Source organism: Pogoniulus pusillus, chromosome 1, assembly GCF_015220805.1.
Source record: "Pogoniulus pusillus isolate bPogPus1 chromosome 1, bPogPus1.pri, whole genome shotgun sequence".
Classification (NCBI taxonomy): domain Eukaryota; kingdom Metazoa; phylum Chordata; class Aves; order Piciformes; family Lybiidae; genus Pogoniulus; species Pogoniulus pusillus.
Genome location: NC_087264.1, coordinates 29893241 through 30104544, shown reverse-complemented (window position 1 = coordinate 30104544; position 211304 = coordinate 29893241). Strand labels below are relative to the sequence as shown.

General features: G+C 42.3%; 2 protein-coding genes across 17 annotated transcripts; one reads left to right on the top strand and one right to left on the bottom strand.

Moving 5' to 3' along the window:
- Window positions 1-7212: 7212 nt before the first annotated feature.
- Window positions 7213-196052, bottom strand: DPF3 (double PHD fingers 3). Of its 10 annotated transcripts, XM_064147092.1 has the most exons (14): window positions 195922-196052; window positions 195573-195605; window positions 160036-160235; window positions 99492-99652; window positions 94319-94426; window positions 71799-71926; window positions 67518-67613; window positions 66436-66474; window positions 62804-62882; window positions 52465-52602; window positions 39935-40063; window positions 12283-12395; window positions 10777-10858; window positions 7213-8457 (listed from the first exon to the last, which is right to left on the bottom strand). In XM_064147092.1, the coding sequence occupies exons 3-14, from the start codon at window positions 160095-160097 to the stop codon at window positions 8387-8389; spliced, it is 1206 nt and encodes a 401-aa protein (XP_064003162.1). In that variant the 5' UTR covers window positions 160098-160235; window positions 195573-195605; window positions 195922-196052; the 3' UTR covers window positions 7213-8386. The 10 variants fall into 10 exon arrangements, 8 of the variants coding, with proteins under 8 accessions (XP_064003162.1, XP_064003191.1, XP_064003172.1 ...); XM_064147121.1 differs by lacking the exon at window positions 160036-160235; XM_064147102.1 differs by lacking the exon at window positions 195922-196052 and having other exon boundaries at window positions 195573-195641.
- A 119-nt stretch (window positions 196053-196171) lies between these two features.
- DCAF4 (DDB1 and CUL4 associated factor 4) lies at window positions 196172-210512 on the top strand. 7 transcript variants are annotated; one of them, XM_064147008.1, is made up of 14 exons: window positions 196172-196191; window positions 197040-197161; window positions 198679-198776; window positions 200437-200594; window positions 202033-202115; window positions 202737-202839; window positions 204164-204307; window positions 204967-205016; window positions 206226-206305; window positions 207759-207854; window positions 207956-208053; window positions 208727-208903; window positions 209122-209236; window positions 210117-210512. In XM_064147008.1, the coding sequence occupies exons 2-14, from the start codon at window positions 197046-197048 to the stop codon at window positions 210308-210310; spliced, it is 1512 nt and encodes a 503-aa protein (XP_064003078.1). In that variant the 5' UTR covers window positions 196172-196191; window positions 197040-197045; the 3' UTR covers window positions 210311-210512. The 7 variants fall into 7 exon arrangements, with proteins under 7 accessions (XP_064003078.1, XP_064003111.1, XP_064003067.1 ...); XM_064147041.1 differs by having other exon boundaries at window positions 196182-196256; window positions 197040-197155; XM_064146997.1 differs by having other exon boundaries at window positions 196182-196256.
- The last annotated feature ends 792 nt before the right edge of the window (window positions 210513-211304 follow it).

The following is a 211304-nucleotide window of genomic DNA, read 5'->3' as shown; positions in this document are numbered from 1 at the left end:
ATAACATTAATATGATACACAAATACATATATATACACATACTTATAACTTAAAGTATCCTTCTAATTAACATTTAATACTACATCATTACTTAGGAAGGCTCTACCAATGTATTAATGGGGCTGTCGCTATTTTGGGATCATTAAGCACTTTAAAAGTGCACTTAAAAGCTGATGTCATCATGGTTGTTATCTGACAAATCCACTATGATGTCACAGATTCATCCTCCTTCTATTCCTACTTTGAGTAATGGGGACAATGTTGTCCTAAAGTAAAAGAGAAAAAAAAGTCGAGTCTAAAGATCTTAATTCAGTCTTCCCCACTGCCAGCTTTAGTTGTTGATGTTTTTTCTTTGCAACCAAGTCTAGGTGCACACCAATGGCACATTCAGTCTGAAGTGGTAAATGAAGAAAAGGTGAAGCAATAACTGGACATGTACACAGACTTCTGCTTCTCAGGAGATCAGGCTGTCTAGCACAGATGGCAGTTTGCTCGAATGCTCTTGAGCCTCTTTCTACATCTGCAATCCAATGTAAATACATTATTCCCAGGTTTGTTCCCATCACTTTTGACCCAGGCTGTGGTGCTGGAAAACAGTTAAAGAGGACTGTTGATATCTGCTACAGCACAAACCCCAGAAAGGCATCAAAGTAAAGAGGAAACATTTCTCCCTACATTTTAAAATAGTATCTTATGACTACAAAAAGAATCTATATGAACTACTCTGTGACTTTAATACTGAGGTGGGATTGGGTCAGCACAAGAGTTTGATTCCCTGCAATGATCAAGGGTTTGCTCAACCTTTCTGAAAGAGAGATGAAAATTGATGGTTCAGTTTGGATCTCTCCCTATTTCCAAACTACCCTAGACCCTTCAAATCAGCTTTGGTACACACTGTCTCTAAAATTTGGAAACTTCCAGAGAAGACAAAAAGGAAAGTGAATAATGAAGGATGATTTGTAATGAAGCCTGAAGGAGATGGCATCTGGAAATTTCTCAGGCATTTACTATAGTCTTCCAAAAACAGTGCAGGAGCCTATCTCCTGTGTTGTACTCCTAGGAGAGCTCTGAAGGAAGAACACTGCAGGCATGACATTCATATCTCATCCTATGATTTCCAGAAGATGCTTCCCTTTTAATGTTGCTGGCAAAGTTTTCACTGGCCGTGCACAGTGCACATCAAATGCAGCCCTGAGTCCAGCAGCAGCAGACATCTGCAGTGGAAACAGATCTGTGCTCCAGCAGAGGTCATGAGCAGCAGGGGATTTAGCCTTCCTGGCAGAAAATCTTGAGGAATCTAAGAGAAATCCTTCTCTTGATTTCCAGGGCTGTAGATACATGATTTCTAGATGATTAATCCAAAGTCTTAGATGGCAACAGCAGGAAGAGTCCTACCCCTAGGAACAAAACTCCAGACCGTTGTACCTCATGCACAGTTGAGACATGTTAGCAAAGGCCCTTCAGACTACTGTAAAAAGGAGTGCTCTTTCAGCCACCCAATTCAACCAATTCAAGACGTGGAAAGGAGATGAAGATGAAGTGGACTTGTCATTTTTTCTCACTCCTTCAGAATGCAAAGAATAAAAACTGCCTTCCATTCTGCTTGCTTGGCTTCTGAAAAGTGGGGAGAGGGAGAACATCCCCCCAGTCACTGTGGAGGTGAAACCTATAGCTTGTTACAACGAATTAAATCAGATGGATGACCAGGCTGATGGGACTCGGAAAGAAAACATCAGTACCTGAAGAGTCAGCTGTTTTAGGGTGTGAAAAGGATGCATGCAAAGGGAGGTAAGCTGATCTGGAAAGAGTAGTTTCCCCATTTCAAAACAACAGCAGCCATGTATATTCTAAAGGCACCAGTGAATACTGCAGTAATACTTTGTAATGCTTTACATTTTCATGCAACATGGCAGAAACACACACACAGCAAACATGAACAAGCTTTTGGCTTGATTCCCCAACTGCAAAATGCCTGGCCTGCTCACTGACATGTATGCAATAAGAAGGTAAACCCTAAAAACCCTTCTGTCACCCAGAATTGCTATTGTTCACCTTCTTCCCTTCCCAGTCGAGTGCCTCAATGCATAGCGGCGGAGGGACTCGCTAAACACCCCATCAGTGCAGACGGAGAGACAGGACAGTAACACACTTTCTCCTCTGCCCTGTGCTAAGACTTGGCCACGAGGACACCCAAACTGTCCTCTCACATCTTGCAGCCTCACTTCCTCAATAGAGCCCCTGTGCCCCAAGGGCAGAAGACAGTCCCTGACAGCACTGGTCACTCTTGCTCTTGCCTACAGTGCAGTGAGATTCTGTACTCAGCTGGCACTACAGGGAACAGAGTTGGGTAGCACCAGCACTCCATCTGCAGAACATCTGTCTAGGAGGAGAGACTCGATGCTCCTGTGCCAGTCAGTGGCACCAATAATGATAGAGAGGAGGCTGCCCAAGCCTGCACTGCCATAGAAACACGACAGCAAGTAAGCTGAGCAGCTGCACTTACAAATCAGTCTCCTTCAGATCAGATACACCCCCTCTCTTCTCTCTTTCCCTCCAGCAAAACTCAGTTATGTAGACCAGGTTTGGAGCCTGCCCTGAAAAGTCATTTAACTACTGCTGGGGCTGGAGGTCATTGTTAGTAATTATATCACCACTGAAGATAGATTGGGCTGCCTGCCAGTCCCAGCTCCTGTCTTTTTTGACAAGAGGAGAAGCACAGCCACCATAACTAACAGTTTTCCCTCTGCAGGCTCTTGGACCTTTGGCATCCAACTCTGGGCTTCTTACCAACTTGCATGACCCCAGGCTGTGTCACAGACCCATGACTAACAGAAACAAATGGCATGAGGAAGAGCACAGGTGAGTTGGCTGTGCTTGCTCTGCCACAGCCTGCAAAGTATGCAATGCTGAAATCATGACAAACCCAGACCTGACTAGAGAAGAGGGCTCTGCTGTCCTGTCTGCCTGCTCCTCTCCACAGAGCTTATCCTGACAAAAACACAGATCTCATCAATTCTTAACGTTTCAGGTGAGGACCTCCTCCTCTTGGCCAGCCCACAGCCTCCCATAACTAAATCCCCAAGACACCAGATTTTAACCTTCTCCTCCGTAAGATTTTCATTTTCTGCCCTCGTAGAGTGGTGCCAAACTATTCCCAGTATAGTCTCTTCTGTTTGGTCCCTGTTGGGAAAACACAAAGCATCTCCCCCTCCTGCTCTGAAAGAGTTTTCTAAACTAACAATTGGCATTTCAAATTGATTAGGCAGACAGACAAGTGAGATCAACCAAGAGGTCTCACTCCAAGAAAGTGCTTCTAAGGTTAAATATTACATTTCTCTCTGTTTTATTTATTTCCTGTCACTTTTAGATGAACCAATTGCATAGTGTTAAAGATTCCTGTTCTTCCATAGCTACTAACTTCCTTTAAGTAGATACTGCAAAGGTTTTGCTAATGCAGTTTCTTGGTATGCTGGAATTGAATTAACCAGAGACACAGTGGTGGGTATGACACTATGTGAGAAAATCTGAACTGTTCAGTTCAGACAGATCATGAAGATCATTTGAGCCTCACATTAAACATCTAACATCAAATGAAGGCTACATTGTTTTTTTATTATTATTATTATTAATTTTCAAATTTGAAATTAAATTAACTTGGAAATTCAAATATTGGCATGATTCATTCTAAAGAGATGGAAACATTCAATTCTTCCACTATTCCCCCTCCACTTTTTTGTGTGTGTGAGATAATTTGCCAGATTTAACCCAGATGTGTGAACAGTTGTGGCTCTCCCCAAAAGCACTTTTTCTTTTTTTAAAGGTTCTACACAGAAAATTTGTGCCTATCTCTACCTGAAATTTCCTTACACACAATGCACACCATCCCTCCAGCAGCGACAAGCTTAATTAATATTCCTTTCTACTCCCATGCACTCCTCACCTCCCCAGTGACCCCTGTCAAAACACATGCTGTGGGTGTGAAGAACATGCAACAGCCCCGTAATGCTGCACACCATGGAAGAGTCTTCCTTTGGGGCAGAATCTACTGAGCTCCCTTTAAAGAAAGCTGGGAAATAATGATCTCAAAGTTATTTAGAGCAATGTTTGCTTCAAAAGAGCACACTTAATGCTGGCTCCCCTAGATCACAAAGTAGCATCACTTAGATTTACAGAAATGCTGTAAACTCAGTCCTAAGACACATCTATGGAAGTACAGTTTGGAGGTAGACTGGGACCCATCTCATGTTTCTTAAAGGTATTGCATTTGATGAGCTACAGGGGAGGCTCTGTGACAGTAACACAAGCTCACTTTCTCCACAGTACAACTTGCATGCACCCATTTTTTGGTTACTATTTCTCCACCTGTCTGGTTCCCGAGGCTGCCACTGCAGCATCTGCCCTCCCCAGCGAGGCTTCTCACCGTGAGGAAGAAAACTGGGCAACACAACAGACAAATGAGATGGAGGGGAAGCCAGAACCAAGCCATGCTCTCACACAATATTGTTTTAATGGTTCAATCTCTGGAATATCCTGAGGCAACACTGATGTAGCTGCCATCATGGGCATGAAGGAGGTGATGCACAGTTTTACTGCATCAGTAAAATCAATTTTCCATAATTAACCTTTGTTAGGTTATCCAAAATAAGTTAAAAATGCTAAGGAATGAGAACGAGTGTGTTTACCTAACACACTTTTAAGGCCATTATGCAGGCAGAGCTCGCAGTTAAATGCATCCTCTCCCACGGTAAACATCTGTTTTTATAATAAGGCCAGGAAGCACAATTACATCATCCAGCCTGACTTCCTCTATAGCACAAGGCTTTTTCAGACAGACGTTCCTGTGATTAACTGTATTTAATTATAATACATCTTCTGGGAAGCTGCCCATTCTTGATTTGAGGACTGCAAGGGATGCAGGATCTGCCATCTCCCAGGGTGGTTTGCCCTGGTTTGTGCTAAAACAGTGCTTGCCTTGCCTATGCAGAAGAGCTTTGAAATATGCCAGAGCCTGATCACTTTCAGAGGCTTCCAGCAAACTTGCACATCCTGTCACAGCGAAAGAGAGCTGCATACAGAGCCAAAGTCCTCACATTGTTCACTGTCCAGACCAGACTGCTGCTATGAGAGATCTTGAGATCTGCCTGACAGGGGATTGTGTCCCCAAAGGCATTTATCTCTGCAGTTATGTTGTCCCCAAGGGGGTACCAGGTGACAGGAATCAGTTTCTACACTCCTCTTCCTCACTCACATGGCTGTGGCACTACCTCTCCACATGTTGGTGAGGCAGGGACAGCAGTGTTTGCTTGAGGCACCAACGGATGCTTCTAAAATGCACCGAGATGTCTGGCTCTGAATGCAAGGTAAAAATGTCACTGAGAAGTTCATTCATGCCTCATTCCATCTCAGACTGAGCTAGTGAAAAACAGAGATGGTAGCTGAAGGAAGTTATCAGCATGGGAGAGCGAGCTTACAGCTGCTGCCAAGGTTACCTGGAGCTGCCTATATACACAGCAACACAGCACCAAGCTGGAGAGATGAAACACAGCTGGACCACTGTGGGTAAGTACCCTGACACCCTGATCTTGGCCAAACAAGATTTTGCCACTGAAGATCTAATAATCACTCCTTCTGTCATACCTCATTAGTGATGAAACTTCAGCAAGGCCATTGAAGAATATTTTCTAACGTGAAAGACACTGTTCACTGCAAAATGGTTGTGGGAGGAGAAAACAGTCAGTGCCATGGATCAAACCACAGAATAGGAAAGCAGGTGTGCATGCAGAGCACAGCTTGCTTAGCAGTGTGTCTGTCACAGGGATGCAGAGCACTGCCTTTCTGCACCAGCCAGTCCCAATAATAGAGTTACCTGCACCTTACACAATGAGCCACCACCTGTCTGCTTAACACAGGGTAAAACAACAGGCATTTTCCCCTCCATTTGATAATACAGACACTGTCCTACTCCTCTCCAACATCACTGCAAACCCAAGGAAACTGGAAGGCCATGGCCATTTTACTGATGTAGCTCACTGAGCCCAGCAGGTCTGGTAGCTGAGCTCCAGCCTGAGCACTAATCCAGCTCTGCTTCTCCCACCTTTGGCACCACCATGAAACTTTCCCCCAGCACACACACTTCTCATCTCCAGTCCTTGCCAAAGCATTCACTTCCCATGCAAGAGCGCAGTAGTGTCTCTGATTAATACATACTCATGCGCCTGGCCACAGCTACAACAGGATTTTGTATCAGCCTGAACTGTCTCAAAGTGCTAGATCAGTAGGGCTTAACCACATCAACAGATGGTTGCAAATGCTCATGTGGATGAAATGTGGCCCCGGTGCCAGACACCTAACAGAGGTCCACAGGCTCCCACTTTACCCTTCCCACACCTGATGCTCAAATTTCTTTGCACCCTTGGCTCATCTGAGGGATCAGCCAAAGGTATCAAATGAATTTCACAGGTAGCCAGTCCAGCCACTCCAGGAGAGATTTGGTCCAATACAATTAGGATAGACACTGTCTGAATATTTTTGTAAAGAGTTAAAATACTCTTGCTGCAGCCTGAGAAGAGCCTGTGACAGAACATGGGAGAATCCAGCAGCTGACATGGCTACTCTCAGTGTGCAAGCTGAACAAAACGTAAAAGGTGAAGGAAGTATCTAAATAATGAAGGAGGGTGCATTAGGTCCTTACAGTTCATTCTAACTAAGTGTAATCAGCAGAAGGAAGAAAAATTATCTCACCACTACTCTTTCACAATGTCCTTTCAAGTGTTCAGGGACACATAATTTTGTGGAAAAGTTTCCATCGATATAAATATGCCAAATATAATCTTCAGTGTCCTTACCTACTTGCAAAAGCAACTCGAGTCACATGCTGCTTGGGACTCTCATAAATGTCTATTATAAACCCACTTCAATCTATGCATTAAAAGTAACAGACATCATACCCAGGAAAATGGTCATTCTGGGATACTTGGCAGTTTGGGGAGCTGCAGGTTTTTAACCTTAGAGATGTATCTGTTAGAAATTCTTTCAGGTACTCACTTGTCCTCCCAGTGACGTCCTAAAGTACTCAAGGAGACTCAGCTGCTGTAGCAGTTTTCAATTGATGCTCTCGCTTAACGTTTCTTCATTTCAAGTGTAGAGATTTGCTTAAATAAAGAACAACTCTTTCTATCTACATTTAAAAACCATTATGAAAAATTTCTTCTTTTAGGTCAATTATTTCTCTCTTCAGAGCTGGGGAAGGTTTCTGACAAATTATCACGTTTGCCAAAAATGCAATTCTAGAGAATTTGGGTGCAGAATTATTTGAAACTTCAGCCAGATCTTGATAGGTACTTTGATTTAAAAAAAAAACAACCAGTAACACTTCAGAAATGCTGGAAGTCCTGATTGGGCAATTCCCAGAATAAAATGCAACTTAAAGTTGCAGAACTTTTTTTCATTTAGAAACACCACAAAAACTAATCAAAGTGCTTCATTTCAAATTGTTCCTGTTTGCAGCTTCCTTTAGATTGTTCAGAGAAGGGACAGTTTTGCTTTCCTATGATCAGCTTAAGACAATGTTTTTCTTTTGCTCAGTTTTCTAAGCTGAGCAGCAAGTCAGTTGCACACATAACCCATTCACAATTTTCTGAACAAAACCAAAAGGATGAGTCTGGAGTGTACACTAGCACTGTGGTGGGGCAGTGTGCCTGAATATCCTGATCAGAGGCAGACAGCTTTTCTAAACATCTGTGTGCATACCTGCTTGCACTGTTCTCCCTCAGAAACACTGAAAGCAGATGCCAAACCAAAGCATTTGATCCAAGGAAGAGTGTCACCCCAAAAACTTTTGATCAGTGCTTCTCTCAGTGACAATGTGTTGTTTGTGACCTGGCAAGCATCGAATTAATGCAACTCTCAAAGCCCAACTGTGAATACAGAGTGCTTGCAGCAAAGGGATTTCCAGACAAGCCTGTGAAGAGAAACAACTGGTGCTGCTCCCAGATGAAGTACTCACCAATAATTCCTTGAGAGATATCTTACTACTGCTTTAAAAAGAAGACTAAACAGAAAAAACACAAGGCCACACAAAACTGACTTCTCCATGTCAATAGAACAACCTTCCCCTTTCTATAATGCATGTGAGTCCATAATGGCAAGCAGCAACCATGCATAGCAGTGAACAGATTTCATCTGGAGCATCAGGGAAGTACATGATCCTTCTAGCAGAGTCCAGGAGGCACGACCTTAGTGACAGTGAATACCACAGATACCTCTTCCTGGATTCAAGTGTGCCTTTGTTTTGACGTGGGTTGGTTGTGTCTTTGTGTTCTGGATGGGAATCATGTGCTGGTATGGCAACAGCAGGAGCAAAGTGTTTCTTGCCTGATGGAGCTCCTCAGGCCTGGAAGCCAAAAGCTGATGCTCTTTCTCTGAGCAGCTCCCGGCACAAATGACAACTCCAGCTTCCTGCAAATGAAGAAATCCTTCTTATAGGACTCACGTCAAATCAACGCACTCAGAGTTTGTATCAAGACCGTGATGAACAGGATAGCAAATATTCCTAGCACTGGAACTGTGTTCTTCTGAGGCAGGGCAGGGGCTGCCACCCTTGGTGTTGTGTGCATAGGTTGTGCTGGAGTGTGTGTGGCATGGGGTCTTATGTTTTCATGCTTTCAGTACACCACTTCCCAGTCAAACAGAAACCTTTAGCTAATTATTAGCTACATTTCAAAATCTTCCTCTCTGGATTTAGTTTCCTCTTTATCAAAGTTACAAACACTTAGCTCCTGAATGCATGATTGATTTGTAATTATTCTTGTCTCTCCCCTCATGCAAACTGCAGTCATTCGCACTTGCATGTCTCCTTCTCCAATTCTACTGCTCTCTGCAGATTTCACTCAGAGAATCAATAATGGTAAGGGACTAGTTCCCAAGCTCCACAGGCAAGTGACAAACTACAACCAGTTGTAGTATAGTCAAACCGAATACCCTGCAGAGATCTCAACTACACACCAAATGTATATGGACCATAAAACTCTCACCCTTCAGAGGCCCAGAGAGACCAGAGAACAATGAAGGTCATTCCTCTTAACTCAGTTTTCTGACAACAACTCTTGAGCTATTCCAGTGAGGATCTTCTTGTCTGGGTCTTTATCTCTGAGACTTTGACCTCTTAGGAAGTCATAGAATCATAGAATGTTAGGGATTGGAAATGACCTCAAATGATCATCCAGTCCAACCCCCCTGACAGAACAGGAATTTGTCCAGGTAGGTTTTGAGTGCCTCCAGAGAAGGAGACTGCCCAGCCTCTCTGGGCAGCCTGTTCCAGTGTTTTATCATACTCACAGTGGCAGTTTTCCCTTATGTTCACGTGGAACCTCCCATGCTCCAGCTTGCAACCATTGCTCCTTGTCCTATCATTGGGCATCACAGAGAAGAGTCTGGCTCCATCCTCCTGACACTCACCTTTCATGTATTTACAAACATTAAAGAGGTCACCCCTTATTCTCCTCTTCTCCAAGCCAAAGAGCCCCAGCTCCTTCAGTCTCTCCTCATAAGGAAGATGTTCCACTCCCTTCATCATCTTTGTGGCTCTGTGCTGGACTCTTTCAAGCAGCTCCCTGTCGTTCTTGAAGTGAGGGGCCCAGAACTGGACACAATATTCCAAATGTGGCCTCACCAGGGCAGAGCAGAGGGTGAGGAGAACCTCTCTCAACCTACTAACCACAGCCCTTCTAGTACACCCCAGGATACCATTTCTTGGCCATATGGGCACAATGCTAGCTCATGATCATCCTTCTATCCATCAGGACCCCCAAGACCCTCTCCTCTGTGCTGCTTTCCAAGAGGTCAGGCCCCAACCTATACAGGCCCAGGGAGTTGTTCTCTACACTCACCCTTGCTGTATTGCATTCAGTTTTTTCCTGCTTAACTCTCCAGTCTGTCCAGGTCCCGCTGAATGCAGCGCAGCCTTCAGGTGTGTCAGACATTCCTCCTAGTTTTGTGTCATCAGCAAACTTACTGACAGGGCACTCCATGCCCTCATCCAGGTCATTGATGAATATATTGAACAGCACTGGCCCCAGTACCGACCCCTGAAGGACCCCGATAGACACATGCCTCCTGTTAGACTCTGTCCCATTGACTACAGCTCTTTGATTTCTTTCATCCAACCAGTTCCAAATCCACTTCACAACTCAGCCATCCAGACCACACCTCCTCAGTGTAGCCATGAGGATGCTCTGGAAGACGGTATCAAACGCTTCACTGAAATCAAGATAAACCACATCTACTGCTCTACCATCATCTATCCACCTTGATATGTCTTCATAAAAGGCTGTCAGATTGGTCCAAAGTCACAGTACACAGGAGCTCACTTCAACTGGCTAAATTGCTCTGGGCAACCTGCTGTAGTTGAGGATGCCACTGCTTACCGCAGAGGGGCTTGGACTAGATGACTTTTGGAGGTCCCTTCCAACCCAGACCATTGTATGATTCTATGAAATTGAGTTGTCCAATGCTACCTAGGACATTCAAAGATATCCATGACCCTTAAAAGAGCCATGTTCTGGAAGACAGCATAGAGACAGGGCAAGACTGAATAGGACATCTCAGATCACTCTAGGCCTTCGCATCTATTCTTTTTCTTTCTTTCCAGTGTTATCTGCCCTTGGTTGTGCCACTGCTTCCTTAGCTCTGCACAGCTCAGGCTACCTTCCTGAAATTCTTCCCTGCTCTAAAAGGACCTCATTGCAGTTTTCAAAGCAGACTTCCAAAATATATTACCTTCTGGGGGTTCAAAGACTGGTGGATTCAAGCAGTACATGTGATAGCCACGGTCACAGTCATCACAGAAGAGCAGCTGGTCCTGAGGCAGAGTCATCGGAGAAGCAGAAGGGTAAGAGAGGGAGAATAAAGAGAGAAAATGATGTAAATTAGTCTCTTGCCAAGATGAAAACATAAGCATGGTAGTCATCAGTGCTCAGCTAGGAACGCAGAGCTGCAATATAGAAACTAAAAGATGATTTGGAATGTAAAAGGTTACAGGCATCACATTTGAGCATCCAGAATCAGCCACCATGTTTATGAGATGTTGCAGAGAGCCCTTCACTGGAAAAATCTCTCTGAGATGGAGGACTTCCTCTCCAAAGTGTCTTCATGATGTAGGAGTAGAAGCTGTCAGCCTGGGAATATGCTGTACTGAGAGAAGTGGACAGGATTTGCTGAGCTCCAATGTGACCACATGCTGAACCTCATCCCTTTAGGGGAAACATTTAATCAAAGCCTGGGCTTAGCTGGTTCTCCAAAATTCAGGTAAGTGAATGTCCTGTGAAACAGATGGAAATTATGATCCCACGATGTTCTCTGCAGTGCTCTCATATATTTGCAGGGCGAATAGCTGCAGTATCCTAACACAGAACAGCTTCCCGTTTTCAGATTTCCTTGTTTGCTGCTAAAGCAAAAAACAACCAAAACCAAACTCACAAAAAACAACCAAACAAAAACCACACACAAACAAAAAGAACCAACCCTCAGGCTTCAAATTCATTCTGCTGTAGGAAACATAGTATTAGCTAATCACCTCCAAAGTCTCCATCCACTGCTACTTCTCTACATTCTCAAAGACTTCCATGGACACTCAGCATCAGATTTTAACTGAAAACCCCACAGAGAGGACACTGCTCTGGATTGCAATGTGGAAATCACTGGGATAGGGGACCAGAGAGCCCTAGCCATTGCTGTTCAAATGCTCTATGTGTTTCCCAAGACTTGTCATTAAAAAGTCTTGCCAAGAAAGTAATTAAATGAGGGACAGAAGAAACCTCCCTGCCATCTCTTAGGTTGTCATTCATTCAAATCTACTTCAGACTACCATATTTAAAACTCTCTGACAGCTCCCTTCAACATGAGTTTACAGCCTCCAGCTAATGTAGAATCATAGAATCATACAGGCTTGGAAGGGACCACAAGGATCATCTAGTTCCGATGCCCCTGCCATGGGCAGGGACACCTTACCCTAGATTCAATGTCTATTGAATAAGCAGACAAGCCACAGGTGTCACCACCTGAAGTGGCCCTAGATGCTACCTGCAGTAATTCCTGCAGAAACCAACAACTGAACAGGAGCATTGAAGGGAAATCTATTTCTGCCTTCAGGAGTGGCTCTTCCTCAGAGCTGCATGGAAGCAGTAGCAAAACCATGACCCACACCATTGCCATGTGCTCCTCAAGGGCAGGCATGACAGTAGCTTGCAGTGATGCTTAATTGCATGCAAAGTTAAATGAACTCACATCGTTCTCAGAGGTCCCACAAAGGCTGCAGGATTTGCACTCAATGCACTGCCACTGATAGGTTTTAACAGCCTCAGTCATGTTTGTGGTGAACTGCAGGCAGGTCGGGTGTCCTGAGGAAGATGGGAAACAACTGTCATTGTTAAGGCTCACTTATTGCTTGTTAATCAACCGGTATTAAACTTGGGAACAAAATGCACATGGACATGGACCGATCACAACATGGGCTGCAACTAACAGATACCAGAGGAAAGCAGGCATTAACCCTTTCGCTGCCGGGCACAAGAGAAAATCAGAGTCATCCCCGCCCATTCCCCATTGGCAAAGCAGGTTTTTTCAGAGCTCTTAAAAATGGTTTGGCTTTGGGTTTTGTGGGGACTTTTGCTTTTTCTTCTCTTTTTCTTTTTTTTCCCCAGAAATCAAGAGAAAGGATGAAATCAGAAACAATCCCAATTTCAGAGAGACCTCATCTGTCTTAATAGAAATTCAAGTACAGTTTCAATTAGCATTGTTTCAACTGGATTGAAGGACCTGCTGGAAGTGAGGTTAATCTCCATTTCAGAGCTTCCCTTCCTGGTGTCCAGATCAGTGGAGCAATTCTGGAAACTTCAGTCAAATGGAAGCAGGAGTGTACAGACAAGAAGCGAGACAGGACGGAGGGATACAGCTTTTAAGTACTTTTTTTTAAGAGCTCTGCCACTGAAGTTGGTTGGCACAGAAGAAACCAAATTGCACAGCTAACCTTCCAGGATCAAAACAAGAAACTGAAAGGAAAAAATCCCAAGCAAACTCCCACAATGAACTAAATGAAAGGAATAAAGAAGGGAAAGCTAGCAGAACAGTCACATCTAATCAGGAAGGACAAACTGCCAGAGTTACAACCCCTGCCCCTACATGCGTGTCGACTCCAGCTTTGCAAAACAGCGGTATCACAGTAGCAGGGTCAGCAATGGACTTTCTGGAGGGGAAAATACAAAGAAACAAACAAACCAAAGGTAGGATCAGTGTTCCTTCTGCGAAGACAAAACAAGAAAAATATACCACTGAAACGAAGCGCTGTGCTCTCAAACCACCCCTAGCAGGCTGAGGCAGTCCCTGTGTCACCTGCAATAAGGTACTGCTGGCATTCTTGGGAAGTCTCGTGTTTAGCATCCCTCCCTGACACACAGAAACCTTAGCACTGGGGTACACAGTCGAGGCGGGAGGCACAGGACAGGGGTAGCCCACTATAGGGGACTATAAATACCACACATCCAGCAGTACCACATGCTGAGTCTGGAAACTCCATCGTCTGGTGTGCAGGGCTTTTTCACCTCTAGCCAATCTGCTGTTCTTAGAACTAGAGGCAGTGGGTAGGAAAAAGCCCTTTCCACCTACACCAGTCTAAATGTCTTTTTAAGATGGGAGAAAGAAAGGCTGCTTCTCCAGTAAGAAGAGGAGTCACCGCTACAGTGGGTATGGGCACAGATGTGCTATCTTCATTGCCAGACATACCAGCAGGATCTTCCTGTCTCGTCACGTTACCCATTGCCACCCTGCAAGAAGCTTCTGTGTTTTCTAGCTAGTGAAGCAAACAGTTTGTAGGAACTGCTAGATAAGGCAGTGATGCTGTAGGGAATGTATTTCCTTTGTGTGTTCATGATCCCAACAACTGCTCTAAGAAGGACTTTTGCTTGCCAGTTTCATTTGCATGGTTGTGACAGGAAAACGATGTGTGCACATAAGTTATTAAGGAACTTGAACAGGAAAATAAAGGAGATTTTTAAGGAAGGAGGGATTGATGACATTGCTCATATCACCCTTAAGCCTTTGAATACAAAAATGTTTTAACAGTGCTGATGAGCCCAGATGGCCTAAGAAGATCATTGGGTTTTGGAGCCCTTGCAATGTCAACACAAAACAAGAGTCAGATTTTGCTGAGATTTACAGTGGACTGCGTGCAAACTAAAGTTCTAGGGACTTTAAAATTGCAACTGTGCAGAAAGAGATGCGACATCACACCTTTTCTTCCCAAGAGGACCTCATATAATTTCTGATACTACCAAACTAGCAGAACCTGACATGACACTGAAATGTTCCTCCAGATCTGATTTACAGCAAAAGCAGAACCTCATTCCAACAGCAGTAAATAGAACAAATGTGCCACACTGCACATCAGGGAGGAATTCATCCCAGCAGCAGAGTCAGCTTCCAGAAAGGTTGCACAGTGCTGGAATATATCACAGAAAACAACTCATAGAGGGAGGTGAGTTAATCAGAGAGCTAAACAGTCTCAGTCACATTTGAAAAGAAACAGAAAGAATGGAATCAAAGCTACAGAAACAAACGGCAGCTGGGTGCGTACACGTACTCACGCGCTCGCTCGCCTGCACACACACATCGCTCATTGTAGAGGCTCCAGCTAAAGACTTCCCCTTTCTCAAATGACATGAAGGTCAGCTTCTGTTCACTACTTTATCTCTGTCCCTCCACAGCCATTCCTACTCTCTTCCAGCTATCAGTCTTGACTGTCTCATTCCTCATTTCCCTCAAAACCACCTCTGCAGCTTTTCTGTGCTGCATCTTGTTCGATGGTGTCTCATCTTTGAAGCGATCCGTCCCATCCTGCGGAGCCCTTAAGAACCACGCTCATCGCAAGCCTAAAAGAATGAGGTTCTTGCAGGCTGAGGATTGCTTAGAAAAATCACAGAATCACAGAATGGTGGAGTTGGAAGTGACCTCCAGAGATCACCTAGTCCAACTCCACTGCTATCGCACTATATCCACAGTGGGCTGCGGGTCACTGTGGCTTCCTTTTGGTAGCAATGAAGAAATATTTTGCAAAAATATATTGATTTACTCACTCCTATTGGCTCTCTCTCCAAATACTGTGACTACAAGAGTCCAACAAATGCCTAAAGCCATACCTGCATAGGCACAGATCACTCTTTGTTAGCCTAGAGCTTCGATGTATCTAAGATAAGAAGAATACCTTGTGGACATGTCTGTCTTCATCCTCTAAGTCAGATCCTCTTTCTAGTTAAACAACCTGCCTTGTGGTACCATGACCTCAACCTAATGCTTCTGGACACACAACTTTTATTTTTGCCAGCAGCATGACAAAGCACCGTAGCATAAGTCACGCATGTCAGTACACACCCAAAACATTTTAAGTATTTTCCTGCCCTCCCCACTATCCTTCTTCAGCAATCTCCCTATTTTCCTGCTACTTTGGTTCAAAACCCAGTGTTTTTCACAACCTGTGAGACAATTCACACATCCAAGACTTCCTGAAGCGGTGCTAGTGAACACCAACCCTGTTCCATATCACAGCACTTCTTGGCATGCTCTCTTTGGCAGAATACCTGAAGGCAAAGCCCTGTAGATGCATATAGCCAGTTACTATAGGTAGATAAAAACTCCCTCTAAAAGAATAAAACCAAAACCAAGAAGAGCAGCAGCCAAAAAAAGGCTAGATCAGCCCACAAGCAATCCAAAATGTAGTTGAGTTACAGACACTGCGGTAGTGTACAAGCCAGAGACCGGAAAGTCTTTCTTGCATAACTTCTTCTCTTATGCTGTCAAGATGAAGAAACAACCTTATTCCACTAATCTTGTGATAAACAGCATTTGTTACGGTGAAGGTGTGCAGCAAGGAGTCTGCAGCTGGAACTCAGTTAATTCAGGTAGCAACTGAGCCCCAGCAAACTCTGGATCACTCTCACATGTCTGTATCTCCTTTGCAGATCTAACAAGAGGAAGAAGTAACACATATTTATGGTGTCACCAAAGTCAATAGGCAGACCTCTAAAATACACCCCAGGTGCAGCTCTGCTGAAGGAGAAGGTGATATGTTAACATCGACAGTTTCTAATCCACCATAACTATTCTCTATCTAAACTTTTGCTATGCTGCAATAGCTATAAACAACATAGACAATAAAACTCGCAGTGGGAAGGCTTCCAGCAGCTCATCCTTTTGTCTTAAAGCAGTATTTTAAAGTATAGATCAGGTCCAAAAGCTCCCTCATCTTTGTCAAAACTTTCCTCTGGATCTGAACTCTGTGTCTGTGACCATATTTTACAGTGACACTTGTGTTTCACAAGCCAGTGGCTTTAATTGTACGCTATGGCCACCAGACATCTGGTTGGAGGAGTGGAGAGTGAGCGCACTCGGAGAGCATTTCTTATCTCCCCTGCGCCCGGTGTGATGGCAGGCTGGTGGTAGGGAGAATTCAAACCTAAACACCCTATAAAAAATCAAATCTAAAAATCTCTTCTGCTTACACCAGCTGTATAGCACTGAAGACCGAAAGTGACATTAAAGGGCAGGAGCAATCTGCTGCTCCCAGGCGCTCTGTGACCAGTGAAGGCCTTAGAATGGCTCATTAGTGCTTCTTCAATAATGGATTCTGCATCGCAAGATTAATTGCAGCCATGTGCTCTGTCACACCCGCCACAGACTATTTAAGTTAACAATCCAATCAATAACCTTTTTCAAACAAAGGCAGAGATTATCTTGAGGGGAAAAAAATAAGCAGAGACTCCTTTCTTAAAACAAATGTGGAATTATTTATACAGAGCAAAAGGAATTTCCACCAGTTTCCAAATCTTCCCCTTATCTTCACTGTGTAGTGGTGGGCTTTTTAATCAATAGCATAATGAACACCCACAGAGCTCCCAGCTACATCACACCAGAATTTATTCCATAAACCATTCCGATCTTTAAACAACTATAAATACATATTACAGATATAATGACTCCTTCCAAATAATGGAAGTCTTACATGCAAAGAAACCGTGAAAATCCCTCCTGCTAAGATCGAATAAGAAGTGCTGTGGCCACTGCCATCATTAGACAGAATTATTACCATTAGTTGTACCAAAAAAGTGAAAGGTAACTTGCAGTTCTGATAATGGATATGATTTTATGGTTATGATATAAAAAATCAGCTCTCCTTTCTCTGTCTAGGAAGCCATGCTTACAGGTATGTAGTGTCAACAACAGATGAAACTGGGAAGAGCCCTTTAAAAAGTCCAAACTACCCAAGCACACCAAAAGGGTTTGTTCTGCCAGAATGCCAAGGCTTAAGAAGCTGCAAATCTCAGAATGCCAAATGCTACTAAGCGATGAGGCTGGGGAAGTCTTGGCATTTTCCTAGCCCTTCCCATCTTGCAACATCTAGCTGTTATGAAGCAGGGACAGATGCTTGCCTGTTCAAATGGAGGTACTCATAAACAGAAACCTTCACAAGTATTTCTGGGGTAAGAATCCAAGGCACCACCTGCCACAGCCCCTCTGTGATACTGGGAAGCAGGAGTATTTCATTATAGAAAAATACGTTGGCGTTTCCAGTGGTGTCAGAAGCTGCAAGTGAAGAGCTCCTGTCTCACACCCTTCAGCTCAGAGCCCTGCTGAATCCAGCCTCTTAAAAACAAACAAGCAAACAAACAAAAGAAGTCTTGCTCACCGGCACCGTTGGCTTTTTTTACTAATAGACAGATGAAGAGAAGAGGAAATATTGCCACCGTGAATTTCTGCATCCCAATGGAGATAGAATATCTGACTGCTTCTCCCAGTGTCCAAGCAGCTGTGTTCCAACACCACCAACTCTGCTACAGAAGTGAGTTCAAAAGGACTCGAGAGCCTCAGTGAATAGTCTGGTCAGCCTGATTTGGTCAGGGACCAACATTCCTCTAATCTAATATGCCACAATGTGCCAGCGATTGTGGAAGAATTAACACCTTTAATAATTGATGAAGCTCTGAAGCCATTCAGCTGTGGAAGAGCTTATGGTTCCTATTATTTCATTTCCTGGCCCTATAGTTGTTCTGGCCAGCATGGACAGGGGTTAGACTGAGCCCACAGAAAGAGCAAGGACACTCTGCTGCATTAGCATCTGCATCCAGGACTGGCTGGTGGTGGTGGTTTGCTTCTCAGCACTGGCAGTTGCAGTGGAGAAAGAGACATAAATTAAAAGCAATTGCTAGAATATTCAGCACTGGTAAAGGAGAGACCACTTTAATTGCTCACCCAAGGGAGAAATAAATCCCCTGTGCAAATGATAGTGGTTCAGTCACAGTTAGGCAGGTGTAATTGGAATCAATGGGAACCAAAAGCAGGACAGCCCTAGACATGTTTGCAAGCAATTAAAGCTGGAGATCCTGAGGAAGGTGGCAGCTGCAGCTTGCTGTCCTGCACTGCTCTACTGTTGCTTTACCTCTGCAAACATCAAAAGATGTGGGGGTAGCAGAGTTCCTACCTAAACTCCCCTCATATTGAGACACTACCCAGAAAAACTTGTTGCCTTAGGAAAGTCCACTTACCAGCTCAGCTTGCTCCCAGTTTTGGCTCTACAGTGCTGCATTGTTTCCTCTGAAACCTTTTTAATCATTGAGAGTATCAGCTAGGACAAAGAGCCAGGGCTACCAAGGGTACATCAAGGGCAGAGCCTGGCTCAAAGGATGCTCGTATGCACAAACAAAATGTGCACACAGGGAGATCAGCTACAGAGAAGCCTGTCTGGCCATTGTTTGGCATGGGTTGGCAGGAGGAGCTGGGTGGGATTTGGAGTCACTTACAAAGCAAGCAAAGAGAAAAGCCAGGAGTGAGTTATTCTGGGCATCCTAGTGGTTTGCCAGTCAAATCGCTGTCTCCTCACACCATCCCCTTGGTAGCAGGTGCCACAAGTCTTACAGGAAAACCACCTGAGAAATGTTGCAGCACGGTTTTACAGTGACAAGCTTACATGTGTCCTGTCCCTGCACGGCCAGTCAGCATCCAAAGTCTAGCCACATGCATCTTAGTAGGGAGACATGAAAAACTGAAGCTGTGGAATTTGAAGTCTTTAAAAACTGCCAACAACTGGCTTTGAAGTGCACAACTCACCACCCTGGGATAACATCCTGATTCAGGATGGTGATGCTGCAGCAAGGACCTCTGTTTAGGGCTCATGTTTACCAGAAGGAGAATGAGCCCTGCCAGGGTGCCTGCTGCTGTGTGAATGCCCCACTCTGCCCCGCCAAAGCCACCTGGGATGGGCTGAAATCAGCACCTCCATTTCTTATCACCCACCTAGGTTGGGGCAGATCTGGGTCACAGTTTTCCTCCTTTGCCTTTCTCTCCAAGGCTGGGCAGTGGGGGCTCAGCATGGCACACGCTGCTCAGTTTGCTATAAAGATGTTATGATAACACAGAAGTCAGATGGCAAAATGGGCTCTGAGTGCTTGCAACCCAGGGAATCAGAATGTCCCCCAACCTTAAAGCCAAAGGACACCTTCAAGGTCCCATCTCAAAGCCAGGCAGCACTCTCCTCCCTGCTCTCAATCAGACAGGCCCCCATTAGCCACTGTTAGCCACTAGACAAAATGGGTATTTCTTGCCTAAGACAAACAATGTGGAAGCACTCGAATAACCTCACACTGAAGCATCAGCTTGTTAATGCACTGGTAAGTCATGCCAGCACTGTACAATTCCTGGGGGTGAATTAGGTCAGAGTGACCTCCAGAAAACCCACCAGGCTGCAGGGCTGCGCGCTGCATTCTGGGTAACGATCTGCTCATTGCCAGGAGGCACTTGGGCTGCTTACCAACCCCAACAGGAAGGAAACCTGCCTGCAGGCACCGCGCGGGCTCCATATGCCAGCCACGCAGCTCCTAACGACGAGAATGAACCCATTTGTAGAGTGCGAGCCGGCCGGGAGCACGGGCACCGAATGCTAATGCTGCCCAGCAGGTACATCTCGAGGGGGTCGGCTGTGTGGGACCCCCCTGGCAGAACCTCCTGCACCAGGCAGGGTGGGGTTTGCGTTTGGTTGCACAGTGAAGTAAGGTTGAGGTAGATGGAGATGAAAACACGGGAGTGGGAGGAAGACTGCTTATCCAGACAAGATGAATCATCACAACCTGCAAAGCCAACATCCCCTTTGCCTGGGGGACATTTTCGTTACCCTTCAACAAACTGCAGTGGAAAAAAACCTCCGGCACGGCTCCGACCTCGTCACTATGCACTGCAGGCTCCCCAGCCAGGCCAGCTCACACACCACAGAGCTTTCAATCAACTGGCAGGCTCACTAAACCCTTTCAAAATGAGCAACCAAGCAAAAATACTTGGTCATAAACACTAAAAATAGGAATGGAGGATTGGATTTTGTTTTGCTTTTTAACTTGGTGAAGCCAGTTCTTCCTAGTGCATTAAATCCACCTCCTTGGCAGCCCATTTAGAACATCTCCTCCCCCCTGGGAGAGCCAAAATCCCTAGCTATAATAAGAGGAGTGGAGTGGTATTCAAAATGCTAGGGAAATGGCAGCCTGAATAGCCTTTCATGAGGGTGTTACCTTTGTTAAAACCCACCATTAAACAAGACATCAGCAAAAGCCCCTCCTTCTTTCCCTTTAACCTGAACAAGGACTCTGCTACTTGCTTGAAGCCACATCTGATGTCCAAATACCTTTTCCTTCCCCAACAGTCCCAGTGTTAAACCGCCCAGCTACCACAGACAGCAGCATGCCTGCAGGAATGCCTGGCACTGCCCAGCATAGCCACAATATCAAGGCAGCACTCAAAAAGATAGGCTCCAGCATTTTCATGCTGGCCCAACAGAGTCTGTCTAACCTGAGCTGGTGGCAACAGTGGATGAGATGTGTTGTTTCCCTGGGGTGCTCCAGCTGGGCATGCTCCACTGGAATAACTCAGGAGAGTGTGACAGAGGCAATGCTCCATGACATGGGTGCTTCGCCACTGAAATCAGGCCATGTTCACCTAGGCAGTTGGAAGAGCATCAGAACAACCCCTCTACACCACTGAGGTTCCCCTCAAGCACTGAGGACTGCAGGAAGACCTTCAGAGGTGTGGCCCCATGGGCCACAAGAGAGCCAACCCATGAAAGTATCCGTCGGTTGAAAACAGGGTAGGCTGGGATTGCGCTGGTGAATTCAGAGAGAGGAAAGGGAAACATGAGAGAGCAGTACTAAGGTCTGGGCAAACTTCCCTTCCAGAAAGATTAAAGAACAACTCTAGGCTAACTCCCAGCCAGCTCAGCTTCAGAAATTTCAAATCAAATGGCAAACTCCAGAGTGATTATTGAAATGTCATCATTTTAATATGAAACTCAACTAGGCAGAAGACACCATGCCATTGCATAGGCAGTGACCTCATTGCAGTTACATGAGGTAAACATGTATCATCCAGGCAAAGAAACTCAGCACATGATTGGGTAAATGGGGGATAACCAATGCATGCAAGCCATGAACACAAGAGGTCTGACTTTGACTTTCCCGCGCAAGCATTATTTACACTGCTGCTAATCTATCTGTATGTTCAGATGCAAGTAGAGCTCCCTCACTCAACTAGACACAAACAAAAACCAATTTGGAGCAAGCTACTTCAGTCCTCCATTGATTTAAAGAAACCCTTTCGGCTGTTGAATGGGCTGTGCTCTCCGTGCACACTCTCCGTTGTTTGTAATGCAGTGCCAGAGGCTGGAGATATCCCACTGCCTACTGATTTTTATTTTTCCCTTCTCCACTAGTTAAACTCCTTGATTTGTTGGGAATTTCAAAGTGCCAATTGAGATTTCATCAATAAGGCATCCAGTTTTCACTTCCCCATCAAAGTCCCAGCAACATCAATATCTAGAGGGAAGTAAGAGCTATAAATATGCCCTGCAGAGCATCTGTACGTGCTCGGTGGGAGGGAGTGAAATATCTCCATTTACTCGCTAAAAAATGCAATTTCAGGGTGATCTAAACATCTGAGTGAAGGAGCGAATTTGAATTGAACAGTTGTGGTCAAAAGCAAGCAGGAGGGGAGAAAGGGTTAAGAGGTGGCAGAGGTAGAAACTAATTTTTCAGAAAGAATTAGACATTTTGAGCAGTGTTTCACAAACAAGAAGTCAGACTTTCATTTTGGAGCAATACCTTGCTTCAAAAGTAAGCCTGATGGAATTCTTTTTAAGAGAGGGGGAAAGCACTCACAATTTCAGTGTTTCATTCAAGGCTGCACACACTTGGCAGTGGGAAAGAGTTGTTTCATTGAGAAAAAGTGAATGCATTTCATTTCAAATCAAACCAAAATCTTTTCTCCTCACCACAGTACTTTGCAGCGCAGCTGTTTGAACAGCTTTTTTGACCAACTGTCCAAGAAAACACTGCCAGAGACATCAACAGAGTAGGACTTTCTTGGTTTGTTTGGTTGGAGTTCTTTTCCACTGGAATAACACCAGATTAAATCCACAACCTGTTTTCTCAGAGCTCATCAGGCTTTCTACTCCAGATCAGCCAAATCAAGGTGCAGGCCACTCTTTAACCCATCGCAAGTGAGTAGCATTGCTTGAACCTACGCAACTAATGCTTAATAGGAGGTAAATATCATATCAGACTACATGAGAAATGAGCTAGTTCCACAGCAGCAGACACAAATGCCCCTCATAAAACAGTTCACTAGTCCTGCTACTTATCAGCACAAGAGGAGCTTCTTAACAGAGCCTATACAAAAGGAGAATATTATTGTATTTAATGCCAGAAAATTATCTCCCCCGGTACTGCGGGGATTTGTGAGTTTTCCAACCCTGCTCTTAGCTGGCTGCTGCACTGGCTACACTGGATTGCTGTTCAGTGGTTCCCTTAATGGCAACCAGGTTGGGTACTCCTCTCTTACAGGTTGATCTGACCAGGTTCTGGGCACCCCAACTCCTCTCACCTCTAACAGTTGTTGAGAGTGCTCATCACCTGCAATGTTCACTGCTGGGTGATAGGTTTGGAAAGTTTCAGTGAAAGCTGCTCTGAGGCTAAGGAAGCCTAATTCTCCACGTTATGATGGACCTGCAAATGCATAGGCATTCGCAGAGGAATCTAACAAATGCAGATGTTCTTAGGAACTCCTACATTTTTTTCTTTCAGATACCAACTACTTGTAAAATTTCACCTTTATTGGAAATGAGGAAGGGGCTTTGGAGAGATAATTAATGAAGAGACTGACTTGTTCTTACAAAGGAAATGAAGTTTCCTAACTCAGGAAAGGTGCTTTTCTCCAGGTAAAAGAATATATAGTCTCTTGATCATCTGGATATCTGCAGAGTACTCAGCAATAAGAATTCAAATTCAAGAGAGTTCATGGATACTTGAAAACTGTCCTAAGCCTCCAGACTGATGGATACTTTCAGTGACACAGTTGGTATGGAATAACCCAGGAGTTGAAGCCTGCCCTTTAAGAAGCCAAAGAACAGATATCTCAGCAATGGATGAGACTTTTGAGCCAAGATAGAGCTACAGAATCTACTGCACTGTAGAAGTTGTTGAGCCTGAGAAAAAGGATGAAAAGACTTTAGTGCTCTTTATCACACTGGAGCCACTTCCAGCAGAGCACTGATGTGAGGCAACTATGATTTGTACCAAGAGGGAAACATCCATTTCTCAAACATAAGCTTAAAACTACTTCACATAAAGTCCACCATATGAGTGCTACACAAGCTTGAAAGCTATGTCTCACTGGCTACCTGATGCTAAATTAGAAGCACCCCTTTAGTGACAGCTTTGAACTATTTCTCATCCAATGACTTCTCACCTTGGAGAGTTGGCCTCAATAGTGACTCCTGAAATCAGCATATGTAGAAGTTAATGCCTATTGGCTAATGAAAGCAATACAAATCAAGAAGCTATGCTTTCAGTGATGCTTGACAAAACTTTTCCCAGCATTATTTAAAGTCTAATCTGTTTCTAAAAAAGAAGGCTGCCTCTGAAAGCTTTGGTCATGTTCATTTGTTTCCTGCAGTCTACAATAAAGCCACTAACACACTAATAACAAAGACTGAAGAAACAATGTGAAGAGGCTTCAACCCAAGGGAAAAATGACTCTTAACACCTGTGCAAACCTAGAGATAGACTAGAAAGTACTCCTGAGAATTAGTTCTGGTAGCAGCACCAAGAAATGGAACTTCACCAAAAACAAACAAACAAACAAAAAACACCAACTCAGCATAAGTCATTAAAGGGAGCTGTATCTGTTCCTCCTTGTAAGTGTCATCAGCTGAGATCTCAAAGGAGGAGTAACCTTCAGCAAGTTCACCTGCTGCCTCCCAGGCAGGCAGCAACAGTTCCAAGAGCTTCATCTCACAGCCCACCTTCAGTGCTCAAAGTGTTCAAAGCCTTTCCCATAGCAGTGCCATAGTTGGTTTGTAGATCATTCAGAGCTACCACAGCCATCTTAGACACCACTAAACAAAACCTTTTCCAATTACATCCTGGATGGCAATGTTAGCCACAACACCGTGCTCCAGAAATCGGTGCTTTTTCAGAAGTAAATGCCATCCTTCTCACATCATGGTGCACACACCACAGAATCATGAATTACAGGCTGCAAGGACAAAGTGTCATCAAGTAACAGATGATACAGTAGAAGTTTCCAAGATACACAGCAAGAGCATTTGTTGAAACAGCAAAAAATGCAGTCAGGTCTTGAAAACACACTGGTGAAATTAAGATGCCACAGATGGATGGTTCTCATCTTAAGTCACTGCAATCAAAGACAGGACTAAACTGTGGCAAAGGTCTGGCTTTGGTATAGCAAAGGAAATACAATTCTACAATCATTTGCAAGGAGCAACAGAGATCTTAAACACATCAAGGCTCAGTTTGGATAAGCCCAGCCATGCTAAGAGGTGCAGACATTGCTTCCATAGTAGCTTTATATAGCTGAGGTCCTACTAGGCCATCTTCAAACCTAGGGAAGGAACAGGCTACCAAGTTGTGTCCTTGTCAATAAGCACTGAAAGCTTTGTTTTAGAAAAAAGATTGTGGAGTTTTTTGTCATCTATGGGCTGATGGATCTGATTGCAAATAGGGCTCACAGCTACAGAATGCAAATTTAAACTTTCCTTTTTTCTTTTTTTTTCTGATTTTAAGCAAAAGTTTGGAACAACTTTTAAACCAGTGCAGTATTTTAGTTCGGCTCAAAGCAATGACACCATTTCCAGCTCAGCCAGAGAACTCAGAATTCCAGCCCTCAGCTTTGCCAGCCTTCAGCTCAGGCTAAGCCCAGGCAAACCTGACCCTTTAGCTGCCACAACGCTGGCAGACATTTCACTCCCTCCTCCTACCACATAAGACTCTCACCATCAAGAGCCCTTTTCCAGGCACAAAAATAAGATCCCTTCCTTGCCAATACACCAACTTGAATCTCCTCCAGGGCTTAGGTAACAGTGGTATTTTTTTTCTGTTCAGATAATATCTGCAGAATGAAAACTTTCCTTTAGAACATTTATATTTCCAAGCTTGTGGCTAAAGACGACCAAAACCAACCAACCAAAAAATCCAACAACAAGAGCAAAAAAGGCATAAAAACATTCAGAACAACAAGACTTATGCAGGGCTGTTCCCTGAAGTTTGACAGTCCGTGACAACAGCTCTGCTGTGGTGGGAAGGATCCCATTCATCTAAATAGTGTACTGAAAGACATCCATTAAAGGCCAATTTCAACATACACTTTCACTCCTGGTTACCTTAGCAGAAATGTCTTGCTCTGCACCCTGCATCCATCATGCTGAGGACAATGAAAATGACAACCAAGTTAAAATGGTAGATGACCTATTGAACAAGAAAAGTGAACTGATGCCACAAGCAGTTTCCTTCCTTTCTTTCTTTAACTTCCTTTCTTCAACTTGCTGACTTGTCAGCATTCAGCTTTGCCCCCAGTCCAACCTCTATCTGGGTCTTGCCATCCTATGCATCACAGCAGAAGGCTCAGGAAGAGCTAGGAGAAGATCAAAAGCAGCAGTGGCCAGGGGATCAAGATTTGTCCCACAGACCCTCTCTCCTCTCTCTGCTTTGGTGCAGAAAAAGAAGATTACTTGCCCCCTGTAAAATGCCTATGGAAAAATAGTTTTGTAGGCCTGCCACTCAGATTATTGTAAGAATATCTGAGCACAGGTTACAGAAAGGAAATCGGAAGTTGCTGGGAGGGGCTTTAAAACCATATATCTTATCACCCAGTATGTGCTCTAAGGACAGCATCATAGCTACCTTCCTTGCACAGCTCAGAAATAGGCTTAGCATCTTACCCCACCTTTTCAGCTGCCTCTGGTCTCCAGTGCTCAACAGCTGAAAAGGAAGGAAAGACTTTTTTAGCCACAGAACTGAAAACAACCAAGTAAGGAGTCCATGAGCTGTTCCATCAGATCCCAAACAGGTTCCCAAGAGCTATAGTGATGGAAAACATCAAAGGCAGCTGAATCTGCCTTTTGATTTCCTCCTTCCTCCAATGGCCAAAGGCCTTGCACAGGTAGAAACAAGGTCTGGAATAAAGACCTGAAGAAAGAGTGAAGAAACAATTACACATCTGAAAACCAAAACTTTATACGAGAAGGCTATAAAAATGACCAAGAATTGTTAATTCTCTGCTGCAAGGACACATTCTGTCACATACAACTGTTGAGAATCAGGCAGGTAGGAGCCCATCCATACGATTTGGTATGATTCCTCTTCTGCCTGATTGGATTTCTGAGAGGTTCTGTAGGGTTCATTTGCCATTTAATCTGCTGGGGGAGTAGTTCACTTTTCTATAAGATCTATAAGCTCATCAGAAGATCTTGTAAAAACTACACATAGGCTGCTATTTTTGCAAGCAGCTGCCAAAGTAAAAAGGGCCATCTATAGCCTCTACCGGGAGCAGAGAAATTGATGGCAAGGCAGAGGAAAGGCAACAGAGCTTCATAAATATGACAGCAGGCCTATTAGAGAAGAGGACACACAGAGGTTCCTAAATAGATGACATCTGATCTGAAACAGTATCTCCTCTTTTTCTTCCCATCTTTTACAACCATACAACTAATCTAACATGTGTAAAGGGAAAGGAAGGGTTCATGCCTGCACTGTGAAATGCAGCAAAGGGAAGCACTGTTTCCAGTTACTGGATTAGAAAAAGCATATGCAAGGTCAGGACTCCTTACAGCAATGTCACTAAAATCTACACAAAAAGCTCTCATATAATTTAGACTTCACTAATTAGCTAATTTAGAGTGAATCTAAATTAACTTAATGTAACTATTAAACTAATTGAGAATGTTATTAAAATATAAACACATTTGGGAAGATCCTCTATTATCACCAAATGACAGGAAACATTCTTAAAATGAGTCCTACACAAAAGCAGTATATTACTTCCTGCCTACCTTCACTAGAGCAAGCAACAGGACCAGTTTCTGTAGTCCTGTGAATGGAGAAGAGGAAGTGGAAAAGGAAGAGAAATCTTGGTTAACGTCATGCCTTATTAAGAAATACAAAACAAAATCCAGGGACAAAAGCAATAATTTACAAAATGGAAAAGGGAAGCAAAATCAATAGAGGAGGAAGCTTTATTTTATGCTTCAAATAGAGCATTATAAACAATAGAGAGCTTAGAAAAGTATATGTACAAGTATGTTATTCAACAATGCCTTTTTAAAAGAAGATTATTTGCACTAAAAAAGACTTTGTGGAATTGGTTTGATAAGGTAATATTTACAGAGGAATATACAATAGGGATGTTGGAAGCAGAACTTTTATTTGGAAGGAATATTACACAAACTGAATACAGACCCTACAGTTTGCAAACCTTCATCTCAGTTGTGCGTCTTGTTATATTCCGTTTAAATAAAATTTGATTTCTTCTTTCCTCTAGAGGCAGTTCACCATTGCGAGTTTAGAAACCAGCAAAATGAACAAAACCAAATTATCCTGCCAAAGAGATCAACGAGGATATAAATTGTGTCATTTAATTCAACAGGCCTACCAGACACATCTCATACGGTTATTTTTGCCCCTATATGTCAATCTGGAAGGAGCAGGAGAAGGGGAAGGCAGAGGAGGACAAAGTCTGCTGCTACTGACACAGACACCTCTGAATGAGGTGAGTTTGAAGTTTAGGTGTGCAAGAAACATAACACGGGGTCAGGCCATCTGGCCACTTCATCTAGTCAGTATGCCTCTTTGTAGGCATAGCTTTTTTCAGTCCAAAAGCCAACATAAGCCATGTTAACAAAATCATTTTTTCTATCTATACTTTAGGTCTATACCCTGGGTCTATACCATTATGCACCATCTGTCACTCCTGTTAAAGAGAAGCTAATCTCAGAGCCAAGTCCAGCACCCTTCTCTGAGTACACAAGGCTATCCTGCATCCTTACTAGGCTGTATCACATGTGGCAGAGAACAGCCCTGTGCTATCCACTGTGAGCAGATTCGGCAGCCAACAAAACCCTCCAGTGCTTGCACAAAGCAGAACATCTGAGTTCACTGAGAAGACATCTAACAAATTTGGGAGGTGAAGGTCCCTTGCTGCTGCCTTATAAGACAATTTTGGGTGTTAACTGTGGGAACTAACATTCTTCTCCTGCTGAGTACCTCCTGTTATTTACTGCTGACACACAGGTGCACATGTATGCTTTCCAAAGTCCACTACCACTTAAGAAAGAGATGAGGAACACAAGGTTTCTACACATGGCATTGTCCTTGACTCCCACCGGAAGCGCCGTGCCAAGAGCACTTGAGCATTTACCTATTTCCCTTACAACCACCTCACAATCATCAGTGGAGCTACCAAAGGAAAAAAAAAACAACAACAAAAAAACCCAAACAAACTAAAATTCACAGAGTTGTTTCCCTTTTTCCAAACTCCACTTTCAGTAGAAGCATTTCATAGAGTTGCTCAAGAGCAAACCTCTTACACCGTGAAGAAGAGACACATCAATCCTACTGGGAGGATTGAACGGGACACAAAAACTGGTAACAAACCAATCCAGCCACTGTGCCTGGTCTTTGCTATTTCAACAGCTTTTGTTCAGATTTGTGCCTAAGAGTACAGCAGTGTAAGTTTTAAGCATCTAACAGGATAATATTACTAAGAAGAAAGTAAACCAGAACAATCTTCACTTACCACATCCAATTTGCAAAAAACAAAGATACCCAGCACATGTATGAATGGCTTCTTTAAAGTAAGAGAGAGAGCAGAGTTGATCTTTATTTTCATTACTTAAAAAAAAAAAGTTTTTTCCTTAAAGTAAATATTCAGTCTTTATTTTACATTAAGTGCTTTTTAAAATTTCATGTCTTCACAAAATTGCATTTAAAATCTGAAGTAAAACGTATTTCAAACAAAAATACTGTGCAACTTCAGCACTTCTTTTCTCTCTTAAATATCGAAATAAATAAAATAGTTAAGTCTTTTTTTTTTTTTTTTCAGTTTGTTTGTTTTTCAGTCAGTTCTACTGTGGATCAATTCCAGTTTGACTTGGGTTTATACACACGCTTAAAAGAAAGTGAAATCAAGACTTTAAAAAAGCTTCTTTGTATTGCACCAGCTTGGGGCATCCCCAGAACTTCTCTAAACAGTTGGCAGCCGACTTCCCACAGTCCAGGCTCCTGTGTCAGATGAAACATGGGTACAGAAGGGTCAGGGCAAGGAGAGGAGAAGTATCAAAGCATCCTGGTTTCTCTCGGTCTTCTTCTGAAATGTCTTGCTTGAAGGATGCTGGAGTCCACGAGGGCAGCACTGACTGCAGAAGGAAAGGCAACACAAAGTAAAACTAAACAAGCTCAAACAGACAACAGAAACAAGTGTTCAGAAAAAAACAGAAGCAGCACAGACCAACCTTCTGACATAGCTTGCATTCTAGTCCTTTGAAAATACAGCTCAACAGGCTCAGCTGACCAAGGGAACCGTGAGCAAACACAAAGCAAAAGGGATATGAAGGAGCATATCCAAAGAAAAGGCACCGAACACCATCAATCTCTGCTTATGAAATCCTGCTCTGATTACCTTGCTGTATTACTAATTATTTGTACAGAGCCACAAGTGTATGCAGTGCTGCACAAAAGACATTTTCAGAAGTCTGAATGATGCATGTAGGGTGGCAGCAACGTGCTAACTTCTGGAAATAAATGAAACTGCCTTTTACATTCACTGAACCCATGAGTTAGCTAAGTTACGTACTCCTAAATTCCTCAATATTAGATAACCAATAAAATAATCTCTTTATTTCCACACCATGTCAGTGCATCTCTACGTATCTTCCTCAAACCTCTCTTAGGAGCTCTGAACAACACGAAGGTCTAACATCTTAGAAGCTGCCAATGACCAAAAGAACAGCTCTAAGCTATGAACTGGCAGCATACCCTTAACAGGGCTATCAGAGCTGAAATCTGCAGCAGATAGGGTTTTTCCCCTAAACATTACTGCAACTTGTCTGCTCTGAAACCGGCAACTTAACACTCATGGAAGTACAGATGGGGACATGAAAACAGTTCCAAGCCAATTTCAGTATTTCATAGTATTTCTATGGGTCGAGGTTTTTTTCAGCCCGGGTAGAGACATCTGGCAAAGAGAACAAAGGTTGGTTGGGTTTACTGTAATGGCTCAGTCAGCAAAAATTCAGCCTGGCTACATTCCTGCACTGTAAGGGTTTGTCAAAACAACCCCATGCCAGCATGAACACATGCATGAGCCTCACGCTTTACATATACGCACAGCTACACGTTGTATATAAACAAGAAAAACTCATGGAGAACAAGAAATGGGAGTTTATTGGAAGCGCCTACATAGGTTTCAGCACAAAACACACTGGGAATATTCTGCAGTTTTAACAACGATGACTCCCAGTGGGATCAACACAATGTCTGCTTGAGGAACTGGTTCAGTGTAACTGCTCACCACCGGGAAGAAGCAAATTGCATGAAGAGCCAGGCTTTGAAAGCTCCATAGTTTGATGCTATTTGAATTATAATTTTAGGGGCCCATCTCGAAAGATTATTATAAGAATTAACCCAAGAAAGGTAAAGCAGGCAGAAGAGAACACAGTGGTCCCTCAGTACAGCACGGACTCAGCAACTCTCTGGTGAAATTCTCATTTGCTCCATGCATCAGCAGGCAACAAACTGAGTCTCTGTCTTCAATCAAGAGCCTGAGCTGAGGTTTGTAAAATGGCAAGCTGGAACTCTAAATGAAAAACTAATGTAAAAGCTTAAAGGCAAAACAATGTGGGGAGGGGATTCTAATGACACATTCTGCTGAAACAAACAGCCTTTTCCAAGCTTGTCTACACCATACTAGCAAGCGTACTAAGTGAGGTTTCATCCAATAAAAGCATTAGCTAAGAAAGCCCAGTGCTAATCCTTCTGAAGCCAGTGGCAAAGTTCTCTCTGGACCTTGTTTCAGCAGGCTCAGCTCATCATTTATGACCTTACCACAGATGTACAATGTTATTCCAAGCACCATTACATATCCAACCCACAAAACTGAGGGGTGCCTGGGTGGAGGGAAGAGATGCCAAGTGAAGCAAAATGGATTTCAGTTCCACCCATGTTCTGCCACATGCCTCGTGGCCTTCTTTTATTTTTTAACTGCTGTGCCCAAAATCTTGCTTTTTCTTAAAATTTTCCAAACCTGTGCTATCATGCTTAAGATTTTATACTATTTTCATGAGAGAGTTGAAGTCTGTCCCTGATAAAACATCAATTAAGGGCCACAGAAGGGAAAGTGCTAATGTGGGAGCACACTGTACATAACCATTCTTCCTACTAACTCACTGCTCGAACAACACATCACTTCCATACTTCTCTTGCCGATTCATCTGTGAATCACAATTTGCAGACAATGGCTCACAAAATGATGTCTTTTCTAAGATCCTTTAGTATGAAGCAGCAGACAGGTGCCTAAAGAGATGGGTCACATTATTAAACATGGAAGAGTCTGAATTTAGAGCCTGACATGAAACACCCCTTTGCTCACATGTCACACCAAAGCTGTCTCATTTTGGTACATGGGTTGTGTGGGATTGTACAAGGACATGTAGGGATAGAACAAGGGGTAATGGCTTTTAACTAAAAGGTTGATTTAGTTTAGATAGCTTACAGGGCCGTGAGATGCTGGAACAGTTTGCCAAGAGAGGTTGTGGATGCCCACTCTGTGGAAGTGTTCAAGGCCAAACTGGATGCGTCTTTAAGCAGCCTGGTCTACTGGAAGATGTCCCTGCCTGTAACAGGAGTGTGGAACTAGATGATCTTTAAGGTCCCTTTCAATACAAACAATTCTACATTCTTTGGATACAAAATAAGAAGGATGTATTTGGAGGACTGGAAGAGCCTGGCTTAGGATTAAGTGAAGGACTGCACCTTCAAAGATCTTCATATGAAGCTCAGAACAGCAGGTCTCACTAAGTGCTGAAATCACTGGGGAGTATAGAGCATCACCCTCCTTTCTGATTTCAAATATGACTGTATTTTTATAGATAAAATCCAGAATCACACTGAAAACTCTCTTTATGCCTTCCAATTTTAGTTTGGGACTTACATGTCTTTGAAGAAGTAACTGACACCGTTCAGTTCTCTTCCTTCTGACCTGGCTATGCTGGAGTTGGGCTTCCTTTTTGTTTGTTGGTTGTTGTTTTTTCCCTTTTTTGTTGCACTTATGAAATTTCCTCTCACACATTCTCTGCATCATTAATGCTGTCATCCTCCCCTTCTCTGAGAGGGTGCCATGTTTGTTTTGCTTTCATCTCTAACTTATGAACCACCAACCTCCCTTCCCTATTTCCAGTCTTTGCTGGAGTCTTCACTCCAGCAGCACCTGCCCTGAGAACATTTAATTTCACATCACCACTCTGTTCAATACTCACTGGTAACACTACTTTACAACCTAACTTCAACAAGTACTCTTTTAGCTTCCATCTCTACATCTTAATTTCTTTGCTATGATCAATGCAGTATCACACTGCTCAGCCTGCTGGACCAAACTCACATTGGTTATCTCAATCTAATAAGACATCTTGAGTAATTCAAGGACTACTTTACTCTCTATAACAATGAATCTGTTTTACCTTCCTTCCTCTCTCAGTACTAGATTGAGCCAGTGACTGCCCATATATACATTAGTGGTATAAAGAACAATGATGGATCTTTTCCTATGCTATCTGTAAAAAACACCATCTGGCAATTTTTATGCACTCTGTGAGCTGTTGTGGCTTCTTTCTTGAGGGTACTGCACTAACTTGGTTGTCGCAAAGATGGGCAGTTAGGATGCAAAAGGCCAAACTGTAGGCATTGTTATAGTAGCTGCATTTGTGAAACCAAATCAAGACTTAATGAATTATGAGCATCTGATTATTGTTTGTATTCCAAAAGAGCCCAGAATGTGCTAGGCATGGTTCACAAAAAACAATGGTAAGGACTCCGCTTGGGAAAAAATATGTTTAGAGTATGCCTGTTCTGCAGTTGGTGCTGTGAGTGGAGTTCTTCAAAGAGACAAACCTGGGTGGGTTTCAGCTAGCTAGCTCAGGTGCTGCCAGGACTACAGTCAGCACAGCAGCACAGAGCCCAGGATGGGCTGCAACAGAAGAAGGAAGCTACATAAATACAGTGCTTAGTAAATGCTGAGCTCTGTGCTGTCATTAGCAGTGGCCAGGTGCAGGTGGCTGGTTCAAATTGTGTCAGACCTACACCTTTCAGGCAGGAAACTTAGACAAGTGAAAACTGAGCTCTCCTCATGTCCTTGATAACTCCAGTCTTCGTTACACCTGTGAGTCTTTCCATGTCAAAGCATACTCTGTTATTTCCAGCAACACTGGGTAACATTTAAATTCTTTACTTAACCTGTGTGACAAGACTGCTACATGGACAGAAAAAGTAGATGCAAGATGTTTGTTTACCGTGGATTTGGCACATTTCTAGGTACTTACTCCCTATTTCCCCTGTTGTTCACATGGGCATGTCACAGAGTAGCAACAGAAAGTTTAAAAAAAAAAAAAAAAAGGTAGAAAATATAATAGAAATGACACAAGTGCAAGTGCAGGGATTGAAAGGCAGGGGCAGAAGTTGACATCAATTTGATCTTAATTTTTTTATTATGTAACATTTCAGGTTTGTGGTGAGTTTTTTATGTGAACTGAGAACTCCTAGACCAGATTCTGCTCTCAGTTACATTGGCATAAATTCAGACAAAATCCACTGGACTTTACTGATATTGCTCTTTGGTAACAGGAGGCATGGAACAAATGAGCCCGGCATACCTCACACAAGGGCTACTTGGTTGGGAAGCATCTTCCAACCTGACTTCTGTTGCTGTGTATTTTAATGTGTGCATTACCTCTGTATGTGTCTGTGCGCACACATTTCTGATTTATATTTACACACACACGCACACATACATATATAATGATACAGATATGAAAACTAACTCCTAACTTTTGGGGGGAATTTGGAAAAGCACCTGCCTGCAAGCCTGTGTCTCACTCCTGGAAACCATTGGATCTTTCAGGTTTTAGTAATTACAGGAGAGTGACAAAATACTTTCAACTTATTTTGCATTATTTCAGAGGAAAAATAACTGGTTGTGGAAGGAATGAATGGTTTTAACAAAGTAGATGTCTCCTAGACTGCATTAGGTCAAAATGCTATTGATTTGACACTTGATTGATTATAACACACCAGCAGGCGCAGAACAGCAACAGGAACGTATTGTCAGTACAGGGAAAGCTCAAACAAGGCTTTCTCCCAGCAGGTGTGCACGGCCCTAGCACATGCTGTCCTTCAGGATAAACACACAGAGATATTTTGTAATGGTTTGTAGCACCATTCTGAAGGCAGATTGTTAGTATAATCTAGACATCAGTTATAATATATTCTGGATTTATGCCCATGTACCCAAAAGAAGAATGTGGCCACTGCTTATTCCACGTCTAAAGTGAACAATAAAATAATTAAAGACTTAATTTTTTTTCTTTCTTGTTCAAGGTTTACAAGGGAGAAAAATGTTGTCAGAGCTCTCACGCACTGTGTTGTACTACTCCAGCAAAAGAACCAGCAGCAATGGAATCCGTTTGGGTAGGCTTCATTCATGCATTAGAATAATATATATGTACAAAGTCTTCATTGCCAGGTTGAGGTTTTTATCCTAGTATCAAAACCACACACCTTCAGTTTAAGGATTAAGCACTCTCCAGGTAAATGTCTGTTTTGCCTCTGATTTAAATGAGGTCCTTATTTCACACTGCTTCACGTTCTATACATCAGTAAAAATATATCCTTAGAACCTAACATTGCTCCTGCCCCAGGAAGATTTTTGCTTGCATTAGAACAGCAATGTGTAGCCTACACACTGCCTCCTTTTGAATCACTTCTGACTGTACATAAGGCTGGACCCTGCTGCCACAGAACTTCCACTAGCATCACCAGGGGTGTGGATGTGGCACATAGTCATAACACAATTTAATCCATAGGACTTACTCCCACAGCAAAGGTCAGTCAAGGGTCTGTTGAAAATCCAGGGCACAGAGATTTTACAATTGAGTGAAAGACATTTCAGCTCAGACATACCTTTCAATTCCTGCTGCATGTTTCCTCCTTTCTGGGAAAGTCGCTGGGAAGGGAGTCACTCTCTTCTCCATTGCCCTTGGAACTTTACTGTGTATTGCTTTGGTTTATTTCAAGAGAAGCTATTGAAAAGCAAACAAAGTGTCTCACAAGACACTACAGAGAGAAAAAAAACTGGGCAACACAGGAAAAAATGCTGTGAATTCAAATTTAAAAATTGAAAGAAAAGTATAGGTGAGGTATTTTTCCACATAATTTCTTCCATAATTCTGATGCTCCATCTGTTTTGTCTTTCATGTCTACGACTTCCCATTCATATTCCATCCCTATGCTTGGAAATTGCTGTCCATGAAGTGAAAAGTGAAGGAAAAAAAAAAAAAAGTTAAAAAAAAAAAGAAAAAGGTAGAACGGAGTGAGGAAGACATAAAGGGGTGCAGGTAGGAAGAAAATCTATTGAGTGTAAAGGTGTCCAAAGGAAGGATGGAAGTGTGTTCCCCAAGGTCACAGTCTTCAGTGGTGCTGCTTGTATTGTCAGGTTGTTCAAGACAACATAGCAGGTGTACAAGAAGGGTCAGACTCCACGTGCTACAGTAAGTGCAAAATCTCAAAAAGTAGAAGCCATCACATCAAGGGTTTCTTTGTCCTCCTACAGAGTCCACCCACAGTGGTTCTCCAGAAACACTTCTAACACTTCTATAATCAAGTAGACATCCTTTGATTTTTTTGTTTGACTTTTTTTTTTCTTTTTTTTTTTGTGGGCTTTTTCTATTTTTTTAATTTAAAAAGTAGTTTTCCTAATAATATATAGAACATATAAATAATAATAATTAAAAAAAAACTATTTGGGTTTGCTCTCTGCTCTCCAACCCATCTGTATTTTTTGCAGTTTGCTGATATATATATTAAAAGACAAGAAAATCAACTCTGCTCACTATTAAAAAAAAAAAAAAATCCACCTTTCACATTTCCAGAGAGAAAGAGAAGGGGAGGAGGTGGGAGAAAAACAAATTAAAATGAAAAACAAAAACAAAAACACCCCCAAACAAACCCACCAAACAAACAAAAAACCCCAGGAAAATTAAAACCTTCTGTCTCTTCAAAGTAGTTTGCAAGAGTTTTAAACACTTGTGCTTTCAGTGTACATCCCACAGGAGAAACAACAACAAAAAACCCAAAATCCCAAGGACCTAAAATTAGAAAAAAGAAAAAGGTAATAATAATCCTAGTAGTAAAAAGGACAGCAAATTGCTCAGTTTGTGTCTCTTTTTAGTTATTTTAGCAGCCGCCCTTTTTGTCTGCAGAGGGAGAGCTGCCACCACAGCCACCTCCTCGGCTCAAGAGAGGCTCTTCTGCATCATCCTCGTCAAAGCCATGAAAGGTCGAGGTGTCGCTTTCTGACGTGGAACCGAACAAGTCCTCCGTAGTGCGTGCTGGCGCTGCTTCGTCCTTCCTGCCTTCTCTTCCCAAATGAGCTGACATGTATGATGAATATATCAGCACATGGGTTAAGCAACAGGCATCATCATCATCATCATCATTTTGTTAATCATCATTATTATTAAACAATTTAGACTATCAAGCTTATAGGTGTGTGCTTATATGTGCCCGCGCACCTCAACAACATGGATGAGTAGAACTGCAGTAAGAAAAACAAAAGAGGATCACAGTTTTGCTTCCAAAGGAAATAAATAAATCTACAAACACCACAAGTGCCCACAGCTATGGCAGCGAAAGGGTTAATCATGGTTTCCTCTCTTCAAAAGACATTAAAATATTTCCTTGTGATTACTTAAATCAATTGCAAAAGATTTTTATATCGCGTAAGTACTTAAGACACTGTTAGCATTAAGCACAATGACTACCCTTCAGACTGGCATCAACTGTCACCCATTTACTGCTATAGAAATGTAACCCACTGGATAGTTCATCAGCCTCAGGACTACGTTTTATCCTTGTCCTTCACCTGATCCTAAAGTGCCACCTCTATAGACAAAACGAAATACACTTGGAAGATTAGTGAAAGACCAAGTGAAAGTAACCTAAACAAATGTTTTTTTTTTCCAATTTGATGGCATCTCCTTCAAAAATAAAAATTAAACAATACACACACAGTTCAACAACTAAAGCCACTAAGATGAGAAGCGACCTGTCTTGGGGAGTGCTGAAAAGTTCAAACATATGTGAATTAATCCAACTTTCAACATGGAATGGAAATTTCTCCACACAGGACACCAATAGCAGCAACAGTAACAACAAAAAGACTCCTAAAAAGAGAAGTTAAATACTGGAAGCTGTGAAACTGAAGTTTCTTTTCTCCCTTGGTCAAATATGTTATGTCATTAATAGTATAGTATAGTATAGCTTTCAAATTCCCTCTTCAGGAAAGGTTAAGATAAAGCTGTCTCTTGTGCCCCAGCAAAACAAAAGGGTGAGATTTTAGGGCATGGCTATTATTTGGAAACAGTAGCATGGTATTAAGTAACCAACTGTTTGTCCCCCACTCCAGCTACAGGGACCAGCCATATAACAAGCACCCTGCATTGCCTGAGACACAAAGAATTAAATCCTGTTCACAAAAAGAAAATGGATATAACAAAATAAATGGCAGATGAAACACCTTGTAGAGATGTGATTTTACTGACTTTCTGAACAGAAGATACAATATAATTTCCATGACCTCTTTTTCAATATAATGAAAATGTTCTCCATTATCAAGAAGAAGGAAGATGGCAGCCACCAAATAGGTTTCATTGTCTTAGTTTAGAGATTAGTGTGTGGTTGTACCTTAATCAGTTTCATCACACATCAGTCACAGCATTGCAGACCCCTATGAATGACCCAGGTAGGTCAGAATTTGTACAAGGATAGCATTTAATGGAACTGATTTTGTACAGTTTAGGTTACATACTGATCTACTACTTCTATCACACTAAGGAGTCAAGTTAATTAATGCATTTGTGTTACATTCTGATATAATCACCATAGCAATGTTTAATAGCAAAAAGTATGGATCCATCTCAATGTGCCATAGCAGAACAATGCTGAAATGAGTTATCTTGAACTATAACAATCAAGGGGAAGTGCAATGATCTTCCAAGATGGCACCACAGACCCCACGAGCTTCAGTTGTTAAGAAGCAAACAGATATATGCTAAAAGGTACATGCTTCTGGCTGCACAACATTTATAAGGACATCCCTGGAGAAAACCAAAGGGGTTGCCATCAGTCTTCTGATGACCAGACAGTATCACTTCAGAACATCTTCAGGGGTCAGAACAACTGCAGAAGGCAATTTGTCAGTGAGAGTCTATTCCTGCTCCCACTGAATGTGGTAAAAGGCTTACTATGATTTCCAGCAGGAGCAAAAAAAAGCCACTTCCTTAGCACGAGAACACTCCACATCACATTTCAGCCATCATGCAACAGACATCTTTCACTGACTACAGCACAGAAGGAGCAGCAGCAATACTGAATTTCAAGATCTCTTTGTTTTCAGATTTCCATGTGATGGTCTTACCACCACTAGGATCACCACAGACCAGAAACATTCACAACTGGAAACTTGGATCAAAGATGGAATATGGAGTTGTCAAAGGTCTCATTCCCTCCACCACCACCACCTCCCACGTGAGCTATAAATAACTGCTCAGCTGGGATAAAATAGCCCCCAAAATAGAGAGAACAACTAAATTGAAAAGGAAAACAAAAAAAAAACCAAACAAAACAAAAAAAGAGATAAGGAGGAAGAAAGAAAACAACTGTCCAGAAATGAAGACAACTCAGAATGGGAAAAACACAATTGTCTACATTAAAAAAAAAAAAAAAAAAAAGAAGAAGAAGAAATAAAACCTCTTTAAACAAAATTAATGATAGTCATCTTGTAGGAGGATAATTCTTGACAGCTACCCCAATCCCTACCCTGTAATTTCCTCTCTCTTTCTTTTTTGGATGAAGAAATGCATGAAATGTGTAATCAATGGAAATGCCTGTCATGCAACTTCCATAAATCTTGTAAGTAATTTATAGTTGTAATTGCAGCATTTGAAGACAGAGAGCATTCTTTAACATTGTCTTTTCTCCTTCCACTTCAAGAACAACTACTCCATGCACCAAGGTTCACAACAGTCAAGAAGGACATTAGTTAAATATGGTAATCCCACAACAGGTTTTCTGAAAGAAAATTTCCAAGTCATCCATTCTCACATGAACAGACATGAGATAAGACTTCATCTTCTATTCCCTCCCAAATGTGCTGCCTTTCCTCAAAATCTTCAGAAGCAGCAAAAGACAAATCACACAAATGCCTTTGTACAAGCAAGGTGCAAGAAGGAGTCACCTACCAGAGCGCCCACAGTCTGAGCACGATACAAGTTCCTCAGGCCGGCCACTTTTTTTGTTCATATTGGAGCCTCCGAGGCAGAAGTCACAGTAGTTATTGGGAATGATGACCCCATCTGGTCCTTTCTGGGCTGCAGTTGGGTTAGAAAGCAAGTTTACTCAAAGACCATTCTGTTTGAATATTTCCCCCTTCTTCTTCATATGATGTTATCTTGGTGAGTTTGCAGGCCACAGTCTTCCCAAAATATTATCCATCAGAAGAATATATGAACTGCATAAATCACTTCCACATGAAGTACACCCTGTGTTGCATCTGTTTTGCCTGAAATGCACTTAATTCATAATGCCAGTTGGGCTGGTCCCTTACAAGGCCCCACTGCCAAAAACTTGGTCCCCTGCCAGCTCGGGGACTTTGTGACATGCACAGGCACAGAAACAATCCCTAATGCAGAATCAGACCTATGCTGTCAGTAAGCCAAGCCTAGTCTTTCAGACAGCAGTCATAATCAAACGAAGTTCAGAAAGGAAAAATACATTCCCCCAAACATAAAAAAAACCCATCAGGAAGACAGGGATAAGTACTCTAACTGGTTTTACTTCAAGTAGCAGGGTGCCCTTAGTCAAGAAGTTGGTTCAAATGCCCATGAATATTCACAAGCAAAGCCACTTGTGGGCGCTTCACCCAAGGGTTAAGCTACACCTCCCCTGGAAGGAGCAGGGAGGGCAGTAGTAGTTCCAACACCCAGTGCAGGTGTAAAGACTCAGCCTGGGGTTAAAAGAGTTTAAAAACTCTTTCAGACAGGAAAAGGAAAGTTACATTCTTGTCTTCCAGATAAGGATAATTGGAAAGGAGCACACACACACTGGAGAGGAGGCAGTTCCCCTAGAAAGGAGAGAAGGGCATTCCTCTTAGCTGAGCAGAACAGCAATGTGCTTTTAGGCCTCACTCACAACTGCCATTTTCTTCCTCTGCTCTCCAGAGAGGGAAAACTTATTGCTCCTGCACATTTTTACTAGAAACTGGGGAAGGGAAAGGAGAGTGAAGGGAACAATTGGTCTTGATGTTTCTCCTTTTGTAACTTAAAATTTCCAGTGGTATACCTGGCCTAAGCCTACCCCACAAATAGATTTCCACAAGCTAGAAAATGAAGATCTTTAAACTGTACCATCTACATTTAATTATCTTTTTAATGCATGTTTTGTAACTTGCAGATTTTTAACAGATGCTTTGACAGCCTTTATTAATGGTCTTTTTGTCCACATCCAAATTTCCCCCAAAGAACAATGACATTCTAAAGGGTTTCTGGGAGCAGTCCAAGACATACACTTAAAATTAAAATTTCCTCCAAGTTCTATCTGCTCTTCTGATTTTGGTGTATGTAGTTATTCAGCTACTTTCAGCTGTTGATTAGCTGACCTTTTTGAAGCTTAGTACCTGAAAGACTGTAGGTAAGGTGCAACTGAAAAACAAACAAACAAACAAATCTGTAAGGCTGCAAATGCATCAATATCTTCTTGCATGGTTGCTGAGCCCCTAACACTCTTTACTAAACAACGGACTTTGCTCTGAAATGGTCCTGGTTAACAGGCTTCCAGTTCTTCCAAAACCCGAGAGAAGCTCCCAGTGTTAGGTTAACATTTTGCCTGTGAGCAGGAAGGCATTTAACATGTGCATGCAAGAGAAGCAAAATAAGAACGGGAACCAGGTGAAAGCCTAGTGCACCAGCACATTTTAAGAGCTGTAAGAAAATGACCATGAAATTGCTACTTGTACATATTTTGTATACAAAAAGCAGATCTCCCTAGGAATTATTCTTCCCACTACAGCCCCATTCTGAAAAAGCTAAGTAATTGCTTTTTTTATATTGTGCTGCATCTCCACACAGGCCATATGCAAAGCAGATTCAGCAGTCCCTGCATCCAGGGACCTTTTTTTTTTTGTTTGTTTGTTCCTTAACATTTCACCTTTCATCCGAGTTTCATAAACTGTCTTACAGATACTAAGATACTAATATTAACCTCCAATGAGGTCAAAAGCCTCTTTTCCTATTGACTCTAACCCAAGTGTTGCTGAGCTCTAATTAAGCCTCGTGGTGAGGCCACCACATTGCATTTACAGCTGAAAGATTTGGAGGTAAAGTGATGAACTGTCTCACTCACACACACTCAACAATTCTGTGGTGAGGCCACAAATGAAAACAAGCATTCAAGGTGCCAGCCAGAGGACTTGGGAAGAGCTTCACTTCTACCCCTGCTAGGAATGGTGTAATTGATTTAATACTCTGTATATACTGACTTGATTTTTGCTATGCAGCTTATGACCCTAAGACCCACTGATCTTAGGGCCAAAGTGGTCAGGGGACCTTGTGGAAATGCATACACTGATCAATTTACCTGCAGTGTGGGACAGGTGGAAGTGTTCACTAAACAGTGCAATAAAGCTGAAGGGATTCTCCTAGATTATTGGCAAGAGAGCAAGCATCACCTCCTTTTGCTTTCGTTTTCTCTTTTTCTTCCAATTTAATTTCATGTTTACTGTGAGTGTCTGTGTGCTTATTTATTGCTCATCACAAAGACACAGAGCTGGCTCAGCTGAGTGTGATACAGGTATCAGGCCTGAGAAGTCACACACAGATGAGAAATTCCTTGTGTTATACCAATGATGTTTTAAATGTATGTATCACTAGAACCAAATAAGCCAGACAATGTTATTCTCCTCATTTTTTTTGTTCTAACAGGTGCAAAAACTACAATCAAACCTGACTCAAGCTTACTTTCTTGATCAGTACTGTACAGTGAATTAAGCCGTGGGCTAAATCACAGAATAATTGAAAATAGAGAGATTTCCCAATGACAGTAGGTAGAGTTCTTACTTTCAAAGGATATTTTTTTGTGTATGCCCTTGGAGTTTTTAGTCCTATTTTACTCAAGTTCACAAATGATGAGGGATTTCAGAACCAAAGCAGTAACATGCAGTACTCAGGGGAAGGGTATCATGCGCAGAAAGCCCAACCCAAGGCCCACCCCTTAATAAAATTAGTTACAAAAGTAAGTACAGGGATGGATTCAGGAGTGAAAGTAATTAAACTACCTGGGGCTAATGTGTTGCTGCTTTTCATCTGAGACATAGTCATTAACTTTGTATCCACTTTTCGCGCATCTTAATCACAACGTGGAAGGTGCTAGCTTAGGCCAGCTACCAGCTGAGCTAATGAGCCGTAACTCACCAGCAGTGAGCACAGTCATTTGGAACAGGTGACTACAGCTAAGGGTTTTGTCTAAAAAATGTCCACCCAGAATCAAAAACTGTTTCAGAGCAAAGGCTTGAAAAGTAACCGTGGTCTTGTCCCAACTTACTCCAAACTCCTCGGATTTTTTTTTACAGCACCAATTGCAACAACAGATCAAAAGCTCTAAGGAACTTTGAGGAGCACTGCTGAGCTATGCTCAAAGGGGATGCATTTGAATCGGTCCCCTTGCCATTTCAACTCACTGCTGCTTTCCAGTTTCAGCAAATGCTCTGTCTTCAACTACATCTATCTCCAAATAAACAAGAGTACACAATTTGTTAAGATATGTTAAAAGGAGAAACATAGTTCAGATGACACTTTTCTCCACACCTGAAAGCCAATTCATAAGAAGACAAGATGCAGGCTGAGAACATAGTCACAATATTTCCAAACAACTATCATGGTGTTCCAGGTTAAGTCCAGATGGGCTGCGGGAGTGGTCTGGAAACCTGACGACCCCAGGCAGGCAGAGACACCTGGCCCCTCCTGGGGGGAGGACCCCCCCTAGGTCAAAGTTTATCCCACTTCCTGTCCACAACCCTATTTAAGACTCAGTCGAGCTTCTACTCAACTCTCTTGCTTCTGCCTCTGCACCGTTTCCTTTGTTGCTACTGTTCCTGATAACCATGTGGCCACCTAAACGCGTAGCTCTGCTACCTCCTGCGTCTAAGAACAATCCATCTCAACTGAGAGAATCCACTGCCACCCAACCCAGTTTTGTATTTGCATTTGTTCCCTTCCCTTATACCTCTGTAACCCTCCTTTATCTTATATACATTTTATTTATTGTTAAAAGTTCCTTTTAACTTCCAGATCAGTGTGAGGCTGTTCTTTGAGTATTTTACCCCCATTCTTATTCTGCCTAATCTGGGGAGGCATCTTACATTTTGTTCCATCAGGCTTGTGAGCTCCAGGAAAGCTTAAATGGTAACACATATGTGCTTATTTGGGGTTTTTTTCTTTTCTTCTTAACCTAACCAAGTTACTTTCAAACTACACCAAGCTAAGCGTAATGAAGACCCTAAAATATGGCACCATCATTCACAGGAGCCTTCATGCAAAATAAGCACTCTAAATTAAATAAATTCCCTAGTGTATCACACAGTGACTTTATTCTGGAGACAGAACCTTAAAAATAAACAAACTGACCAAATTTCTACATTTAAAATAACTAATAGGCTTTCTTGATTTCAAAGCCAGGGGCTCTAAGTGAAGTTGTAGTTCCCCAAGGAATCAAACAATTCTGAAAGTTATCTTCCTCATGGTTTCAGTTTAATAATAAAAGCAAGCTTCTTCTAGATAAGCAACATCAAGAAATTGGGATTTTTCACCTCTACACCACCTCCTGGAGCCACATGACTTAAGAACCTCCATTTTCTAGCTCTCACAGCTGCAGAGAGTACCTTGAATGGAAGGCAAGTTCAGAAGAAGCAAATGATGTCTTTGTTTTGCTAATCAGAAAACTCAGAACACAGATATTTTAAATCACTTTCCTTCGCAATGTGAACCTTACACACAAACAGACAAAACCCTGAATAAATAGAACCACATAATTTTTCAATTTTCTGATTGCTGAGTGAAGTTAATTTGATGATTCGGATCACAATCTTTACAAATCTGGAGCTGGAACCAGTGCCTAAAAGGAAAACTGTTTTCTCTACTCCTTGGTACCAAATGACAGTCACAGACATATCTTCAGCCTAACTGTAGTTCAAGCTGTGCATCTAAGTTCCGTACGTTCTGTTCCCTGTCTTTCATCCTATCACACACTCCTGGAAAGGCAAGGAGCATGAGGAGCCTTGCTGCTGGAGTGGGGGCTGTGAATCATTTATTTAAACAATCACAGTGGGCTGACTGCAGACAGACATACATGTGCTCCCAAAGGGCTTATTCCTAGCACATTTTGTCCAGCTCTTACCTGTTTCTTCTGGGCTTGATCCAAAACCAATAAAGGCCACTGGAGGTTTTCAATTCAATTCGAAAGGCTTTGAATCAGGCCATTCAGTCTGTTTGCAACAAAAATTTGCAGAGCACAATAGAGACCACAGAAACCTGCATGTAGACCTAAATCAAGTCCATGTACTCTGTGATAGAGGAAAAGGTGTGGATTTGCTGAGGTTTTTGATTGTTTGTTTGTTTTTTGGGGGGTGTTGGTGGTAGTTTGTTGGCTTTTTTCAACCTGCAAGCTCTTTGTTTGAGACAGGGACTCCATTTTCCTTTTTGTCTCCTCCTCCCTTTTTCTCACTGTTGAACTGCAAGTCTAATTTTGGCTGCCTATGCAACAGAATGCCTGCCAAGAGCCTGAGCCCAGGGTCGTCAAGCCCCTTGGAGGACTTGATGATATATTATCCCAACCTATAGCCTAAATGCCCCCATGTGCCATCGCCTGGCCCCCTGCCACCAGCACTTGTCCCTGGTAGGCCTGGCCTGTCTCCATGGCAACTGGACTGCCAGCAGGGCCTGCCTCTGGCCTTGCCACCTGCTATTGTCTCATCTCTCAAGTGTGAGGGATTGAAACACTGCACAGGCAGTGCTTGTGCAAGAAATTAACAATATGATAACCGAATTTTAAAATGGCTTTAAGGAGAAGGGGAAGGAGAAGCAGCACATGGACAGTGGCTTTTGTTGAAGGAACAGTAGTGAGATGGCTGGCTGGGCACGCACCCACTTCTGCCCCAGGCATTGCTGGAGTGTAGAGGCAATGGTGGGAGTCAGAAAGGAGGGTTGTGGAGGTGCTTCTGGGGCTAGGGCTAGATCCTGCCCTGGAAAAGAACAGTAGAAGAAAAATGCATGCTTAATCCCTGGTGCGGTAAGGAACAGCCAAGCACAGCTTAAATGCATGCAAGGCTCTCGTTTTCTCACACATGCAGCCAGGCAGAGATGTGCACAGTCATTTCTGGTGCCTCCTCGCCACTGAACTAAGCATGGGGCTTTTTCTCACTGCAGCTTACCAGGAAAAAAGAATTAAGCTGAATGAGAGGAAATGGCCAGTCTCTCCGGGCTTGTTTACTGTCGTTAGCACCAGCGATAAGCACGTTGGCTAACCCCGAGCTGGGAAGTGTTGAGGCACTTGATACAGCCACCCTCTAGCAGGTTGTACACGCAGCTTAGGTCGGCAGCAGTGTGTCTGAGTCAATATGGCACAGCACTCAGCTGAGCAAGCTCCGAACTTGGGTGTAGCAGTGGGAAACGGCTGCTGTGCTGTTCCCAGAGTAGAGCTAATCAGTCTGCACAGCCCAATGGGCCCCTGCTAGCTCAGGCTCCCCAGGCTGTACTCCCCTACACAGAATAGGCATGCCCTTTGCTGGCAGCCAGAGAAGCTGGCTGTGCTGCCGAGAGAGGTGCTGATAATCACCCACCCAGGGTACTGCCTGTTCTCCCTAGTAACTGGATTTTAGCTTCACTTCGAGTTGGTTGGTGCCATAGGGATAGAAGAAGCTGTTGCCTTTGCAGAGTTTCTAGCCACTCTGACAGATTTGTCTTCTCTTACAGACTGTGGGCATGGAGAGGTATGGCCAAGCAGCACTACAACAACAAGAAGTGCTATAAGAAGGACGTATAATCTGTAGGAGCCAAAGCAAGCCTGCAAATGTGGGGAAAGGAAGAACATTTGATGTCTTCTTCAGGAACTGATTTGGTCCTTTAGTTGAACAGCCAATGAACAAGCCAGGAGGTAGGCAGTTGATGATACAGCTAGGAAAACACAGCATCAGCTGATCCAGTCTTGTAGATCTGGAGAGTCAGCATTGCTGTACCACAAGGCAGCACTTCACAGAAGTGCCTGTGCACTGATCTCAGAGCCTTCTGCAGAGCACCTAAAGCATGGGCTCACAAAAGATCATTGTAACTGCCTAGTGCCCCATGACAACAGGCAGTAGAAGATGCAAAACAAAGACAGACAAAAGAGTCTGACATGTTAACATTCATATTTCCTGATTTTGAGGGGTACCTCTACTGAGACTTGGCCTCCGTTCACTGAAATGCATCATTCTCATTAGTTCAGTGAACTCAAGGATGGGTTACAGTGCTCAACAAACAGCCTTATCTTGCAGCATCCCTCAATATTCATGTATGAATGGCCAGTGCCATGAAATGGGTCTTTGTAGCGTGCTGTAGGTATTGGAGCTGGATATTACTCACTGTAGGAGTGTGAGAAAGCAGAGCACCTAAGTCCAAATTTAGTCTAAACTTTTGAGGTTTACTTGGTTCAAATTCTACACAGAGGAGAAAAAAAGCAAGGAGATAGTATGAAAGGAAAAAAAACCTAAGAATACAACAGTGATACCATCCTGCCTCAAGAACTGACATTACTGAAGCAACATATGGTTTTCAAAACCTTATTAAGTCAAATTGGAAGCATGTTGCCAAAAACTACTGTGAAACGCTAGATGCTTCTGTTCAATGAGAGCTGCACATTTCAGGTCCTGGCCAGGACATCAGAAAAATTTCTTATGACTCCAAACACAACAACAAAAAGTCCCCTATAGGTCCCTGTATGTCAGAATACAACTTTGAACATTTTCACTATTCCAAAACTCTAAACGACTGATCTATTTGTTTCCTCAGCATCTCAAAACACAGACACAAAAATCTGAGAATTTTACAGCTGCAAACAGGGTCTGAGTAGAAATCCTGGGCAGTTCCAAACTCTGTAATGGCTACTGTGTTTTTTAGTATTCTGACTCTTTCCTTATGAAAACAAGCTCTGGAAAACAAAACAAAACACCACGAACCAAACGGATTAAAGTAATGAGAAGTCAGCTCAAGGTAATGTGCATATTTTCACTGAAAGGCACCTGCTGCAGGGTATCTTGTTGCAAGGTGTGCATTGATGCATCCTTGCATTCAGAAGTAGCTCCCATCACAGCCCCAGCGAGGATCAGCACTGAGGCAGGGAAAAAGTAGGCCTGATGTAGCTTTTCAAATTGAGGCTGCTTGTGGAGAGGAACAAACAGCTCATCTCCAACTGAGGGGCTGACTCTCGTCATTTATTCATGGCCAGCCCCCTGCTTGGATGGAAATAAAAATGTTTCAAAGATGACTGTGTGGGGGAGCTGGAGGACAGCTTGGAGGCACACTGAGGTTAGCACATTAATTTTTTTATCTCTGGAGACTGGGTATCCAATTATGCTTAGAGTACACAAACAACTTTGGCTGGTCTCTCCAGTAGAGATTTATTCACATCATAAAATCCACGATGGAATGGGACACAACAGGCTGATGCCATGAAATACCATGCACAGGTAGTTTTACAGGTCAGATGTGCATGCTAGCAGGGTGACAAGAGGGCACAGGACTGCATCCTCATTAACTAGGTATATTGTAGGATGGAGCAACCTATACAGCTAAGCAGCTAGGCCAGTGACAGCCTGCACAACATGCTTTATTTTAGGATCATCACTGGCCAAAGTGCCTGTGGGCTAAGAGCTGTTCAGATGCTGTTTACTGCCCAGCTGCCCCCAAACAGTGTTCCACACAGCAAAATACCACTGAAAATTCTTCTTCAAAGGAGAGGAAGTTTTTCTCCATGTAGGCACACTATCCTATTCTCCCAGGAATTAAGGAACAGCATTTATAGTAGTACACTCATTCACACAGACATTTCAATAGAAGTCTAATGTAATTCCTGTATCAGAAGTGTCTCAAAATTTGTGAGCACCAGCTGCCCCCAGAGCTGGCCTGTACCCATGGAGTGAGATGGAATAAAACAGCAGGTGTTCTGTGGCAGGCTTGGATGCACCCTGGGCTCACAAATCTCACGCTCTCAGTGCCAGCAGTTGGAGGAAAACCCAGAAGAAAAAAAGGCTGAGAATGGTGTTAGATCATTTCTTTTTATCAGAGGAGTTGGAGAAGGGGGGAGTTGACATTTCTAAGGCTTCTCTATAACTTTCTTTTCACAGTTCAGGTTAGGAAAAAAAAAATCAGAGAGCAGGTCAGAAATAAATGTGTGTATAGACAGAGGCAAGAGTAGCACTGAGCCAGGGCTATTTATCTGTATCAAAGGGCTGCATAAGACATACAACGCAAGTAAAGCTCAAGGAAAGCACAGTCTAACATATTTCAGGAAAAACAAAGGCCAGAGAAGACTGTTGAGCTATCTTCTATGTTGCAAAGGGTAATCCATAGGTGAGGAGGAAGGACAGAAGGAGAGAGAGATGTAAATAAACAAATCTTCCGCAACAGTCAAGGACAGTGAGATGTGCCAAGGAGCTGAGACTTGGGGCTTGAGCCAGTTCTCATTCTGGCATGCATCTCTATTTGGTAGTTCTTAGTTTCAAGTAGGTTCCTACTGTCTACATTTCCAATCCCTCAATAACTCACTGAACTACTCAAATTGGTCTATGCACAAGCAGAAGAGCAAAGATAAAGGGGACTGGTTATGGTGAAAGACAAGAGACCATCAGCTCTTGAACTGGCACCAGCCAGGGCATCAATAGCTGAATCTTATGGAAGTCATGCTCCAAAAAGTCTCTCCTGCATCAGCATGGCTGCTCGTTACCACAGGAGCAGAGGCTGCAGAGAAATGTGAGTAGGAAGGCAGGAGGTTCACACTGAAGCCACCCGCCTGAACTACGCTGACCCAGCACTCACCTCCCACAGCACAGCAAATTCCAAATGGCTGGCTTGAATTTGCCTTGCCTTTTCTAAATCAGGCTGCTCATATCTCTCTGACACATGCTAAGCAAATAAGCAGACCCTGGTCTGTGCCATATCTCTGGTCCTCCTGTTCAGTAGGTTGCGGATTAGCTGTTTGGATTAACATCCGCCCCCCCCCCCCACACACACACCTTCCCTCGTACCCTTACCCCCACACCCCACACCCCAAGCCCATGCAGAGAGGATTCCTGAAGCCTGAGCCCTGTGACACTGCAGACCTGTCAAATCTAATTCATAACACATGCCTAGCAGTTCTTAGGGGAGAGGAAGGATCTGATGCTCTGGCTCCCCACCATCCTCCTGTACAAAGGGACCATTTAATGACTGCACATTAGCAATGTGGACAATTAGCATTCGCATGGAAGATAAATGGCAGCATAAATTAAATATCACCAAGTGAAAGAGCAAAGATGCAAGAGCTGAGCTCAAGGCTGTAAACAAACAGGCAAAAAGGAACAAACAGCCACTGCGACAGCTAAGCCTTTTGGGATCTGGGACTTTCACTGGGGGTGATCTTCACATTCACATGGCTGTTGTCTGTACCTCACTGGCTCCTGGCTGGTTGCGAGACCTCAGAGTGGTTTACTCCACTGGCTCTAAACCTTCTGTCTGTTTTGGGTTCTGTGCATCAGCAGCTTCCCTCTGCTGCATGCATCACACATGAGCTCTGGTGGAACCCGCAGAGCTCTATACTTTCTCATAGTGTAGAATGCACCTTTCCTTTCATGGGTGCTGGCTGCTCCTAACCTCACCACAGCTTTTCTAGTTTCTCTTCTTGCTAACTTCTAGCATTTCCAAAGCACTGGAAACATAAAGATTGAGATTGTGGCCTTCCAGTATCTTAAGGGGAGCTACAGGAAGGCCGGGTAGAGACTATTTATAAGGTCTTGTAATGACAGGTTGAGGAGTAATGGGTTTAAACTGGCAGAAGGAAGATTTAAACTGGATGTTAGGAAGAAGTTCTTTACAGTGAGGGTGGCGAAACACTGGAACAGGTTGCCCAGAGAGATCATGGATGCTTCCTCCCTGGAAGTGTTCAAGGCCAGGTTGGATGAAGCCTTGGGCAACCTGTTCTAGTGGGAGGTGTCCCTGCCTATGACAGGGGCTTGGAACTAGATGATCTTTGAGGTCCCTTCCAACCTAACCCATTCTGTGATTCCATTGCCCTTGGCCTCTATGACAAGCTGAAAGGCAGAGGACATTACCTTTCTTTGTCTGGACACCTGGGCAGGGCCATTATTAATATTAATTCAATACAGGTTTGAAATAGGCTTCTCAGGTATGCAACTATTACTGACTATGGCCAACACAGGAAAAAAAAAAGACAACAGAGATGATGTAAATAGTAGGTAAACAAAAGCTACTGGCTGAACACTGACATTCTCCAGCCTGCCCAAGCAGTCCCTCTTAGTGCATTGACTGCTCAAGCTTATCAACAGCTGGAGGAGTCAACATTACCTTCATTGTGAACCTACAAAACACAAATAACTAAAATGTGGAGCATAAAAGTGACAAATACATAGGGTCCGCCAAATGGAATCACGCTCAATGGCCCTTCAAGCTCAGACAGTGGCTAGTAGCAGATGCTTTGGAGGAAAGAAACCCTCTCCCACACATCCCTGGGGACAATTATCAATTATGCCTCTCAAAGAAAACGTTTCCTACTTCCATATTTCTTCCAGTTCTTAACAATTTTGGAAAGTCTGACTGGACATTTTTTCCCCATAAGCATTTTATTGCTTTCTCTATGTTGTCAATTACTTCAAACAAGGACTACAGAGTTCACATGGTGATGTCAAAGGACTTTTCCAAAGTGAACAAAGCTATCTACACAAATCCCAAGGTGAAGTCAAACATCATATAGTACTGCACACTAGAAAACTCAGAAACAGGGGCTTAGAGACTTGAAAAAAAAATCAGTAATAAAACACAGTTTCCTTGACTCTCAATTCTTATTCTAAGCAGCACAGTCAAATAGGGCCATATGGACCACTAAGATTTCTTGCAGCCCTGTATCAGAGTGTGGGGGATCTAGGCATATAGCTCTTCTTCCATATTCCAGCTCTCCTCCTTGCAGACCAGTACTGGCATTTTTTAAATAGATTTTCCCAAACTGTAACCAAGAAGCAACTTCTGGTGAAGTTGAAGGCAAAGCCAATTGGGAAGGAGACACAGGTGCTATGAATTTCATACCTAAAAACCTGAGACATGGATAAATGTCTCATATTCAAAGGCAAAATAAAGGTAACCCTATCAAACTACTGGATGTGTACTTCCTTAACATCCCTGCTAACAGCCACTGGGCAGGTCGGGCATCTCTTCTTTTTCCCTCACTCCTTGCTACCTCCTCCCCACAGGAGCAGTAATGGAAAAGTGACTTGCTGCAGAGATAATGCTGGGTTTGAAATGAATTTCTGACTAGCTGAGCCAGCGCCCGTGTGAGCTGCAGCTGATTAGCTCCAAGCATCCAGGTCCCAATCACTCAAGACAGAACCAGGCAATCACGTGAGCCTCCACAAGGCAAAGACAGGGTGGAGCAACATCCCTGGAAAGGATCTCAAAGGCAAAGGGAAAATACTACTCACGTTTGTGGTTTTCATTTCTGTGGACAGGGGAAGAGCGAGTCTCCTGCTCACGGGCTTCATCACCCTCTTCACTGGCGAGGTGGGTATGAGCATAGTGATAGCTCAGCCCAGGCCTGTTCTTGTAACGCTTGCCACAGACTGGAAGAAAGAAGACACGAGGGAGGGGAAGAAAGAATGGAAATATCAGTGTGATGTGCAGCAGTAGCCACATCCTCCCAAAAAATGTTCCTTTCTCCCCCTGAGAGCAGCATCACACATTCCACATGTCTGCCCAACACTCTTCAAACCAATACTGGTGAAAGGAGACAGAAGGCAAAACCTGCAGCTGCAGGATCCCAAACCAGCTTCTCCCCACTGTGCTGCCAGCAGTCCTTCCTACAGACCTATGCAAACATACATTCAGTTTCTGCAGCTCATACAGCCCTGATCTCCTCTGTTAAGATTACTAATAAGATGGCACACAAAATTAAATGGAACATCAGTTCCGATGTTGTTGCACAGTGCAAGGTGGTTGGAACAGGCCCGAGAAGAAAGGACATTATTTTCTTCATTACTGATCTCTAGAAAAAGGAAACAGTAGGGGGTTTTATAAATAAGAAAGGCTTTCTGTAATAAATATACTACGTGAATAAACAGCTTTATTCACAGATTCCTACTCAAGCCAAAGAGATGAAAATCAGGCCCAGTTTCTTGCCAGAAGAACATGTGCTAGCAATACTTGTTTGCCCAGGTAATCTTCATATTCAGCATCCCAATAAATAATAAAATGTGTGACAGAAAATCCTCCTGAACTTTTCCTTTAGGGCTAAATCAACAGATACTAAGAAGAGCATCAAATAATTTAGGGTGATGAAAGGTCTACATGTTCACAGGGAGCTCAACATAAGGGCAAGCTTAATCATAAGGTTCATTACAAACAAATTCAGCTACTATAAAGTTTTTAATTCATGTTATTCTCTCTAAAAGTTATCTCTTTTCATCTTCAAAGCAGTCTCTGAACAACCATTTTCTTTTATACAGCTGATCTGTCTAGCAAATACAATTACAGCCATTTTAAAAGATTAGGAAACAATGGCAAAGAAGCTTATTGCCCTTACTGCAAATTTTCACTTCAAACACATTTTCAGTCACTTTATTAGCTTCAATAACCTCAAGTACTTCACAAAAGAATAAATGTCCTGCCTGTCCTGCATAGCTTCCTTAGAAAGGTGAAGGAAGAGGTGCCAGAAGAAAGAAGAGAACCCAACAGTCTCAAATTCTGTGTCTTCTTTCCAGGCCCCTTGCAAAAGTCTCCAAGGAGGAAGTCATCATCCACTCCTAAGAACTTAACTCAGGCCCAAGGCTGAAAATATATCCCACAATGTATATAGATAATTACACCTGAGTCAGAGAATGTGTCCCAGGATTCATTAAGGAAACAAAACAAAAAATACATTTAAAAAATAATCCTAGTTATTTATTTACATATAAGTAAAACTTTCATTATTATACCTTTCTGCTACTACTCACAAAAAGCCAACTGATGGTCCATATTCTGGAAGAGGTGATAGAAAACTAACTTGAAGCCTATCACGATAACATAATTCATTCTCTGTTTCTTCTAGCTGATTTGCAAACTCCCTGAAAGAAAAATACTTTGCCTTATTAGAACATGTAAAACAACCTCTTGGTATGAATGAGTGATCTGGAATATTACTTTTATCCTTGCTTTCTCCAGTGTGCAAGGTGATGATCACACAGTCATCACAAAAGGTTTTTCCAAATGTAATGCATCCTTAGCCACCCGTTTTTAAGTCTTCAAATACCTTTGGTTCAGAAATGAGAATTCCTGCAGGAGGAAGAAGGGGAAAGCTGGGGAGAAATAAAATGCCCAGATTTGTATGCACATCCATTATTTGAAGCATTTGCCCTTGTTTCATATATAAACCTAACTCTATTGCCTGACATTTTGAACTAGACTGCTGTTAGACACATGCTCTCCACAAAATGTCAGTTTGGTCTTCCTTTTTCTAGTACCAGCCATGCATTCTTCTAATGCATTCTAGAGAGGGAAATTACTACTCCTCCTCCTCTGTGGTCCTACAGAGCAAAGGACAAGAAATGGACAGAGTCAAACAATAAAATATCCAGTCTCCACTTTCTGAATAGTGGGAATAGTGTAGTACAGAAGTAATCACCAAATTGGTAAGAGTTTACAAAATGCTCATTGTTTAAATAATTTCTGAAAGATAAACCCCCCTAATTGCACAACTGTTACAGCATTTCCTAGAATGGCAAGGGATCCCCAAGTCTAATGGGGATGTCCCTGCTGACTGCAGGGAGGCCAGACTAGATGACCTATAGAAGTCCCTTCCAGCCCAGCCCATTCTATGATTTATATTTCTTGCAGATCATTTATCATATGAAGTATCCTAATCTATCCCCCTTGCTTGTGCACATTTGAAGATGAAAGCTAAGAAAGAACTCTTCTGCTATGAATTACTGATACTGCTCAAGAACTTCTGTCTTGTTACTTTCAGGGCACTCTCAAGTGAACAGCACTCTTCTGAGAAAGGAGGCGCCACCAGCTCGGTCTTGCTCTCATACAGCTTGATCCTGTGCTAATGTTAACCTAGCTGCAAAATCAGGCAAGCTCTAAAACCCAGTCCCATTTAGCTGTGAGAGGGAGTTTTAAATTTCAAACCAAAAATATTTCTAGAAACTTTATTTCATTCAGCTCTGCCCGAAAACATGCCCACAATTCTAGCTCTAAATAGAGGTCTCCTGTAATTTTCTCCCTCGGTACACAAAAGCGAACTTGCATTCCCTGAAAGAAATTCCAAGGCTGTGGCCTTGCTTCCATTCCCTACACGATCCTACAGAAATTTTAGCTGCAGAGTTTAGAATGGTGTCAGAGATCAGATGAGTCTGCAGACTTGCCCTTCTCCAGGGAAAAACACACAAAAAAAGAGTAGTTTCAACTTCACCAGGAAAAAAGGGCAAGTATCAATACAAACAGAGGCAGTAGTAATTCTGCAGCTCAGTCCTTCCTGCTGCCTAAACTCTTTGCAATTGCCTTCAAGGGAAGAAGCAAGCTGAGACATGCCTAACTAAAACGTAATTTGGAGGACTTTATAATCAGAGCTGAGGCAAAGGCATTCTGCTTACACAATCTCAGGAGATCTTTTGTAGGGCCAAAGATTTGCAGCTTCCATCAGATTTTTTTCTAAGTGTCTAGACTTTTTTGCCTTTTGAATTCACATTCTGTCAGGGAAAAAGTCCATCAGATGAAACTGCAGAGATTTCCTATTTCTCAGGCAAATTAGACTTTTGCAGAGAGAAAAAGGTGTCATGGAATTAGTCAGGGAAAAGAATCGTCGGCTTCAGCTGGGACAAAAGCTAAGTCAAAACTTCATGGTTTCTCCAACATGTTTGATCTTCCTGGTTCACCTTAATCTCTTATATTCCAGATACAGTACATTTTATTAATCTACCATATCATTGTGCTAAGAAGTAGTTTCTATAAAAGGGCTATCATTAATAAACACTTAGCTCTTACATAAGTCTTCCCACTGCAAGATTGTCTTTTCAAACATTCATCTTCCTCCACATTCCTGAGTGGGAAATACTATTCTAATTTCGCTTCTGAAAAAAAGGAGAATCACAGAGGGGTTAAGTGATTTGCCCACACAGTGATTTTTGTCATTACCAGGACTGGAATTCTTGAGTTCTAGCATCCAGACCAGTGCTCACATCACACATTTTTCATTCTCTCAGCTGACAAAAGCATAAGCTGAACTGGTTTTCCCAGTCCAAAAAAGTATACCGGTGATTAGTTCTTAATGCTATGGAGCTCACACATAGCAAGTGAGAGTGTGCTTTCCATAAACTTTACTGGGTGGTCTTGCCTTTCTTTCAGAAGCATTGACCTTTTTTTTATCTTTTATTTTCCTTGCTGGATAGGCTCATCAGCCTTGCATGCAGTAGAGTTCATCCTGAATCTCAGCACTGGGAAGTTGACTTGATGTTTAATTAGGTGTCTGAGCCCAATGAAAACAGCAGGAGTTTGTAGAGCATAGCCCACTCCAGCTCCTTCTGTATTCAAAGATTTAGCTAAATCCTGATGTGAATGTTGTCTGAGGAACATGCAGAGTAATAAAGCAGCAATACAGAAGTAGAGGTCGAATGCCATAAATGGGGAAGATGGAGAGATTTTATTAGGCCACCAGACACCCTCCCATGATGAACATTACTAACCTTCCAATCTGCAACGAAGATGCTACACAACTGCATTGTGGCACCAAATGCAATCTACAGACAATCACAAGCATTGAATGCTTCATAGAAGAGAGCTATTTTCTGAGTTCTGGCCCATAACAGCCTGCAACTCTTTGAATAGGCAAATTCTCACTCTGTTTACATTTCTCAATGAGTAAAATCAATATAAAGTATGTCTCCTGCTTTGAAAGGGGATTTGAAGAAATCTATGACCTAAAAGACTTTCTCATCAAGTGTTTAGTGGCTGAATTGCTGTCATTTTGAAATTGGTACACGTTTGGTCCTTGGCAGGCTGTGAGCTCTGTTCCAGCCAGCTCTCCACATACATTTTGCACAATCTGTCACCAGTATGAGACAGAAGGAAACCACTGATGTTTTCAGTGGAAGCAGGATATTGGGAGAGCATCTATCCTCTTTTTTTTTTTTTCCCTTGTCACTGAATCTTGTCCCCTCATTGTCTTTCTTTGCTTTTCTTCTTTGCTTCCTGTTCTTCTTTCTCAACTGGGCCATGTCAAACACTAAATCTTAAGTGTACTGCTGGCAGGCTGTCATTCCTCAAAGTCATCTTCCTGTCCCACCATTCATTCCACTCAGAATAAACAAACAAACATTATTTGTTTTGTGCCAATTTCATAATATAATCTCCCCTGTTACAGTTACATACACACTGGCACATCTAGAGATCTCAAATGCTAGCCGTGTGTTTTGACCTCCTCTGATGGCAAGGCATTACGTTTGTCCCTCTCTGATCAGCGCAGTCATGCTGCACACTTCTGCTTTTAGAGCAGCTATTTACTAACCTATTTCATTGAAGATTTTGTGTAAGTACTAAATAGTTTTTGTTTCAGTGCCCCCAGAGGACAAATCTCTGAATCTCCTTGCTGCATTAAGTTCGTGGGAACGCTGAACTCCAGCACAAAACATGCACAAGTCAACAATATATATGTTTACATTTCAATATGGGAATTGCTAGCAGAAGCAAAGGAGAACACAAGCAGCCTGTACAAGTGAAAAACTTTCAACTATCAGAGTCCACTCTGTTCACCTCTTTCCATGTGCTCTACTCCAAACCTGTGTTATTCAATATTTTAAAAAAGAAAGTATTTTGTAACCTTGGGGTTTCTGCTAATCATGTATTCAATGTCAACTACATCAACTACAGTGTGACAGTTGTTTGTTGAGTTCATCTGAACAATCACCTTATTCTAGATCTTACTGCTTATTAACTACTTAGGGATTCACCAGAAAGGATAATACCAAGAGATGCTTTAGGGCTTAAACCACTAATAGTTTAAAGGGAAGCTCAAGTCACGATGGAGAGCTATAAGAAGCATGTAAAAACATAATTCTCTAACCAAAGTATTTTCAAAGCAGCCTGTCATTATAATATTTGACCTAAGGTCTGACCCAAGAAGCAGCAGTTAGTAGTGTTGGACTGTAAGAACTAAGACAACAGATTAAGTCTCAGAGAACCGGTAAAAATCCAGCTAATTATGATTTATCTTCTAGGCCTTTTGTATTCCAGCAAACTTTCCAGAGAATCAATGAGGTGCTTGTTAAAATGAGTGTGACAGGATCAGGTCTGTTTTGAGGAGATGAGAAAGAAGGCAAGTGAGTTAGCAAGGTAATTACTACAGCCATCACTTTGTGAACATACACAATAAAATAGTTCTGAAGAACAGGCTTCAAGAAATTGCTTTTGGCAAGTCATACTGGAACAGTGTAACGTGTAACTGATTTTCTAAGGAAATAAAAAAGGGACGTCCATTGAAGCTCAGTGGAATACATTCATCTTAAATCACCTGAACTATCTGAAGACTCCAGCCTTTTGATGGGAGAAACTACAACATTTTTAGTGCTGAAAGGGAATGGGGAAGAAAAAAAGTAACCTCAAAATAATATTTCAGTGCTCCATTGGATGACAAAAAGCAGGAGGATATTTCAAGCTGCAGTGATTTGGATGTAGGACCAAACATTTTTAAAAACAAAACCAATTTCTGTATAATTATTCAAAGTCAAGTTCAATGTGCCCACTTGGGGACTAGCCTTATGTGACCTGTAGGTACAATACAAGCAGAAAGTATTAGGGTAGTGAGGGAGGATGATTTAAACTACCTCCAGCTCAAATCAGTGAGAATTAGAAGCCTAGCTGGTTTTAAAACTTCACAAGGCTACTTTCTGCATCTTCAAGCACCTGAAGGAGTTCATCTGGGGCTCAGTTTTCCCCCTAAATTTGAATGGTGGAGTAGAAAGAATCAAACATGCAAAGAACTGATTGTTGGCAAAAGTATTGGAATAATATGTTTTAAATATCATACTAGTTTCATTCACCATTTTTTTCAAACAGCAACATAATTAGTAAATATTAATATGACATCTAGCATACAAAGAATACAGAGGATAAACAAAACAAAGCAGTGTAATAAGGAAACTAAAGATGATAGATACTCTGCCTGAGAAGAAAAAGACTACACAGAGAAGGCACAAGAAACTATAACAAATGGCATATCAGATACAAATTCACATGGTGGACAAGGATGAAAACTCCTTTGCCACTGAAACATGACAGCACTGGAGAGAAGAGTCTTGCACTGGAAAAGGGTTTACTCAACAACCAAAAAGGTCAGCCATCTCTGCACCTTGCTCCGATACATAACAAGGTGCATAAATCTCTAAGTTCTATAAGTAAATGTAATGTACATGTAAATGATCAAGCATTCATCTTCTGAACTACTTCTGTGCTCAGAACAGCACATGGAACTTGGTCCTGGCCACTGTTACTTAAATAAGACCCTTTGGTGATTTTTCATAGGAAAGAAAAGAGCTTAGCAAATGAGCTGAAGAAAACACATCTGGGAGAAGCCCAGACATAGAGAGATGACATTGTTATCCAGTAAGAACTGCTGGTCTTAAACTGCAGCAGATCAAATTCAGGTTAAATAACTAGAGAAACCTGAAAATGAAGGTTTTGATAAAACATCACCTTCTACAAAACAGTACAGGATCAGTGTCTCTGGGTACATGCAAGGTTGCATTAGTCACTGATCCGGCAGAGATCATAGGAAGGTTTCAGTCAGTTCTCATTTTGCACAAGAAATGGATCTGAATTCATATCTCGGCCTCAGAGGGACTATGAATAAAGGATAAGATACAAACATAAGTTGTTATGCTAAAATTGCAGTTTGTGCAGGAATAAAACTAAAAGGAGACAAAGACTTATTGGTAAAAGGAAAAGAAAGATGCAACTCCTTTTAGAGATGGGCAAGGGAAATCTTCCATAGATAGAGGGACAGAAAACAACAGTGGAAATACGTACATAGGTAAGTCTCTGTGGGAACATGAGAATAATGAAAGCAGACAAATGAGGATTGACAGCAGGGAAGTTATTAACTTGCAGAGATTTAGCACAAACTAACTGCTCTTGCTAAAGCAAGTAGACAACTGGAGTCAGAAAGCTCAGGTGCTACAACCAAGCACAAACAAGAATACAAGTTTTTAGAGAAAACTTCAGAGAAGCTTTCTTTTTTTTTTCCTTTTCTTTAAAGGTAAATAATGTAAAATAAACACCATGAAAATGTTAGAAATATTTTTAAGAAGACTGCTCTAGGAGAATTGACCATTTCACAGTTCCTCAGTTTATCATTTGATGACATGACATCAATCTTATTACACAGGAAATTATTTGTACACTCATTCACTCCATCCCTCCTTTAAAAATCACATGCCCAGGTTATTATGAACACTTGTGGTAGCATATCTTGCACTTCTCTTCCTTGGCATCAGAAGGATGGCTCTGCTCATCAGGTAATACTTTTGACTATTCCTTAAGGTATCTCCTAGCCAACTATTCAAGTTGTGTTTGGATTTGGCCTCATACAGCAGCTGACCTGTTCAGATCTGTTTCCATTTCCAGCCTGTACCCATCTCACACCAGGCTGCCTTGCCATTTTCATTATCCAAACCGATTTTTAACCTACCATGATTAGATTGAAATTTACCTAGAAAAATATTTAGCAAATAATTTCAAGGAAAAAAATATTCAAGAAATCTACCCAAGCAGGGATGAAGCCTCAACTTAAACCAGTTATGCACTACAAATTCTATGCAATATTTCTAGAAAAAGTACACAGAACAGGATGTTACTTCAGGATGATGGCATCACAACTGGGGCAGTTCTTCCCTTCTGCTTCACAGTCAAGTAAAAGAGTTCTGCTACCACATAACCCTCTTCTTAGCTATCTACAATGGAAAAGGAGCAGTCACAGTGCAAAGTCTGCATTCCAAAACTCTTTATGACTCACCTCTAACTATGTTTCCTAGAAATGAGATGTATCAGCCAAATTAAATAGGAAAATTTATATCTCTCCAGAACTGAAGTGGAAATTTATGTTCCAAAATCTAAGCCAAAGTAAAATTCCATCAGCACAACGATGTACCAGAGCCTTGACTTCAGCCCAGACTTCTGCTGCCTGCTTTGATATCTTAGATGTTTTATCCACACTGTGCAAATCACTACTAAGCATGTTGTGAGTTTTCTGTAAGATCCTAAAGCAAAACAAGATCATACAATAATGAGTCATTATGCTCAAAATGACTACCACTGACAAGTGTCCATGGATTTTTCAGGATGTTTCTGAAAAGAGATAAAGACAGTGATGCATATACCAGGCAGAGGAAAGATGCAGTTTTCAGCAAGATATGGACTGGAGACCCATTGAAGGCTTAGAAGACACATTTTAGTTCTTCCTGCACACAATGAAAACTATTTAATCTCAGTAGAAATATGACTCTTCATATCCTAAAGAGCTCTTCTGCCTTGATCATGTGTTCAGGCACTCCCATTCATGATTCTGTGTACAGGTCTCTCCACTTCTACTTGTTGCTCTTAGAATATTCTCCTTGCAGAGGCCAATCCCAACATGTGCATCGCTGTTCTGCTCCCACCATAAAAGAATATGATTCGATCATATGGAAGGTAGTTCTCATTTACTGTCCATGCTCCTAATTTCCCATGTTTTAAAAACTAAACAAGAAATCCATGACAGAGTGATGTAGTAATGGTTGATCTTTCAAGGTCAGTAACATTGCAAGACATGCAACCAGTGGATAAAGAGGGATTCAAGTTGTCCTCAAAACCACAAAATATTTTTGGATCACAGAAATGAAGACCTCCTGCTATTCTTTTGTTGGGTTATTGTCCTATTGTAGGATAGAAGGCACCACACAGAACAAATTATTATTGCATGTAAACCCCACAGTAAGCCTTTAAGATGGAAGACCTCAAGAGCGTGTAGGTAAGTGTCCTTCACATGACAAAAAAAGCAAAAAAGTCTATCAAAAGAAGAAGGAAAGCACTAAGAACTAAACCATTACCAAAAAACCACACAGTGTATCAAATATTGGACTCCTTCCTCATAATACACTCTCCTATCTTTCAGTCTGTGCATTAGGCTCTGGTATAATTTTTCAGCTAGGGCAATGCCTTACTCCATCTGAAGTCCCACTGTGAGATGTCAAACAGCATGGCCATATTCAAAGGGAATAGGTATCAAAACAAAGCATTCCACTTCTCTTTGTTTCTTAGGAGGACTCAACTCCTGATGACACCACAAGAGCACTGAGTGCAGGATGAGAATAAGACCTTTGAAATTCGGCCCAGTGAGATTTTAAAGGACTGAAGGAACATATATGAAGAGATACAACAAAGGTAAAGTACCTTTATCGGAGAATTTTGAGTTATGCTTTTGTTTGTAACTGTCTGAAACAGAGAAAGAAATAGAGGGTGAATCTTACATGGGGGAAAGGAAGACAAAAGGCAGAGAAGCCAGACAAAGAGAAGAAGAAAGAGAAAGAAAATAGAAGAGATGATTTATTATAGGACGAAGGGAAGTGTAGCTTTTCTGAGGACTTAATTTTATTTCCTCCATGCAAAACCACCAAGAACAGCAGCAGCAACAGGTGGCAAGCATGCAAGTCAGAGAGCAGCAGAGTATTTCGCTGGAAGGGAAACTATGAAACCCTGAGTGCACTGAGCTGGTAGGACCAGGCTGGAAGCAGAATCAGCTGCCTGGGTGCTACTTACTGTCACAAACATAGGGTTTGTCATGATCATCCTGGGAGGCAGCATCATTCCTTCTCCTGCCACCTCCAGATCCCCGAGCCTGCAAGGACAAGAGGAAATGTTAACATTATTCCACTGCCCCTGAGGTCTCCTTGTGCCCCTCACCCTCCTACGAAGAAAATGCATTATAAACTAAACAAATCCTCAGCTTCCATATAGGCTTGTCAAGAGTGGGCTTGACCCTCTCAACTCCTAAGATATACCCTATGTTAATAGACCTGGCAATGCAGTGGAAATGCCCTCCTCAGATAACCCAAACTGTTCATCCATAGCAGTAGGTCACTGCCAGCACATATTCAGTATCATCACACATTCATTTCTGAAGATGTTCAAATATCTTGCTTAACTGAATATGAATGAATAGATGAACAGGTGTTAGAGGATAAACACAATCAATAAATCAGCCAAAAAACAGGCCCCAGATAAAACAGAGGTAAAATTATTTCCTTAAACATTTTCCGAGTGGGGTTGTTTGGTTTGGTTTCTAGGTGAAAAAGCAATGTTTTGAAATGGCCTTCTGGTACAAAGATACCATGGCTAATTACAAAATGGAGCTTTGGCCAGTTAGTGGAAAAGATTAGATAACATGGCTACCTGCAATAGCAGAGCAGGGTCTCTCTGCAGTTCTCCGTTCCTACCACGTGCCAAGTTAGCAGCCCTGGAAACTGAAAAGCTCTATTTTTCCATAGCACAGACTGCTCTGTCCTGAGCTCCAAGAGTAAGAGTAGAATTCAGCGTCAAAGCTACTTGGTTCTTACCCTTCTCAGCTGAGATGGCAACAAGGGGACAGCTCATGTCTGTCCCATGTTGGATAGTGTGATGTGGAACTGGGAACCCAGCCAAGGCCTTCAGTTTTTTCATGCATACAGTGTGTAGATGACAATAATTTTAGAATTGCTCTTTATTAGAGGAAGTGATCTGCAGGTGGATGGCTAAATAGCCCTTTATTAAGGAGCTAGCTACTAGCTGCCAGCTACTTGTCTGCCAGCTACTCTTCCTGACTAAAAGCAACAAAATTGTTTCCTCTGCACCTCTTATTAAACTGTTGGTGTTTCTCACCCTAGACAAGGCCATATGACTCAAATCTTCTGAGCTACTGCATGTGAAAATAAGAAAGAACTTTGTCAAGTAAAGCTGGACAAGATGTAGAAATTCTGAGACTTAGTACCCCAGAGATAGGAGCACTGTCCCTCTCCTATGTATTTGGGATCAAATTACCACTAACCAAACTGTATTCCATTGGATATCTAAAGAGCAGGAAGAAGGGACAGTTTTACACTGGCCTGCCAAAGTCTATCAAAATGGGTATATATAAAAACTTCACATGTTATTTTCCTGGGATTGCCCAGGCCTAACTTAACACAGTCCTGAGGGCAAGACATGGATTTGCAGCTGCTTGGATGGCAATGTACTAGGCATGACCAATATAGCTCTGTCTTCTGTAAAGAAATCTGTGCAGATCAGCACACACATGTAGAGTGAGATTTTGCAGGGTAAACTGAGAAGCAGTTGCACCTTGAAAAAGACCTCAGCAACAACTGTTTGGTCTAAGCTACTTTAAACTGACCATATCACAAAAAAATCCTCTTACTACTCTGCAATATTTTCTTTCTCACTGCCAGCTCTATAAACTCCCTCTGGGCTATGAAATCAATCCCAGACTAGTTCCTTTCTTGCCTTGCTACTGCAAAAACATGCTGCAAGCTGAATTTGAGTCCATGGTAGCTCAAATACAACCCCTAGCTCACCAGAGAGTCTTCACAGGGACAAGTGATTGGTCCTTACTAAACATTTTTGCTGGCACCTGGATTAGGATCTAATTTCCATACTCTACCATCTGCATTGGCTTTTTGGGGCAGTGAAAAAGCTGTAAAGACTTATTTTTGTCACTGCTCAGTAGTTCTGCCTGTTTACACACTGAAAATGGATCTTTGGAGTAAGAAGGTGCTATTTTTACATAGGCACCTTTCAGAATAAGATGGCAATTTAAGGTCTGTTGCTTGGAGTTTTGCTAGTCTTACAGCCAGCTGTTTCCCTTCAAACTGTTCTCTACAGAAATGAAAGAGTACAGCATCCATGTCATGACCACACGTCAGATGTACTTTTTCATGCACTGAACACACGGGGAGATTTTGCAAGTCAGTGACTTCCAGTGAGACTTGGGTTCCTAAATGTTTTTAAGTGCCTTTGAAATTGTCCCACGGGATATCCAGCTGATGAGCAAACAATCCATACAGGCACAGCTGCACTCCTCTCCTATCTCCTAGCAAACTATCCTTCCCAGCTCCCACCACACTCTCCCTGTCCTGCAAAGATACAAAAAAAGCTCCTGCCATATGTCCATCTCTTCGGCTTTCAGTCTCCTTCCTAATGGTCCTATGGTTTCAGGGCTAGCAAACCCAACAGCTGCCCCAGAGGCACTAAACTGAGTGCCCCACTCCTGCTGTCAGTACTCCAGTCTGTTGAATTCAGTCATCCATGACTGCCTTAATTCTCCTGACAGGTTGCAGCAAAGACTATGAGACTTGATGAGTGAGGCCATGGAAGCCATGGCACAGCAGCCTTGAAGCAGCCAGAGACAGTAGCCAGAGGGACAGATGTAAAGTCCAGGATTAAAAATAAAATCATGCTGTAAAGAAAGGAAAGGGCATGTGCAATTTGGAAAGCCTAGAGCAGTAACTCTGTTGCATTAATCCTGCATTGGTGCTCTAAGCCCTTCTCACTCCTTCTCTGAATCCCCAAAGGCTGCATTCTGAGGGTCTAGTTTCCCATGCATGTCCTTCCCCTCTTCTGCCCTCTAAAAATACTCTATTTTTTCTTTCCCCAGAAACAAACTGCTGCCTAGGTTTCATGTTCCCCAATTTCATATCTTGACCCTCAATTCCCTACTCTGGGTCAGGCTCACATTAGAAAAGGGCTGATGAAGGGTGGCAAAACACACATGACAGAACGCAGCTCAGGCTTACCAGATTTTGACAGATAGAGAATTTGGCCCTAATTTTGAAATCCTAATATATACCCCATTTTGCTTTGGCTATTGGTGCTATCAAAACTGAAAATTGTTTAAAGTATTTGACACTCTTTAGATGTCTCCTTTTTGTACTGAATGAAGCCAGGGCACTAGCAGAGGAGGAGTTAATTGCAAGAAAAAGACAAGAGACCCTGCTGCTCCTGTACTTAACAAGGGACCAGTTCCAGGGCAGAAAATAAGACATAAATTTAAGCTTCAAAATGAATAGGACATCTACTATCCTCCAACTCTTTTTCCTAAACTAGCAAAGAAAACATGCTAAGACTTAGTCTGAAACTGTTTCCTGAACAGGAGAGTAAACCTTTGCACACAACCAGTAACTTCAGGGTTTTGTTTACGTGGGCCTAGGATACACGAGCAGAGCAAACCCCCTTCTCCTGATCAATCTGCCTCTTGAGCTACTCACTCCCTTTCAGTCACTCTAACCAGCATGCCCAGTTTATGTGAGAAAAGAGTTGTTAGCCTGGAATATTAGCTGATTGCTACAGTCAAGCCTGTGTGCACGTATAGATTCTAACTCCTGGTTTTGATTACTGGTTCACACAAATTTTCTGAAACTTACATTTTTCTGGAAAATTTTTTTCCAGGTGGGGGTCTTTGGCTAGGAAAGAAAGAAAGAAACTGGTTCAGGCGATTTTGAGAACAAGGAAGGTGAAATATATACTTATCCAATTATTAAAGTGCTTTGATCTCATATATTAAAGGACTTAAGCTCCAAAATAAAGAGGAGCAGAAAACTGAAACAACACAACAACAGAAGAAACCAAAAGAGAGGGTCTGATGCATAAATACATTTGCAAGTATTCAATGTGGTTTCACGTCTCTTTTATTCAAAAGCTATTATATCCTGCTCATTTGGCCTCAAATGTGGCCCTTCTTGCTTGACTCCTACAAACACATCAAAAGGTACTTCTAGAGCTCCTCTGCCCCTGCAGCATCTGCTTGAGCCAAAGACAGATGAAAATGCTCAAAACTTCTGAGAATTGTGTTTACACTTATTTAGATGCCTAGCTTACGAGGCCACAACTGAAAATGTTGATTCCAAGCTTTAAAATGTTGGCCTTGTTACTCAATCAGTGCCCTGATGACACTGTAAAAAGACACATTAGATAAGAGAAGGGACACAGACTCCCCTGGGGATAAAATATTGCCCATTTTAAGCAAGGAGAAACTTTGCCATGGGCTCAAGAGGGCCAGTGTCAGCCACAAATGCTGCCTTGAAAAAGGCTGCAAACCATATCAACATAGTTCAGTTTACTCTTTTTTCTTTTTTTTTTTTGGGGGAGGGGGGCTGCCCTGACTGAATTAGTTTGCTTTTCTGTAATTAATAAATGTTGTTTTAAAGTAAGAGCATTGTAATAGCAGAATGTCATCATGGTTGTTACATTTTACGTTCCACCTGTAAATACAGCATTATCATTTGCCCCAACCTTTTCCTCTCAAAAGTGCCTTTCCTTGGTCATTTTAGAAAAATAAACTGAAACAACATTAAAAAATGTTGACCATATGACTGAAAATTACCCACAGTGTTACCAGTATCAAATATTCATGGATATATGCTTGCCTAATCAACACATGAAAAATATACACCAGCAAGCAGAGGTTTTCTTTCCTGCTTTCCATTCCAGTAACCTCTCCACCTACCCGTCCCCTAGGCCTGTTCTTTCGTTTTGGAACATCTTCTTCCAAATCCTCTTCTTCGTTCACTTCATCTGCATTTTCATCATTTTCTAAAACCCTCTGTGGTTGAACAATAAACAGGAATGGTTAGAAGACAAGAAGATGACACATACACCAACTGCTACTCTTTACCACGGAGACTGCAGGTTATTAAATTACAGTTGATTAACGATATAATGCCAAATCAGATCTTAGAACCCCTACTTCTTTCCACTAAAGCAAAATCTGCTTTCCTTTCCACCCTAGGCTCTCCAGGGAGTTCTGATTAGAATATACCACAGATATCAGTCAACTATGAAAGGAAGTTTCCTATGAAATAGTAGTGGCATCAGCAATATCCCAGGACAATGCATGCAGAACTGCAGGTTCTGTCCAGGAAATCATTAGCAGATTATTTTTTCTGGTTGTTTAAATTCTTGCACTTTAAGTTGTTTTGTTTTCCTCTAATGTTGAGAATACTTTGAGGAGACAGAAACCTGTGGTTTTCTCTTTGGTAATTTACAGTTTTCTTTGTATAGCAAAAATCTATTACAGCATTTTTAGTGGATTGGTGGAAGTGACACATTTCAGGTACAACTCTGCAATCTAAAAGCAGGGGTCTTGCTGCATGAGAACGCTGAGGAAGTACAGGTCTCCAGAAAGTTACAGGAACAACAGCAATAGTTCCTTAAATCAATTATTTAATAGAAATAATAATTCATCATCTCACACAACTGTGAGATGTCCAGGCCAGGGAATTTCAATCCTTTTATCTTGATCTTTTGAAATGTAACCTCTACAGAAGTAAACACAGGCTGCCTGCCCTGAAAACGTGCACAAGTTGGACGTTCCATGGGCAAAGGCAAGACAACACCCACAAGAAAAAGTCCTGTTGAAATTCCCTCAACTCTTGGAACATCTGCTAGAAGTACAGAAATGGGCCCCAGCCACTCTATCATATATGGTGCAGTGCCATTTTTGTAAGAGACCCATCTGAAATGTCTAACTTATCTTTACCATGCCACCGTTCGTTTGTATTACAAAGCGCACCCATGATGCAATGCAGATCAGTGACATTAAACTGAATGGGAGAGTTTCCAGTCCTGCTGCATTTGTCCATTAATAGCTATTTGAGATCCAGCAGAGGGAGAATAGGAGCAAAGCACAGTTGCTTTCTCTCCTTGCTACTTACCTGAAGCATCAAAATCTGAATTTGTAAGGGAGAAAAAAAAAAACAGCCAAACAAAGAGATTTTTATGAAAGTCTGTATTTGGCAGACCAGCTACACAGGTCTACTTTTGCTTTACCTGTTAAATTGTTAAGACTAACACTGGAGAGTGTCCCCTTTAAAAAAGCAGGAAAATCTTTTAGAACATGGTTGAGGATCAAGTCTTCAACCATTGCAGGGTTTTATATTTTTAAATTGCAGGAGGTTATTAATGTGGTCAGACCATCACAAAACACAATTTCACATAATACTAGAGCACTAAATAGGAGACAGTGTAAAATTAAGCAAGTCCCTGTCCTGCAAACATAAAACACTTCTTAAAAATTGGTGCAATTGCATACACTCATTGACTTCATCTTAGGAAACTGAAGCACATGGGAAATGTTGTACATGAGAAGACCAATGGTATGTAAGAAAATAAGCAAACTTACTGATAAAAGTTTATATTTTTACATTTCTTCACATGTTAAGGTATCTCCGAAAGAAAGAGGAGGCATAACTGCATTGTATGTGGGATATGAAAGAGACAGTTTACAATAATAATGCTACACAAGGCCAGTCAAGAGAAAGATCACTTTCTTTGCTTAAAATTGCAGCATTAATTTAGGAAAGAGGTAAGTAGCCAAGTGTGAATTTGGTGATACTGCCAGAGTAATTAATGACTATAATCCTTGATTGAAAGTGCATAGCCTTTCCAGTGCACGGTCAAAGGGCTAATCTAAACCTTCTCCAGCCAGTAGTGCCTTATAATGGCCTTCCAGTATCTGAAGGGGACCTACAGGAAGGCTGGGGAGGGACTATTTACAAGGTCTTACAATAACAAGATAAGGAGTAATGGGTTTAAACTGGAAGAGGGGAGATTCTAACTAGATGTTAGGAAAGAGTTCTTTACAGTGAGGGTGGTGGAACACTGGAACAGGTTGCCCAGGGAGGTTGTGAATGCACCCTCCCTGGAGGTGTTCAAGGCCAGGTTGGATGAGGCCTTGAGCAACCTGCTCTAGCGGGAGATGTTCCTGACCATAGCAGGGGATTGGAACTGGATGATCCTTGATGTCCCTTCCAATCTAAACGAGTCTATGGTTCCATGATTCTAAATGATGAAGACACATTCAATACCAATTTACTGTAGGGCAAAATCCTCAACCCTGTTAAATACCAACTTTACAGCAGGTCCCAATGACTGCATCTGTTCAGCAAGGGGAACCTTAACCCTTTTTAACAAAGTAACTTTTCCCACGCTGACTTTCTAAAACAGCTTCTAAGCACAATGTACTCCAGTGCAGGTAAGCACCACGTCTTCTTCTGACAGATAGGAGGAGGTTGAGAGGGGGGCAAGTGACTTGGACTGAGGTGGGAATTACAACTATGCCTATCCCACCTGCTGACTCTCACCACCACTGAGGCTGGGCCCTTTCAAGTTACAGCACAGAAGAATATAGACCGAACTAGAACAAGATGTGTATTTTCTTAGTTGTCATACATACAAAAGACACCAATAATGAATTTGATCAGGTACAGTCTAGCTGCCTGGCACTGAAGCACAAGCTGAAAGCTGCCACCATTAAAGGCTTTGGCAATTGTGGTTGCATAGACTAAATCCAGACAAGCTGCACTTGCATGAGAAAGAATAGCAACACATGCCTTTTATATCTATTCTCATGAATAGATCCAGGTAACAGGTCACAGCTACAGCAGTTGAGATGATTTTTTTTTGCACCCTGCTCCATAATGCCAGGAACTGTGTCAGTTCCACTGGTTCTGAAGTCTCTTTCCTTAGGCTGCTGCTGGGAGGCAATCTGGAAGCTCAGATCACAGAGCAACATCATGCAAAGACAACTTGTTAATATCATAGGGATGTTGCATCATGACTTCTTGAGACCCTAAAAGCAGGTATAAATGGAGCTTTAGGAGTCTTAGCCTAACAGACTCAAATACACAACTGAAGAAGGAAATAGAGTGGGTCTCACATGAAACTTTTCCCCATTCCAAGAGCATTGAATGCTTCCTCTTTGATGGTTCTCTTTACTTGTGTAACTGGCAACTGAAGACCTAATTTTGCTGCCCATACACTTGTGAAATTCCTAGCAAACAGACTGATCTCTAAGTAGTATAGATTTGATACCTACATTCTTCTATTTCAATTGGCATGGGGCTGCCCACTGAAATTTTTACTGGGGTTAGATGCAACACGTCATATTTCAGTCAAAATTACCCAGTTTGACATGAATTCAAGGGATGTCATTATAAGTCACTAATAGACTCAAAGCACAATGGTGCTTTTGCATCTCCAAGGACATGACACTGCTCCTCCTGGAGCACCCTGCTCTCCTAGACATTCAAGATGTCTTTGTAGAGTGGCATGCACTTACCTAAGAACCCTTTATATTAGCTCAATTCTTTCCATGACAGACCCATGAATATGTTGCTGCTACTCGTTGTTACAAAATGAAATGGAATCTTGATAAATAACTTTGAAACCACAATGTGTGTGAAGAGGCAACGCTTCACATACCTGCATCAGTAATAATTACTGAGATAATTAAGGTCAGGATATTTTAAATTCTTTATTTTGCTTGTATACTTCCTGAAAGCTCCTCAGTATAAAGAAGGGAAAAAACCCCAAAGCAAGGCAACTACATGTTTTCTTTTCTACAGTCAGCAGCTGTGAATCTGATTCAAATTAGTGTCTAAACACACTTTAAATGTGAGGCACTAAAATTCAGTTTGTGGTTGGGACCCATCTCTGCTTGTCAGTTCTATATGTAATCATCTCACTGTGCTGCAAAACAAATTCCAACATAGGAGATGCACAGAACACAACCAGATGACCAAGATCCTTGTGTGAGATTCTGAGTTCATACAGAGCATCACAGTGTAGCACAATGCTTTGATAATGTTTTGACAGTAGAATGACATGGCTATCAACACATGCACTTTTCTGCACCAGGACAAAATTTGGTAGGCTGAGAAACAAACAAACAAACAAACAAAAAGGGTAAAATCCAGCCCTGCTGTCAGGGCATTGGATTCTCCTTTACCTGGATTTCTTGTATAGTGTCCTCCTCTTTAGTGTCTGTTTTTTTCTCTATTCCCTCTCCACGCAGCAAGGCTTCCAGAGTTGTGCTTTCTGAGGTGAACCCATCTTTCTTCAGTGGCAGATCAACTTCTGAAAAACAAAACACATTGACTGTATGTGTCTCTCCCAGACAGCTAACAAGCAGAAGGACAGAGATGACAAGGAGAAGACTGACAGACTTTCAAGATTGTTTTCTGTCTTAAGGAGAGTTCTTCAAGTTCTTCTTTTAACTGCTATGGACTTCATATAGGATTCATTTCCATCTTACTGAAAACCTGATGTTATTTCAAGTGCTGCGTTTGCTTACATGAAGAAAACGCTGGAAATACTGTATCAGGAGAAAATAAATGAATACAAAAGTTCTTTCTTTATGGAAACTCCCTGTACTTAAAAAAAAAAAAAAAAAAAAAAAGGACTCTCTAAAATACTGAAATAACAAATACAAAGATCTGATCTCCTGCAGTAGAAAAGTAGTATAATGCCATGTAGCATCTAGCACAGTTTATACAGCACAGCTTCAACCAGCATTCTCCTACGTCAGGACACATTCCATACTTGGGGAAACAGAAAAGTTCATGTGTGGGGCCAATTCCGAGAGCCTACATTGAAAAAAAAGCAAAGGGCAACATCTGGAGCAGCTCTACCTGACAATGCCAGGTATGGATTTCTCAAGTGCTTCCTTCCCTCTAAAATTATTTCCTTCCTCTAGGCCAACAGATTTATACATAATGTACAGGAATGATCCTCACAAATCAGTATCTGGTGTCCTTATCTCACAGCTTTGTCCTCTTCTCATCTTTAAGGATTTTGTGTTCCCCAGTCTGCCTGAAGCCTTTCTATCACTATGAGTTGTAAACTCTGCAGGGCAGAAATTCATGTGTTTATAAAGCCCCAAATCATTCCTGCAATCCAAATAATGAATGAATACTTCCACCTGGGACAGTAAAGTATAATCTGTTTCTGGGGGCAACTATGTCCCAGGAACATGTTTGTTTTATATATGAAAAATCTCAGTCAGCAAATGAGTCAAGGTCCCTGATCAGTGCTTCCACAACGTGCTTGCTCAAGTCTTCTGAATTGAGAGAGCATTGCTCAGCCAATAACCACAGAAAATCCAGCAAAAATTCCAGCAAATGCTATTCTATTCATGGAGGGAATGGCTGAGTACAAACCATGCAGAAAACCCAAACCACTCGGATTTTCAAAGGAAACTCCCAGGACAACCCACACAATGGGACAGGGTCAACTGTGGATTGATTCCCCTTCTCATCACAAGGAAGTCTATTCAATCAGGCCTCTGTTTTCAGCATTAAGCTTTTCACCATTATGCTACCTTCCCCAACTTCTCCCTTACTTGAGCTATAAAAAAAGGACAGAGAAGTCAACGGAGAATCATACAGATTGAATTTCTCTGTACGAACTCCTACTACCTCCTGCTGGATGCTAAATCTTGACATTTCAATGGAAGGAAGGGATTTTAGACTTGATTTATGTGTAAATCCCAACACTGTAATCTAAAGCCACTAAGAAAGCTCCATCATCAACTCTGGTTGTGGGCTTGGCTTCAAAGTCCTGTGCTAGGTGCAAAAGGGCATTTGCTCTACATTTAGAACCTTGTGAGACTGAAAAGCCCACGGGGTCATCATACATTCAGCAAGAGAAGAAGCTTCATGCAAGCTCAAGGGAATGGGAAACAAACATATCTTCACTGTGACAAGCTATGCCTGTCTGGATATCAATGCATTCAGCAAACAAATGCATTAGAAAACAACATGAATAAGAAGGGGTGAGGGCAAAGTACAATGTAAATGAACATATGTACATGTAAAACAACTCCCTGTTTGTTCCAGAGAGATTGAAGAGTAAGTCAGAGAGAAAGGTAAGCTTTAAGGTCAAAACTGCCAGCTGTCTTTAACAGGCATGTTTGTTTCATGTGACACTGCTACTTCCCACCAGCAACACTCCAGGAGACTCTTCCTCCAAACTCCCAGTGTTTTTTTAATTATTAAATTTAACATCCCACTGACAAGGCCATGTGAGGTTATACTTCTATTCCCAGCTCACTGATGGAGAGATTGAGTCTGCAAGAAGTGAAGTTAGTGACCAAGAAATCCAATAAAAAGAAACTCATGGCAGCTGCCTCCCTTTCTCCCACTAAGCTGACTGCTATTCAACCCCTTCATTTTTTTTCTCTGCTGGTAGCTTCTAGGAAACCATTTTCTTTCCTAAGTAGCTCTAGAAAGTAGGAAATGGCAGATGTCATTTTATCTGGAATGTAAAGTTTACAGCATAAAACTTTCTGAGGTAAAAAAAAAAACAAAAAAAAACAAAAACAACAAACCAACTCTTAGTATTAAGTTCAATCTTTGTAATGAGTTCAGTCATTCCTACAAGGGTAGAGTAACCAAGACAGGAAATTACACTCACAAACCACTTTTTGAATCTTAAGAGATAAAAGTCTTCAACAATCTAAAAGATACTTCAGTTAACTGAGAGAAATAGTTAACCACCATTAGGGAATCATTACCTTCATTCCACTAAATCCCTAAATTTCTCCTTCCTGTTTCACTCTCCAGGATTTTCTCACAAAAGCTAGAAAAGTATGTTTTGTTCTTATGCCTATACCCTAAAGAAAACTAAGAAGCCAACTCAGTGCTTCAAATGTAGTTCTCATGTGAAAGATCAAAGTTTGCCCCAGACTATAGGAAGCATGGTGGGGTCTGTTGCTCCCACTGTACTGCTTAGGAAGGTACCAGCCAGTGTCAGAAGCTTCAAATAAGGCCAGAGCAAGACTCTTCTAGGCATAAGAAACTAAGCCATGACCCCACACTTGCCACTGTTTCAATATTTGTTGTGCTATACCATGCAGTCACATCAGATGCTGCAGAAGTTATGAGTGTCTGGCAGGAGAGAAACGCAAAGGAAATAATCTACTCTGATACTACATTTAATCCTGATCTTTGATGGGCCAGTCCTGAGGGATAAATGCAGTCTTATTTCCAGTTATCCTAAATTTGGCTCTCCTAGAAACACACAGAGCAGCCCAGCCCTTTCTAAATTTTGGTAACAGTCTTGCCCTTGATGCTTTCCCACCTGAGTGAGAAAAATGTTAAATTCCTGCTTGAAAAAAATGAGTGTTTCACCTTACTTAGTGCCTGCTCCCTGTTCTTGCTATGAGATGGATAAAACAGAAGTTCCTGATCACACTTTTTTTGTCATTTCTTTTTATTCCTCTCCTTTCAAGGATAAACAGTCTCAGTCTTTTCTTGGTAGGAAAATAAAAGTAGTCACTTAGAACCTCTCATATCATCATTTCCCAGATGTTTTGCTGCTTATATCTAATTACTCCTTCAATCAATTTCTCAACTGGCCACGTAGAATTTAAGGAGCTTTAAACCCTTGGATCACATCAGATATTTTTTAAGTAGAAGTAATAACATTTACTATCCACTAATTGTTCTGAATTCTTTCTGTTGTAACTCTTAGTTTGTATCAGAAGCTCTTCTTCATAAATTGCAAGTTTAGAGGCCATAATCTTTATTACAAGTAATAGCTACTAGCAAAGGCACAGTAACTAAAAACTTACTTTTTCCTACAGAAATTTTTAGGTTTGTAGATACATTTCTTTTTTATTAATACTGTGAATACGATAGCACCTAGTTAGTGTAGCAGATAAAGGAAACAGTACCACATGAAATACCAGTGTCAAATCAACAAAACACATCAATGAAAAAGAAAATGTTATTTTAAGAAGTTTTCCTGTTCTAATAAACCATGGTAACATTGGTGTCACAGCTAAATATTGTACCCATCTTATATTTCAAATATCTCTGTGTGCACATAATTGAAATTAATGTTTCTTAACTTGGCAAAGTCCTTTTCATAGTGATTGAATTTACACAGCTATTTCTGCTTACCAGCTCAGTGCAGCAACCTCTCTATTTATCAAGGTCCTTAGACCATGGTGGCAGAATCTGAACAAGCATCCATGCCAGCACCATTCATGTATCTATTTTCTATTCAACTGCTGCCTCCAAAGAAGCACATTTGCACAAATCCTACAAAACTGTGGGGCTTTTTCAAGTTTTGATTCACAAAAATAGCTGCAAGTTCCTGTCCTTAAATATGCTACATTTGGTTTACAAGGCCTTGGGAGCTAAGCAACTTTTCAGTGTCTCTTTGAAACATAAATTAAAAACAACCATCCCTTTTTCTATACAGTGCAATGTACTTGTTTTACAATGGATCATTTCCATCTCCACAGTAGCAGCTGCCACCCAAGCCATCATCTCTGTGCACTCGTAAGCAGCTCCATTTCCAGTTCTAATTGGGAACAGAGATACTTATTGGGTGAGTTCCAGCATGATCTATCACGCCAGAGACAGCTACTATGCAAACCAAAGCAATCCGGCTTCCAAAAACCCTCTTAGACAAACACTGACTTTGCACATACATTCTTGCCTTTTTGTTTCTTGGTGCTGGTCTTTTGGAGCATAAAAAGTGCCAGAGGAAACTATATATAAAGAGTCCACACAGTGCTGTTGAAGATGGACAAATCCAAGGATGCTACCTTAATAACCACTACCTCTTTAAAAACATATAGGTGGTCTAAGAAAGCCACCTAATTCACAGCAAACAGAACTACTGCTGAGTGAGTGCAGCCACTAAGCTCATTAAGAGGATGTGGCAGGATGTGTCTGAAAGTGCAGTGCAGTGGCTCAGCAAGCAATTAAATCCCATGACAGTTTAAAATGAGAATCTATCAGTGTCACAAGAGTGTGAAGCCTCAGCATCTCTGCTGCTCCCACCCCCAGCGTTTTATTTATGACGGCGTATTGGGAACATGGGAAGTCAAAAAGATTATAATGAAATATGCCATATAAAAAACAGATTAAGCCTGCTCTTCTTTGGGGAAATATGCAGAGAGAGAAGCTGTCTGTTAGCTGTCGAGTTTGCAAAAGATACCATCTTTTGGGATGGTGCTCTCTGCCAGCAGACAGAATGCCTCAGGGGAAATGGTGGTGAAAAACCTAGACAAGCAGCATCCATCCATCCATCATATGCTCATCTCCACATCTCCAAGGCACAAATATAGTGTTAGAGTGCAAAGGCTGGGGGCAGGGGGGATGGAATCCCTTAAGAAAGAGGAGACAATGCCTTACTCAAATAGCTGGATTTGTAGCTTTGCTGTGCATGCACAACCAGACTCTCTTTAGCTTGTTACATTCACGGCCAGCACAGTGATTTGTTACCATCCTTGGAACTGATGCATTCACAGCAGTGACCAGAACCAGGTACACTGAAGACAAAGCTCTGCAGGCTCTGTCAGCACAGCTTTGGATCTTCAGAACCCTCACTGCGTTGTCTTCTGATGTCCTGGGGACAGATGCTCACTCTATCACTGTTATGCCTCAATCTTGACATTTCATGGTCCCTACTATTGGAAGAATGGACTAGGATATTAGTGCAATCCAGCATCCATCTGCAGCAAACCTGTCAGTGACAGTTCTTCACTATCCTCTCCCACTCTGGTCACAGAATCATAGAATGGTCTAGCTTGGAAGGGACCTCCAAAGGTCACCTAGTCCAACCCCCTCTGCAGTAAGCAGCAGCATGCTCAACTAGATCAGGTTGCCCAGGTTGCCCGGTGCCTTGTTGAGCCTAACTTTGAGTATCTCCAGGGATGGGGCCTCAACAACCTCCCTGGACAAACTGTTCCACTGTTTTGCCACCCTTATGGCAAAGAACTCATTCCTAATACCCAATCTAAATCTACTCTTCCTAGTTTGAGAGACCTCTTGTCAGCCAGCCCTGGACCTCCCCTAGGCCTGACTACTGATAACATAGACTCCCACAGTGAATCCATAAAGCCAAGCAAATGCCTCTAGAGACTAGTAAAAATCAAATTAAGTTTATTCTTAATCCAAGCCAGATGCAATAAAGCCATGGCGGTAGTGACAATTGGAAGGCTACTCCAGTAACTCTCTGTCTCCCCTGCTAATTCCACCCTCAAACCTCATGCTTGCTATTGCACTCTCCAGGTAAACAGGGACCATGGTGAGAACAATCCAATTACGAAAAGAAAAAAAAAAAAAGAAAGGCAAACTGATTTTAGAAGTGAGAACTCTTGAAAACAAGAAAGTATTTGTTTCTTCAGAAACAAATCATTTGGTGTGGAAAGACTAGCTTTGGAGGACTATCTGCCACTAAGTGAAAACTCTTCAGGTTGGAGCCATGGGATCCTATAAAGATCTGAAATTAATCTTAGGAAACACTTGTTGCAAATTTTGGGCACAATTGAGGTTTCCTCTATTAAGCTCTGGCAGACTAGAAAATTTCAATGCCTCCCTAGCACCTCTTCCTGTAAAGCTACTAATCTTAGAGTGAGGTAAGGAGGAGAAAGTGAAGAGACGGAAGAAGACAGAGGAAGCTATGATATGGGGAACACTTTCACTCTTCAGCCTGGATCTAAACTGCAGAAAAAAACAGAGGACAGTCTCGAATTTTAAGACCTGGATCCAATGGAAAGCTTCTATCAGCTCCCAGCTGAAATATTTCTCAGGAGGCTACAACACAAAAGGAGGGAGAAACAAGTCTGCAGAAAACAGAAGAGGCCTCCAAACAAGAGGTTAAGCATTGCTTAGTTTAACCTATCATCAAAATGTGGACTTTACAAGCAGCTGTATTTCTTTGGCAGACTATAATGCCTCTATAAAATCTCTCAATAAAAAAAAAATACCAACCACCACACACACCAGCCCTCCTGTCAGCTGTCTCTTGGAAGTTCTTTACAGATTTATTTCTCAGCATAGATATAAATCATTGTCACATATAATATACTCTACTTGCTTCTCAAAGACTGCCAACAATATCAGGCTAAATGCTGGATCAGGTAACTACCCTCAGGGCTCAAATCATAAAGGAATATCTCCATTCAGTAATACAATTCTAGCACTCATTTGTGTTCAGGTCACTCTTGCACTTTCACTCTAGGTGGGCTCACATTGCATCAGGACTTCTGCAGCATCAGACAACACTGTAGGGCAGAGGCTGAGGTAACTGTTGGCAGTTTAGAGAACATTCTTTACTACAGTCTCTATTTCTTTGGGCTTTGTGTGAACCTAATAAGGCTTATGGCCTGTTTGGAGTAAGATACTGACTTGGCCTACCTATCTGCAAGTGTTCATATAGATACGCTTACACAGATGGATGAGCCTTTTGACCCATCAGAAGAATCAGAATGTGATTATTGCCCAGTGACCAGACAGCTATCAGCAAACACCATTCAGCCCCACAAGACACAGCTGGCCAGGTCACCCTGACACCGCACACGTTGTAACAGGGAGTGGACCTCCATTGCAATGACAGCACTGAATAAAACCACTCATACTGAATGCAGGCTCATACATAAACCATGTGTAAAACCAGCCATGCTGTAACCTTGCCACAAATTCTGTGAGACTCTGCATAGCTTCTCGTCCTTCTTATCAGGGACAGTGGAGGGGATACCTTTAGTAACAGATAAATCTCTGTAATGCAGTTATCTCTCAACTGCAGTACACAAGCATCCCAATTAATTCAGTCCAGGCCTAGCAGAGCCGGCACTAAGCCAGAGCTGATAAACCTGCCAAAGCCAATCTGAGCCCTGCAATGATTCTTGGGAGGCTGCTCCGCACCTTCTCATGCTCCGGACCAAAGGGGATATTTGCTTCAATGCAGTGCTGAGCTCTGGCTGGCTCCACATGCCTGCAGAATGCTGCAGCTCCACTAATGAGGACCTTCTAAAATCTAGAGTGCTGGGGAGCAGGCAGAGGCACCCAGCCAGCTCTAAAGGCATCAGCAAGGATGCAGCAAGGCTTTTTAGCACCACTTGGCCAGACTACCAGTGTCCCCACCCTGATTCTGCATCTGTCTGCAGAACTCCCACTTGCAGAAAGCCCACACTCAGCAACCCAGGCAAGTCTGGGAAGCAGGATAGCCACACTGGTGTCGGAAGAAGTTAGCCATGCCAAAAGCAGAGGTCATTCAGCATCTCTGGCTCAGTAAATAGAAAGCCTGCATAAATTACTGAAGAACAGAAAGGCTACAGCAAAGTGTCAATAATTTCAGGACGGCATAAGGAACAATCACCCTAGATGATGCCCTAGGCATCACTGCTGTCTCACCATGTGGTCTCGCACCAAAGTCTAAAAAAGGTACCCTCTTCTTTTCCATCACCTGCCAAATGAAGATAGTTTTCATCTATCCTCTGGGGTTTGGTAGGGCTTGTTAAATATTCATAGGCATTCAGGCATTCAAACAAAACATGCCAAAAATGCAAGGTGCTCTTACAGGTTCTCACAAAGCCACATTTAAACACATTTGTTTTCTGGACAAGAAAAAGACTGAAAAAAGGCAAGATCGTTTCCACAGATACCTGATTTCTGTGGCCAATCTACAAATTCCAAGGAATGAGGATAATATTTACTCATATAGTAAGATGCACCTGACAAATGAAGCTATATAATTGTAAAATGTTCCTATAAGACAGAAGGCCTGTAACAGAAAAATGCTATGAGATGCTAGTAGATATCTTTCAGAAATGGAAAAGAACAAAGGAAATCATCTACTGAGATGCTCAGATCTCTTGCCACAAAAAGGCAAGAAATTCCAAGAGACCTATACAGTGTTTAGACAAAAAGGTGAACTCTAGAATTAATAACAGAATGGTAAACAGGAAGATTAATGGCACCAGAGAAAATGCAGATGGTGAAGCCCAGCCTGCAGGCTCAGCAAGACTCTGAACAGGGAGGGGGGAAAAGGCAAGGTGTAAACAAGGTGACCTTCAAAGCCATGGGAATGCCTGCCAACAGGCCAGCCAGAGGGCATCCCGAAACACAGATGTGCCATCTGGGGTAGGCTGTCTCATGATAACATCAACAAGATTTGTCTGCTTCAAAATTTGCAGGGAAGCAAAAATCTGTAGCAGCTGAAAATATGACCACTCGCTCAGAAGGGGCACAATCAAACACACAGGTTGGAAAAGGATGATCTCTATTTTGTAAAGAAAATGTGAAAGAATTCCCTGAATTCTCATGCCCACTTGTAAAGCCTTCCCCCACAGTGGTTTTCACTACACAATTTTTTTCCATGAGGGTTTATGCTTTAGGTTTATGGCTAAAAAGAAAAAAAAAAAAAAAAAAAAGAAAACCTCAGCACAAACTGCAAAGCAGCTCTTTAAACCCAGAATGGTATAAATTTTCCCCATCTTGGCATAAGTCTACTCACTCCAGATGGCATATCTGGGTTGAAGGTAGGTAAAGACTCCTCAGACATCTCTGTGTCCAATATCTGCTTTTACAGAGCTCCCTTGTGCCATCCTCAGTACTTACTTTCGCCTACAGTCTCCTAATAAGCTTTGTGTATGACTGGAAGACCTCAGCTCTTTGATTACAGTAAAAAGTGGGAAAGAGAAAGCTTCTACCACAGTTCTGCAGTGGAGTGTGACTCTTTCAGACCTGATGCTCAAATCATGGAGATCAACCAGGAAAATTAAGAAGTAAATGCAACCACACTTCTTTTTTAACATACATCAATCAAATACCACAGTGGGACAGTGCTAAGGGGAGCAATGCTTCTACAAATGCCTTCTACAAATTAAGACAAACACCTTCTGCTATCATAACCAGAGGCAAGAATTTCAGGGGAAAACAAGAATTTCTGGGGGAAATCAACCACACTGCAGCTCACCATGGAGAAAAAGCAGACTCTACCTGTGGGTGTCCAGCAAGTAGTGAATTCACACACTTCTTTTCCTTCCTTCCTGGTTCAAAGGACGTAAAATCTGAGCATTTCAGGCAAAACCTGGCCCATCTGAGTCCAGCACTGAAATTGGTTAATGTCTACAAGCAGACATTTCTTAATGGTTTTAGTTTTGATGGGCTACATATCAACCACGACAAAGATATTCAGCATGACCTCCAGTTTCACACTAGGACCCAAAGGTGCTGGATGAGCTCAGGCACCTAACGCAATGCCTGCACAGCCCCAGTGCTGTCACATCAAGGAGGCTTAACTCAAGTGAGCTTGTGATTGCTGACAGGAGCTGCCATCATGGCACTGAACATCAGTACATAACTTTCTCCAGAAAGCCTCATCATGTGGCTCAATTGATTGCTTTTTGAATAGAACAGGAAGGGAGAGATGAAGTACACACCTGAAAACACTAAGATGACATTGAGGAAGGAATCAGGAAGAATCAGGGAGGAAAGCAGCAAGATGGAGGAAAGCTATTATATTCATTCTCCTTGTCTACTGCAGGTAAACTATGGCAGACTTGTTCTGAAAACTGACACAGAAAAATCTGGAAAATGGAAGCTCTGGGCCTTGAACTAAGCTTTTTCAACATCTCTCTCCTGGGCCCTTTCTACACCTTACAAAACACAGTGAAAGCAGAGGATAATGGGGAAAAGGGAGAGATAGCCATGCAAGGGAAAAGCAAAGGGAAACAGAATAGTTGCTCTTCTCTCCTTTCCCTCTGCTCAGCTCTGATTTCCCTTTGTTCATCTAATGTTGAGCCAAGCTAAGCCAAAGGAGCTGCCGTGCTGGGCTGCAAGATTGATGGCTGCAGGCACACTCCACAGTGAAGAGACGGATGACTGGTCATTTCCCGCGATGCACTGAGAAACATCCATCCTTGCAGCCATGCTGAGCCCATTTGTGCTCCTTTTGAAAAGAGAGATAAGCACGAGCAGCCAGAGGCACACGAGTGTCCTTCTTCCTCTGAAGGACACAGTTCTAGTCCTCTGGGTTCCTTGAGAAGGTCGTTCTGTCCATCCCTGAACATCTGGCTGTGGGATTTGCTAACTCTCTCCCTCCCCCAGCAATCATCCATCTATTAGAGCGCAGCGCAGGTCGGAAGAAAACGGTGAAGAGAATGGTGTGACAACCTCATCAATCTACAGCTACACGCTTGGCTATTTAGTTTTCTTTACACTATTCCTAAATGTGGGGGAGGGGGGAAAGAACTGGTACTAGTATGAAAGAGTGAATTGTGAAAATGGCAATGTGGATTGGAGTTCAGTCCTTATGACTATTAAAATGTTGTGCATGTACTAAAGCAGTAGGGAACTAATTAAGATTCAGGATTGAAAAGCAAAACAAAAAAGTTGGATGCACTCTTGTTCCATCTGTAGCACTTGCTGAGAGTTCAGATGTACTTGGGGCATCATCTTTAGTGCAGAGAGGTTAATATTTTTATTTTGCTCATTCAGATATTAACAGAAACCTCCCTGGAAGAATATACTGTAAGTATATTTATAGTGCCAAACTTGGTATAGCAGCTTCAGAGGCACAAAGCACTTAATCCTGACTCTTTCTATTTAGTTAATAGTGTCTTTGTCTGCTGATACTGTCCTGATCTATAGCATTGCTCACAGAGACAGCCCCTGTGTCTCTAGTTCTCTTGCCTTGCTGCTGGCTCACTTAGGCAATGAGCATTACACAGCAGATGTGCCCATAGCATCATTTACAAATACAGAACCACTCCAGAAATTCCCGTAACTAGGAACCTCACTTTGTCAGAGTAGCACCTATCTGTAACTGTGTCATTCACAGACATTGCACCAGGCAAGTCATGAGAAGATAAAAGCATTAGCCATCTCTCACCAACACAAACAAATGAGTCTCTGGCTTTAAGTGTTTAAATGGAGTTTTAGCACTCTGACTGTCTGGGCCAGCTTTTATTCCCATCATGCAATGCTGTTCATTTTAGGCCAACAACAAAAAGATTTTCACTATAGCTCTCTAGGACATGCACAGTATATTAATCATGGTCATATGTGTTCCCAAGACATCAGCCCCATACTTCCCAAGGGCAAACTTATGCACTCAGAAGTGCATCATTTCCATCAGGAGGAGGAAAGTTTTCATCCTTTCTCCTGCATTAAGAACCACAGCTTTAGCTGATAGAAATTGCTGCTCAGTGTAGGTTTTAATGGAACTATACCTACCTACAACAGCTAAGGTCCTGGCCCTGAGTTACCTTGTTTGTTGAAGGGGAATCATGCTCCAAGTGCATCCTAAGTGAGATAGATCTCTGGTCTGGAAGACATTGCACAAAAAAAGCCATATTCATCTATCCTGTTCGTTCTTCTCCTTCAAATACACATTGCACTGACACTCCTCTCCCCAAAGAGTTCATGACTGGGAATGGATATCATGGCAAATACCAATGGTGTCAGAATCACAGAACCCTGAAGCCTTAAACACATGTAATAAACTATTAAGCAATCAAATGCAAAACACAGGGAATATTTAAATTAATTGTAATCTAAATACTTAATATCTTTCAGGTACAAGCTGATTATGAGGCTTTACTCCAGAGAATGTGAATGACAGTCTGAAGACTTCCACCAAGGAAGGTGGTGGGAGGTGCAGAGATGTGGGAGGAGATGCCATAACACTTTCCCTTCTCTCTCAGCAAACCCATAAAGCCTGGCTTGTCAGATTTCCAACTGGACTTTATATTAACCTTTATTGCTCATTCCTTCATATTACACACCAGAAACATAGCACCTATAACTTCATACTACAAAATAGTTTCATTTGCTATGTATCACGAGAACAACTAAATTGAATTAAAGCTTTTTTAAAATCGTATTTTGAACATAGTAATATTCTAGACTCTCTTTGATTTTTTTTAAAACATTTTCTTCCATAAAATACTATGCAGGTTCTGCTACACAGTTGATCTAGTAGCCACTGACTTTGTTGGGCTCTGTCATGTCTTGAAGAATGATGAGTTCCAAACCTGCAAGTCTGGTCCATCTTGATGCTTTACATGTGGATTCAATTTTAAGCATGTGACAAGTCCTATTAATTACAAAAAGATCACTCATGTCCTTAAAGCCCAAGCTCAGGTGCTTTCCTTGTCTGGAGTTAGACAGCTTGGCATCTTACAAGACTAAGCCCTGGAGACTTGATCCTATAAACTCTGTTTCATGTGATTACCAGAGAACTGCCAGGATTACTCACAAGAATGTAGAAAATACACACAGTGAATTAGATAAAAGACACCCATTTCCTAGAATCTTGTGTCCTGTACTTGCATCTAAACTCTTCTTGCGCTTCACAAAAATCTGTTTGCCAATGCAGCTTATTCTTTTTTTGGTGCAGGCTACACTAAGTAAAGCACCAGGAAGTTTGCCAGCAAAGCTGTTCAGGTTCAGCTCTGGCTGCAAAATTCCTTTAGGGCAGACAGCTCCTCAACCGCCTCTCCCCTTTGCCAGAGAGCTGAGGACTTGCGCCTTGAGAGAAATGAATCTGCTGAGCTCCAGCATTGCCCCAGGTACTATCCCTTGGCACTGCAACACGGGTTCCCATACCCATTCCTCCTGACACACCTTGAGGGAACTTGCCTTGCTTGGACAACCCACTCCTAGCCCCCTCCCCAGCTCAGAGTGCCAAAACACCCTTTCAAAAGCCACCTTTTCTCTAAAGAGAATCCCATCCTCAGCTCACCTGCACACCTCTCTTTTTAAGGTTAAATCTGCTTACTTCAGAAGTCATCCTGATGGTTATTTACAAAATTAATGTTAACTTCCTACCTCTCCTAGTAGGAACAATATGTCTCCTAGAGACACAGCATTCACAGTGAGGCCTTGGCAGCTTAATAGGCACATGCTGCAAAACCTCTTCCCAAAGACGTGTCCTAGCAGCCAGATGTAGGTCAAACTCACAGTAGCCAAGGAAAGCAAAAGAGCAAAGTAACGGGCTGGATAACACAGAAAATGTGGTGGCACCTTAAGATCCCTCGCAAGCAGCCCAGGTGTTCCAAGCCACTGCCATCTCAGTTGCCCGAGCCCTCCAAACTTTCCTCACCTCCTGCAAATCAAACCCCAAGAGATGAGTTGCAGTCATACTGCAGAGGCTCTGAAGAGGTCCTAAGCACAACTAATTCCTTCAATTTAATGGTCTACTGTAGTTGACCAAAACATTTTTCAAGAGTCTGGCTCCAAAGTCATCGTAACTCCATTTTCACAAATATACTAAACACAGCAGGTGGAAAAATCACCTCTAAGTGGCTGCATTGCTTCAGAAATTACAACAGCTTTGTGGCTGTGGGTCACTACAGAGGCAGTCTAGGTTCTCATTCTCAGGGACAAGACCCAGAGAACTCAAATACTCAGATTTAACATTTTCCATAATCACCTTATCTCATTCAATTGCTGCCTCTACCTTAGCCTGATGACTACAGCCAGAGGGCTCTGGTTTCAATGGGCTTTTGATCAAAACCTAGGGAGGTTCCAAAGCTCGGTGGCTCCTTCACACAGCTTTCTCCTAATTACACAAACTGGCTCAGCCACACATGAAGCAGGAGTAATCCCAGGTGATTCATATGAGCAATCCCAGCTAAACAACAGTTCTCCTGCTAAAATGGTGCATATAAAGTACTTGTAGTGACCTGTTCCAGATCCCACAAATGAAAGAAAAATTATGTACACAAATCCTGTAAATTCTAGCAGCATGACTGTGGACTAAAGCAGCAGAAACACTATTTTTGTTTTCTTTACTGGACTATATATAGAACATTATTTGCTTTTCTAGAAATCAGCGTGGTTTATTTCCATACCTACAAATCATGAAACCCCATTTGGGGAAAAATACTCACATCCTTGAGCCTACTGACCAGAATTACTCTAAGAATTGGCAGTTTATCACATGTAATATCCAGCAAGAACAACGCATGATTTGAAGGAGAAGTTACCACAGCCCCGGCAGCCATGACATACAGAAGCCCAGTTCCGCACTGGGCAAAACACAGCAAGAAAAGTTACACTGTGCAAAACCAGAGATATTTTTCTGACACATTGCACAGCTACCCTTGCAAAAACTGGCTCAACAGTTCTCCTATAGTGAGTCTCTTTATTTGTATATATATATGTGTGCAACACAGTACTTGTTCTTCATCACCATCCTGGTACACATAAGCTCAGGTTTTGCACCAGAGCTCATGTACTTTCACACTACCTTTGCTTCATGCTGATGGCCAAAATATTTAATACTGCCACTTTGAAGGTTTGGCAAGTGGCATGTTTTATACTTCCAGTCCTTTAAATAAAAGAGTCTCCCCTAGCCCTCAAGTACTATCCAGAAATATTTACTAACTACCCATTAGGAACTTCTCTGTGATGGACAAGTGCCTTTTAGCATCTCCATTTTACACATGAAGAAGCTGAGAGAAAAAGACATACGCTGTTATCCCTGGTGCTGTGTAGACCCGTACTGGGTACAGGCAATGCAAGAACATGATAGTGAGGCAGAACATTAAATGCAGAGTTTGGAAGCTCTACTGCAGACTGGCAATGAGACAAAGATACTTCACTGTAGGACTTCTACATAACAACTGAGTGACAGTGAAGACATGCAGAAAGTGACAGGTATTCTTACTAAGAAAGCATACTTTATCTGACCAGAGATTTGGGCCAGCAAGAGAGTCTACTGTGGGAAGAATTTAGAGGTGCTGGATGAGATTGAATATAAGCTGGTTAAATATGTGTGTGAAAGGAAGAAACTAATTCACAAGAGATCCCACACTGAGTTTTCCCTTGGTGGCAAAGCCACCTTTTCTAACCCAGGCCATCGCTGGGTATGTAAGTGCCACAGAACAGCAGCTCTTGTCTGTGGTGCCATGTCTGGCTGTGAACAATCTGAAGGCAAGATTAGTGGAAAATTGGAACCTCCTTTTTTGATTCAGTAGCACAAATGGATCCATCTGTAAGCTGCAGTCTTAGCTGATGAGTAAATACCTACTTAAATTTAGGCAAATACTTTGGTACTTTGCTGAATAAGAAGTGCAAAGGAGAGAACCCAGCAGAAATTAGTGTTTGTTTTAGTATAAATAAAGGCTAAAGCTGGTTAAAAAAAAAAAAAATCCCCATCTGCATGAGAGGTTCCAAATTTGCTAAAGAAATCACAGGAAAAAGAAAAACAGTTGTGGTTCTTGGGGATTCCTACAGTCATGGTGAATGTTTCCTTTTCCTTACACACTGAAACTCCCTATTGATCCCTTAAAAAATCAAACCTAAACCAAACCCCCAATGGCCTCCAGCATTCCTACTCCCCAATCTGGATTTGTAGTATTAAGCTTCATTTTACTGCAAAGTGCTACCAAAGCGTGTCATATGTAGATACAAGATAGAGCAGCCTTGGGATTCAGCATGGCCAGAGTGCAGTTGTGCATTGTAACACATCGAATGAGAACTGAAAATTATTCACCCTCTCTGTCACAAAAAGTTCAGTCTTTTTTTCAGTTTCTTCTACAACAAGATGCCAAAACCAACCAACCAACCAAAAAACACAACAAAAACCAAACGGATGGGAATGGGTGAAAATGAGATCTGCTCTAGCTCAACCAGAAACTACAGGAGCCATGTGGATACACTCAGTAAAATTCTTTGATGCAGCTCATGCAGCTTCTCCCAATATGAAGCTCATCATTATCCACATTCCGTGATGTTGAGTGGTTTGACATTTGACCTATTGTTTGCCTAACACTTGACCCAAATACGCCGCAGAAGTGCCGCTTTGGCACCACCTACTACAATCAACTCCTGTACCTAACATACAACCATTTGAAAACAGGCTACTCCTGCCCCAGAAGAAAATCGGGTAAAAAGTGGACTCACGGAGCAGGCTCGGCTTCTCTCCTCCCCTAGTTTTACACCCACAGAGCCGCGCTCGTTTCTGCGAAGGGAGCTCCTGGCTCGGCTCAGCGGAGCAGCGGCAGAGCCGAGCTCTGTCCGTGCCGAGCGCACGCTGCTCGCTGCTCCCTCTGCTGGCCTCCGGCACCGCCGGCTGCTGCGGGAGCAGCCCCGGCACAGCAGTCGGCACAGGCACAGCCCGTTACGTTACAAGCCAAACTACTTCCAAATGCAGAGAAAATACAAAGCAGATTTAAAAAAACCATTTTAATGCCACAATTCTGGAGGGCAGGCAGGAGAAGTCACATGACTCGGTAATGGGCTGCTGAACTCCATCTTGCTTGAAGACTCTAGACCAAGTAGTCAGAGAACAAAAGTTGCTTCTCTGCAGGCTGTCATGTCATACTTGACCAAACCTAGGGCTTATGACAGCAAATGTTTATAAAAGCCATGAACAATTAGAGAAAGAAAAAAAGGCAAAAAAGCAAGCTCTGCACAAAAGTATCTTTGGTAAACTCTCATCTGCAGCAACCTGTCAGAAGTCTGAACAATGCATACATTGATATCACAGCCCCTTCAGGAATATCATATCCAATCACCTGAATTTTACAGACACACTCTGATTTGGCACCAGAATTATTCTGCTGTCCTAAGACAGTCTTAATGTATCTCAAAGAGGAGCCAGAGGCATATATATATTATATATATATAAAATATGTCATATGAGGAACATAAACTTTCACCACAGAGAAGCTTCTGTGTATCTTAAACAGTAGCAAAACTTTTTAGTTAAGATCTGCCTTTCCTTACAACCTTCACAAAGAAACAACCCTGCTGTTTTCTAGTACTGATAAAGAGCCAACATGTGTTTGTGTAAAAATTGCTGAAATCAAAAGTGAAAGTTGTCAATATTAATTGGCCTGAGAAAAAAAATATAAATTCTCCTGAAATCAGTGTTTTGAATTAATTTTAGGCTCTAGCATCTTTGTGCAACACCGAACCTAGCAACCAAGGAAAGCAACAAAAATATGGAACTCAGGAGAACTGAGCTCTTCCTGAACTCCTAGGTCTGACTTCCAGCTCTACCACAAACCTCAGGTTAAACCTTCACAGAAGTAGTTTCTTATCCTCATCACTCATGTCTCCTTTTTGGAATTGAAATGCTTCCAAATATTTTATACTTGGACTATATGATCTACAGTAGAGTACAAGAAGCCTTTGCAATAAGTCCCAAGACAAAGATCTAATATGTTGCTTGAGTGTCCTGTATGTGACACTGATGTGAATTCTTTCCCTTGCTTTTTAATTTCTTCTTGGTGAAGTGCCTCATCTTAAAGAGTATGGACCTCTGCAGACAGACTGAGCATCTTCAACAAGAGTTGAAGGCACTCATCACTTCCCAGGAGAAACACAGTACCTTGTACAGACAGACACAGTTTCTACAAGGTAAACTGATATGGTTGAAAGAGATAATAGCTTATCTGTAAGGAGTCCATTCATTCATCCACAGGCACACTCATATAGGTATACCCGATATGTCAGATTAAAAATAGCTCAGGCATTGTTTAAGTGGCATCTAAAAAATCTGTTACCAGTACTTGCCTCTAACAATTCTACCATGGTTCATAACAGCAAATGAAAAATACTTGTGTTTACTTTTCCCTCTTCAACAGCTAGTAGGAAAAAGAAACAAACAAACAACCCAACCAACCAGCATTTTCTCAACTGCTCTGAGATAAGTAACAGGACAGCTACAGGCACAGGACGCTAGCTCACTCTCACCACAGCAGCAGCGCACACAAGTTCTACTCCACACCCTCCAAGGGGGTGGAATGCTGCCTCCTATGAGACCTCACTGTGGGCTATCAGTGAACTGAGACAAAAGCTTTCCAGTCATATTATTTGCACACATGTAGCACATGAAATAAAAGCTCTGTGCGCACATATGTACATATCTGTATTTAGCTACCCTGTAAAACTGAAGTAGGACACTAACAATTTAACTTTCACCAGAGTTTTTTGCCACACACCCCCTATCTGTTCTCATCTACCTGACTGTCAGCAGGGTTTACTGTAGGTAATGCCACTGCCATGACATTGATACCTGGCCCAACATAGAATCATACTAGCCAGTACCACAAAATCACTAAGTATATAGGACAAAGTGCAACTGAGATTTCAAAGAGCCTTGGGTGTAACCAGGGATCACTATTTTGTCTCTAATCCTCGTTTTTCCAGCTGCTCTGACATTAATGAGAATCCTACTGCTTGCTTTTGTGGCAAGGTTGTAGTAAGAGAGTTAGAATTTCTCCCTCTTCTCCCATTGCTCTGGAAGAACAGGCTATCCAGCCCAGCTCAATCCATTCCCAGATTCACAGATCTCCCTTGCACAGAACAGTCAGTTGAGAAGTGAATGTGGAAGCATGAAGTGCTTTCAGCCCTCCTGCTGTTCTATGCTGAAGTTCCATGCAAATACCATCACCCAGATCTACAGAGAATTAGATTTGCCCATACTTGGTTGAATAGAAGTCTAGTTCATTAATATTATGAGTATCAAGATCTAACAGTTTTTGCACTCTGTACCCAGAAAATCACGGTATTAGCAACATGTCAACATATTGTCCTTAACTGGGCATTTGTTTCAAATATAAACCACTCTTCACAGGAGTCTTGACTGCTACATACAGTCCACACCCATTAAAATTTGGCTGCAGTTGAGCTGTAATGCTTGGTTCTGATATAAACATACCACTGAAAGATGAAGACCATTCCATGTGAAAGACAATGTCAGGAATTCTTAAAGCTCTGATTAATAACATTGACCATATTGCCATTGAAGCACTTCTCATCAGTAGGTTTTGGCAATACTTGACTTCCCCTGCATATCAAGGTGGGGGGACTACAAGATAGGACAGAGGATGCTTAGAAATAGAATTAACAGGAATTTTGCTAGACCCTTGATCAAACAACTTTACTAGAGCAATCCATGCATGTAGCTGAGTGCAATGGCAGAGGAAAATGCAACCTCTATTCCAGTGTTCTGTTCTTTACCACTTTGGCTCTAACTCTTCTTTAAACACTCCTGTTTGAAACGAATGGAAAGAAACAAACCAAGACAAGGAAAACACCATATTCTATTAAGAAGCAAGCAGCAGCTGACCCCCAAAATATTATTACAGTGGACTTGTATTTTACAAAAAAAAAACCCAGGAGATCACTGGAATGTGGTTATTTTCTTCATTAAATTTTGGTATTGCCAAATATGAAACATTCACTCACGTGCACTGCCCAAACCTGCAAGGTACCAACGCTGCAAAAGTAGATTCTAACTGTGCATACTATATTATTATTAAATTCTTTATTATACCCTTGAACCAATGGCAAGACAATAGCTTGATTCTACTTACTGAGCAGCTGGTGACTAGCTATAACTTACCAACACAAAAATCCTAGGCCTTATTATCTCCTGAATTATGTTGCAGTCTTGAACTTCTGGATTCAACTCATTGCTATAATAAGCCACAACAAAAGTCCAGGTGCAGTCCAAGCAAGTATTCACACCCCGTGTGCTCATCTCAGAGTACTGGACAGTCAGCCTTTGAAGCTAGGGTCTTCTTCTGTGTTTGCTACAATGGTGACAGTCACACCAGAACAATTTTGAAACATTTAACAAATATAAAACCTAGTAAAATCTAGCTTTATCCTTAATTTGATCTTGTAGAATTGCACTGCTCACATGTGTTACATAACATATAACCGATTCAACAGCCTCCTATACAAAAATCAGCTACTGGTGTATCATCTGAGCACAAGCTCGCTCTACCTGCTGAGAAGTGTTCTAAAACCTAAGTAGAATATCCAAGCCCTAGATGGAGGGAAACTATGGAATGCTAATACTAGGTTTCTTCCAAATTTATTTCACATGTCCTCCAGTTGTGATTTTAAGGGATCTTAATTTCCCAGTATTTGCTCCACACCATCATCCAATGTTTAACTGAGGAATAAAGAGGTCAGCCTAAGGGAGCTTCCTAGGTCCAGCATTAGGTACCACCACTGTATCCCACTTCAAATGCACAGCATTTCTGCTGACAATTTTGAAAACAAATCACCTACTTTCTTTCTTGATTTGTCTTTAATGGAAATCCAATGTTTTCTAAGGCTTATATTTTCAAATTAGAAAAGAGAAAAATCCATGTTTTGGCTAATGAGTCTATTCTGGATCTGCACAGATGGAGTGAAATCATTTTGTGGTGTAAATGATAAAGGAAGTTAATCGTTAGACAGAAATTGGTTGGAAAATAGATTTAAATGGTAGAGCACTATAACTTGCCTTATTTGGCTGCCACTGGCAATGCAACAAAAGTAGCACTCCTGAGATGTTTATGGCAAGGGAAAAACACAGAGACAGACATGCTGAGGTCTCTTTATCTGATAACTTTGTGGTTAATTGCCTTTCATGCCCTGTGGCATGGAAGATGCACTAATTTGGCATTCAGTTGAGTACAGCAGAGAAGCATAATGCAAACAAAGAAGAGTCAAACTCTACACTAATGCTTTACCTTACTAAATTAACAAAGCACAGCAGCACTGCCATCTTTGCAAAGTCTGGGGTAGACATTTCTATGAGCCAGAATCATCTTCTTCCTACAGTCCAGCCTCATTTCCACCAGTGTACATGCCTGATTTCACCAGTTCTTTCCAAGTGGCTCTGCTGTGAGGTCTGGTTTTCTTTGCTGGCTGAGATTTTGCCCTTAGTCTGACCCAGCTTGAGTGGTTACAGGCACTTCCTTCTTTTGTTCAACTGTCTGCTGACAACTCCTGTATTGAAGGTAGGGAGACTCCAAAAGCTGCTTCTACCAAAATCAACATGAATTTTGCCTCTGATATTGCTGGGTTCATAGCTTGCCTTTGTTGCCCCTTTCTCTCTTTTCGCCAACTACTGCATAGAGGCAAAGTCATCAGTTCCCAGACACCTTCTTCTGTCAAATAGATTCCTTTAATATTCTTAATTTACATGTTGGGGGTTCTCCTGTACTTTTTATACTGGCAGTGTTTCAAATACAGCTGCAAGTACTTGTGTTGCCTCTTTCTCACAATAGTTGATCCCAAATACAGAAAAATTTTATTACTAACCACAGAGAAGAATGCACAAGACTCTGGTCTACCTGACACAGCTGTAGCTCCTCCACATCTGCTTTACAGTCAATCCTTCAGCATTCAGACTCATCACTTCCTATAGTTTACTTGTGAGAGAAGGGTACCAAGGACAAGAAGAATGGACTATGGTACACAAACAGACACGCACATGTGGCATATGCTCACTAATTTGTATTATTTGCTCTTTATAATCAGGTCACAGCCCTGGTCTCCAGCCCTATTATGAGAAATCTTATCAGTGTACTGTTCCACGCACACAGTAGGTTTCGGTTTTTTTTCACAAAGATTAGTCAGTAGATGCCAAAGCAAACTTTTGTTATTAACAAAACACTGAGAAAATCATTAGCAATACATTGATTCTTTACATCCTTATGAATCTGCTAACAGAGGCCAGGATTCGACACTACAGAAAGTAAATTCAGCATTCAATACAAGTTGCTCATGTTTTTGTAAGGGAGGAGTTGTGTGCACAAGGTTTGGTGGTTATCATAACAGCAAGCTGCGTAAGATATGAAGATGCAAAGAGAAACAGCTGGAGAGGGGCAAATATGGAGTCCAAGGTCTTAATACCAGGTTTGTGTGCATGCCAGCTGTTCTGCAGCATGGGGGGGAGAGAGTGAGAGAGAGACAAACAAATACTTACCAGGTTTAATTTCCAGCAGCTTCAGCCTGGAATCCTCCGGGGGATGCAAACGCCTCTTTTTGCGCCAGCAACGTGCTGGGTATGTGTACAGCTGACCTGGGGCCAGGCCTGAAGATTAAAAGCAAAAAATAAAAATCATCACATTCCAGTTTGCAAACCACAAACACTGTCTCCAGCATCTTTGTTCTTGCCCTTCCAGCATTTCCTTGTTGGAGGGTTCAATCCTGCAAATCATGAAGCAGAACTGCAAACTCAAGGCATCCAGTGCTCCTGAGGCTCCTCAGCACCTCTTGGGATCAGGCCTACAGAGAATCTAGGTCTCACTTAGACACTTCACTCAGCTCACTGAAACCAGAGCTGCACATAAATAATTTGTGATTTCTTCAGGGTAAATAGAATTTCAGACTCTCCTGGGTCACAGGGGCAATGTCTCCTCCACGGGCAGAGAAAGCCCCTTGGGAGCAAAGAGATGAAGTTCTGACATGCAAATCAGAAGGCACTGATGCACAGAGGAGCTCAGGAAATTTGTGTCTTCCAAGTGGGAGCAAATCAAGATCCATGAGGCCCGGCTATTTGGACTCAACATTTTTGCTTAAATTCTGGACTTGTGCTTGAAGACAGATTCTTCATTGTGGTTATTACCTCCTCATGCCAACATTCTGAATGAGGGAGGAGATACAGCATTAATGTTTATATTACTGCATGCACCACTGAATCACATTTGGCATCGCTGGCTTCTGAGCTGCCCTGGCTCTCCTGAGACACTCCTTAGCCAGCGTTCAAGCTATGCTTTGCTTTCTTGTATTCAGAGCACAGCAGGACCTCGTGAATGCATCACTACTAGGGGCACAGAAGCACACGGCCAAGTGCTTCACATTATCCTCATCTGCTCCAGATACTCATGGCACACAGAAATACCCAGCAAGGCACAGAAAAAGGAATTTCATTTCCCCTCCTGCCCTCTCCATCCTTCAGTTATACTTTGGCTCTTCTGTCCTACTTCTGCTGTTAGTCTTGAACGAACTATAGAGTCTGCAATTCCAGACTCATTGCCCTTAGAAAACAGGTAAGACCACATAAGAGAAGGGTCAGGAACACTATCACCATATCTGAAACTGTATCAATAGTGAACAGATGGACAACATCAAGGGCGTGCCAATAAAGCAGAACAGCTCAAGGGCTCCAAGACAGACCAGAAGTTCTCTCATCCCTTCTGTAGCAGCCAGGAGAATATTAGCTCGGGAACAAAACTGATTCACTGAATCAAATGAGGATAATGAAAAAAACCCAATGTCCTGTTATATGGGGGTAAGTAGGAAGGAAGATGTAACAAATGTTTTCAAGTCATGGAAATAGTCTTGTTGAATCCTGCAAGAGAAGCCTAAGCTTCTGGTTTGAAATATTTCAGTTGCTGAGGACTCCAGCTCAGACCCCAGCACTTTGCACCTACTACTTCCAAGGATTTGGTGCATAAATGGAGCATCTACAGCATACTGGCTGTGTATGAACCAGCAACAGAACACTTGGAAAGATCCTGGCTGGTCCAGGGCACAGAATGCTACCAAAATGGGGCTTTTCATGCCTTTTATTTTGTTGCTGCATCGCTTGCTGGGAATTATACCCACCCTAAGAACACATTTTAGAGTGGGGCACTTAAGACTGGTTTGAGAAAATAATGTGAATAACTAGCACTTCTAGTATTTGGACACACTTCTTCATGGCTCCACTGCAAACAATTGTTATGATGAGGTGGATTGTGCTTGGCTCTGATGTGACTCTTTGAAGAGGTAGAGGCAAGAAGCCTCACCTTTTCATAGCAGGTCCTGTGCAAGAACTTGCTCACAACACTGAAATGGCAATTGCAAGACCAAAGTAACAGGACAAGAAATCAATCCTCCTTGGCACAGGCCTCCACACAGGAGTCATTTGAATAAAGTAAGCACCACAGATCTGAGCATTTTTTCCAGACACAGAGGAGCAAGGATCTGCTGAAGTTTTGGAGCAGTATTGGTTAATGTGGGTTGAATTACATGAAAAAGCACTTCTGGATTCTGCCCAAACAGTGGAAGCCAACCACAGATGCTGAAAGTCCAACAAGAAACAAAGCAGGTGTCCTTGAAAAGACAGAGGTGGGAAATCCTCTTTTCTAGAGGACCTAGAGCCCACTCCTGGTGGCAGATAGATCAATAATAGAAGGATGATCCAACATCCTTGAGGTAAGCTGTTCATATTCACAGTACCCTAGCGCATTAATACATAGCTGTCCAATCAACTTAAAACACATCCTAGATCTTCATCTGATCCAAACCCATTAAATGCTGACTTCAGTTCTTCACCCTGACCCCCATCTGTCACTGTGCTGGCTTACTTCAAGTGTGGATCTTTGATTGTTTACACAAAGGAGAGGCAACAAGGAAGAAGTTAATTCTGAATGCTTTGAACCTAGTTTCTCCACAGCCAATCTTGCAATGTGTATGGAAATAATGCATGGGCAGGTCTTAACATCTTCAGGCCTTGCTTGCTTGTCTCTCCCTCTGGTGCCTTATAGGGCAACCAGAGAAAGTTCCAACCATTTGCTTACAGAGGAAATAGCAGAACCTGCAGTGAGTTATGTTGTTTATCTCATTAGTGTAGGAGAGTCATAACTCAAAGCTGGTGTGAAAGGCCAGGGAGAAGAGGGAAAAAAGAAGGGAGTTATGTGCAGTATTGTGTGAAATTAACCCTGAACTGTTTATCATGAGATGCAGTTTTCTGACTCCTTTAACACAAAGGAGAGCAAGAAACCAGGTTGATATACTGAGATCCTGACTCTTGTCTCTGTTTTCCAAGCCCTAGGTAAGTAAAAAGAGGTCTTTGAGCTTTGCTATTCATCTTTATAATGTTATTCAGGTTAGGATGGTTAAATGGCAGTGAACACAGCACACAGCACAGATACCAGGGCGGTTGGCAGAGAATTTTCAAAGCCCTTCCGTATGACCATGAGCACATGGTGTACAGTCTGAAAACTGGCATGCTGAAACTGTAGAGGGATGCTTTGACCCACCATTATACTACAAGAAATAGGTGATGCAAAGACACCCAAGGGAATGTTAAAACAACTATTAAAGTCAAGAAAGAGGAAAGCAAATTTGAGGGAGGAGGGATGCTTCATTTCACACTGATTATTCTAATTCAAAATAACAAAGGCATCAGATTTGGTGGCTGATGCAGATGCGGGAGGCTTCTTTCACTTAAGATTCTACATGAAGAATGTTTCATCATTAGTTTCCACCACAGACCTGCAGGAGAGATGTCACTAATCCCCTTTTGCAGGCTAAGCTGCCAAACAGTTTGCTGTCAAAAGTGAAGAAAGATTTGCACTTCAAATTTGCTAAAGGTAGTGCAGTAAGCTTGTGGCTGAAAAAGTCAAAGCGTTAAGACCTCTTGGTTTCTGATATGATACAGTAACACTGTAATGATGATTTCTGCTAAGCATGCAGGCACAAATGAGACCCACACAAGACTTTGTCTTGTATGCTTGTAGCAGACGCTCTTGCCCAAACATTACTTGAGGTTATAGGGGATGAATACCTACTGAAAACTGTGTTCAAAAGGATAAAAGAGCAGCACCTTGCTCACAACCAGATGCTGCTAAATCAGGAATTCCTTGAGTAAAGGAATTAGAGAAAAGACAGACAGACAGACAGACAGAAAGACAGACAGACAGACAGACAGACAGACAGACAGACAGACAGACAGACAGACAGAAAGACAGACAGACAGAAAGACAGACAGACAGAAAGACAGACAGACAGAAAGACAGACAGACAGACAGACAGACAGACAGACAGACAGACAGACAGAAAGACAGACAGACAGAAAGACAGACAGACAGAAAGACAGACAGACAGAAAGACAGACAGACAGAAAGACAGACAGACAGAAAGACAGAATCTGGTTTTGCCACGGCATAGTCTCTTAGGAACAGGAAATTTTCGACTGAAACAAAAATCCAGCTGTGGACATGAAGCCCAGAACCTCAGACAACTTCCAACTTGTAAACCACATTCAGCAGTTCCAGATTACCGCAGCAGTTTTTGGCAGCTGAAGCATTCTCAGGATATTTTTAACACTGGTAAAACACCTGTTGCCTCCTGCAGCAGAAGTAGCTACATTTTATTATAGGAGGAGTTTTCTGATATTATTGTCCTGCAGTACTAGGGACAGGAGTAGTGCAAGGACTCTTCCCTCAGTGTATTCTATGAAAGGGAGAGGGAAAATTTCAGCTAAACACTCTTCAGAAGTGGCAAATGTTTTCTTAGAAACAAGAGGGAAGGGAAGCATCCTCTGTGTTCCTTCCACACCATCTCCAGCAAACTGGCCAGTAGCAAAGGTAAGATGGCGTGTGCATCCCAAATTCTGGACCTGGAGCTTTGGGGCATTTTCCAGTATGCTTTACAGGAACAGCTGTGTGTATATCCACGCATGTGCATGTCATGCTTTCAGTACCTGTGCATTCCAGCACTCTCCCTGCCCAAATTCTCTGGTCTGCACTGGGGAAAATAATTAATTAAATAAATAAATAGTCCAGTGCTGTCAACAAATGTGTTCCCTGTGCTAATGGTAGGTCAGATAATGAGCCATTCAGGAGGACTCCTGTGTAATATCTCAAGTCTTTGAATGGGTGACTCTCCTTTGCCTTTCAAACAAGGATTTCAGATTGATTTACTCTAACAAAGGAAAGACTGACCAAAGTTTACAAAAACAGCACCGCTCTTTTTCCTGACCTCCACTGAGCTCTTATATTTTATCTCAATTTTCTATTCTTCCCAATACAAATCCTTATTTTCTGAGAAACTCCTACTTCCAGCTCTCCACCCTGAACGTAATTCCAGTCTTGATTAGTGCAGAGCATTGTGTCTTCTGCCACAGACTGGGATCAATAGCATTAAAAAAGCTACAATGATGCAGTCTTAGAAACTACCATGTCAGGCACTTCTTTGGGCAGAGAGAGAATAATTAGGATGAGCTCTCTGCAGTTACCAAAGGAAATCCCCTGCAGGCACAGAGGTTTAGGCAGCTTCCCTTCGTGTGGCCTGTAGCAGGTTTGCACTCCTATTAATTAAACCCCATGAGAGCTCAGTGGCCAGCCCTCCATACGTGCACATGCATACAGAGCCACAATGCTACCAACCTGGTCCTCTGTGCCTCTTCTCCATCCAGATGTAGCAGTTGTTTTGAGCTACCCCAGTTTGTGAATCCAGGAAGGGAAGGCGAACGCTTCGCTCAGCACACAGACGAGAGTTGTAGCTGCGACAATGCTCAATTGCTTCTTTGTAGAACTGGTCCCCAAGTCTGCCAAGAGAGACAGGGAAGAGAGTAAGAAAGGTTGCACAGCTCCCTTAGACAAGACCAGGAAAAAAAGGACATAAGGTTGGTTTACAAATGGACAAGCCAAAAAATTTTCCCTGAACAAGGGAAAGCTTGTTGATAGAAGATACTGCTGAAGTATATCATGTCAAAAGTGTCACTGTAAGATCAGACTCTCAGGAACTGGACACAGATCTTTTCGGTAGTGGTATAGCTACTGAATGAGGAAATAATGCAGCCACTCCAGCCCATGACCCTGGGTCAGGCAACATATACATCATGGTGAACTCATCCTCTTCCTTCTCTTCCCTCAGTTTGTCCAGCCAGTTGAGCAAATCAGTCATCTCAATTCTTTGTTACAGCAACTCCTGCAATATATTTTGAGAAACCAGAAAGGCAGCCAAGTTTAGAAGAACTTCATTCCAGCATTTCTGGTGTCAGAAAACCCATAAGAAGAAAGAACATAGTCCTCACACCATGTACTTCTGATGCATTAAAAAAACACACCCCTGAATCACTGGGGCCACATCTGCACTGGTCAGACTAGATATTTTGCCACAACCCTTCCAGAGTTTTCCACAGTCAAGCCTCAGGTACCAACAGTAGCACACTACAACAGCAACCAGTAAGATCCAGCATGGCAAATGCTGCTCTCCTCTGGAGCCCAGTAGGAGGAAGAGTTCTAATGACAACGACACTTACTTCATAAATAACTATTTGTTCATAAACTCTGTAGAAGTCTCATCTTCCCTTGGGAAAGGCTTAAAAACTCTGCCAGCTAGAGATTACCAAAATCCTTCCTCCAAGTTTTTCTAAACAGGGAAAAGCATCAAAGTAAAGCTACCCTGAGGACACAAAGCAGCTGTCACACTGGAACATTGTGAAGTAGGTGGGCCACACTGCTGAACCTCATTCTTGATCTACTGTCAAGGTGAAATTCAGTCATGACATGAATAGCTAGAAAAAGCTACCCATCAGGAGTAAGTTCGTCAGAAAAGAGGAATAGAGTGATACATAGCATCACTTGCTTTCTGATATTCATTACTGCGCATGCACAGCAAGGGAGCCAAAGGGAGAGGCTCGCTTTCCGCTCCTGTTAGTTGTTTTCCCTGCTACCCTCTTCCATACACACAACTGGCATTTTGGAAGTACATTCTATTCGCACACTTTTGAATGTCAAATCCATGCAGCTTGCCCTGTTTTGTTACTTGTGTCTGAATCTTTCAAGTGGCTTCCCGGTTGCACCTTATGGCTTCCACAAGAGCCATACTCTTTTGCCCTACAATGTACAGCCCCAATGTGCCCCCAGTGAAAGCAGACAACAGCAGAGGAGAGGCTTAGTGAAGAATACAAGAGCAAGCTAAATACAAGAGGCAGCATCTTTAGTTCCTCCTTCTCACTTGAGATGACCAGAACTTAACTTCCCCAAGTCTCAGGCTATCCAATGTTGGGGATACTATGTTTAATAGACCTTGATAAATCCTTTTTTCCATGACTTTATCTAACCAAGTCTTCAACAGAGATATCTTTTTCATACCTAAAATATTCTGGGGTGATGAGTTCCACAGATGAAACATAATTCTTGTGAAAAAAATCAGCATTTTCTTGCACTTGTTTTAAGCCATATCTCAATCATTTACAATTACAAGTCCATAACTCTTTCACAAAGCTTCACCAGGTCATCTTTCTAGTGTGCAGAGGGTATCCAGGATATATCCCCGGATGTGGAACAAGCACTGTGGCTGGATGCTGGAGCCCATCAACTTCCAGCTGGCCTCTTGACAGCCTGACTTCAGCTGCTGCATTTCAGAGTGTCCCAGAAGGGAGAGAAGATAGCAGCTCTCCACAGGCAGGAATTGCCCAGAGGAGTCAGCACATCCTCTATCTACAGAGACTTTCTAAGGGTTGTTCAGCAGTTCCATGCATGTAAACAGCTATGTGAATAGGGTGTATCACAGCCCTGATTTCCATGCCACTGACCATGAGTTCCTGGTCAGCAGCCAGAGCACAGATCATTGCAGGGCAGCTGAAGGAGACAGCTCTCTGGACTGCACAGCAAGTGGAAAACAGACCCATGGGCAGAGCCTCTATAATGGGATCCCTCTGGACACTGAATCCCTGCAATGACCTCAAACCCCTTGTTCCATAAAAAGGCAGGGGAGGAGGGAAGGGGAGCAGAGGAGAAAGGAATAGATAAGCAGCACTGCTGTACAAAGAATGTGCCTAGGAAGAAATGAAAGCTTATTAAAAGCTGTAATTAAAGTTGTACACTTGTGTAATCAAAGTCAGTAACAAGGAGACTCCAGCTGATCAAAGATTACAAGCTCTTTCCACAAACACTTGAGCTTCCACAGAGCTATGTCAGATTCCCCCCATATTAAGCCAGGGAGGCTCACTAAGTCCAAGGAGTTTACTGGAAGGAAGAGCACAGCTGTGTGACAACAAACTGCCACCACTGCACATATTTTCTTTATGCTAAAAACTACTCCAGTCATTAGCATACACACACCACAAAGCACCTGAATTAACAAAAACAATGTGTCCCAGCATCCTGGGTATAGAATCTGGCTGGAGATTACCTCAGTTTCCACCTTCTTTTAAGACTGAAAATAACTATACATCTTAGAAAATTAAATATTTGGCTTTAAATGATACTGTCAAGTAGAAATTAAGATTAATTTTTAGATTTTTTTTCTAAGAGGGAGAAAATTTTTTAGATTCTAATGGTAGAGAAGCTACAAAGTGCAATAGGTCAAATTCACCCTTGACACAGCCTTGTAGTCAAGCTGGCTCATTAAATTTGTTTTAAAGATTGTAAATAGGCATCTTTTTGCTTTAAAGAAAAGCTATTAATTTAGGAGAAGCATTTAGTGACCTCCGTACTTGAAGCTTCCTTTGGCACCACTACAGCAAGCATGGTCAAAAATCCCGATGCTCAAGTATTCAGTGGAAAGGTATTACAATATTGGGACCTTGAGGACATTCCTCGACTTCAATTGTCAGTGGAATTTTTAAATAAGTGACAAATAATCACTTACAGGAAAATAAAGAATGAGTATTTCCTTATGACAGTCACATCTCAGTGTAAAATAGCTTTTCTGCAAGTACTTTTAAGTGGTTAGTTGTTTTATTATTAGTCTTCACTGGAGTGACTGACTTGTTCCAAGTTTCAGTTAGTTTTTATTATGAAACTTCAAGCTCTATTTGTTTCCAGTGCTATATATCTAAACACAGCATATTTTATCTCCTACAGGAAAACCAGAATGTATTGTTAGATTTGGGGGGGGTAAGGAAAGTAGTGTGCTCTTCACTGTGGAGTCCCAGAGGCGGGACCAACAACAGCCACCTCCCAGGAGGTTTACAAAGGAGCTGGAGAACAGTCAAGGGCAGTAATAAGACTGGAGAGCACAGGAGCTCAAGGGAAGCTCAAAGACATCGGCTGAGTTTGAGCAAGTGAGATACAAGAGGAGAAGAGGAGGGGGAAAAAAAGGACAATCTTAATAGCACAAAGTGTATCATATGTCAGAAAGATTAATTATCTGATGTTACATGCTTCACAGTTTTTCCAGGCTGGGTTGCTATGTAAGACTTACACTTCATCTCCTGAAAAAATGAATCTGTAAAAGCTATGGGGAATTTCTGCATTATTTTTATGAAAAGTATGTATGAGTCAGTGCTGTGCTGTGACTGACTGCAAGGGTCGATTCTTCTCTTTGGACATGGGAGCAAAAGGTCACGCAGACTTGTCTAGATAGATATTAAAGACACAAAATCATCAGCATATGCACAGACTCCATAGATGCTGGGAAAAAGAAACAATCAAAGAGCAGACAGGCACAACCACTGGCCAAGGAAGGCAAATCATACTGAAAGCAGCACAACTGAAAATACAGAGTAAAGTTGTCAGCATGCTGGGAAAAGCACACAGCCCCTCGGTACAGGGCTACAGGTGAAACTCCAGAAGCCTGGGACAGGCAGGCTGGTGACACTGCTGGCATACAAGCAGGATTTACATTTACATTCCAGCCTGAAGACACTAAAGTAACCTGGTTCTGGCCAATTAATGAAAAGCTCCTTGGCTTGGAAAATAAAAACATACGCTGTTACAGTCTTCTGCAAGACTGCATAGGAGTGATATGTCTAGTAGGAGTTAGAAGCTCTTTTTTTGGTGAAAAAGGGTGGGATGGAAACCAAACACTAGCCTCAGAGCAGCAGAAGCTCAGTGTGAATGGGGAGATGAAAAGCAGCTCCAGCTCCATAGACCCTGGGACAGCAACATGAGGCTGGTGCAACTCCCTGCAGCCTTGCAGGTTGTCACTGACATGACAGCATGCACATTGGACCCTCTGACTTTCATGAAGTCACTGTCCTTTTAAGTGTTAAGAAACTGAAGTTTTCTATCATGGAACCGGGTCAGCTAATAACACAGTCAGAAAAGAACAACACTTCCCTCTCTCGGCCTTTGCCAGCCTGCTTTAACTAGGCCATAAGATTCCTGAGCAGACTTCAGCTCACTCCTTTTCTGTGCAGTACCTAGTACCATGACTCCTCTGTCTAGGCATGCGTCAAATGGGGAAATAAAATACAAGAACTGACCTGGACTATGAGCCTGTAAATTAGCAACAAGGACCAGGGGCCTGGCTTCATTCCAATGCTTCAGGACATCGGTTTCTCTGCTAAAGAGGAATCCTGATGGACCCTGGAAGCAGCAGAGCAGCTCTCTACTACTAGTTCCCAGCCCATCCTGCAAAGTCCCAGATATTCCAGTGTGCTACACTCTTCAAAAAGGTACTAAATGGGCAGAACACAGTGCAGAGTATTCACTGAAGGCATACAACCAGCCAGCCTCAACCACGATTGAGGCCCACATCACCCCTGGAAAATTTCTATAACTAAGAGCCAGTCCTCTTTAAGTTAAGCTTTTATATTTCCACCAGATCCTTCCAATACGAATCCAAATTGTCTCCAGTTCCCTAGGCCAGGCTCCTTTCTAGACATTCCCCTTCAAGACCATGCTCACTACATGAGTAGGCAAGTAAAAAGCAGATAACACTGAAAGAGATGACTAATCATGTAACAGAAAGCAACAGACTTTTCCTTCTGAAGTTTGCAGCTGTCCCCAGCCATGATAAAAAATATGGGACCTGCTCCTCCTTAAGACCATGGAGGTTTCATTTACTACAGTTTTATCCTCTAATCTTACCCATTACTTTGATATAAGTCATATATTCCAATAGTCAGTGATAGGATAAGGAGAAGGGGCCTCAAGTCACACCTGGGGAGATTTAGGTTGGATATAGGGGAAAAAAAAAAAATACCATAAGGGTTGCAAAGCCCTGGAACAGGCTATCCAGGGAAGTGGTAGAATCAGCCTCTCTGGAGGTATTTAGAAGACGTGTAACTTGGCAGTGCTGTGTTAATGGTTGGGCCTAATAATCTTAAAGATCTCTTCCAACCAAAACAATTCAATGATTTTAGATAATTTGATAGGGTGAGGAATGCAGAGGGCACCTGAAAAAGGCATCTGAAGCCAGAAATTGTACTTCAGCAGCACTGACATCCAGTTTCAAAATAGACAAGATCTGAGAAGTGGTGGGAAACAAACAATGCAACGTAACTTCAGAAAATATTCTGTGCTCTTCTTTCAGAGACATTCGTGAACGAGTCTGGAAAAGATGCACCAGTGGAGCCTTGGACCTTCTCACAAAGATGGACAGAAACTAGGAAACCATGCAGGTGATACCTGAGCTGTCAGATGCCTGTGACACTGCAGACCAAGAGCTTGACCAATTGCATGTCTTGGCAATTGCTGAGAGAACTGCAGTAAACTGGCTACACTTGCTCCTTTCCATCATACCCCAGGAGCCCCTGACAGGCAGCTGCTCCTCCTCTCCATGAGCCTTGACATGGAGAATGCCACAGGGCTCAATTCTTCCACCACTTCTAGTTAGTATCTATGCAAAACCTCCAGGGAATATGAAGAAGTTAATCAGTAGCAATGCCAGCCATTACCTTGATGACAGGCAGCTTCATGTGTCTTTCCCCCCTCATCATGCAGACAGCCCTCTCCCAAATCTCCCAGTGTTGAAAGCAACGGTGCTGATGTGGACCATCATCAAGTGTGTCACAATCATCAAAAGGGTTTCCTCTCTCTTTATCCAGTCAGCATAATTCTCCTTTTAAGCAGTGGTCTGGCTGTACTCATCTGTGGTTTTTACATCTGGGCTGGCCTAGTTTGACCTTCTACCTTAGATTACATAAGCAGCAAAGACAGAGATGGTTGGAAAACTGTGGTACCTACACTATAGCAAAGCAAGTCAAAGAGATGAATAGTCCCCAGTCTGTAATCTCTGCAACACCACTGGCTTTCACAACAACAGTGGGCTACATTCAGATCACTTTAACAGCTGCTTCTCCTTTTTTCACCCAGATAAGCAGATACAGCCAGACGTTCTTAAAAGAGACCAGCATAACCAGATTCCTGCACCACCTTTGGACAGCAGACCCTAGAACTTAGGCTCCAAAGCATCTTTCCAGAAAAGCTGAAGTATTCCATTCTGCTCTTCCTCACATTACATTGCAAACTGCTAACAAAACATTCATCAAAAGATCCAAGCACAAGAAAACACAACATAGACAAGAGTATCAGACCACTATCAAGCATTCAACAATGAAAGACCAGTTGGGCCACTCCTTTGGCTGCATACTCTGGAACTTCTAGTCTATAAGCAGCTCCTAAATATTACCATCACACACCCTTCACAGCTGCAGATGTAGGAAATTGAGACTCAAGAGAAACACAGAATAGCTTTCCTGATGTTAGGTGAGGTGTAACAGATTGCTCAAAATCCTATCACAAACTGAGGGGCAAGCCAGAAACCGTAGGAATGTGCAGATTCAGTTTTCTCATAAGGGTCAGTTGTGTCTGTCCCTGCATGACATCTTCTAATGATGTAAGGGGTGTGAACGTGAGCAAAGGCAAAACAGGATTTCCAGATGGACTACAAAATGACTCAAGCTCTCTGGGCTTTCAGTTTTTTAACATAAACTTGGCAGCTTTGTAAAGATCCACAAACACATGTCTATCCTAGGCTTTCTAAGAGTCAAAGCCATTGGGGCATCTATTTCCTTTCTCTATATATTGAATAATTTCACCTGATGGACAAAAACAGGCCTGTAAAACTTTCCCTAGCATGGAAGTCAGAGAAAGAAAATTACTGTTTCAGTAGTAGACAGAGTACACAAATCAGACCACAAAGCAGTATACAGCGGAGCCAGTGTTGCTGGAGCAGCAGTGATTGAAGGATAAGTGAAAGGAAAGCCTTGCAAGCAGAGTTAATGTCTTTTATTGGAAGGACTTGTACAGGTAGGTCAAAATAATAGACAAGATTTCAAGCACTTGTTCAAAAGTACTGTGCCAGGTGCATAGACTCCATGTGGTGCAAGAGATGAGGAGCCATCAGAGAGATGATGACAGGTTCCTGAGCCAGCACTAGCACAGCCCAGACCCTACAGCAGTCAAGGAGATGACCTAATCTACAAGTCTAGGTTGAATCCTAGATCAATAAAAAAGCTACAGGAGATTGTTCAGTATCCTCCTCTAAGCACCCAGCATATGTGTAAAAGGGCAAAAGAATTCCCTTTTGCCAGGCATTTAACAGCAGGCTTTCCCTGGTGGGTTGGAAATTCCTACTGTCTACCTGTAGCCAGAATTGACAGGCTTCTCACTGCTTGAATCATGGTGTGATGGTCTAGTGTCCCTGCTCATGGAGGGGGAGTGCAAACCACTCCACCAATCCATGAACCATAGGAAAGAACCCAACCTCAGAGACTGAGCTAAACTCACTACTCTGGAAACATCCAATGAGATGCTACAGGTACCATCTCATGTAACACGTCTGTCTCTGAGGAAAATTTACAAAAGGTAGGCACGGTTTACAACATGGGGAAATTGATTTGGTAAGCTCCATTCTCACAAGTATTGAGGAACTAAGAGACCTCTGACAGCATTTCCACTTAAAGAAGCAACAACACAAATTAATACTGTCAAGGAGAGCACGGTACCTCAGAGCATTTCACTGCTAGCAGCATCCAAACCAGATCTCACTTTCTGGGTCAAGAGCTGCTGCCATCTTTGTGCAGGAAGGACCAGAGCTGGAGTTGTTCCTCTTCCTGCAGCTATGCAAGGCCTCAGACAAGGCCTGCAACAACAGTCCCAGCTCTCAAAGCCTAAAAAGTGGGATCACTACACACACCTTACTCAGCAGTTAGCATGTAGAGTTACTGGAGAGATACAACAGCTAATTGTATATGATACAAGTTGATGTGTGCTTAGATGAGCTATTTCAGAAAAATAGTTTCTTAGCCCCACTCAAATACACTGGACTGAGACCAATTATGCCATGGTGCTTGTGATAATCTGTTCACCTCTCTTACTTTTCTACCATTTCCACGGAGAGCTAACAGCAGCAGCTTCCATGCCAGACAGTAGGCTACCTAAGGTGTTTCCATAGACAGACATTGTGTACAGTCCCTATTAGGCTCAGCACAGTGACCAATTAGCTTAATCTCAGAGGCAGACTCCTTGGGGATATCCCAGAGGATCTACGCTTTCTCAGGCCAGGGTTCCTGTTTAAAAGAGATGCAGCAACATCCAATTAAATGAACAACGGGTGTGAAAGGTAATAACCTAGACCTCTTTTGTACCTGAAGACAGCAGTCAGAATTCAGCTTGGTCCTAACCTCCCCTAAAAGGTCAAAAATTCTTTCCAATTACTAAAGGAATGAACTAATGAAAACTTCAGCAACAATATTAGATTGGACTTCACAACATTGAAGAGACTTTTTAATATATAATTTAAAAGAAGTATCTCAAGCTGCTGGGCCTTGGGGTCATCAGAAGTCTGTCTGGCTTAGCGGAATCATAGCCTTAGGGGTCAGATGTAGCCAAAGAAGAAGTCTATGCATTCAACTCACTCAGTCTTGAGGTCCCACAGTGGAGCTATCTTTTGCATTCTTACAGAGAAAGGCAGATTAGTAAAAACTGTAATTTATCTCCTGAGCTGGCCTTGGGAAGCCAGCAAAGCAGAGGTCTACAAATGACTCTGCCGCAACTTCCTTTGAAGCCTTAGCGGTTCTCCTGCAGAACGCGGGTAACAACCTGCACTTACCCTGCTAATAATTGTATGCACTGTCTACACTACAAGATGCTCAGATCATAAACAGACATCCTCTCCAAGCTCTAGCTCTGCTGGCTAAAAATATCACCTGTTTCCTCCTACCCTGCTGCTTTTCACTGCTTGTCTCCTACAGCTTACTACTCATGCACCTCCTGCAAGTCACAATACTTGTGAGTGCTCCCTGATTTCCTTCAGGCGAGGCCATTTGATCTGGCTAACATTTGATCCAGGCTGACATTGCCTGGAGGAAGAGCTCACAAAATTCCCTCTGCCACCAGAGGTAGTCTCCAGCAGTATAACCACAGCTTGGGTTAGTCTTCAAGCAGCACACTTGTTTGTTTGCAGTGGTAAAAGTCTGTCCACGCATCAGTTGTGACAGCTATGTCACTCAGTGAACACAGCCCCCTTGGGAGATGCAGCATATACACACGGATGGAGATTTTCCTTACCACCACAGTTACATCATCAGCTCAAATGGCATCAGCTAAACTGACAAGAGCATTCCTTTTCATGTGTCTCTACATATCTCATCTTTCATGAAGCAACATATCTCCATCAGATCTCAAAAGACAGTGAGATGGCAGGAAAGAGCATGAGGGTTTTGCATGGTTTTAGCAACTGTCCAAGTTTTACACAGCATAGTCCTGGTCTGAATGACCTATGTTACCCTTGTAGGAAGTTCCCAGGCTGGGATTTCCCCTGCACCTTGTGCAGTTATTTAGTAGACAAATACACGGTGCCATTCAATCCAGATGGCAGAATTCAGAACAGAATGAAACAAACATGCAAGTAGAGGAGCAGTAGAAATGTTCCTAAAGAGCAGGGAAGTTTCTCCACCCCACAGAACTATGATTACATTAATATTTTAGGTACTTCCTATCCTTTGACTAGAAAGAGTTAGTGAGCTCCCATCTTTCTGCTGACTTGTCTCCTTTGTAGGAACCTTGTATCTCCTGCTAAGAAAACACAAACTAGTAGAGGAAACAATCCATTTTGCACAGGTGAAAATGGCTGCACAAGCAGCAAAGAGGACATTTATATAGAACTGGAATTAAACCACACAATTACTAGAGTTTACTTTGTCTCTGAGGATAGCCTTGGAAAAAAAAAAATCAGCTACAGGTAACACTTTAAAGATAAAGTTACTAATCTTCAATGGGTAGCACTTTCAGTTCCTCAGTCACAATACCTGTGGCAAATAGAATACACATGTAAGAGAACACAAAATCTACTTTACCCAGCCAACAATTATTAACCACACAAAGCACTTACAATGGGAAATCATATTTTCTGTTCTCTACAAAGTCCTCTTAAGCCTAGATAATTAAGGTTATATTTCTTTGAGTTATTATTTCTCTTGAATACACAGGAACAATCACTGTGTTACATGTGTTACATGCTGACCTCAGCAGACACACAGCAAGGATATACTTGACTCATGCTACACAGGGGAATTCCCAAAAAGACCGTGCACTAGATTTCCTTTTCTCACCTCCTTCCCCCACTTCTACCCACAAGTGGACAATCCCCTGTGGATGTATCATCATTACTCCTCAAAAAAGGACAAGTTAAAACAGGTGAAATAGATGCACTGTGTTGTCCAACACATCATCTCAGTTCCCTCAGCATAAAGAACACCCTGTATTGAGAGCATATTGAACTACCTCAAGGGTCCACGCATAGGATCATCTGCACGTGGAGCACATCCCACGAGAGCAGAGAAAACTGTGACTGCAAATGCATACATTGCTTTAACTCTGAGCAGTAATGTTTCAAACACCTGTGGCCTCGTTTCTGTAGGTCTTTATGCAGCACCAAAGTGGAACTCATAAATAAAGACATGAAAAAGCACTTGCCACAAGTGGCTTCCAGAAACTCAAATATCTGATGGTGATTCCCTTATTCACCAGTTTCCCTTGTATGTGCTTTTCTTCGACTTGCCTCCTGTTCTCAGCACTGCCATAACTCAAGTATCAGACTGAGGTGGTTATTATTGTAGAACCATCAAAGCAAACAGAAAAGCCTTGTAAATCACTTAGCAATTAGCAAAGCTTGCACAAGTGTAGTGCTGTGATTATCACTGCTGCACAAAAAACGACCCTCTCTTCTGCTTAGATCCACCTTTAGCCCTATGTGCTCCCTGAGGTCTTCAAAGACTTCTGATGAACCCCTGCTTGCAATCAAGTATCAGGTCCCAGTTCAAAGCACCTCATTTGAGTGTGCAAGTCCCCTCCAATTCAAAACTAAGCATAGCCTTGAACAGTCAGCACATGCTTCAGTGCACTTTTAGAATAAGGCCTTAGAAGCACGTACACGTGGGCAAGCCTGTTCAGGTCAGTTTATCATGTTTTCCCAGCTGGACCTAGCCAAAACTAACATATTCCATTTTCTTTCTGGGATGTAACACACAGCAGTAAAGCTGTAGGTCACAAAAGTGTATCTAGGGATCAGGAGACTGTCATGGATCAATCAACCAGTGGAAATAGGAGCTGGGTAGGTATCATCATCTCTACATTACAGATGAGACACAGAGTTTGAGAGAGAGTTTGCATAAGAAAGCCACAGAATAAGACACTTGTTTCCAAGTTTTTCTACGTCTTTTCTTCTGAAATTTGTTTTCTCACTCTTCAAGACTTCTTTTCAAAGCTGCAATCCAGCATTTCTTCACTGAGTGGCAAAACTGACTCCATGTCATCTTTGAAAGAGAGTTGAAGCTCTTCTGTACAAAAATCAGTTAAAGAACTACAGGAGCAAACTTTGTTTTTTAACAGACATGCTGTAAAGGCTACCTGAACACTGAAGTGAAAATGACAATGACAAGTAAAGAAAATGACTAAACAAGAATTTGGGCATGGAGCTGCATACTAAACCTCCACTTGTTGGCACCCCAATTAATACAGCATGGAGATAAACATCACCGTGGTCTACAAACAGGACCAGGAAAAGACTGAAAAGTAACCAAAAGAAGAAAACTGAGGGAGTCCACTGACAGAGCAAGGAGAGGTTACAGAAAGAAGCAAGAGAGAAAGGTTAGCACATTGCCCTGGAGAAATGGCTAGCCTTTAACACATGGCCTCTGCTCCTGTCAGTATTTCTTCTTGGACAGGTTATCTCAGGAATTTATGCTTTCCAATAATTACCTTTCAGAGGGCTCTCACTTATCTTGCAAGAGGAATCCACCAGTAACCTGACCTGCATTGCTCATGCAATCACCATCCATCCCCTCTAACCTTTCATCTCATCTCTCAGAGTTAAAGTGAGCTGCTCTTCTCAAACTTCCAATGCTGCATCAGCAAGCACTGGGAAAGTTGATAAAAATAGGTGTTTTAACGCTTAATGCCACACAAATATTGATGAGCTTGTGAGCAAAACCAGTAAAATACTGCCAGTGGGTTAAAATACCTCCTGTAATAAATACTCAGAACTGAAGGATGAAAACTGGTCTCGCATCACCATAAGAGGCATTTTTACCTGAGAGTGAGTTTTATTATTTTATTGCACCAGACATCAGAGCCAGTCAGTATTGGTTTTAATTAATTTTGGGTCTTGCAGGGCCCTCTGTTTAAGCCCTCTTCCTGTTACCTTCCCAATCTACCTTTCTTCCACTATATGAATTGCTTTTCTTCTTGAAACATCAGTGACAAAAAGAAGCTTTTGCTCTTGGCATTCACTCCAGAGCCATTTCAGGTGAACTTGTCCATCTCTGCTGAAGTGCACGTTATTACACTCAGTGTAATCATACTCCCATTGATCAAGGTCCTCCCAGGCTGGCTTTGTGTGTAGGGGACTCCATTACATCCTGCACGATCATATAAGCATGAATTTATTCCCAGTGCCATGGCTAGGACTGGGAAGACTCATGTTTTTATTCTGGTCATAATTCACAGAATTGTCAGGATTGGAAGGGACCCCAAGGATCATCTAGTCTCAACTCCCCTGCCATGGGCAAGGACACCCCCAACTAGATCAGGAGGCCCAGAGCCACATCCAGCCTGGCATTAAAAACATCCAGTCAGTGATCATAAGGAAATACTTCATCACAAAGTTCTAAGAAAGTATCAGGCCTGACAAGGAGTAAAAACTAACACAACATCCTACACAGGACTCTGTCATCAGTGCAGGTAGATATGGGCTTGCAACCACTTCAGACAGGTACCCAGAGAAATTCCTGTTTCTCTTTTTACTGCCCTGGCTACACAACTATCTTTGGCCACTGAGAATGTCCATGCCTCACTCTGGCTGCATTATTTTAAGAAAGTCACATACTGTGTTCAGACCCGTGAGAACTTTGGATCAACACACACACACTCTCCCTGGCATTCCCATACTCCTATCTGGACAGGACTGTACCATAAGAAAGAGTTGGATGCGGGGAGAGCATAAGAGGGGAGGGCTAAATAAAACTGCTCTTTCCTCATTAAACTTCAATAGGTGCCTAGGCCCAGCAATGCTGCACTACAGCTTGGATTTATGTTCTCCAATTAACACAATTCACAGCATAAACTTTTCTCTTTCTGTTTTGAAGGGGGAGGAAGAGGAGAAAAACCACATTCCAAGCATTTGGCACAACAAACTTACCCAGCTATCCTCTGGGAACAAAAAGGGAGGGGAAAAAAAGGCTTGTCACCACACAATTTAACACAACCCGTCTTTGCTGGCTCCACTCTGTCTCAGGGGTAGATCCAAGTCGTAGCCCCCACCCACTAGGGCTGCAGGCCCAAAGCACTTGACATTCATCAGGAGATGCAAAACAGCTCCAAGGCAATGGAAGGGGGAAGGGAAGAGTCCCTCCATGGGCAGGAGTTGGGAAGAAAATGGAAGAACCTACAAAACTGTCACAACGTAAGCACGGTACAGAAGTCATCATACACAGGTCAATCATCTTGGTGCAGTTGCTACCAAGCACAAAGCAGGCAGGGTAAATGGCCCATATGGGTAGTTCTCCGTGGTGGTAAGCTTATGAACCATTTCTATTTGATAGCAACATTATTGGCTCAATCACATGTACAACAAAAGTACTATCTCCTTTCTCTCCAAACGTTCACTCTCTCCTCTTCTCCCCAGAGAGAACTGTAAGTCATATACACTGAGTACTAAAAAATGGCATCATCTTTGGTGAAAGTTATGAGAGGAAAGGCCTTTGGGTATTCTTTCTTGGAGGTTTTATTTAACATACATTAAAATTCTATGCACTGAATCTTCCTCAGCATAAAGAGAAAGACTAGAAGTCAGCACCGTGTCACTCAATGAAACATAGGTAAGAAAATAATCAGATGTATTACATGCCTCAGCAATGTTCAACTTGAGTTCTTCAAAACATGGCATGTGGGTTCAGGAGGAATCTGCAGGCTTACTCAGAGCCTCTCTTTGCTCAACAAAGAAGACTTAGCCAATATTTCAAAGCGCTAGAGATTGTTCTTTACTCTTTGATGTAGTCAAAGAGAGAGGCAGAAAGATGAAGAGATGAGAAGCAACCCTTTTCACTAGTAGTCAGGAAGAGAAAAGAAAACACAATTGAAAAGTTCTACAAGGTAATCATGATGTGACGATCTGACACTGCACTAAGGCATCTGCTCAGTTTACCATCAATATGCAACAATGATGACAAAGCATCGAAGACAGCATATCACAGCACAACATCAGGTTACCACACCCTGGTGATTATGTTGCTTCCTCCCCGTCCATTCTATAGCGTTACCTATACACAGAGAGATTGCATGAATCACTGTCACATTGATTCTTGTTTATAAGGCTGCCATGAATGACTTTCAACCTTTTCATTTGGAAGACGTGCAGAAGCTCAAGTTTGTTTTTTAAATGCAAAGAATGCCTGCTGTTTATCTGGCATTTTATGTATTTAGATACAATCCCTTCCAGGTCTTTCTTGTTGCAGTGGCAATGAAGAGCTGGGGGATGTCCTGCTTTCCAGGTGACTTCTTGTCAAAAAGTTCAATTACAGGAAAGTGATAGACTCATACCAATTATAACTCCATGGAGCTCTTTCTTATACTCCTTTTGGTCTAGGAAACCAAAAGACTAAAGGAAGGAGAGGAAATACAAATGCAGAGCATGCTAAAAGAAAGTGAACCTTCAGTATTATGCCAGCTAATAGAAAGTGGTCATCTGCGTCTTCAGTCAGCATCACCTTAGTGGAAATAGAGACAGAATTTCATCTAAGTAGATCCTTCATAACTTTTTCCAGCAGCTGCTGAGGTTTCTCAGTTTTGCCTGGTGCATCTCACAGTGTAGAAACAGCTGGAAATTGCTGCAGCATCTGGCAAGCATCTGTGGCAAAAATTCCTAGAGGATTTGAGGTGATAGCAGGTATGTTTATAATTTACTGTAGGCTGACGCGGTTTTGAGATTGTTTTTAATATCCAGCATCTGATACTTCTCAGACTCCTTCTGCTGCATGCTTTTGCTTAGGTTTGTTTGCTTGTCTGTTTTCTGTTCATTCTACCTACATAGAAGAGAAAGTTTTGATAGAACACCAGAGAAGCATCCCAGAACACATGGTTCTGAAGAAAGAAAAGGATTAAGTTCTAGCAATACCCACTTTTTAGAGAGTCATTAGCCTGCCCAAAATGGCAGTAAAAATCTAGTACTTGATTGCTGGAATGATTTGTTTTGTTCAGTGTTGTTTGTTCTATAGTAACTGGAGGACTAAACTGGCTACTGTAGTTATATCTTTTCATGCGATTGCAACTGTCAATATCTTTGAGTACAGGAAAAAAAAAATCTAAAACATTCATATTCCACTGACAGGTAAATTATGACAAATTACACTCCAGCTTCAGTCAGGATTCAAGGCCTGAATCTGAACTTCAGAAATGTCCTTTCCCATGTGATTGTATACTTAGTTGAGGCCACATCTTCGGTGTTGGTATTTGCCTGTGTACTGAGGGATTTGTTCAAAGGCTGATGGGTTGAAAAGACAGGTGTCAATCCAAATACCCAAATCAACCCATTGGGAAAACTGTTAATCATGGCTACCACTGAACAAAACAGCAATACCACTGGGAATGACAAATTTGAATAAGGAAAGATAGCCAAAAAAGAGTGAAAAGGGAGCAGTAAATGGAACAGTACACAGCGGGGACTAAATGTCTTTGAACTGCAAAGGACTGGAAATTACAAACTGAAAGATGGAGCCCAGTCTCCAGCAAACTCAGAAAATAGTATTTGGCACACAAGACCACAAAACACTGGGCAGTGTTCTCAGCATTCTGAAAAACATTGACACCTACAATAAAAAAGAACAAGGCTCTCAAGTAATGTAATCTGCCCCAGAAAAAGGGCATCACTGTGTTCTAGAACATGCACTATTCCAAGAGATTCATGGGATGAATGTGCTTAGGTGGCCCCAGGAGGTGATCCATATCCCACACTACAGAAAAAGTCAAAGGAGGAGATCAAGATGACAGTTGACAATCTTCTCTAGGACTATGGACTCCTATTATCTATCTTTTTTTTATATACAATGCATATAAGGGATGGTAGGAACTCAAAACTGTATGTAAGGGCCCAGTCCAAATGTTAGAGCTGAAACATCATGGCAGAGAGCATCAGGAAAATTCAGGTCAGGAATAACTCCACATCTTCCCAGATTCAAGAGCTTCACAGTGTAGTATTTGACTGAAACTTTACAAGTAGGCTCCATCTTTAAATTGAGATTCAGTTAAATCTCCAATTTTAACTAGAAAAACAGGCAAGAAAGGGATGGAGTCCAAGTTCACAGAATCACAGAACTTTCAGATCAAAAGGCTTAAACGTGGACTTACAGTAAATAAGTCCTCTTTTATCCTGACATTCCCATTTTTCTTTCTGTATTCCAGCTACCACCTGCCTCTGGTGCTTACAGCGTTTCCAACTGGAACCACTCAAAAATTTTTAAAAATCATTATTTGAATCCTATTTCAAAACTGGTAGATAATATTTGATGTAAATATTTCTACAGCCAGCAGACTCAAAAATTTCAGCTATGAAACTGAAATTTTCATGCAGTCTTAGCTTCTAAGAACTGGAATTGCTCAGAAAGTAGCAGGTTTGAAAGCATTAACAAAATCATTGTCAAATATCTAGAGAACAAACATAGAGTAATACTAATGTGTAACTCCCTAACACACATCTTAGCAAAGGCTGGCAATCAGAGTTCACTGAAAGCTCACTCGCTCGCTCTCTCTCTACCAACCAGGTCTCCCTTAATTAAACAAGCTCTAAATGCAGTCTGGTTTGCTCTTGTGGAGAAAATGCTTTACTGAAAAAAGGATGATTCAGTTCCTGCCCACTTCAGAGTACTTTTGACTTCCATCAGTGCAAAAGAAGAATGAGGACACTTTGTACTGTCATTCCTATAACTGTGTGACAACAGAAGACATTTTAGAGGGACTGACAAGACTTTCAAGGGACCACATCGAAGGAGACAGTTCAGGCTACCAAAATTAAAGGAATTAATCAATCCAAAGGTAATTCTCATAATTTAGCCTTATTGTTTGACTGTTTGCCTGCCCAGGTTTGACTATGAAACTTAACAGTTTGAAATCAGTTGTGGTCCCCAGAGCTTGATTCTGTCTTAAACCACAAGTAGTGATTGAGGAAGCAATAAGAACCCTTTGTGTCCCCAGTTTTATTCAGCCAGCATCTCCCAAAACTGGCTGGTAAAGTGAAAGTGTCAGGACACAGCAGAAGTCACAACCTACTACACCCTCCAGTGACTTCCCCAGTCAAGAGTGGAATAAAAATGGCTGCCCTTTTTGGTTCAAAAAAGGGTCCTCAATATAGAACACAAAGAAATCTTTGATTCACCTTCTTCCTTTCTTGAAATCTCCCAGGGAGAGGGTCTGAAAATGAGTCACACCTCACTGTAAATATAGATTTTCCCAATTCCACCCCACTAAAAATCCAATCCTTACACTGAACAAGGATGGACTTTGTCCTACCTCTTTGCTACAGATAGCATTTTACTGTCACTAAGGGAATAAAATAATCATAAGAGCATAATGATAGCATGTGTTTTGCTAGCTGCTGTTTTTCACGTGGGGCAATCACTGGCAATTCTCAGATTTAATCTCTCCCCTTCCCCAACCATGCAGTTGATTACCACTCTCATTCCCAGTTAAAAATCCTTGATCAGCGTAAAGCACATAAAGGAGTCTCTGACCCCAGCTAAAGGAACAACAAGAGATGACATTTGGTTCTTTGAGAGAGGAGTAGATAAAAAGGAAAAATGACAGCTGGAGTCAGGAGGAGCTAGTTAGTGGATTGCAGGCCCAGGAGGGTGCAGGGTGGGGGCCCACAAAAAAGAAACAATAAGAGACTGCAGCCAGACTGTTCCCTCTCCTTCCCTAGGTCTCCTTTGAGTCAGTAAGAATGACTGCAGCAGATGTCAGGACCCATGGGGATCACTCCTTTGGCTTTCTTATTTCTTCAAAAAAGATAACCTAGAAAATAAAAGAAATATTGAAGGTGGAAAAAAAAAGAAAGAAAGAAAGAAAAACGAACTGATATCTCTGCTGTGACACATGGAGATAAATGCAAAGGTGAGCGTCAACCTGTAATGACCTGTGGTATGCAAATAGGCTTAAGCCAGCAGGAGGAATTATTCTGGGTCTTGTCCAAGAGGGGCAATCATTTACAGGATTTGACTGGGATGAACCTGTGCTTTCCACCTCATGATACAAAGGAGAAACAATGAACAAGCACAAGGCAAGCAGCAATTGTGAGGAGCATCCCTGTGCTTCTCTATCACATAGACAACAGAGCCAGAGGTGGCTTGCAAACACACCTGGCAAGCACATCTCAGTGCTGGGAACGTCCCCAGAAAGGGATCAATGGGCATACGTGGGTGTGCTCACACATGGGTGTGTCTCAGCACGCTACACCAAACACAACATTTCATCCATTTCTAGAACATCAAACCTCAGTGTTACTCAGAACACCAGATATAATCCAATACATTTTAGCCAAAGGCATTTTAGACCAGTTCACTGCCACTGGTGTAATTCCCTTGAAATCCATGGAATTACACCAGGGAGAAAGAGGTTGGCTGTTTAATATTTGCAGCTTGCCAAATTGTGCATCTGTGTTGGTTCTTTTGTTTTGGAGACACAATTCTACAAATGATCATTATGAAAGAGAATAAATTTTGGTTTAAAAAGATCACATTCTGAGGGCAGAAAAAGAAGTCCACTTCCATCCAGCAAGTGCCCTTTTCCCCCACTCCCCACAGATGGACACTACACATTTCAGATGACAGAGACACTAACGATTTTATATCCTCCCACTAGAAGTCAGTCCCAGAACAACCTACAATGACAGTGTTGGATGAACACTCCTATCTTTCCAAAATTCATGGAAGGCATTTTAAAAGACACTCAAGCAGAGACTTTCTTTTGGCTTAGCGCACCAGAAACAAGAGGAAGCCCAGGGACTGCAGAAGACAGAGTTCTGACTTCTGAACTGTCCACTTATGTAGTGGAGAAGTTGCATGCATTTGAGGCACACTCATTGCTAGCAGAGGGGTTTTAATCCAGGTTCTACAAAAATCAATCATTTCCTCCATAACAAGGTTTTTAACAATGCAGAAGTTTAGAGGTTTCCCATTTCATCATTCTGGTAAATCCATATTCAGAGAGGAGTAAGTTGTGTTAAGTCCTGAAAAATGAAAAAGCACCCCACTACGGTTTTCCTTTCCAGCCAGGAACCATTTCTCCAGACCACTTGTTTGACTCAAAGGCAGAAACAAGTTTCCACTGAAATAAACAGCAGCTAATCAAGACGAACCTATTTGCTTACACAGCCGTACTAGCTAAAACACAGCACCAGCCCTGAATATTATTTATCTTGAAGGTGGCAACAATAGAAAGTGAGCAACTGATTACATACCTTCCCTGTCAATTAGGAACCAACATTCATCTCCTGTGTACAATACAAGAGATTGAACTGGGCTCTTTAGCATTTCCTTAATGCTGCTCAAGCCCCTAGTAACACACTCAGCAGCTTGTCTTGTGAACACAAGGAAAGCCCCAGCACCAAAACCACTCTACAACACTCAACAGCAGTCTCCCACACCTGCACCTGGAGGGCAAGACAAATGTTACCAAACAACGTGTGAGGACTCCAAGTCGGAGATTGTGTCAGTACATGCCTATGTGGTGCCTTGTGAAACAGGGCCCAAAAGCAGAGTGGAGCCCCTGGGCACAGGGGAGGTTTCTTCTTCTTTCTGAGTTCAGGAAAAAGTCATGGAAGGTAATACAAGAGATTCAACTAAGAAGGTTTGGGAAAGGATCATTTATCTGCTTCCTCTGTAAATACCAATAGCTCATTACTTGGGTTCCGTGTTATTTCCATCTGAAAGGCAAACCTGCTATGACGGGAATAAACTCAGCCAAAACTGAAAAACAGGGCACCAGTGTGACTGGTAAAAGCAACCAACAGTCTGAGGAGAAATGTTCAGCATTCAGCATACGAGGGCAAAGGAAAAAAAAAAAGGAAAGACAAGGAAGAACACTAATTAAAGACACAGTGTGGATGCAGGAGAACACACAGAGATCTCCCCCCATCCCATCCCTGCCGTCCGTATGACAGTGCTGCTTTGTGGAACAGAACAATAGGTACATTATGCTAACCTATAATTATCCCAAGAAGAATGATTGCAAAGTCAAGGCATTACATGAACATTGGAATATTGGATACAATCCCATAAGAAGCAAGAGGGTGGAGGAGGAGCTTTAAAGAGAGATTGAAACCTTCCCAGCATAGAACATCAAAGAAGAAATTTCATGTTCTCTTCACATTTATTTGGGATTTTCTTTTATTTGATGTGATGATTTGAACACAATTCCCCTTTTCATGCATTTCTTGGCTTCTTTATGTTGCAATTGGTTCCAGCGCTGTAACATCCTTCTTCAGCAGCATGATGGGTTTGGCACCAGCAGAAGCTGATCCCAGTGGATGACTGCACCATGCGTATTAAGCAGTGGGAGAGGGGGAAGGTGGATGGAGATGCACTTCAGTTCTGGACAAAGAAAGGCAAGGGGCTGGTGATTCAGTGAATGCATAATCAGTGTTACCAAGACACAGGGCACTCAATATCTGCACTCTCATTCCAATCAGATAGCAGGTACTGAAACACAGGAAGCAGTGAGGCACAACTCTACACCTGTTTTAAAACACACCTCTTGAATTCACTGTGTTATGCAATATTGGGGAAACACTGGAAGAAAGACTTGGAGCTGTGGGGGTTGGTTCTTCTGTTTGTTTTTAAGGGACAGTACAAGGAATTAGACACCTCACTCTTGTAGCAACAAAAGAGTGGAGTAGCCTAGCAGTTCTGCAAAACCTGCATGATCTTCCTTGACTATTTTTAGAGTAGGCAACTGTGACAACCTGGTGCAAGCAATGTATTATACAGCCCACAAAGTGGAACATGCATGCAGAAAAGCCGATTCACGTAAGCACCACTTTCTTTACTCATTCTAGGTGGACCCTGCTCCCCCTGTAGACACAGCTAATTGAGTCCTGCTATTCCGGAGAGAATGTCCAACCACTCCAGCACACTGTGTCTCCAAGCTATGAACAAAGATTCTAAAAAACTCCTTTCAGACAATGATCAGCACTTGTGGGATCTTGCCATGTCACTTGTGTACAGCTGCATCCAAACCTGTGTGTTCCTAGAGAAACTTCCCTGCACAGTGTGGTCAGACATGCTTCCCCGGAGCTACAAGCTGGTTATGCTCAGTAGCTAGGAAATGCCAATGTGGAGAGTTATTAAAGGCATTTAAAGCCCAGTAGTGATGGGTTACAGTACAGGTCAGCACTCAGAGCTCTGTTCCCTAATGAAATTCAGACCTCATCTAATATTCACAGTTGAAAAAGAATCCAGGAGCCCCAACTTTACACAAAGCAGGATATCTCTGATCTCCCAGTTGGTGGCATTTAACTTCTGTGAGTGAACTCACAGCTCTTGCTAAGTTCATGTGGGCCCAGAGGGAAGCACTGAACATAGCAGGAACCGTGTGGCACTGCCAAGTGCAGGTAATTATCAGGAGAATCTCATCTTTGTGAGGCAAAGAATTCAACTCAAAACACAAATGGAACTGGAAGAGATTGTTTTGCATGGAGACAAAAGCTCGATTTGCCCTGCTCAAGAGAGGAGCTCCCAGGTTGAAAATAACTTCAGAGACAGTGGCTCTGAAGTGAATTACTGCCCATCAGCTATATGACCATCACCACTCTGCCTCTCCAGTTTCATAGCAGCACCGGAGCTAGCCTGCTGCAAGGTCTTGCAAGAGGAAAGCAAGGGCAGGGCTCTGACTCAACCCAGCAGGTAGCCTAAAAACAGCTTTTGCACACCAAAAGCCTACAATATCATAATTTTAGGAAAAGAAAATAGATGCCTATATTGTCTCTGCATATATCCCCACTCACAGCCCTTCCTGCAGCCACATCCAGAAAGCCAGATCCCATACTCAAAAAAACAGGAGATTATTAAGCATTCCCCTACTCACTTTGCTAATGGGTCCCTAGTCCCCTCTCATTTTTGGCTGTCCTAAACCAGCAGGGAGGGGAACAGAAAGGATATGATAAATTCTTGTGCTCCATTAGGCCTCATCACACAGAGCAGACAAAAAACTAGGAACATCTGCAAGAGAGATAAGCAGCTGTCTGGCTGCCTTCAGCAGCATGGGGGCCTCTCTGCTCTTGTGAAGAGGTGTTAATACAGACAGTGACCATGAAGTGCTCTCAGTTGTACCAGGTTAAAAAGTGGGGGAGGAAGCAGCATAATTCCACTGATTGGTCCTGACATGGTGCTCCTGAATTTGTGAGTAGAATCTGGCACACAGGCAATTACAGAAGTAAGTTGGAGATAAGAATCATCGAAGACAGCCAAAACAATAGTATAGAAACACAGCTTATTTCCAGAAATGCTGTATGGGGCAGTGCTGGCCCTTTTCACTGACTCTAGAACAGATAACTTCAATAATAACAACCATCTTTACGTGGATGCTGTGTGACAGAAAACGTACCCTTATCATTTCACACTTCTCTCACTACAGACATCCAGCTGATCTCATAAGTCTCCTCCCTCTGCCACATCCACACGTATACAACTACCCTCTCTGTGCAGTGCAGCAACTCATATTTCATCTGTACGATGGGCTTCATGGGTTTGTAACTCTGCCCACTGAGTGCTGTCAAAAAGCCACCAGCTGGAAAGGATACTGGAATGAAATCTATGCAGCTCTGAGGCCTTCCGAGTGATCACAGCTATGACACTTAAACCTGCTAATGTGCGAAGCATTTTCTGGCAAAGTTGGTGGGTTACTGTGGTATTTTGGGAGGGGGCAGGAGCTTGAAAAGAGGTCTTCCCTGGGGAGGAGCAGAGGGAAGGAGACAAAAATGTAACAAAGCAAATTCCTCAGCAGTCTGATACTCAGCAAACTCCTCAGACTTGCCATAACAAGGGTAACGTTTCAAAGATCCAAAAACAGCTTCCCAGGACAAAAATAAATTCGTGTGTTCCTGCCAGGTGGATACACAAGACTGCCTTTTGATGAATGTCTTTTGATTTCCTAGAAAAAGTAGCAGTTTCTCTTCTTTTTGCCTCTGTTCTGGCTTTGGTCAAAGCAATCCCTGGTAGGTTTATTCTCATGCTTTCCATTTTTTCAGAAGAAATTTCTCTGTTCCTCTATCTTTTTTTTTTCACTTAAATCAGGTGAGAACAGGAGAGGAGGAGAGGAAGCTGACTCAGAAGCACCACAGGCTTTGGTATGTCGAAAGGCTGAAAGTGATGACCAACTGCTCACTATTGCTACTAAACTGGGGCCCAGAGAGGTTTGCCTGAGAAACATGGTAAGGCATGGGGAGTCCACCAGAACCCCAGGAAGATGTCCTATGCAGGATGATCCACATCTTTCATCTCATCGTCCCATCTCCTCTTGAAAAGACTTTTGTATGTTTGCTTCTTGCCCACTGTTCCTGTGCACGCTCAGAACTTGCTGAGAGAATGCCATTAGAGTAAGAGTTGTCAAGTGCTGTTAGGTTAACAACCTGTAGGGGAAAACACTAAAATAATTCTGAGGAAAGGCCATCTCAGGACTATTCTAAAATAATGGTAACAAGGTGTTGTGAGACTGAGCTATGACTTGAGCTCATGTTCTTACAAGAAACAGAACATTAAAGAAAAGGAGCTAAAATGTAGAACCAAAAAACAGCCACAAATAAAAGCACACCAGATACTATGGCATTTGACATCTCTTCCACTACACATGCATGGCACTGGAAGATGGGAACATCTCCAGAACAAAAGAGATGCAGACACAAAAATAGATCTCACTCCAGTTACAGTTTTTGCAAAGTAACATAATTTCATTCTTTCAGTATAGTCACTTACCAAGGGAAGGTAAGAATGCCTCTGTTAAATGACTGGTAAATGAAAGAAGACAAAAAGAATCCTCCATGAGTACACTACTCTATGGGGTTGGTCTCTTTTTTCCCCAATTAAAAAGGGACAGGACCAGGAAATGGACATGGACATTTTGTGCTATGGGAAGTTTATATTTCACATCAGGAAAACTTTCTTGGCCAAAATAATTGTCAGGCATTGGAACAGGCTGCTCAGGGAAGGGTCTTTTCCAGCCTAAATGACTCTGTGGTTCTGTGGCAGTCAAGATCATGTTCAAGAGCAGGTTTTGATCTGAGAATATATTGAAATGGTAAAATTCCACGTGGCTTAAGACATGTCATGGACGAGTACGTCGAAAATATATGGAAACAAAGTGACACATTATTCTTCTTGTAAGATCAAGACCTCAGCTTTTCCTCTAAATCTAGCATATTCGAGGGGACCTAATGATCTCTTTCCTTGCCCTCTCTTTATCATAAATCGATTTAAACAAAATTCTTGCACATGTGAACTTTTGGTGGAGAAAACCATAAGCAATCAAGATGTCTGCTCAGCAGAGCTACAAGGAAGCAAGCACGAAGCAGGTAGACCCCTTTTCCAGTCCTCTCTGCAATTTCATTCAGGTTACAATAGTCTTAGCTTAGAATACAATAAAACACTACCTCTTCATATGCCTTAGCATTAACAAATTTTCTCTACTGCTACTATGGCTTGTCCCCCCCCTCACAGATGCTCTGAAGACTACACAGGGCTTAGGGGTATATAACAAAAAAAAGCAACCAGTAGCAAATTTCATTGCTAAAGACCTTTCAAACAACATTCTGCTCTTGTTCTCCCAACTGAGAGGCTGCTAGATCAATTGCTTTGCGCCATCGCCCTTATCATGCAGGTGCAGGTGCTACCTGATACAATCTACTTAAGGGTAGAGTCTCAATGAAAGTTGACACTGCCACTTAAATGGGGACAAACGTGAAACCAGCAAATATCACTGAGAACAAGGTGGCCCTTCCTCCCCTGCAAGCACTGTCCCTCAGAACACACACTGCCTTAGCCCTGTTTCTCATCACTGAAGGCTGCAGGCAAGACTGTGCAGCACAATCCCAGCATTACAAAGCTGGCATCTCCCTTTCTCAAAAAAGGTCTGCAACAAGCCAGAGAAACTTGCCACTCCCAGGCACATGTAAATGCTGCAAATTTTCTTGGTCAGTACAGGCACCTGGTTACAATCTGCAAACACTGCCTATCTCTATAAACCTCCTCTCCAGTGGGATTTGCTGAATCAAACCCTGCAGAAGCCCCTTGAGGAAGTTATCTGCACTTTTGTTGATAGAGGAGCTAAAGGCATGGGGAAGATATGAACCATCTCCAAGCACAGGACCTGTTACGTTAGCTGTAACACCTGCACTATTTTAACCCACCAGACATGCTTTATCTCCTTCCCTGCCTACCACACGGTCCCTCTATGCCATAGTCCCACAATCAGTTTAAGCCAGAAACAGCTAGCACTGACCTTAAAATAAATGTCCTCCACCCTTCTCTGACCACTGTTCGTGTCCTCATATTGCTCTGTTCCTACACCAGCACAAGTGCTCACACAATCACCAAATACAAAACCATGACTTAAAACCAAAAACATTTTAAGAGCAGATCCTTGTCTGGGCTGAGCTATTCCATAGCTGGTACAGGAAAGGGCAGTGTTGGATTTGGGAAGTGTAGTCAAGGACAGATGCAGGAGACAAGACTGTGGCACTGGCCTAAACCATCTGTGGACCTAGACCATCTGTCAGCAAGTCCTACACAGCCTTCACTGACCCAGTCATTTGTTCTTCATACTGTGAAAGATAAGAAGTAAGGAGGCCACAGGAGCTGTCTGTTGTTGCAGTGTATCTAAGCGATCTTCACCTTCTCAGAAGTCATGAACTTGTTATTTCAGTCTCATTTTGCTCTATTAGCCCCTTCGAAATTTCTGCCACCCATGCTGCAAATTAAGTGTGATCATACAGACACTTGGAAGAGAACAAGACAGCTTTCCCAGGAACAGACCAGTTAAGTATTTCTGTGCCTGCTACCTTGGGCTTTCCGTGAGGACACAAAGTTTAACTTTTCTACTATTTCTTCTTGCAGTGCTGTTACTCTACCACTTTATTCTCTCAACCTCTGCTACTGACCATATATTCTTCTATTCACTCTGTTTGGCATCTTTGCTTGGTAGGCAAAGAAGTCATTAGTGTACTTCCAAGCAAAAAGATAATTAAAACCATGGCTAGATCTCTCATTAAGAGAGATTACCCATGACACAAGTCCAAATGTGGTTCTCTGTGCACCCAGACACTATTGTGAAGGCACACCAGTAGAAAGGCCTCCAAAGAGGAAAGAAACAGTTTAGTGAGACAATACTATCTGAAAGAGAGCAAGGAATTCTTTCCAAATGGATAATCCAAGTGCTACTCACAAGGCACCCTGTCAACAGGGAGCACAGTTACTCTTGTGCATTTGTCAGTATATCAGCAAAAAAAGCCTCTCTTTCAAAATGAACTGTTCAGGAAAAGTAGGCATAACCCTTCTGATATTATTCACACTGGATGCACCACAGCAGAGTATGTTGGAGCTTCACTCTGCTTACAAGCAGAAATGCATCTCCTTTGACTTTTTACTTCCTTTTCTCCTTGGAATACTGCAGAAACTCATTATACTAAATCATAGTGGTGATTCAGAAGGAATCTTTTATGACCACTGTATTCCATTTCAATTAATGTTGCTGCCAGTGGAGACTACTTAGACAAACAGGACTTATATAAAGAACTGTGAGAAAAAACACCTTTCTCACATGCCCTTTAAGTGCCACCATGGCACATGGAGAGTCTGCTACTTCCCACTTAATCTCCAAGGCCTCAGCCAGAAATGACCACCCTTGCTGCAAGTCAAGAGGCTTGTGCAAGCACCTCCAAATGTTTGTCAGCAGAGGTAAACTCAAGTAAAGAGACCTACTGCTTAAATTATTTATGCTAATCTAAATTATTTTTAAAGAGCTATCTAAATGGAGAAGCTTAGGTGGCACACCAAAGGGGCATTAACTTTCAGCAGACAGGCAAAGACAAGCTGAAAAGAGGACAACTGCTTCAGCTGCACAACTGCAGCTTCAAGTACATACATATATTGCCTTGGCCTTCAGCCATCCAGTATGATGCAGATAACTACAGAGTCACATGTTCAGTTCAAGAGTAATGAGTTCAGCCTTTCATCAAGCTGTGGTATGTAAACAGCACATCTATAAATAAATAAATATTCCTCTCCAGTGCTTTTGGTAACCTCAACGATTTTCTGTGATACATTAAAACAAACAAATAGATAGAACCTTTGCTGCTTCTGGATCAGCACACACTACATCCAACACAACCACCAAGTACCACTGGTGAAACCAAGTATGTCACTGGTAGGAAGAGGGTCTCAGAGCAAGTCTCTAACTGGAAAAGCCCTATTTGCTCTAGAAATAAATCATAATCTCCTGAGATGCTCTGCAATTCTAAAAGATTTCTCACCAGTATTGGTTACCAGTCCCAAATATTTGTCCTCCTTACACTGCTGCATTAGGAATGATTTGGGCACATACTTCAAAGGAAGGCTATGTGTTTGTGAGGTAGTTGAAACCCCAGGCAGTACAGAGTGCAGAGCTGGTGCTTCACGAAGCAATGCTCTGCCCTGAGTGAGTCACTATTGAATCAAAGCCCACACTTGATGTTAATGGAACACTGTGCAGATGCCCATCAGCTCCGAGGTGGAGGTCCTGACACACACCACGGTAATTTCTGGAGATCCTACAGAATTTATCATGTGAACAAAATGCATACCAGGAGCAGACCATAGGCCACTAAAAACTCAACATGAATCTGACCTCACAAAAACAATAGAGAAATTTATTCCTAAGGGACAAAATAAAGGCAGTTGTGCGGTAATTTTACAGTACTCAACACTAGGCTACAAACTCTCCTGGGAAAAGCACTCACCCTCTGTTTCATCTGCAAGAAACAGCTCATAGCAGTGCCAGGCCTCCATCCAGTGGGGTGAGAAGGATGGGAAGGTCTCTCTTAAAAAGGTTTCAGTAAAAGGAATGTTAACAAATTCAAAGTCATATTCCTATGAAAAGGTTTTTAACATCCTGTTAGCATCATACTGAGGGTCAATGTAAGGTACACACTAAGGAAAAAAAGAATACTTAATGCTCCTCTGTTTGCTTGGGCTATAGTTTTGACTATTCTTTGCTTATATTTCAATCTTGCCATCTTTCATGCCTTTCATACAGAACAGATGAGAAAAGAAAGCATGCAAAATAGAAAAACAATAATTAACAAGTATAAGGCAAATCTAATGTTTGAGTGTCCTACTGAATTTGAGTTTCATGCTAGTGGTCCCTTTAATTCCTTCAATTCAGAGTACTTTTCCACCTTCTTCCTCCAAAACTTGTGCAGCCCAAAACAGACAACTTGTTTCCATGTTGTAATCATCCCTATAAATATTTCATAATGTACATAGACTCAAGCTTGAACAAATCCTATATAGGAAATGAATACCTAAACTTCAATCTATAGACATCTCTGTGAATGAAAAAGAACAGCCCCCTCTCAAAGGCCTGTGTTTGGGGCAGGCACACAAAGGTAGCTCATTGTTCCAGAGCTAACTCACTGCTTTGGGAAGCTTTATTGCAGCTCGCTAGCCAGCTACTTTGGAATCTCACTGGCACACAGGTTCAGTTGTGATTTGGACACAAACTGTCTGGTTTGGCACAACTGAGCTAAGATTCCACTTGAGCACAGCCATTCTCCAGGACAGAAGCGTCTGCCTGCCCAGCAGGCTCACTATCCCACAGGAGCACTTCTACTCTGTTTTGGCTTTCCCATTCCTTTTTGTGAGCTGGAATACAAGAGCAATAGAACAGGAAATCTTTACTTTTCAGAAATTTGTTGTCCAAGAGGGTTCAATTCTAGTACAGGCTTGAGCTGCTGCTTATTAAAACAGAGCTTGTTTGCACTATTCTTACTGAGGGTTCTCCTGGTGTAGAGTACAACAGCAGAAATTTGTACAAGAGCCTCTGAATGTAGCTCATCTTCTTTATGCCAGTGAAAGATGGTGTGAATGTGGAGATATACTTCATCTGCTAGATGCTGAAGTACCACCAACTGGTGCAGGTTAGTTTATACCTTGAACACTGTATGAAGATCCAAAAATAAAAAGAGTCACTGGCAAGTGTTATCATCCTTGTGAAGTATGAAAAGCTCCAGTTCCTGAGACATGCAGATCTCCAGAGAAGACTAACAAAATTTGTGGTTTTCACCTACATTTCAAAGTGAAAGGGAGCAGGGTCAAAACCAGAGAGAATTTCATTAAACTGACATCCTCACATGGAGTTTTTGGAGTCTAAATACAGTCAGTAGTGGAGAGATGATGATACTATGAATACCTATACTACAGTGAGCCTATTTCTTCAGGACCAAATGTGCCAAGAGCATACCTGAGTCGTATGCTCCCTAAGGAAACTATACCAATTCCTGCTTTCACAAAGGTCCTCCTCCAGCTTCAGCTGGAATGGTTACAGAATCACCCCATCAGAGGTTGCTGACCCAGTTTTCTTGAAGGAGGTTGCTAGTTTGCATCAAACAAACCAAACTGGGTTAGCTTAATTGGTTTAAATTGGTGGCCAGAGCTAAACCAACTGATTTCACCTAAAATGAAAGCAGTTGCAAGTGTGCTGCTAAGTTAGAAGGCTGGGACAGCAGTATTGTCTGGAGGCAAGGAAGTCACAAGCAGCATATAATGGCAACATCATTCATCAGAAGATGGCCATTTCTGGACTAACCACATTGGTTAAAACACATGTTTGTTTAACTCAATCTCTGTCTATATGGCTTTATTTTGCTTTAGATAAGTAACATGTTGATGTTCCTTAAATCGAATGTTTACCTATTTATTTTCTAACTGAAACAGTAAGAAGAATCCAGTTATCTCACATATTCAGGGCCTAGTACTGGTATAGATGAGGAAAACAGCCTCTGGGAAAAAGTTTTCATTCCTGCTGACAATATTGGACAGGCTCATGGGGAAGGAGATTTAAGTCAACAGATCCGGAAAACCAGCAGCAAGTATTAACTTCACTTAAATCTGTTTAAAAGGGGAGAGAAAAAAGGCTACATGGCCACTACAAGCCTGAAGTGTGATATCTCATTTAACCTAATGAAGACCTTGCCTCTGATGTAGAAAATGTTTACAGTACCACAGGGCACAAGAGTTACCCATTATAAATCTTTGATTCATTACTTCGTTTCCAGAGACAAAAGAATGTTTCTGCTGTTAACTCCCATGAAGTCAGAGTTATGCTAAAGATGAACTCTAGTTAAATGTTGTTTGGAGAAAAAAGGCATATTATCGGACCAAAATAAAGACAGATGTAACACAGCATAACTGTTAGGTATCCTTTCCAGCAGGCAAAAGGAGGTTTTAAAGAAATGAAAGTGGCAGCTGACCTCAGGAAGAAAACCAAGGTACATGTTAAGACTTCAGCACTTGTTTTGTATCAGAGTTGTTGCATTTGTGTTAGCTAAAAATACTAGATGAAAGCACTGTAAGAGAGCTGTGCATTCTCTTTTCTTGAAAGAGATGACACCTGTTTGTAAGAGTTAAATGTACGGACATTTGACTGTTCAGAAGTCACTGAAACAACAATCAAGCCCGTATTTTGCTGTAATTCCCACAATGGCCTTTGATATCCTTGGATCAGACATGTTCTGATGAGCTTCTGACTGCTTCCTGTTAAAACAGTCATTGCCCATACAGCAGGACATGTCAGCCTGGCTTAACATTTCTCCTTACTCCTGTGATACCTTCTGTTCCAGCCCAGATGCCAAGGGCAGTGAATACAGTTGTTTCTCAGGTACACATGAGCCCATCACATGGAGACACATGAATTCCCAATCAGGCAGGCAATGCTTTCACTGGTATCTTTAGAGGACAATGTACATCAGAGGGTCTCCCTTCCCCACTACTCTCATGAGCATCTTTATGCTTATGAGAGATGTTATGGGATTCCTGCCTGAAACTGCTTCCTACCATCACTTCTTGGACTACAGCACACAAAGAATGCTCTGAGAATTGACAGAGGGTTTCTACACTGAGAGACTTGTCTGGGAGTGTGATAGGGGAGGATTTCTAGTGCAGAAAAGACAAGATAGGAGGAACAATTGCAGAAACAGATAATTGATTGGACTCTCCCAGATATGCTCTTTATTTGGCTTAGCAAAATATAGGACCTTAGATAATTAAAAAGTAGATTCTCCAAGGAACACAAGATGCTCACTCAAGGGTTAATGTGTAAATGTGAAGCAATTTGTTTAAATACATATTTCTTTGGCCAGCCTTACGCTGTGCCCTATCATACAGGAAAGCCAGATTAGATTCCTGTCCCAGGTGTTGTTTTTTTTCCTTGAGGTTTTTTTCGCTTCCTGGAGTGACAGTCTAATTAAGGAGTGACAGAGACTGCCTCAAAAGAGTCCTGTTCAAATACCAAAGAAACAGATGCAACAAGACAGAGAGACCTTCACTGCTAGCTGATGCTCAGAGCAGCTTTCTCCCAGTGCACCATGCCACCACTGGCTTGTCACATGACATTAAAGAGACTCTGTTTTTCTTTTATCACCTCTCTAAACTAAGAGAACTGTGCAGGTTGGAGGAATTAAACCAGTGAAATCCAGGAGCAAAAGGAGAATCAGATCTTCCATATTTTAAAGTGAAGCTTAAGCAGAGGAAGAAAGAGCGAGCAGAGGAAAAAGGTACTATCACACATATTGGAGAGGAACGTTGGCTTTGTTTAGGCAGTGACTTCAGTGAGAATGAAATTAGCCTGTGATAACTGCAAAGGCAAAGCCACTGCCACTGCTAAGGGGCACTATCAGAGTTTGATATAACTGCCATACATCACACTCTACCTCATTAAGGCCACAGACCACTTTACAAATGAACAAGATGGGTGAATAGTGGAGTCACACAGCTCCCCAGAAGCAGCCTGCTTCACCCTCCCTACACCTCCAGCCCAAGCTCCAGCTGCACAAAGAGCTTCTCACCTGTTTCACTGAACACAACCACCACTGAGCACATCATTATGATTATCTGGACCAAACCCAATGCTCTCTACAAAACAGCAGCTACTCTAAAACATTATGTCACTGAGACAGCTCAGGCCTTTAAGGATTCACCTGAGAGGCTGATAGGACATAGGAGACTGTACATAGTACTCTAAAAAGAAAACAGATTTGTTGCTAGTCCTCTCTCATAATACAGAGCCAAGGCAAGTACTTGCTCAAGACTCTACTAAGGTTATTTCTCTGTGCATATTTTTAAAAGAAAGCTACATCTGCCTATACAAAGAACTTCAAGGATTTATAGCTCTCAGCCTGGTACAGATACAAAGCTGAGGAGAACAAAATGTTGCTCCACAGTGTTACGTGCTGCCCCTTGCTGTGGTCATTGCATGTCCGGACACATAGTGAAGCTAGATTTTCCACAAAGATCCTGACCACTGCTCAGAGATTTCCTGTTAGGTACTATGAAAAGATACTTTTTAAAAATTATTTAACTGCTTATGGTGGGTAAAGTTTTCAGAACTCTGCATCTTCTCTTTGAGATATTATGTTTGCACAATGCCATAGGTGGGTATGCCACATTAAAGAAAAATGAAACTGAAAGTCTGATGTGAGCAATTTACAACCTAAATTAAACATAGTACAGCAAAGGTAACAAAAAAACAGTGGCACAGGACACATACCACAACAGTGAGAGCTTGCAGGATCTGTTTGGTGAGTGTAATGAACTTAATGATTCTTTTTCTCATGTCACTTGTGTGACAGATTATGCAAAATTAATAATAGGTATTAATTTTGATATCCAGATAAATATTGTTAATACCTACAAAAACTGTTTATTAACATTAAATCTTGCCAGAAAACTTATTCACAAGGTTCAAAATGCATGGTTTGGAAATTTATACATACAGGGAACAGGCAAAACTAGAGCACTTATTTCTTAAAGTGGCAAAAGCAAACATTATTCTGGAAGAGAAGATTCTTGCAGTTAATTATACCACTTATCCACTAGCTGGACACAGGAAGCTCCTTTCTGCTTATGGCAGAAGGCAATTGGTGAATTACAACAGGCTTTGAGTGTTTCCTCATTAAATAGTATCAGACAGTACCCAAAGCACATGGAAGATTTGCTGACAGCGGTCTCAAAGCCATTAGAGGCTTTGGAGTTTCCCAGGCTCTTTTCTCAGGAAGCTGGGAGTCTGTAACAGTGTCTCTAACCTGGATGCTCTTGATTGCCAATTCAGCAGAAGCCTTGCAGAGGGGCAGGCAAGAGGCAATGTGATGTGCAGTCTTGGCACAACGTCATGCTGGCTACACAGGCAGACTGCGTCCAGGCATTTAGAGCCTGCTCCTGGTAAATTCGAGGCAGTGGAATTTACAGGCAGTTTCAGTATGCAATGAGGCAGCAGCAGCACCCCATGCTACCTACTCATTCATTCTTATCAATACCACCTGAAACTAACGGGCCTTTGGACATAGATTAGCTAATCAGAATGGCACTTTGCCAAGCTGGACCATATTAGGTCAAGCCAGGGCTTTCACACAGAAGGAGGGGGAGCAGAGGAACGTGCCTGGACAAGCCAGAGTCCTCAGACTCAGTGGCTCCAGGTTCTTTGTCCTCTTTACCATGGTTGTTTCTCCCTGCAGCAGGAGGGGGGGAAGAGCAGAAATAACATGCCTGGGCAAGCCAGGGCATGAATAAGCCCATTTTTGGCTTACCCTGACAACTTGATTTCCTACTTCCCCACCATTCATAATATTTAAATCAGTAGACAGTGAACTCAGTCTTCATCTCAGTGAGGCAAATGGCAACATTTCAAATTACTTCAGTAGCATCAGGATTTGGCTTCACATCTGGCATAAAAGTCGAGGGTGGAGAATAGCGAAGGCAGGCTAGTCTAAAAGAAGTGGATTTTTTGAGTGGTTTGGAGGAAAGCTGAGCAGCACAATGGTTCAGGAGACATCATATGATGCAGAGGCATTTGTAGCTGGAGAATGCTGGAGGAACATGGCAAGCTGAATTAGGATAGAGACCAGCATAAGAAATAAAGCAATCAGATACACAAGGTGAAATTGTATTCCTTACTTCCACAATACAGAAGCACTGACTTAACCAGAAGAAAAAGAAAGAATATGGTAAAAAAGAATCGAAGAGGTCTGATGAGCAATGCAGTGCACTGAAGACACAAACATAGAACTAGAATCAGATAAGAAGACCAAAAAACATCATGGGGAGTCTGAGAGGTGTGGGCAGGATACATTAGCGGCCCAGTGGAGAGGAAGATGGTTTTCAGCAATCATCCTCATCCTATTGTATGGGAAGCCAAAAGGATGAGCAGAGAGACTCTAAAACATGGCAATTAGCCTCAGCTTTTAAACTGAAACAAAAAACAACTGAATGACCTTTTTTATATGTAGAGAGTCAGCACTTCCGCTTAAAAATAAATAAATACAATCAAAACAGAAGAATGTTTACAAAGGTAAACATGTGGCAGGTAGGTGTCTGTAGGAATGCAAACTAATATAACAACAATAATGAAAAACTTTATTCTCCAAGCTGCTGGGAGCTTCAGACCAAAGATCTTTGAGACAGGTTGGAAAAGGAAGTGGAAGAGAACAGCAAAGACTAATACAATCCAATAGGATATTAAAAGTCATAAACAAAAGACAGTAATCGACTGTGTGTTCTCTTCTCCAGAAAGACCACAGGGAGTTTTCCATGATACAGTAGAGGCATCAGGGAAGAGACCTCAGCTGCATCAAGAACCACCACGGGAATTAGCACCATCTGCTCCACATAGCAGAGAAGGAGGGGGAAGGGGAAAGGATGGGCAACACACACTAAAACTCGGTGATAAACCACATCTCTGCCCTGCAGAAATGCTCACAGGTGGTCTGAAGCACCACCAAGATAAAAACAGGCAAGCAAAGGATTTCCTCCATGAAAAAAAAGCATCCATCACATACAAACACTAAAAGTAAAATAAAATACACATGATGATGGAGATAAAGAAGGAAAACAATCCGATTTATTTCCTAGTGTGCACTGGCACACTTCCAGCAAGGTCCATAAAGTGACCAAGATTTACAACACTGGTGAGGATCTGCTCCAATGAATTCATTTTCCTGCACCACTGCATTATGAATTCGGCAGAGCAAGTTCCCAGGAAGGGTTCTGTCACCATTACTTTATTTGGAATCGGCAGCACTAGCACAGAAGTTCCCCAGTTGGTGTTTACACCAGGAAAGGAGAACCTGTAGAGGTCATACTTTGTTTAATGGAAAGAACACAACTCTCCACACACAGAGACAAGTGTTACTAGCCTCGCTTAGCTGAGTAATTCCAGCATTGCTGATGAGTGAGGCACCCCAAAATACTACTCATGCTCACCTGAGCACTTGACAGACTTCATTCTTACACTAGATTCTACTCGTCTACAACTAGCAAGCAACTGATTATAACAGCTGGTGTGCCTGATGCTGGGCTCCCAGATGCCACATGGGAGATGCAGGTTTCTGCACTGTCAGGCACTGGACAGCCAAAAAATTTTATGTGCAATTTTAAATGTCTGCAGTGTATTAGAATGGTTAGAATCTCCAGACAGACTAAGCAACAAAAGATGAAGAAGTCATAGCCTATACAAGTTGCTGTTTATCACTTTTGTCCTCTAAAATTCTTCTGTAAGTATCTACTTCAAATAGACATCTTTTCCATCTGCCTCAAGAAGCACAACAGCCTACACAGACCAAAGTCTGATTCAGCTTAACATACATTGTGTGAAAGGCCCAGAGAGTGTCAAAGGAAGAACACTGTTTTCAAGATGCAGGATGCAACAGCACAAAATACCAGCCTGGGCATTCTTCAGATTTGACCAAATGAGAACGTCAGCTGGATCTCAGGTTCAGGAAAAGGCCCATATCCACAAAGACTGGATCCAACAGCACATGTAAGCTCCTAAGTGTGCACATCAACAGAATGGTGCATGGAGCCCAGAATGGCATTTTCCAGCAGGAAGCACCATTAAGCCACCAGTTTCCCACTTTAATCCCTACTAGATACTCAACTGGATTTGTAATTCTTCCACTATCATTACAAACCACTATTCCAAGGCAACACATTATACCAAGCATTTACACTACTAGCATGTTATCAGATCAAGGTAACTCTTAAGTTCCACTTACCACTCCACACAAACAGCTAATGGGCTAGAAAACCACACAATTTCATTAAGATATTCCCTTATACTTGAGCTCTGCATGGGTTTATTAACTGAAGGTAAAACTGTGTCACGCTTTCCAATGCAGACAGTACCATCACTTTTCCAAAGCAGACTGCATGCACTTTTTTGGTACAAAATACACTCAGAACAATTTTGGAAGTCAAATAAGAGTTCATACAAGCAATGGGTCTTGATGTCTCTTACGGACATGCTTCTTCCTTACAGATTTAAAAGATGTAGGTGGATCTATCCAATCCTACATGCATGGCTTGTTTTTTTTCATTTCTAAATACAACTACTGTTGGGAGTCTGCAGAAGTGAAGAAGACAACATAGCCATTCAAACATGACCAAAGTTGAAGGAGCACCCTTAACCACCATGGGTTGCTACAAAGCAAAGTGCAGTCCCCAGGCATAGCAGCAAGGAAGATTGCTGGATGTGGCAGAGCTACCGTGCTAGTCAAGGTGTACACACAAGGATTTCTCATGTGGCCACTAGCAGTGTCCTTAAGATCAAGTTCTCTCTCTAGCAATAAAACATCTATGCTCTGAAGGGAATAAACCAGGATGTAAACACAAGATGTGCCGAAATCAGTCTACAGAATGGTTCATGTGCCAAAAAAGCCCTAATGCTAGAAACACAGTTAACAAGGAAAGGCCCTCGGGCAGAGCCAGGAAATTAAAACATACCAACTGCTTTTCTCCTACTACTTCATATCTTGCACAAAACTAAGGATTACAACTTAAAGAAACAAAGAGAGACATGATAGTAGTCATTTGGCTAACCAGAAAATGTCATGTTTGGGTTACTCTGAAATCAGTAACTTATGAAATTGTGCTAAACCCAAAGAAACACCAGGAAGGAAACTTAAGGCTCACTCCAGTTTTCAAGGCTGTCCCCAGTCTCTGCAGGGGAGAGAACCCAAGCACTGCTAAAGGAGTAGAAGCCCAGTGCTGCGATTCAAGGCTATCTTTAGCCCTAGCAAACGAAGAACTACTTGCTGTTATCAAAACAGTGCATGCATAAATGAGAGAAACAGGATGTGGCAAAACGACCAGAATCAGTTAAATTTTATTCTGAATCAAGACTCTGCCAGCCTCCTTGCCGTATATGGAGCATTTCCCCTGCAGGTGCAAGAAGCTTCTGTAGGATTTGCTCTTGCATGTAGTATCCCACAGACTAATATTTTAATAGATGCAACTGTTGATTAGTTGAACTTTCTTTTCTGGGGTGGGTGGCAATGAGGAGAGAAAGAAAAGGGGGTGAAAAGATATCAAAGCCGCAGGTTTGAGGTGGGGGGTGTTCTTTCTCTCTGAGGCTCAGCTGCATAAACCACACGTGGTAGTATAAAAAACTACCTGGTGAAACCACAAACAAGTTAAAGTAAGAGTTTGAGGGAGAAAGACAAGAGACATTTCACAAGGGAATAGCCTGTTCTCAGACAGGGATGGGAGAATTGATTTTCATGACAGGAGATAAAGCACAGCAGATAAAACAGAATACTGTTTGATCTGCCCAACAAAAAACCAACCAGCTGAAAAGGTGACCTAGCTGAAGAGGCAGGGATCAGGCTAGGAGAGTAGCAGCCAGGCAGGTGTCACTCCAACAGCATGCTGTAAAAGCATGCGAAGAGGAGATTCAGATTGCCCCTCCAAAGGGCTCAGGGGCATTGTTCACTTTACATCAACAGCGTCTCCCCACCTCAGCCTCCACAGCAACTCTAAACTCTAACAGCCACTCTGTAAACTAAGATGCATATAATGGAGTATACATGTTTTTAAGAGAAACCTGTCAGCAGGACAAGGGCATTAATCATTTGTGTTTAGATACAACTGTAAAAGTGGGAAATGGCTGTCTTCAGAGTGTCCACAAGACTCCTCTCTATCTTACCAAGTGTATCAAAAGGCTTTACTTCCATGACTACCAAATAGCCTGAAGGATCTTAGATTCTATGATGGTATAACTGATTAGTTGATTCATGAATGATTTAGCTGAAGACAGTCATTTTTTTTTTTCAGTCAGAGTCTCCCTATGACTGACACTCTGTCCCTCATATAGCATTCACTCCTGGTTTTGCTCATTCACTCAGTTGAGTTTGGGATCAATCAATTCATATCCCCATGCTGGTGACTTTTAGGCAATACATCAGAATCTAAGCAAGACATCCCTGACACTTGAGGGGACTGACTTAAAAACTCCCAAACCATCACAAGGAGGAAGAGGAGGATAAATACTGCAAGTCCTCATTCACCTGACCATCAGTCAGACTGGTCTGTAGAGCTAAACTCAGCCGAGTAGACAGTTCAGCAAGTGACCAACCTCAGATCAGCCACGCATTTTCATTGCATTTTTGTTTACCCATCATAAAGCAGGGCAAAAGCAGGCACCTTTCCTGACAAAACAAACAAGGTAGCTTCCAAACCAGGTGAATAACTTATGGAAAGTTAGATATACTCTAGTAAATGAGAAAGAGCCTCACTTTGTTCCAGTTTGAGACAGGCTGTCATCACAGCGGGGAAAGGGCAGCTAGTAAGATCTGTGTGAATCACATTCTCTTTGCGACTTCAGGGAACTGTATAAGCAAGGATTAATTTTTATATGCCTGATGTGTAGTCAATCAGCCCATAAAAGAAATGGTTAGATCCCAATCTTGATTCTCAGAAGCTGATACTACTTCTCAACTCATGTGCAGTATGAGATAGTACAAAGCACCTCTTTACTAGTTTTCCTATGGTTGGATTTTGCATCTTGTGCAATATGGTGTTCTTCCTCTAAGTTCCACTCCATAACCATAGTCTTCCTGGGTATAAAAGTGTTTTGAGCTCTTGAACTTGCAGACAATTACTTGGACTTGCACCCTAAAGGCTCAAACGTCAAAATATAAAAACAGGCATTGAAAAAGTCACCATTAAAACACATAAAAAATAAAATAAAAACCAACCCCACACCAAGAGTTAACATTTCTGAAAAGAAGAAAAGCATCTGTCTGGGTCATAATGTTCAGATTGGCCATAGCCACAGTACAGGCTTCTGATCCGTTCAGCACAGCTCAGACATTCAGAGAACTATGGCTAGAACTACTTGGATTCATACCTCTCATTTAACATACTTGAATGGGAAATTATTTTCTTACTTTCTGTGATATGGAAGAGATTTTTTTGCTCTCTCCCAAAACAGCACAAAAGGTGCATAAACTGACAATACATTTTAAAAATGTCTTCAAGTCAATGACAGTGCTTTGTTCTGACATCAATAATTCAAAAAGCCCTAAAAGTTGAAGTAATTCTACCTCAAGAGAGTTAATCTAAAAGTATCAAAATTGAATGCTTCTACCTGTTCTAAAACTTTTCCAAAAATTCAATTTCAATTCCTTGATTTTGGAAATTAATGAAAAATTGTGTTCTGTGGACTGGATTGGTTTTGATGAATCTGTATACTTCATTCAAAAGCAGACAGCAAAAACATTCCACAGCCTTCTCTAGCTTCCACATAACTGCCCTAGAAACTCCCTGCTCCCTCTACCCACCTCACAGGTTGAGCACAAGAGCATCCTGCTCTTGAGCAACAACTCAAAGACAGTTCAAATAACTTTATTCTATTAGAAGGATCAGTTCTCAGGCATTCCCTGACTATAGATATATGAATATCTAAAAGTTTCAGTTCAAAAAATAAAATGGTATTTATTTGAGGACTCTCATTTCTTTTCAAGGTCTGGGGGGAAAAAAAGCAAAACTACATGGCAAATCCAAAGAAGGAAAAGGCTGCCCTGCTAAAAACCTCCACTTTCAACCACACCTTTGATATCTTTGCACTTCTCATCTTCCCAGACAACATCAGTAATACCACTGAACTGAAGCAAAGTCCACACTCCTCTATTAAGTATCCATTGTAAAAATACAATCACCAAATTCATCTTTGCCTTTTCCACACAGCTCTTCATATGACAGTGACTTACTCTCACATGCATGGTGTGCAAGGCATCTGTGAAGTGATATGGGGGAAAGGTGTTTCAATTTAGCTTTCTGTGGACAAGCATGCACATCACTAGAAACACCATTAGAACTACCTCCCTTGGAGAGAAGCCATAGATTTAAAAGGTTTGTGGAGTATAAAGTATCTTGTCATGCCTTTGAATGAAGGATCCCTTGATCTTCTAAGGCAAGATTAAGGAGTCTTGTAAGATCTTGCCTGTAAGCATGTAAGATAAAGGAAAGAACCCGCAACCACCGAAATACAAAGAGGCGTACTTATTTTCCTCCCTTCTCACCCCCTCCTTGCCTAAATGTAATACCACAATAAATGTCAACTCCCACTGAAGCACATAATTTAACATTAGGACAGGACTTCCCCTCCACCTTCCAAATCCAAGAGCTCCCTTGTGAATCTGCTGTTGGTTAGGTGCCCTCTGCAGACTGTCTACCTAAATCAACTGCGTTCATACGTGCACCCTGAAAGAAGCATTATCAGGTAATCATGACGCGCACGGTAATTGCAGTTTGTCTCTCAAGAGGCCCTTTTAAGGCTTTTTACAAGTATGCAATAACTGACCCTTAAACACTCCTTCAGTGCATGTGAGGTTTATTGTTCTCCCGATACAGAAAATGAAACCAAGTTGCTGAGTAGTTAACCTGTACAAGGACACTAAGGATGCAGAACACAAGTTGGGTGTTTTGAGTCACTATGCCTGATATCTAGCTGCTAGGCATGCTTCTCAGGCTGGTTACTCCAGGCAGCTTGCAAAATTCATCAGCATTTTCCAGAAAGCCATAATCTGAATTGTCAAAAGGATTTTCCTGCCCAATCTGACTAGACAGAGAAGAGGAAGAAGGCTCTACTTACATCTCAGCCTCAATGTTCCTGCCTTAATGGTATTCTCTGAGTTCAGGGTGAAAAAAAAAAGACAGGTGGCTAAGCTTTTTGGAGCCTCAACCTAGGAAATGAAAGGTGTCCTCTTACAGTTTCAGGTGTTCAGTGATAAGTGGAGTCTCCAGCTATCTACCATTACAAGGTGTCAGGTGAGAGGGTCAGAGGACCTGCTTCAGTTTAAAAGCCTTACTTTCACAGGGAATGGGAATACAGAACATGTTAGGAAACATGTTCAGAAAGTGATGTCAAGTAGGGTAGAGAAGGGTGAAGGGAAGTGCGGTAAGGACTTCATAAAGTTATTTTCATATTGGCAGCTCCAGGCAAAAATCTTCATTGCATTGCTACCCACAGTGGATCCAGCTGAACTACAATTACTCTGTAGCTGCACCCCTTTTTTTCCTGGCATTATGCTTTCCTTAGATCATAATTTTTTTATTTCTCCTCACAATCAGTTTTTGCAAGGACAACCATTTCAAACACAAGTCTTGGCACTTCAGAATATGTGATCAAAAACGAAAAATCCACTATCCTATCCCACGCAAAACCTATCACTTCCAGCACTCACTTAAAGTAGCTCCACTGACACAGTATAGTGCCAATAAATCAACAAAAGTGGAGTCTACAGTTTTGAGCAAAGAAAATCTAACAAGGTTAAACATACTGCATGTGTTACCCTTTGTAAGGGAAGGGTGCTAAGTGATTAATATTAGTCTGTTAGCAAAATGTAAGCTTGGACAAAAAGCTCCATTATTTTCCCCATTAAATTTCTCTCCAGAGTGTATTATAAACTTCCCATAAAAACACTTGTGGCCTAGACAGCCTTCATTTACCCAAGTCAAAAATACCATTTAGGAAAGAAATTACTTCTTGAAAACATCTATGTTACACACCACAAGCAACGGTCACTGGAGGTAACGTGGGCTGTTGCGCTCCACCCAGAGAAAGGAACTGTAAAGGCTTTCCTCCACCTTTTCTCACATCCATCTCATCAAAAGTGACTCACCTCAAGGCAATGCTTCTGGTGGGAAGAACAAACTATGTCTCTTTAATATTAGCAGGAATTGTGTCTACCATCTGAAAGAGATTGCTTCTTTATAGCTGTGGAAAGGTGAAAGGAACTCTTCACACTGCTAATTCCAGGGCACAAGACTGTCACCAAGCCTTTCCATTGAGTTCTAATGTTAAGTGTGTACCTCCATTACAACACAAGAGACACACAGACTTTTCAGAAATGAGAAACATTTTACTGTACCATCCCTGCTATCATGTTTGTTCCGTTCAGCCTCTTCCATAGTACACAGTCTTCCAGAAATTCAACATGAACACTGATTTGCAGCCCACACAAGGCAAACACTGCATTACAAAATCAAGGATAATTTAAGTTAGAAGAAACCTCCAGAGGTCTCCAGTCCAACCTCTTGCTCAAACCAGGTTCAGATCAGGTGTCTCAGAGCTTTGTCCAGATTGGTCTTGAAAAACTCAGAGAAGAGGTTGCACAATGTCTCCAGGCAGACTCTCTCACTGCCTGACTGTTCTCAGAGTGAAAAAGCTCTTCCTTAGACCTGTACTGAATCTTTTGTTTCCACTTACACTCTTTGTCCCTCATCCTCCCACCAGGCAGCACTACAAGGAGCTGGCTCCATCTCCCTGATGACCCCACTCTAAGTATTGGTTGCTATTTTGTTCCAGCAAAACTGTCTCTTTTCCAGCCTGAACTTGCCCAGTTCCTTTCGCCTCATGAGAATGGTCTTCCTCTCTCCAGTCTAATGGCACTAGACTCCAATTCCTCAGAGCATTAAGAAACAGATATTTAACATGTTGAACACTTATGTTAAAAAAAACTGAGGATACGGAATGTCAATAATGTCACCTTTCAGACTATGGCAAACTCTTTTGTGTCTTAGATTGCACATAATGGGGGACCAGCCATGTGATACAAAAGTTACAGAGGAAGTCTGAGGAAATGATGCAAGCAGGTGAATCTGTATGAGGAACACCTCAGTATGGCTCTTAACAAGATCTGTCCCCAAGAGAACTGACAGTCATGAAAAACTCTAATATACATACATAAGATTACATAAATAATATCCATACAGAGGAATGTTTTGTCATGCTTATCACACACATAGGGGCCAGCAACTCCTAAGCATTACTTAAATCTTTCTTCAGTCTCAGACTTCACCTCTCTCTTCCTCCTCCTCTCTCCCCTCTCTTTCAATACTCCAATTTAAAAAATGGGAACAACATCACTCAGCCTCATTACAGGAATTTCTGGCATTGGAACTGGTGTGCTGCTTTGAGTGCTACCCTGAGCACTTTAATTCAAGGCATGACGAGTGGACAATGAGGTGTATCATAATTACACACATTTTTGACTATTTCTGTACTACACACAGTCACACAGCAGTGATTAAACGTGTAAAATCCTGTCAAGCACGCATTGGATTCAGTATAAAGCCTGTAAGTCTCTTCCCTGGCTGCACAACATTCCCCAGCAGTTCTCAAAAATAGACCTGCTACTTTCACAATCCTGGTTCCAGTGCATGTTGTGAAACCCCTGGTAGTTTTTAAGAAGTGACTGTAAGGAGGTGTGTTTCCTTAACACCAAGACTGCAACAAGCAGAAGCAAACACAGGGCAGGTTGTGGGTCCTTTCTTAAAAGAGGTGTGTTAAGATAGTGACAGTGGAAGGAGAAGTCTGAGGCCCATCACACAGGATACAGAGGTTTCCTGCTTCAGAATTGCCCTAGACTGCAGCATGATGTCCAATGCCAGTTCTGAAGCCCTATCCTTAACAAAGGATAGAAGCAAGCAGGGCAGTAAGGTCTACAAGAAATTATTTAGCATCTTCTGTATGTTTTTGGCACACAAAAGACAAGCACAACTAAACCATAACTGGAAGAGGATGTCCTTAGGACTGCTGCAACACTGACTGCAAATGCTGACCTTCTAGAAAACTTTTCCTGACAGTGAAGTGCTTTTATTCTTTCCCCTTGAAGATGAAGAGAGTGATTCTTATACTCCACTGTCATGCACTTGAGTCACAGACTGGGCTTTTGTGTCCCTTTGTCTCATATCTATAATGAGAAAGAGAAGCATACGTTTGCCTTGTATGTTCTACTCACTACTGCAAAAATGAGAACACAAGGGTGAAAGAGTGATTTAGAACATGAAAGACTTGATTCTTAAGACAACGTTTTATATACCAGCAGAGCCCAAGGCCTGTCTCACCCCTCTTGTCATATCTTGTGCTATTGCTAACACCTGGTTAAAATGTGACAGGTTTCAAATCAAAGTATTTCATGTGCTCTCTAAGTGAATAAACCACTATATCAGAACATAACAGAGGCTGAAGCCTGCTCACCAAGCCCTCATTTGCACTAACCAACTCAGAATCCAAGAAAAAAAGCACAAAATAGGGAACTACTCAAATCTCTGAGCATAAATAGATTGATAGTGTGGGAAAGTGCCTTTGTTGTATCTGGCAATGTTGTACATTGACAGCTGTTATTGGGCAGTTACAGCTAAATGGATAAAGGTCACAGAAAGGCTGCCTGAATTTTAGGAGCAAGTTTGCTTGAGAGGAGCAGGAAAGAAGAGATAGCCAGATCAGTTTAGATGCTTACATGAAAGCAGGCCCAGGAGCTACTATCACAAGCTTTCCTTCAAGACCCCTTTGCCAAATTTAGTGGGCATAGAATCCATTCTGTACACCTTAGCAAAATTAATAATAGTATTACATTTCTCAGCTATTACAAATTCCTAAAAGAAGGAAGTGAGAGTGGGAATGGCACTGGAGATGGCATCTGTTGAATCAAACATCACCTTTGAAGACAACATACACTGTCTCTGCAGCCTAAGCAGTTGGGCACTCATAGATAAAGCTTCCACTGAAGACTCCTAGACAACACTAAAAAGCCAGCTCTGAAAACTGTTGCCAGCATAAGATTCTGAATGATGAATCCTGCTTAGCAATCCAAGAGTTAAGTCTATGACCCAGAGAAAAAGGATCCCTGTTTTTGCATCCTCCCAGAACAGTAACTCACAAACTTCAACATGACAGTTGTGCAACTTTTTTCCCTGTTGCAATGCACCGCTGCAGAGGTATCCCTGACACTGTCTCTCACCCTTCCTGCAAGGCTGCCGCTGCACTTCCTGCCTTTACTCTTCACTGGGAGGAGTAGGAGGAAAGGGATTTCCTTCCACTATCAGTGGGAGGAAAAGTGATCAGATCCCCCATTTATTCTCTAAAAACCCAAGTGTCACACCTCCCCTCAGGAACAGGAATACAATTATCACCAGCTTTGGCACCCACTGCTGAAGCTGTGGTTTACTCCCCTTTGCCATGCATGCCCTCCCACTGTTTTCACTACGACCCTTCCCAAACTCTATATTGCCACTTTTCAGCCTGGAAAGGAGGTCTTGCTGATGTTCTTTCAGATTTCAGCCTTCTCATCCAAAATACTAATGTAATTAGTATTATTAGTAATTTTTAAAGGACTTAAAGGAAATCTCTTTAAACTATATTATAGTGTCATAAAATCAGTTAGAGTTGGAAGGGACCACAAGGATCATCTGGTTCCAACCCCCCTGCCAAGGGCAGGGACACCCTACTCTAGATCAGGCTGGCCCAGCGCCCCATCCAGCCTGGCCTTAAACACCTCCAGAGACAGGGGCCTCAACCACCTCCCTGGGCAACCCATTCCAGGCTCTCACCACTCTCATGCTGGACAACTTCCTCCTCACATCCAGTCTGAACCTACCCATCTCCAGCTTCACTCCATTCCCCCTAGTCCTGTCACTCCCTGATATCCTGAAAAGTCCTTCCCCAGCTTTTTGCAGGCCCTCTTCAGATACTGAAAGGCCACCATAAGGTCACCTTGGAGCCTCCTCTTCTCCAGACTGAACAGCCCCACCTCTTTCAGTCTGTCCTCATAGGAGAGGTGCTTCAGCCCTCTGATCATCCCAGTGGCCTTCTTGTAATGGGAGCTCCAGCACTGGATGCAGTACTCCATGTGGGGTCTCACCAGAGTGCAGTAGAGAGGGAGAATCTCCTCCCTCGACCTGCTGCCCACACTTCTCCTGATGCAGCCCAGGATCTGGTTGGCTTTCTGGGCTGCAAGTGCACACTGCTGGCTCATGTTAAGCTTATTGTCGACCAGCACCCCTAAGTCCCTCTCCCCAGGGCTGCTCTCCAGCCAATCACTGCCTAGCATGTACTTGTGCTTGCCCCAACCCAGATGCAGGACACTGTACTTGGTCTTGTTGAACCTCATGAGGTTGGCTTGTGCCCACCTCTCCAGCCTGTCCAAGTCCCTCTGGATGGCATCCCTTCCCTCCAGCGTGTCTGCTGCACCACACAGCTTGGTGTCTGTATTTTTCTGTCTTCTAGCCTACAAAACCTCTTTCCTTGCATCTCTACCCCACTTCCTATTCATTTCCCACTCTCCTTTTGCCAGTCACTTCCCCACACAGAACCTTCCCTATTAGATCTCTTATACAAAAACACTTCTGCCTTAGAATCCAGGCAGTGGTCCATTCTGAGTCTCCTGTTACAACACCTTGCAGATAGCCCTTACATGTGCTTCCACCCCTTTCAGAAGACTTGAAAGTTTGCCATTATCATCTCTTACTCCCATTTATTATATGAGGAGAACATGAACACATGAACTTAAAATTTGGAAGTGGTAACTCTTCACTGCACTTTGCTGGGTTTTTGCTTAGCTTCCCTTATCTCACTTTCACCTTCCTAGAAATGAAAGAAATAGAATATCCTAATACAGAGAAATATTTCTATTTTCTTCAGCTAAAAATAAGGCCAGGTGAGCGAAAACTGGGCTTGAGTTTGGAAGACTGGTGAGGAGTGTTCCTGGGCCCTTTAAAGAGAGGGGTAAACTGCAGGAGAGGACTCTTAAAGTTAACACTTCTAAGGTAGTAAATAACACGGTGCAACTGACAGAAGAAAGTTTCCAGATACCCCAAAGGTAGAGAAAATCTTTAATTATAACTCTGATTGGGATTACACACAGAAAAAAGTAGAAACTGAAACTAAGGTATGATACCGCTCTCATAGACTGAAATATTAATACTGAATTACCAATTTTACTTTTCTCTATTAAACATGTTTTGCTCCATTTTCATGGGCACTTCAAGCATTAGATGCACCTGTCAGTATATGGCTCAAAAGATGACCAATCTTAAGCCAGACTAGGTGTTTTCTTGTGTTTTTCCTCTTTTTTGAAAATCAGTTATTCTACTTTGTAACTGGATGTCTTTGGTCACAGGGCAGACAGTGAAGCAGTGCAATCTATACCAACAATCCAAAGTTAACAAGGGAAGCCTGAGACAAGATCACCCTCTGAGCGTTATCACTGGTGGCATGGGCTAGGGTGAACACCCTTTGCACACAGTCACTGTTTGCATAGCACAGAACAACTGTTTGCTAAGTTGTGTTTAGGTACCTCTCCACATCCATGCAAAGAGCAAGATGGCATGTGGCCTTCATATAGAATTTGAGGGGAGGGCACAATGACATAAAATTGAGAGAGAGATGTCATTCACATAGCTATTTTTAACCAAGTCAGTAACATAGCTGTAACTGGCACAGAAGTGGTTTAGAGTGTAATTGGAAACAAATTTCAGGGTGAATAACATGAATAAAATAAAACATGTGGGAGTGGACAGCTACTACTGCAATCTTAGGTGCATTCACTTGAGCAACACCTTGAAACGGACAGAGTTTACTGAGAGAAAAGAATGACATTTAAGGACTGCCACTAACCACTGCTCAGTGTGGTGTCTGTGCTCCATGCCTTGTGACTTAGTATGGCTCTAAAACTCATGCCTGCAGACAGTTCTAACTGGTGGATGCCGTTCCTTCTTGTACTGCAGGCCTCTCACAAGCCACACAAATCATCTTTGGAGCACATGTAGTGGCTCTGTGAACCCATCAGTAGGTACTGGTAACATGCAATGACATCAAGAAGCAATTGCACATCCTTTGACTTAACATTTACAATGGAGACTTGCATTCATGCTGTGACTACCCCCATACCCAAGAGCAATATTCCATGTACAAGTACTAAGGACATAGTTTAACAGAAGCTGCTACTACCTTTTGCTGTGGCAAGGTTCTCCACAGGAACCTCACAATCCCAGATGCTCCATTTGGAAAGTGTCTGGAAGTTTCTCAGTGAAACTTAGACAAGGTTTGCACAATGACTTGAGTCCTCTCCCACACTTCATGACCCATAACAGCTTTGAGGCAGAGGACTGATGCAATCCCAGCACTTAAATCCCAGTAGTAAAAAGGCAATCATGTAGGTCTTCTTGGTTGTGCTGCCAAAGTTAGTGCTTCATCTCCAAGATTTCTCAAAAATGTGATTTCTAAGAACTCAAATGCTGTTGCATAAAAAGAGCATATTGGAGCTTCCTCCTGACTGTAGGAAGTTGTGCCAGTACCTAGCTAGTGCACCAAAAGAGACAGATTTTTTTCTCCATGTCTTTTACCCAACGTTTACAGAGTCCTGGATCAAGTGTCTGATGCCAATCAAGTGCCTAATATGCAACTGTTAATCACTCCACTGATCTACAGCAGCAGCCACTCCTGTGTAAAGACAAGTCTCCCATGGAGCAGTCTGTGTGGGAACACAGCAAATTAGAAGGCCTCCTCCCCCAGAAAAAGGAGCAAAACCAGGCTCATGAGCAGGGAAAGAGAGAAGGCAGAGCTGAAACATCCAAGTGTCCAAACTGTATCAGAGCAACGTAAGGACCACAGCAATCATACGTAACAGCAGCAAGAGTCAGGAATCAAACCACTTCCCAGAAATTCAGAAATCAAGTAGGCTCAAGTCACTTCTCCAAACAGATTTTAGTCGGTCCCAGTGACTGAAAGACTTAAATAACCTATTCTGGCACAGAGACGGTTAGGAACAGAATTTGTTACGTTCCTGCCTACACACCACCTTGCTGACACTTGATGTAAGCAAGTGGCAGGTACCGGGCATGCAACAGCTGGACACTAAGAACTTTTAATACGTCCCCCTAAAATGTTATGCCATCTAGCTCAGTAGCACATGTCAGTGCAAGTTCTGGGGTCTCTGATGCATTTAATTTTGAGCAAGGGTACCTCTTTGTCTTCCCATCACAAATCATGTATGCTAACTGCACAGCATGAGGACAGCCACCTTATATGCAAGAGCCCTCAGATGCCTTTCATTATAAATAATAGCTTATAAGATACATCTGTAAACGGCCACAGGAGCACAAAGACAGGCACATGGAAGAGCAAAGGTCATCTATGATTGTGAAACCAAGACACAACTAGAAAATTCATCCCATAAACAGTGACCTGATCAAAGCACAAAAACAAAAAGAAGCTGTGCAACAGGACAGAAAGGACAAGAAAATAATGCATCCTCTACTCAGATCAGATTTCCCAGGGGGTTACCCTGCCAGTTCTGACATACACACCCCAAATAAATGAATAACTAATAAGTACAGAAACAACCACTTCAGATTTGTTTCCCCTCTAGAATGAATCTGAGTGTTAGTTTTATTCTTATCCAGTCTGAACAAGAGGCCTATGAACAGACATTGAAGACAGCAAGTTCCTTAACTGTAATGTCTATTAAACAAATCAGCACCAAATGCTTTGCCTTCACTTACAACTTTTAGTACTTATTTAGTACTTCAAAACTATTAATCTCAAACTGCTCTTCAGGGAGAGATGTAAAGGATTGTATCTATTTTTTGCACAGGGAAACAGAGGAGCAACAAGGTACACGACTTGGCTAGAAATATAGAGAAAGTCAGTGGTGTAGGCAGAAACTAAATGCAAGTCTCTGCATTACCAGTCTGGATCATGCCATTTCCTCTGTATAGCAGCCAAAATGTATGTTTAATAAACAAGTTGTCTCAGGTTGTTGCAAGACCTGGATGAACTGGCACATGGATTTCCCCCTAGGGTTGACATGAAGGAGCAAACGTTGCAAAGAGCAAAATAAAGCTTTGGTTATTCAGGCAGTAATCATAATTCCATCTTTCATTTCTGAGTCTCTTATTTTGAAACTTCAAGACCTTCCTTGCAACACTTGCAGGTGCTATGTGACTGCCAGAGCCCCATAAACATCAAAATGGCCATACCAGGTCAGACCAAAGGTCCATCTAATGCAGGACTCTCTCTCCAACTTCAGCCAGTAAGGAATCCCCAAGGAGATGCATGAAATACAGACAGGATACAGTGATATTCTGCAGGAAACATACTGGTATAATCTCTCAACTCCTAGCAATCTCTGATTCAGATATCTTGGTATTCAATAGCCACTGAAGGATTTTCCATCTGTGAAGTTGCTGCTTTTTAAACCCAGGTAAAAGTTAACACCCCATATGTCCCATCGTTAAGAGTTCCACAGTTTTATTTAATATTTAGTGAGAAACTATCTGCTTTTATTCCTTTTGAACCAGACTCTTGATAATCTCATTTGATGTCCTGACTTCTGGCTTCAAGAGAAAGAATGAACATCCATCCCCTATTTGCCCTTTCCATGATGCTGCTGATCTCACAAACCTTTCACATAGAGAGTCAGAAATCCTTTTACAAACTGCAAAACCTAAATCAATTTAGTAATTCCTCATACAGAAGTTGTTCCTTTTGATCATCCTTGTCTCCTCCTCAGTACATCTTTGAACTTAGTGTATCCTTTTCCAGACAAAGCAACCAAACTACTCAGTGTTCAACATGCAGCAAATCTTGGATTTATATAGTGACATGGTAATGATGTTTGTTTTCATTCCTTTCATACAACTCCTAACATTCAGCCTGTATATCTTTCTTTCTTTCTCCCTTTCTTATTAACTTACTATGATCTGTGCCCTTATTGAGCACAAAGCTCATATTTTGGTACACTATTATAACTCCAAAATTTCTCAGTGCTAGTAACAAGTTCTATACTCATTGTAGAGTCATAAAATCAGCCAGATTGGAAGACATGTCCAAGATCATCCAGTCCAACTTATCCAATCAACTAGACCATGGCATTAAGTGCCTCATCCAGGCTTTTCTTGAACACCCCCAGGGATGGTGACTCCACCACCTCCCTGGGCAGCCCATTCCAAAGGTAAATCACTCTCTCTGGGAAGAGCTTCCTCCTAACATCCAGCCTAGACCTCCCCCAGCACAACTCGAGACTGTGTCCCCTTGTTCTGTTGCTGGTTGCCTGGGAGAAGAGACCAAACCCCACTTGGATACAGCCTCTTTTCAGGTAGCTGTAGACAGCAATAAGGTCAGCCCTGAGCCTCCTCCAGGCTAAACAACACCAGCTCCCTCAGCCTCTCTTCACAGGGCTGTGTTCCAGGCTTCTCTCACTAGTGACTGGCTGTCAACAGGATGTGGCACCATTCACTTTTGGGTCCTCTCTAATCTAAGAGTATTCCCTCTGATGCCCTCCCAGGTGTGAAATCCCACTGAACTCCCCCTCTGGGATCAAGTTCTAGTCTACAAAAAAATACTGCATATTGATTCTTTCCTACCTATTTCATGTTTGCCACCTGAGAAACTGCTAAGCAAATACAGAAAACAACCACCTTCCTAAAATAAGATGTGGTTTAACTGTAACGGCAGAAACAAGGAAGAATTCAAGAGGTTTTAAAATTTACAGCTGAATTGCAGCCTTCTAAGAGGATGAAGCAGCAGGTCTGTCTGTCAACCTGTTCCTGACCCAAAGTCAGGAACTCTCCCATTTCAGGCAGGGAGAGCTCTTCCCCCTTCCTATTTGCCTGGAGGGGTTGACTTTCTGACTGGGTTTTTGACTAATTGAAAACTAGTTCCAGTGTGATCCAGTGGAAACTTCCATGCCAGCTGCCCACTGGCACTACTTGTAGCATTCACTTGTGGATGCTCCTGGGTTTTGTCCTCCTGATTTTATTTCTTTCTAATTCAAATGGAACCCATCCTATTCAACTAAGCTGAGGAATGATACAACAAGCATCTTTCAAAGACAGCAAATAAACAGAGAATGCACAGCATTCAAACTGATGCAGAATAGCTCCAAATCTCTCACTAGAAAGACAAGCATTTCAGGATAGGACCATCCTGAAACAGCTCAGTGGAGTGAAGCACCTATAACAAACTTGAGTGCAGGAGCGTACTGGGAAATTTAAGGGCAGCAGCTGCTCTTTACTATCCTGAAGTGTGGAACCATTCAAGATGAGCACAGCTTACCTGGTAGAAGTGGTTTTACAGGTATCTCAAACTAGGAACTACTTAGGCACAAGTGGATGATTTGAAAGCAGAGAGAACGAATCCTGCAGTTGGTAATAGCATATGGATGAAACATTGCTTTAAAAGTTCAAACAGCAACTCTTAGCTGAACAAAAGTTGGCACGAGGGTAACAAGCAAGTTTTGCAATTGGTCTGTTTTTACTGTGTAATACCAATACTGTATAAAAGAACAAATGTTGTGTATATGTTCAATGTCAAACCTAAACCACTGCTAACAGTCTTGTTATGATGTGATTAAATATCACCACCACTTATTTGCTGAAAAGCATTTTATCCCCCTCCCCAAGCAAGTGTTTTCATTACTGGAGTTTCACCAGATGTTTGTGAGAAAGAAAGGTGAAGGAGTAACCCAAGTCATATTTAAAAGCATTTAACCATTCTGGCTCATCAACAACTGTACACTCTCCCTGTGATTTTTAAGAGCTGCTGACATCTCATGGAAAAAACTTTGAAAAACATAGTATTGAAAAACAATTTTGCCAATGTGCCATTTTTTCCTCTCTTATCCCTTCCCTTTCTTCCACTAGTAGAAGAATCTATGTGAAAAAATAACTTTGATTCTTTAGGTAGACCAAACTGGGATCCAAGCTCTGCCAAAGCATGTGGGTGTCTGGATCTTATCCACTAAAGACATTTAAACTTCAGATCCAGGTTCAATCTTGGAAGCTTGCAAGAAGTGCTGAGATCCAGGATTTTGTTCTGATCCCTCCCCGTTACTAAGCAGTCATCTGTTGCCTGTCCTGCACATTAAGCTATAGATTCTTGCTAAGGATCGTGTAGGCAGCTGCTGATGTCAATATTTGCTGCCAGATTATAAACATCAGACACTACTGAATATCTGAGGTGGAGACTCTGAAAATTTAAGGGAGGGAATTAAAAGGAATTTTTCTCTGGTAGTACTGCTGCCTTGAAATAACATAGACTTGGTCTGTCTCACACTGGCATAACTTTTTGGACTTCAGCGAAATGACACTGACTGAGTACAAACAAAAAACACAGTCTGTATGAAGCTGAAGTTTTTTTTTTCACATTCAGTGTGTTGAAACAACACATTCCATCCCAGCCATAGAATCTCTGCTGCCCCGTAAGCACAGAAAACAGATATTCACCCCAAATCCCCCACTCTGTGAATTACTGTGAGTGAGGAAGGAAAGCAAGCCAAACTTTCTCAGCTCAGAAAGATGCCAAATTGGACTTAATTTCAAAAAAAAGAATCACATTTCATCACTGCTTTGGCTCTCTTACTTCCTGATTCAGCTACACCAGGCAGAGCAACAAAAATGCTGGACAGATAGAAACCTTCCTTGGGAGCATGCAGGAGGGCATGCTTTTTATGTGATCTTGCCCCTTCTTTTATCAATACACCTCTCTTACTTTTGCTGACATTCACCTCAAGGACACTGTAGCAAAGAAAGAGGAAGACTAGCACACAGACTGCCCAGCTGCTCCAAGAAAAGCTTTTCATCAGTGGATTCACCAATGTCTGGGATATCTGAAGAAGACTGACAGATTTGTAAGTGCCCAGGGTTTGCATTTTGCTGTTGCCAAGTCGTGAGGAGACCTCCACAAGCCTAGCAGAGGACTTAAAAACAAGGATTCCTGTGAGGGGTGAGCTGACACCTATCATACGTATTGGGAAAAAGAAGAAAATAAAGCAGATTTCTGAAGTGACACCTATCTGATTCTCCTGCATTGTATAGTATCACAGGACTAAACAACCTGTCACAGACTTCAAAAGAGCTACTTAGTTTGATTATAAGGAGCTGAATTTGCCCACCAAACTCCACTGTCCCTTTCTTTGAGCAGCCAGAGACATGCAGTAATTACTAGACGAAATGGAAAAAAATAACCAACAACTCCATTCCCAGTTCTCCATTGCCCTGTACTCCATGTGGTCATTTACATCTGGGCAAAGCAAAGGTGAAACACTTCCAAACCACAAAAGCAGTAATTTACACTTACTTCCACAGCGTTAGGCATGAAACTGAAGAATCAGGCCCCCTCTTACGAGCAAAATGTCCCCGACAACCAACGACAAGTAAAATATAGGCTGTGCGATTCCACTTGTTTTGGAAAACAGTCAATTTAGAAAGGTTACCATAAGACAGCAGCAAAAGTCTGCTCCTGAGTTCCCAACATCTCCAGCCATAGCCTTGTCAATAGTATACAGGGTGTAAAAGATTATGGCCAGCTCAGACCATTAGTTTCCTTTCTGGGCAGGAATCCCAGCATAACAGATACTTATGCATATTCTGTCCTCATTTTATCTAATTACAAACAACTCTCCAGGGATGGGGAGGGGAGAAGAGGTTTGATCACACAATTTTAGGTCACTTATGCAAGGCATTGCTAGGATATGCACTGATCCAAAGAGTGCTGTAATATTTTTAAAGTTCCCAGAGTCTTGTAGTAAGGGGGGAGAGAGGATAATTTTTTCCTATTTATATGAGGTTTTGAGGCTGGCAAGTAGGAAAGAGCTGAATCATGTACTGCCATAAATTAGTAGGAAGTATATGGAAAAGTTTAACATGTCAAGATATTAAGGAACAATACCATGTTTTCCTAAACACTACCTGTATTTCTTTCTTTCCTGTACAATAGACACAAATATATACATATATTATGCATGCACATATTTGTCTGAGTAAGACTAATAACATCAAAGTGGAACAAGATTTTATAAGAAAAACTAAACCCACACAACTTTAAGCCACTCATTTGGATTTTTACTTAACAGTTGCAACTCTGAATGCAACATTGTTTTGCATTGAGTAACTTATAAAAGCTACATTTAGGCATGGTCTAGTGATGTAAAACACCTGAATAGTAAGCAGAATTGTCCCTACTTGCCCTAGATCAATACACAGTCTAAATCTTCTACAGTACAAGAATAGGTACAAAATTGAACAATTCCTATCCCCATCAGAGAGTGCTTCAAACCTGTTCCTGAGTGCTTCAGACCTGGGAGGAGTGGAATAGAGCAGAACTTGGGGATTTTCTTTAAGAGAAAAATGCAAAAGTTATTTGAAACTTTTATAGAAAGACTAGAGAAGCTATTGGACGAATAATAATCTTGAAACAAGCCGTCAGAATTTAACAGACACCTTTCAGGAACAGAAAACAGTAGTAACAGAAGATAAAGTTGGATCTTAAAGGTCAGGAAATCTGGGGAGAATTGCCAAAGTCAAGACTTAAAACTTGCAAAGTCTATTATTAAGAAAAGAAAAGAAGTAACACTCTTCAGGCATCAAAAGTGATCAAAATAGTTCAGCTCTTTTGCAGTTAGAATGGTATATAGATTAAATATAATGTCATTACAGGCCAAGAACTAAAGCAATGCTGTGCTTCAGTGGGATGAATGAGGTGGAAGCCACAAAGACATTTTTGCAATCAAGGCATAAATTCTAAGTAATCTCTGCACAAGAATTGCGAAGAGAAACCATACAGATAACAGCAAGTGCTTCAGATACTGCAAGTCATGGTTACTACTATAGTATTAAAAGTACAGCAAGCAAAACAAAACACTCTTCATTAAGAGTTTGTGAGCACAAACCTTGCACGTTCAGTAGCATAACTGAGACAGAGTTTACTCTCATTTTTCAAGTGCAAAGTCACAGAATCATAGAATGTATTGGGTTGGAAGGGATCTTAAAAGGTCACTGAATTAAATCCCCCTGCAGTAAGCATGGATATCTTTGACTGCATCAGGCAGCTCAGAGCTACATTGAGCTGTGTCCAGGGATGGGGCCTCCTCCACATCCTTGGGCAGTCTCCCACCACCCTCATAACAAAGAGCTTCGTAATGTCCAGTTTAAATCAACCCTTCTTCAACTTAAAAACATTGCCCTTTGTCCTATTGCTACACATCCTTGCAAACAGCCCTCCAGAGGTTTCTTGTAGGTCCCCTTCACACACTAGAAGGCCATTGTAAGGTCTTTCCACAGCTTTCTCTTCTCCAGGCTGAACACCACCAAATCTCTCAGCCTGCTAAGACAAGAACACTATAGAACAAGGAAACAACTAAGATGGATCTCGCCAGAGTAACTTGACATCTCACTTTGATAAGATACGCATCTTCCTCTTAGCTACTTGGAGTTTCAGAGAATGTTTCATACAGTCCTAAAGAAGAAATTAATGAAAATGTAGAAGACAAGGATTAGTACAAATATGGTAATACAATTGAAAACACACTGAAAGGAGTTAGATATAGATGAAGTCCTAACAGACAGAGTAATTGACTGATGGGAGGTTACTTCTGGAGCTCTAGAAAGAATTGGTCTGGGGACTGATGTTATTCAGTACTCCTAGTAATGACCTTGGCACAAAAAGTGTATGTGCTGATGAAAGTTAGGCATGTACACAGTTTGAAGGGACATCAAGGAAATTAAGAATATCAGGCAAGGAGAATTAGATGGAGTGAATTCAGTATAAGTTTCACTTAACCTGGACAACAGCCAAAAAGACACAAGAAGAAATGTAACAGTATCCATCTACCACAGATGACTATAAACCACTAGCATGATGCAACCACAAACAAATACAAAAGCAAGGTGATCGCAGAAGAGGTGAAAAATAAAGTTATTGTAGAGGAAGAAATCTTACCTGCAAGAAAGCACAACTTCATCTACTCACACTCAAGAAAGCTGAATGTGAGTAATCCAAGCTGGAGTAGAGAAGGCAAAAACAATAGAGAGTCCGGTGACCAAGGGAAACTAAGAGACAGCACAGGCAGATTAGTGTATCAAAACAATAGACTGAGAGGGCTTACAACAGTGTCACACAAATGTGTGATAGTGGAGAGGAAGACATGGAGGGAGCAATAGTATTTTAACTAACAACTCCATGCTGGCACCAGAACAAATGGGTATAAACTGGTCACAAGTAGGGCTAGGCCAGGGATTAAAATGCTATTTCCAGACATCAGAGCAGTGGGTTCTGGAACCTTCCCAAGAGGAGTAACGGGAACAAACAGTCCAAGTGGGGATTTAAGACAAGGACTTTTCAGTTTATGAAAGGGATTATCTGACATGGTACCAGGGGACTGGACGTAAGACCCAGGAACCCTCTTTTAAACCTACACTTCTATTAACTGAGTCCCTATGGCCAACTTGATATTCTCATCTGAAAGTACCCACACAGAAACCAATTAGTGCCAACTGGGATGGCAGCTTTTATGATATAGGTACCTATCCACTAGAAAAAGGAGTGGGCTTGCCTTCACGCTCAAGACAAAACATTAAACATAGCCTCTTGTTTTAAAACCTCAACTTGCCTTTGATGGTAGTACAAGATGCAAGAAAAACATGACCCCGTATGTGCATTTCCAAGAGACCACAACTGCCAGAATCCAAGATGTTCTTCCAGAGGTGTACAGACTTCTCTTAAAAGGTGGTCTATATCAAATCCCATGGGTGAGCCTCTCCCAGACACCTCTGCTTCCAAGAAGTCCCTGCTCTTTCATCCAGTCCTGTTAACCAGCTACTCTGAGGAGACCTCTGCACTGTGGATGATGTCTGGAACACCACACAAGTAGTACTGGCCAGCTTAATGGGGCCTTTGTGACAAGCAAAATTAAAACCCAGGAGAGGCAAAATCATGGAGACCAAAATATCCAGGTTTAGCAGAACCTCCTCACATTAAGAGTGGAATTTTCATGCTGCTTTTGTATCTGTGTAAAGACCTAACACTCAACATTTGGGCTGGCCCCTATTGGAAAAAAATAGTACTTGTAAAGACAAAAGCAAAAGGTCAAAGTCCTACAGACCTGAAAATAGATGTGTTTGAAGGAAAAACCTGACAGGTTCTGATTGATAACCATGCTTAAGGGAAGCTGCTGGAGGAAAACTGCTGCAGCAAAGGCTGCAGAGAGTTACTGTTCCAAAACCCTGCTGCGGCAGAAAAGGCACATGTGGCTGCTAGAGCAAGAGATGGACATGGTTAATTGACTGGGAAAGTTTAGCAGAGATGGAATTAATGCAAAGAGCTCAGAGCCCAGGCGTGCAATTCTGTTACCAAGGGAAGGAACCATTCGTCTGGAATTGCAATCCATTTTCAGGTCAGAGCCTTTCCCAAAGGCAGAGTGCTCACCCCTCGTGTGCTCCTCCTCTTCCCCTCAGAGGGGTGCAGGAAGGAGAAGGTAGCTGGAAACAGCAGCTTGGGAAATAGAATGCTCTTTGAGGGGGCAGCCAGGTTTCATCTTTGCATGCTGTGTGTTTAGCAGTAAGGAATTCAGAAAACGTGTCAGGAGACACAGCCTCTCCTAACCCTAGGACTTTATGGGTAAGTTAGTTGCAGAAACAAAACTAGAAAGCTAATAACAGGGGAAGAGAAAATTTACTTTCAGACCTACTCAGCAGAATGAATACCCAAACCAAATACATTGCAGTCTGCTCAGATGAGGATGCTAGGAGTTTGTAATTGTGGAATCACAGCAACAGCATGATGAAAAATACATCCAAAGCAATTTTATTGTTTTTTATTTTATTTAAAGTGAGCTAAAGAGGAAGATGAGAAAAAGACACAAACCACAGACAAGTGACAGTGATCTCTATGCAGTGATGCACCAACAATATTTTGATCAGTAGCACCCATGATTCTGTCCCTTTCAGTGTCTGAAAAATGCTTTCCTCAGAAAGTGAGGACTAGAGATGAGAACTTCATTTCTTCTGTCATGTTAACACAGGGGCTTTAAATTCACTTACACACACTCACAAGGAGCCTGGTAAAATCAACAGAGTCAAACTGTTCTTACACCAATGACTTCAAATTCAACACGTGAATTGCACTGAACAGACTGTGTGGTTTGCAGCACTTCTGAAATGCAAAACTACTTGCCACTTGGTTCATTTCCATGGCAAATTTTTTGCACCCCAACAGCATCCTTATCAGCTCTAAGCATAAGCTGCTGCCATTAAAGATAGTTTTGCAATATTTATCTATGACTGTCTTCCATCAGAATCAAGCAAACAGCCTTAACTCACCTTCCCACTCTTCCTCTGTGACCCTAATTTCAGATCACTCATGGAAATGCTACCAAAGAAGGATTCCCATTGACTTTCAACATTTCATTCATATGCTGCCAGCCTAACATTCAACACCAAAAGCAAAGCATTGTGGCTGCTAACCTCCAGTTTAGTCAGTGGTTGACAGATAGTGTGACCATCACCAAGTCAGTCAGTGGGTGCTATTCCTCTCATCAGAAAAGTGGACAAAATAATCCCACAAAAATCCCACATCATGCATGACTAAATAGAATATTCCTTCTTTGGAATGGAAGTGACACATACTTTACACATTATAAATACCATCTATTTTTCCTAATTCTTTCACGCTGGAACCTCCTGGAATCCTCATTGTAGGACACAAACAGAAAATCCCAGATGGGAGAAATTTTGTATAGCTGCTTTCTGCTCAGGCTGACATCCCACCTGGTAGAGTTACTCATAGTAGGCAAGGTAGCCTTTGCAGGTAAAGAACTACTCTCCTTTGAACCTGTATTCATGAACAGGAAGGAAGCTACATTTTAGCAACTGGTAATTACATTAGTGCCTCCTTTACTCAGCATAACTAGCATGAGAGTCATACCTGACTGAAAATAAGCTCACAGCTTATCTATACTATCCAACAAGTCAAGAGTCAAATTTAATTTAGTAGGCTCTGATTTGCCAGGCCAAAACCACAAAACAAAGCTGCCTCTCCCTGTGCATGGAGGCAGAACACTGAAACAAATTTTGCTCCAAGATACCACCAAACCCCAGCACTTCATAGTCCCCAACCACGCATCTCATACTCTCTATTCTCCTACAAAACACCAGCGTAGATCATCAAGAGTCCATCCTTCCAGTCCAGAAGCCATTAAAAACTCTCCTCCTCATCCTGTAGGAGGGCCCTGAAACAAACATTTCATCTAGGGGAATGACTTAGGAAGAACATGTGAGGAAGCAGAGCAACAAACAACACATGAGGTGGATATAAACCCAGATAAAATATTGAAATCATTAAAGGGTTGCTGCTCCCTGAAGGTTGGAAAAAAATGAGACAGTTAATTAAAACAATCTCCACACAGTGCTGAGCTAGCCTGCCCTGATAAATCAACAACTAGGACTGTGCCTGTAGAGGTCAATGGGGGAAAGAGTTTGGGAAGCAAGGGACAGGAAAAGATAGGAGACAATAAAGTACTTAGCTGAGAGACTATTGACAAAAACAATCAGATCTGGTGGCAGGAAATTAAGAAGGGTTTTCCACATTGTTCCTCCATCAATATTTTTCGGTTAGATTTTGACCTCAGGAGCATCTTTGCCAGCTATGTAACACCAGCTAACATGACCAAGTTTCCATTCATTTCTATCTACATAGAAGAAAGGAAAGCAACAAGTCTTCAGGGTCCCATTCTACCTAAGGAATTACTAACATCACTTTCATCCACATGCCATTTGATCACCAAAATTAATGGAAAGACAGACTTCTTGGAGAAACAGCTCCTGAAAATTACAGTCATACATGATGAAGTGGAAGAATTGAGAGGGTTTCTTCACACCTGTGCAGAAGGAGCTCCCCACAGATTCTTTCCATCACCAACTCTCACCCATCACTTCTTGCATGACTCTTAATCTGCACTCTTCCAACTATAACGGGTACTAATCTTTGAATTAATCTGTCCTCCTGATTTATTCCATGCTTCACATCAACAGGTATATGCTAATGAAATGGAGACTTCAAGGATGAGGAGCCCATAGCAAACCCAAAACTCTACAACCTTCAAAACACCCTTCAGTAGTTTGGGGGGGGGGAAAGTAAATCAAAATCAACCAGGATAAACTTGTAGATACAAGTGGGTTTGTTATAATTTCCAATACTGGACAATGGATTTATCTGAGCACTCAGGAGGAGAGCAGCCTCAGACAATGCAGTTTTTCTTCATGGTCAAGACCAAAGACGATTAGCAGTAAAACAGCTCTCTGAATTACTGCTTCCATTATTCCTTATTCAGATTGCATAGGTTTTGAAGTAATTGCAAACATAAAATATATTTGCCCCCATTGTTATCTAAACAGTCTCTCAGGAAACAATCTTCAGACCAAAATACTTGAGCCACCACAAACTCATGGGTGACTTTCTTCCAAACTGGTCTTGAAGGAAATGGAAAAATGGAATTATTTTCCCTTGAAGAAATAGCACTAATTCTGTGTCTCCATTATAAGTTTCCTCATGGCCACATTCACTGGATGGTGAACTACCCGGGCTATAACTCCAGACATTTCAGCTTTTCTCCCAACTCTGTGACTAGTCATGTCAGGCTCTGGATCTACAACAACACTAGAAACTGTAAAGTTCCTAGAACCAGACCAGAAATTTCACAGCCACGTGACACTGGTGGTTCACTTACCCATGCAAATGATGAAAAGTGGCCAAAACATTTTCAAGAGGCATTTTTGTCCCAACAGGCATAATTTATCTTCCTGTGGCTAGCACAAAGCCAACTCAAAGCAGAAAAGCAGCATAAGCACTGTACTTTGTGTTTTGGCAGAAGTAGCATGGCCACATCTGATCAGATCAAATCAGCCCTGCCAGCTGATGCGGTAGAGCAGACTGGAATTAACCATCTCAGGGCATGGCCTTATTTTACTGCACTGCACCTGGTTTTCTTTATTTTGCCCAACCTATCTATATTTTTGAGACCTAAGAGGCAGGAAGCATTAAGCCACATGTTTGTGGAGAATTTTGCATGTGTTTTAATCAATCTTGTGTCACAAAGAACAACCTGAGAAGACACAAGTAGGGAAAACTAAGTTATGTGGGGTCCTTTCTTTTGCACACTAAGATTTCATATGTATGTTGCAGCTGTCATTTTATATTAGTTTATAAGAACTGTCAGAAAGCAAGAACAACACTATCAGATGTCCAAGACTGATACAATTCACAGTATTGTTTGAATAGAGAGATGATTCTCAGTCAGGTTGGATCAGCTCTGTCACAAAGGACAGCAATACTAAATACCACTTCTAGCCTTTCTCACCAAAAGAAGAGCATTGATATAGTCAGTGTCCCCACCAACACCTGAGCAGGGGACTCTCTCCCAGCTACAGCTCAGCAGAATGTGAAATTACTGACGCAGGATTTGGCAAGCACAGGCTGCTGATCACAGCCACACACTCATCAGTACCCATCCCTGCCCTGCTCTCACTGCTCCACTGACTCCCTGTGAAGCCTCCACTTACACGGTACTGGGTTGCCAGTAAAACCTTCCATGCAGCTGGAATTGCAACTCTGACTGTGCCCAGCTCCGGCAGGTAACCTGAAAACTGAGACACACGCTGACATACTCACGCTGTTCCCATACTGGAGGAAATGGGGGGGGTGAGAGAGATTTGCCAGCAGCCACTGAGATACTGAATTATTCTTCTCTGAGACATATGCTATGAATCTGTGGTTAAAATCACAGAGTCCAAAACCCCCCAACGCTGCCAAAGCAGGATCACCTAGGGCAGGCCACACAGGAGCATACTCAGGTGAGTTTTGAAAGTCTCCAGAGAAGGAGACTCCCACAACCTCTCTGGGCAGCCTGTTCCAGTGCTCCATCACCCTCACACTCTAAAGAAGTGTCTCCTCATGTTAAAGTGGAGCCTCCTGTGTTCTGGCTTGTACCTGTTGTTCCTTGTCCTATGACTGGGCACCACCAAAAAGAGAACATCACCTCCATTTTGACAACCACCCCTCAGATATTTACAGACACTGATACGGTCCCCTCTGTTTTTTCTTCTCTAGGTTAAACAGACCCAGTTTACTCAGTCTTTTTTCATATGAGAGATGTTCAAGTCCCCCAGTCACCCTTGTAGCTCTAAAATTGAAAATCATAACATCAACCAGGTTGGAAGAGACCTCCAAGATCATCCATTCCAACATAGCACCCAGCCCTATGCAGTCAACTAGACCATGGCACTAAGTGCCTCATCCAGGCTTTTCTTCAATACCTCCAGGTATGGCAACTCCACCACCTCCCTGGGCAGCCCATTCCAATGGGAAATCACTCTCTCTGTGAAGAACTTCCTCCTAACATCCAGCCTAGACCTCCCCCAGCGCAACCTGAGACTGTGTCCCCTTGTTCTGTGGCTGGTTGCCTGGGAGAAGAGACCAACCCCCACCTGGATACAGTGTCCCTTCAGGTAGTTGTAGACAGCAATGAGATCACCCCGAGCATCCTCTTCTCCAGGCTAAACAATCCCAGCTCCCTCAGCCTCTCCTCACAGGTCTGTGTTCCAGGTCCCTCACCAGCTTTGTCGTCCTTCTCTAGACACATTCTAGTATATCAACATCTCTCATGAACTGAGGAGCCCAGAACTGGACACAGTACTCAAGGTGTGGCTTGACCAGTGCTGAGTACAAGGGAATAATAACCTCCCTTGTCCTACTGGCCACATTGTTCCTGATACAGGCCAGGATTCCATTAGCTGTCTTGGACAACTGGGCACGCTGCTGGCTCATGTTCAGCTATTATCTACCAGTACTCCCAGGTCCCTTTCTTTCTGGGGACCTCTAGAGGTTATCTAGTCAAATCCCCGTGCAGTAAGGAGGAACATCCAGAACTAGATCAGATTCTCAGAGCCCCACCAAGCACAACTGTGGATGTTTCCAGGGATGTCGTCTCCACCACCTCCATGGGTAATCTGGTCCAGCATTCCACCACCTTCAACAGCAAAGAACTTCTTCCTAATATCCAATCTAAATATACCCCTCTCTAGTTTAAAACCATTGCCCCTTGTCCTACTGCTATATGCCCTCATAAGCAGCCATTCCCTCGACTTTCTTGCAGGCCCCTTTCAGGTATTGAAAGGCCACTACAAGATCTCCCTGGAGTCTTGTCTTCTCCAGGCCAAACACCACCAATTCTCTCAGCCTGTCCTCATAGGAGAGGTGCTGCAGGCCTCTGATAATTTTTGTAGCCCTCCTCTGAATCCTCTCCTTTCTTTCCAAACAATGAAGAAGAGAAGAAAACCACTTTCTGCATGTCACTACTGCACCACTCCAGTGCATTTGATTTGCTCCACAAATTGCAGAGAAATTTTCAAATAGAAGAAACACTTCCATCTGAAAAGAAGAAAAAAAAAATTTAAAAAGCAGTGTTTTGGAAGTATGCTTTATTTTAGACACTCTTGAAATCTCCTTAAAAGAAACAAGGCAGTGCAAAAACTGGGACCTGTACTACAGAAGTGATTACCACACCTCAGTCTCTGCATTCTAGGCAAAACCGCCAGGCAAAGCCAGCAGAAGAGCAGTACTGAACTAATGAAGCCCTTGGAACAGGCCGTAAGCAATGTTGCCTTGGTGCTGCTTCTCTGCATGTGGGAGTATGTCACCCCAGACAGGGAATCCTCAGATCAGAGGTTGCTCTGTCCAAGGGAGAAAAATGTCAACTCCTGAAACAGATTCATTCCACTCCTGCAACTCCTCGGGGATAAACAATACAGGGATGGTTCTTGCTCAAGGCAACATCACATACAGACAACACAGTGATAAGCCCAGAATAAATACCAAGATTGTAAAGCTGATCTACCAAGAAAAATTCAGCTCTGACATAAAAGACAAACCAGAGTGAGAAATCGCCAGACTTGACAAACAATAATCCTGAAAGATGGTTTATTTGCAGGCAATGGGAGCATTGGAATGCCTCACTTTAGGACAGCAGAGGTATATTCAACTGTCAAGTTCAGAAGACAGATACACAAGATGGACAGAGTCTGCTCTTGAGAGTGGCCTCCAAATACTACATTTCCAGTTTCAGGAAAACAATTTTCATTAGGCTACACAAAGGATGAGCCACATTCCCTTCATCATGACTCAGACTGAAGACAGAGCCCCATTTTGCTTTGTGTACTGGACTTCTGCATGGTCTGAGTAAACTATTCCCACTCAAACACTGTGAATCCTATCTAATAGGCATTACACACACAGGCCACTGGACATGTGCTTACCTTGAAATTACTACACCCTCCAAAAAATCATACCTTTGGGCTTCCGTAGCACAACCCAGAAACTCTGATATTGCTTTCACACATCACAAACCATATGTTTTAAAAACCTTTTCTTCAGCAGCAATTTGGTGATACAACCTCCATCCATGCACATAGATGGACAGACTGAGAAAGGTTGTCCAGTGAAACAAAATTAGAGAGGCACTGTAACAACTCCTCACACACAAATGACTCAGATCCAGACATAATGCAGTAACTAGTAACATACCATTTATCAGACTCTCTCTTACTCAGACTAATGCATCCCTGAAGATCCTCCTAAATTGGCTGCTCCATCTCACAGTGACTTTGAATTTAGTTTATGCATATGTTTCCTCATGTAAATACAATAATAATAATCATCCCTCATTTTCCCTTAAAGTTGGTGCTCAGATAGAGGAAATACAAGTTTCATGTGGACAAGAGTTTTGGTTTGAAATGTGTCACACTAGGACTCATCTGTGGGTTTCAGTGACATCAGAGCCACACTGGAAACACTGCAGAGATTTTGGTACACAATTTAACATGCCAAACAGCCCTGTTCTGTCAAGCAGGAGAAAATTCCCTTCTGAAAAGCCACACTAATATCACCTCCACATTACTTGTAAACATTGAACTAGCAACCTGTCCATCTATTTTACTGTTTCCACCTGCTCAAAGCAGCACCGCAAATTATACATCCACATATATTAAAAATGAGCAACCAGATGCTTATGCAACAACATACCACCCTACACAAAAAAGAAAAATCAGTCTTTGTCAGCACTTAATCAGGACATAGAGACTGTTGCAGGAACATGTAACGGGATATGAGACCTTCCAGTTAAGAGTCCCCAGCTTGAATTCAAGCCAGTCATCACTAATGAAATACTCTGGCCATACAAGACCCCAAGACTCATGCTAGTCTGTTGCTGACGTGAAACAGAGATGCGAGCACAGACCATTTCTGCACGGGTGTCTCATGCCACAGAAATCATGATCAGAAGGATGGCCATTTGGCAGCACAGGGGTCAGAGCAGGCTGTCTAGGCAATTTCATTTGGTACAGCAATTGGAAAACCAACTGCTGCTGCATGTCTGCAGCAGGGATGCAGAGACAGAACAGGCCTGGTAGGGTTTATAAGGTCAGTGCTAGCTGTATGCACAAGTCTGCGATGATCTGGTCCCCATACACCTGGCAGGGAATAAGTGTCCCCAAGCACATCAAAGTTATCCAGCAATACCGTCAGCATGCAAGCAACATAGCCTTGCAATCAAGCTTGAGTTAGCCTCTTCTGTCCCAGAGGCTGTTTTAAGGGGGGGAAAAAAAAAAAAAAGGAGAGCAGATCATCACCAACACAGCAGCACTGCTACTCCAAGGCCAGAATACTGGAAGGGAACAGCTCCTCCCTCCAGTGAGCATCCAGGCAGCAAGTTGTATGGCGTGCGGGAATGTCACATGCAGAAAAGGCAGCAGCCTAACATATGTTCCAGTGAGAATGTTTAATTGACAACCTGAAATAAAAGTCAGCTGTAGGAGGAAAGTAAAGAATGGTGGGGGGAAATCATCTCTGCTTCTTGATAAGGCTTTCTAAATTACAAGGTCTTAATTACATTAAATGTGTTATGGTACCATATGCACATGGCTAATAAGGCAGAGATGGAGGAAATGAGACTAGATGCTAAGAATGAAAGTTGAACAGCTGCATTCTAGACTTGATCTTCAAATTAGAAAGTTTCTGAACCACTCTGTCCTAGTTTAGCCATCCATAAAACAAAGGCAATAATCCTTTCTTCACAGGAGTGTTGAGAGGTTTAATTAATTAATGTTTACAAAGCCGTTGAGATTTCTGAGTGACATTTGAAGCAATTCAGAAAACTTTTAAAGTGCATTTGTTTCTTCTACTGCACTGCTCAAATATCTCCACACTAAAACATCCAAAGGAGAAAATGCAAAGAAGTATGCAGACAGGTATACAGACTATTGGAAGAAAGCAACCCAACAAATCCAGCACTTTAACTGCTGCCCCACCAAAGCTATCCAAACATTGCCTTTTCTATGGATGAAGAAAGTGTTTATGCAGGCATCTGCCTCCTTTTCCTTGTAGATCTGTTAAACTTAGCACCCTAATATTTTTGCCTGCAGCACCATCTTGGTAAACAACATAATATTAAATGGCAGTAATTATAGACTGTCATGTCAGGTTGACTGGATCACCAGAAGAAATTAAGAGGAAAAGAGCAAGGGGATGAAAGTACCAAAAGAGAACCAGAAAATGATAACAGAGCGCTAGACAAAGAAAGAGGCAAGTTGAGTGGAAGATGTCAATCATTAATAAAGACTCCATGTGCTGACCTGTTCTGTATAGCACATTCCTAGAGATGCTCATGTACACTGGAATAAATTATCCCGAGAGACTAGTCTAGCATGAACAGAGACACGTACGTGTTCAGGTGCCAGAGATGAACTGAGTATTGGACACACTTAAATGCATAAGCGCACACAGGGAGCTGCTTGATACCTTGGCTAGGATTTCTCAGCCTCCTCATCTCAGAGGAAAACCTTTGTGTGGCCAGTTTCTGTAGGGGGCGTTTGTGGGTCTTGAGATACAATCAAAACGCAGACAGAGGAAATGCAAATGTCATTCAGCTCCCTTTCATTGTCAATAAGGACACATGAGGATAAAACGTTGTGCAATACATTCTATTGGGGTCCTGCTGCTTTTGTCTTAATTTATCCCATTCATAATTTATGTACATGTGTATTGTTTCCCGATCAACAACTTTAAAGAATAAGTTAAAATTATGAAATGTTTTATTACACAAGTTGTTAATAAAAAATGCAGGTGGTATTAGCCAGCACCAGTTCTGGTCCCTCCACATAGCACGAGTACTTTAAAAGGCACATAAAGAAAAGCGAACCCAGCACTTGATGTCTATTGTTTCCTCCTCTCACACCCCTCAAGGGGCGAGAGGAGGAAGCTAATTAGAAATAGCCTAATCCTTCCCCCTCCCCGACTTCAGCGGCAGCGGGATCGGGCCTCGGCTCATTCCGGCACTAGCAGCCCTTCGGCGGAGTCCGCCCTCTCCGAAGATCCGCCGCTACTATCGGCAGCCTCACAGTGCCTCGAAGTACGCGGCGAGGTCCCGGGCTCCGCAGGGAAAAGGGGAGAGGAGAGGGCGGCCGCCCGGCAGCCGCCCGGCGTCTTCCCAGCGTTGCGGCCCCACTCCTCGGGCAGCGCCCGCTCCTAGAAGCTCCCCGGGCACTCCCCGCCTCTCACCCGCCGTCCCCAGAAGCCACCGAGCTCGGGCTTCCTGGCTACCGCCAGTGGCACGGGCGTAGGCGTCTTGTCCCGGCGCAGGTGAGGAGCAGCGCGGGCCCTGTAGGTGCGCTCTTCGGCTCCCGGGGGCACACGGGGAGAAGTTGCTCTCGCCTGTACGACTATTAAATCTGCCCTCAACCGGGGACACGCCGGTTCCTACGCGCCGTGCTCAGAGTGCGTTCAGCCTCACAGCTCCACCCCATCAGGACACCCAGACTTCTTCAGTTAACCCCCTGACAACTCGCTTCCCTCTCCCCGCGGATAAGGTGCTGTTGAGAGACCGGCTAATCGAAAGCAAAGAACTGCTACCAAGACGGAGCAGGAGAGCCGATAAACATGCCAGCACCTCTTCCTGGCTCGAGGCTTCCCTTTCCCTCCGGATCGCTGAGAGACAGGGGCAGGAATCCCTGGAAAAACCTTCAAGTGTTTTTCCAACTCCAGTCCGAGAGACTCGAGTAGGGGAGGGGAAAAAAAAAAAAAAAAAAAAAAAAGGAGGGAGGGGGAAGAGAGAGAAAACCCTCGCAGCCCTAATTTCATCTCTGAAAGCTCCAAGGTATAAAACCACCCACTCAGCGCAGCCAGAAAGTGCAAGCGAAGCGTCACCGCCAGGTACTCGGCTTCCCCGCTTTAATACCGAGAGCGTTGCCCCCGTTAGCAGGGAATTCGTTTGAAAAAGGTTATGACAGTTCTTCTCCCCACATACGGTGCCAAATCTCACTCTCCCTAATGCCTTCAGGGATTAACGGCGAGCTCTGCCGACCAGAAGGAAAATAAAGGACGCTATCCAGAAGACGACAACTGGGTCCCGCGGGTCCCCCTCTCGAATTTGCCTTATTGCCAAACCGGGAAACCCGGAATATCTCGGTAGCGGAGGCACTTGCCCCCTCCTCGTGTGTTCCTCGCCCGAGCAGCGGGCCAAATCCCGCCCAAGCAGCCCTCGGCAGCTTCTGCCCGCTCTCAAGACTGAAAGAACGATCAACTCTCTCGCTACTTCGAAAAGCGAAAGCCTGTCATATGCAAAATAGATCTCCGGACTTCCTGCCCCAGATCAACGCCCGGCAGTCTCCAGTCATTCATTTCACGCAGATCTGCTTCCCTCCCTCGCCCTTTCGCTCCTCTCTCGCACAAATACCAAGGTGTGACAGCAGTGCCCCTGCTGCCCCGCTTTCCGAGCGCCCGTGCCGCCTCCCCCCACCCGCCACTCAGCCGAGAAGCGCGGGGGCCGCTGTGCTCCCCCTCAACGAGACATCCCAACTCCGCAGAGATACGCGGAGGCAACTCCAAATCACATCTGTAGAGTACCCACTCTCCTTGCCGCCCTGGGCCAGTCCTTCCCCCGCCGAGCCGAGGGCCAGCCCTCCTGGACCGTGGGGGCAGGAGCGCTGTCAAGTGCTCGCACCCCCGCGGGACTCCACCGGTGCCGTCCCCGATCTGCGCTCCGTGAGCGGCAGGCAGCCCGGTGCTGCTTCTGCCGCCGCCGCTTCCCTGCCGCCGCCGCCGCCGCCGCCTCCCCCCGCCCGGGCGCCAATTAACCGGCGCGCGAGCCGAACAAATTTTCTTTCCCCTTGTTAATTTCGGCGCGAGCCGCGGGGCCGTGCGGCACAAAACGCGAGCGGGGCGCCGGGGCAGAAAGGGAGGCGGGAGGAGGGAGCGCCGGGAGGCTGCCGGCAGCCGGCTCCGGCTGGCAGGCGGCGCCGAAAAGGCGCCTTTTTTTCATATTTAAACCACGCGGAATATGTACATTTTTGATTCCTACTTACGCTTTCAGGGGGTTGTGAATGACAGTCGCCATTTTGCTACAATGTAACAGAATATTGTGTCTCGGAGTTCTAAAGGTTCGCTCAGGGGAAGCGGCCAGCCAATCGCTGCGCGGCATACCGGCCCGCCGGCCAATCAGGCGCCGCGGGCGGAGCCAGGGCTCTGCTAGTTATTAGGGGAGCTGTCAAAGCCCAGAGGTCACTCCCTCTGCCTGCAACCGGCGGCGAGCAGGTCTTAAAGGGGCAGCGCCCGTACCCGGGGCTGCCGCCGCGCCAGGGCACCAAGGGGGCGACGGGATGCTGCGCCGCAGCAACCCGACTCCAGCCCTAGCGCACCGCACCGCCTCGAGACACGGAGAGCCGCGCTCGCTCCCCGTCCTCTCACACCAACATCGCTGCTGCTCCCCCTCGATCACTGGGCGGAGTGCCCCACCGGGGAAACCAGCACGGCGCCCCACTCGCTCCTCACGCTTCCCCGTACAGTCCCTCCTGGGATGTTTCTCCTCGCTCGGGAGACGCTCTCCCCGCCGGGTCCCCGAGAGCCGCGGGCGCTGGCAGCAGCTTCAGGACCGCGAGGCTCCCGCTCCCCCCCTCCTCTAGGAATGTCCCTTCCCCTGTCAGTCATCCTGGCCCGCAACCCCTGCGCCCTTACATAACGCACGGCGGCCGGACCAAGCGTCGGGCCCTCCCCAGCTCTCCCACAGAGCAACTTCTGGTCCTCCGGGAGCCGGTGTGTCCCTCCCCGCCCCGCTTTCGGTATAAGACGACGCGAGGGGAAGAGCCCTGAACCGCGTTTCACGGGGCATATGGTCTTAAGGTGAGAGAGTGAGCAAAAGGCTGGACCCCGGGAGCGCGGCGGGGCGCAGGCAGAGTCCATTCCTGGGGAGGCAGCAAACTCCAGGAAGTCTGAGCTTACCTGCAACTAATTACAAGAGCTTGCAAATGAATTATGGAGCATGACCTCAGTGATTTAAGAGGAGCCAGCCCTGATCTCACTCAAAGAAGTAAATCCACTGAAGTCTGCAAAATCACACCCAGCATAAGTTAGTCATCAATAACAACAGAACCGAACAAAAAGTTTTCTTTCACAATATTAATGGAGGTTTTGTCATCTAATACTAATCACTCTCTCAAAAGTCTTGTCTGCCTTCAGGAATCCTCTTCCCCCTTAAACACAACCACCACCAAAACTGAACCTACTTCTCCACTCCTTGTATTTACATAACCAGGAGAAACTCACTCAACTATAAACTGCTAAAACACACTACTGTAAAAGCAGCAAATGAGAGGAGACTACAGAACCAGTTTGAATCACAGCTTAATGAACGGAAGGATGGAAGTGGTGATGTTTGAGAGATCCAGGTGTTAACAAAATCTTTGTCAACTATTTGACAAAAGCAAACTTTCTAACACTAGAACAAGAAAAGAAGAGGGACAGAGGACAAGAAGAAATAATTGCCTACAGTGAAGAGTGGGAAAGAGAATAAAGCAACAGCTTCCCCTTAAGGATTCATCAGAAGTTTGCAAAAAAGTTAAGCTTCTGTCTGGGGTGCCTCTTTCCAAAGCATTGCCTGCTACAGCTACTAGGTCAAGCTACGTACTGCACCAAGCATACATCCCTGGAGGGATTCCTCTCTTCCATCAAAGCAACCTAAGCCATTTGGTTACAGGCATTGCTTAGGAGAAACAAGCTTTCTGTCAGCTGGAAACTTGCCAAGATGCTGAGCTCTATCCCAAAACAGTTCTAAGAAGCAATCTTTATGAATGTTTCCATTATCATATTGCATTTTATTATTCAATATAGTAGTAGCCTAGGTGACATTCGAAGTGGCTTCAGACCCTCCTGTTCAGTTCTTGCTGTTCACAGGAAAAGCTAACCACAAACTGCACACAAATGAACACACTGCAAAGAAACAAAGGCTTTCATATATACTTGAAGTAGTGACCCTGAACTAGTGACCCATATCACATCTCACTAGAAGGAGGATTTCTGGTACAACTTTTCTTATTGCCATGACAATCACTTAACAGCAAACACCAACTAAATCTGTGCATCTGCCCTAGGACAGGCAATAGGCACTTGTGGAATATCAACAACTTAGCTTCATATAAAGAGAAAGCAGCCTGAGAGTGTATCACATAGCAGAACTGGAAAAAGATTTATGCTACTGGGAGAAGGCACCAAAATTCAGCCAAGCTCTAGAAGGCCCTTAGATACTCTAACGTAAACCAGTGACATATTCTGAGAATTAAAACACAGACAGAAATGCAACCAACAAAACACTATACCCCTGTTTGAAATAATTTTTAGGAGTGAGTCCCTCTGGTCCTGTTTGGTTGGACATATAGGCCCATTCCTGCTCTGCAGGCAAAGAACTCCTGGCACAGCTTGGCGGGGAGCATACTGCAAAAACAGGATTAAGCTACAGATGTGCTTTCCTTGCTGCTCCTGTTATTCAGACTTTGGGCCTTTATCATCTACCAGCAACAGTGAGAACAGCCACAGATGACCTTGGATTGTTGATAGCCCTTTTCCCAGGCAGAGCCCTTATTACCAGCCAGGAGAAACAGTCAACAGCACTGCCTTGCTCAGATGAATCCCTAGCATACCCAAGGACACAGCTGCCATATCAGAAGCAGCGGGACATCTCCCCCATGGTAACAAAGACATCAGGCTTTTCTCACATGTCTGTAGTTTTCCTACAATGTGTTTCATGTAAAATTCCATAAGTTAAACTACTGTTTTAGCTGGATAAAAAGGTACAAGGCACTGAGTGGTGTTTCATTTTCAATGAACAATGTTTCTTATTCACATATTCACTACCTTCAAGTAAGGGCAACACCACAGACCTATGTTAATAAAACTTTTATACCATGCTAGAGTTACCCTCATTCTCACATACACATCACTCGTCATCACCATCATCAACCTATCCATTCTGAACAAAAAGTTTAGATTTTAGGGTACTCTAAGTCACTAATCAATAGTGTTACTACTTGATGAATCCAAAGTACACTTTGTCACATACACACCAAATTTCAACTTCAGGATTTTTAAGTTCCTACTTAGCTACTGAGACATTTATTCAGACTCACTGGAAACATAACAAGGAGTATGTGATATAAATACTTTGAAAGCATTTGCCATGGAAAACCTAGCTGGCCATTTTTACAAGAGGTTGCCAACTGTTTGAACAGTCATCATTCAAATTAGGAAAGCTAAGTTCTGACATAGAACTTTTGGGATAAAATCTTCAACATCAACAAAAGGCTTGCTGCATCCATAGCGTTAGAGCAAGCAGGGCTTTAGAAGGCAGAACCCATCACCTCACCTCCAGCCCCCAGCGTAAAACTGCAGCTGATGTCTGCTCAGCTAGAACAGTGTCCTTTTATTACTGTACCAGGAAGAGTCATGTCCTGTGGATCATACTGTTACCCTCCTCATGTACTTCTATTTCAAACATTTTCACTATTTACATAATGCAAGTGCATTGATACCTTCATGAGGTGTTGAAAAAAAATATCCCTGCTCGCCCTCCAAAGTCTTATTTTGGCTAATGATCTTTCACTGTGACAGTTTTTACCCTATATTTGTCCCTGTTTTCGTTTTTATCTTGACAAATTTTAATGGAGACTTGCTATTTTTTGGAGTGAAGCAGAGACAGGTTCTTACCTATTCAACTCTTATGAACGAGAAAGTGAAACAAACTAGACACTGATATTGAAAACCACAGATCTAATTTTGCTATGGAGTGGAACATAGAAGACAAACAGTTATTAGTCTACCAGAAGCCACATGGGGTTTTTTTTGTAGCTTAAATATCCACAGATATTTCCAGCGATACACTATTTTCTTAAAATACAGTAACGTTCAAAAGACCAGATTCATATAGGTCTAACAGCCTGCTCTGCCTGAGGTACTGGAGCTTGTTACAGTGAAACAGGGCCCCACATGCACAGATATCCTGCCACAGATTTGAAGTCTTAACCCCTTTTTATTTATTTAAAGCTGTGCAGGCATCTCTCATACACTGTTTCTTGTCAACCCTCCTCCTCATTTTCTTTGATCTTTACCAATAGTTGGATAGCTGAAAGAGGTGGGAAAGATATCAGTGTCGATGTTACAGACTCAACACCAGCCCTCTACAGACATCACCAAAAATTCTATGCAGTCAGCATAACAAAGATAACTCTGGAGCTACAGTGTAAAAATTTGCAGCAATGATTGATTCTCTGCAAACCACATTATCAAAAGGTGGCCTTTTTTAAAAGAAACAAATTTTTAAGTAAAAACTGTCTTTATTGCAGGCTGGATTCTGATTTTGCAAAGTTTTTACTTTGTATTCACTATTCATTTTTCTATCACATTACACCTCAATCACATCTATGCTGAGGCCTCTATTTTTTAATGGGGTATTCCAACAACATAAATGTATTTAACACTGAAAAGGAGTCTATACAGTTAAGTTGCCAATTGAGGCTTCTAACTAAAATTTTCAAAAGCTTAGAGACAAATTCCAGATTCTGGTTCAAGTCTGTCCCAAGTTTAACCAACTCTAAAAAAAAAACCACAAACCACACCCACAAGATTGCTAGAAGATTCTTTATGCTATTCTGGATTGCTTTTAAAAGTTTCCCAAAGAATAGAAATTAATGTTATGAACAAACTGCCCCCAAAAAAGAGAGAACACAAAACTTTATGGTAACCACTGTGGTACCACAGCAATAATAGGAAAAGAAACCTACACATGCTCTGAAGAACATGCATGCAGCAACTACAGTTGTCCTCTCCATGGGGAGTGTCACTGTTACAATTTAGATGGGAGAAAACTGAATTCCTATCATGAAGGACAAGATTTATATGTCCAGAGTCACAGGTCTGCCTGCCTTGAGTAGATACTCAGAGGAAAAAAAAAAAAATGACAGTGAACCCTTTAGGATTAATTTTCGCTCATCCTTGCATTAAAAGGAATATTATTTCTACATCTACATCCCTCAATGGGATACTGAGGTGGTCCCCCAATTCATGAGACAAGGCTTTGTCTCCTATAGCCATCTATTCCCAGTGCAGGGCTAAAAGGGAGGTTCAAGAAGGTGCTTTGAATCTCAGAGGAAGGAAATAGATTGTCTAGATCAGGGCATAATTACATGGACAGATTTGATTCTCCAAAAAAGTTCATCATCACCAACTATGGATGGAGGATTCTGCCTATGTTTTTAAGCACCTTCAAACAGATTTCAAATGTGGTCTAAGAGTGCTGCAACATCTCTTCCTCCTGCCCATGAGAAGAAAACAACCTGTAATACCTTGCTAATCAATCTTACCCCTAATAAGCACAGAGCACACACTGTAATTATGATTCTAAGACAGGTTTAACATTTGGATTGAGTGTAATGAATAGCACTCTACCTGAGAAAATTAACAGCTCAGAAAAACAAACTGCTACATTCATCCAAAAGGAGTGTTAACTTTCAATTTTCCTGTTGATTTGAACAGCTTTACCTTTCCTTCATTACTGAGGAGACCACCTCAAGGAAAGGAATCTATATTTCACTGAAACTATTTGCTGACTCCACTATGGAGAGGTTTTTTTTTCAATTGAAGTAGGCAGAAGAGAGCTGTCCAGACACAGTTTGAGAGAAATCACCTCTTTTCTTTCAGCATTTGAGCTTCCTTGTTTAGAGAGTGTGTTCTGCTCCTGATAAAGCCAAAGCAACATACGGTCCTAAGTAGGCTCCTCTTGTAGCACATGCAGGAGTTATACAGCTTACAACATTTTTTTTTAAACAAACTACACTGAAAGTTTAGCCAGAAAATGTCTCACCTGATAACTTTTTCCAGTTTAATACTGCCTGTGAATTTTTTATTCCCAATATTCTATTATTTTACTAACAACTTCAATAGTTTCTCCTCCTCTTCCATACAAATAGAAAGAATTACAGCATTGCAGTTTTTATTTTTTCTTTTCTTCTGTTTCCTTTCTGTTTTGTTACATTATTTTCAAACTAATCTGCAACTTAAAGTATCTTCCACTTTGAGTACAGCGTAAGAAAAATAAAATCTGGTGGGATGGTTGAGGTAAAAAAACATTCACATAAAGAGCATTTTGGAGCTAGTGAGGGGATGAGAAGGCACCAGCTCATTTTATTGCATTGATTGGCCAAACACCAGAGGAAAATGCAAGCAAAACCCAAAAAAGGCTGTGTTTTAAACCCTGCTAGGTAGGAACAGCTTTAAAAGTAATCACAAAATTGTTCTTCCATTTCCCATCCAACTTTATTTCAGTAGAGGGAAACAAATGAAGGGTACAGACTGACCTGCCTGAAATACCAGTTTAGGTCAAGCCTGATTTGCTTGTGGCAATTGATGACTGCAAATTTTGGTGGACATATGCAGTACCGGTGCAATAAAACTGATCCTGGGAATCTATCACAGTAAGTTATTGCAGTCAATATCACCACAGTGGAGCCTGCCCTGATTTACTTGCCCCTAGATCTTCCCAACAATCTGAACCCATGGAGCTTATCTGATAGAAGCTTCTCCGATCCAAACAGGATTTCAGGCCAGAATTCTCCCCTTCTAAATAATTTTGCTGGTACTTCAAAGAGAGGTGGTCACATTAGTAATTTCCCTCACATAAAATCCACACTTCCAATGGCAGTATTTTTTGTCAGACATCGTTTGCTTTCTTATTTTTCTTAAACAAGGGCAGAGCAGCTTTGCTGTCAGGACACTGCTCTCTAATGCAGAAGCCACCCCCCCAGCAGGAGGTTCTGCCATAGAACTCTTCTGCAGCCATTTTCCTCACATCTAAGCCCTTGTGTCAAGCCTTCCAGAGAAGTTCAGGATTTAGCTTGAGTTGACAGGCCTTTGCTGACACTGTTACTCTGTGCTGCCTCGAGAGAAAGTAGCTAAGAATTTGTCAAAGTTTATTATGAAATTCCAAGCAAAGATAGACTGATGTAAGGCTCATATCTGCTGCCACTGATGCTGCCTATCAGGCTATTTCTAGGACTATCCCATAGAGTCCATGTGCCATTCCAAGAAAGATGGCACAGTGCAGGATTTACCAAGAATATGCATAGGACCATATTCTCATCTTTCATCTGCACCAACATGGCCCTACTGACTTAAACAGCATTACTGCTGCTGTTCACCCCAATATCCAGGTTTACACACACATCATTCCAAAACCCAGAATTGACAGCTGTTAGCAGAGAAACTAAGCAGGCTACTGGGGCTCTAGCTTCCTCACCAGGATGCTAATGAAACACACTCACTCCCCAACATTGCTGTAAGTAGCACTCATACACACTATGTACTTAACCCATCTTCAGATCTCCACAGCAGGACAAAAAGGATTGCTAGCCAAGAGATGAGAGCAGAATCCAAGCCTAAACACAATCTCATCACACAACATTTACACCCTCCATCATGACAGCTGTGCCAGAGGCAGAAAAATCCAAGTTCCCTGTCTCACTATTCCTCCCTATCCCTGCCTGTCATAAGGATATTTCTGTTTCCTCCTTACAGAGGTCAACAGCCAGCTAGGAGCACACTAGCCTGTACATTTGAAATGAGAAGGCATACATCCCTCCAACATCAGAAAAATTCCCTCCAAATACACCCAAAGAAACCTTATGGCATTTAGAACATTGTGTTACCTGTCATGCTCAGGGGTGTCAATTACTACAGCTTTCAAACTGCACAAAATTTTGTAGAATTAGGGGTAAAATCAGTCACCTACTAAGGACAGTGTCTTATATGTGTAGAATCCTGCACACACTTGCAAAACCCAAAAGGTCTGCACATCTCACACAGCAGAATGCTTCCTCCCATCTGATCTCTATGGCTAAAGTCCTTATGAAATGATTCAAAGGCATGAGAATAACCTTGATAGAATAAGAAATGTCTAAAAAGACTATTGCTGCTGTTGCAATGCTGCAGCTAACACAAAGTAGAATAACTTACCAAATTATTCTCCTATGGGAGATTCTCCCTGCCTGGCTCCTGCAAGCATCAGCACCTTACCACAAAACAAGCAGCAACAACCTGGCCTTCAGGAACCCTGTGCAGCCAGTAGTCACAAAATAAAGCCTTATGATTGATCACAGTTCTCAAATCTTCAGAAATGTTATCAGCAAGTATAACGGACCTGTGTTTTTTTCCACTCCCCTTTGGCCATGAAAAAGCCTCCTACTCTCTACTAACCACTGGCTAGTTGTTCTTATTAAAAGTTTTCCTGTTCCCACATAGTAATAATTTCTCCCAGAAATCATGGCCATTTGCTGTCATCATTCTTCTAGGCATAGGGTATTGGCCAAATCCATTTAGAGAGAATGAGAAGGACAGTACAGAATGGTCTGAAATATACTTGCACTTGCTGTGAGAGGTGCTTATTGCACCTCATCAAACAAGCTATGGATTCCCTTAGTCTATTTATACACTTGGAATGGTTCACCAGCTAACACTTTTCCCAGATAAATCATTGCCCACCTCTTGAAACAGATTCAAACTTCTGGAGCACGAAGGTTACACAACAAGGGTCAGTATGCAAACCTAGTACCAGAGACATGCAGCTGTTTCTCTCACTCACACACCCTCCTTCTGATTATCAAACATGAGAATCCCACTTGTATTCCAGATATGAATGTAAGTATGTTATATTCTAAATCTGGGCACTATTCCAAACTGGAGTGCTGGATACATCCAAGTCTGGCCTACTTGTTAGCATAGCATCAGGAGTGCTGGGACAATGGGCATTCATTTTGCAGGTACTGCATATTAAATACAGTGAGGTTTTCCCCCCATGGAACACATACTCTAACTCATGAGCAAAGCTTTGTTTCCGGGCCATAATCTTTCATAAATGTCCTAATATCTCTACTTAAAGGCTTACAGAAGCCTTATACTGTTCAAAAAAAAAATGTATTAATAGAAGTAGGCCCTGGTTCAGTAACACAAGAAAATATGTCTGTACATAAGCATTGATACCATTCGGTTGCTAAAGGTGAGCTGCACTTTTAAATACCTTCTGAAAATGAAATTGGAAAGAGAAGCAAAAGAGCTGTCAGAGAAGATGAGAAAATAATTCAGGAAGTGATGGCTGCTGAGACTTAGATATTGTAGAGAAAGGATCTAGAGTCAGAAGATAATTATTTATACAGCTAATACAGAGTCACTAAGGACTAAGAGACCTTAACTACAGGATACCTTGAAAAAGCAATCTGGAATACTTTAGAGTGTTACAATCTTCCTGTGTAAGCCTAGATTCATATATCTTAAAGCCATGTGTGTCTCTGTGCCTGGTGTTTCCTATTTGGTAATGTTGGGAATTATTGGATTCAGGGGTCTAGCTTTAGTCTCCTTAAGGCAGAATGGTTGGGCTAGAGATACGCGAAACAACAACATCGCTGCCAGTCAGATTCCGTTCCCATTTGTAATACACAATTCTAACCTAAAGGCTTGGTTCTGCCAACACTGGCTTCAACAGGAAAGAAGAGGTGTCTAAGATTGTCACAATCAAATCCAGTTTGCACTGCCAGCAAGATTTATTCTGCATTTATAGTGGTACAAACTAAAGCAGAACATCTCTGCTTATGTACAAGTTGCAAAAACTTATGCATGTAGAAACCTTTTGTGCAAACTTTCACAGAGACTTTCACAAAGTTAATCCACTAGAGCAACTGATGCTACCTCATGTCAGGGTTGAGAGTTAAGAGTCCTGAAAAGAATTCACATGTATGTATATCCACAGGGTTATTTTGGTTTGGGTTTGTTTTTTTAGCAGGAATAAAGTAGTTGTCAAAGTTTCAGCATTCAAACAATTTAATAATTTCTAACAGTGAGAGCAAATGCTGTACCTTAAATTTCGCAATAAGAAGAGTGAGTGGTTCTAAAATTTCACAGCTTTGAAATTCAGAAGACTGTGAATTTGGTGTCAGGTATGTGTCTTCACATATTTTCTGTGGGAAAAACAAAAACACCAAAAAAACCCCACCAAATAAAAACACAACTACCCCCCCACCCTAACAGCCTGAGACATGAAAAATGCCACTAGAAATCTGTTGGGATGTGGTGACTAAATTCAAAAACCACAGAGGTTGGACAGGACCTCTGAAGATTACCTAGTCCAACCCCTGCATAATCGCCTAGGATCCAGAACAGGATCACATAAGATTTAATCTGAATTGCTGCAGTATTTGCTCTTCAACCAGTGACTGGTGTCACAGCAGAGGGGAAGAGCAGTTCTCCTCTGGGCTCTGTATCCTTGCCAGTGTACAAGGCTGGTGGGGCAGAGGACAACAGAAAGGACTCATCCCTGTAACCAAGACCTGTGTTATGATGTAATCTACACAGAAGCTGAATTAAAGCCCTGAAGGAAACCTATGTTCTGGCATCTCCTAAAGTTTTTGAGGGAAACCTTGACATTACTTTTATTTAATACAATACATATGGTATGATATCTGCATATACCTGTTTCCTCAGCACATTGAACACATGCACCAGGCACTAGGACAGAGGTCACACCTCAAAAGTTCTATTCTGACCATCCTTTGTGCATACACACACACAGATGCCCTTCAGCATTTGGGCATGCACACACACGTGTGAACAGAGATCTAGAGTATCACCAAACATTTTAAGTTGGGCGGGAAGCTTGTGGACAATCTCCAAACTACATCCAATAACAGCTTTTTTAAATATGATGTGCAACACATCATTATTAGTTTTTCCTCCTCACTTTACTAATATAGAGATACTCCTTGAAATCAAAAGTGTTTTATCTGCTTTTGCTCTGTTGACTTGAAATCATAGTTCTGGTTGTATCACTTTAATTATTCATATAGCAGCCAGCTCTGATTTTACAGACGGTGATGGATGATGCCGCTGCTTCAAGTGAAGAACAGCCCAGAAAGATCAGAAGAACAACTACACAGAGAGTAGCATTTTCATGCAAAAAAAAAAATTTATAGTCAAGAAAAATCAGGTTAAGGTAAAACATAGAAGAGACAGCTCTATGAAGTTTAGTGGAGTTTTTCACCATACAGTGATCTTTATAGAAAGATTAACAACCAGTACTCAGTATTACTCAGGCTTTACTAGGTGTGCCTTTCAAATAACATGGAACTTGTTAGTCACAACCTATAGAGCTAAAGTAGTGTACAAGACTAAATAAATGTAAAAGCCTTATATCACAAAGAAGCCAGTTACATATTTAAACTGATTTCTTCTACAAATATGAGAAAGCATCACTCACCTTTATAAGACTCCCAAAAAAGCACAAACCAGCAATATCAGCCAGTGGAAACCTCTGACAAATGCAAACTTATGATCTCAAGATAATATTTCTTATTTTTATGAGTCCGCACATTATGACACTGTTTACAATTCTTTATACAGTTCCAATATTATGGACAGATCTTTCCTTAAAACAGAAAAAAACCACCAATACTTTTTTCCCTCCAGACTAGAAAACTTCTTCCTCCACAAACGAAGGGTAAACCAAACATTCAGACCAATCAATTGTTGCCAGGGTAAAAAAAAATATTTTGCAGTCTAAACATCTCAGGTTCCTCTACTTAGCCCAGCTTCTGCTGAAATGGTTGCAGCTTGAAGACCACTATCCATGAAAAGGGATATGCACACAAAGTGTCCCCTAAATGCAAGCAGGTGGTGCAGTAGGATTAAGCAAAACACAGTGGAAATGCCAGAGTACTGTAATGTGTCTATTACCTTCAGGAACAGAGGCCATAATCAACTTACTACATCCAAAACCAACAAGGCAGTGCCTGATTCATCCCTACTATTAGTTTAGGTAGTCACATGAGTCTGACCCAGAATACTTATAAATGAGCAAAATCTGTTACATATATTATTCTGATACTTTAAGTCAATGGGTTTGTTTTGCCTCAGCAAAACGGAGACACACACTTAGTGTCGCTTGGGAGATTCAAGTGTTCTTAGATAAGAAACCTTTAAATGTCATTCCAGGATTTAGCACCTAGTCCTCATTCCATAAAAATAATTCTGGGGAATTAAATAGGCTTTGCATCAGACATATCAGGGTGTGTCCTCCTACTCCATGGCCAGTCTTGCCTACTCACTAGTTATGCCATGACGCACAGCAAATCTGGAGCTGTCAACAGCTAGTCTGGTTGGCCGGCTGAGCAGGCTGGGCCAAGTTACCACAACAAACTACAGTAGCCAAGTGTCATGCGTACTGAAAGCTTTATGTGTGAACCAAACTGCATGTAACACAGCACCAAACAGGATTTATTGTTTTGGGCACTATTCCATGCAGGTATAGCAGTGCTCATTATGGAGTCAGAGATTGATGCTAACCAAGCTACCCTTCCACTGGTGCTATCACCTCAAAACTATCATGCAAACAGAAGTGCTGGTCATATCTCCAACCTTAAAAAAAAAAGGAAAACAGTTGGTTTTACAAGCCAGCATGTTTTAGGAAATACTACAGAAGTTACTTCTAACTGGAATACTTGAGTTCGCTCCTCATGGGTAGAGTACTTCTAACATGTTAGGACTCGTATAGTTCAGATAAAATATTATGGCACTACTTATGCCTTATAGTAGATTTAATCTAAGGACAAATAGAATGCATTCATGGCACACATTCAGCAAGCAATTGGAAAGCTGTGTAGGTGTTCTACACCACACCTTGCACACTGCAGTTCAGCACAGGCCAGCAGCACGGCAGACCCCCATATTCTGCAGCACTCATTAAGCCTGAACAAATTATTATTAACTTCAAGCACCTATCCTCTTCAGGGACTGGAACATTCTTTGTGGCTGTGCTGCACACAAAACTTTCAATAACACCTTCTCCAGATCCTGTAGCACTGCTTGCCCCTATCAGCAACAGTCAAAGAAACCAGGGCCACTCAGTAAACTCTGTCCAGTGAAACCTTTTCTTTCCATCAAACCAGTTTGCACTAATTGAGAAAGCCTCTAACCACTTAATAGCAGTCATGTCACATTTCTAGAGCATTCTGATCTATTTCATCAGCACTAGAACTGATCAAATTAGCTGGAAGTAACAGATTTTTTTTCCCAAGCTCTCCCCTAAATCAAGCTCATCTCAGTCCACCTACTGAATGGACATCACATAGTAGAAGTTCTCAGTGACAATTTTCAATTGACTTGTAGAGAAAAGAATCTTGGGAACCAAACATTATCCTCCCCATTTATCTGAACTCAGTTGGAGACATCTTAACCAATTTTTTGTTCTGGAAGTTTTCAGAGGATGAAGGCAGGGGTTGGGGAGAGAAACTGACATGTAAGACATTAAATAGCAAGTAAAATGTGTGTCAAAGTCATATGTTAAAATCCTAACTTTTCATATGCAACTTCAGTTTCTGGGATACATCTCAGTCACAAACAAGATCTTGAGGTATAACCAAGAATTGACAACAGCACACTATTCAGCCACAAGTCAGGGACAGCTGACTCCAAACATTTTGACCCAACCTAAGAATCTATAGCACTACTACTTCCTCAGTACTCTGTACAATTTTAACAGCTACAATGGGCATAAAGAAAACTGACAATGATGGTCAAAAACATAGAAAAACATCCTGGACAGCAAATTTACATAGATAAAAGGCTGTGTTTCTGCCTGGTTTTGTTTGGTTGTTTTTAAAGGCTCCTTAGGCTGGAAGTGGCTGAAGTAGGTTATATTACAAATCAATGATGTCATGACCACCTGAGGAGACATAGCACTTGCAGCCTGTCCCAAACCAAGGATTCTGTGTCAAAGTTTCTAAGAAGTGAGTTAAAAGTGAAGGAATGCTTCCAGTATTTAAGTTAGCAAGTTATGGAACTCCTTGTCAGGATCTGTGTCTGTAAAAACTGGATGCACTAAAAACAAAAAGGAGTCTCAGAGTAAACATACACCAATGATCTTCAGTCCACTTGGATAAAAAAAAAATATTCAAATCTTTCCAGATGAGACATAAGACAGAAGATACCAGTTTAAATTCAGAACACTGCTGTCTTCTCTGTTACAAGTGGCAGGTAGAAACAATACACTGGCCTAGTTGCAACTGTACATTCAACTACCATTATATTCTAGATGGTAATGGTGAAGAACATAACTCCAATAAATTTAAAACTGAAATTTCATTTTTGAACTCTAAGTGGTTTTTTTGGAGATAAGTGTCTCCTTTACAACCTACCATCCACTAATTAATTCAGTCTGCCATTTCAAATTGAAGGATTCACATACAGACAGGTTCAGGGGGTTATGGCTATTTATGGAGGTCTTGGCAGGGGGGTTGATCTTGGGATGTTTCTGTTGTTGGTCGTTAGGGGTTTTGTCCCTGCTATGTCATTGTGCTTTGAATTATTTAGAAAAGCTTCTAAAATCCTCTGATTTTCTTCATTGACATTGGAATTCAGTACAGTTACTGTTTAAGTTATTCAGTTTATACCCATGGATTTCCAAGCATATGCAGTGTATATACTGTCCCTAAGAAAAACAATCAACCAAAAGAACCTAACAGGTCTACGCCCAAGTGTAATGTTTATCTCTAAAATCCTGCTTTCACTTATTTACTTGACAAAGTTTTTAGCCTCCTGTCACAGTATACTCCTGCACAGTAAGCATTCCCCATATGCAACCATCAACAACCAGATTTTTCACTACCTTGTCGGATTTGCCCCACAGCATCATCTCATTGGATGGATGTTTACATAGGTCAGAAAGAATTCCTAAAGAAAATAGAGTTGATTCTCAGTATGTTTCCCCTCAATTTAACTTTTAAAAAGTAAAAACAGGTCTTAGAATTTCTAGTAAAGAGGATCCCACCTCATTTCCAGGGCTGAGACTGATGACATACAGGAAGGAATGCAACTGCCTGTCAGAAAGGTTACTAAATACTTTGATTTCCCTTAGAAAAAATGTTTAGAGAACAACCTTCTCAAGTCAGAAGTATATCTCTGTTGGATGCAGTATACATGCAAAGCTACGTTGTATAAAGACATCCACCTGCTATTTTAATTTTATCCAGAACCTGTGGAAGTGGTTTTACTTCACTGACTTGGCGCCACACAACGCTCACTCTTTATGTTACTTTTCTCATTGAAGTTTACCTTGACCTTACAAACACTTGGTGATCACCTGTATTTTCTTTCCCACTTGGCATTCTGAACAGAGGTGTTAAAATATGTTCAGTATTCAGAGCAAGGATGCTCTCTACCAGCTGATATAATTGCACTGTCTGTTTGCTTTAGGAAAGCAGGCATGTTTAAAAGAAAACAAGTAAATGCTATTAGCCATCTTACACTCAACTATTACCCAGGTAAGGAAAGAAAAATAGTATTAACCTAAAAATTCTACACAGCACACAGAATTATATCTCCCTGGGTAATTAATACTGCTCAAACCCTGTGGTCTGGTTGCCTCCTAAAGCTTCTGGAAGCTCTTAATCATTTCACAGAGAGTTCTGACAATCTTTCCAATTTTCCACAAGGCTATAGCAAAGAATTTGTATTATCCCACGGCCAGTTACTTCAGCTGCTGTTCTTTTCTTGGGACCTGCAGAGCTTTCCAGCTCCCAGTTAGAAAGTGCTTTGCTTAAGGAAATGATAGCTCAATCAAGCTCATAAACGATAGTCTATCCTGTCTCCTCACTCAGTTTCCATCTAATTAAATTGAGAGCTAAAGTTCTGTTAGCTGGGGTTGGGTTTTTGGAATTGTAAACTCATACATTAAATCTTGTATGTGCAACAATTACTGCTCAGTTCCAAAGGACACAAGCAGCCTTACATGTCTATAGAATTCAGACAACCTTCCTTAAAAAAAAAAAACACAGCTAAAAGAATACTACACTATTGGCAGTTTTGTTTTAAGTCAGTGATTTTTCTAACATTTCTTTCCTCGCAAAGTTTGTTGTTTCCATATAAAGCATTTTAGACAGAGACACACAATACTTCCTTTCCCCCCACAGCTACACAGAAATAGCAGATCATAAGCTGTACAATTTGTAGACACAGGTCAGATCCTGCAGCACTATTCTCACAGGTGGATTTCTGCACCAGGCACATGTACTGAACAGCTTCTAGCTATAGTGGCAAGAACTGACGACAGTTCACCATTCCTGGCTTCTATTCAGTGCCCAGGAGAGAAGCAGTCTGAAGACCAGGTCCTAGAGGGGCTCCAGGAAACAAAGCTTTTATAGAACCATTCATGAGATGTGAAACAGGCATTCAAGGGCTGAATGCAATGCCAAAGTTAATCACAAGTATTAATCTACACACACAATTTAAATGACAAAAGACAGTAGTTTAAGAACAAAATTTTAGACTGAGGGCATGGGTACTTCCAGATGTATCAGAGTATGTAACAGCATACAAACAGTAACCAAGACGATACACAGTATTGTTATGACCCAGGTATCTGTAAACTGGCATCTTCAGCCTCCCTTCAAACTCTTCCCCCACCATGAAATCACAACAGTACATTCTGTAGAGGGTATGTGTGGGTGCTATGTGGAGACTGTTTTCCCATGGAAACTTCCCCTCCTCTCATCCTCAGTCCTTCGGGATAGGCTCCTGAAAGACCTCAGAACAACTTACTCTATACCTCAATAGCAGGAAGCCTCCCACACTAAGCTGTGTGCACTAGGCTGAGCTTCCTCCTCCTGCTGCCATGTTCTTCCCGAGAGAGGATTCTGAAGGAAGAATTCTTGTCTCATAAAACTTTCATTTCCTTCTTAAAAACAACAACCACCACCACCACTCACCACCCCAAAACAAAACCCACTTGAAATAAGAAATTCCACCACATCTTCAAAGACAATGCCGGCATGAGAGGGAGACTCTTGCATCAAACAATACCTGCACAGCACACAATGCATAGAAGATGACTGAGGAAGCTCACACTCCAAGAGAGCACCGTGTTCATTTACTGTGCATTTCTGACAACCCTGGTCACAGGATTAGAATGTTTTCTGCACACAAGCTTCACCAATTACTGTCCTTTGGATGTGAGCAGGATATAGACTTTGAGAAATGAGGTGTTAGTAGCCCTGTGACACCATGCCTCTAGTTAAGTTGCTATAAACTTCTAAGATAAAGTGTTGCTTTCTGAAAGTGAAGCACTGATTTCCAGATTGGCATTTCTGCAGAAGGGCTTTCTCCTGCATTATCATTGTCCTTTACACCTGCTCAAAGCCTTGTGTATTTAATATGAAAGTCTACTAAAAAGCTCATTTCTATGGTCTCTGTCACCAGTTTTTCTTCTAGTGGGAAATCAACTGTCAGAGTCTTGACATCTGCTATTGATGTGTAAAAGCAAAACAGTTCACCTCTCTCTGTGCAACAGTACATCCTTACATCCCAAGCAGACAAGGGAGAACGTGAAGCAGCACACAAGACTTGAACCCCAAAAGACAACACTTCCTTGGAAAAACTGACCTGTTCTTTTCACTGTGGCAATTAAATACAAAGCTAGAAATCAATCTTGTGACTGCAAGCACTTTGTGTATTAGGGACCCGTAATCTGAACAAATGAGTCTAGAGGAAAAATGAAAAAGCTGCCAGCTGCCACTCCTCTAAAGACAGCATTATTTAATACCATCAACCTAACCTTCCAATGCAGATGTTACATTTTCCCCTTAGGAAGAAGCAGGACAGCATTATTCAATACAGGTTTCTTCAAAGGCCACACCATCAGGATATTCTGCTCTACAATGGCTCCGCAAGAAATATTTGGTCTAGTTCCAGATCTGTGTTAAGGCTTTATGCTGCCATGTTATCATCCTGACCTGCTTGACAGATCATTTTACCATCTGCAGATGTGATTTTTCACACACATACACACAAAAAAAAATCAAAAAAGCACTAAAATTATTAAGAAAGGGAACAGGTTTTATGGTTGTGTTGTTTTGGGGTGTTTGGTTGGGGGTTTGAGTTTGTCAGTTCAGAGAAAAACAAAGAGATGTCATATCTACAGCACCACAGGAAACATGGCAGAGCACAGATACCTGTGTGGTAAAATAATTTGCAAATCTTATGCCTTCAAATTAGCATTCTCTCCACCCATACATTACCCAGTGTGGTAATGACAGCCTGGGTCTGCAGACTGAGATATGTTCACCTATGTGCATCCACAGACACAAATTACATAGACCTGCATCACCAGCAGGAGAGGCAAATATTGCTACATTATTTCATTCTCAGATTTGGTCCACAAGTAATACCACAGAAGTGAAAAAAATCTCCACACAACAAAAGACCTTTTAAAGTCTTGGCTAACTCTTTATCTTGACTGTGATTGGTGTGCAGTATATTTAGCCAACACATCAAAAAATGTTCACTACTTCACAGCTATCTAGCACTGTGCCACATGGATACTAGCATGCTATTTTGAAAGACAAAATGTAGTATTTAAGTGCAGCCACTTCTGGACTAGAGACACATAAAAACTAGCTGGCTCACAGAAACCAATGCTACATCACAGCAGTAGCAGGTCTGAACCAAAATGGCAAGTAAACCCTTCTGTTGACAGCAAAAAGTAAAGGATTTTTAACATCTCTTCAGAATCAGTCAGTAGGGGCCATTAGAAGATATACTGTGTAATCTACATAACATTTACCACCAGTATGGATTTCAGCTTGTCTTTCTAGGGACAGATTTCAAACAAATTCACACATGTGCAATGGAAGTGAGTTAGTGTCACAATAAGGCTCTCTATCTTCCGAATTCTCACTCTTAGGCTGTTTTTTCACTCTAGGATGCAACTCAGTAGACCTACCACTTTAGTTATTTGGCTTTGACTATACACAACAGAGGAAATTAGCTGATATTAGCAAGTCCATCTTTTCTGTATATCAAAGACCACACCTGTCCTGTCATAATGGGTATTACATGCAGGTGTAGCAGCCTAGCAGTAATATACATTGACTTCTTGGATTCTAATAGCTACAAAAACTACTTGTGTGATAAACATCTGCATTCCTCTAACAAACTGGCACCAGCAACCACCAGACCTGCCACTCTCCACTGACCAGGCTGCTGCAACGTGGATTATGAGTCTCCTTAGAACTGTTCCCTTAAAATCCAATAAATTAGAGGTCTGGGGTTTGTTTTATCATTGTTTTGGAGATTTAGTTTCCTCCAGTCAGCTCCAAGCAGCAACAGTCACAGGAAGTGACATACAGTCACTGAGGTGGCAGAACCAGCCCAGTCACGTATCTCCCATCGTAGAGAGTGTACCATGACAAGTAGGTGGTCTCAGAGATGAGTTTTCAACAGAGCCTATCTTCTAGAACATGCCAGCCTACCTAATGAGAGGTATACCACCACAGCCCCATTTCTACCAGCACACAAGTTACACAAACATTTGGCAGTCACCTATGCCTACATATTCTGTAGTCTTCTGATTATAATTAGAAGCCATAAAGTCCCTTCAAAAGCATCAGTAAGATTATAACCTAAGTATCTTCATTGCTCTCTTTTAGCAAAACCTAAGCATCTAAATAATGTTACGATGAGACAATTCTGGTAAGTTTTATGTGCAAATTATTGGGATTTTTTTATTCCTTTTGATCCCACAGGAGATAAAATAGAACTCGTTAATCAGCAGAATATTCAGTAAATTACATTTGAACATTTTCATTAAGAACAGGAGCATTGGAGAGAAGGCAAGGTTTGACCTGGGTATTTGTCAAAGCTAAGGACACTTGAAAGGAAAAGACTGCTCAGAGACTGCACAATTTAAATGTATATCAAGTGATTAAGTTTTTTAAATAGTACCACAATACACAGAAATACATATAGAAAATATCAGACAGAATCTAAGATTTCCAGGAGTCCTTTAGTAGCACACAAGTATTTCTTGCTGTATTAACAGCCAGAAGTACTGCATTAAAAAAAAAAAACCCACCCCAACACCCAACTAAGCTCTTAGCTGATGCAATAACATACTGTGAAAGTTCAGCTTTATTTGCCAACTTTTTAGGGCTTTTTTTCCTGACCTGTGACCTGCAGGAGAGACGAAAACTGATACGTCAGGAGAAAGAATCTTCACCTTCTTACTTGGAGAGAAGTCTGGTTAAAATATGTAACACCAGTGCCCCTGGACCTTAGAGCTATAAATACAAATAAATACCACTTTAAGCAGTGTTGCAAAGGGATTCGTTGTTGTAGTCCTGCTTTTTAAATTGATTTTTATAGGAATTCGATACTTGATGTAAAAGATGCAGAAGAAATACCCTACAGAGCCAAGAGACGGCGGGTTTGTGCAAGTGCACTACTGCCCTCTCCTGGGGTGGACCAGACCTACTCATGTATTTACACCACCTCGCAGACTCCAATGGGAGCTGCACCTCCAGGACCATCAGGACTGCTATGGGAGTTCGAGATTTAGAAACAAAAAAAGCAAACTGCACACACGTACAGAGTAAATGCATGTGTTATTGATAAATATATAAACTGGGATAATTCACCAAGCGTTACTGAAGCATGCTCCTTCCTCCACTACCTGGTACAGGAGAATTCAAAAATGATATCCAGCATCAACAGCAGAGCTAGCCTGTGGGACAGCAGGATACTCTGAGACTCAAGATTAAAAGCACAACAGGAACTTTTACATTCAAAACCACCCAAGAGCTTTGAATTATCACCGAATGGTTGCTGCAATTCATAATGCAAAGGGCAAGCATACAAGGTCACACAGGCTCTTCATGCAGGTGTTCTAACTCCACTGAAATCAAACAAAGGATAACTTTTACTGCTATTGATTGCCCTGCACAAGCCCAAGATAATTCACAGATCCAGGGACACCTCCCATTTACCAAAGCTTAATGAGTCAGCTTCCATAAGCCAAGCTTTAACTGGCAGAATCACAGAATTAACTAGGTTGGATAAGATCTCTGGGATCATTGAGTCCAAACTATCACCTAACCCTTCTAACTAACTAAACCATGGCACTAAGTGCCTCATACAGCCTCCTCTCAAACACCTCCAGGGATAGCGACTCCTTCTTGGGCAGCCTGTTCCAACGCAAATCACTTTTTTCCAAGGAGAATTTCTTCCTAATGTCCAGCCTAAACCTACTCTGGCACAGTTTGACATTCTGTCCTCTTGTTCTGTCACTGGGTGCCTGGGAGAAGAGACCAACCCTCACCTGGCTACATACTTCCAATGAGGTTTCCCCTGAGCCTCCTCTTCTCCAGGCTGAACCACCCCAGTTCCCTCAGATTCTCTTCATAAGGCTTGTGCTCCAGCTCCCTCAGTTCCCTTCTCTGGACACATTCAAGCACCTCCACATCTTTCTTAAATTGAGAGGCCCAGAACTGGACATAGTACTCAAGATGTGGCCTCACCAGTGCTGAGTACAGGGGCAGAATGACTTCGCTAGTCCTGCTGGCCACACTCTTCTTGATACAGGCCAGGATGTCATTGGCTCTCTTGGCCAACTAGGCACACTGCTGGGTCATGTTCAGTCACCTGTCAACCAGCACCCTCAGGTCCTTCTCTGCCTGGCTGCTCTCCAGCCACTCTGCCCTCAGCCTGTAGTGCTGCATGGGGTGGTCATGGCCAAAGTGCAGAACCTGGCACTTGGCCTTGTTATAACTCGTGGTGTTGGACTGAGCCCATCTGTCCAGCCTGTCGGGGTCCCTCTGAAGAGCCCTCCTGCCCTCTAGCAGATCAACACATGCTGCCAGCTTGGTGTCATCTGCAAACTTACTGATGCTGGACTCAACCACCTCATCGAGATCATCAATGAATATATTAAACAGGACTGGGCCCAGCATGGGTGCCTGGGGCACACCACTAGTGACAGCTGCCAACTGCATATGGCATCATTCACCACCACTCTCTGGGCCCAGCCATCCAGCCAGTTGTTAACTCAGCACAGGGTATTGCTGTCCAAGCCATGGGCTGCCAGCTTGGCCAGGAGTTTGTTATGGCAGACAGTGTCAGAGGCCTTGCTGAAGTTCAGTTAGGTTACATCCATCCCCATGTTCACCAGGCAGGTCACCCGGTCACAGAAAGAGATCAAGTTGGCAGGATGCCATTTTAGGCCCCAACAAGCATGAAATAAAATGCATAGCTTAAGCCTCCACACAAAGAATTTACACAGACTAATTTTAGTTTTCAGATGTGACTACTGGAGATTACAGCAAGGTTGGGGCCAGGGGGACGTGGGGGGGAAAGTCTCCTTTTCCAAGTGACAGGACAAGAGGAGATAGTCTCAGGCTGCGCTGGGGGAGGTTTAGGTTGGATATTGGGAAAAAAGTATTCACCAAAAGGGTTGTTGGGTATTGGAACAGACTGGCCAACACATAGAACCCTGCACTTGGTCTTGTTAAATCTCATCCCATTGGCCTCTGCCCACCCATCCAGCCTGTCAAGGTCCCTCTGCAGGGCTCTCCTACCCTCCAACAGATTGACACTTGCTCCTAGCTTGGTGTCATTTGCCAACTTAGAGATGCTGGACTCAATCCCCCAGTCTGCACAATCTTGGTTGAATAGGTTGGACTGGATGATTTTGGAGGTCACTTCCAACCTGGTTGATTCTATGTCCAGCAAAGTAGTAGTCAGTATCCCTGGGGTATTTAAAATACGTGTAGATGTGGTGCTGAGGAACATGGTTTGGTGGGGACCTGGCAGCACTGGATTAGGTATTGGATTTGATGATGTTAAAGATCTTTTCCAACCAAAACAATTCCATGATTCTATGCTAATGAACACAGGTTCAAGTACTGCAGTTCACCTGAAAGTCAGTGCAGTGAACTACAATAATACTAAGCCTAAGTTCAAACCAAATTCCAACATGAATAAAACTTGGTCTTTACAGAATGCTTCCACATAATTTCCAAATGTATCTTAAATATAACTGATGAACTAAAATATAGCCTGGACACATCTACATAATGGACCACACAGGTATAAAAGCAGTCCCACCAGTCAAATTAAATAGGAAAACAGTCAGAGAAAATGCAGGTCAGACCTTGATAGTAAAGTGCATTCTGCAGGTCAGAGTGGTCTTTACCAGTCCAAGAACCATCCTGAAAAAAGCAGCAGTCCCAACTAGCCAAAGCACAGCCATCTCCACAAATCCAGACTGAAAAGAGCTGATCACATAGCAGCTTTCAAACAAACCTTCAAGTTAGCACTGTTGTGCCACTGCCAAAGCATTACACAACTTTCAACGTGAGTAAGCCTGCAAAACACTCAGCACTACAAAGGCTTCAGCCAAGTGATAGTATACCCAGATTTTGGGGAACTCTTAAAGGAAATACACGCATCTCTTGGAAAGGGTCCAAAATGAACAATCAAAGCTTAAAGATGTCATCTGTAATACCCAAGTGAACTGCCATTCTTTAGCTACTCTTTAATCTAGAGGGAAAACAGACTGAAGTGGAACAGCATTACCAATTTTCAACTACGGAATATGGCTGCAGAGAGCAAAGTAATAAATTGGTTTGGATATCCACAGCAGAAAGAATAGCAGTAATGGGTTTAAATTGCAGCTCTAAGTATTCAGATAACACATCAGAAAACATTTCAGTGAGATACAATGAAATAATCAGAATAAAGCAAAGAAGATTAGACAAACAATTGCTGAGAACAACGTAGGGGCAGCATGAGTACTTTGTTTTAGATATACACAGGAAACCAGTTATCTCCCAAGTAGCTTTCACTCCATTCTTGACTACAAATTTCCATAATACGTGTAGCCAATACAAGTGAGAAAAATCATTTAACACACAACTTCCTCAGTGGTAATTCTATTTCAGACCCGCAACATATAAGCAGCAATACAGTCACAGAACCTGACACATTGCTCACTGGCATTAGAAATTAAAAAGACTAAAAACCCAGTGAAAGAAACAGTATATAGCACTGCTTATAAAGTATCTGACAAGCTGAACTACTCTCCACGAGCCAGCAAACAGGAAATCTATTTTCTAGAATCCTGTCTTTACATGTATCAGCATCAAATCTACACACAGATCATTATGAGCAATCACTTTGAATCTAGTCCTCACCAGTGATGGTATCAACTACTTCAGTCAACAAGTTAACAGAAAGGGTCTCTCATGTAGCTTTCTATAGGAACTTCTGCTCTTTCTCCTACTGCCATATTAAAACCCAAAATAATGTAGTGGAAGCTAAAGATCAGTATCACTAAAGCACTATGAGAAACAGGCCTAATCGACAAAAAAATACCTTGGGATTAGACCATTTTGATGGTCTGCCTTGTAAAGACAGACCTCACAAACTCTGAGCTGCATATGAATTCGCCATGTGTTTACATCCTTGAAGGTGTGTCTTCCCAGGCTAGTTTTAACTCTGTGCATTCAAACTTAAACCAGTCTGAAGAACAGAAAACTATCCCCCCCTCAAAAAAGTCTCCCAAGTACTCACAGCAAACTCGCACAAGGTCTAAACATTCAAAGGAACAAGTATCCATCCATTGCCTCTTTGCCCAGTGATGCTGTTTTCTTATCTAAACTTACTAAAGTAACAACCACACAGATTTTTTTTTTTTTGGAAGGAAAAAGGCTAAAACTTTGTTTTTCTGTATTTTGTAAATGAACTATAACTCATGTTTTCAACTTATTCACTAAATGAAAGAAAAGAATAGGCACTTCTATCATCTGGGTTTAAATTTTTTAGCTTCAAGGTGCTTTTTAAGCAGGCAGAGGAAGACAAAATCAGCTTAAACACAACTTTAACAAAAAATTGAGAAGGGGCTTTTCACACTGTCTGCAATGAGGTGGTACCTACCGGCACATCCTTTTGTTGTACTTTGAGCTTTTGCTGAGGAACAGAGGAGTTACTACTACTTGCTGGAGCCCCATTTTTTTTCCTCCCACCTTCTCTCTTCGCTGTGTGCTTCCTAAAACTGTCGTAGTACTAACGGCTTCATATCACTTGCCCAAAAACTATTTCAGCATCAAGAATCCTCTGATAATAGGTTCACTTTAGCAGCAGTTTTCTAACCTCTTGACAAATGCTCAGAGGTTGTAACAGCTCCTACCTCCCCAAAGCCAGAGGATGGCCTTTAGCCAACAGAAAGCTCAGAGGAAAGAGCAACGGTACACTTCCAGTGCCCTTGTCCCTCAGAAACACACACCTCTGCCTCCATCCCCGCTACACCCTACGCGTTCACTGCCTACAATCTCGCTTTGAAGAAGAAAACAGCTGTTTGCCGTCACAGAGCCCGACTCCCTGCCCGCTCCCTCAGCCCAACACTCGCCACAGCTCGACGCCGAGCCACGCCTCTCGCCTCCCCTACTCGGGGTCTACTTGTACGGCCCGCCGAGGCGCACGCGCCGGCTTGGTCTCCTACGGTTCGCTGAACGAGCTGTCCGTCAGGCAGCAAGAGAGAGGGAGGGCCAGTCAGGTGCGCTCAGCGGGGTTGGGGCGGGGCCTTGGCGGCAGGGTGGAAGTAGTGTGGCGCCGGGCACGGTGAGTGGGAGGTGGTGTGGGGAAGCGTTGGGGAGTAGTTGGTTGGAGTAGTGCCTCTGTGTTCGGGGCTTTTACCTTCGGCGCGGCAAAACGAGCCGTGGGGCTGATTCTGGTCTGGCGGGGAGGTCGGTAGGCATGAGGAAGCGCCCGTGGTGTCGCCGGTCCGTGGGCCTGCTCGCTCCCAGTGCCGTGGCTGAAGTTTCTGCCCCGGGATGGCGGCTGTGCTGAGGAAAGGATCCTCGGGCAGGCAGCCCGCTCGTCCCACCGTGTTCCCACGGGAACAGCGCGGGGCCCAGTCTCGTGGGGAAAGCGGACAGGCTGGCGGGCCCGCAGTGGAGGCGGGCAGGCCGCCGCGGGCTGCTTCAGTTGGTCCCGGTGTTGAGAGAACCCCTCAGCTTGGAAGGGAGGCGGCTGCTACTGACACTCGGGTTTGGCTCGGCCGCAGGACTTCTCCGGCCAGAGGACACGTGAGCTTAGCCAGACTTGGGGTGTGCAGCAGTGCTGCATGCAGGAGGGTCCGTGCCGTGCTCATGTTGGCCTCCCCTCAAACGGCCGGTGGTGCTGTTTTGACTTTCGTTTCTCTCATTTTACGTCTGTCGGACCTGAAAGTGTTTCTCTTAAAAAGTTAGTAATTCCCTTCAGTGTGCCTCCTTGGCTTTGAACTGTAGCAACCTGTGAGCTATTTGAAACTGATTGAATGGAGGCTGTGTTAGGAGACTATCTTGTGTGTTAGAATGTTAAGCAGGTTGCATTGAAGTGTGTGTATGTGTGTTTTTTTCATAGGTAGAGATGAAGAGAAATTACTGGAGAGGCCAAGGAAAACATGGATGGAATAATCACAAGCACAGCTACCGTCCCCATCGGTACAGAAGACCAAATCGCAGTAACTGTACTGAAAGGCAAGGGTGTGTAGCTTGAGCTTTGCAGCGGTTAAGCTTTTAGATGTGCCTAACTACATTTGCAGAACAGTGGCTATCAACGACAGGAAAGGTTACCATCTAAAGACCTAGTGGACAGTACTTCTGACAAATCTCTCATTCCTAGTGGGAGTGGAATCGCTTTGATTTCTGGAAATGTTTATGTTCACAACTGTGTGTTGATTTTAAACTGAGATGTGGCTGCATGAACTAGTCCTTTCAGGTGTGCCTGGTCCATAAATTCTTCATCAATATGCAAAGATAGTTCAGGGAAATAAAATGTTTCTAAGCACTTAATTTCACCTACCTACTTATTTCATGTAAAAGCTGTCATTACATCTTCCCAAAAGTTGGAAGGCATGTTAAGTAAGGTGGTAATAATACTACATCTAGCAGATCAGGAAACTGAAACGAGGGCTCAGGAATGATCCACTGCCTTGAAGACTGATTCTTTCAGAGAAGTGTGTTTTAAGGTTTAGAATTTAAATTTGCCTTGGAGCTACTTTTATGGCCTTTTTTTCTTTCCCATGTCCTTTCTTTAGTATGCCTTGCAGCATTACAAGGGATCAGTCATTTGCTTTAATGCTTCAAGCAGTTGGATTTTTAAATATATTTTTAGAGAAAGACATACACACATGCATATGTGAATTGCCCCATTAGTTGTATTCATGAAAGAAAAGTTAGAAATGTAGATGGGCCCTAATTTAGTGAATATAGAATGTAAAGGATCTTACTAAAAAGCTTTACGTTTGGGTTTGGCTTGGGGTGGTTTTTCAAAGTTGTATAATCAAACGGCTGCAGAGCTGGTATTGTTTTCACTAAATCATGACTCCTGTAAAGCATCTTGGCCTAACTCTCTTAAGATGATGATGTGCAATAAGGCTTGTCTTAAAAAGTAAGAATTACATGGGTGATTCAGAAAACATCCCAGTGGAATTTTGCTCATCGGAACTGAATGTGTCAAAAAGAAGAAAGCTGCAGTTACACACTAAATCTGTGATGTTTATTATGAAAGCAGAGACATTTCTTTCCTGGAATTTTCATTAAACTTGTTTATATTTTATGTTTCTGAACATCATCAGTGAAATTCATGTTATGAAGAAAACAGCAAAATATTTTTGACCTGACATTGCTGTTGAACTCATACTGTCTCTATGCTGTGAAGACTTGAATGTTTTCAAGGGTGGGATTTTCTTTTAATCGGGCCATATGGTAAAATGCTCAGAATTATCTTTTACTGAAGAGTCAAAGGCACTTACAGATCAGCCACCTCTAGTGTTTTAGCAAGTAATTAAGGCATTGGTGTCTCCTCTGGTTTTGAGATGTTTTTAAGCTGAATCTTTTCTGTTTCATAGGTTAGTGTATTATGATATGCACAGTGTGCTTACCACAGCCTCACAAAATTGTGCTTCATAATGTCAGTAACAAGCTGCTTTCTAGAACCTGTGTAGAAGGATATGTAGAACATTTGTGACCGCATCTTGAAGCAATTACTATTTTGCCAGGCTGGAACAGGAGGAACCACAGAATCCAGTGAATGCAGGCCCCAGCAGCAGTGAAGAGCCTTCTTCATCTAGTTTAACACAGAACTCTGGAGTACCAGGTAAGAAATCTTGTTTATAGGTCAGAAATCAGTGTCTGTATGCTAATAGTATGAAAAACAGAGTAGCAGCTGTGTTAATAGTATGGTGTTAGAGGAGCTGTAGAGAAAAGTAACATCATGTAGTATGAGAGGATGTAGAAAGTGAGGATCTAGAGAGCAGAGCCAAATGCACTGAGGCCCACAAGTGTTTCTCATGTTTGAAAACTTGTGTGTTTAGCCAGGATGATAGAAACTGAAAAGTACAGAATTCAGTCATTGTCTCACTCCAGAGATGTTGCCTTGGAAAGAAAATTACCTTTATTTGTTTTCTCATATGGGCTGAAGGTGTATTAAAATATGTCTTTCAAGAGAAATGCAAGCAAAGAAAGTAAGAAAGCATGTAAAAAACTGTAGCAGTCTTCTAAAATACACAGTCCACCATTTTTAGGGGTGGAGGAAATCTGTGCATTCAATGCATTTTGTGGTTTGCAAGAAACACGCTTGGGTAAATATTTGTTCATTATCAGGGAGTTAACTGCTGAAACCAGATGACTAAGTGCCTTTGAGGAGAATGTCCCATCTGCATTCTGTTTTCCCGACTTGTTAAACATCCCTAGCAAAAGCTGAGGCTGTGGGAACGTGTATGTATCCACAACAGGAGAGTCCTGAAACATTGTGGACTCTAGCCTTTTAACGAGAGATGAAGCCAGAGTTTAAAGAGACCTTTTTTGTACATAAGATGTATGTTAGGAGATTTGTCATGCACAACAGTTGTTGATGTCTAATTGAGTTCTAATGTAGTGTGCTTTTAATGGACCTTATTGATTCATTCACTAAATTTTTTTTCCAAATGACCTGAAATAAATCTCTGTCACTTGTTGCTAAGCTGAAATGTAAAAGATGCTGACAAGGAGATGAATTGTAAACAGCAGCAAAAAGAGATTACTTGAAATTCAATCTCTGGTAGTAGAATTTTAAACAAAAACTACTGAAACAATGTCAACACTCACCTGTTATGAGAACAATCCTTTGTCTTGAGACAATGTACCATTATTAACCTGTCAAAGTATTTTGCCTGTCTGCCTCCATCAATTTCCCTGGGCAGTGAAGCACTAAACCAGAATGTTTCTCTCATCCCATTTTACCTTTGGAAGGAGCATCTCTGTATTGTCCAAAGGTACTCTTGATTGTGTCTCAATCTCTTCTGTGTATTGAAGAAAAGTGGCCTGTTCTTGGAAGTGAATTCTAATTTGGGCAATGCCTCATTGTCAGTTTGATTTTTTTTGCTGTTTGGAACTGCCCTACCTAGTTTTTTACCAAGAATGTTCCCTTGTGAATTATCAAGAAAGGTCAGTTTTGATCTGCAGCAAAACCTTTCTTTCTCTGATCTGCCTGAATTTCGTCTTGGTTAGTGGTGACAGCCTTTCTGCACCTGTATAAGGACACTGCATTTTGAAAGCTAGAAATACTTTTTTGTTGCTTTGTGTGCCTGCTGTAAGTTCCTGTGCTGTGTACCATGCTTGGGACCTGGGAGCAAGACTTTTGGCTTTTGTGTCTGACGTTCCCATAAAGATGTGGGACGTTCAAGAGCAATAAACTAACTTGGTTTTGCATCTGATTTTGTCTGGGGTTTTCCACCTTTTTCTTCCTTTTTTTTTCCCTTTTTTTTCAATCCCCTAAGAGCTGCCAGGATTTTACTATGACTCAGAAAAGAACCGCTATTTTCGCCTGCTGCCTGGCCATAATAACTACAACCCACTCACCAAGGAGAGCATTCAGTACAAGGCCATGGAATGCAAAAGACTGAGACTCTTAGAAGAAGAAGAAAAACAAAAGAAGGTACATTCTGAAAAAGATTGCAATTAGGCTTTATTGTGCTCTGGCCCAGGACAAATTATAAACTAAAGCCTTTTGATTCTAACTGTGTACAGTTCCCTAAGCTGTCTGAAGAAATGAAAATTTCTTTTTGCTGAGAATATATAGTCCTCAAAGCCTTTTGTTTGGCTGTTCCACACAGAAAATAAAGGAAGTCATTACATACAAAAATAAAAGACTGTAAAGAGAGAGGAACTGTGCTCAGAAATGCAGATTGTCCAACAGTTACAGTTGAGTTAGGATACTGGACTTCAGGTTCCAAATCCCTGCCTTGAACTGGCAATGCAGGGTCTTAATTTTAAGATTTCCATGTTTAATAAATGTATCAAATGTGTTCCTGGACCCTGAATTAAAAATACTAATGATATTTTGTGGGAATGGCTTTTTCATGAAGAACTTCTGCTTTTTGGACAGGTAAAATCAAGGCAAATCTTACCTATGCAGCTAGAAAGTCTGTAAGCTTTTCTACCACACAGTGTTACATCAGGGTTAATGCTGATGCTGCATATCTGTAATCTGGGCAAAATACCTAACAAAAATGTTTTTTAATGACCTGAAAGCTGTCATAACTTTACACCTTAGAGCTCAGGTTAAATATGCTGTCATTTGGAAGAAGTGAACAGTATTTTTCTCCTCAGGTAACAAAATCTTCAATTCCAGCTATTTAGCCCTTCAGTCTTCACTGTGAAAGTGTTGCTGGTGGTTCTGTTTTCCCGGTTTTTTTTGTGGTGGTGTTGTAGCAGTTTCCATGAGCAGTTCAGGTTTCATACGTATCAAAAAGCTGCTGGCTGCATTGCTGTTAATGAGAACTGCATCTCTTCTCAAAATCTATTGAATCAGACATCTGAACTAGGCTCCCAGATAGGAGCATTTTGAATCTAAAATACTTGCTTTGTCTGAGCGTTATCAGAAAGATTTCTTATTCTGCAGCTCTGCAGAATACTCTCTCAGTTCAGTTCCCCAGAAGGCAATTGTATGATTTTTTATTTTTTTAATGAATGGCAAAGTAGTTAAGTCCAGCAGTAGGGCTGCATAGCTAATAGCAGAAAGAGTTGCTGTATGTTAAGAATGTAAAGGGTTACAATGAAACTGGAAGGTGACTTTACACCTCAAGGTGGTACTGCTGATTCTGTCAAGTGAAAACCATGGCTGTTATTTGGGAGGCTTTTTTTCTTTGGGTTTTGTATTCCTAGAAGTACTCCACTTCTCAGAGGAATATACTCTTGTCTGCTTCCTGCAGTAGTCTGAGGAGATGGTGTTTTACAGATGTTCTGGAAATGTTAACTTATATAGGCTGGAGGAAAAAGTTGTCTAAAATATCCCAAACATTAAAGGCCCACAGCCATGTTTGAGTTGTGGACAGGCAAATAACTGAGTACGCTTTCATGTTGTTCTTCTCCAGAAAACAGCAAGGGCTGGACTGAACTCATCTCAGTTGCTACAGAAAAGGCAGCTGGGTTTGCTCAGCTCGAGAAGTTATTGCAGGTACAATGATTTGATTTTCTTCTGCTCGCAGAACCAAGTTCTGCTGTTAGTGCAACTGTTCCTGTCAGGTATTTTGTATTTCTCAGTGTTCATAGGTCAAAGAGGGACATATTACTTACTTTTTATAAAAGTTACATTATTTCATAATCAGATTATGAAATAGATGAGAATTCAAATGAAGAATAGATTCCTAATTTCAGAGACATTACCTTAGAACTTCACTCTTTTTCCCCTGTATATACCATTTTGCCACATTGTGCTTTATGAATACAGTGCATCTTTCTCCAACTGACATGATTGTTCCTCCTGCCCCCATTACAGTAGGCAGAAGAGCTCAGATTCAGTAACGGTGCAGGCAGCAAGTCTCTGTCTTGCTCTATTGTTTCTGCTACTGAAGGTGTACTGGGGTTCAAAATGATCAGATTAAATTCCAAGAATGTGGAAGATGCACATGCTTATGGCTAACATAAATGAAATTGCAGCCTACTAGTTGTTCAGGCATGTGATCAAGAATTGGTTCTGGATGCCCTATCCAGAATTCTTTTCCTTAGCAGTAAGCCTAGGCTTATTTGAACTCTTCTCTCTTCCTCTCCCTTCCCTCTCCTCTACCTGCTTTCATAGGATGGTCCATGAACTGAAAGTGAACTGCATGCAGAGGAAGAAGATAGAAATTCATGGTCCAGATACCTCAGTTGCCGGAACCAACAATTTTATAACAATTGTGGTATGTTATGGGAACTGTTAAATCTTTACAATGAAGAGAGCCCCTGTCTTTAGTCATCCCATAGATCTCTGTTGGTTTGATTCTGAAAATCTATGCTTGGTACATTTACACAGATAGTAAGGGGCTGTTCCTTTCCTAGAAAGGAAAATGGTAAGGTTGGATATGAAGGTGATGTACTGTTGTTCATTTTTTTTAAGGTAACGTGTCCCTTTGAGCTAGGTTTCTAGGTCAGATGTAAAAAAAATTTGGAACAGAGAAACTTAGAAGTGGAAGAATATTGGAGCCTCTGAGTGGAGAGTTGAACATTCTAGGAATAGGCTATAAAATGGCAACAATGGATAAGTTAGTATAATTTCATTGTAGCATCAAAAGCTTTATCTCTGGAAGCATAGCCTGTATCTTCCTTTTTGCTGCTTCTGCTGCACCTGCTGCTGTTTTGGCTGCTGCTTTGCTGCTTCACTGCTGCTTAACCCCATTCCCGTCTTCTTTAAGGGTATTATATTCTGTAGTAGTTTATTCTCCTTATACTGTTATATTTAGTTTAAACTGTAAAATATACAGTTTTGTTTTTTCTGACTTTACAAATTCTCAGTTGTAGTGAATTTACTCTACTGGGAGAGGTATCTGCTTTAACCCATCACAGCTGATTAACATGTTCTCTTGGAAATAAACAGGAGTCAAGTGGATAATTAGCATGGGGATGGGAGGGAGAGTGAAGAAGTTTAAGAGAAAGAAGGATGAAATGGAAGAGATTTTCTTAAGACTAGCAAAGTGTGCTCCAGAGAATCCATATAAACGTCTGCAACTATTTTACATCTCACAAACCAGATTCTGCTGCTTTCAGTGGTACTGCACATGCAGGAGAGGTCTCTGGATTGGCTATGTTTTATAGTCTACATAGGATGCTTCTTAGGACCAGGTCTTGGCCTTGTAACCAGAGCATTGCAGAGGCAGGTGAAGCCAGAAAGAAATCAGAAACTTATCAGTATAAAACTTGAAATGTGGCAACAGCTCCTTACCCCTTATTTTTATTTTTCCTTGCTGTGATCCAACAGCAGAGGAATTTTATGTCTGCATTTGATGAGGTTCAGATTTTTGGTTTGAGTCCTCTACCAACTGCTAAGTCTGTGCAAATCCTTTTATTTCTCCTGTTTTTTTCCTGTCCATGCATATAAAAAGGAGTTGGCTGGTGTTTGTAGAGATGAAAAGAAAGTGAATGGTGTTAAAGGGATCAGATTTAACATGTTCTTTAATTTTAGGCCTAAAGCAGCTCCCTCAAGCTGCTTTCTCCTGTAAGAGTGACCAGTAAGCTTTTCTTTTACAGGCAGATGATGCCTGTGAACGGATATTCACTGTGAGTGATGTAGAGCATGGAGGATGCAAATACGGGATCATCAACCTCAGTGGTTTGGGGAAGGAGTCTCTCACTGTGGAGATGTATGACAACCTCTACTTCACAAACCGCAAAGTACTGTGTTCTGTTCCTGCTTCCCTCAGTTGCTGCACTCAGAATGTTGTGCTTGGGAGGCACAAGTGGAAATGCATGAGGGTTGGCAGAAGGGGTTAGGAAGAATCTAGGAGTATTCTGGATAAATACAAAATCACAGTAAACTTGTCTCTGAAAGTTCTCATTACCACTGTCGGTTGTCAGGAATATTATGCTGCAATGGGAACAGAATATTATGTTCCATCTTCCAAGGGCAGTGCTTACTTCAGAGTTGCACTTGGCCATAGCTGACAAAACTGATGCTGAGAGCCAAAAACTGCTAAGATTTAAATGCCTCTTTCTTAAAAGTGACTTTGGGAAAATGTGGTTGTCCTAGAACATGAACCATATTTAAAACAGACTTTCATAATCTCCTCAAGCTCAGACTTAAGGATAATCTCTTAAATGATAAGATGTGCTTGGTGCCACAGTCTCTGTTTGGACAGACCTCTCAATGTGGCTGTGCCTCATGCTCTCTCTCTTAAGACTAAGGGGAGGCTAAAAGGCCCATATCCCATTGCTGGGCTATTTAGTGGGCTAAGGAAGTGTGCCCAGACAGTTTTATGTCATTTTTGCATAGAAGTACCCTTTCACAAATCAAGTAAATTATAAAAATCTAGTATGTCTTCTTGTGTCTGAAGGTGAATTCTGTGTGCTGGGCATCACTGACTCATCCAGACTCTCATGTTTTATATCCTTTTTCTAAAAAAGCAACATTTCAGTTCAGCTTTCATAAGCCTGCATCATGCTGCACTAACTTCCAGGAAGCTCTCTCATGTAATTGCACCAGAAATTAAGTTTTCTGGAAAACAGAAAGTGATTCACAATTGAAAGATCTCTGAGTTAGTGAAATAGATGCATGGGTTTTGATACAGATCTAAGAAGAACTGTTCAAGTGTAACAGTAAGTGGAAAGTCCGTGTGTCCTGCCCTGGGGACTTCCCACTTCATTAACAGTGTAGATGACATTTCCAAAATTATTTGATGTTTAGAAATTGGCTGGGGCAAAAGGACAAGAAAGAAGGGTAGGGCAACTAACTTACTCTTTGAAAGTGGATCAGCTGATGTCTTGTAAACCCATCCTCATGAGAGGAGAACGAGAGCAATTCATTAGCATCATGCTCTGCAACTTTCAAAGCACGATCTGCAGATCTGACTCAGAAGAGGAGGAACGTTGATGGTGTAGTAGAGGAAGCAGTAACAGAACAGAGGGAGAAAAGGGGATTTTAGCGTTGGAGATGGCAGGCAGCAGATGTGATAGAAATTACATAGAAAAGTGTGTCACGTCTCCTGGGCACAGACAAGCATTTCAGGACCAAGCCAGAAGGTGGCAGGAGCTCATCAGGCTTGCTCACAGCTGGTTAGGAGTTGGGGATTGTTTTGGTTTCACTAGTTCATGTTTTCCTCTAGTCACATCACAAGATTTACCTCACTGAAATTGAAATGCATCTTTCAAATGCTATTTATACCTGGAATAATCTTTATAAAGTATTTTAATCTAAAATTAGTCTTCCTGGCTTCCCTGATCTGTGCTCCCCTTTTTTCAATTTGCATCCATGAAAGGCAGCTCTATATTAACGGAGCATCATCAGCATGTAAGGAAAAGGATGATCCATGTAAGGCATGGTTTGGGGTTTTTTCTATGTCTTAACATTCCTCTTACCTCATATTTCTGGTGGGGAAAATGCAGAAGCAAGAATTTGAGTTCTTTCTGTCTCTTTCCTATGAAAGATAAGGAAAGTCAATTTGAGACTAAATTGCAAACTGTAAGGCACATTAAAGGGCTCAAAGTGTCATCAGCTGTGACTCTGTCATAGCATCTTGCTTTTCCCAGACATAAATGTTAGGCAGCCTCTTCCATTCTAGGAATAAATCTTGTTTTCCTTAGCTCACTTCAGCAAGCTGTGTCTCATGGGAATTGCAGAAACACCAGGCCGTGCCAGTCTGCTTCCAGCATCATTTTTCAGCAGCACTAACCCAGGTAGGGTGGTTTTGTTGGGATTTTTTTTCCCCTCCATTTTTCACCAGCAGTTGTGATGTGAAAACAGCACAAAAGGAAGATTATTTCTGCACTTTTCTTCTGGAAAACAGCAGTTGGTGAGACTGTTGTATTCTGGTAAAATTTGGAAAGTCTTGAACAACTGAAGGAGTGACCAGATGAAAACTTGGCTTATGAATTCATTAACAAAAAGTATCCAAAGCAGTAGTTTTCTTTTAGCTGCTACTGGCTTAGTATTTTGTCAGAATTCCCTCACTTGTTCACACTTGAGATAGTTCATGAGTAGCCTGACCTGCAACTAATACTCAGAAGTTGCACAGAAGTACTCAGATTTCCTTACAGGCTACTTAGAATCGTTATGGTCCTGCTCTGTCACGGGGATTGGATTTGATAATCTCTGGAGGTCCCTTCCAACCCCTAACATCCTGTGTTCCTGTGATTGCTGAGTTCCTTTTCCTGTAGCTACTCAAATATGATCAGTGGATTAATGAAAAGTGGAAAGCTGGTAAATGTATCTGCCCATAGCTCTTTGTGTAAGCTCACATTCAGCATGATTGATTGGGAGAATCCTGTGTCTGATGACTGTAGCTGTACCTTGATATTATAATTTGTTCAGTGTTCTTGGGGGAGCTGACTTTAATTTGACTTTCTTTATGTCAGACCATGCTTCTTCAAGTCACATGAATAATATTCATGATCAGTCAGAATATACAGAGGAAGACTGTAATAGGTAACAGTTACAGACCTGTTTTGGTTTTTTTTTATGTCATACTATTTATGCAGCCATTAAAAAAAACCCAAACGTAGCTATATAGATGCTGGGAGCAAAGTAGAATTTAAAACATGGGTTTGGGCAGGTTAGACTTGTCACCCATGCTGTCTGACTAATGTATGATCATGGTGGAAGTGCCATGAAGAAAGGGAAAACTGAGGACTTAAAATTTATGCCCATTAGTATGCTGTGCACAGCAACTACCTAAGGGTTAAACCTAGGGTATTGCTACTTACTCAAACGTTTGGGTTATTGGTTAGGTTTTTTTTGTTGCCTTTTTTCAAATAGGCAGGCCAAGAACATACAGGTTAGGCTTTGGTTAATCTATAGCTTACAAAGTAAATGTTTTGTGCTTCTAGCCAATGTGTCTTTCAAAAATAGCTTACTTACTGCTCTAAGCATGATTTGTCTCTTTCCTACCATGCTCAGCCCTCTGGCTACTGAATAACTGTCACAGTTTCTCACAGTCATTGTCTATATAGTATGTAGTCATGAAGTCCCACTTCTGTTTCCTGTCTCTTGAGTAGCACAGGTATATTAACTGGGCATAATTTTCTCTGCTTCAGACTGAAATTTTGAAAGGAGCATGGAAGTACAGAGAAGCTTGATAAGTTGTTTTTCTGTACTAACATTTTATGGACACTTGTGTTGCTCCTCTCCTAGGAGATCGACCTGGAATGCTATGCAGCTTCAAGATATCCACTGCCTGGTCCTGTGCTTGGTGCCTGAATCCCCAGGCAGACAGCTGCTTCAGCACAGGTGACCTGCAAGGCTAGCAAAAGCCCTTGATCTCAGTGGAAAAGACCTCTTGCATTAATCTCCCAGCTGCTACCCAAATAAACATCATCTGTTGTCTTTAGGCCTGACAGGACAAGTTCTCGTGACCAATGTAGTGACAGGCCATCGACAAACGTTTAGCATCATCAGCGATGTCTTGGCACAACAGTTTGCCACACAGGTAAGAATAACCCTTCCCTTGTTCAGAGCCCAGGCTCATGGGTGGGCTTTTTGTTCTCTATTTGTGATGGGATCTATCGTGCTGTACATAAGGCTGTGATTACAGATCGTGCTGGAGCTAATGTGGTCTGAGGCTCACACACAATTGAAGAGGAACAAAGAAGATTAATTGATTTCAAACTCTGGGGCAAGGGGTAATTTCATTAATTGTACAGAGATAGAAAGGAAACAAAGGAAGTACAAAGAGCACAGTAATAATGCCTTGTAAGCCTGTTTTGGTTTTGGCAAATGACCTAATTTTGTTAACACTCAGTGTATTGTCTTCATCCATAAGGAGAAAACCCCTCTAAAATACTAATGGATTTATTCACAGTGATTTAGTGAAAGGGCTGAAATCAGAATAGGAAAATTCCAGTTCGTTTTGCTGTCACATCAGACTCATTCCTGCTACCTGAACTTGTACAGCTCCAGTAAAGAATTGAATTTTGAGTGCAACCAATGAGTTGTCTGAGCGATGTTGCAGTCTATAGTAAAAATTCTGGATCATAATACCTGTGTTAAAATTGGACAGCTGCAGAGGAGACCTCTGAAGGTTGATACAGATTCTGTCTGTATAACTTGTAAGGTCCTTCCAGATGTTACATAGCATGCTTCTATCTCTTGGATCCTTCTAGACCCCAATGCTATACAATGGCTGCCGTTCAGGAGAGATTTTTGGCATTGACGTGCGCCAGCGCAACCATAAGGGCCAGAGCTGGAAAGCAATTCGCCTGTTCCAAGACTCAGCAGTCACATCTGTTCGCCTTCTGGAGGCTGAACATTACCTGGTGGCAGCAGATATGGCTGGACAGGTATGGGTCTGCTGTGGTTGCGATACTCTGTTTCTTCTACTTTCTGGGCACTGACGTGCTTATCCCTGCCCTGAGGGCAAGTAGCTGTACTTTGAGGGGTAACTGGGAACTGAATAGTAGTTCCATATGTGTGTACTCTTCTAAAACCACTTATTCATCAACCATTTGTTCTCTGCTTAGTTAATAATACATCTTCAAACTGTTACTTCAACTTGCAGATAAAACTGTGGGACCTGCGAACAGCAAAGTGTGTGAAACAGTACAGAGGCCATCACAATGAGAACACTGTTCTCCCAGTGCATGTGAATGAGGAGGAAGGACTTCTTACAGCAGGTTGGTGGTTGACTTTTCTGCCCTCTGCTTGTAGAGTGTATAAGAAAATCCACAGTGATTTTCCTATGCTTGAAGAGCATTTCTTAGCTACAACTGTTGGAAGCTGTAAAGCCGTTATTCCCTTAAAATTAAGAAGAAATGTAGCCTTAAGACATATTGCAGTATACCATGAAATGTTACAACTGCACACCTACTGTAACTGTTCTCACAGAGCACTTAACAGCCTTATCTGCTGTGTCCTTCAAGTGTCTCATTGTCCCTGCCACAGTCCATCTCAAGAGTAGAGCAGGAAACTCTTGATTTGGAAATGCAGAGAAAGTGTGTTAAGCTGGAGACTTGATAATAGTCTCTATAGGAAGCTAAAAATTGCATACATGTTTATTTGGTGCTTAAGTGGGTGCTGTGGTGCTGGACTGAAGCACTGGCTGTTAAATATAACTCCTTGTAAGCTGCCTAGACCACTGAGGTTCACTTTGAATACACTTAGTTACAGCCTGAGATTATTTTTTTAGGATGGAGGGATTAAGGTACCCCCTCAGTCTTCATGGTATGGCTCAGTTTCACAACGTCACTGTAAACATAGTGTTCTCCTGCCTTTGGGATTGGTCAGGAAATGATAGAATGTGAGAAGAGTTCTTCTTAACTTGGCAGTGTTGGTTTAGGAGATTGATAAAGGCAAAAGTACTGTGAATACCTTGTACTGCCTCATAGGAAATGCACATTTTTCCCACTTCATTTCTGAAAGCATTGATAAGCACTGTGCCTCTAGTGCCTGTAGAAGTGGTCAGACTTTTCCCCCATAGAGCTGCTTCTGTGATGATAATCTTGCAAAGCCTTGTGAAGTGTATGATGTTGAATTTTTGTGTCCCTTCTTTTCCAGTTGGTCAGGATTGCTACACCAGGATTTGGAGTCTCCAAGATGCCCAGCTGCTTAGAACCATCCCTTCTCCCCACTCAATCTCCAAAGATGCCATTCCCAGCGTGGTGCTTTCTTCAAGACTTGGTGGTAGCCAAGGAGTTCCTGGCTTACTCATGGCTGTCAAACAGGATCTCTACCACTTCTCCTATAACTGACACAGTCTCTTCAGACCTGGTCTACAAAGCTGCCAGCCTCTACATGACTCCAGAGGTTTTGCACCAGTCAGCCTGCTGTTGAGTCACTGTGTGCCGTTGCATCTGCTTGACCCATGAAATTCTGGACTTCCTTCAGCAGGTTTGGCAAATTTTTGCTACACACAGACATCTTGTAAATAAAAGCTGAAGGGTGATTAACAAATTAGGCATTATTCAGCATTTGTGAAATCTACCTGTAAGCTTTGGAAAGCTGTCTCAGTTCAGCTTAATTTGTCAAAAGTCTGCTCTAACCTGCTATGACTTTGGTCATACCAGTCACTTAGCTGTGGTTACGTCTGTCTGTGTAAGCAAGCAGATGGGTGCAACACAGTGGATTAGCAGAGTGAAGTAGGCAGTAAGAATCTGACTCTACAGCTGTTGTAGAGCTTTGTTTGGTGTAGCTTTCATTTGGTCTGTATGCTGTAGCAAAGTCTCCTGAACTGAGACTTGACACAAAGATTCTGCTTGTAGTTTATACCCTGCATCTGCTGTGCAAGGAACAACTGGCAGTCCTACTGATCTTGAGTTGAGCCATGCTAAACTTTGTCTTAGCCAAAGGATGGTAGCCACCATTCCCTTTAAAAGGGAGGATGCTTAAAACAAACCTCCTTTCCTGGTCCAGTAGCCTGGCTGAATGTGCCTGTTACTTCACAATACTGTTTCCCTGCCAAGTCCACACTCCTAGGTTGAAGTCTGGTCAACAGTGTGGAATGGCAGACTTGCTCATGCAGCTAGAGCAGGAGCCAAGCCAGTGTGGGGGATGGGCAGAATCAGGGCTTTTGCATGCAGCACAAAAGCTGTGGACTTAGTGCCAGCCAGTTGCTAAGCCCTGCTCCTCGGTCTTGTGGTTAAGAACAAGCATCATTGCACAGAGCCTTGCTACCTCAGGCTCCTTCCTAGTCACCAACTGGGGCTGGGCAAGACCGTCCTGCAGCTAGGATGGGCAGGAAGCACT

Coding starts and splice junctions, on each gene's coding strand:
- DPF3 (XM_064147090.1), bottom strand. CDS start 195,646: ATGGGGCTCCAGCAAGTAGTAGTAACTCCTCTGTTCCTCAGCAAAAGC. Junction 71,927..94,318: donor GCTGCTGGAAATTAAACCTG/GTAAGTATTTGT, acceptor TTTGTTTTTCAG/AAGTTGATCTGCCACTGAAG. Junction 67,614..71,798: donor ACACTATACAAGAAATCCAG/GTAAAGGAGAAT, acceptor GTTCAACCACAG/AGGGTTTTAGAAAATGATGA.
- DCAF4 (XM_064147008.1), top strand. CDS start 197,046: ATGAAGAGAAATTACTGGAGAGGCCAAGGAAAACATGGATGGAATAAT. Junction 202,116..202,736: donor AGCTCGAGAAGTTATTGCAG/GTACAATGATTT, acceptor CTGCTTTCATAG/GATGGTCCATGAACTGAAAG. Junction 209,237..210,116: donor GGAAGGACTTCTTACAGCAG/GTTGGTGGTTGA, acceptor CTTCTTTTCCAG/TTGGTCAGGATTGCTACACC.